At 39.0% G+C, this 288,358-nt stretch overlaps 1 protein-coding gene across 1 annotated transcript; it reads right to left on the reverse strand.

Annotated features, from left to right (window-relative positions):
- Positions 1-200,724: 200,724 nt before the first annotated feature.
- LOC126466614 (uncharacterized) lies at positions 200,725-205,192 on the reverse strand. Its single transcript, XM_050096399.1, has 2 exons — positions 203,107-205,192; positions 200,725-202,648 (listed from the first exon to the last, which is right to left on the reverse strand). Exons 1-2 carry the CDS (start codon positions 203,203-203,205, stop codon positions 201,809-201,811), a joined length of 939 nt encoding a protein of 312 aa, XP_049952356.1. The 5' UTR covers positions 203,206-205,192; the 3' UTR covers positions 200,725-201,808.
- Between the last annotated feature and the right edge of the window lie 83,166 nt (positions 205,193-288,358).

Raw genomic sequence — 288,358 nt, forward strand, 5'->3', positions numbered from 1 at the left:
CTGTGGAAGTTCGACCTATGCGGCACCTAGCGGCTGTGTAAGAAGATCGTATGGTCTGGGAGACGAGTCTTAGGTACTGACAGCTCACTAGCGTCTTTCCGTTGCCTAGCGACGGACAGCAGTCGATCAGGTAGCTGGAGCCACGTTGCCGCTATCCATAACTGACGCGCTCGTGCCAGAAACGTATCAGTGAGTTCTCACATGCAACCGGTGCTGTCGTTCCGTCGTTCGCGTTAATACACTACTGGCCATTAAAATTGCTACACCAAGAAGAAATGCAGATGATAAACGGGTATTCATTGGACAAATATATTAGACTAGAACTGACATGTGATTACATTTTCACGCAATTTGGGTGCATACATCCTGAGGAATCAGTATCCAGGACAACCACCTCTGGCCGTAATAACGGCCTTGATACGCTTGGGCATTGAGTCAAATAGAGCTTGGACGGCGTGTACAGGTACAGCTGCCCATGCAGCTTCAACACGATACCACAGTTCATCAAGAGTAGTGACTGGCGTATTGTGACGATCCAGTTGCTCGGCCACCATTGACCAGACATTTTCAGTTGGTGAGAGCTCTGGAGAATGTGCTGGCTAGGGCAGCATTCGAACGTTTTCTGTATCCAGAAACATGCGGTCGTGAATTATCTTGCTGAAATGTAGGGTTTCGCAGGGATCGAATGAAGGGTGGAGCCACTGGTCGTAACACATCTGAAATGTAACGTTCAAAGTGCCGCAATGCGAACAAGACGTGACCGAGACGTGTAACCAATGGCACTCCATACCATCACGCCCGGTGATACGCCAGTATGGCGATGACAAATACACGCTTCCAATGTGCGTTCACCTCGATGTCGCCAAACACGGATGCGACCATCATGATGCTGTAAACAGAACCTGGATTCATCCGAAAAAATGACGTTTTGCCATTCGTGCACCCAGGTTCGTCGTTGAGCACACCATCGCAGGCGCTCCTCTCTGTGATGCAGCGTCAATGGTAACCGCAGCCTTGGTCTCCGAGCTTATAGTCCATGCTGCTGCAAACGTCGTCGAACTGTTCGTGTAGATTGTTGTTCTCTTGCAAACGTGCCCATCTGTTGACTCAGGGATCGAACGTGGCTGCACGATCCGTTACAGCCATGTGGATAAGATGCCTGTCATCTCGACTGCTAGTGATACGAGGCCGTTGGGATCCAGCACGGCGTTTCGTATTACCCTCCTGAACTCACCGATTCCATATTCTGCCAACAGTCATTGGATCTCGACCAACGCGAGCAGCAATGTCGCTATACGATAAACCGCAATCGCGATAGGCTACAATCCGACCTTTATCAATGTCGGAAACGTGATGGTACGCATTTCTCCTCCTTACACGAGGGATCACAACAATATTTCACCAGGCAACGCCGGCCAACTGCTCTTTGTGTATGAGAAATCAGTTGGATACTTCCCTCATGTCAGCACGTAGTAGGTGCAGCCACCGGCACCAACCTTGTGTGAATGCTCTTGAAAGCTAATCATTTGCATATCACAGCATCTTCTTCCTGTCGGTTAAATTTTGCGTCTGTAGCATGTCATCTTCGTGGTGTAGCAATATTAATGGCCAGTAGTGTACTTGTGTCACTTCAGAAAGACGGTCTTTTGAAGGAAGCTAATTTTTATTACGCACAGTGTTGAAAGACATAGACTTCAGCTATTCAGTGTTTAACAGACGCAAAATATTGATGGAAACTACTGATGTAGTCGCATGGCGGTACAGATTCTTACGCAGAATCATGAGTGCGAGATTCGAAAATATAGTGTGGCTAGATGAAACGTGGGTTAATGCCAGCCACTCATTACGCAGGTGCTGGAGTGATGAAACCTCCGAAGGGACCATGTTGGAAAAGGAGGTCGAATTATTGTTCTACATGCAGGTAAATCGGCTGGTTTTGTGCCAAACTGCTTATTAACGTGTCGTTCAAAAACGTAGATGGTTACCACGAGGAGATAAACAGTGTGGGTTTTCAAAAGTGGTTCGAAACATCGCTCGTGACGAATCTGACAAGTCCATCAGTGATCGTGACGGACAATGCCCCTCATCATTCCGTTGTTCACCATAGGACACCAACTCTGGCGACGAAAATAGAAGATACTGCTCAGTGGCTGAAACGACAAAATGTTGATTTCAGAGAAGACATGAAGAAGGTAGAATTACTCGAATTTTTGGCACAAAGAAACCACAAGTTCCGACATATGTAACTGATGATATTGCCAAAAGATACTGGCATGAAATTGTTTGGCTTCCTCCCTACCACTGTCACATCAATGGCACTGAAGGGATATGGGTGCAAATAAAAAATTACATTGCTGCAAATAAAAAGTTCGAGAGATCGGGAGTAGAAAATCTAGTTCTAGAAGCTATCAATGAAGTGAGAAACTAGTCACGGACAAAAATTGTGAACAGTACTGCAAGCGTCGTCAGAGAGGCAGCCGAAAACGAAGACGTTGTGGAAGAATGTGTAGAAAATTTCATTATACAACTGGGAAGGAGCTCTAATAGTTCGAACAGAGGACTACATTAAATCAGACTATTTCAGATTCTGACAGTAATCAGAGTGGTGTTTTTCCATTATCATAACTACAACACCCAAGGACTTCAGGAGTGAGCATCCGATAGGCCTATCATAGTTAATATACTGATGAACTAACCAATCGCTCATTGTAGAACTGATTAATATTGCAAATATTCAACGACGGAAACACAAACTGCGTAAGATTTGAGAAAACAGTTTCAGTTATATTGCTTAGTTTGGCAAATAATTTTACGACATTTTAGCATATTAGATACTAAACAGCTCTTTTCAATTTTTCAACAATGTTGGCTCTTTTGTTTCCATCGTTCGAGTTTTATCATTAATAACTGAATGGTATGGGGCATTATCCATGGCAGTCACAGATGGCCGATTTAAGTTTTCCAGTAGTTGCCCCTTGAACCACTTCAGTAAACTATCATGGTTTGTTTCCCTCGATTTGTAAACGAGGAGAGAGACATGTACGAAACCAGATGCAGTTTCAGCATGCAAAACAATAATTCTTGCGTCCTTTCCCATCGCAAAGCAGCATTCAAAAGAATAATTCTTGCGCCCTTTCCCATCGGAAAGGTAGAGCATCCACACATACCTTCATCTGTCCAACTTTTTCTGACAGAATGACCGGCGTTTATTCTGGTTTCGTCAAGCCACACAATGTTTCCAAACGGCACTTTAACGATAGTTGTTAAAAACCGAAAACGACATGCTACGCTGTCGCCTCTCTCCATTATAATTTTCCGTCCATTAATTTTTTTACACCGATAACCGAGGACTCTGACAACCGTTGACAAATATGTTTTGCTGCCACCGAATAACTCCGTCTCTCGAAGAGTAACGCAGTATTTTAATAGTTGGAAGTTCTTTTTCTCTCGTAATATTCACATAAGTGGCGACGAACAGCATCTTATTCAAAAGAGTCCAAGTTTGTTACACGTGGTCCCGTTTTTCTCTCCTTTCCTGGTTTCCACAGTTTGGATAAACCAGGTTCTTCCCTTTCTGCACAGTATTTCTCCTTACAAATTTTGACGACAGTATTTTCATGTATCATCAAGGCGTCAGCAGTTCTTTCGACTACCTTCGTTGGAGGCAACAGACTTGCACCAGTGTCTCTCTCTTTCTCGAAATATTCTCGCTCCTAGCACACAAACTCACGTGTCTGACAATGCAAAACATGACCAGGTCGCTGAAGTTTTCATTTAGCAGCCAATCGTTTTCTGCACCCTTCCACTACAAGCTTTAGACATTCAGTAGCGCAAAACAAACTCGACGCACAGAGAAACGAAGCATATAACGAAAAGGACTACAAGTGTTTACGTTACCGGCCGCGAGCATCGTATACAACTGGCTGCAGTAGCTGCTACCTGCAGTAGCAGAGTGATTTGACGACGGTGAACAGAACAAGATTAGCTGCCAAGCGCGTTCGCTGATTGGCTGTTGCTGTGGTAACAGCCCTGTGAACAGCTAGACGTCAGCACTTTGTTACTCTGATCCACGTATAGTGGGCGACACTGGGTTTGAATACCGTCTCTCGATGAATCACTGGGGAGAGGACTGATTGTGTTCTGCTGAACCAGCTGCTCTTTTTTATTATATTATCAAATTGTTACTTTATTTGACAATTTAAAGCAGTGCTGGGAGATCTAATAAACTGTGTTTCTGCTACGAATGATGTTCAATTTTTTCCCATTGTCCGGTGTTTCTGCTCCCCAAGCAAACACTGACGGCTGGCCACGTATTACTTCCGACCATTTAGAACAGTTTAATTAGGTGAGAAATGTAGCCTCTTACCTAATTCGCAACGTAAAAGTTGCCTAGTGACATGTTATCTTCAAACCACCATCGCCACTCAACGTGTAAATGTTGTACCTTGTGTTGTACAAGCGAGACGCCGCATTTAATGACCAGCATGTTTTAAGCTGTATTATCGAGAAAGTTTAGAACAACTTAATTCTGATCCTGGAGACAGTCAAATTCGTCACCAGCCCAACAAACAGCAGGAAATAGATGATAGAACAAATGGTAGTTCTTAAAACTACAAAACAGGTGATAACGTCCATTTTATTGTGTGACGAAACAATCTTCCCGTAAGTCTAAAGTAGAACAATCCGCTGATCAGTACCTGCTTCATGGGTTTTGCGATACTGCCAATAGTTGGCCAGAAGAATATTGAATATGACCCGTGTACAAAGTATTGGTGCGAGCCATCCTAAAATATTGTCAGACTCATACAAAATAGGTCTCAAAGGAATGCTAAACATATACAAAGAAGTGCAACTCAAATGGTGACAGATTTGATTTACTCGCGGTAGAGTACCAGCGAAATGCTGTGAAATCTGAACTGATAGACGTTTGAAAATAGACTTCACCTATGCTACAAAAGCCTACCGTACTTCGAACGTTCCAAGTCAGTGATGTAGTAATATACTACAACCTCCTCCATGTCGCTCTCCTAGTAACCGCCAAGACAAGGTCAGACTTGCCACAGCGGGCACTGATTCATGCAGCCGTTCCTCCCGCGCCCCATATGCAAAAGGAATGAGAAGAAATCCCAACATGTGGTACAATGGGATCCAATGTGTTATTCATCATCACCTGTACTTGTATGTATCGAAAAATCAGCAAACAGTTGCAAAAAAGAAATTTTATTTCCTTAACCGGTTACAGGCACTTACTGCACTTCTTCAGAAGGTTGTGGTCGGGAGCTCCAACGTTAGGCGCGTAATGGGGCTCCTTAGGAACATGGCTGCCAAGGAGGGGAACGAGGCCAGTGAACACTCCGTGTGCATACCAAGGGAAGTCATTCCGGATGTGGAAAGCGTGCTTCCGGATGCCATGAAGAGTAAAGTCAAGTCGGTATCCATGACGTGCGTCGCTTAGGAGCCGAGGAGATTCTCTCTGGTTTCGGGCTGCTAATAGAAATGGTAAAGGCTGCCAGTCTTGCTGCGAGATTAACGCGGAGTTCACCATCTGTAGCATCGTCGATAGAACCAACTGTGGTCCTTTAGTGCAGGGCCGAGTGGAGGGTCTGAATCAGAGGCTCAGGCAGTTCTGTGACCGTGTAGGCTGCAGATTCCTTTACTTACGCCATCGGGTGGTGTGTTTCCGGGTTCCCCTTAATAGGTCAGGAGACCACTACACACTGGAAACGGCTACCCCCGGGTAGCGGGGGCTGTGTGGAAGGGACTGAGCGATTTTTTAGGTTAGAGGATCTCAGGAAACCACAGAAAGGGCATTCGTCTAAAAGGGAAAAGGTGAAACACAGTACGTTAGTTGTAAAAACGATCGGTATTGTAGTTGTAAATTGTCGTAGCTATGATGGGAAAGAACAAGAGCTCCAATCCCTAACAGAAAGCACTGAAGCTCAAATAGTTATAGGTACGGAGAGCTGGCTAAAGCCGGAAAGATGTTCAGCCGAAATTTTTTTCAAACGATCTAACAGTGTTCAGAAATGATAGATTAAATACAGTTGGTGATGGAGTATTTTTATTGCTGTCAAAAGTAGTTTGCCTTGAGCAGACATAGACTCGGATCACAACGTAGTAGTGATGAAGAGTACGCCGAAGTTTAAGAGATTAGTGGGGCAGAATCAATACGCAAAGAAGTGGGCTGCAGAAGTACTAAGGAATGATGAGATACATTTGAAGTTCTCTAAGGCTGTAGATACAACGATAAGGAATAGCTCAGTAGGCAGTACAGTTGAAGGGGAATGGACATCTCTAAAAAGGGCCATCACCGAAGTTTGGAAGAAAAAAAAATGTACAAAGAAGGTAACGGAAGAAATACTTGAATTGATCGATGAAGGGCGGAAGCATAAAAATGTTCCGGGAAACTCAGAAATACAAGTCGCTGAGGAATGAAATAAATAGGAACTGTAGGGAAGCTAAGACGAAATGGCTGCAGCAAAAATGTGAAGACATCGAAAAATAAATGATTGTTGGAAGGACTGACTCAGGATTTAGGAAAGTCAAAACAGACTTCGGTGACACTAAAAGCAAGGGTGATAACATTAGGAGTGCAACGGGAATTCCACTGTTTAATACAGAGGAGAGAGCGGATAGGAGAAAAGAATATATTGAAAGCCTCTATGAGGGAGAAGATTTGTCTGATGTGATAGAAGAAGAAACAGGAGTCGCTTTACAAGAGATAGTACTACAATCAGAATTTAACAGAGCTTTGGAGGACTTAAGATCTAATAAAGCGGTAGGGATGGATTACATTCCATGAGAATTTCTAAAATCATTAGGGGAAAGTGGCAAAAAAACGACTATTCACGTTGGAGTTCAGAATGTATGAGACAGGCGACATTCCGTCTGACTTTCGGAAAAATACCATCCACACAATTCCGAAGACTGCTAGAGCTGACAAGTGCGAGAATTATCGCACGGTCATCTTAACAGCTCATGCATCCAAGTTGCTGACAAGAATAATATACAGAAGAATGGAAAATAAAATTGAGGATGCGCTAGATGACGATCAGTCGGGCTTTAGAAAGGGTAAACACACAAGAGAGGTAATTCTGGCGTTGCGGTTGATAATGGAAACAAGACTAAACAAAATCAAGACACGTTCATAGAATCTGTCAACTTGGAGAAAGCGTTCGACAGAGTGGAATGGTTTCAGATGTTCGAAATTCTGAGAAATAGGCAGAGACGGGTCATATACAATATGTACAAGAGCCAAGGGGGTAAAATAAGAGTGGACGATCAAGAACGAAGTGCTCGTATTAAAAAGGGTGTAAGACAAGGATGTAGCCTTTCGCCCCTACTGTTCAATCTGTACATCGAGGAAGCAATAATGGAAATAAAAGAGAGGTTCAAGAGTGGACTTAAAATTCAAGGTGAAATGATATCAATGACACGATTCGCTGATGACATTGCAATCCTGAGTGAAAGTGAAGAAGAATTACATGATCTGCTCAACGGAATGAACAGTCTAATGAGTACAGAGTATGGATTGAGAATAAATCGAAGAAAGACGAAGGTAATGAGAAGTAGTAGAAATGAGAAACTTAACATCAGGATTGATGGTCACGAAGAAGGTGAAGTTAAGGAATTCTGCCTAGGCAGCAAAATCACCAATGACGGGCAGAGCAAGGAGGACTTCAAAAGCAGACTAGCAATGGCAAAAAGGGCATTCCTTACCAAGAGAAGTCTTCTAATATCCAACATCAGCCTTCAGGAAGACATTTCTGAGAATGTACTTGTGGAGTACAGCGCTGTGTGGTAGTGAAACAAGGACTGTGGGTAAACCGTAACAGAAGAAAAAATGGTTCAAATGGCTCTAAGTACTATGGGACTCAACTTCTGAGGTCATCAGTCCCCTAGAACTTAGAACTACTTAACCCTAACTAACCTAAGGACATCACGCACATCCATGCCCGAGGCAGAATTTGAACCTGCGACCGTAGCGGTCTCGTGGTTCCAGACTTTAGCGCCTAGAACCGCACGGCCTCTCCGGCTGGCTGGAACAGAAGAGAATCGAAGCATTTGATATGTGGTGCTACAAAATAATGTTGGAAATTAGGTGGACTGATAAGGTAAGGAATGAGGAGATTCTGCGCAGAATCGGAGAGGGAAGGAATAAGTGGAAGACACTGATAAGAAGAAGGGACAGGATGATAGGACAACTGTTAAGACATCAGGGGAAGACTCTCATGGTACTAGAGGGATCTGTAGAGGGCAAAAAGCTGTACAGGAAGACAGAGATTGGAATACATCCAGCAAATAATTGAGGACGTAAGTTGCAACTGCTACTCTTAAATGAAGAGGTTGAGACAGGAGAGGAATTCGTGGCAGGCTGCATCAAACCAGTCCGACGACTGATGACCCAAAAAAAAAAAATTGAAAAGCAGCAACTCCCAGTACAAAGAAATACGCGCACCCACAAAAGATAATGTTATGCGTCTAGTCGAACAGCGACTGTGTGCAGTAGCCGACATCCGGTGTTGTGTACTACGAACTATTTCCCCGAGGTGTAACCATCATTGCTAACATTTATTGTCAACAACTGAGACGTCTTGTAGACGCAGTCGAAGAACAACAACCAAGAGGACTGCGTGGAGTGATGAAACCAACGATGAGGCCCGCCCGCGCTCTGCTAGACTGAGTAAAAACACTATACTGGAGTTGGGTTGGGGAGTCGTTCTTCAGCCACCTTATTCACCTGATCTTGCGGCCTCATATTTACTCCGTTTCCAGTCTCTGTCGAACAACCTTCAAGCAACTTCCTTTCCGGATGGAAATGCGATCCGCTAATGGCTCGACGCGTTCTTCGCCTCAAAATAACATGATCTCTGCAGTCGCGCAATCGAAAAGTTACCCCAAGGTTGGCAGGCTGTAGTAAATAGTGAAGAAGACTAAATTTTGTGTATCAGTGGTATTTATAAAACATATGGAAAAATGCTATGAACTTATGCATCACTCCAACATAAGTGCCGGCCGGTGTGGCCGAGGGGTTCTAGGCGCTTCAGTCTGGAACCACGCGACCTCTACGGTCGCAGGTTCGAATCCTGCCTCGCGCATGGATGTGTGTGAAGTCCTTAGGTCAGTTAGGTTTAAGTAGTTCTACGTTCTAGGGGACTGATGACCTCAGACGTTAAGTCCCATAGTGCTCAGAGCCATTTGAACCAACATAAGTAAGGCAGTAGACAACATCGGCAATTCCATGACGCTGTATACAGTGAAGTCACGACGCTAGAAAACTGTAGCTAAATGCAGGGAGACCTGCAGAGAATCGACGTTTTGTTGCAGGAGTGCCAATTAACCCTCAAAATAAACAAATGTAACGTATTATGTATATGCAGATGGAAAAGATAATAATTGTATGGTGACACGATTGCAGAATAATGACTGGAAGCAGTTACATCAATAACTTATCTAGGATTATGAGTACGGAAGGATTTAAAGTGGAACGATCACATAAAACTAATGGCAGGAAAGGCAGATGCCAGTCAGATTCACTGGAAAAATCCTCAGGTCATGTGGTCCGTTAGCAAAGGATGTAGCTCGCAAAATCCTCGTTTAATCAGTATTTGAACATTGCTTGTCAATAAGGGGTCGGTACCAGCTAGGATTGATAGATGAAATAGAGAAGATCCAAACAAGAGTAGCGAGTTTCGTTACAGATTCAGTTAGCACGCACGAAGCGTCATAGACACGATCAACCATCTCCAATGGCAGACGCTGCAAGAAAGGCGTTCTGCTTCACTGTGTGATTTACTGTTGAAGTTCCGAGAGCGAACATTCCTAGAAGAGTTAATGCTGCATACTGCATGTATCTAGCGAAAAGTCTATGAAGATAAAATCGGCCCACATGGTGGCACACTGGCAATTGTTCTTCCCGCGGACTATTCGCGGCTGGAACAGAAAAGGGGGAGAAATGAATGTGGTATACAAAGCACACTCCGCCACGTACCACACGTTGGCTAACATAGTATAGATTTAGATGTTTTCTTTTCTCCTCATAAAACCCATATGCTCTCGTTTGTGTATCATATCCAGGCTCTGCTACAAACTGACTGTTAGGTGGAAACTGCACCGCTGATCATCCAAAATGCAACAGCACGAAGGATCGGAGATATCACAGCCAAGTTGATTCTGGAGATAATATGTTGTACAAAGATCACAGGATTGAAAATACAGCCCCATGTCAAGTGAGGGAAGATGACGAAATGAGTACTGAGTGGTACCAGTGTTGCTGGCTATAACCGTTGCTACACGACTCGCCGTTGAATCAAAGACACCTGGATAAATTATTGGGGTATAGCAGTGTTGGGTTATAGCAGCTCATGCTGCTCCCACATATTGATAAAGTTCATTTGGTGTAGCGGTGGGTGGAGTATCCCGGGCCAGTTCTTTCACAATCATCGACCAGACATTTTCTGTAGGCGCGAGGTAGGGGAACAGGGAGGCCAAGGCAGCATGCAATCCGATGGCTGATGAAGCAGTCAATTGCGTGCCACGTGTGGCCGAGCATTATCCTGTTTCAGTATTGTCGTCGGCAAGCTCCAGTGGTATGGGAAGACAACAGTGATGTAACGTTGGGTCGTTAGTATACCGGCAATGTGTACTAGGGGAAGAGGGAATAGAATCCAGTACTATCAAATCGTTCAAATGGCTCTGAGCACTATGGGACTAACTTCTGAGGTCACCAGTCCCCTAGAATTTGGAACTACTTAAACCTAACTAACCAAAGGATATCACACACATCCATGCCCGAGGCAGGATTCGAACCTGCGACCGTAGCGGTCACGTGGTTCCAGACTGAAGCGCCTAGAACCGCTCAGCCACACCTGCCGGTCCAGGACTATCATTTCATTATTTTTTCTCATTTAGTTCCTGTCGTTCCCTCTGGAACATAGAGCCGTGACGAAATTCCTCCACCTGATACGATTTCTAGCGAGTCTCTTCACTTCACTCAGAATCCAGTACTGTCCAAAACCATAAACCCAGGTGCAGGGCCAGGGTTGTGATGCCTAAGGCAACAGTTCAATAGTCTCTCACTACGGCGCCTCCTGACTCTACTCCGACCTTTGTGGTGGTGCAGGCAGAATCTGGATTGTCGGTAAAAACAATGTCGTTCCATTTGGTTGTCCCGTCCGTCGTCCTTCGCACCAATGTCGGCGCAAACGCCTGTGGCGTTGACTCAGTGGTAAATGCAGCAATGGACGCCTTGTGGTGGTCAGTCCACACTGCTGCAAACGTTGCCTAATGGTAAGGGCGGCCATTGCTCGCTGCGCAACAGACCGAATTTGTTTTGATATGTTTCGTGACGTGGCACAGCGATCCATCTCTGTCCCGACCACAATATGCCTGTCATCACGTGTAATGGTGCTACGAAGTGGGTGCAATCGCTCCCGCGGTCCGTCGTTCCCTACTGTATCCAGCGATTACAGATGTCTAGCGCAGTTTCTTGGTTCCGTCCGACACGATCACCGATTTCTCAGAATCTGCAATCCCTATAGGCAGCTATTCTTCCTCAGTCGAACCCCTAAATGTACTCGAAAGACGCTAGCTGTTGTCTACGACGCATACTGAAACTGCTTACGCAAAACAACCGTACGAAAGAAAGACTCCAATACGTCCATACGGCTGTCTGTTCTTCCTTTATGTAGTGAAAGCAGTTGGCGCTACTGGTACACGTGTTGTGCACCTGCACTGAAATGCTAATCATTTGTATCCTTTGTCGCCGCAAGTCGACAACAGCCAACTGGGCTCGCGTATTTAGAACATGTGACGTAACGCCACTGTACGGAAGCTCGTGGAAGCGGAATTTTGGTGCAGTCAGTAGCTAGGCAGGGTGTGGATCGGACATTCAACAAAGCTACGATCCCCCTTGAATATTTCCTCCGCAGATGGGGACATTGTATTAATTGTGATACCCGAACCTGTCATCCGAGCTAAGTTCGACTCGATGCCCAGCTGTACATACAACCCGCAAAGACGACGGCGCTGCCGTCAATTTCCGCGTCGGTGTTACCGAATTCACAAGACTCGCGCAAGACTCTTGCGGCCGCAGAGGCGGCGGCGCCGTGTTTCAGGTTTAAATGTTAAAGTGGCCGGCTCTTGTCCGCCTTGCCCCGCGGCCCACGGAGGAGGACACGCGCTCAATATTTGATGAACTGCGGTGGCGGCGGCCCTGGCTCCGTGCTATCCAGCAGCTGGTATCCGGTAGCCGGCAGCCGAGGTGGGGTGGCAGCAAGGGCGTCACCGGACTCCCACGTCGGTGGGCAGTCGTGTGAACGAGCAGTTGAAGGAATCGAGATCAGCTGCCTGTTTATTCATCACTTATCTACTCTGTCTGGGAACGAATTACAAAATCCTGAGCAGCTCTGCACTTCTTTCAGTTGTTTGGGCTAACTCTGCACGGCGGCGAATTCATTACCACCAAAACACTGATATTTGGTCCGCTCCCGGCAGCTGAATGGTCAGCTTGACGGATTGTCAATCCTCTGGGTCCGGGTTCGATTCCCGGCTCAAAAATGACTCTGAGCACTGTGGGACTTAACATCTGAGGTCATCAGTCCCCTAGAACTCAGAACTACTTAAACCTAACTAACCTAAGGACATCGCACACATCCATGCCCGAGGCAGGATTCGAACCTGCAACCGTAGCGGTCGTGTGATTCCAGACTGAAGCGCCTAGAACCGCTTGGCCACACCGGCTGGCATTCCCGGCTCGGTCGGGGAATTTTCTCCACCCATGGACTGGGTGTTGTGCTGTCCTAACCATCATCCCATCATCCTCATCGGCAGAAGGTCGCCGAAGTGGCGTCAAATTGAAAGACCGGCACCCGGCGAACGGTCTGCCCGACGGGGGGCCCTACCCATACGATTAAATAAATTAAATAAATACTGATATTTGGAGGGTCACAACCAACTGATTAAATATTAAAATTAACCGTCACAAAAGCACACTAAAACCAAACTAGATAACTAGTTCAAAACGGAAAAGCACACAGTAAGGTGATCAAAAATACGTAAAAATATCCAAACAGAACAGATTTTTAAAAATCCCATATAGATCAAGTGTGAAGGGTACACTAATTGTTTCTTGCAGGTACTGCTGATGGTAGTAGGGAAGAGAGAAAAAAAGTTACTCTTTTTACACTTCTTAATGCCATTAACCAATATACACCAAACCCATGGGTTACTGACCTCTTGACCAAACCAAGTTCAGTCTTAAAATGAAACTGACGTAGGGAAGAGCTGCGCAAATTGGTCACGTTAAGGTATTCCTATTTTTTTTTAACTGAGTGATATTATTCAAAAATGCGTAGAAATGATCGATTATATTCTGCAACTATTGCTATAACGTCTAATAGTTTATCACTTTTGAACCAAATCAAACACTTCAAACAAATCGATTTTACACAAAGTGGAAAAATAGCCACTTTGTCCGACATTAGGGGGCAAAGTAGCCACATAATTTTAATCTCACAACTAAGGAACAAAAGCTATTTTAACAAAAAACCAATTAAATTTTATTGCGAGACATAATTTCAATTATACCCATTACAAATAAAATTCAAAATCTGTTCCTCAACTCATGTACAGAGTTCAAGAGCCCAGAGGGAGCACAACTGATACTTAATCCTTTGCTCTTTTGGACGTCAATTTGAAAATTTTTCTTCACAGTACATGCACTCCGTGTCTTCATCGTTGTCATCAAAAAAGAGTTCGTCTAGAATTGGGTTTCCCGCTCTTCGCAGTATTCTTGTTAGTGCCTTTCTTCTCTCCAGTTGCTTTCTCTTTTTCCTTCTTTGTACTTCCTTCTTCTTCTCTTTCTTTATTTGCCCCTTATGTTATAAGGATTTGCTCTGAGTATCGCCAAGGAGCCCTTCTTTCGGTCGCTACTTTTACGTTCCTCCCCCGCCCCCCCCCCCCCCCTCCCCCCACACACAGACACACAAAGTGGCCAGAAGCCATCACCGAGACGGCCACTTTGCCCTTATTGACGCCTTAACACAAATCTGTATACCTTCTAATAGCACAACCGAAATTTCAATAACTAAAGTAGGATTAGGTAGTCAAAACATTACACTTTCGACACAACTTCATTACAAGTCACATTCCCTTCCCAGAACAAACACATAAACTGACCGATTACCTTACATCAAGATAACTAACGGCCACACAAATGATTACAACCCTGAGGAGCGGCTCAGCAAACAGGTTTGACTTCACGGGGTGACTGGTCCCTCAAGCGAGAACTAGTTAAATTATTTACCGCGCCATGACAACACCTTATAGCCCCCGGTACCCCAATGGCCATTTTCCTGCCATGACCACTTTGGCTGGCTCTCCTCTTCATGTTCGTGTGTTTCCCTCACGATTAAACAAACTTTCAGCACTAACGGAGGACAGATGTATCAACCTGAGATAAGTAACCGTGGCCCGGAAGCGCGAAAGTCGCAACAAGCTATTAAGTCAAACGTCTTGTGGGATATCTTCGCCAGAGCAATACGAGAACCTATGAATCGTTTCCAGAATGAGCACTTGACTCTGCCTCGGAGTGAGTACTAGCAGACTGGTACTCGAACCCGGTGACTTGTCTTTAACGGACAGTGTTCTTACTGACTGAACTATCGAAAGGCAATTCTTGACACACCTTAACCCCTTCCTCCAACCAAGCCGCACTTCCGCCGGCATCTCTCGCCCACTTTCCAAACGACACAGAAGTCCTTGAGGATACCCTGCAGAACCGTCACACTTGGAAGAAAACTTACTGCATATAAATCCCTTATCCACCGATTAGGGAGCAAGATCTGAGGTTTTACTTCTAGTCAGGCACACAGTTTTAATCTGCCAGAAAGTTTCAAAACAGCACACGCTCAGCTCCAAAAATTCGTTCTTGAAATAATCCCCTGGGCTACGGCTAAGCCATTTTTACACAATATCCTTTCTTTCAGTGCTAGTCCAGCAAAACATGGCGGAGAACCTCTGTGGAATTTTGAAATTAGGAGACATATACTGCCTAATTTCTAGCTCTATGGAGGAAACTAATAAACAATCAATTGTGTGGCCAGCAGACCTTTTCTAGGTAAATTTTTTTCAAAAGATAGCAAGCTTCCTTAGGACACGAAAGACTCAAACTACAAACTCAATAGCAAGTAGTTCACATCTTAAACAATAAAACAGAGAAATTCTCATTTCGAAGAATATACAAATTACAACTTGCTCAGGCTAATAAGCAGGACACACTGCTAGGATACCTTGAACACATCATCTGTTATATATGTAACCCATTTATTAAGTCAGTGATAGCAATACACACAGAAAACAATGGCTATTCATATTTGAATGGATACTCAGTTTGAAGATACTCTGTCAGTTCCAGAAATCATACGCAGTGGGTTTAATGTAGGCACTGGAAGCTTTTGTACAGTACAAAAAGTCAGGAGTGAAAATTCTCAGCGTCAAGCTAGATAGTGAAACTTTTTTCAGATGTTTCACCTGCATACAATAACTGTAGTCTATCCACAAGTGCGTTAATTCCTACAAACACTGCACTCATTATTTGCCAGAAACTTTTATAAAAGTAGAATGTAAAGCATAACTGACAAATTTAATTGGTGTTACTGATTAAAGTTACACGTGGAAATTTGTGTAAATAATGTAATCCTCGAAAACTCCAAACTCATCGGGGAACAATTCTGAAGTAATATCTTTGTAGGATGTTTTGATTTCACGTAAACAACGTGTGAACTATTTTCTAACATTAGCGTGTAAAAACGCACAAGATTTATATTTTCCGGCTGGAGTAAAACAATTAGAAACCGACACGATAGCGGGCAAAAAACTCAGAATGAAACACACACAGAGAGAGAGAGAGAGAGAGAGATAACCTACGGAGGTAGGGTTGGGTTGTTGTGCGGGAGGAGACCAGACAGCGAAGTCATCGGTCTCATCGGATTAGGGAAGGAAAGGAAAGGAAGTCGGCCGTGCCATTTCAAAGGAACCAGCCCGGCATTTGCCTGGAGTGATTTAGGGAAATAACGAAAACCTAAATCAGGATGGCCGTATGCAGGATTGAACCGTCGTCCTCCCTAATGCGAGCCCAGTATGCTAATCATTGCGCCACCCTGCTCTGTACGAAGGTTGTTTGATAAATCTGGTAAATAAAGCAAGAAAAAAATGTTTGTTTCGTAAATAACTCACCTTACTTCTCGACACAGTCTTCTTTCAGGAATGTACAATTGGACCAGCAATCCTCCAACTTTATCATCCCGTTAGAAAAATAGGTTTTACCACACATTGCAAATACTTGTTGACTTAACTATCACTTCATCATTTGATGAAAATTTCTCCCTAGCAAGTCAGAGCTTCAAGGCAGAGTAAACAGGATGAGTAGGGTGGATGACTAACAAATTCAAATAACAATTCATGCACTTTCGACCTTTCTATCGCTGACTTGTGCAATGGGGCACTTCTTTGTGTGCCAACATTGGCCTTTTTTCAGTCAACTCAAGTTTCGAACGATAGAACAATAAAGCGCAATAGGTTTCAGTGATGGCTCTGTCTTTTTCGAAGTAATCTGTGGGGATTATCCTTGGGAATATAAAAAAACAGGGGCCACCACATTACCAGCTGACAAGACAGCCACACACCGTTGGGTGGCTTGCGGAGTATGAATGTAGATGTAGATGTAGACAGTCTTTGCCTCATCAGTCCACTTTCACCAACGTTTGTCCGTCATTTTGACTCTGACATTTTATGATGGATCGAGGTTTCATCGAGTCACAAATCGGGGCAAAAAGTTTTGCAGATTGCCATTAAACATCGCCAGACATTGTATAGAAACGTTGTGTCCGCTGCACATTTGGTCGACCTTCGTGCAGGATACTATGCACTCACTTATTTGAGATGCTTAAAGTCACAGTATTTCACGAATTTTTATTCGACGCTTTCGCATTACTGTCGGCACAATCGGGGTGGACTGTCCTTCGACTGTTACAACCTGCGCGCTCTTAATCGATTGAAACCCACTACACAAAAATTCCTTCGAAGAATGTTAACGTCAGCATTATTGATCACAGCCACAGGAGACGGCAAAGAATGCGCAGCTTGTTTGCTCGTTCCGTGAATACAGTTGAAAATAATTTAACGGGCAAGGAACAAAAACAGCAGCGTTATCCCGTAACTAAGCACGAACTAATCTGCTAGCATGGAAGATACAAAAACAAAACACACATACAAAAAACACAGCATCTGTTGTGGCTGGCGAGCGAAATGCTTGATGGTGTGATTGTACCGCCTCCGGTGGCTGGCGAGCGAAATGTTTGACGGCGCGGTTTCCAAACACACGCAGACGACACACGCGACGCAACACTACGTAACTGCACGATGTAGCTACGTCAGCCCTTACGGTGCAAGCGGATCATTATTCCAAATAGCTGGCTGGGAAGTGGACGCGGCGACCTGATCTTGAGGTACACATTGGTAGATCAGCTGCTGTTGTAATCTGCGCTGGTGGCTGTGAAGGCGGTGATGCGGCGGCCGTTGGGTGAGGCCATAGTTTTGGAGGCTCTGGCATTGCTGATTCTTGGAAGACGTAAGCCGGTTTAACCCTATCTGCCTTTACGTTGGTGGAAATGCCAATTGTCTTGTCTCCCCTTGCGACCACACGGTACGATCCTGAGCATGGCGGTTACAACGATGGTTTGATGCCTTCCGTTCCAACATGACGTGTGAACAGGTTTTCAAGCCTTGATGCATGGAGGTGGTAGCTGTACGGTATCTGCGAGACTGGTATGGGCGTATTCGGGTTTTCTGGTTCACCATCCCTTGGTTGTGACAGAGCGTTTTATTTCCACCAATTCTCCTAGAACTCTCAACGTCTCGCCGTACACCAGTTTCGCTGAATAAGCGTCTAGATCTGGTTCAAAAGTGTTTCTGAGGTCGAGTAGTACCATGTGAAGTGTGGTGTCACCGCTACCCTATCGGTGCTTGCATATAGCGATGTATGTTTCTGCGTTGTCATTTGACACAACACCTCAACCATTCACGGCAGTCTTTCTGTATACCCGGCCACACGTAACGGTTCGTCACCAGGCGGGTTGTCGATCGATTGGCAAAAGTCGTGTAGGCTTCAAATCGGCCACGTGAGTCGCCACAGTCTACGCTAGCAGACCGAGCGCCGCCACTCGGCTGGTCTTACGAGACAAGCTAGCGCACTGGCCAGTTTTACAGCCGACTTTAATAGGAATGGTTCACTTGTTATAGCCTCAGAGATCTCATGTGTAGAGACGCTAGTTAGCGTAGCCTTCAGCTAAGTCAGTAGCTAGGATCTAGCCAGGCGCCACATACAGTTTATGCATTGACAATTGATCTATATGTGTGTAGCAATCAGAATTTTAAAGAAGTATTCGCAGTTCAGTCAATAACTGCACTTGTAAATATTATTGTACAAGTCAAGATCGACGTTCACCACTGATACTGAATTAAAGCTAAGTATTTAATTGTATTCCTGTCTATTAACTTTCTAATCACCTAAGATGGTCCAGATACATCCCGTCAAGTATAGTTCATTGATCCTCACGTCAGCCTACGTGATCAACGCGTGCAATTAATGGCCACACCTCTTGATCAGACTGAGAGTCAAATTGCATGACTCAGCCGGGACACCATTTTTCCATGAGGCCCATAGTTCCGCCTCATACACGACATGAAGGGTGGCACATTCGTGCTGCCTTAAGTGAAAGATGCCATCTCTCGATCATCCCGTTACTGGCTGGGTGATAGCTCGTCGTTTTGTGATGAGTTGTGCCGCAGAATTTCGCGAGTTGTCTGAACGGGTTGGATTCAAATTACCGTCCTCTTTCTGTCGTGATGTGTAACATACGCCAAAGCGTGACACCCCATACAACATTAAAGCGAAAGCCAGTTTCTGCTGTAACGTGTTCCACAGGTGCGGCTTCCGCCCAGCGGGTGTAACGGTCTATAATTGTATGTCTGTTATGTCGGCCATCGCAGGATGGCAATGGACTAACGATTTCGAAGTAGACGCGACTGAAACGGGCTGTTGTGATCGGAAAGTTCCCTGTCGTGCTTACATATAGCGATGTATGTTTCTGGGTTGGAATTTGAGACAACACCTCGGCCATTCACGGCAGTATTTCTGTATACCCAGCCACACGTAACGGTTCGTCACTAGGCGGGTTGTCGATCGAATGGCAAAAGTCGTGTAGCATACTGAGGACGTCAATTCTGAAGGCAATTGGTAGGAACAGCCGCGGTTTCGACGTGGTTTTGTCGCAATATAGCTTGACATCGCTCCCTGGAATTTCGATAAGTTGCACATCCAACGCCGATGATCCTGCCGATAACAGTCTACATCTACATCTACACGGACACACTGCAAATCACATTTAAGTGCCTGGCAGAGGGTTCATAGTGAGATAAGTTGCTTCACTACTCCGAGGATATTTACTTCTATATTACTCATGTTGGCAACTGTTCTTGGTTAGAACTCTGGAATATACTTCGTTTTGTTTTGTGAAGGAATTTCGGAAGACGCTGTTTAGTAACTCTGCTTTGGTACCACTGTCTTCGATAATAGCTCCATTGCTATGGCGCAGAGAAGGCATTGATTGTTTCTTGCCGCTAACATACTTCACAAACGGCCAGAATCTCCTCGGATTTTCAGCCAGGTTTCGAGACAAAGTTTAGCTGTGGAAACTATTATAAGCATCTCGCATTGAAGTCCGCACTAAATTTCGAGCTTCTGTAAAAGATCGCCAATCTTGGGAATTTTGCGTCTGCTTAAATTTGCCACTTTTGTTTCGTTGTTTCTGCAACGGTGTTCTGACCCGTTTTATGTACCAAGGAGGATCAGCTCTGGCGTTTGATAATTTATTTGGTATAAATCTCTCAACTGCTGTCGGTACTATTTAAGCCACATCTGGTCTACTACGCTGTTAATTTGGAAGGAGTGGAGACTGCCTGTCCGGAAGGCGTCAAGTAAATTTTTATCTGCTTTTTTGAATAGGTATATTTTTCGTTTATTTTTGGAGCATTTGGGGGTTAGAATATTCACTCACGCTACGACAACCCTTTGTTCGCTAATCCCTGTATCCGTTTTGATGTTCGTTATTAACTCAGGTTTATTTGTAACTATGAGGTCAAGTGTGTTTTCACAACCATTTATTACTCGCGTGGGCTAATGAACTAACTGCTCGGCATAATTTTCAGATAATGCGTTTAGCACAATTTCTGTTGTTGTTTTATGCATACTTAAATTAAACATTTATTTTCGTCAAGATATCGAGGGTAAATTAAGTCACCACCAACTATAACCTATGAGTCGGGTACGTGTTTGAAATCAAACTCAAGTTTTCTTTAAACCTTTCAGCAGATGTATCATCTTGTGACGTCTCCGGGCCAGACATTTGTAAAATCTGTGTAATATATGCAAAATACACTTATCTGTGTTCCTATACTTCACTTCCGTATGAACAGTTATCGATTATGTGGATTCTGTATGAAAGAAATAATCATTTTGCATTTTTATGTTTGTATAATATTATGTATGTCAATTTTGCAAATAACGTCTGTGGTCGGCGAGTGTGGAAACCGACGCAGACAATGATAATTAAAAATTAAAAAAAGATACATATTAGCAAATTAAATTGCTTGTAAATAGTGGAGGCTTAGACATTACTGTCTCTCTCGTAGCCGTGAATGTTGTACGAGTAAAAGCCTGTTACGCTCTCTCCAACTCGTAGTTCGCTTCCATTTGTTTTTTGATCGAGGAAGACGCCATTGGGCACTGATGTATAAAAAAGGCGTGTACTTTGAATTTTATGTTACTTCTGAATATAGAAATTGTTAGAGATAATTGTAATAATTTGTAGCTCGCTTGCCCAGTATTTCATCCTACATTTTTAGCCCTTTTCAGCGAATTTAGCATTTTTTGTGACGCAGTGCTGCGCCACGATCGCGAGAGCCGCTCCCGCGGCAAATTCAAACTATAATTGAATGAAAGCAGTTTTCCCGCAACTAAGCGGTCAGGTTATTGTCCATTAAAATTATTTCGTTCAGCTTCCGGGAGACCACAGAGGAGACTTGCAGATTTTATTACGTCATTTTCAGATGGACATGGGCAACTGCTAGTACAATATCATTTACGTAAATAATTTACATAAATCAGAGAGTTAAAAATTTACTTATGTGAGATCAAAGACTGCTGCGTTGAAATATGGTCTGGCTAGTAATACAAGGAATATTTTTATTTTTAGTTTAAATGGTCTCGTGTTAGCCGTGGCAATCAATAGTGTTCAAATATTAAAAAATCCACTGCAGCTTTTACGTTAGGCAAACATTGCATACTGTAACTTCTGTGCGTGTCATAAGAGGTATTTTCAGCGCATTTCAAAGACTTAGTAGAGAAAGACATGTTTTATTTCGTAATCAGTTACATTAATGATACAGTGTTTCGTTTCTAACAAGCCAGATCAGAGTTATAAGAACATAGTTTTGCAAATTACAGATCATACATTCACAGCAGGAAATCTTTTAGTGTTGTGCGTATCCCCACATAATACATTAGAGTGCACAAAGTTAAGTTTTCAATTACAGAGACCAGTAGTGAAAGCTGCATTTTAGCTTTTTTGTTTGCAACGAATTGTGCCCTATAAACGGTATTATAGCCAAAGATTATAAAAGTTCAATCTATGATTTTATTGCTGTCAAGCAAATAAATAACATTCTTTTACATTCAGTTAAATGTATATAAAATCAAAGTGCACGGGGATACGTAAAAATCTGAATTGGTAGGTCGTTAAAGGATCCAATTATTATTTTATTCCGGCAGCCAACAATGACTTCTGCCCATACTAATTCACAGGAACTGTCTACTTCAATTTCGCGACAAGATAAACTACTTCTATTAGCAACAAAAACGCCACAGCCAACCGTGTTTAGCCTATCCTTTCGGAACACCATTAGATTCTTCGCAAAAATTTCGGCTGAGCTTATCTCCGCTACCCGTGTAGCCGCCTCCTGGGTATAGTGGACACCTGACCTATTCAGCGGAACCCGAAACCCAACCACCCTTTGGCGCAAGTCGAGGAATCTGCAGCCTACAAAATTGCAGAACCGTCTGAGCCCTTGATTCAGACCCTCCACCCGGCTCTGTACCAGAGATCCGCGATCAGTCCTGTCGACTGTGCTGCAAATGGTCATCTCTGCTTTCATCTTGCAAGCAAGACTGGCAGCCTTTACCACTTCTGTTAGCCACTCGAAACCAGAGAGAATCTCTTCTGATCCAAAGTGACACACATCATTGCTACGTGGCCCACCACCTGCAGTTTTCTGCATCCTGTGCTCTTAATGGCATCTGGAAGGACTCGTTCCACCTCTGGAATGACTCCATCCGGCATGCACACGGAGTGCACATTAGTTTTCTTTCCCTTCTTGGCAGCCATGTCACTAAGGGGCCCCATAACGCGCCTAACGTTGGAGCTCCCAACTGTCAATAATCCCCCCACCCGCCTCTGTGATTGTCCAGATCTCGCTGTCTGAGACGTTTCCTCTGAAACAGTACAGGCGACGACATCTGGCTCAGCGACAGTGTCAGCCACAGACAGCACCTGGAACCTGTTGACAGAGAAACTGGGGAGGCCTTACGTGCGCGTGCGACCACCTGGGAAGTCTTTCGCCGCCTGCTACGCCCCGGGGCTACCCTCCATTCGACCACAGGTGAGGAGTCAACCTCAGTGAGAGCAGTAAATGGGCTAGCCAGCGGTGAGGACCGATCGGAGGACTCGGACGTGCTCGACGTCTGTTGGATCCCTACAGCTGGCCCACAACAGTGGTGCCCATCCATTGCAGCCTCAAGCTGTGTAACCGAAGCCTGGAGCTGAGAGCGAAGTGTCACCAACTCGGCTCGCATCTGCACACAACAATCGCAGTCCCTGTCCAGACTAAAGACCGTGGAAAACTAAACTATGCAGATAAATGGACTATCGGCACGTGCTGCGCAACTCTACTGTAGGCACTGACAAAAATGCAGGATCTGTGTCTAATAAATTAGATTAGTACGCAAAGATTCAAAAACCTAACTACCGAAGCACTCAGGTGAAATTAAGTAATTCACCCATGATTAGGAACTTGTAATATGTCACAAAAATTGGTTTACTTTTCGACGCAAACGAAAACGCGAGAACTGTGGCTATTAGATATTAAAGTAACACGCAGAAATTCAAGAAACTAAATTATTAAAGCACACAGATGATATTATAAAATTCGCTCCTGGTTAAGAACTCGTAAAAGCCACAAAATCGGTTAATTCCCTGTTGCTGCGTGTGTCTCGGCCGGATGCTGCTGTCTGACTTTTTGATCTGATTGTTGAGCAGTGGCGAGATTGGGATAATCAATCGTGCTAGTAATGCTTCCGAACCGAGACAAACAATCGGCTACAACATTGTCGATGCCAGAAATTTGCCGGATATCTGTGCTGAATTGTGAGATGAACATAAGCTATTTGTGTTACCTTTCGTATTGTTTTAGCGAAAGGCGTAAGTTAACGGTTTATAATCCGTGTAGATAACAGTCTTTAGTTTTCAGGTGAGGTCTGAAGTATTTCAGCCTCGTGATGCCAATTGAGGAGCTACTCAACCGAATAGTAGCGGCTCCTGTCAAAGAAAACCATCATAACGACCGACAGAGCGGTGTGCTGACCACACGCCCCTCCTATCCGCATCCTCAATGAGGATGACATGGCGGTCGGATGACCCCGATGGGCCACTTGTGGCCTGAAGACGGAGTGCCTTTCTGAAGTATTTGACGGACTCATAAACAGCTAAAAGTTCTCTGTCGTAAGTGCTCCACAGCTTTTGTCAGAGCGATAGATTGCGCGAGAAAGACGCAAGTGGTTGCCACATGTCACTATATCGTTGTTGCAACGTTGCGCCGATAACACCAGTGACGATACAGGATAGGAATGTCAGTTGTTGCTTACGAGTAAATTGACGATGAGCAAACAGAGACGCTTATATGGCCATTTGCTGATTTTTGTGATTTGGGCCTAGAGCAAGTGGTACCCATACACCCGGTTTTCGAACCTTCCTCACGGCATGCAAATATCTCATTACTGTGGAATGATCGTAGTTCGTCACATTTGCCACACCTCTAGTACACTGACGTGGATCATTGTCGATTAATACGTCTCAACGATCTTCATCAAACCCCGACTATCTTCCTGTACATGGAGAGTCACTAATATGAAAACGGACCTCCTTAAAACGAGAAAACCATTTTCTTGCAGTGGTCTGTCTAATGGAGCAAATGTTTCTGGCTGCCTCCACTGCTGTCATCCCTCTATGGAACTGAAACGGAAGAAATGTCGGAAATGTTCCGATTTCTTCACCTGACACTCTTTTTTTCTAGCATCCACAATTCAGCTCACTACCTCCAAATGACAATTTTTTAAGTATGATATATTTATTTATACAACTGTTCCATTGCTCAATAGGAGGCAGCTCACGTAGCTCTGTCAATCATTATTAGATCACTGGTAATGCCACGTTCTCCAACCATCGAACCGTTAGTGAGGTATATAATTTCCGCCGAATGTGACTGATGACCACTTTTCTCTCTGTGTCTGTAAATGAAAGCACTTCCTCGTTCAAACTAATTCGAAATACGAGTGCCAGAAATAAGACAGAATATGTTCATTTCTTTAATTTTCAGACGATGGTGTTGATTCATCAAGCTAACACACTTTCCATGTCATACTGGAAAGGTTGTGGAGCTCTCTAAGTTTCCCTGAAAGAGTATATGTCAGTGATTCTTAACGTCTGAGGCGCACCCCTTAAGGCCGTGGGTGAGTTATAGGACAAGATGGGGGCAACAAGCTTTTCGAGAAGAAAAAAAATTGATTCAAAAATTGACTACCTTACTGAAAGAAAAGCAACGCACTTTCTGCCATTGTAAAAATTTTAAATTTATATTTACACTGATACAATGCGCTTATTAATAGGATTTTACCGGTATTATACCACGCATTTAATAATTAACTTTTCAATGCTAAATTTTAAAAAAAATTTGTAATGTCTAGCGACTCCTCTGTGCCTGACTTGCAAAATTTTTCGAAAGAGTATTTGATGTAAGACACTTTGAGTTCTTATTATACGTTTACCTGTGATTCATATTTTGTATCCAAATCAGCCAACACAGAAAATTATTCTAGATAATTTGTAAGATTATTAATTTCGTAGCTTTAGCGACAAAATACATTACACGAATAAACGAGATAGGAAGTCCAGGATGAAAATTATGAGTGAAAATTGGGTTGAGAATATCGAAAGGTTGAGAAACGCTGGTTCATGTCATAACTGATGTACTGATATACAGATTCATTTGAGCACTGTATGGCATAAAGAGACACAAATACTTGGATGACTTTACTGTTATTCTTTCTTATAGTACTGATTTCGTAATTCCACACCGTAAGACGTGTAGGCCCATAGAATAATTTTATGTCTTATTTATATATTTAAAAAAACTGATGTATTTTCCTTGCTGTAGTATACACATTATTAATCCAGGTGGGTCTCGCTTTTTATGTAAAAAGCATCTTCAGCGGATAGTCTGAAATACTGAAATATATGAAGCACAAAAAGGAAGAGTAAAGTTAAATTCCGGTGACGACAAGATCATCAGAGACGGAAATGAGCACAGGTTGCCAAACGCGCTGGTACACAGTCCATTCGACGTTTTTCCGCTTTTTCATATTGACTCTGAATTTATGCAGTGTGCACTTTGTAGCTGCAAAAACTTTTATTAGTGGTATATCCATTAATTCATACGTTTGACATGAGAACTGTTATAATTTAGGTATCACATTTGTTTGTTTTGCTGGTGCCAGCTGTTTTATTTGCGTGAGCAAATATTGCCAATTTTTCGTTTCTCTCTTTCTATCTACACTGCGGTACACAAAATCCAGTTTTATTTCCTGTAGATTAAAATGCAACAACACAATAACAGTAAGAAATAAATACTCCGTCAGTCTTTTTATAGGACTATATATATACTTTTGTTCTAATGGACGTCTCTGACTATGGCGTGTAACGTACGAAAATGAAGTCACATGTCTACATTTTTAAGAATGCACTCGGGATTATAAAAATATGAACTTAAAAATATTAAATTAAAATAATAATAATGGTAATAAACATTCAACATAAGAATTTACGTCCTTTTACTAACATTAATAATGAGCAAGGAATGTGAAAGATGTCTTCCTTTCTCTTTTGTAATATTACCCCATAATTAAGCTAATGTATTTTAATCTTAGGATGAAAATAAACATCTCAGCTGTTCTAAACTATTAAATTTCACCAACGTGTGTTCATTACTGTGGATTTGATCATAACGAATGATTTCAATCACCTTTTGGTGGCACAACTATGTTATTGTAAAGTGTTCATGCTTCCAAACAACTACACACTCTGTAACCCTCACTTTCTTTTTTGTGTCATCAATCTGCAGACTGGTTTGATGAGGCCAGCCACGAATTCCCGGATGTATTCCAATCACTGTTTTCCCCTGCAGTTTTTACCCTCTACAGCCCTCTCTCAATACATGGAAGCTGTTCCCTGATTTCTTTACAGATGTCCTATTATCCTGTCCCTTTTTCTTGTCAATGTTTCCGATATATTCCGCTCACTCCTACTTTTTCGAGGGTCCTCCTCATTCATTACCTTATCAAGCCACCTAATTTTCAACATACTTCTATAGCACCACATCTCAAATGCTTCGATTCTCTTCTGTTCCGGTTTTCCCACAGTCATGTTTCACTACCACACAATGCTACGCTCCAGACGTATAGTCGTGCTCAAAAGTATCCGAACGACCTGAATTGCTTTTCGCCGGATTCGCATGCAACCCACGTAACGCAGCTGTCTAGCAGGTCCTCTACTCGCACCTTGGAACAGTCGTTTGACTATTGAAAATGGTTCCAACAAGTCACCACTAGAAAACACTGCTCTGTATTGCAATAACTCAAGATGTAAAGTAATACTACGATACTACAAATATCAAGGAACACCTTATTACAGATAAGACTGTCCTTAAGGATTGTAAGCTCACATTTATTACAATAAATGACATACCCGAAATGTTACCACTCTAATTATTACGTCAGATGGGTAATGCACGTAGTAAGTTCGTCGTATTCATGATTTCCTCTTCAAAGTAACATACCGTACTATTATTAAACACAAATTTAAGTTATTCAGGAGCAGCTAGTTGAGAATATGTATGAACTTCAAATGACACGACGAACCGTCTCGTTCTGCATATTGATTCAAACCCAGGTCATGCAGACTAAGCAAAGATTTCGTGACTGACGAAAACTAACAGTCACTCATGATTAGGCATACAGAGAGTGATATACCTTGATTTTAGACAGCATCAATTAGCAAATACCAACTGTAAATTACATAACGCAAACATTTTTAACGGTCGCGAATTCCTACCCAGCACCTATTCACCCTGTTAACGAACTATGAGATATGTTAAATATTATTTCTTAACAAGTAACTTACTTGGAATGCCCTGAGGCAAACGTTTGTGTTGGACAGGGATTCGAACCCAGAACCTAATAAGATAGATATCGAAGCACAATCAGCTGTGACATATCGCATTTTCTCGGCAGTAGCTAGATGTTTTAACTGAAATGACGAGACGAACATTAATTTTTTTCCTTCCCAGGACGCCAACCCAGCACCTATCGCTGTTATATTCTAGAAAAAACGAACGTTAAATATGAGTTTGTTGCACCAGCAGCGACTTGTGAGCATGTTTCAACTAGAAATATGACGAAGAGTCCAGTGCTGACTGGAAATAGAGCTCCACACATATCATTGTTGACTACACACAAAGAGACGCCAGGTAACAAATTTTTCTCCATCAGCAGCTCGGAATAACATCTTGAACTTACAGTGATCTCGCAAATAGTTCTGTGTCTCATTGGGAGTTAAAAACGTCAAATATCGTTACTGTGGACAACGAATGAAAATACATCAAACATCGAAATTATTATCCACCAGCAGATAGGTGTTCTCATGGTAGATCTTTATAATACATAATGAAATCTTTAGTGCCGGGCCAGGATTCGAACCCATTCACGCGCAGTATGTGGAGATATTGAGGAATCTGCAGTTTTGAACAAACAACAAATTGTAGCCGAGCTGTATTGTCACGAAGGGAACAAATTCCGCGCTAAGGGCGGTCTGAGTTGCATTCCCAGTTCAGAACCAATTTTATCGACATACAGAAGCTCAGATAAAAGATGGAATAAGTGTCCTGTGATCCTACATAGCGTTTGTTTCGTCACTAGAAATAAATAACTAGTACAAGAAAGGTTACTGGCGATAGAGTTTCTATATGTCGCCACTCCAGACTTTATTGTGGCTCAACCTAACGCCTACTTGGTAGAGAAGGAATATCATTTTTAAAGTGAATTTCAGACCACAATGCCATTATATGTTCTTCACTTGGTGTAGCCAGAAAAGAATGGAATCTGTCTCTCCCTATCTAAAATCACTGACCGAAGTTGGAATCGAACCCAGACCATAGATATATGAACCTATCATCAGCCCAACAGACCACAAAATCCTCTCCTCACTTGCTCATTTTTCTATCATAACGCCGTTGTGCCACACTGGCTGAGAATTCTGACACACAGGCTGCCTGTATCAATTTGCAGCATGTTCAGTAAATTCATTTACTTGGTTGACCGAATCAGCATGAACTAGATGCCTCGGCTACCCAGTATATACATTCAACTTTATTTTGTAATGACCGAAATAAAATCACGTAACTGACACCTACACAGAACTGCCAACAGTGTAGGATGCAGAAATTTAAATAGGAAGGAATTGGTGAAATACTACTCACTTAGATTTTGATTGGGTCTGTGTTTAATTGGTATGCTGTGTCATACTCAAGAGGTATGCAAATGTGGCATTTCATAAATAAAGTTCTGTATTCATAGAAACCCAAAACGTGCTTGTCAGCAGCGGAAAGAGGCGTTACCTGTTGTGCAGCATTGTAAGTTTTTCACCATTGCCCTATGAGCCGAAAGTATTTTCTTGCGATTTCCTTATCGATGTTTGATCTGACTGTTTGTAGCTCTTTCACAGAAAGGATAAAAACGCTACACTCAGTGAGACTGGAACTGCGAACCATAACAGACGCTTTTTCACAGGTCAGGACGTTATCACAGCGATGGCGGAGAAGTATGTGGCTTAGCTTCCTCTTACGAGACGAATAGTGGCTAGAACTCGTAAACCGCTATTTGAAGGACGAGATTAGTTGCGATTTCCAAGTGCAACGACTTTCCTGGGCTGAAAACCGGAAATTTACAACCTTTTGGTACACCTCAAGCAATAATAACTCAGAATATTCAATGGAAATGACAGGTAAAATCAAGTGAACTTTGAGGCTTAATTCCGTGCACACCAGGAAGTAACTCGTCGATCACAGAGTTGCCAAACATACTTGCCTTGTTGCCAAATCTCAGTTACAATACCAGCAGGAAGAAGACAAACCGATGTTATCTTATAGCGGGGTTGGTTAATATGGAGCGTTTTCTCCTACCTGTTTTGTCAAACATTCAGGTGTATAATCTTCCATCACAATTACAGTTTCCTAAAAATATATACGAATAAAACACTTACCTTGTTACTATGTGACAAAAGATTATTTCAGTACAATAAAAAGCATTTGGAAATCACTTACGCCCACCAGTCACAAAAGTATGATAACGAACACTTTGCACCTCGAAATCTTGCACCTATGTGCAGTCTTGTGACGTTTAAATAAATCGTCTTAACGGCACTAAATCGTGGTTTGTGAATCGTTTACCGGCCGTACTCTGCTGCATTTCGCTGGCTGGACGGCAAAAAGCTTACTGACAAATTTCACAGAAGAAAAAGAGGGACGAAATGTCTCCCACTGGAAGGTCATGTTGTTTTATTTAAATGATTGCAAAACCAGGTAAAACGAAGTCAGGTTGTCAGTATAAGCACATTACTGTTGTCAGTATGATGTTGCACTGCCCAGAGCCTGTAGTGATAAAGGACCCATTTAGGTCAGGCATATTGTATACAGAAGTGGAAGAGAGAGCACCACTAAATTCTAATCCGTATGCATTGCATACACACAGAAATTACTGTTACAGTGTACTTACGGAGCCCAATGAGTGAATTGCGTATTTTCCGGTGAGAAAGAGCACTGGCAAACATTCTTCGCTACATTAAATTACTTAATCTGGTGTCACTCTGAGCTAGAATTAATGATCAGCGACTAAGTGTAAGGTCAATGAGTTGGATTCGAGTTTTGTAACTGTGAAATACTTTCCCACATTATAGAAGCGAATATTAAATTTGAACTAATATTGCGAAAATTTTGAACTTCGATAGCTTAGAATGAAAACAATTGATTTTCTAAAACATTGTCTGTCATACACAACTTGAAACAGGTCATGTCGACCAAATCATATGGAAGAACTGACAGCGACGTATATCGGAAGGCAGCAAGATCTGTTGCCTTTTGGTTTGGCAGTACTCGATAGCCAGTTCTAGGCGCAAGTAAATGATGAAAGGTAGCGCGTTTTTGCTATCAAGTAACGTCTTCATCAATTACTTTAGTTTTAATGTAATCTACGAGTAATTGCTGATGTTTGATATTAACATGAAAAGGATTCCGTAGACAGGGAAAGAACCGTGTTGGGTTCGCATCTGTCACAGAACTTCACATCATGGACGTTTGTAAATGAGTTTCTTAGTTTTGAGTACACTTACGAAAGAAATATAAAAACAACTATGAGAATTACTGATTTATGATGCTTAGTTTGCAGTCAGTTCTGAGTATTATTAGTAACTACGCTCCAGTCCCCAAACCTAGTTACAGAAATGCGAATCAGACGCATTACGTATTCCAGGCCGTAGCAGCTGCGACTTGGAGACACCAGCTATGGTCACATCCCAGCCCGCTATAAGATCACATTCCACAGCGCTGTGGGATAATGCATATGGCCACGTCAATACTTATGAGAGACAAACAGTTATACCTTTTCTTTTGCACTGCACGACGTTTTCAACAAACAGATAGCGCTCAGTAGCTCAAGCGGAAAGGAACACTTCCTATTTAAATTTCTGCATCCTACACTGTTGGCAGTTCTGTGTAGGTGTCAGTTACGTGATTTTATTTCGGTCATTACAAAATAAAGTTGAATGTATATACTGGGTAGCCGAGGCATCTAGTTCATGCTGATTCGGTCAACCAAGTAAATGAATTTACTGAACATGCTGCAAATTGATACAGGCAGCCTGTGTGTCAGAATTCTCAGCCAGTGTGGCACAACGGCGTTATGATAGAAAAATGAGCAAGTGAGGAGAGGATTTTGTGGTCTGTTGGGCTGATGATAGGTTCATATATCTATGGTCTGGGTTCGATTCCAACTTCGGTCAGTGATTTTAGATAGGGAGAGACAGATTCCATTCTTTTCTGGCTACACCAAGTGAAGAACATATAATGGCATTGTGGTCTGAAATTCACTTTAAAAATGATATTCCTTCTCTACCAAGTAGGCGTTAGGTTGAGCCACAATAAAGTCTGGAGTGGCGACATATAGAAACTCTATCGCCAGTAACCTTTCTTGTACTAGTTATTTATTTCTAGTGACGAAACAAACGCTATGTAGGATCACAGGACACTTATTCCATCTTTTATCTGAGCTTCTGTATGTCGATAAAATTGGTTCTGAACTGGGAATGCAACTCAGACCGCCCTTAGCGCGGAATTTGTTCCCTTCGTGACAATACTGCTCGGCTACAATTTGTTGTTTGTTCAAAACTGCAGATTCCACAATATCTCCACATACTGCGCGTGAATGGGTTCGAATCCTGGCCCGGCACTAAAGATTTCATTATGTATTATCAAGATCTACCATGAGAACACCTATCTGCTGGTGGATAATAATTTCAATGTTTAATGTATTTTCATTCGTTGTCCACAGTAACGATATTTGACGTTTTTAACTCCCAATGAGACACAGAACTATTTGCGAGATCACTGTAAGTTCAAGATGTTATTCCGAGCTGCTGATGGAGAAAAATTTGTTACCTGGCGTCTCTTTGTGTGTAGTCAACAACGATATGTGTGGAGCTCTATTTCCAGTCAGCACTGGACTCTTCGTCATATTTCTAGTTGAAACATGCTCACAAGTCGCTGCTGGTGCAACAAACTCATATTTAACGTTCGTTTTTTCTGGAATATAACAGCGATAGGTGCTGGGTTGGCGTCCTGAGAAGGAAAAAAATTAATGTTCGTCTCGTCATTTCAGTTAAAACATCTAGCTACTGCCGAGAAAATGCGATATGTCACAGTTGATTGTGCTTCGATATCTATCTTATTAGGTTCTGGGTTCGAATCCCTGTCCAACACAAACGTTTGCCTCAGGGCATTCCAAGTAAGTTACTTGTTAAGAAACAATATTTAACATATCTCATAGTTCGTTAACAGGGTGAATAGGTGCTGGGTAGGAATTCACGTCCGTTAAAAATGTTTGCGTTATGTAATTTACAGTTGGTATTTGCTAATTGATACTGTCTAAAATCAAGATATATCACTCTCTGTATGCCTAATCAGGAATGACTGTTAGTTACCGTTAGTCACGAAATCTTTGCTTAGTCTGCATGTCCTGGGTTTGAAACCATATGAAGAACGTGACGGTTCGTCGTGTCATTTGAAGTTCATACATATTCTCAAGTAGCTGCTCGTGAATAACTTAAATTTTTAATGTCATTTTGTGTTTAATAATAAGTATGGTATGTTACTTTGAAGAGGAAATCATGAATACGACGGACTTACTACGTGCATTACCTATCTGACGTAATAATTGGAATGGTAACATTTCAGGTATGTCATTTATTGTAATAAATGTGAGCTTACCATCCTTAATGACAGTCTTATCTGTAATACGGTGTTCCCTGATATTTGTAGCATCGTAGTATTACTTTATATCTTAAGTTATTGCGATACAGAGCAGTGTTTTCTAGTGGTGACTTGTTGGAACCATTTTCAATAGCCAAACGACTGTACCAAGGAGCGATTAGAGGACCTGCTAGACTGCTGCGTTATGTGGGTTGCATGCGAATCCGGCGAAATGTAATTCAGGTCGTTCGGATACTTTTGAGTATGACTGTACATTCTCAGAAATTTCTTTCTCAAATTAAGGCCTATATTTGATATGACTTCTGTTGGCCAAGGAATGCCCTGTTTGCCAGTGCTAGTCTGCTTTTTATGTCCTCCTTGCTCCGTCTTTCATGGGTTATTTTGCTCCCTAGGTAGAAGAATTCCTTAATATCGTCTACTTCGTGATCTCCAATTCTTATATTAAGTTTCTCGCAGTTCTCATTTCTACTACTTCCCATTACTTTCTTTCTTCGATTTACTCTCAATGCATATCCTATACTCATTACACTGCTCATTCCATTCAACAGATCCTGTAATTATTTTTCATATTCACTGAGGATAGCAGTGACATAAGTGAATCTTAACATTGATCACTTTCACTTTGAATTTTTATTTCTTTCTTGAATCCGCCGTTTACTTCAGTCGCTTCTTCTTCGATGGATAGATTGAACAGTAAGGGCGAAAAACTACGTCCATGTCTCACCCCGTTTTTAATCCGAGCACTTCGTTCTTGGTCTTCACATTTTATTCATCACGCTTTTTTCTTGTAGCTGTTGTTTATTACTTGTCTTTTCGTATAGCTTACCCCTATTTTCCTCAGAGTTTCGAACAGCTTGCACTGTCTTACAGAGTCGAACGCATTATCTCGGGCGACAAGTGCTATTAACGTGTTCTGCTTTTTCATCAGTCTTGCTTCTCTAATAAACCACGACGTCTGAACTTCTCTCTGGTGCATTTAGGTTTCCTACCTTCCATAAAGCCAAACAGATCATTACATAACGGAATCCCAGTTTTCTTTTCCATTCTTCTGTGTATTATTCCTGTCAGCAGCTTGAATGCACGAGCTGTTAAACTGATTGTGTCGTATTTCTCGCTCTTATTAGCTCTTGCTCTCTTTGTAATTGTGTGGATGATGTTTTTCCGAAAGTCTGATGGTATATCGCCATTCTCACACATTCTAACTTGAACGCTCGTTTTGTTCCCACTTCCCTCAATCATTAGAGATATTTCGATGAAATGTATCTATCCCTTCTGCCTTATGAAATATTATGTCATCCAAATCTCTTTTCAATTCTGATTCTGATAGTAGGTTCCCTATCCATTCCCTGTCGATCCTTGTTTTTTTTTTTTCCTATCACGTAATCAGTCGTTTCCCTCATAGAGGCCCTCAATGTACTATTAAGGTTATTTTGACTTTTGTATATGGTGAGTCAGTTCTCCTGACAATCATTCCTTTTTCGACTTCACATTTTTTATGCAGTTATTTCGCCTTATCTTCCCTGCACTTCTTATTTATTACGTTCCTAAGTGACGTGCATTTCTGTATTCCTGAATTTCCGTTAACATTTTCGTACTTCCTCCTTTCGCCCATCAACTGAAGTATTTCTTGGGTTGCCCAATCTATCTTCGCAGTTACCTTCCTTGTACCTACATTTTTCTTTCAACTTCGGTGACTGCCCTCTTTAGAACTGTCCATTCAACTTCCTAATGAGCTATTCGCATCGCACTATCTATAGCCTCAGAGAATTTCAAGCGTGTCTCCTCATTACTTAGTACTTACAAGGGAACCTCCCCATCGCAACCCCCTCAGATTTAGTTATAAGTTGGCACAGTGGATAGGCCTTGAAAAACTGAACACAGATCAATGGAGAAAACAGGAAGAAGTTGTGTGGAACTATGAAAAAAATTAGTAAAATATACAAACTGAGTAGTCCATGCGAAGATAGGCAACAACAAGGACAATCGGAGTTTAGGAGCGCCGTGGTCCTGTGGTTAGCGAGAACAGCTACGGAACGAGAGGTCCTTGATTCAAGTCTTCCCTCGAGTGAAAAGTTTAATTTTTTATTTTCAGTTTATGTGACAAACTCTTATGTTTTCATCACTTTTTTGCGAGTGACTATCACATCCACAAGAAAACCTAAATCGGGCAAGGTAGAAGAATCTTTTTACCCATGTACAAGTTAGGTGGGTCGACAACATATTCCTGTCATGTGACGCACATGCCGTCACCAGAGTCGTATAGAATATATCAGACGTGTTTTCCTGTGGAGAAATCGGTTGACCTATGACCTTGCGATCAAATGTTTTCGGTTCCCATTGGAGAGGCACGTCCTTTCGTCTACTAATCGCACGGTTTTGCGGTGCGGTCGCAAAACACAGACAGTAAACTTATTGCAGTGAACAGAGACGTCAACGAACGAACGGACAGATCATATCTTTGCGAAATTAAAGAAAGTAAATTTTTCAGTCGAGGGAAGACTTGAACCGAGGACCTCTCGTTCCCCAGCTAAGCACGCTAACCACGGGACCACTGCGCTCCTGGGCTCACATTCCCTTGATGTTGCCTACCTTGCACATGGACTACTCAGTTTGTATATTTTACTAATTTTTTTCATAGTTCCACACAACTTCTTCCTGTTTTCTAGATTGATCTGTGTTCACTTTTTCAAGGCCTATCCACTGTGCCAACTTATAACTAAATCTGAGGGGGATGCGATGGGGAGGTTCCCTTGTTAGTACTGTCGTACCCCACCTCACTGCGCACTGGTTCTTCCTGATTCGTCTCTTAAACTTCTAATTGCGACCCGAGTCTGTATCTGTCCCTGGGTATGCCATACAATGTAATATCTGATTTAGGTATGTCGGCTTGACCATGATGTAGTCCAACTGGAATCTTCCCGTACCTCTCGGTCTTTTGCAGAATGCATCCTACTATTGTGATTCGTGAACAGAGTATTCGTTATTAGTAACTGAAATTTATTGCATAACTTTTCTCAATCCTACTATCAAGCAAATATTACCCGTACCCCTTTCTCCTACTACCTCCACTACAACCGAGTTCCAATCCGTCTTTCCTTCTGTACTGAATTACGCGTTCCGTATCCTCATAGTTTCTTTATCTATTCATCCTCTGCTTACGGCATCGGCATTGTCTGTTGTTGTCGGCAACCCTCGAAGGGGTCACAATATATCTGCAAAATCTAGCGTGCTACGTTGCTTAAGGACGTCTTTTCGCCTGATTTTGCTATATTATACTTTTGCTTCTTACCTTCAAGAATTACCATTTCAAATAAGTAATAACCCTTAACCCTTTACAAAGTCTCAGTTAAAGAACTGAACCGTATTCTCTCGTATTATGGATCATCTGCTGGCGTAAAGCTAAACTTTTCATAACAAAATAAACTTTCTGTAAGTGCCAGCCGATGTGGCCGAGCGGATCTAGGCACTTAAATCTGGAACCGCGCGACCGCTACGGTCGCAGGTTCGAATCCTGCCTTGGGCATTGATGTGTGTGATGTCCTTAGGTTAGTTAGGTTTAAGTAGTTGTAAGTCTAAGGCTGTTGATCTCAGATGTTGAGTCCCATAGAGTTTAGAGTCTTTTTTTCTGTAAGTCCCGAATTCAAATTGCTCTGAGCACTATGGGACCTAACTTCTGTGGTCATCAGTCCCCTATAATGTAGAACTACTTAAACCTAACTAACCTAAGGACATCACACACATCCATACCCGAGGCAGGATTCGAACCTGCGACCGTAGCGGTCACGCGGTTCCAAACTGGAGCACCTAGAACCGCACGGCCACACAGGCCAGCAGTCCAGAATTCGAACCTGAATCTCTCCCTATTACAATTTAAATATTTTTCTTATTTTAAATTGGTTTTCCTGAAGGTTTCATTGATTTTCATCCTCGTTGTCGTTCTAGGCAGTCAACGTTTAGTGATGCTGGTAAAAAAGGGATTAAATTCTAAGTGTGAGAAAATTTATAGAAGATATTCCGACCGTATAGTAAGCATTTCCAGTATCTAAAAATGAGATGATCAGTGAAGTATTAACTGCCCATGTCATACTCACAATATCTTTGTGGTGCTAGAATATCTAAAACTGAGCGGACCAATATCGCATTCCCTGAATATACGGTTAAACTAGTTTCAGTCGACTATTTATGATGTGTATCAGAAGCTTGAAATATGAATTAAATAAGTTGGTTTGTCGAATATCGAGTTGTTAAAAGTTTGATGTTTGCGCCAGTTAACACAAAAACTTTCTAAAGCTAATATAGCATAGAATTTTCTTTATTTACAAACAACTGGTTTCGATGGACCCTGCTGTCATCTTCAGGTCCACAAATTTTTTGTCATAAAACCTGTGTGAAATATTGAACAGATTTTCTAACAAAAGGTTTTGAGGACAAGAAGATGACAGCAAAGTCTGTCGAAACGGGGTATTTGTAAATGCAGAAATTTTTATGCGATCTTGGCTTTAGAAAATTTTTACCAGGCAAAACAGATCGATCCGTCTGATTTATCAACACGAGAAAATTCAATTACCACAGTATCCCTTCTATAAAGTACCTTGGGAATATGGCACTCACAAAAAGGTCGTTGTACTGCCCTAAGATTTGTGGTCCATTCTGTGGGAGCTATTGTGAGAGACCGCTTGAAGAGAGCTTTAAAATACTCAATCATGGCAGAAACACTTTATTAATTGAGTTGGTGTTAGTGGTTCTTAGTACACAGGAGCAGTTGTCCATGTGACCTTACTGCACTAGATGATAATTATACATGTATAGCAGCGTTTAATATGCGACGATATTGTGCTTCCTTATCTGCTTCTGCTGAGTATATCGAGCGGCTCAGTTTTGTATGGCCTCATTTCGATGGATACGCGTGCGGCGGTGTTCTTGTATAACATGTTGTACAGACGAGATCGAAACAGTTGGTCTATGAAATCTCTGGTGCCAAGTAAATATTCAGTTCCAGATCTTCATATAATGTTTGTGATCTTTACCTTTGGATCTTTGTACTCTTGTCGTAGTCTGCCATTAAGTTAAAATTAGACGACTATTCAGAAAACAAGGTGTAATAGATCGCAAAATGAAAATAGCAGTGAAAATCCGATGAAGCTTTCTGCAGATTGTTGAGCAGGGTCTCTAGTACGCCTGTCGATTGCGTTACGCTAATCTTTTCAGTTCTGAGCACACAGTGAGCATGTAAAGATGCATAGAACGATAGTGTCTTCCACCAAGTATGTGTACCATCTGTGAGGTTTCGCCTGATTTCATGCATCCACACATAACGTACCAGTAATGCATTTCCTTCTTCATGACAACTCTCGGCCGCACACTGTAGGTGCAATGAGGTCGCCCCTGAAGCGTTTTCGATGGGAAGTGTTTTATGACAAACCATATAGCCAACAATTGGCTCCCTCTGATGTTCATCTCTGCTCACACGGTTCGCCGGCTATGAAGACAATGTTTTGACACGGATAACGAACTGCAGACCAGTGCAGAGAAGTGGTGGAAGGCACTGGCAGCTGCCTTCCACGACGAGGGTATTGGAAGTTGGTACAACGCTACGACAGATGTCGAAGTCGGAGCGGTGATTATATTGTGAAGTAGCTGAATGTGTAACACCATAGCTCTAATGCTCTACTGATTTATTTTGCCTTTTGTTTTATTTAAAGTTATATCGTTGAGCTTCTGTAAATGTTGTTTGATTGAATCAATAACACAAAATCGTATACTCCTTTCTTTGTAAAAACTTTGATGTCTTGGTTTGATTCTATGCAATGTAGTGTATCTGTCATTGAAATTTTTTGTCCCATTTGGAGGGAACAAAACTTAGTGAATATAATTGTAATTTCTGTGTAAATAATTTTGTGTAGAACTACCAATACATGCAAATGTTCTGTTTTATTCAAAATGTTTGTTTGCTGTTATGTAAACTGCTGACCTTCACTTAGGGTTCTTAGTTATTTTGTATGTAAAAGGTGTTGCGGTTCCCCTTGGGAACGGAACTGTGTAGTCCCCGCAAATTGTGGTTGGCCTAGGTAGAAAAGATGGAACCAAGAGTAAGTCGGGAATGAGCTACCAAACTATCAACTGCTCATGTAAAAGTTGTGTATTGTACTGGTTCCGAGAGAGGCTTTTACTGGCGCTTTCCAATGCCCCGGATGGATGGGCAAAGAGCTGGAACTATTCTGGAATTGGTATCTATCACCGCCACCAAGAAATGACAGTGAGCAGCAATTCTACCTGCGAATCCACCTACCAACATCCATTCGCCACCACATTGCGCAATCACTAGAATTGTAAATATGTAAAGTGAAGGATCAGCTCATTGGATGTTTTGGTGTGCGCAAATATAAGGTAACTTATACTCGAACTCTTATACCTACCATGATTTTTTATCCCTCTGTCACATTTCCCATTGTGGTAAAGTGATTACCACAATGCCCGCATTGAAAGAACATTAAAGCCTAGTGTTTTATCTAATTAATGCTTCTTGAACATAGTAAAAGGAAAGTTAAAGTTAATGTGGAAAGAGAGTGAGCTAAAGTACATGGTGCTTGCTGAAAATAATTTTTCTATTGAAACTGCTTATTAATATGTTGTTTCCAATTTCAAAATTAAAAGTTCTTAAACCTCAGGATTGTAAAGTTTTGATTAGTAAATAATCACATTGCTGCTTGTTGCAAATCGCAAAAGGTGAGTCAGAATCTTACAGACATGTCAAGTTGTGTTCTACTGCAGTAAGAGTTGAGAACTAATACCTTGCTTCTTTAGTGTATTGAAAGTGTGTTTAGTACGCTCTGCTACAGTGGTCAAGATTAAGGGCTCCCCTCCACTGAAAGTAGTTCAAATGCACAAAGTTAATTATAACATGTTTCAATTACTCTTCCTATTCAAGTGAACTGTACACTATTGGATTCCCCTTGTGTAATAAAAGTGCATATTAATGGTGTAACAGGATCAACAGTTAGTCTATTGTGCCAGAATGAGATTTTCACTCTGCAGCGGAGTGTGCGCTGATATGAAACTTCCTGGCAGATTAAAACTGTGTGCCCGACCAAGACTCGAACTCGGGACCTTTGCCTTTCGCGGGCAAGTGCTCTACCAACTGAGCTACCGAAGCACGACTCACGGCCGGTACCCACAGCTTTACTTCTGCCAGTTTCTCGTCTCCTACCTTCCAAACTTTATGGAAGTTCTCCTGCAAACCGTGCAGAACTAGCACTCCTGAAAGAAAGGATATAGCGGAGACATGGCTTAGCCACAGCCTGGGGGATGTTTCCAGAATGAGATGTTCACTCTGCAGCGGAGTGTGCGCTGATATGAAACTTCCTGGCAGATTAAAACTGTGTACCCGACCGAGACTCGAACTCGGGACCTTTGCCTTTCGCGGGCAAGTGCTCTACCAACTGAGCTACCGAAGCACGACTCACGCCCGGTACCCACAGCTTTACTTCTGCCAGTATCTCGTCTCCTACCTTCCAAACATTACAGAAGTTCTCCTGCGAACCTTGTGCTCTTGCTAGATAACGATTAACAGAAAGACCACTATCTATGAAAACAATAATTTCTTTATTCAAAATTCAGTGAGAAATTTTTTGTAGTGAACTTTCCTTCTAAATAGAAAAGTATTTAGCTGAGAGAGAGACTTAACTTATGACCAGTTCATAATTTTGCAGTGAACTACATTTACAATTTTTTTTTATTTTGTCAGATAGGAAAATTTTTGAAAAGTAATATTGAACCTATGCCTATTTCATGATTCTACAGTCAATATTGATAGTAATATTATTGAGACCATTCAGTTTGAACAAGCCTTGAAGGCAAAAGTATATGTCGTTTTCTGTTACCATTATGCAAATAGCCATGTTATCTTATAACTGTTAGCACATTCTTTAACGTGAACACATGCAGGTGCCAGAGTTCATTGCACTCGCGTGTGGCAAAATATAGGTTGTGTTTGTCCGTTAAAGTTACTCATACTTATTTTCTTAAACAAGAATTGCAATCATTCTCTTGCCTAATTCGGCTGGCGACCGTTTTCCTTACTCTTTGAACAGTGTAGATAGGTAAAATATTGTTTGTTACTGTTTAAATATTTATGTAACTCTGACTTTCACTTCCGAAAAGCCACCTCCGTTAGGAGCAACACGGTCAATATAACAAAATTCCTCTCAGAGGGTAACACTGCTCTGTTGCATTATACCATAATTACTTTAACAAGATAGTTTTTATTTCACGACCTGCCTCCAACTTTAATGTTATGGTATAGCAGCAGCGGACAATAGTGTTATAAATGGTGCAGCCAATTGTTGCAAATAAAACGTTTTTGATTTTCAGTGTGGTTCCCATTTCGCGACCGATCGGACCTTACTTTCCGAATAGCCCTTGTACTTCATGTACCTTTCCCAGTATGCCTAAATTATTGCATAATATTTTAAACACATCGAACGTTTCTTTCTTCACAAAGTTGGTACTCAGGATTAGCCGAATGAGCTTGTTGTCGCAACCTACTGAACTGCTGTCCTTCAGTAACCGAAAGATAATGTGTCACAAAACAGAGCATCTGTGTATTACACATGCATGATATGCCATGTGATTAGGAAAATTCATCGGCGAGTATTTGCAAGTATTTGCAAGGAGTGTCATATCCAGATAAACATGGGTTCTGCCTAGTTTACTAACAGAAATCGCTGTTCTATAGCGATGTGGTAGCTGTCTTGTGTCTGCGAGATTCAGTTCTCGGATAAGTGTGTAGATCTCGTAACAATAACTGTAGTTAGGTGGCGATCCTCTCTTGAAATGGCGTAATCGGATACACTGTTCCCTGCCCCAAATATAACTGGGATATAAGTATTAGTGAACGAATCTGACATGTTAACATAGATTAAGTCACAATGCTCCACTTAGTGTTAGGAACCTGAAGGGGTGTTGATATCTATCGGTATTTCTCTTACGGACTGAGAATTGTGTGCTGAACAACAGTACATCAGTTTCTCCGCCATTTGAAGACTAATAATTATATCTATTACAAGTCGTATGTTTTTAGGTTGGGTAGTACTTCCATGTACATGTGGCAAGTGGCAAGAGCAAGCTATTAACGCTTATTTTCGCCTGGGCAGAAGATCGGGTATTTCAGTGTGGATGTGTGTTTGTGTTAGTCTATACTGACAGGCATAGGCCACTTAGTAGTGCAGCTACGACCATGCAGAAAACATTAGGGCATAAAACTTATGACACGTTTGTAGAAAGACTGCTAGATAAAGAGAAAAAACAACCGCCACAATGATGTGTTTAAATGTTAAGGTACCACACATAAAACTATCTGCACTTATACCCACTACATCTTGTATGGACTGACTGCAACACTCTACATGCTGGAAGAATGACCTGCATGGTTTATCGAGAGGTTTGCTTATATAGCAAAATTGTACCAGCATCATTATGTGTATTTGTAATGGAAATTAAGCTAAAACATAAGCCAATTATGGAGTACAAACTTTTACACAGCCATTGTCACAAATGATGATGATGACGATGAGAATGATGAAATAATCAGGACAACACAAACACCCAGTCCCCGGGCCGAGAAAATCCCCAACCCGGTCGGGAATCGAACCCAGGCCTCCAAGATAAGAGAAAGTTGTACGTTTGTATATGGCTATTTGGTACTCTTCTTTCTTTATTGTTTGTTCATTGGTCGATCACAGGTTTTCTTTGTTGTCTGCATCAAGTTTGTTGCTTTTCTTGTTTAATTTATGATTTAGTTTACATCAGACAAAAAGAGGTCAGCCATGGAAAATATTCGTGTAGTCACAGATTTTTGTGTAGTGGTAGTAGGGGATGCCACGAACAACAACCAAAAATCCCGAATGGTGGGGGGTGGGGGGGGGGGAGGAGGTGTGGCTGGAGGTGCATTTCAAGATAACCTTTGTACGTTTTTCTCAAATAACTAAAAAACTGTGGGCTGTAGAGGAAAGTGTCTCCGTACGAACTTAGGCCTAATTCACACAGAAATGGCGTGGAACGGACGTCTGGCATGGACGTGGCGCTGTTTCGCGCCACTTCCACATTAACAAATGGAGCAATTCACACAGAGATGGGGTGGCAGGGAGGCGTCGCTTCGTGGTCCGCGCCACGTCCGTTTGGCGCCAAGAGTGGCGCTCAGAAGGAACATGTGTCGGAGACGTCCGAGTGGTGCGATGTTGTTTTCATTAGTTTGAAGTCAGCAGCTCAGCCTGTAAAAATTGTTTTATGTCGATGAAGCGAATCTACATCCGTCTGTGTAGACAGTTTCTCAACAAAACCCTTACTTTTCGAGTAAAAAAGTAAAAATCACTGTTCTGGGATTTGTACGCGTTCCCTGCTGGGCACATTTTTTCATTTGATTTTGAGGAAATTATTGGGCAAACAATCACTGATTGTTTCCTATCTTATAGTCTGACACCACAGCTTGATAGTGAACTTGTTTTATTTTCGCTATTTCCCATATTTATTGTAATACTTTCCAGATATTTAAATCACTGGACGTGTGTAGAAAAGTTTACATTGAAAAATGTAGTCACTGTTCGTTTTACATTTAGTGTGTTTCAGGACATAGGTTGCTGCGTAAGAAGTATATCTAACGTATCAAAACTGTTTTTAACGGTAGAAGGTGAGTGATACCTCTTTCCAGTCCCAACAAATAAATGACATATTCTGGCGTTTGCCTGCGATGACCTACGACACGTAACACTTGATATAGTGACTAAGCACTAAGCGGATTTGTGGCTCATGTTCCTTTCTCGGCCGGCCGCGGTGACCGAGGGGTTATAGGCGCTCAGTCCGGAACCGCGCGACTGCTACGGTCGCAGATTCGAATCCTGCGTCGGGCATGGATGTGTGTGATGTCCTTAGGTTAGTTAGGTTTAAGTAGTTCTAAGTTCTAGGGCATTGGCGGCCGAAGACTTCCGGCATAAGAAGTCAGCCTCATTCTGCCAACGGCCTTGTCAAAGAGGGCGGAGGAGCGGATAGAGGTTCAGGGCACTCTCTTGTCCTAGGGGTGGGAAATTGCCCCTAAAGGCGGAAGAATCAGCAATGATCAACGACATGAGGATGCAGAAGGCAATGGAAACCACTGCATTAAAGACACGTAACGTGTATCCACAGGACATGTGCCCTGTAATTGAAGAAGTGTCATGATGATCTCTCCATTGGCAAAAGATTCCGGAATAGTCCCCCATTCGGATCTCCGGGAGGGGACTGCCAAGGGGGAGGTTACCATGAGAAAAAGATTGAATAATCAACGAAAGGATAACGTTCTACAAGTCGGGGCGTGGAATGTCAGAAGCTTGAACGTGGTAGGGAAACTAGAAAATCTGAAACGGGAAATGCAAAGGCTCAATCTAGATATAGAAGTGGTCAGTGAAGTGAAATGGAAGGAAGACAAGGATTTCTGGTCAGACGAGTATCGGGTAATATCAACAGCAGCAGAAAATGGTATAACAGGTGTAGGATTCGTTATGAATAGGAAGGTAGGGCAGAGGGTGTATTACTGTGAACAGTTCAGTGACCGGGTTGTTCTAATCAGCAGACCAACACCGGCAACGATAGTTCAGGTATACATGCCGACGTCGCAAGCTGAAGATGAACAGATAGAGAAAGTGTATGAGGATATTGAAAGGGTAATGTAGTATGTAAAGGGGGACAAAATCTAATAGTCATGGGCGACTGGAATGCAGTTGTAGGGGAAGGAGTAGAAGAAAAGGTTACAGGAGAATATGGGTTTGGGACGAGGAATGAAAGAGGAGAAAGACTAATTGAGTTCTGTAACAAGTTTCAGCTAGTAATAGCGAATACCCTGTTCAAGAATCACAAGAGAGGAGGTATACTTGGAAAAGGCCGGGAGATACGGGAAGATTTCAATTAGATTACATCATGGTCAGACAGAGATTCCGAAATCAGATACTGGATTGTAAGGCGTACCCAGGAGCAGATATAGACTCAGATCACAATATAGTAGTGATGAAGAGTAGGCTGAAGTTCGAGACATTAGTCAGGAAGAATCAATACGCAAAGAAGTGGGATACGGAAGTACTAAGGAATAACGAGATACGTTTGAAGTTCTCTAACGCTATAGATACAGCAATAAGGGATAGCGCAGTAGGCACTAGAGTTGAAGAGGAATGGACATCTCTAAAAAGGGCCATCACAGAAGTTAGGAAGAACAACATAGGTACAAAGAAGGTAGCTGCGAGGAAACCATGGGTAACAGAAGAAATACTTCAGTTGATTGATGAATGTAGGAGGTACAAACATGTTCCGGGAAAATCAGGAATACAGAAATATAAGTCGATGAGGAATGAAATAAATAGGAAGTGCAGGGAAGCTAAGACGAAATGGCTGCAGGAAAAATGTGAAGACATCGAAAAAGATATGATTGTCGGAAGGACAGACTCAGCATACAGGAAAGCCAAAACAACCTTTGGTGACATTAAAAGCAACGGTGGTAACATTAAGAGTGCAACGAGAATTCCACTGTTAAATGCAGAGGAGAGAGCAGATAGGTGGAAAGAATACATTGAAAGCCTCTATGAGGGTGAAGATTTGTCTGATGTGATAGAAGAAGAAACAGGAGTCGATTTAGAAGAGATAGGGGATCCAGTATTAGAATCGGAATTTAAAAGAGCTTTGGAGGACTTACGGTCAAATAAGGAAGAAGGGATAGATAATATTCCATCAGAATGTCTAAAATCATTGGGGGGAGTGGCAACAAAACGACTATTCAAGTTGGTTTGTAGAATATATGAGTCTGGCGACATACCATATGACTTTCGGAAAAGCATCATCCACACAATTCCGAAGACGGCAAGAGCTGACAAGTGCGAGAATTATCGCACAATCAGCTTAACAGCTCATGCATCGAAGCTGCTTACAAGAATAATATACAGAAGAATGGAAAAGGAAATTGAGAATGCGCTAGGTGACGATCAGTTTGGCTTTAGGAAAAGTAAAGGGACGAGAGAGGCAATTCTGACGTTACGGCTAGTAATGGAAGCAAGGCAACAGAAAAATCAAGACACTTTCATAGGATTTGTCGACCTGGAAAAAGCGTTCGACAATATAAAATGGTGCAAGCTGTTCGAGATTCTGAAAAAAGTAGGGGTAAGCTACAGGGAGAGACGGGTCATATACAATATGTACAACAACCAAGAGGGAATAATAAGAGTGGACGATCAAGAACGAAGTGCTCCTATTAAGAAGGGTGTATGACAAGGCTGTAGCCTTTCGCCCCTACTCTTCAATCTGTACATCGAGGAAGCAATGATGGAAATAAAATAAAGGTTCAGGAGTGGAATTAAAATACAAGGTGAAAGGATATCATTGATACGATTGGCTGATGACATTGCTATCCTGAGTGAAAGTGAAGAAGAATTAAATGATCTGCTGAACGGAATGAACAGTCTAATGAGCACACAGTATGGTCTGAGAGTAAATCGGAGAAACACGAAGGTAATGAGAAGTAGTAGAAATGAGAACAGCGAGAAACTTAACATCAGGATTGATGGTCACGAAGTCAATGAAGTTAAGGAATTCTGCTACCTAGGCAGTAAAATAACCAATGACGGACGGAGCAAGGAGGACATCGAAAGCAGACTCGCTATGGCAAAAAAGGCATTTCTGGCCAAGAGAAGTCTACTAATATCAAATACCGGCCTTTATGAAGTCGGTTACAATAACATTTAGATTAACATCTAATCAATAGTTATTTTAATTTTCGGTGGCCGAACGGTTCTAGGCGCTTCAGTCCGGAACCTCGCGACTGCTACGGTCGCAGGTTCGAATCCTGTCTCTGTCATGGATGTGTGTGATGTACTTAGGTTAGTTAGGTTTAAGTAGTTCTAAGTTCTAGGGGACTGATGACCTCACATGTTAAGTCCCATAGTGCTCAGAGCCATTTTTTTATTTTACTTTTGAAACTAGAAGTAGACAATCGCAGATCCAGTGGCAGAGTTAGCTATATAGTGTATACGTAAACTTTTATCTACACCATCAGTTTCATTCACGAAACATTCAGTAATTATTTAATTTCCCTTATTGTCATACAAATGGCGTGTGTTCCGAAAGCAATGAAGGAGAAATGGGATTTTTCGATTGATACAACTAAAATATTCTGTGTTTCGGACGTTTTATGCTTACATAATTGCTACGGCAAGGAAAGCGTTTCTGAAGAAGATATATTTGTTAACATTGAGTATAGATTTAAATGTTAGGAAGTCTTTTCTGAAAGTATTTGTATGGAGTGTAGCTGTATATGAAAGTGAAACATGGAGGATGAACGGTTTAGTCAAGAAGAGAAAAGAAGTTTTCGAAATATGCTGCTACAGTAGAATACTGAAGATTAGGTGGGTAAATCACGTAACTAATGAGGAGGTACTGAATATAACTGGCAAGGAGCGGAATTAGTGGCACGATTTGACAAGAAGAAGGGATCTGTTGGTAGGACACGTTCTGCGGCATCAAAGGATCACCTATTTAGTACTGGAGGGAAGCGTGGAGGGTTGATGACAGCTTCCACTCTCGCAGGCATACGTTCAATCAGGTGCTGGAAGGTTTCTTGGGGAATGGCAGCCCATTGTTAACGGAGTGCTGCACTGAGGAGAGGTATCGATGTCGGTCGGTGAGGCCTGGCACGAAGTCGGCGTTCCAAAACATCCCAAAGGTGTTCTATAGGATTGAAGTCAGGACTCTGTGCACGCCAGTCCATTACAGGGATGTTACTGTCGAGTAAACACTCCGTCATTATGAACAGGTGTTCGATTGTGGTGAAAGATGCAATCGCCATCCCCGAAATGCTCTTCAACAGTGGGAAGCAAAAGGAGCTTAAAACATAAATGTAGGCCTGTGCTGTGGTGGGGCCACACGAAACAACAAGGGGTGCAAGCCCCATCCATGAAAAGCACGACCACACCATAACACCACCGCCTCCGAATTCTACTGTTGGCACTACACACGCTGGCATATCTTCACCGGACACTCGCCATACCCACACCCTGCCATCGGATGGCCACATTGTGTACCGTGATTCGTCACGCCACATAACATTTTCCACTGTTCAATCGTCCAATGTTTAAGCTCCTTACACCAAGCGAAGCGTCGTTTGGCATTTACCGGCCTGATGTGTGGCTTATGAGCAGCCGCTCGACCCTGAAATCCAACTTTTCTCACCTCCCGCCTAACTATCATTGTATTTGCAGTCGATCCTGATGCAGTTTGGAATTCCTGTGTGATGGTGTGGATACATGTCTGCCTATTACACATTACGCCCCTCCTCGACTGTCGGCGGTGTCTGTGAGTCAACAGACGAGGTCGGCCTGTACGCTTTTGTGCTGTACGTATCCCTTCACGTTTCCACTTCACTATCACATCGGAAACAGTGAACCTAGGGATGTTAAGGAGTGTGGAAGTCTCGCGTACAGACGTATGACACAAGTGACACCCAATCACCTAACCTTATTCGAAGTCCGTGAGTTCCGCAGAGCGCCCCATTCTTCTCTCTCACGATGTCTAATGACTATTGAGGTCACTGATATGGAGTACCTGGCAGTAGGTGGCAGCACAATGCACCTAATATGGAAAACGTATGTTTTTGGGGGTGTCCTGATACTTTTGATCACGTAGTGTAGAACTACGAAAACTGGTGTTTAGTTTCTCAGTCAGGAAATAAAAAATACCTACTTCTGCATTTTTGGAAATTCGCCCACCAAGGGACTAAAATAGTAGGTGAAAGTAATAGTAATAAATAATAAAAAAATATTTGTTCCTGGAAATTTAACCCGTAAGGTGTGCAATAATACATGAAGAAATTTAGAGATCCACAGTGTCAAAAGTTTGCCGAGAATACGAAATTTCAGGCATTACCTCTCCCCAGGTACAGCGTAGTGGCCGGCAGCCTTACTTAACGATCGAGAACGGCGGTGTTTAAAGAAAATACTTCGTTACATTAAAAAATTATAAAGCTAAATTTATGAAAACTGGTATTTCATTAACCGGTTAGATATCAAGAAAAATTTTTTAGGGAATGAAAGTTGCTATGGAAATATCTCCACATAGTTTGAATAACAAACACTTCCGACTCCAGCAACCAGAATCCCTATTTGGCAGGTTCAATCCACCAGGTATTTTATTCAACGGAGAGAATAGGTTGGCTGAGACCCTAAATGGATGGACGAATGCCAGTATTAAGTTATGAGTCGACAGGAGGAATTTTGTAAAACTTACATGTATTTGTAGGATGTGGAGTGTATGGTGCTTGTATAAGGTGAGGGGGACTGGTAGAGGAGAGAGAGATTGGTGTAGACGTGATAACGACTGCCCTGTTGGAAGAAATCGACTAAGGAAAAGTATTTTGGTTTTTAAGCTGTCAAGAGCTGTATAACTCTGTCAAATTCGGCATGACACTCGTCGACCTGTTGAAACGCGTATGTATTTAGTACAGCGATGGCGAGGCATGACAGAATCTCTGACCAGAGAGTTATTTATCGTTGCTAGTCTGCGCTTGACCGCGCGAGAGTTCAGTTGATTGTAGGGAGACGGCAGGTGCAGTTGCGGTCGAGTTGCGAGAGAGTTCAGTTGTACGTAGCGAGTCGCGAGAGCATGTAGTAGCGCGCGAGAGACAGTCGCAGTTGTGTGTGAGGAGTCGGCGGGCGTCGACATGGGACTCTGGTCAAGATTCAGGACGAGGTATATTTTTTAAATAAGGTAATGAAGCAGCATTGCGCTCATCTGATAATGTAATGCATCTTAAGTGTAATTAATTTGTTCAAGAATCGCCCCAATAATAATTTTGTTTTCAAACCAAGCATTTTAACAAAACAAACATTTTATTGAAAGAAAATTTCCCATGCATTTCCTTAAAGAAAAAATTTACTTAAGTTCAAAGAATTTTTGCGATGCATTTCGTCCAAGCTGTGGCGAAAAATAAGAGCAGATGCAATTTTACTGAGGTAAGAACAGGGCCTAAGATCGACATTTCGGTCTATTTGCGTTTTCATTGTCACTGAGATTTCATTATCATTGAATTGTCTTACATTTTTGTGGGCAGCTTACACATGGCTCAGATTGCTATTTCTCATTTAATTGTCATTGTCAATAAATTATTTTATTTGCTGGGAGGTTACACTGGGTTCTATTCTCGTTAACATTTAAATATTGTCTTTCAAATTTCTCTGGGGAGGTTACACTTGGCGACATCCGGCCAGGATCGCATTTCTTTGGGAATCTTCTAAGAAATAGTCAGATATCTGCTCTTATTTGCTTGAATATAATTAGGATTTGGCGCAACGCTTTTACTAATTTTATGACTTTCTTTGCTCAGATCATCGGCAATTCGTTGCTCTGTTGTATTTGTGTGTTGTTTTTGCATTGTGCTTATTTCTTTTGTGAATAATTGTGACTATTGTAAAAATGCCGCGAAAGACTGTGAATAGTGTATCGCGAGGTATTATGAACGAAATTACCGACTTAAACAACGTGACCGATAGTAATTGTGACACGCAGTGTAATGATGACAATCCTGCGTTCACTGACAATCAATGCGTTCCAACCACTAATGATGAGTTTTATCTTAATGCTGAACAAATGAACTCAATTGTCTCCTCTGTTAATTTGACGACAATTGATGACGCGGGGAGCTCTATTGTAATGAGCGCTGCCCAGCTTAACATACCCGGTTTGGAAAGTTCAAATAACGTACAGACAAATTTCTCTAATGAAAATGGACAGTGTACTGAAAGTACGACGGATCCATTCAATTCCGAAATAGTGACCGACAGTGTACATTCGACTGGCAAACCTTTTTGTAAATTACAGCATGGCCAAATGGTCGCACAAAACGCGACGATTGCAGATACGCAATCAAACAGCACAGAGAATAGGAATGCTGATTTGGGGTCGGATCTAATTATGGCATTGTTGCTACAAATGACTAAACAGTTTAATGAAAAATTAGACAATCTTAATGAAAAACAAGACAAACAGAGTGAAAAATCAGACAACAATTCCAGACAGTTAAATGAAAAATTAGACAACAATTCTAGGCAGCTTAGTGAACAAATTAGAGTCGTTGCCGCGCAGTGTCATGACACTAAGGAACAGTTATACGAGGAAATTGAGGCTTGTTCAAAGAAAAATAGCGAAGAAATTAGATCTGTTGCTCAAGAATTAAGGGAAATGCAAAGAGCCACAACAGAAACACTTAGAGCAGAAATTAGTACAGTCGCTAAACAATGCTCTGAAAAAGCTACACAATTACGCGACAAGTTTAAAGCAATGACAGCAGAACTTTCGCGCACAATGGATGCAAAGATAGACGCGAAATTCGAACAACAGAACACTCAGATTGACGAGCGTTTTAATCACCACATACAAAACAGTGATACGCGTTTCCGCAAATTTATTCAGGATCAAAATAAAGTAAAACGTCAGGTAATGGAAACAATCACTGCACAGAGACAGGAAGACAAACGTAAATTGTTCGCGAAAGCGAAGACATACGTAGACAACAATATTGCTACAGTGTCCGACGAAATTAATTCCATCAAACAGTCAAACACAGAATTACGTGACGAAATTTCCGATCTTAAATTAAAAACAGACACATACACAACAGATTTTCAAACAGTGACCGACAGACTCGAACAATTAGAACTAACACAGGATTCCGATGTCGTCAAAGCTGATGTTAAAAAATTGAACGAAACTACACGTAAATTGCAAAAACAGATTAATGCCTCAGACACTAAAACAGATGATCAGGTAAAAATACTGACTGAAAAATGTGATGAACTGGCCAGTAGTATTGACGTTATTGAAAGTAATAACGACAGCAAATCAGACGATACTTCACCGGTTTCATTTAACCAAACACCTGAATTTCAAAATTTACAGCAGACAATTAATGAGATAAATTCATCTAATAACACATTGCATAGAAAATTGTCACGTTTACAGCAAGAGGTAACAGAGATGAAAAATATTTCAGTTAATAACACATTACAACAGACGCCACTTTGCGAACATTTGTCAGACTCATGCAGTGCGTATAATTTAGGTAATCAACAGAGAGTATATGACTTAGATTCCGAACAGACACAGACAAATAGATTCTCTTACAACCATGAACCTGTTTCATCACACAGAGACGATAATTTTGATTACAAACATTTTCTGTCAGTGAGAAAATTTAAAGTGTTTAAAAATGACAGAACACAGTTTTACCCACTGGATTGGATACAACAGTTTAGCTTTGCTTTTCCACCGACTTGGCCCGTAACACACAAACTTGAATTTATTTGCAGATTTTTGGAAGGCGAACCGGCAACTCATATGAGACCGATCGCGAGGCAATGTTATTCAGTAGAAGAATTTCAGAATGCTTTTCTGTAAGCGTATTGGTCGAAGACGACACAGCGCGGAATTAAAGATCAGTTAATTAGTTTACCGAATTATGAGAACACCAATTTTCCCAGTGTGACGCAATTTTTTGAGCATATGGTCCAACAAAACCAGTACCTAAGTGAACCGTACAGTGAATCTGCACTCATTCAATTATGTATCTCTAAATTACCACGGTCATTATGAGTTTCACTTCTAACGGGTCAACAAAAAGAAAATATTTCGGCATTCAGGGATCTGCTGCAGCTTTTAGAAGTGCAGCAATCAGACTATTCTTTCGTAAACAAAAATTTTTCATATAATAACCAAGGTCAACAAACATACAGTAATTGCGATCAGTCAAGTAATTTCAATAGTAAAAGTAACAGACGCTTAAGGAATGACAATCATCGAAACTTTAATAACAGACAAAATTCCAATTATCAATATCGTCAAAATTGTCAGCAACAGGAACCACATTTTAGTAACAATAGACGTTTTCCACCACAACAGCATGAAAGTCAGCCGGTTGGAATACCTAACCAACAATGTAATGTACAAGGTCAACCTAACTTTAATGTTTCGCCGCGTGCACGTATAGTCCCAGATCCAACAAATAGTAACGCACGGCAGCAAAGGAACAACTACGTACAGAAAACGCAGTACTTCAATTCCTATCGCAATGCACTGTATATGAATGACTATCACGACAGACGTAAAAACGATAAGCACAATTATCAACGTACATATAATAACAGTCGGTCTTACCAACAGCAAAATCATCTGCAAGAACATATTCTCATGAATGAACCCGACAGTAGCTATCATCCAGGGCGTAACACGTCTGGAAGAAGTAATAGAACAGTTCAAATGGTAGAAATGCCACAACATCCTCCTGACAATAATAACACGTCAGATAGAATTTGACTAGATACAGTACAGGTCGCATCTTCCGGTAACACAGGCACTACCTTCGACACGCAGAATATTGTTCACGAAAATGTAATTACTTTTGACGATATCAGAGACACTCTTTTACAGGAAAGACCAGTTATTCAGAAAACCATTTCACATCCTGTCATCGAAATTAAAATTGGTTCATCGAAATTTTCAGCAGTAATCGATTCCGGATCACCTATGTCAGTTATAAATGAGGAGACTTTCAACGAGTGTAATAAAGAGAATACCTATCCTACATTACCATTAGGCAAAACGAAAGTAAAAGGAGCAGTATCGTGTAAAGGAGTAGACGTTAAATTACAGACGCATTTATCATTTTGTATTGCAGGTCACACATTTCACTCAAATTTTTGGATTGTTCCTTTATTGACGGCAGACGTTATTTTAGGTACTAATTTTCTTGTACAACACGACGCAGTTATTGATTTTCAAAATTCCTATCTAATGTTGAAGGATGAAAATGTCCAATTGGCTTTAGAATTTCAGCACACTTTATCTGCGGAAGAACAAACAATTAATCGTACAGAGGTCATTTCTGCGTTACGTAACATAGACTGTAATTCCACATTGTTCACAGATACGTACGTACATAAATATAACACTCCAGACGAAGCTGACTACGACGAAATGCAAATGATTTCTGATAAAGTTAAACAAAGCAGTGCAAATACAGACGACGAACGCACGCAACTACGCAAAATTCTTTTACAGCAAGCTCCAGTTTTTGACAACATTCCTGGTACTATGTCCGGATTTATGTATGAATTTCAAGTCAAACAGCACGATACATTTAAAGCAAAGCATTATCCCATTCCGTATATCCACAGAGAACAAGTTAAAAAAGAATTGCAAGATATGCGCGACCAAGAAATTATTGAACCGGCAGTTAGTCCGTACATAAGCCCGCTACATATTGTTAAGAAAAATGATGGCTCACTTCGCCTCGTACTTGATTCACGTCACATCAATGACATAATTATTAATGAAACAGATCGATCTCAGACATTAGAAGAACTTCTACAAAAATTTCAGGGTATTGCTATTTATTCCACATTAGATTTGAAATCGGGATTTTGGCAAATTCAACTTCATCCGAATTGCAGAAAGTATACAGCTTTTCTCTGTTTTGGCGACTGTTATCAATTTTGTAAATTACCGTTCGGACTAACTATTTCTTCAGCAGCTTCTATTCGCGGTTTGAACACAATACTTCCGACAGAACTTAAAGACAGAATCACGACGTACGTAGACGACATTCTTATTGCAGAAGCTAACTGGACTGAACACAATATGATTCTTGAACGACTGTTACAAACTTTTCATGCACAAGGACTCACAGTTAATCTCAGTAAATCGCACTTTGGGAAACTTCTATAAAATTTCTTGGACACGTAATTTCAGCAGAAGGCATTGCGCCTGATCCGGAAAAACTTCAAGCTCTACGTGACATTACTGTTCCTACAACGAAGAAGCAATTACGCAGTTTTTTGGGCTTAATTAACTTTTTTCGTAAATTTATTCATCACTCTGCTTGTTTCGTAAATTTATTCATCACTCTGCTTTAGACACACCCAGATTATGCCAATTAACAGGTAAAAACACTATTTGGTCATGGGATAAGCAAGCACATTCTGAATTCGTGAACCTGAAAAAAGCCTTGTTGAATGCACCACTTTTATCGCACCCAGATCTTACCACAAATTTTTCTATTGCCACCGACAGTTCTAACACCGCTTTAGGCGTACATATTTTCCAGGAAATTGAAGAAGATGGCTCTACAGCAATTAAAAACATCGCCTTTGCAAGTCGCATTCTGTCACCTGCTGAACGAAATTATTCCGTTACAGAATTGGAAACATTATGTGTTGTATGGGCTTTTACGAGATTTCGGCACTTTCTTTATGGCAGACATACCACTGTCTACACAGACCATAGAGCTATACAATTCTTACTTTCGGCTAAATTCACTCACGACAGATTAAGCAGATGGAAACTTTATTTACAGGAATTTAATTTTACAATAGTTCACATTCCCGGCACACAAAATGTTATAGCAGACGCACTATCGCGTTCTCTCAGCAACAATTAGCAAGACGTAGCAACCAACTTCTGCAAAGCAAATTTCAGCGTTATGTACATTCAGCAACTTGCATTTGAAAATTTTATTTCGTCGTCATTACAGGACATAGCAAAAGAGCAAAGTAAAGACAATGTGTGGAAAGAAATTAAACACCTTTGGCAAGATAAGAATAATGTTACGATTAGAAACCATTACACTGTACGCAATGACATTCTGTTTCGCCGCACTCATCCTGACAGCAACAATTGGTTATTATGCATTCCTGACGAACTGATTAACAAATTAATCTGGTACACTCATTTAAGTTATGCACATTACGGAGCCAGAAAATGTTTTCCTATACTGAGACAGAACTGTTATTTTACAAATATGGAAAAACGTATACGACGAGTTTTAGCGTCATGTAACATTTGCCAGAAAGCCAAGTCAGACACCACTTCACATATTCCTCCATTATATCCCATTGTACCTGTTAAATTAAGACATATGGCCGCAGCAGACATTTTTGGTCCAATTCCGAGAACTAATAGAGGTTTTTACTACATCTTTGTCGCTGTTGAACTCACTTCAAAATTTGTTACTTTCACTCCATTACGCAAAGTTACTGCTAAAACCGTTTCGAGAGCATTTGTAAAACATTTTCTATTTCATGTAGGGCATGTGTTGAAAGTAATTTCTGACAAAGGATCACAATTTCGTTCTGCTATATGGACAAGCAAGTTACGAGCTAGAAACATTTCTCCGATCTATATATCCAAGTACCATGCTTCTTCGAACCCTTGTGAACGATTAATGAAAGAAATTGGTAAACTGTGTAGAATATACTGCCACAAAAGACATATTGATTGGGATACACACATATTCTCCTTCCAAGATGTAATTAATTCCATACCAAATGAATCCACTATGCTATTTCCGTCTGTTATACTGAAAAATGCTGAACCACCTAACAAAATTAAAGAATTAGTAAACTTTCCTACATCTCGTCGATTACGACACCACGAGATAATTAACATTGCACTAAACAACATCAAACGTGCCGCAGAGCGCCGAAGAAGACAGCAAATACAGGTTTGTACACGCCGTGACTTTCACATTGGACAGAAGATATTAGTACGTACACACTATTTATCCAGCAGAATAAAAGGTAAGTGCAGTAAATTTGAACTTCTATACGCAGGTCCATATCGGATTCGCAGCATTCCTCACCCCAATGTTGTACACGTCGAAACTTTGAGAACCAGGAAAAGTAAGGGCAACCACCATGTGTCGAACATTAAACCCTTTATTGAATGAAACCACTTTATGATTTAACGTGCTATGATGCCACTTATGACCACTTATGCAATTATATTCACGTGTTTAATTATTGATGACTATCGTATTTTTTCTTGGCAAGTGCCTGGCAAGGTAAGGTTAGCAGGTCGCTCTTCTTGTCGTTACACATCAGACCGTGCACATTTTCCAGATGAACTTACCCATTTTATGACCACTTATACAATTATATTTATGTGACTAATTATTGATGACTATCGTATTTTTTCTTGGCAAGTGCCCGGCAAGGTAAGGTTAGCAGGTCGCTCTTCTTGTCGTTACACATCAGACCGTGCATATTTTCCAGATGAACTTACCCATTTTATGACCACTTATACAATTATATTTATGTGACTAATTATTGATGACTATCGTATTTTTTCTTGGCAAGTGCCCGGCAAGGTAAGGTTAGCAGGTCGCTCTTCTTGTCGTTACACATCAGACCGTGCATATTTTTCCAGACAAACTTACGTATTTTATGAATAATTATGCAATTCTATGTAGTGACGTATTAATTTTATCAAATTCTCTCTCCATTAAAGTATTTAATTCTCGCCTCTATTAACTACACTACATACAAGCTGAACACAACGAACGTCACGTTTTGTCTTTCTTATGTATGTACGATTGTTTTCATGTTTTGTTTGTATGCACTGTGAAATAGTTAAGGTATAACACACACCAGTTGACTTTGACATTTTTTGCCCTATGATATCTCAACATCGTGACTGTTTTACATTTTTCTTTTTTTTGCTGCTGCATTGTGATATTCTCTGTACATTTTTGCCTTTGAACACTGTCTATGCTTTTGACATATTACGTTTTCTGTCATGTTATGCTGTATGCTTAATTATGTCACCATAAACCAGTCATTATTTAGTAGGTATATGATTTATATGCAAGACATTAATCTTTGTTCATCAATTTCAGAAAGAAATGATGCGTGAAAGAAATAAATTAAACAGAAATGGGTATTTTAACTACGGAATAGACGAAAGAAGATACAAAAACCTTATGAGGAAGAGTAAATGGATCAGAATTAACAAGCATTAACAAGAATATACTATACACATCGTGGAATAGCAGTCTTAACTAATTTTTTCTTTCAGAATACAAGGCGATTGATGCAGGCTGTCAGACAGAACTACACATCTTAGTTTTAGTGATGAAATATGCTAGAGATAAGGAATACTTGTGTAATGAGTAATGAAGTGATTTTTTTGCAGATGATAATGAATGCTGATGAAGAGTAATGATGAAGAATATGCTACTATGAATAATGAAGTTTTTCTTTACAGGTGATGATAATAATGAAGTTATGATAATATGGATAATGAAGTTTTTTCTTTAGAGATGAGGATGATGTTGAAGTTTATGTATTTATGCTATGTAGTTATTTAAGTATTTGTTGCAGTTTGTTTTGACAGTATGTTTTATATCGTATGGTATAATGACTGAAGGTTTTGGAAAGGACAGCTATGGAACACATTTTTTATACACATTTCACTACCTGTTAATTCGAAGTTCACTACTTTTCAGCATAGTATGCGTTTCTTCTTTCAGCTCAATAATCCATTTTGTATTTTTTCCAGGAGAAGCCTTTCATGATACTTACTAAACTTGTTACTTATTAAACCTATACTAGTACTTGCATTTTTTTTACCCAGTTGTGTCACAACCTTGCTACAGCTGACTCATGACGAATGACGTTACACATTTTTCATTTACAGGAACAACCCAGACGCAAATTTTTTTCTTTTTCTCTTCTTGCTTTCCCTTATAATTACCCAAAGCAATGCATTGGTAACAAAAAAAAAGTGTGTATCACCTGTTCCAAATAATGCTACCCATTTAAGAGAGTTCTGAATAATACTGAATGATGAACAATGTTTTGTACTATTCAATACTTGTTGGCCACTGAGTGCCAATAATTAGTGTAACTAAATGAATTATGTTAATACTATACCATTCATTAGCTCCTGTTTTCAATTATGACTTTTGATGTTTTGTAACTGGCCGCTGAGTGCCAATAATTAGTGTAACTAAATGAATTATGTTAATACTATACCATTCATTAGCTCCTGTTTTCAATGATGACTTTTGATGTTTTGTAGCTGGCCAATGAGTGCCAATAATTAGTTTAACTAAATGAATTATGTTAATACTATGCCATTCATTAGCTCCTGTTTTCAATGATGACTTTTGATGTTTTGTAGCTGGCCAATGAGTGCCAATAATTAGTTTAACTAAATGAATTATGTTAATACTATGCCATTCATTAGCTCCTGTTTTCAATGATGACTTTTGATGTTTTGTAGCTGGCCAATGAGTGCAAATAATTAGTTTAACTAAATGAATTATGTTAATACTATGCCATTCATTAGCTCCTGTTTTCAATGATGACTTTTGATGATTTGTAACAGGCCAATGACTGCCAATAATTAAAAATGTTGTACTATTCAATACTTGCTGGCCAATGAGTGCCAATAATTAGTATAACTCAATGAATTATGTTAATGCTATGCCAATAATTGACTCTCCTTTTCAATGATGACTTCTGATGGTTTATAATTGGCCAATAAGTGCCAATGTTCACTATAATCAGTTAATTTTATGAACATTATTCTGTCATACTAAATATGCTTTGTAACTGGCCAAGGACTGCCACTGTTTATAGTAATACGATTACCCATGATGCCAATAATTGCTATAATCAGTTAATTTTATGAACATTATTCTGTAATACTAAATACATGGTACAGAAATATTCGATAACTGGGCTATGAATGCCGCAAACTACTAATGTAATTCTCAATGAGGACTACTATGTGACTTAATGTCCTTCACCTTCTGAGCTAACTACCCTGAATTACTGCAATATCCATTTGTCCTGTCCATCCTCATGATCATGGAGCACTATATTTGGTTTTTGCACTAATTCTACGTTGGTGTGCCTTGTAAGAGCGTGGTGTTGACACGACATGCTGTCCACCACCGTCAGCGATGAAGACGTTATTATGGTCCCACTGTTTGGTGTACCTGATGTACTGCCAAAATGATAACAGGGAATATTACTACGACATTTCAGTGTCTTGGATACTCTGATAAATACTTCTGGGAAAAGAACTGCAAATTGTCTCACTTGGTGTTGTATTTCTGTGGAAAGATATGGTCTTTCAGTGCAGCTGCGTGCAACCTAAGTGCTACATCCATGACGCAATCCTTCCTATTCCTTCCCTAATTCTTGCAAAATGAAAAAGTCATATACAGTGCGTGTGCACTTCCTTTCATTTGTTAATAAGATCAGTTATCCTGAAATTACTAAAGACTTCTATAGTGCATGTGCACTTTATTACACTCCTTGATTTGTTTGTTTGTTGTAGAAAAATACTAGAGAGTACTACAGTGCGTGTGCACTTTTGTCATTTGTCAATATGATTTGTACTCATTAGGTTTATTTGTCGTAAAAATATTAGAGAGTTTTTCAGTGCGTGTGCACTTTATGCCATTTGTACTCATTACGTATATATTTTGTGGTTTTCTGATATGTTCTGTACTACAGTGCGTGTGCACTTTTGCCGTTTATTAATACATTTTGTGATTTGCTGATATATTCTCAACTGCAGTGCATGTGCACTTATGTCACTAGTCAACATGATTTTTTATCATTGCGTTTATTTGTTATGAAAATGCTAAAGAGTTTTTAGTGCATGTACACTTATGTCGTGTGTTAATATGTTTTGTGCTGAACGTCAGTAACTGTGCACTTATGTCATATGTTCTGTACTCATTGTCATTGTCTGAAATGTTTTGTACTCGGTGCATGTGCACCACATTTAATTCATGTACTACATCTGAATATTCTGTAAATTGTAAAAGTTAATTAATTAAGAAAAAATTTGTTGCTCATGGCAAGTCCAAATGACTCACCATTGCTGCCAAATTTTTGCCCCCCCCCCCCCCCCCCCCAGTGGAGGGTTATGAAACGCGTATGTATTTAGTACAGCGATGGCGAGGCATGACAGAATCTCTGACCAGAGAGTTATTTATCGTTGCTAGTCTGCGCTTGACCGCGCGAGAGTTCAGTTGCATGTAGGGTGTCGGCAGATGCAGTTGCGGTCGAGTTGCGAGAGAGTTCAGTTGTACGTAGCGAGTCGCGAGAGCATGTAGTAGCGCGCGAGAGACAGTCGCAGTTGTGTGTGAGGAGTCGGCGGGTGTCGACATGGGACTCTGGTCAAGATTCAGGACGAGGTATATTTTTTAAATAAGGTAATGAAGCAGCATTGCGCTCATCTGATAATGTAATGCATCTTAAGTGTAATTAATTTGTTCAAGAATCGCCCCAATAATAATTTTGTTTTCAAACCAAGCATTTTAACAAAACAAACATTTTATTGAAAGAAAATTTCCCATGCATTTCCTTAAAGAAAAAATTTATTTAAGTTCAAAGAATTTTTGCGATGCATTTCGTCCAAGCTATGGCGAAAAATAAGAGCAGATGCAATTTTACTGAGGTAAGAACAGGGCCTAAGATCGACATTTCGGTCTATTTGCGTTTTCATTGTCACTGAGATTTCATTATCATTGAATTGTCTTACATTTTTGTGGGCAGCTTACACATGGCTCAGATGGCTAGTTCTCATTTAATTGTCATTGTCAATAAATTATTTTATTTGCTGGGAGGTTACACTAGGTTCTATTCTCGTTAATATTTAAATATTGTCTTTCAAATTTCTCTGGGGAGGTTACACTGTAAAGGCTAATAGAATTCAACTGGGCTTCCGAATTGCATTAGTTACTGTAATGAACTGAAATGATCGTGTGGTATTGTTTGCCGGGTGGCCCTATCCGGGGAAGTTCGGCCGCTGAGTGTAAATCTTATTTCAGGTGACGCCACATTTGGCGACTTGCTCGGCGTTGATGGTAAAGACAATACAACACCAAGATCCACGGGCGCAGGAAATCTCCAACCCGGCCGCAAATCGAACCCGGGCCCTCGGCATGTTACGCAAGCGCGTTACCACTCAGCTAAGCAGGTGGATAGTTACTCTAACTGTAGAATGGGATGGAAGAAAACACGTGCTCAAAAATACAGGGTAATAACTATTCGGTTCGATGACCGAAAAACTAAGAAATTGATTAAGTGGGACACCAAATGATTTCTAAGCTATATGTTGCGGTAGGTCATTCCCAACACCTATATTTAGAGAAAAGATTACATAATTATACTACGTGATGAGTTACGCCCCTTTCTGTTTTTTTAGACATCGTTCCAAGTTGTCATACCGGTTATACTTACACGATGTTGTTTTTTTAGAATGTTGAACACATTAACATGAAATCGACAGAAAACAAAACCAAACGTTACTTGTCGCACTAGATGTTAAAGTCATGTCACGGGCCAGAGATTAAGAAAAAAAAAAGTGTTAACTAATTCTCGAAAAAGCCAAAAGAGAGGTCTGATAGAGTTCCAGCTAAAGTGACTTCCGCCAGTGCTTGAGATTACATAAATGACAACGGTTGTATATCTTTGCTTCTAGTGCTGTCACTATCAGAACGTCTACCCAGAACTATTATGTTTATGTTTCTATGAAGGTTCCTGCAGTGAGTCAACGCAATAAAATTATCACCTACTGGCCATACCTAAGTTGAAGGACACCCAGTGCGCTAAATAATTTCGTTTTCTTTATCCTCAGTTTCGTCAGTTGACGCACAGAACACAAGATTTCCTCCTCGTAGAGATGACTGATGTTTTTATGAAGGTTACTTGTAGTCCACCATCCCGAACAGCCATACTCCTGTCTGACAACGCTGGTGCACGGAGCGAAGACCATAAGTAGCGATTGCAACTTACCGATGGAACTGGACCGCCTAAAAATGACTTTTCCTTCCAACGGCTTCAGAAAAGAATGAATTAAGAAGGCGCTGCGATGGAGTCGCACAATTTCAGCGACAAAAGTAAAGGAGGAGAAAACAGCGGAAGAGCCATCCTCATCTACATCATACTCCGCAAGCCACCTAATGGTGTGTGGCGGAGGGTACTTTCCACTCGCGAATAGTGCGTGGGAAGAATGATTGTCGGTAAGCTTCTGTATTGGCTTTAATTTCTCGAATTTTCTCCTCGTGATCAATACGCGAGATGTATGTGGGGAGAAGTAATATGTTGTTTGACTCCTCCTGAAAAGTGCTGCCCCGAAATTTCAATAGTAAATCTATCCGTGATGCACGACTTCTCTCTTGTAACGTCTGCCAGTAGAGTTTGTTTAGCATCTCCGTAACGCCCTCTAGCCAACTAAGTGATACCGTCACGAAACGCGCCGCTCTTCGTTGGATCTTCTCTACCTCCCCTATCAGCCCTACCTGATAGGGATCCCAGACAGATGAACAATACTCAGGAATCGGGCGAACAAGCGCCTTATAAGCCACTTCTTTCGTGAATGAGTTACATTTCCTTAAGATTCTTCCGATGAATCTGAGTCTTATGTCTGCGTTTCCCACTATCTGTTTTATATGGTCATTCCACTTAAGGTCGCTCTGGATAGTTACGCCTAGATATTTTACGGCAGACGCTGTCTCCAGCTGTTTGCCATCAACAGTGTAGCTGTACAGTAGTGGATTTCTTTTCCTATGTATGCGCAATATGCTACATTTATTTACGTTCGGGGTCAACTGCCAGAGTCTGCACCATTCATCAATTCTCTGTAGGTCGTTCTGCAAATTCTTACTATCTTCTGGCGTTGCTACTTTGGTATAGACAACTGTTTCATCCGCCTTCACAAGAATCGATCGAGCTCTGTCTAAGAAAGGTATCAATCACATATTTCGACCTCATACAAAAATAAAAACATCTCGTGGACAATGTGAAAGGCACCTCGGACTTCGCATATTTGGGACCTATCACGTCAAGTGCGAATGTGGAAGGATCTTCCGTCGGACAAAAAAAAGTGATGCGTCTCCCTGCACTGCGCGGAAAATAAAGGGGGTGGACAAAAATATGGAAAAACCAAAAACACTTTACTGTGCCCAGTATGGTGCAAGAAAACCATAGGCATTCAAAACATTTCTAGTCGTCTCGAAATGGATAAATACAGGTCGTGTATGTTTTCCAAGGGAATCTTATACCATTCTTCTTGCAAAATAACGATGAGGGAAGTGGATAGCTGTCGCGCAACTTCCTCTCTAACGTACATCACAAACCCTCAATAATATTGCATTCTACCGACTGTAGTGGCCAGGATAGATGCGCCAGTTCATCCTCGTGCTCATAAAACCAGTCCGAGAAGATCCGAACTGTGTGAAAAGGATTTCTCTCGTCCTACATACAGCATCACGATTGGGCAACAAACATTGCACCATGGGATGGATCGGATCATCGAAATAGTCATATAATCCTTGGCATTAAAGCGTAGAGCGACCTTGCAGAATAATCATGAGACACATAGAATCCCACGAAATGACTGCCCCAAATATCATCGAACCTCCGCCACATTTCACTCTCGGGAAGTAAACTCGGTCAGAAGTTGGAAACAGTGCGGAACAAAACTCATTCGATCAGATGACTTTCTTTCGTTGCTTCTTAGTACAGATGTTATAGCTTCGGCACCACGTTAACATCGAGTATTGATTTAAGTCTCAGGAAGTTGTTTCTGAAAGTATTTGTATGGAGTGTAGCCATGTATGGAAGTGAAACATGGACGATAAATAGTTTGGAAAAGAAGAGAATAGAAGCTTTCGAAATGTGGTGCTACAGAAGAATGCTGAAGATTAGATGGGTAGGTCACGTAACTAATGAGGAGGTATTGAATAGAATTGGGGAGAAGAGGAGTTTGTAGCACAACATGACTAGAAGAAGGGATCGGTTGGTAGGACATGTTCTGGGGCATCAAGGGATCACCAATTTGGTACTGGAGGGCAGTGTGGAGGGTAAAAATCGTAGAGGGAGACCAAGACATGAATACACTAAGCAGATTCAGAAGGATGTAGGCTGCAGTAAGTACTGGGAGATGAAGAAGCTTGCACAGGATAGAGTAGCATGGAGAGCTGCATCAAACCAGTCTCAGGACTGAAGACCACAACAACAACCACGTTTTCCTGTTACGAGTATTTGTATGACTATGAGTGGTTTTGGAATTCCAGCTCGTCCTGCAAGTCAAGTCCCTGCTTACGGAACTTCATGCTGTGTTGATGCTGACGGGGTTAGCGAGTGCGACATTCAATTCGGCTGTGACTTTTGCGGTAGTCGTCGCCTTATTTTTTGTCACAATCCTCTTCAATGACCATCCGTCACGCTCACTCAGCACACATTTATGATTTTGGCGATGATGTTCTTCCGCTTTCCCTGTACACGATATACACTACTGGCTATTAAAATTTCTACACCAAGAAGAAATGCAGATGATAAACGGGTATTCATTGGGCAAATATATTATAATACAACTGACATGTGATTACATTTTCACGCAATTTGGGTGCATACATCCTGAGAAATCAGTACCCAGAACAACCACCTCTGGTCGTAATAAAGGCCTTGATACGCCTGGGCATTGAGTCAAACAGAGCTTGGATGGCGTGTACAGGTACAGCTGCCCATGTAGCTTCAACACAATATCACAGTCCATCACGAGTAGTGACTGGCGTATTGTGACGAGACAGTTGTTCGGCCACCATTGACCAGACGTTTTCAATTGGTGAGAGATCTGGAGAATGTGCTGGCCAGGGCAGCAGTCGAACATTTTCTGTATCCAGAAACGCCCGTACAGGACCTACAACATGCGTTCGTGCATTATCCTGCTGAAATGTAGGGTTTCGCAGGGATCGAATGAAGGGCAGATCCACGGGTCGTAGCACATCTCAAATAAAACATCCACTGTTCAAAGTGCCGTCAATGAGATAAAGAGGTGACCGAGACGTGTAACCAATGGCACCCCCTACCATCAGGCCGATGTGATACGCCAGTATGCCGATGACGAATACACGCTTCCAATGTGCGTTCACCGCGATGTCGCCGAACACGGATGCGACCATCATGATGCTGTAAACAGAACCTGAATTCATCCGAAAAAATGACGTTGTGTCATTCGTGCACCCAGGTTCGTCGTTGAGTGCACCTTCGCACGCGCTCCTGTCTGTGATGCAGCGTCAAGGGTAACCGCAGCCATGGTCTCCGAGCTGATAGTTCATGCTGCTGCAAACGTCGTCGAACTGTTCGTGCAGATGGTTGTTGTCTTGCAAACGTCCCCATCTGTTGACTAAGGGATCGAGACGTGGCTGCACCATCCGTTACAGCCATGCGGATAATACGCCTGTCATCTCGACTGCTAGTGATACGAGGCCGTTGGAATCCAGCACGGCGTTCCGTATTACCCTCCTGAACCCACCGATTCCATATTCTGCTACCAGTCATTGGATCTCGACCAACGCGAGCAGAAATGTCGCGATACGATAAACCGCAATCGCGATAAGCTACAATCCAACCTTTACCAAAGTCTGAAACGTGATGGTACGTATTTCTCCTCCTTATACGAGGCACCCCAACAACGTTTCACCTGGCAACGCCGGTCAACTGCTGTTTGTGTACGAGAACTCGGTTGGAGACTATCCTCATGTCAGCACGTTGTAGGTGTAGCCACCGGCGCCAACCTTGTGTGAATGCACTGAAAAGCTAATCATTTGCATATCACAGCATCTTCTTCCCGTTGGTTTAATTTCGCGTCTGTAGCACATCATCTTCGTGGTGTAGTAATTTTAATGGCCAGTAGTGTAAATGTTCAATACGGTGCCTCTTGAAACACAAAAGACATCGGTCACCTATGTTAAGGAAGCACTCCCACACAACTAGCAACCAACTGCCCACGTTCGGAATCTCTTAACTCCGACATAATGGACTCACAGCTACACAGTATACTGTTCCGAACGCGACTGGCCCTGGCAACATATTGAGGGCTCTGCAAATGTGCTTTCTATGGTCAGATACAGCAGCGCAACCTGTAGGCTTGTCTAGCATCTGCATTTATGTTCAAGCTTGCGTATCTCACGCTGTTTCCAAATATTTGTCCTACCGCTCTATACGCAGCCTAAGAAACCGGTTAACGGAAAGGTTCAATGGTTCAAATGGCTCTAAGCACTATGGGACTTAACATCTGAGGTCATCAGTCCCCTAGACGTAGAACTACTTAAACCTAACTAACCTAAGAACATCACACTCATCCATGCCCGACGCAGGACTCGAACCTACGACCGTAACGGTCGCTCGGTTCCAGAGTGAAGCGCCTAACGGAAAGGAAAAGTGTTCGATTTCGAAAAAACGATCAGCAAAATGTTTCTAGGACAGCATTATTAAGGAGGCAATCGAGATACGAGTATCGACTAGGGGAGGGGGAAAACCGACTGGTTAAAACCGACACAGGTATTTCAGTTCTGAATAACAGGTACTTTTCGATAGCTGGTTGGTCTCGGGTATTACAAGTGTCTTTTGTTTTTTTTAATTTCTTCCAACAAACGGGTAGAAAAACCGAAATGTCAATTAGCCACAGCTACTGAAATATCAATTATTATTCTTAGCAGCGATGCTAAAATTTATCGTTTTTAAAAGAACCTAATTTTTTTATTCGCAAAATTTTCATCTGTTTCAAATTTTGTATTATTACATAAATTTTTAAAAATGATCAGTGCTATTTTTATGACAATGCCGACAGCAATGAGCACCAAACACATGGCATAAGAACTGGTACAGCACTGCTGATACAAAGATGTCCCTGTTGCCGCGTGTCGTGGCTTAAAGTAGCGGAGTACACGCAGCGTGCAAGACTTGCTCCCACCTGGTCTATGCAGCAGTTCCTCGCTGTCTTCAATGGACATTCATTGTAATGCAGAATGGCACCAACAGTAGTCTGGAAATATTTTTATGAAATGACGTAGCAGTGAAGTACAATACTTCATTTGCTGTAAAAGATTAAAGCTTTTTCTGCCATTTCTATGAAATAATAAAACAGGAGGAAATTGTGCTAACAATTTATTCGTCGTATACAATGAAAATAGAAAATAGATGATCTGCTACATGTTTTAAGTGGGCTGTTTAGGTTTTTATGTTGGTAACGCCAGAGTTTTGAGAGGTTACTATAAGCGGACGATCTGGACGTGTGTCCGCCAGAAAAAGGAAATTTGTAAAGATGGATGTCATGAATTGATAGATATATACAGGAAGAGTCACCTAACATTACCGCTGGATATATTTCGTAAACCACATCAAATACTGACGAATCGATTCCACAGACCGAACGTGAGGAGAGGGGCTAGTGTAATTGGTTAATACAAACCATAAAAAAATGTACGGAAGTATGTTTTTTAACACAAACCTACGTTTTTTTAAATGGAACCCCGTTAGTGTTGTTAGCACATCTGAACATATACACAAATACGTAATCAGTGCCGTTTGTTGCATTGTAAAATGTTAATTACATCCGGAGATATTGTAACCTAAAGTTGACGCTTGAGTACCACGCCTCCGCTGTTGGATCATGTGTATCGGAGAGCACCGAATTACGTAGGGATCCAAAGGGAACGGTGATGGACCTTAGGTACAGAAGAGACTGGAACAGCACATTACGTCCACATGCTAACACCTTTTTATTGGTCTTTTTCACTGACGCACATGTACATTACCATGAGGGGTGAGGTACACGTACACACGTGGTTTCCGTTTTCAATTACGGAGTGGAATAGAGTGTGTCCCGACATGTCAGGCCAATAGATGTTCAATGTGGTGGCCATCATTTGCTGCACACAATTGCAATCTCTGGCGTAATGAATGTCGTACACGCCGCAGTACATCTGGTGTAATGTCGCAGGCTGCCACAATACGTTGTTTCATATCCTCTGGTGTTGTAGGCACATCACGGTACACATTCTCCTTTAACGTATCCCACAGAGAAAAGTCCAGAGGTGTAAGATCAGGAGAACGGGCTGGCCAATTTATGCGTCCTCCACGTCCTATGAAACGCCCGTCGAACATCCTGTCAAGGGTCAGCCTGGTGTTAATTGCGGAATGTGCAGGTGCACCATCATGCTGATACCACATACGTCGACGCGTTTCCAGTGGGACATTTTCGAGCAACGTTGGCAGATCATTCTGTAGAAACGCGATGTATGTTGCAGCTGTTTGGGCCCCTGCAATAAAATGAGGACCAATGGGGTGGTCGCCAATGATTCCGCACCATACATTTGCAGTCCACGGTTGCTGTCGCTCTACCTGTCTGAGCCAGCGATGATTGTCCACGGATCAGTAATGCATGTTCCGTAGATTCACTACCCCGTGGTTTGTGAAACCCGCTTCATCGGTAAACAGGTAGAACTGCAACGCATTCTCTGTTAATGCCCATTGACAGAATTGCACTCGATGATTACAATCATCACCACGTAATTGCTGATGTAACGACACATGAAACGGGTGAAAGCGGTGACGGTGCAGTATGCGCATGACCCTACTTTGACTCAGTTCACCGGCTCTCGCAATGTCCCGTGTACTCATATGTGGGTTCATGGCAACAGCAGCTAACACACCAACTGCACCCGCTTCTCCTGTGACGGGCCTGTTACGGACCCGTTTGCGTGCTACGACCATACCTGTTGCATACAGTTGGCGGTAGATGTTTTGCAATGTGTGGCACGTTGGATGCTCTCTGTCCGGGTACCGTTCTGCATACACCCTGCAGGCTTCAGCTGCATTTCGTCGACACTCGCCATAGATGAGTATCATCTCCGCCTTTTCAGAGTTCGAATACACCGTGGTCACAGTTCCTACAACACTACACTATCACAGACGTCTGGTAACACGGTGTACTACAGTTGGTCTGCGTGCGGAGACGAATATAGAATAACAATAGCAGCAAGCGCTCCATGCGGGCACTGCGACAGCTAAACCAAACCACAACAGTGCACTACAGCCACACTCGTAAACACGGTCGTCATCGTAAACATGTCCCTGCAGATGCTGCTCGCCGACCGTGGCCCGTGTTTGTTACAACACGCAACTGAACGTCGTAGGTTTCAAGCGTCAACTTTAGGTTACAATATCTCCGGATGTAATTAACATTTTACAATGCAACAAACGGCACTGATTACGTATTTGTTTATATGTTCAGACGTGCTAGCAAAACTAACATGGTTCCATTTAAAAAAACGTAGGTTTGTGTTAAAAACATACTTCCGTGCATTTTTGTATGGTTTGCATTAAACAATTACACTAGCCCCTCTCCTCACGTTCGGTCTGTGGAATCGGTGCGTCAGTATTTGATGTGGTTTACGAAATATATCCAGCGGTAACGTTAGGTGACTCACACTGTATATGATGATTTTTGAACATTATTAAGGCAAATACATTGTTTGTTCTCTATCAAAATCTTTCATTGTTAACTATGTCCATCAGTAATTAGTGCCTTCAGTAGTTAGAATCTTATATTTAGCTGGCAGTATTGGCACTCGCTGTATTGAAGTAGTTCGAGTAACGTAGATTCTTGTGAGGTAAGTCATTCATGAAAGGTACAGGTTATTGTTAGTCAGGGCCATTCTTTTGTAGGGATTATTGAAAGTCAGATTGCGTTGTGCTAAAAATATTGTGTGTCAGTTTAGTGATGATCAGAATAAGTAAAGAGAAAACTGTTTCAGTACGTTGTGTTTTTCTCAGCTGTTTGATCATCAAGTAAAGTAAGTGGTTTACCAGCACATTCATTCATAATTTTTCTAACGGGACGTTACAATGTGTCTACGTAATATGCATTTATATTCTTGATGCCCTTGAGAACGATCAAATTCTGGTGGGAAAAAAGTTGTTGAACCACAGTTTTCACCCTTTAGCACTGACTGTTCGTATTGCTCATATAATGGTATAATAACCGATTAAAACACGATTTTTGAGCGTAGTTCAAAATATTAGGATCACTGGGAAAATACTGGTGATCTTTTGTGCTAATAAACCACATAACGCTTTTAGAGAAAAGCAGCGGACGCTGGACACACTAAGTTTTCTTTATGTGCCTATTTATTTCAATATTTTGATTCTATGTATCTTAAAAGTGGGAGAGTCACAGTTTTTCAATCTTCGTACGATTTCTAGATATATTACAGGAAATAACAGGAACAAAAAACCTAAAATCGTTTAGTTCAGAAATCGGTTAGTTTGAGCGGTTTTAATACTCAGGCTGAACTGGTGTGAAAGAGAAAAATCATATAAACGAAAACCAGTTGTTTCGGCGATAACCACCACCCCTAGTGCAGACGCATCTTGTTAATCGAGGTTAGTGTTTTCTGCTCGGTGCAAGGTGGCAACCAGCCTTTGAAGTAATATTAATAAGACGGGAATGGTCGCAGTTTGTATCATGCAGGACACCCGATGCCGGACACGAGTCGCAGATTTGAACGTCCGCTAAGAGAGGAGGCGGACTGTGTTACAAAGCCATTTTGCCGGTAAACGGATAGAGAGAGTATGGTGCGCTCGCTCTGTGATCTATTGTCACGAGAAACTCGTAAATGTCAGCGCCGGTAGCTGTGGGGTCAGCGTAGCAGGTTGCTAGCAAATGGGGCTCAGGGTATATTTCCAGTAACATCGCATATTTTATCCGCACTTGGTGTTTGTTGCCGTTATACTCATATCGTCATAACTAACATTAAAGTCGCTTCCAACACACTATCGTATTGTCTTTCCACTACTGAGATGGCTGTATGGGCACGAAGTGGAAGCTAATAAACTGAAACATAAACTGTACTCCTTCGCTGATAATGCAAAGAGTCAGTATTTCCTTTACGAGTGCCTGCCGCTTACTGCTCTCAAATTACTATGTTTCCCTACTTCAAAGTCTGCCTAAGTTCCTCATCAGCCGGCCGCTGTGGCCGAGCGGTTCTAGGCTCTTCAGTCCAGAACCGCGCTGGTGCTACGGTCGCAGGTTCGAATCCTGCCTCGGGCATGAATGTGTGTGATGTCCTTAGGTTAGTTAGGTTTAAATAGTTCTAAGTCTAGAGGACTGATGACCTCAGATGTTAAGTTCCATAGTGTTTAGAGCCATTTGAGCCTTTTTTTCTTTTTTTCCTCAACAGACATATACTTTCTTCAAGTGCTTCAAGAGAAATGAGTTTTTTGTTTTATTTATGGTGAGGCGAATAAAAAAGTCATAGGCACACCCCTGTGACCGGGCTGGTGGTCTAACTGGAGGCAGAGTCAGAGCGGGTCTAAGGCCCAAGCGACACAAACTGCCGCTTGGGATGGTAATCTGAGGGGGGCGCCAGAGATGCTAGAAATGTACTGGTAAGATTTTTACACAGGACGTATCGCAATTACCGCCTGGGCCGCGAAGCTGAGCAGCGTGCCCAAGTGCAAGATCGTTCACAGTGGGTGTCTCAGTTAGTGACGGAAACTGGCACGGGTGAAAGTGAACGAGGGAAAAGAGAGTAGGGAGGGGCAGCACCAGTCATAAGTCATCTTTAAGAAGAAAATGTCGTCGAACTAGCCTAGGGCAGAGGAGGACGAGGAGGAGGATATTAGTGTTTAACGTCCCGTCGACAACGAGGTCATTAGAGACGGAGCGCAAGCTCGGGTGAGGGAAGGATGGGGAAGGAAATCGGCCGTGCCCTTTCAAAGGAACCATCCCGGAATTTGCCTGAAGCGATTTAGGGAAATCACGGAAAACCTAAATCAGGATGGCCGGAGACGGGATTGAACCGTCGTCCTCCCGAATGCGAGTCCAGTGTGCTAACCACTGCGCCACCTCGCTCGGTGACTAGGGCAGAATGGAGCCTTTCTTCGCCACGGAACTAGCAGGGGGAGGATGGCAGGCGAACACTCCCCACCGTCTTTTACCCCCCCTCCCACCCCCTCCCCCCCCCCCCCCCCCCCCGGAAAGAGTCCGGTACTCAAAAGCAGGCTGACGTTTATAGTAAGGCATGTGAATTAAAAATCTGCTATGAAATATACGATGATAAATTGGATTCAGTGCAATAAATAATAACAGAAAACAAAATTAAACAGCATCATTGTGAAAAATGTAGGGAGCAACGGGCGATGCTAATCCCTCCTTGTAAGATGAGCGTCGAGTTACTCCGTACTAAGCGGAAGAATGGCGAGGCGATGCCGTATCCGAGGGTAGAGGGCGGTAAAGTAATTAAGCCGCCTGCGTCCCGTCCCCCCACCCCACCCTTTTGTCTTTGAGAGTAAAATAAGCCGGCAGTGACGGCGCGTAATCCTGCACACCTCTCTCGCCACCGGCCAGTTTTTCACGTTGCATGCGAACGCCGGCCTTAATGTTGTTACCTACCAGCAAAAAGCTTAATTTATTTGCCTCGTAAGCTTAAGCGTGGGAGGAGGCCGGTCACAGGTGCACACGTATTTTTTCCCCTGCAATACCGGCTTCCTTTTTCACGCTTCTCCGTTGCACTGCACTTTGCCAGCAGCAGGAATATTTTCTGCAGGGTGTGGTTGATTGTCGGTAACTAAAGGCTACTGCAATGCACCGCAATGGATTAAATGGCTTGACAAATTCATCACCATCATAATCATTAATCATTAACAGCGCTTCTCTTTTCTATGAAAAATTCGGCGTTACAAATAGAGGTAAAGGTATCTAGATTTATTGGCAGTGCCCTAGCGACAGATATAAAACTCCCACTGTATTTACTGTCACTTTCTGTGACGTTTAAAAGGATACTGCATTTTTTGCACATGTTTATAATTAATTGCAAAATAACTGTGCTAGACGAGGAGTGACACATGCATTCGGTTGCGTCAGGATGAGGCTAGTAGACTCTCGTAACGCCGTTTCTTAGTCCAGCTTACTTCTGAATAATAGCGAGTGCTTCCTCCCTATTTCTCTCTCACCAAAACCCTCTTCTCTCTTCCACCATTGCCGTCTCTCTGCTACTCTCTTTCAGCACAAAAAAGCGCGACTTTGTTCGCACGCCATATTTTTGGTGAGGAAGGCGGAATGTGGATTGAGGCAGCTGATTCCTCATTTTCCCGTCAGAGTTTTTTGAAAGAAGAATGTATTCACTTTGTTTGTGCTCCGACCGGAGCATTATTTCGCTGGTCCCTTCCATTCTCTGCTACAGCAGGGGGTGCTGTTTATACCCCTAAAACGAATTCTATCAATCAGTAAATTTCTGACAGTTTATTTACTTACTTCAACAAGTCTGTATATTTTGACACACATAAACAAGAAATAAGTACGCATAATATAAGGTTAGCACGAAATCAGTTGCTTTACACTCTCTCTGGATACTTCGACCACCATCTACATCTACATCTACATGGATACTCTGCAAATCACGTTTAAGTGCCTGGCAGAGGGTAACCATCAACCGCAATTCGTCGAGAACGCACGACTTACGAGTTGTATCTAAAGGCGTTATTAGATATATTCTACTGAATTTTCAGTCTTTCCTGTTTTACGTAATTTTCTCAGTCAATTTAAGTTCTTTTCAGAAATGTTGAAGGCGTTTGCCTGCTTAGCTGGGTGGTAACGTGCTTGCCTCCAGTGCAATCTGACCCGGGTTCGATTCCCGGCCAGGGTGGAGATTTTCTCCGGTTGTGGACTGCGTGCTGTGTTATTGTCATCACATCCTCATCACCGCCGCGCAAGTCGCCCAATGTGGCGTCGACTGCAGTAAGACTTGCACTTGGCGGCCAAATTCATGGTTTTTCGGGGTTTTCTCAGGAACCGACTATGAAAAAATGACGCTTTTATAAGTCGTCTAAGGTCCACCCTGCACTCAACTCTTGTGAGGCCAGATGAGGTGCTACTTGATTGAAGTAGCGACTCTGGTCACGGAACTGACAACGATGTGGAGAGCGGTGTGCTGAACATTTGCCATACCATACTGGCATACTGACGCCTATCGACTGAAAATGATACGAGGGTCGGTTGGTACAACTGGGCCTTCCGAGGCCTGTAAGAAACGACTCTAAGATCCACCCTAGGTAACACCAACACCGAACGCGGAAGAACGAACCGATTTGCTCAGTTTGCCTGGTCTGAAGCCAGTGCGTAATGTTTAAATTTTGGCACTGTACTGCAGCATAGCTACAGTATGCTGTTTCATCCGACAGGTATACAAATGGTCGCAAAGTCAAGAGCTATCTAAAACACATGACCTACAGTCTCTGTAAACGACATAACCCGAGATACGACCCACAGAGCCTACAGTGTAGCCGGCCGGAGTGGCCGAGCAGTTCTCGGCGCTACTGTCGGAACCGCGCGACCGCTACGGTCGCAGGTTCGAATCCTGCCTCCGGCATGGATGTGTGTGATGTCCTTAGGTTAGTTAGATTTAAGTAGTTCTAAGTTCTAGGGGACTGATGACCTCAGAAGTTAAGTCCCATAGTGCTCAGAGCCATTTGAACCTACAGTGTAACGGTGGAGGGGAGGCCACAAAGCCGTTCTATTGTATACCAGAAAATATAATTTTGCTTTTGATTCATATTTCATTTCATAACAGTTCCAAGGAGATGTAAATCCTTCCCCTGATATGTAACACCTGTAAATTATGTCTCAGAGCATGTGGTTTTTTATTTTCAATTTGTGTTCGTCCAGAAAACTGCAAAAACTGATAACATGATGAAGGAAACTGAGAACTATTGAATACGGTGGAAACACATAAACACAGTATGACGGAACTTAATTTTCCTGCCATAAGCCAATTTTTCTTGTGTCATGTCAGCTGAGAGCGTGGGAACAAATTCGTAAGCACTATTGCCTCTCGTGGTAACAGGAATGTTACTTACTTACTTATACTGGCCACACAAACCGCAGCCAGTCCTTGCCCTCACTCAGTCCAGCCTTTCACACTTTGCTGTCATCTGCATCTTCATCTCCCAGACCCTGTATCTGCATGTCTTCCATGATATTATCCTTCCATCTCATTCTCGGCCGTCCCAGTGGTCTCTTTCCTTCAGCTTCTCCATCCTTTACAGCCTTTATTACCGTGTTCTCCCCTCTCCTCCTCACGTGTCCGTACCATCTTAGTCTCTTAATTTTCACACTCGTTACGACGTCAGGCAGTGTGTCTAATTGTCTGAGTTCTTTGTTTTTCCTTATTCTCCACTGTTCATTTTCTTTCACTGGTCCATATATTTTTATCAGTACTTTATTTTCAAAAGAGATGAGTTTTTTCTGTTTTCTTTGTCAGGGTCCCACTTGCATAGCACACTATTGGCTTGATGATGGTCTGATGTATTCTTATTTTTGCCTGCCTAGATAGTAACTTCATTCTTATGATGTTGTGCATAGCTCTTATACATCTTCCTCCAGCCTGAATTCTTGTTAATATCTCTTGTTCTATAACTTTTCCTGCTTGATGTTGACATCGAGGTACGTGAACGTGTCTGTCTTCTGTATTGTTGGATTTCCGATGGTTTAATTCTAAATGGGCTCTTATTCCTACTACCACGAACTTTGTTTTATTTTCATTTATGCTTAGACCTACTTCCTTAGCTTCTTCCATTAGCACAGTCCCCATTTTCTCCAAGTCTTCCATGTTCTTTCCTATCAGCACAATATCATCAGAAGCCGGGACATTTATCTTTTTTCCTATGGTGATTCCTGCATTTTCTCATATTACTCTCGTCAGCGTGTTGTTGAGGGTCAAATTGAACAGGGTTGGTGATATAATATCTCCCTGTCTCACTCCTGTTTTTGCTTCAAATGCTTCTGAAAAATCCTCCTGTACTTTCACTCTACACTTCGATTCCATCACTCACATTTTAGTTAGCTTTATCAGATTTTCAGGTCTCTGCCATTATCCTCCACATTTCTGTGATATGCTTTGTTGAAATCTATAAATAGGCAAAATGTATCACGATTGTGCTCCCAGTTCTTATCTAATATTTGTCCTAATGTGAATATTTGGTCGATTGTTGATTTACCTTTTCTGAACCCTACTTATGCTGTGTCTAATATTTCTTCAAGGTGTGGGTTGAGCCTGTTTAGTATGATTCTTGATATTACTTTATAGCGTGTGTTTAGGAGAGATATCCTTCTGTAGCTCTATGTCAGCATTTTGTCTCCTTTCTTGTATATGGGACATACAGCAGCAGTTTTCCATTCCTCCGGCATTACTTCTTTTCTTCATACCTCTTTTATCAGTTTGGCTAAACATTCGTGTACATTTCTTCTCTCCCCCTTCTTTGATGAGCTCTGCTGACATCATATCAATGTCAGGGGCCTTCCCATTTTTTAGTCTTTTTAATGCCTCCTTCACCTCCATCAGAGTTGTTTCTTCGACTAACGGTTGAACGTTCTGGTTGTTTTCTGCCTTATTTTCATTTTTGTAGGTATCTATTGGGTTATTCAGCAGTTCTTTGAAATATTTCCTCCAGTACTCTAAATCATTCGTAGTAATCAGTTTTCCATTCTTGTCCATTATGACAGGCTTAGCTCTGTACTCTTTTCTGTAGCTACTCATTGTCATTTAAAACTGTTTACTATTGTTCGGTTTTAGTCCTCCTCAGCCTTCTCTATCTGTTTGTATATGAATGCTCTTTTGTTGTAGCAGGTCGAAATCTCCCATAGTGCTGACAACATTTGCAGCTCGCACTACGACATGACCACTTGGTGTGATGGAAGTGACTCAAGGAAGTAACAAGGTCTCGTGAAAGCGCGTTACAGCGACGTTTATGTTCCCATGTAGTCAGGGCTTTTTTTCTAGAAAAAAGTTTGAGGGTACTCCGACATTGGATATAATGCGGCGAAAATTACTTATAACTGAAGCATGGGATACCACCCGTCTGCTTTTAGCCATGACGTCATCAACATGTCGAACTACAAAAAAAAATGCTATCGGACTCTTCAGTTGACTTACAGCTCAAATGAAGCAGGCGATACCAAGAAACACCCAAACGTACAACAGAATGTGGCGTCGAACACTTCAGTTTACATCACCGCAAATGAAGCATGCGTTTCCCATCAAACCCTGAACAATAAAAGAAAATGGTATCGTACACTTCAATTGACCTATAATACACCTCAAATGAAACAGGTGAGTCCAGTCAACCCTCCGACATACAAAACAATACAAGGAAATATTTTAACCTTTTCCCACCAAAAACTGTCCCAAGCTCTCAACATCTTAATAAAAAATTACTTTGTCAGCAAAAAAGTTTAGGGGTACGCATCCCCCAGCGTTCCCCCAGAAAAACAGCACTGAATGTAGTACTTATTTGCGGTATGAATTCTACAATGAAATAAATGCCACAGAACAAGGTCAAGCAATTCACTGTATAATAGTGCAGTACCACATAGTGTCACCTTATAATATCCCTTCCCCAAATTAACTGCAATAATGTACTAATTATCCCTTGAGTGAAAGTGTGCCGTACTGGGCGACTGTGCAGATAAAAAATTGAAAAAAGAAACAAGAATATTATGAATGTTTGTGAAGTTAATTGCACGAGTTTTCCTAACTAAAATCTTGAAGATTCTATAAAAACAAAAATAGTAATTATTATTATTATTACTGTATCTCCAGCAATAGAGATTCGCTGGAGGAAGAATTCTTCTTCTGAATCTCGGCGATGTCGATCCCGGGAGCCCACAGCTGCACCGATTGGCGATTTAGTATTGATGGTTCTGCACAGTCTCAAAGAAAAACGGGAGGGGAATGAAACTGGCAGCAGATCCCTAATCGTTGAAGCGAGAATAAATCCACATCCGGGATACTGAATGCTACTTTTGAGAAAAGACAGCAATGTCGCTCGTCGCTAGCTTTGATCCGTGTTTATTATAAATTCGATGCAGGCTCTTGAAATTATTTTCGCCACAGGATGTAAATCTTGCTGGTAAAACTTAAGCATATATAAAGTGCGATGCGAAGTGTCGGTTTTTTAAAAGAATGAACAACCTTTTTCCTGTTTTGTTGTCTTTGACGATGATTATATTCGCCGTTTATTCATCAAGATGAGCCCTTTCGAATTACAATGATGTTTAATCCTTTGAACTTTTCTTTATAGACACCAAACATTAAAGCCACAATTCTGATTGCAACGGCGGACTATCCCTTTCATACCACAATACAGACCTCTCTCTGCTCCCACTAGGAAGACAACACGTAACAAAAAAAGCTATGGAAATCACATCCAAGTCAACTAACAAAGCCAGAGATATGCTGTACAACAGTCACTTTTTAGCATCGGTTCTGCCACTCGCAGCTACTATATCTTAGAGTGCCAATATTAGCGTCGTAGGTTTTAACGTAGGGAATAAGGGAAAATTCGTTAAGGGCAACAACTATGTAACTTGTGTTTAAACATAGGCAAAGGAAACACTTGGTTAAATTGTTAAGATTTACCCCTGTTGACATCAGCCAGGCTCCTACATGCGTCGTAAGACAGAGAATACGATGAAATGCTTATGCCGGGTCGTCTAGAAGCCCTTGCACCGCACTGTCATAATCAGCCTTCTGTAGGACGACGGTCGCATTCACCCCATCTGCTGGTAACACCACAATGCTGTCATCGTCCCAGAGTTGTTAGAGGGTTAGCCGAGCGTCACCGGAGATGCTTGATTTGGGCATCTTGGATTTAGTGAGCACCCTACACGTCTCAAGTCGGACCTCCTCAGCCTCATTGGCTGGAAGTTTCAGGGCCATTTGCCCCACTGCACGGACGAAGGCCGTAACAGGATTATTTCTGGGTGTAACTGCAATTCTTTCAAGGTGGTCGCGTACAATTCCGCCTCGTTCAGGTTGAGACAGTGCGAGCGTTCTCGTTCTGCTGCGCCCTATTGTTACGATGTTCAAGCTTGGCTAGGTGACAGGACGCCAATGCTCTGGAATTGACGTGATGTTTAATTCTAGCAAACACTGGAATCATGTCCTCTTCTAGCCATCGCAGCAGGAAACAGAGAGAACTGAGCAGTCTTCTCTTCATTTGTCGAGCATTCTAATATTTAAGTATATTTCCTCCCAGTAGAGTCTTCTAATGTAATTCTTCAGGCTTTCCCGGCGAAGCGTTGTCATGTTGATTAATAGGATTTCTGTCGGTTATTCGCGTCTTTCCTGCAAGATATTTCACTGCTCAGCACCTTAAGAAGATGCTCTCGCCATATGTGGGGAATTGCGCCCATCACATTCGCAAGTCAGAAGAGTTCCTACAACGCCTCAGGCAGCTACAGATCTCGGACTCTGACATTATGGCCCGTTTCGACGTGGTCTCCCTGTTCACCCGCGTGCCACTGAATGATACACTTCAGCTGATTGGAGAAAAGTTCGACGGTGCTCTCCTGGAATTATTCAGACACATACTGACTTCGACGTACTTCCTATACGAGGATCAATTCTACGAGTAAACGAAAGGGGTAGCAATGGGCAGACCGCTCTCACCGGTGGTAGCCAATCTCTTTATGGAAAGATTTGAAGAGGATGCACTTATATCGGCCCCAGGTCAACCGTAATGATTTTTCTTATATGTGGATGACACCTTTGTCATATGGCCCCACGGGAGGGAAAAGCTCGATGTTTTCTTGGACCACCTAAACTCACACCACCCTAATATTAAATTCACCGTAAAACTGGAGAAAGATGGACTACTCCCTTTACTAGATGTACTAGTTAAGAGGAAGGGAGATGGTACCTTCAGTCACGGTGTGTATCGCAAACCCATTCACACCGATTTTTACCTGCAAGTCAGCAGTTGCCACCACCCAGCACAGAAAAACGGTGTACTCAGAACACTGGTTCACTGGGCGCGAGCTCTTTCAGATCCGGATAATTTGGCGACGGAGATAGAACACCTACAATCTGTTTTCTACAAAAATGGATACTCTGCACGAGATCTTTGAAAGGCGCTGCGCCCTGTTCCGCCACCGGAGGTTCCTGAAGAGATACAAGAAGAAACGCAGAAGGTTGCACATTTGCCATATGTTGGGCCGATATCTGCCAAAATCAGCAGAATTCTCCTCAAACATAACATTAAAAGCGTGCTCCATTCACCCACCAATATTAAAACTCTGCTAGGGAATGGCAGGAAGTTTCAGGGCCATCTACTCCACTGCACGGACGAAGGCCGCAACAGGATTATTTCTGCGTGTAACTGCAATTCTTTCAAGGTGGTCGCGTACAATTCCGTCTCGTTCAGGTTGAGACAGTGCGAGCGTTCTCGTTCTGCTGCGCCTTGTTGTTACGATGTTCAAACTTGGCTAGGTGACAGGACGCCGATTTCTTCCTCGTGCACTCCGCTAGGGACCAGGAAGTGCCACCAACTCGGTACGTCTACAGAAACCGGGTGTTTACTATGTACCATGTGAATGTGGGATGGCATACATCGGACAGACGACTAGGACAGTTGACTTCAGGTACAAAGAGCACTAAGGCAAACGAGACTGAGACAGGCGACCAAATCAGTGATTGCCGAGCACTGATTAAAACTCAATCATTCTATGAAGAATAATGATGCCAAGATTTTAACACAGACATCGAGATACTGGGGCATCGTCATCAAAGAATCTATTGAGATCTCATTAACCGGTACACCGGTTTCCAGCTGTGCCCGGCTTGGAACCCAGTACTCGATCTTCTGAAGACGCAACATAGACAACACCCAGACCCCAAGGTACACAAGTATAAAGATGGCATTAGGGGTAACAGCCCAGTACATGAACAAAGGACATAGGTGAAATGGACCTCAGACAACAGACACAATACCTGAGGGTGTTCTTCCGAGTCTCGAGAGACAATCTGAACAGAATCGGCCTGAAAATGACAGTGCAGCCGCTCCTTTGGGACAAGGTTCAAATGGCTCTGAGCACTATGCGACTTAACTTCTGAGGTCATAAGTCGCCTAGGACTTAGAACTAATTAAACCTAACTAACCTAAGGACATCACACACATCCATGCCCGAGGCAGGATTCGAACCTGCGATCGTAGCGGTCACGCGCTTCCAGACTGAAGCGCCTTTAACCGCACGGCCACACCGGCCGGCTTTGGGACAAGAACTTCGGACGGAACGCCTAACACGGTGCACCACGGTAACAGATTGTCTCAATTCACCGGACTAAAATGATGACAATCGGAAGATAAGGCGTGTAGCAGAGCTTGGAGACCATTCAGAACTTAATTCAGCAATATTGACAATGGATAATAGCCACAAAGTACGCGCACAGTGTTCGGAACAGCTGCGGCTAGAAGAAAACGCCGTTGCTATTGGTCGGCACACACCTCGGACAGAGCGCGAGACACGGCGCGCAACGCAGAGGGAACGCCTTGCACAACTCGTTCCACACTGGAATCAATATCGAACAGCACCTGAAGAAGACTGCGAGTCACGCGGTTGATATCGTGCAGCACAGACGCGAATACCTGGCAGAAACCCGATTAATCAACATGACAAAAAGGAAATAATTTAGAAGCACGGGAGTAACAGCAGCAGTTAATGCAGCAGCAGCTCTATTAAGAGTTGTTACAAAAATCGTTTGAGCTTCAGCTGGACAAATTCAGAGGACATTAGGCGCAGCTGCACCAGGGTTCAAGTGCTCCCACTGTCCTCTGTCATTTCCACCTTTCAGTGACGCTAACGCTAAGGAGGACTGAGACCCATACTTACACTGTCTCAAATGTCACTTCACCATCTTTAAAGTCACAGTATTTCATTGCAGCGATCGTTGTTTTTGTCTGGAGCTTCACCACAAATGTTCTTTCTGCTCCGAAAGTTGACCCCTGTGTCAGACTCTGTTGCATTCTCCTTTCAGGAGATTTGTGTTCTGTTCCTTAATTAGTATTCCTAGAGATACAATGTGGTTACCTCCACGATCGAGTTCCATTAATACCATCAACAGACAGGACAATGATACCGCTCTTTGGTCACTGACTTGCAAGGTATCAAATGGAAATGTGACTACCCTTGCACCGATCAAGGCTGCAAGGCTTTTACACGGCTCCTTGATCCGCGACGTGGTGTCCCAGATTGAACCAGATCCAGTGGTCCGCACTGTGACGTTTAAACTAGATAAACCCGCGTTGGAGAACAGTTTGTGTATCGCCCACTCATTCACAATAGCACACGTGTGTAATGACGGGCTCATGGCAAGGATATAAGAGGCGGCAGTCAACGCAACTCCATGAACTGCACTCTCGTGCCAGAGGCTTAGGATAGCCCCCAGACAGCATCGTCGTGATTCATCCATGTCTCACTTTTATATAGCATCTGAGCCTCCAGTCACCCCTCATCGCAGATCACAAGGCCTACTCCCTTCATGCCCACAGTGTTTTACCACTCACTCCTGGGCAGACTGTCCAGATTTCTGAGGGTCCGGCACACTTAGTAGCACAGAGGGGCATCTCCAATTGGTGTATCACAGTCACGCAACCTGCTCTCATCCCACCTCACAAGGGTATCAGGCCACCACAGATGTGCTGCAGTCACTCAGTTTCTCCACTGGATGAAACTTTCATGTGAATGATTAATTTCTCATATCCACATTTATAATGAGGACGTCCGTTTTCAGGTGGACATAAGGATAATCATCTTTTTAATCAATCCGGCAGTGCATGCAGTTTTGGGCTCACCATGCCCTTGCAGCATCTGGTGGCCTACAAAGGCAGTTCTGTTCCCCTTTTTTGGCAGTTCGTGCTCATGGCAGTCTATAAACACAGTATGCAGGTCATTACATTATTTGCTATTGACCACCCATTGGCTACTAACATTTTTGGTCCTGACCCTTGTAGACGCTTTGGGTTTTCTGTTTCCAATGTAATCTAACCATTATCTACCACCGTACCTTTCCAGCAAATGGAGTATCTTTACTTTGCATCTGCATCTCTATATAAGACATATTTGGAGAGCACTTCAGATTTTCAGGTGCACATCACTCTTTGGTCGTACGCAAAGTGTCGTGTTTATCAAGCTTCATCCATTCCTGTGACCTTACATACAGAACTGAAGCAGGAGCTTCATCATCGCCTGGCTGCTGGAATTAATGAGCCTATGAAATCTAGCATGTGGACCACCCCATTCATCATAATGTGGAAGCTGAATGGTCCTCTTCTACTAGGTCGAGATTTCAAGGCTACCATCAGTACTTAGTCACCAGTAGAAACTTATCCCTTTCCCTCTCAAGGAAGGTCTCCTTACCAAACTTGCTGGTGAGGAACACTACTAAAAGATAAACCATGCCAATACTTATCTTCAGTTGCCCTTAGATGAGGAATCTCAGAATGTGTTGTATCAACACACCCTTGCGTTATATAAGTACAAGCAACCACCATTTGACATCGCCTCAATCTCTACAATTTTGCAAAGGTGTGTGGAAAAGCGACACAGCACATTTAAGCGTGTGTGAATTATCTGGGTGATCTCACTGCCACGGGACTATCCCACCACCAGCACTACAAAACCTCCAAATCCACTTTATAACCCTGCAGGATGCAGGTCTGCATTGTCGTTTGAAGAAGTGGAGCATTTGAGGCACTGGCTCACCAAAGAAGGAATCACACCTTCCGACTGAAATTTCTTGGCCACATAATATCGCCTACATGAACAAAACGAGACCCAGACAAAAACAGCTCAAAACATTTTTTGACTTGTGTTCATTTTTTCGAAGATTTGTTAAGTGTATTGACGAAAAATGCACCATAGGTGTGAACAACTGACTGCAAGGAAGATTTTGCTGCTATAAAGAATGCTTTAGTTAATTCTCATATTTTCCGCCATCCGAAAAGCACCAAAGATTTTTCCCTAGTGACTGATGCCAATTTTTTGGCCCGGAGCCTCTCTGTTTCGAATAAATACACAAGATGACAAGCACAATATTCATGTCATTAGTCTGGCAAGGCACACATTCTCAGCGTGTTAATGCCTACTGCGCTACTGGGTTGGGAACTCGAGTGGGATTATGGACTATTAAATAATTCACTTATTATATTTATGTAAAAAACAATAATGTTTACTGTGATCATCAGACATTAAGCTTTCTTATGTCATGGAAACTAGTCCAAGCACACAAACTACATTGGTCTTTGTTTTCACAGGAGCATAGTTTTGAGATCATTCACATATGAGAAAAAGATAATGTAGTCTCATATGCTTTGTCACGGCTACCACAAGATTTACCAGAATACACAGAACTAACAAAAACACGTTGACTATCATGTCTTGTTCTTGAAGGATAGTAATTATCACCAACATTATTTAGATACATGTAGAAATTTACTGTGTTTAAGACTTACAGTGACCATCAGTAATTAAGGTTTCTTTGCCATGCAAATTAGTCAATGCACGCTTAGCACATTGGCCTTTGTTTTTACAAGTGACAGTTTTGAAATCATTCACATATCAGGAAAACATAACATAGTGCAGATGCTCTGTCACGACTACCACAATGTTTACCAGAATACACGGAGCTTCTTACATACTGGCGATTCTTACAGTCTGCTCCCCACCACTTGGCATGCAAGGATCGATTTGAATATATGTAGAAGTGTTTATGTTCTAGCCCTGCCCAGTGGGGAGCAGGAATTGCGAAACTGGTTAGAATCAACCTGGTCCCTACACTGTTATTCATTTTTTATTATCATATGATGATTCAGGACAGAAATGGTTTATTGATAATTAAATTTAAAAAAGGACACATGAATCTTGATACAGGTGTCAGGCAACTATAGATGACAATGCTCTGCTACCCAACAAGCTAAAACGAACAATTAACAACAGAAGTAAACTCTGAAGACATATTTTGCAATATACCAGACTTAAACAACATTAATTAACGTTTCTCACTGATGTTCAACATTACGATCTTGACTGGCTGAATGCAACATGAAGGGAACTGGACAAAGAGGCCCACTTTGGCAGCATCATATGCAACATACTCCTTGCACTATTGCAGTGTGTCATTTATCTTTGTTGTATAGTGTTCAGATTAGATTAGATTAGTTTTTCGTTCCATAGATCCGTGCTGAGGAGATCCTCGTGGATGTGGAACATGTCAATTTTTTTAAGCTGAAATAACAATACTAATAGTATGAGTATATACAATACATCATTTTTAAGCTGAAATAACGATGCTAATGGTATGAGTATATACAATACATCATTTGTTTCTATTAAAAAATTCGTCAATGGAGTAGAAGGAGTTGGCCACTAGTAAGTCTTTCAGACTCCTTTTAAAATGATCTTTATTTGTAACTCAATTTTTTATGTGTGCTCGAAAATTATTGAAGATAAGTGTTCCTGAGTAGTGAACCCCTTTTTGAACTAAAGTAAGTGCTTTTAAGTCCTTGTGCAGATCATTTTTGTCCCTGGTATCGTACGTATGAACTGAACTGTTTGTTGGAAAAAGAGATATATTATTTAGGACAAATGTCATTAAGGAGTAAATATACTGAGAGGCAGTAGTTAGTATACTCAGTTCTTTGAAGAGGTTTCTACAGGACGTCCGTGAATTTACTCCACAAATAATACGTATTACACGCTTTTGGACTCTGAAAACTTTTGTTTGACTTGAAGAGTTACCCCAAAATATTATACCATACGACATTATGGAATGAAAGTAGGCAAAGTATGCAGGCTTTCTCATTTTTATGTCACCTATGTCTGCTAACACTCGAATTGCAAATACAGATTTGTTAAGGCGTTTCTGCAGTTCTGTGTTGTGCTCCTCCCAACTGAATTTATTATCGTTGGATGTGTGGTATATCAGATGACTACATCTGCTCTGCCCTACCTGCCAATCTATAAAACTGCTTATTACTGACAGAAATGTTAGTAATATACTCTTACTGTTTCTCCTGTGAAGCAGAAGGTTGTTTGTCCGTAGTCTGTCAATAATGCCTGTATACACTCAACTGATTGGTGGGGTGACATGACCAGTGATGCTCTCGTAACTCTCATAACAATGTATTAGCTAACATGACTCTTCTTGATCTTTCCACTTAGAGAATATATGAGACTGTCAGCTTATAAAACGCTTATCTGTTTAGAGTCCATTAATATCAAAGTGACCACAGAATAAATCTCTCTCCATGTCCCTTGGAGCGTTAAGCACCCCATGTATGAACACAACATTTCAGAGAGAGAGTGCCCATTCTTGTCAGCACATTGCATATGTCATTGCGCTTTTCCCCTCTCTGTGAAGAACATTTCCTCCCTCCAGAATTAGAGTCTGCCAACCAAACTGCTCTATACAGGAATTATTTCTCCCACTCTCAAAACATTACTTTTAGTTGTCATATTCGCTAACTCCAACTCGGTAAAGAAATGACATAAAGAGTCCAATCTCTCTTTGCTCGAAATTTTCAAACTATTCTGGCTATGAGAAAGCGTTTTACAAGAGCCCCAGTCCTTTACTAGCATTCATATATGCAGATGTCATGCACTGTTAACATGAATGGCGCATGCTGTTTTAACTACTTCTTTCTTTCTCTGCATCCGAAAATGCGGCTCCTCCAATTACTGTGACTGTGCTGTCGTTACCTCTTGCTTGGAGCCGCCTGAGACAGTAAACACACTGTTGGTCCCCTGTGGCACAACAAGCTATGCAACTCTGTCAAGACCCACGCTACATGCCTTGCAGCCATGATGTTTCTGATCCATCCATATCCTTCGATAAGTAGCTTCAAATAAAAACGTTGCGTTGTGCCTTGTCACCACCTCTCCATTCCAGTCTGTGTTGCTGCTGACATATATGTGATTGCAAGTGGGAAAGGGTTACTTAGTATCGTATTCTGACAGCCAAGTACATTTTCATTCCGATTTCATATGCAAATTAAGTCTGTTGTACCTGGTGTATGGCGTGTGACATACTCAGATCGTCTTGTCGAGGGGATGCCCATCGAAGATGGAAAGTGGACTGTCAGCATGGAAGGTGGTAAAAATGGACTGCCATTTCGCACAATGTCTTCCTTCCTAGTTAATTTGGCGCTAGGTTTAGTCAATGTGGATGTGTTGAGTAAAGCAGAGCCAAATTAGATAAATGTCTTAATTTGATTATTGAGCAATCTTCTGCTTTGTCCAACTACTCTGTCTTAAGGTGAGTCGTCTTATAACATTATTTATCTTTAATACATAAAAATTTTAAAGAAGTGTTTGGCATAATCCTTTAATATCTTAATGTTAATATACTGAAATATTATACGTTCATGGACTAAATGTTCACTATCAGTGTTTAGTTTTTTTATGACTCTTTTTGAGTAAATATACTGTAATGTCTCATTCACACTTGAATCAGTATCTCACTCATCCTTTGACTAACTTAATTATGTTTCATTCATTCCACTTGTCAGTGATGATGATGTATATGGTTGAAGTTGAGCAAAATTTGTCTAACTTATCACGTTATTTTCTCTCAGCTTGTCATATTACATGTGCATTTCAAATACTTGAGTCTCTGTATCTAAATATGGTATACTATTAAACTGACCCTTGTTGATGGTAAACACAGCATACATTTATACGACAATTGAAGTTTAGAAGGGTATACAAGTACATAAACTAATTGAAGTTACATATGATAATTCAAGTTTACAAGATATGTATTACATCAAACAATAGATTATACATTGACATGGAGGTGACATCGAGATAATGTTTCTTGACACTTGTAGAGGACAATTATTTCCTTGGGTGACTTAGTACTGAAATACACTTTTTCCAATACTACAGCTGCACTCTCACACATATATTTGTAGACTGCAGTACACAGTTCCCATTGTACTCCAACACTTATTCATGGACTGCAGTATACAGTTCCCATCATACTTGTTCACTTATTTGAGCATTGTGGTATACATTTCCTGTAGGTTGAGTGGTTATGTGGACAACAGTGTGTTGTCACAGCTTTCTGGCTCTTGTTTTTATGTGGTAGAGAAGTATGTAATGACAGTTATGATAGCTCTACTTGTAGTGGAGCTGGACAATATCGTACAAGCTTTGCTGGCAGCGTTTCTTGCTATACAATCGGTTTGTACAGACACTGGCATGACTTACATTGTAGTATTGTATTACCAGGGTCAACACTTTGATGACGTAACAAATCTTGGCTTTGCTGGAGATCTTAGGCCCTCGTTCTTGATGATTTGCCCACGTTTCCATTGTATGAAGACCAGCAGCAGGTATATGTTAACGTTTACTATTTGACGATCAGAGTGCTTCGTGTTCAAACTACTGACTGAGCATTAAATTGTTTGCTATCGAGTTTTTGCATGGTATTTTGAAATATTTGGCTTATGAGATCCCATTAGAGGACTGTGGAAGGTGAATCTTCATTATTCTAGCCCAGGTCTTCTTTATTCTCCCCCATGATCTTTTTTCATTGCAGCAACTTCTGCTCTTCTTACTTGCAATTTCATTCTTCTTGGGCCGGGGTAGGGTATCATCCGTCAATATGAGTTGACGATATTGGATAAGTTTATCAGGTTTTATGTGGGATTTTGAAAGGACTGAAAAAATATTCACGCTGTTCTTGATACCTCTTTGCTCAACATCCTATATCTGTTGTTACATGGATGTATCGTTTTTCATCGGTTGCCATAGGCTGTCGTCCTTCATTGTGGTTCCCGTTGGAAGTAAGGTTCCAAATCATTCATTCTTGACTTCATTCGTCCTCATACTACCGCTTTTTCATTCATTAAATGCATTTTATTGCTCGTAAATATTCATGAGTCACTGATTTCTCCACGTTTTACCTGAGCTGTCTCCTTGATGTTCCATTCTGTTGTCTCACAATCATTGGGCCCCTGGCTCGACGTCTCAACACCATTGTCCTCTTTCTTGTGTCTACATCTCGTATTTACAATCTTGTATACAAAGTTTATACTTAATCTGTGAGATAAACTAACTTTAAGTTACATGTCGCTCTGAAAGACAAAGACTTTCACAACAGGTTGTACGTAATGCTATTAAAAGAAGTTAACTCTAGTACACCGTTTGCCCTTCACATTAGACTTTATACATACGATGGTTCATTCTTGAAGTTTTGGGTTCCATTTAAGGTTTCCTCATCTTCCTAGTTCATAGTTTATCATTGAAACGTCTTTATGATGCATGGATTTATCCTCGTTGATAATCGTCGATCAGCTGTCTAACTGCACGTTGTTTTTTTTTTTAATCTGAAACAGTGTTCGCTGTCGCCTCCTCCTGGCGTTTTAGTAAAACTGGTTGTTTTTCCATCCTCTATTTGACTCGTGTCTACCTACAAAAAAGAAATCGGTTAGTTGCGCATACATTATGTGCATACATTATGTGTATTCATTTACAGAAGCACTTGTGACGTCACATATTGTCTCTGGTTCCTTTGTCAACTGCTGTGACCTAATCCTTCTTAATCCCCATCTCCCAGCACATAAGATAGTTTTGCTGCCATATTAGCCCTGCTTTATTTTCCCCTAAACACGACATATCATTTGCGGTTCATCCTGCTCAACATATTAATAATAATTAAGGTCCTCAGATTCTGAAGAGTTTTATTAAGTACTGAAATCTCATATCCTTTGCTATGAGCCTGTAATACTTTTACACCTTCCATCACTATCTGTATACGAAATATATTTCCGCCAGCCTCCTTTTATAATATAACAACAACTCTTTATCTTTTCATTCAGCGAGCTGTTGACTTTCGTCTCTTAAACTTTGTTTAGTTACACATTCATTAAACCATTGACAATAATCTTCATGCCCCACTGTTGTTCTTATTGACATCAATTCTCCATTCTCTGTATATAAATATAAATGTGCAGTGCTAAAGCATCGACTGCACACTGACCAGTGCAGTATCACGAAATGGCGTCAAGAAGGCGCTGACCCAAGTGCAGTGGAAACAGTGAGCAGCGCCAGACCTCCAGGAAGACAGAGAACGGCAGCCCCTGCCAACACTGATAACCAGCCACCCATAGCTGGTTGGCCCCAGTTCAGTCACAGACTCCAAGAGCATCGGTTCTGAATGATAGGAAGATGATACTTAGCCTGCGTTTTGCAAACGGTAATGGTATATACAAGTAATTGGTCATAGGAGACACAGAAAACTTTAAGCCAGCTCATAACAAGAAATTAAGTTATGTTTATTTTCTTTATAGAAATGAAGTGTCCTATTAGTTAGAAAATTTAATCTACAGATCATTTTGGATTTCTACTATTAGGGTCGCTGTCTCTCTTCTTTCCAGCTTATTCTTTCACTATTGTTTCAAAATAATCCATATGGCTTGTTTTTGTAATGGTCGGTGATTGCACTGTAGTGTCCTACCCAGAGAATATTATGAAATATTTTGCCTTGAACACATGGTCATCATTTACTCTTTAACAGAATTTATTTGGTATTAACTTTGCTAAACATATCTTACATAATTATTCTTGACATGACTCGAGGTGGATTATATGATGCACTACCAATGACTTTTGTGTTTTGGCGTTGACCATTTCTACTGAGTTTCCTTGGGCAATTGGGCAATATGACAGACTTCAACTGGACCCCCATATGCAAGAAAGAATTTCTGACGCTATAGTTTTCGCTTATTTGAGAGGCCATGTGTTTCGATTAGTACTTTCTGGCCTATTTTAAATTCTCACCTACTTACGTTTCTGTCTGCCCTATTTTATCAGATAATGCCCGCACAGCAAATATTATGTATTTCTTGTGCTATGACTTGTCTGTGTTTCTGCCTCAGGCTTGGTGGGAATTTACGTATATATTATTCTTATTTCCTCAGGTGTCTGTTGATTTTTTGGAACAGTTATGTGTGGCAGTTGAGTTGTGGTATGAGGGAATTCATTTACTGTGTCTCAGAAGTCTAGTAAATGGATATCCCAAGTTTTGTGGCTTTTGTCGCAGTATAGGTGGCTAAGGTGCCTAAATCCTTCATTGTGCAAACTGTTGGGTTAGAACTAGGACGATACTTCGAAATACATACAGGTTTGATTCTGTGCTTTTTTAGTGTGTCTCGTCATTGAATCAACCTGTATTGTGGACCAGTCGTCAACCTGCCCCACTTGTTTTAGAAAACCCTGTTTCATGGCTTTACTGATGTTCCTTCCTGTTGCTTTTTTCAAAGGTGTCACTGTTACATATTTTGAAGTTAGTTCTGTTACCATAAAAATGTACTTATATCCCTTTGTTGTACAGGGAAGAGCCCCCATGAGGTCTGTTGCAGCTAATTGTTTCAATTTAGTAGATATTACAGTGTACATTGGTGCCCTTGTTTTGCCTGTTGACAGTCCTTACACTTTGCTACTATCATCGTAATTCGCCTTTCCAGCTTATTGCAGTGACATGACCATTAGATTTTGAGAAAGCATTTCTTTGATCCAAAATGACCATAGCTTCGATGGGTGTGCCAAATGTATTTGTTGATTAATTCGTTTGGCAGACAAACGGCCCATAGTGTATTACCTATACTTCGTCGATAAAACAAGATAACATTTCACAACAAATAATGTTGTTTATGTCTATTTCATTCTTATGCTTCCAACTTTGGCTTATCTTTAGGATTTCTGAATCCTTGTCTTGTCCTGAATTGATCTTATTAAAAGCATTAGTGATAAAATTTTCAAATGGAGCTCCCACAGCAGATCGAGAAATTTACCTCCTGTGGATTTTGCCTTTTGAAGTCTTTGCTACACCTTGGCGAATGCGATAAGGCGCCTGTTATTACATTTGTTATCCCAGGTGCATAAATGACTGTGAAACCATATTTTTGTAGGGTATGCATCCACCATGTGAGTCTGCCATACATTAGTTTCGCCCTCAATAAACATTCTAGCGTTTTGTGTTCGGTGTAAACTCTGGTTTTTCTACCAAAAAGGAAAAATCTAAGTGTTTGGAATCCCCAAACTGTAGCTAAAGCTTCTAGCTCTGTTACAGAATAGTTTCTTTCGCATTTCAATGGAACCCTACTTGCAAATGTAATAGTTTTTTGAACTGCTTGCCCTTCTTGTTAAAAATGTTTGATATATGACGACTCCCAGTCAGTGGTGTACCAACTATTCGTTTGGAGGGGGACAAGCAAACCCATTTACTGATTTCGTCTTCCAGCAAAACTATTAAAAATACATGAATGCCGATAGTGTGGAAAGGTGTGTTAGGTAATCAGGGCTGTGTTTTCTACAGAAACAACTCATTAATACTTATATAGACCCAATTTCTCGAAAACAATTTCGTTGCTTTAATTTTGAAGAAGACACCATTTATCTGGGAAGACATTGGTCCTACCTTGGTTTGAGCCGGCCGGTGTGGCCGAGCGGTTCTAGGCGCTTCAGTCTGGAACCGCGCGACCGCTACGGTCGCAGGTTCGAATCCTTCTTAGCCACAGCCTGGGGAATGTTTCCAGAATGAGACCGGCCGTGAGTCGTGCTTCGGTGGCTCAGATGGTAGAGCACTTGCCCGCGAAAGGCAAAGGTCCCGAGTTCGAGTCTCGGTCGGGCACACAGTTTTAATCTGCCAGGAAGTTTCATATCAGCGCACACTCCGCTGCAGAGTGAAAATCTCATTCTGGAAACATCCCCCAGGCTGTGGCTAAGCCATGTCTCCGCAGTATCCTTTCTTTCAGGAGTGCTAGTTCTGCGAGGTTCGCAAGAGAGCTTCTGTAAAGTTTGGAAGGTGGGAGACGAGATACTGGCAGAAGTAAAGCTGTGAGGACCGGGCGTGAGTCTTGCTTCGGTAGTTCAGATGGTAGAGCACTTGCCCACGAAAGGCAAAGGTCCCGAGTTCGAGTCTCGGTCGGGCACACAGTTTTAATCTGCCAGGAAATTTCATATCAGCGCACACTCCGCTGCAGAGTGAAAATCTCATTCTAGGTGATGCTTTGTAATACGTCCGACCGCGCCCTCTTTCGCCAAAGCGCCGAGCCGGACACCCTGGGGTGAGTCCTCTGGGAGTGCAGTCATTCTGCAAGGATGAAGCGGGAAGCCGGGGCGGACGCCCACGCCTCGCTCAAGGAGGGAAGCGATGCGAAGCACCTGTCTGACAACGCGAAGTGAGCCGAGGACTGATTGACATCTGCAGCCATTAGGACGGAACGCCAACAATGTACGAGCGAAAGCATCTGAGTTCTTTTGCGCTGGCGGCAGTCACTTTACCTGTCTTACACTAAGTTCAGCAACATACGCATTGCGCATTGTTTCTTCTTATGGAAATATGGAAACCACGAAGTCAGCGTATTAAGGTTACTTTACGCAATTATGGCATTCGAAATTATAGTTTTGGGAAAAAAGCCACTGGCTTAAATAGTACTGTGTGTACAAAAAAGAGCCACAAGGATCATGTGTGGAGTCCATCCTAGAGCCACATACAGGAATCTTTTTAAGAAGCTTGAAATACTTACATCCACTGTGCAATATATATTTTCTTTGATGTGCTTCATAAGGAAAGAAAAATCCATCTTTAAGCTGAATAGTGCATATCACAGTCACAATACTAGAACGAAACATGATATCCACTATAACAGCCAAATCTAAGTATGGTGCAGAAAGGAGTCCATTTCAGTGGCTGTAAGATTTTTAATGGACTCCCTTCAAAAATTAAGTGTTTGGTAGATGATGACCTCTTGTTTAAAAAAACCTTAAGGCAGTTCCTATTGCAAGGATCATTTTATACAATAGAAGAGTTCCTGAACTACAGTGTTTAACATTTCTTGTATTGTAAATTGCAATTGTATGCCCAAATTTGTATTTGTAATGCCGAATATTTTTATTGTAAACATACATTTTGCAATATTTATTTCTCTGTAACACTCATTTTTTGTAATCTTTATCTCTCTGTAAAATTTATTTTTTGTAGTGGGACATAAGATACTGTTTACCGTTTTTGTTTTGTAATCTCTATCTATCTCTAAAATGTATTTTTTGTAGTGGGACCTACGTTACTGTTTACTGTTTTTATTGTATTGTAAATTGCAATTGTATGCCCAAATTTTTATTTGTAATGCCGAATACTTTATTGTAAACATATATTTTGCAATATTTATTTCTCTGTAACAATTATTTTTTGTAATCTTTATCTCTCTCTAAAATTTATTTTTTGTAGTGGGACCTAAGTTACTGTTCACCGTTTTTGTTTTGTAATCTCTACCTATCTCTAAAAGGTATTTTTTGTAGTGGGACCTACGTTACTGTTTACTGTTTTTGTTTTGTTTTATGTATTACCATAAATTCTGTCCAAAAGCTTGTAAAATTAACAAGTTCCATATCCTGTGATAGTGTCACAACATGGATCACCGGAACAAGAGATAAATAACTAAAATAAATAAATAAATTAGAAAGCAGGAATGTGCGTGGCGGTGAAACGGCGACCTGTCATTGGGTTGCATTGAAAATTTCGTCCACCAATGACAACGCGGAAAGGAAGAATATTTCGAAGAGGAGTGGAGCTGAGGAGATGGAGGAGAAGCGAGAATGGGAGTTGTGAGGACAGCGCGGAAGCGAGAGGACATGGGCGCTCTTCCACCCATCGCCAACATCCGCTTTCCGACGCCGTGATAGCACAGCTTCGGCCACGCAATCGACAATGGGCAGACAACGCGGAGATCGTACCTGGGACCTGCCGTAACGCTGCGATCGCTGATGGCGGCAGCCGACACTCCCAGCACTGCTCCGAGGCGACGCGCCGTACCAACGCAGCGCCTGCCGCCGACAACGGTATACGAAGAACGATAACGAATAATGTTGGGACGATTCGTTCCCTCCTCCTTCCCCTTAATAACTGAGTCATGTCCACGCCCAGTCAAATTGGCCCTGAGATTTATAACCTATCCAGGACATACTGCACCAGTTCGCTGGAAAAATTTGGCTGTCAAACTTTGACATTACAGCCGGTTTCAATCAAGTTGAGCTCGATTCACCCTGCCGAAAATACACTACATTCTTATTCGAAGGTGAACAGTACGTGTACAACCGAGTACCATTGGGGCTGGAGGATTCAAGTTCGGCATTCACGAGGGCTCTGAATGCTACTGTATTCACTACATAGATGAGGGAATTTTGTGTTACCTACATCGACGACATGATTGTCGCATCTGCAACTTTTGAAGAACACATGTGGCACATAAAGCAGCTGCTGGCAGTACTCCAGAGATGTAGAGTGACCCTCAGGCCTGACAAAGCGAAACTGTGCGCAAATAGGGTGGTATATCTCGGGTTCGAGATCTATCCAGAAGGTATCCGTCAAGAAAAGTGCAAACTGGAGGAAATCAGGAAAATGAAACGGCCCTCTCGCGTGCAAGAATTAAGACAGTTCTTGGTTCTGATTTCATTTTATTTGGGCCACGTTGTCAATTTCTCTCGGACATTGAGTCCTCTATGCGCACTGTTGAAGAAGGGCAAAAAGTGGAGCTGGGGGAACGAGGAGGAAAATGTGTTTGAGAAGGTTAAGATTACGTTTCATGGCAGTATTTGTTTGGCGCATCCTGACTCCACGGCACCTTTCCAACTCTTCACAGACGCAAGTGCACAAGTCATTGGGGGATGTCTGCAACAGGAAGACAAGGATGGGAACGTGCTCATTGTCGCCACATGTAGCTGGTAGCTACTGAACGCAGAGACACGGTACTTCATACAGAATTAGAAATGCTGGCCATAGTCTATGCGACAAAACGGTTTAGGAGTTACCTGCTCGGCCGAAAAACTCATTTATATGCAGACCACCAAGCTCTAACGTTCCTAATAACCGTCAGATAAACGAGTAACAGAGTGATGCGTTGGGCCCTGGCGATTCAGGAATTCGATATGGAAATCGCTTATTGCCGGGGTAAACATAACAAATTTGGCGACTGTTTAAGCAGAAATCCTTCGCGGGAAGACGACGACGAAGAAAATAGTTAAGTTATAATGGCAATGTTATAACAGTGGGAGTAGGAGTGCAACCGACAATACAGGAGGGAATTAGGCACAGCTCAAGATCAACAGCCGTAAATTCGGAGAGTAAAGGACGTTCTGAAGTACGGCGTTGGTGGAGAGCATGTGCGAATTAGAAATATACTTCTCTATTGTGCACGATAGAGTGGAGGGTATGTTTCCTGTGAAATGTGAACGCACTTTTAGAAGATTTAATCGAACGCTATCACTAGCACCTTGGCCATTGCTGGGCTACGAAGTTGTATGCGACAATCGCCAAGGAGTGGGAACATACCATTCTAAGACGGGAAATCTTAGAAAATGCGACATGTGCCAGCATGTAAAACATCCAAACGCAATAATGCGAGGTGAAATGCATGCCATTACACCAGGAGCACCGAATGACCTGGTGTGCGTTGATTATTACGGCCCTCTGCTGAAGTGACAGTTCGGGCGGCAGTTTATTTTCGTTGTGGTAGACGCATTTACTATGCACGCCAGGCTTTACCCCACAAACCGCACCACGACGAAAAGCTGTGTAATAATTTTGATGGAAGATTATGTGCACACATGAGGGAAGCCCGAGAGAGTCCTCTCATGCCATGCCACAATTTTCACATCACCGAGATTGAAGGTAGGATTGGAAAAGGAAGGGATCAAAGTGACATTCTCCTCAGTTAGAGACCCTCAATCAAACCATGTAGAACAATATATGCGCCATCTGGGAGTGTTCTTTAGAATATTGGTTCCTGACAGACACGACGCCTGGATACAGCATCTACCGAAGGCAGAAAGGTACTTCAACGAAGTCGTGCATTGCAGTACAGGATACAGACCAATAGACCTACAGTTCCAGAAACCGGATAAGTCTGTGGCTGACAGGATCGTCAAACCGCCGACGGGGGGAGAGGCAGAGACACACCGGCAACGCATGAATCGAGCCCGAGAGTTCATGACAGAGAAGGCGACGAAGAGAATGGAAAGGGAGCAGGGACAAGGGACAAATACTTACAGGATTGGGGACCGAGTCCTCGTAAGAATGCATAGGCCGTCGGATGACGAAAAGAAAAGAATAGCAAAGTACTTCCAACTATATGAGGGCCCACAATCAGTACGACAGGTAGTAGGACCCAACGCCAGTGCAATTTATGAAGGAGAACGCAAGATTGGAATTTTTAATGCCCACAGCCTCAGGGTGTACGTGATCCAATAGAGTATTGAACGGCAGTAGTGGTGTAGAAAATTGTAAATGCCTGTTCACGGCACGCAGTATCTGGTGAACAGACTTTGTGCTGTAATAACTAACACTTAGTTTCTAAGCTTAAGATAGTCATTTTTGAATGTGTCTGGGCCGTGAGCCAGTTGGTGTGAATGTGGAGAGATGATATGACGGTTGCCTGTGTGTTTGCGCCTGGCTTCCTTGTGCTATCGCGACGCACAGTGAAAGGCTGAGAGGAGCCGGTCGCCTTTGACACAATGATGTTCCCCATAGCACGGGATTATCATGCTGCTCAATCAAGCACATTGCCATTTCCATGTCATTCAGTTTTTGTTTGTTTATTTGTTGTATATATGCAGTTCGATGGATCCATGTTTTAGTGTATTACCATCCGAGGTGTTCAGTGCAATGACACTAGCGTGGAAGATGAAAACCAGACACGCACTAATATTTGATGAGATTTCTGTTGCAGCATACAGAGGCATACCGTAATTACCTTGCAGCTGGCAGAGAAGACATTTTCATTTGCAAAGTAGTGTAGGAAAAGTTGACTGAAGAATGTTAGGATTATTTTGCATGTTAGAATTTAAGGGTTGGGTGAAATATCGCGAATGTACAAAGTAAGGTACACAAAAGATTTGTTTTTAGATTATTGACATTCTAGGAGACGTCGACACAGCTCGCCCAGCTGACACTATTGAATTTAGATTTTTAAAAATTGTTTGTTTAAGTTAAGGGAATAGAAAGTTAAGTACACAAACAATTTTTTTTTCTTGACATTAGGGTCAGTCCACGCGGCTGGCATAGCTGACACTATGCAGCATAGTAAATGAGAAGGAGGCCTCCCACAGATCAGTGAGGAGTACTTCACACATATTGATTGTGGGTTCTGTGGAAGAAGAAAAGGTACAAATCTTATTTTTGTGTCTTATAAGGTAACAAAACATGTGCACGGTTAGCGAAAACGTGGAGGTGCTACCCATCCCATCCTATCTATCATACCCTTATCAGTTTAATAAAGTGTGTCATCGGAAAATTAATTGTTTTGTGTCACCAGACGTTTGAACTGAAATCTATTCTGTATCGATGTTATAGAGTTCTTCGATGAACAATGCCACTTAAGGTCAACTCTTACGTCACTTGCCTTAATTCTGTCTTATGAATTTTCCATGTTGGCATTTCTGACAAATAAGCATTTTAAAAACATTATTGCTGTGTAAAGTGCAGTTTTGTTTCACATGTCTTAACTTTGTGTGTTGCATACATGTATAGTATTCCTATCTACGATGTAATGAACAGTCTTATTGTGTGCAGTTTATTTTTGATTTACACTCATCTTGAATAGAGTTTATTTTGCATACATCTTGCGTACGTCTGTGTCATTATCATCACGTTCATTGCGTTCAATGTTATTTGTGTTACTCATGTGTTGTTTACTTGTTTTGATCTTCATATATTTGTGCATGTCTTGTCTAGTGTACATAGGTGACGTTATCACCACTTTCATTTGGTTCAATGTTATTTTTGATCCTCATGTACTGTTTACTTGCCGGCCGGTGTGGCCGAGCGGTTCTAGGCGCTTCAGTCCGGAACCGCACGACCGCTACGGTCGCAGGTTCGAATCCTGCCTCGGGCATGGATGTGTGTGATGTCCTTAGGTTAGTTAGGTTTAAGTAGTTCTAAGTTCTAGGGGACTGATGACCACAGCTGTTAAGTCCCATAGTGCTCAGAGCCATTTTGAACCCAAATAGCAAAACTCCATTACTACTTTAAGTGTCTCATTTCCTAATCTAATTCCCTCAGCATCACCCGACTTAATTCGAGTACATTCCATTATCCTCGTTTTCCTTTTGCCGATGTTCACCTTATACCAAGACACTGTCCATTCCGTTCAACTGCTCTTCCAAGTCCTTTGCTGTCTCTGACAGAATTACAATGTCATCGGCGAACCTCAAAGTTTTCATTTCTTCTCCATGGATTTTAATACCTACTCCGAAATTTTCTTTTGTTTCCTTTTTTGCTTGCTCAATATACAGATTGAATAACATCGGGGTAGGCTACAACCCTGTCTCACTCCCTTCCCAACCACTACTTCCCTTTCATGTCCCTCGACTCCTATAGCCGGCATCTACTTTCTGTACAAATTGTAAGTAGCCTTTCGCTCCCTGTATTTTACCCCTGCCACCTTCAGAATTTGAAAGAGAGTATTCCAGTCAACATTGTCAAAAGCTTTCTCTAAGTCTACAAATGCTAGAAACGTAGGTTTGTCTTTCCTTAATCTTTTTTCTAAGATAAGTCGTAGAGTCTGTATTGCCTCATGTGTTCCAACATTTCTACGGAATCCAAACTGATTTTCCCCGAGGTCGGCTTCTATCAGTTTTTCCATCCGTCTGTAAAGAATTCGCGTTAGTATTTTGCAGCTGTGACTTATTAAACTGATAGTTCGGTAATTTTCACAACTGTCAACACCTGCTTTCTTTGGGATTATAATTATTATATTCTTCTTGAAGTCTGAGGGTATTTCGCCTATCTCATACATCTTGCTCACCAGATGGTAGAGTTTTGTCAGGACTGGCTCTCCCAAGGCTGTCAGAAGCTCTAATGGAATGTTGTCTACTCCGGGGGCTTTGTTTCGACTCAGGTCTTTCAGTTCTCGGTCAAACTCTTCACGCAGTATCATATCTCCCATTTCATCTTCATCTACATCCTCTTCCATTTCCATTATATGGACCTCAAGTAAATCGCCCTTGTATAGACCCTCTGTATACTCCTTCCACCTTTCTGCGTACCCTTCTTTGCTTAGAACTGAGTTTCCATCAAAGGTCTTGATATTCATGCAAGTGGTTCTCTTTTCTCCGAAGGTCTCTTTAATTTTCCTGTAGGCAGTATCTATCTTACCCCTAATGAAATAAGCTTCTACATCCTTACATTTGTCCTCTAGCCATCCCTGCTTAGCCATTTTGCACTTCCTGTTGATCTTATTTTTGAGACGTTTGTATTCATTTTTGCCTGCTTCATTTACTGCATTTTTATATTTTCTCCTTTCATCAATTGAATTCAATATTTCTTCTGTTACCCAAGGGTTTCTACTAGCCCTCGTCTTCTTACCTATTTTATCCTCTGCTGCCTTCACTATGTCATCCCTCAAAGCTACCCATTCTTCTTGTACTGCATTTCTTTCCCCCATTCCTGTCAATTGTTCCCTTATGCTCTCCCTGATACTCTGTACAACCTCAGGTTCTTTCAGTTTATCCAGGTCCCATCTCCTTAAATTCCCACCTTTTTGCAGTTTCTTCAGCTTTAATCTACAGTTCATAACCAATATATTGTGGTCAGAGTCCACATCTTCCCCTGGAAATGTCTTAAAATTTAAAGCTGGTTCCTAAATCTCTGTCTTGCCATTATATAATCTATCTGATACCTTCTAGTATCTCCATGATTCTTCCATATATACAACCTTCTTTTATGGTTCTTGAACCAAGTGTTAGCTATGATTAAGTTATGCTCTGTGCAAAATTCTACCAGGCGGCTTCCTCTTTCATTTCTTACCCCCCAATCCATATTCACCTACTTCTCTCCCTTTTCCTACTCTCGAATTCCAGTCACCCATGACTATTAAATTTTTGCCTTCCTTCAGCATCTGAATAATTTCTTTTATCTCGTCATACATTTCATCAATTTCTTCGTCATCTGCAGAGCTAGTTGGCACATAATCTTGTACTACTGTAGTAGGCGTGGGCTTCGTGTCTATCTTGGCCACAATAAATCGTTTACTATGCTGTTTGTAGTAGCTTACCCGTACTCCTATTTTTTTTATTCATTATTATACCTACTCCAGCATTACCCCTATTTGATTTTGTATTTATAACCCTGTAATCACCTGACCAAAAGTCTTGTTGCTCCTGCCACCGAACTTCACTAATTCCCACAATATCTAACTTTAACCTATCCATTTTCATTTTTAAATTTTCTAACCTACCTGCCCGATTAAGGGATCTGACATTCCACGCTCCGATTCGTAGAACGCCAGTTTTCTTTCTCCTGATAACAACGTCCTCTTCAGTAGTCCCCGCCCGGAGATCCGATGCTATGGTCGCAGATTCGAATCCTGCCTCGGGCATGGATGTGTGTGATGTCCTTAGGTTAGTTAGGTTTAAGTAGTTCTAAATTCTAGGGGACTGATGACCACAGCTGTTAAGTCCCATAGTGCTCAGAGCCCGGAGATCCGAATGGGGGACTATTTTACCTCCGGAATATTTTACCCAAGAGGACGCCATCATCATTTAATCATACAGTAACGCTGCATGCCCTCGGGAAAAATTACGGCTGTAGTTTCCCCTTGCTTTCAGCCTTCCGCAGTACCAGAACAGCAAGGCCATTTTGATTAGTGTTACAAGGCCAGATCGGTCAATCATCCAGACTGTTGCCCCTGCAACTACTCAAAAGGCTGCTGCCCTTCTTCAGGAACCACACGTTTGTCTGGCCTCTTAACAGATACCCGTCCGTTGTGGTTGCGCCTACGGTACGGCTATCTGTATCGTTGAGGCACGCAAGCCTCCCCACCAATGGCAAGGTCCATGGTTCATGGGGGGATAAATTATTTTTTTATATAAAAATAATTACATACCTTTTACCACAAAGGTTCACTCATGTCACCTCGAATCTGCAAATAAAATGTGTGTGTCTTTCTGTCTGAATGGAAAACTGGAGAAAAATCACTGGCTACACTGTACACATATCACGTTCGTTACCAGAGAAAGAATGCGTAGCGGTGTAACTACGCCTTGAAGGCTTGGTGGAGGTAAAAGAAGGTAGTGTTAGAATACTGCCTCTCCTCACATTTATGTTATGACGTTGTTTTTATTTTCTTGAATGTTGGATTGTTTGTAGAGTGCGGCGGACAATGACGCAGCGGCGAGCCAGGTCAGGCGTACCGACTGCTGTTTGGACATTGTTGGCCTGTGTTTGTCATTTTCGATAGGACAGCACGTGGCTTGTGCCCGCGTGGCCGCGAGACTAAATTGATCCAAAAAAGTTTTGCACCATCTGCAGATCTGTGAACGTGTGTGGATTTAGGTTGAAGCGGTACCGAGCAGTAAGTAAAGAGTGTGGCAGCAATGCTTGTTTTGAACAGTGAATTATTACGCATGTGCAGAGGATAACTGTTAACAACGTAAAGGGACAGCCAAACCAATTTTTTAAAGTCAAGATTTCTGTCTTAAGTCCTGCAGTCCTCCCCCAAATTTGGCGCACTGGCCACTCTGTAGTTTGCCTATACGACATAGCCGGCCCTGAGGGCCCGATCAGTCTCAACTACTGTTCGAAAGTACTATGCAGAATTTGTTACTTATGCATACAGAGGGTTTCCCCCAATAGGAAACTGAGAAATGGGACGAATGGAGAGGACAGCATGTAATAGGTGATATAAGATTCTTCAATCAGCAGCAAAAACCACTGCCAACAAAAATACTAATTCCATATTTCTTGAGGGCAGCACAGTTTATTCACTGGCTCTGCCTGTAGATCACATAAAACTATAAGTGAATTGGGGGGGGGGGGGGGGGGCAGAAACCGTATATTCCCCCGCCCCTGGGGTCTGAAGTGGGGGGAGGGGCTGGGCACTGACCCTCCCCCCTCCCCCCCCCCCAGCTGTTGCGACGTTCCTTCTAGTCCTGTTTTGGTATCGTCTGTTGATGTGCGGAAACCCTGTAATAGGTCTGGACGTGATAAAATTGGTGCTGCTAAAATATGCTGCCTTTAACTTCTTCAGTTCTTCATTTGCTTGTCTGTCCCACTGCCAGTGCGTATTTTTCCCTGTCAGTGCACATAAACATGGTTTCTGTGTAACTGCTTCCATTTTGTATGGACCAATTTCCTTTGCTGAAATGGTAGGTCCCAGAAACTACCTGTTTTGTCCCAAACGTGAACTTCTCCATATTTACCCTTACCTCATAATCTTTTAACTTTCGAAGGAATGTCTTTATTGTTGGTTGTGGTGATATATGTTCGCTCTGCTATCAAAATATCATTGACATATAAAGTTAATCTCTGTTGTAATTCCTTGTCTCAAAATGTTCCCCAATCCCTTATAAACGCCACTGAGGAGATATTGAGTCCAAACGGAAATCCTTTAAATTGGTAGCATCCACCAAATGCAGTGGAGGCTGTGTACTGTCTGCACTCTGCTGCTAACTCAATTTACCAGAAAATCGACTTCAAAGCTAATGATGTAAACACTCTGACCCAATGAAATTTTTTTATTAACTCTAGTAACTTTCGTGGTCTCTCTCAGGCAGGCTGTGAATGCCCGCCAAAAAGCGGTTTTTCTTTTGAAGCAAACCAGTCAGTGAGCCATTTTTGTACATTTTCATACGACTTGAAGCGTTGTTAAGCGACAGCGTGTCCCAGTGATGCAAACAGATGATAACTGGACGGAGTCAAGTCTGGAGAATAAACCGTGTGCTATAGTATTTCCCAACTGAACGCCTCGATCGTTTCCCTGATCCGTTTTGCTGTGAAAAACCAACGCTGTCCACAAATCGTAGTTCGTAGGCACAAAACTCGACATGTTTACGAGTTTGAAACAGATACTAATGTACGGAACTTGGGTTAAAGTGCGTTGAAATTCGTCGTCAGCCGTTACAGGAAGCAGATGGCGCTGCAGACGTGGTCTCACAGACCCTACACTGACGGCTAACACCATCTATAGGGAAATTCCGGTTTCATACTTCTGCACCTGGTAAGCCGGCAGCATCCTGTATTTGTTCTATTATTAATGGAAGGAGATCATTCTCCTCATCACTAGATTCCCACTCTGTTGTGTACTAAAATGAGATTTTATCTGTTTACCCCACCTGTATTCCATGTGCATCGTTTTTTTCACTTTGTGCACCATAAATAATTGTCAGGAATCTCCCACTTTCGTTTCTGAGTTTGGGTGGGAGAACCCCTTTGTCATCCTAGTTTTTCACTTCCGCGTCTAGTATATTCGACGACGCCCCTGATTTGGTGGTCCTATCTCCAACTCCTGTTGTATCCTACTAGTGCCATCATTTCTTTGATTGCCCTAATGATTCGGGCGTTTCATCATACAGAGACGTATGTTCTCAAAATATTTCACTGGACTCTTCTCACCAGAATGTTCGAAAACCAGTTCTTTTGGAGCAACTCATACTTTATACGATTTTGTGCCTCCGCTGACCAGTACATTCGAAGGAAAGATGTTTTAAAGTCGTCATATGACGCGCACTTCCTTGCCACTTTCTGCACAGTTTCTGTTACAACACTTTCCACGTGAGCGCTTATCATGTCCAATCTATACGCTAGTGCCAACGTTCCGGTAAATCTACTTAGAACTGATTTATGACGGTCTGTGGATGTAATGTGTTTCTATCTTCTTTACAACGCTGAAACCTCCTGACTCTTAAGAAGCGGTCGTTACCAAAATTTATTGTTCCACCATGTGGTACTGACTCGACCATCGTACCCCATCTTCCAACTGTTGTGTCCATATTGTTACTTTCTATTTCTTGAACCGCTATCGGATATTGCACGCTTTCTGGGTGCCTACTGCATCGCATTTACCTGGGTTCTACTTGTCCTGTAGGTAGCAATCTGCCTTTTCCAGGTATGTTTTTGTGTCCTTGACTTATGCCCGTTATCAATTCTATGTCTTGCCTTGCTAGCGCCATCGGACTACTATACGTCAGATACTGTTTTGTACTGTGCCTTGATGCATATTGCGTTGGTACTTGTATGCCTGTGACTTGTCTAGTTTGACATCTGCCTGTATACGTTACCATGTCGGATATTGTTGCGGCATTATCATTTTTGCTCTTTTTGAACCTGATGTTGCGTGTCGTAATTCGCGTAATTTTGAATGTAGATTGTCTATTACTGTTATGTACGTTTGATGGCGTGATCTACCAACTGGGGTTTTGTAGGTCCTACATTACACTCATTATCGGCTCCAGATGTCTTTTCGCCTTGTTTTCTCACTTCACGTATCCCGTTTTCAATAGTACTGTTTGGTGGTCTTTGGTCACTCTCCACAGTTCGGACGTTCCATGTCTTACTCGCATTTACTTCAAGACGATTTTTATTCAAATCTTGTAAGGTTACAGAGGGGTTTATGGACTCTGAGATCATGCTGTATTTATCACTATGTTCCTCCACACTTCGCAATATTTTTGATTTCATCCGTTATAATTGTTCTTTGTTTTTTGGTTCAATTGTTAGAATTCTATTGTTGAAGTTCTGTAACGTGGTGTATGTTGTTTGCTGACGTGCAACCGTTTCTTCTATTGCTTCTCTCAACCTGTGCGAAGCCCTAGTCGCGATTATTTTGACTTTACGTATCTCTTAGTTAGTGCTCTCGACATTCTTTTGAGTTTCGTCGAGTAAGCTGTTCAGTTCGCCTCGGATTTTCGTCATTTCTTTCTGGACCTCACGGATATTTTTCTCCATGAGTCAGTTTTCTTAAACCATCTAGCTGTTCATTTAGCACTTCTTTTGTCTCTCGAATCTCTTGTCGGTTTTCTCGAATCACTTGTCGGGTTTGTTTTTGACTATCCGATATTCCTTGACAGATTTTTGATATTTTTTGGGAGGTTATTTTTTGCCGTACGGTAATTTTCCCGATCTAGTTCCTGCAAAAATTCGAACACACCAAATTCGTCGTCGTGTTTACTGTCCTTTCCTGTTGCCATTACATACACTCTTTCCCTGTTTCCTTTGTCACTGCCGATTCTCTCTCCCCTGTACGTTACTGATGCACTGACATGAAACCTTTTCATGTTACATTTGTTACCATCTTGTGACCTTCGATCCTCTATGAGTGTGTGCGGATCTACATAAACTAAATCGTCCTGTTCATCGCCACCCGTGATTTCCGTTACTTTCCCACTTGACTCATCATCAGTTACTTCTACTTTGCCATGGCTAGGCACTTCAGTCCGGAACCACGCTGCTGCTACGGTCGCAGGTTCGAATCCTGCCTCGGACATGGATGTGTGTGATGTCCTTAGGTTACTTAGGTTTAAGTAGTTCTAAGTGCAGGGGTCTGCTAATCTCAGATGTTAAGTCCCATAGTGCTTAGAGCCTTTTCTCCCATGTCTGTCGTTTTCAGGATGTGACACTTGTTGTTTACTTAGTATTTCCGCTTCATTTCTAATCTCCTACCCCACTGTATGCTGAATACGATCGATGCCAGGCTGCTCATCCAGATCGATCATTGATCTGGTCCAGTCACCCTACCTCGTGACTCTGTTAAAACCTACCACTATTTGCCATGTCAAGCGGGGCTGACGCTCTTTGTCCCTCTAAATATTTTTATGAGCATGGCTCATAGTCAACATGTGATTATAGGATTTTACTGTGTTCAGGATAATAATCCCTGATCCCAGCTGACATCTGTGATCTACGAAAGTTTTTGAGATGACATGAATTTTGCCAAAAATTGCTCTACACTTCACTTTTCCTGACAATGCAACGTTGTTCTCGTGGTAGAACAGAAACCAGAAATTAAAAAAGAATTAAAAAATAAAAATGTGCAAAAAGCAAGTACACTAAAATATTGTACATTTAATATTTCTATCCAATATAGATGTGTCATACATTTACGTTATTCTCCTGAATCAGCTCAAGTGTTTTTCTTGGAGCGAAAGGGATTTCAATCTTTTGAATACTTTTGAACAAAACGTTCACTCTACAAACAAAGTCAAAATAATTGCTGTAGTCATCTAATGACACCTCCTAATCAGAATCAATACCATTTCCTGTATCCTGGAAAATTGATCTAATTATGATTGCTTATGCGAATTACTACCATTTTGGCCAAACGTGGCATGTTCAGCTGATTATAATTGTTCATCAGAATTACTACTATTTTCGCCATCCTGTCAAGTATATCGAATTACGGTTCCTTATTAGAATTGTTACCAGCTATTTATAATCACTATCACTTTCACTATCCTGGCAGGGCCGCCATTATCTAACAACATAACAGCGATTCTTACAGCCTACTCCCCCACCCCCCACCCCCTTGGCATGCAAGGATCGCTCTGACAGTGTATAAAAGTGTTTATGTTCCCCCCACCCCCCCCCCCCCCACCCAAGTGGGGAGTATGAATCACATAATTGGTTGGACATCAGAAGAATGGTTATTTCTGAAAGAGTTTATCTACCAAGTAATTTAATTTAATGTGAGTACTTAGCCTACCTTTAGGACAAACAACACGTTCCCAGCACTATTTTTGTTTTTATTATAACGTTGTTGACAAATGATTCTGGATAGAAATGGTTTACTGATAATTAAATTTAAAAAGGGACACATGAATCCTGATACAGGTATCAGATAGATATAAGTGATAATGCTTTGCTGCCCACAAGTTAAAACAAACAAGAAAGGACAGAAGTAATATCAGCAGAAATAGATTTTGCAATATACTATACTTTAAAAAAAACGTTCATTTAAGTTCCTTACTGGCAGTCAACATTATGATCTCGTTTGGCTGAACGCAACATGATGGAAGATTTAGCATACAACTCCAACTACACACTCAATTGGACAGAGAGGTCCGCTTTTGACAACATCATATGCAAAATACTCCCTGCACAATTGCAGTGTTTCATTTATGTTTGATGCACAATGTCTACGTGTGTGTGAATCCCAGATGTCTGCATCTGCTCTGCCCTGCCTGTCAACCTATAAAACTGCTTATTATCGGCAGAAATGTTAGTCGTATATTCTTACTGCGTTCTTCTGTGAAGCACAAGATTGTTTGTTCCTAGTCTGTCTACAATGCCTGTGTAAACGCACCTGCTTGGTGGGGCGACATGCACAGTGATGTTCTCGCAGTTCTCACAAAAACCTTTTAACTAACACGACTCTTCTTGATCTCTCCACCTGGAGAATACACAGGACTCTCAGCTTATTTAACGCTGATCTACACTGAAGAGCCAAAGAAACTGGTACACCTGCCTAATATCGTGTAGGGCCGCGCGAGTACGCTGAATTGCCGTATCAAGACATGGCATGGACTTGAACTAATGTCTGGAGTAGTGCTGGAGGGAATTGACACCATGAATCCTTCAGTTCTGTCCATAAATCCATCAGAGTACAAGGGCTTGTAGATCTCTTCTGGACAGAACGTTGCAAGGCATCCCAGATATGCTCAATAATATTCATGCCTGCAGAGTTTGGTGGCCAGCGGAAGTGTTTAAACTCAGAATAGTGTTCCTGGAGCCTTTCTGTAGCAACTTTGGACGTGTAGGATGTCGCATTGTCCTGCTGGAATTGCCCAAGTCCGTCAGAATGCACAATAGATGTGAATGGATGCACGTGATCAGACAGGATGCTTACATACGTGTCACATGTCAGAGTCGTATCTAGATGTATCAGGGGTCCCATATCACTCCAACTTCACACGCCCCACACCATTACAGAGCCTCCACCAGCTTGAACGGTCCCCTGCTGAGAAATAGGGTCCATGTATTTATGAGGTTGTCCCCATATCAATACACGCCCATCCGCTTTATACAATTTGAAACGAGACTCGTCCGACCAGGCAACATGTTGCCAGTCATCAACAGTCCAACGTCGTCATTGATGGGCCCAGGCAAGGCGTCAAGATTTGTGTCGTGCAGTCATCAAGGTTAGACGAGTGGGCCTTCGGCTACAAAAGCCGATATCGATGATGTTTCCTTGAATGGTTCACATGCTGACACTTGTTGATGATTCAAATGGTTCAAATGGCTCTGAGCACTATGGGACTTAACTGCTGAGGTCATAAGTCCCCTAGAACTTAGAACTACTTAAACCTAACTAACCGAAGAACATCACACACATCCATGCCCGAGGCAGGATTCGAACCTGCGACCGTAGCGGTTACGCGGTTCCAGACTGTAGCGCCTAGAACCGCTCGGCCACACCGGCCGGCACTTGTTGATGGCTCAGCATTGAAGTCTTCAGTAATTTGCGGAAGGGTTGCACTTCTGTCACATTGAACGATTCTCTTCAGTCGTCGTTGGTCCCATTCTTGCAGGATTTTTTTTTTTTTTTTTCCGGCCGCAGCGGTCAGAGATTTGATGTTTTATCTGAATTCCTGATATTCATGGTACACTCGTGAAATGGTCATACAGGGAAGTCCCCACTTCATGGCTACCTCGTAGATGCTGTGTCCTATTGCTCGTGTCCTGACTATAACATCACGGTCAAACTGACTTAAATGTTGATAACCTGCCACTGCACATTGTAGCAGCTGTAACCGATCTAACAACAGCGCGAGACATTTGTTGTCTTATATATGTGTTGCTGACCGCAGCGCCGTATTCTGCCTGTTTTCCTGTCTCTGTATTTGAATACGTATGCCTACACCAATTTATTTGGCGCTTCAGTGTATTATATTTAGAGTCCATTGAGATAAAAGTGACCACAGAATAAATCTCTCTCCATGCCCATAGAGCGTTAAGCACTCCATGTTTCAACTCAACGTTTAGGAGAGAGAGCGCCCATTATTCTCTGCAAATTGCATATATCGCGCTACCTCTCTCCTCTCTGTAAAGAACATTGCCTCCCTGCAAAATTATAGTCTGCCAACCAAACTGCCACGTATAGGAATTATTTCTCTCACTCTCAAAACGTTACTTTCGGTCGGCATATCCACTAATTCCACCTCAATAAAGAAATGACGTAAAGAGTGCTATCTCTCTTCCCTCGAAATTTTCAGACTATTCCACCAATGGGACAGTTTTTTACGAGAGGCTCAGGACTTTACTAGCAAGATATCACGCACTGTCCATGTGAGTGGCGCTTGCTGTATTGACTACGTGTTTCCTTCGCCACCTCCGAAAATAGGGTCTCTCCAATAAGTGTGACTGCGCATTCGTCTGTCCCTTGAGACAGCTGAGCAGTAAACGCGCTTTTGGCTCCCTGTAGCAAAACAAGCTACACGACTCTGTAAAGACCCTCACTGCATCCCTTGTGGTCATGATGTTTATGCCTCATCCTTATCCTTCGACAAGGTCTGCTTTAAAGAAAAATGTTGCATCGTGGTTCATTGCCTCCTCTCTGTTCTAGGCCTGCGATGCTACCAAAATGTATGTACATGCAATTGGGAAGAAGGATTACTTATTACTGTGTTCCGATCAATCAGACAAGTACACTTTCGTTATCATTTGATATGCAAATTAAGTCTGTTACGTCCGAAGTATGGCGTGTGACATATCGTTCGAATCATCTCGCTGAGGAGATGCCCATAGAAAAAGATAAAATGAACTGTCACCTTATTTGTTTCCCATGGAATGTAGTATAAATGGACTGCCACCTTACAAACTAATAGAACAAAACACTGACGACCATGCCTTGCTCGTGATGGTAGTAGTTACCACCAATATTATTTAGATATGTGTAGAGAGATATAGCTATTTACAGAATGCTAGTATAAGGTTAAAACACTGCTTTCACAAAATGCTACAGATAACCTAAAACAATATTATCTAATACAGAATGAATTTGTATTCTATAAACACGATACATAATCTGACAAATGGTGCATTTGTATTCCAGGCCCATGTGAAGGTGCATTAATTTGGTACACACGTAATAGGTGGGGTCACTATGGCATACCTAGATGTGTCAGAAATATCAGTTTGTACTGCTATTTTCCTAAAGTAAGAAAACAAATACAACAGCTACTTAAAACATGTCTGGTATATCAAAAAGCAATATCCACAAACAAATTCTGTTGTAGAGAATTACAGAATATCATACCAACAAAACTACTGCTAAAAGTCCCAACTGATAATGCTGGTCCTATACTTTTAGCTGTAGGTAGCGTTAAGAATGTAGTAGCAATATATGACTCTTTCAGAAAGTATGTTCAGTTTATGCTTCTAGGTGTATCCCAGCAGGTCCAATCATTAATAGAATAGTAAACAGCTATTAACAGTTCGTAAAACTGCTGCTTTGCTGTCAGACAACGCTTCAGATTACACTTGTCAAACATGGAAAAGTTTTTTACATGAATATGGCAGTTAACAGGAACTATTATCTCTATTATCACACTTTCACTCTGAGGAAAAACCTACTGAAAATATCTTTTGAGAATTTAGCCATTTCATCAGGACCTATGCACTCAGTAATCAAGAGAAATGGATAGATTATTTAGAGCTTGTAAGGGGTTCATTACTATTCGCTAGCGCACTTGGGCATATGTAATTTCGATGGATTGCTCATGCACTGCCTGCAATATGGAATATCTATGCTACAATAGAATCGCAGGTTAGAGCAGCGTTGGCAGTAAGTCGAGTTTAGTAGCTCACAGAGAGCAGTCGTGTTTTGTAGCTCGCAGAGAGCACTTGAGTTCTGGGGTTTGGACAGGGCAATCCAGCAGTTGACTTGTGTTGGGCCGGTCATGCAGAATGATGGCAGTGCCTGAGCAATGTAGTATTATATATATATATATATATATATATATATATATATATATATATATATCTCTGTGTGTGTGTGTGTGTGTTAAAGTCTCGTGTAATTCCTTGTAGACATGTTTCAATAATAACTTTTATCTGAAGAAAACTTTTGCCAGTCATTTATCTGAGTTTAAAGATTTAGCGAATTTTTCCTGTGCATACTCATGTTGATTAAGCAAAAGAAAATCAGTTGTTTTCCCGAAAAAAAAATCTAGTGCCCAGCATTGCACATTTTCACAGATTAGATTAGATTAGGTTAGATTTACTTTCATTCCAATTGATCTGTAGTGAGGAGGTCCTCCAGGATGTGGAACATGTCAGAAAAACAACAATACATGACAAATATTTACAACTAAAACAAATAAGCTAATGTACCATTCCACAGGTCCCAAGATGAATAATTGTCATTTTTAATATGAAAGAGTCATTTTACAAATACTAATGCACTGAAACTAAAATTAAAAAGTTTTCTATTTATTTTTAAGGTAATAAACATGTAATACAACTACTATAATACTTATTTACAATGAGCACATTACTGCACTGAAAAGGTGCAGAAGTTAGATTGTACTTACACACACACACACACACACACATACACACATGTTTACAATGAACACATTACTGCACTGAAATTGTGCATATATATATATATATATATATATATATATATATATATATATATATATATATATATACAAATCAGTTGGTTTTACTGAGAAATTCATCAATGTAGTAGAAGGAGTTGGCCACCAATAAATCCTTTAGGCTTCTCTTAAAGTGAATTTCATTGGTTGTTAAGCTTTTTATGGCTGCTGGCAAATTATTGAAAATGTGTGTTACTGAATAATGCACACCTTTTTGTACAAGACTAAGTGACTTTAAATCCTTGTGAAGATTATCAAAATATCCACGGGTGTACTGCCGGTCTACAGTGTCCAACAGGAAGATTATTCTTATTTCTTGTATTGATTCCATGAATTGAGTTGTTGGTTTGAAAAAGTAATATCTTTTTAATGACAAATTTCACTAAGGAATAAATATATTGGGAAGCAGTAGTTAGTATCCCTAGTTCCCTAAACAGGCTTCTGCAGGATGTTCTTGAGTTCACACCACATATAACTCTTACTGCACGTTTTTGTGCCCGGAAAACTTTAGCTTGGCTTGATGAATTACCCCAAAAAATAATCCCATATGACATTATGGAATGAAAGTAAGCATAGTATGCCAGCTTTTTCATTTTTATATCCCCTATGTGTGACAAAATTCGCATTGCAAACAGAGATTTGTTAAGACACTTCAGCAGTTCTGTGGTGTGCTCCTCCCAGTTGAATGTATTATCTAGCTGTAATCCCAAGAATTTAACACTGTCCACTTCTTCTATCTTCCTGTCATCGTATGTTAGACATATACTCGTGGGACACCCCTTACAAGTTCTGAACTGCATGTAGTGTGTTTTTTCAAAGTTTAGTGACAAGGAATTGGCTAGGAACCAGTGATTAATGTCCACAAATATTTTATTAGCTGATCTTTCTAAGACTACACTTGATTTGCTATTTACTGCAATGTTTGTATCATCGGCAAACAAAACGAACTTGGCATCTGGTAATGTCACTGTTGAAAGGTCATTGATATACACAATAAAAAAGTAAGGGCCCCAAAATGGAACCTTGTGGGACCCCACATGTAATTAGTTCCCAGTTGGATGATGCCTGATAGCTTGATACATGTCTCTTTCCTAATAACACCCTTTGTTTCCTGCCAAAGATTTGAACCATTTTGCAGCATTTCCTGTTACACTATAATATTCTAATTTACGTAAAAGGATATTGTGATTTACACAGTCAAATGCTTTTGACAGATCACAAAATATACCAGTTGCCTGCAATTTTTTGTCTAATGAATTAAGCACATTTTCACTCTAAGTGTAGATGGCCTTCTCAATATCAGAACCTTTTAGAAATGCAAACTGTGACTTTGACAGTACGTTATTTGAGATAAGATGGTTATAAAGCCAACTGTACATTACTTTTTCTAAAATTTTTGAGAATGCTGGCAACAGTGAAATTGGACGGAAATTTGATGCTATTTCTTTATCTCCCTTCTTAAACAGTGGCTTAACTTCAGCATATTTCAGCCATTCAGGAAATATCCCACTGATAAACGACTGGTTACACAGATCGCTTAATATATTACTTAGCTCAGAATCACATTCCTTAATTAACTTTGCTGATATTTCATGATACCCACTAGATGTTTTTGATTTTAAAGATTTTATGATGGACATTATTTCTGTTGGTGTAGTGAGGGTCAAATTCATATTATGGAAGTTACTTGAAATGTCTGGTCTGAGGTATTCAATAGCAGCATCTACCGAACCTGACAACCCCATCTTTTCAGTAACAGTTATAAAATGTTCGTTAAAAAGTTCTGCAACACTATACACATCTGTTACCAATGTATCATTTACTCTTAATGCTATTTGTCCCTCTTCATGTCTGGTTCTACCGGTCTCCTCCTTCACTATATCCCATATTGTCTTTATTTTGTTATCTGCTATGACTATCTTTTCCTTCTAATATATTTGCTTTGACGTCCGTATTACAGTCTTTAATATTTTACAATATTTCTTGTAATGTGCTATAGCATCAACATCGGAACTGTTACGGATTGGCAGATACAGTTTTCTTGAGTAATCCATGGCTTCTTTGTAGACTTTGCTCTAACCTTGGTAAGTTTTGGGGGAAAACAGTGTTCGAATAAGGTAAGCACTTTATTAGCAAAAGTTTTATATTTTTCATTCATGCCATGAGCACTGTAAACATCAGTCCAGTGAATGTCTCTGGGGAGTGTCCTAAAATAATCAATTTTTGGCTTATTGATTACCCTCTTAAGCTCAGATCATCGGCAATTTATTGCTCTTTGTTGTAAATTGTACTTGTTCTACTTTGTATCCGCTTTGTCTTTATTTGATTTTGTGTCCACCTTTGATTTATTAAAAATGCAGCGAAAAACTGCACACAGCACATTGTGAAGTATAATAAATGAAAATGCCGATTTGAGTAGTATGACCGATATTACTAGAGACATTCAGTGTCGCAGTTCTGATCCTTCAACCTTAGATAATCAGTGTGTGCCAACCACCAGCAACAAGTCAAATTTGAACGATGAGCAAAGAAATTTAATCGTGTCCACAGCAAATGTTATAACAATTGATGACGCAGCACTTTCCACTACAACAAACGCTGCTCAGTTTCACACATTGTATGTGCAAAATTTACACAGTGAGCAGCTAAATGTTACTAATGAAAACGAGCAATTTACTCAAAATACGTCAGATTTATTTGGTTCCCGTGTAGTGACCAACAGTGCACAACCAGTCAGTAGACCTTTTCATCAATCAGACATGTATCAAATGCAGATACACTATCACACAGCATAAAAAATAGAATCGCTAATTTTGATGTTAATCAAGTTATGGTAATATTGCTACAACTTAATGAATCGAACAAACAACTTAATGAAAATTTCAAACAGTCAAATGAAAAACAAGACAACAAGTATAGACAACTTTATGAATCGAACAAACAAACCAGGAAACAGATTAATGAAAAACTTGACACCTCTATTGAACAGCTTACTGAACAGATTACAGCCGTTGCCGTGTAATGCAATGAAACTAAAGAACAATTACGTGAGGAAATTAAGGCTTGTGCTAGGAATAGTAGTGAAGAAATCAGATCCGTTGCACAAGAGATACGCAACACACAAGAAGCCAAAACAAAATTACTTGGAGATGAAATCAACGCAGTCTCTAAACAATGTTCAGAAAACACAACACAGTTACATGACGAACTTAAAGCAGTGTCAGCAGAACTTTCATGCGCTTGGGATGCGAAAGTTGAAAAGAAATTCGAACAACAGAACACCCAAATTGACGAACGTTTTAATTACCACCTACAAAACAGCGAAACACATTACCGCAAATTCATACAAGAAGAGAACAAAGTAAAGAAACAAGTCATGCAAACAATTACTACACAGAGACAGGAAGATAAGCGTAAATTGTTCACGAAAGCAAAAACATACGTCGCCACCAACATTGCTACAGTATCGGATGAAATTAATACAGTCAAACAATCGAACACAGAATTATAGGATGAACTTACCGATCTGCAAACGAAAACAGACACTAATATTCAGGCCTTAGCAAATAAACACACAGAAGACTTTCATGCAGTTACTAGTAAAACTGAACAATTGGAATTAGCACAGGATCTCGATGCCATTAAAGCAGACGTTACGAAATTAAATAAAACTAGGCGTAAAATGCAAAAACACATTGATGCTTGTGACGCCAGAAATGATAATCAGGTAAAAGCACTAACTGAAAAATTTGATGAATTAGCCAGTAGAGTTGACGTTATCGAGAACAATAATGACACTAAATTAGATGATACGTCACCAGTTTCCTTCAAGCAGACACCCAAATTTCAAAATATGCAGCAAACAATCAGTGAGCTTGGCACATTAAATAATATGCTACGACGAAAAATGTCACCTTTACAACATGAAGTGACAGAAACGAAAAATTTTCAGCCTCTAACATCTCACAGCATACGCCACGTTCTGAACATTTGTCACAGTCCCACAGCCAACACAACTTAGGTAGATTACAGAGAGTACATGACTTAGTTTCCGAACAGACGCAGACAAACAGATTCTTATACAACCCTGATCTTGCTCAAACATTTAGAGAGGATAATTTTGATTACAAGCACTTTCCGTCCGTGAAGAAATTTAAAGTATTTAAGAGTGACAGAACGCTCATTCACCCTTTGGACTAGATCCAACAATTTACTTTTGCATTTCCACCAACTTGGCCTGTAACACGCAAGCTAGAATTTATTTGCAGCTTTCTGGAAGGCAAACCAGCGACTCGAATGAGACCGATCGCGAGACAATGTTACTCAGTAGAAGACTTTCAAAATGCTTTTCTGTCAGCATATTGGTCGAAGATGACACAGTGCGGTATCAAGGATCAGTTAACTAGCCTACCGAATTATGAAAACTCAAATTTTTCCCTTATCACAGAATTTTTTGAACATATGGTACAGCAATACCAATATTTATGCGAGCCATACAGCGAGTCAGCACTAATTCAGTTATGTATTTCGAAATTACGACGATCGTTAAGAGTATCGCTCTTAACTGGATAACAGAAAGAAAATATTTCGGCATTTAGAGATTTATTACAGCTTTTGGAAGTACAGCAATCAGATTATTTGTTCATAAATAAAAACTTTTCACAGCAAAACCACGGCCAACAGGTATATGACAACTACGACTGGGCACACTATTTTAATAGCTATGGAGATAGACGTTCCCGAAATGACAAGAACTATCAGCACAATTTTAATGACAGACAGAATTTTAATCATCAGTATGTTCAAAATTGTCAGCAACCGCAGACACATTTTGACAACAATCGAGGCTTTTCCTCACAACAGCAACAAAACCAGCCGGTTAGCATACCTGACCAACAATGTAATTTCCAAGGTCAGCCAAACTTTAATGTTACGCAGCCTACACATATAGCATCGGCTCCACCGAGTAGTCTCTCATCACAACGCACCATACCATAGTAATTATCATGACAAACCTAAATGCAGTGAGCACAGTTTTCAACGAACATTTAATAACAGTAGGTTTCGTCAGCAGCAGAACCATCCACAACCACAGATTATCATGAATGAACCAGACAATCGCTATCATCCTCAAATACGTCAGGACGAAGTAACAGAACAGTACAAATAGTCGAAATGCCACAGCATCCTGCTGCAAATAACAGTACGTCAGAAGAAACTTGACTAGATGCAGTACAGGTTACATCGTCCAGCAACATGACAATACTTTTGGCACATATTATTTTGTTCACGAAAATGTTATCACTTTTGACGATATCCCAGACACGCTTTTACATGAAAAATCAGTTATACAAAAAAATATTTCCCACCCTGTTATTGAAGTAAATATTGGATCATCCACATTTTCATCAGTAGTCGATTCTGGATCACCGATTTCGGTAATAAATGAAGGGACTATCAACAAATGTAACAAAGAGAATACTTATCCTACATTACCACTAGGCAAAATTAAATTAAGAGGAGCAGTATCTGGTAAAGGAGTAGATGTAAAATTACAGACATGCTTATCATTTTTTATTGCAGGTCATATGTTTCACACAAATTTTTGGATTATTCCTTTACTGACAACAGACGTTATTTTAGGTACGAATTTTTTGGTGCGACATGCCGCAATTATTGACTTTCAAAGTTCCTATTTGGCATTAAAGGATGAAAAGGTACAACTGGCATTGGAATTTCAGAACACATTATGAGCAGAAGAACAGGCAATTAATCGAACAGAAGCGATGTCTATATCCCGTAACGTTGACTGGCATTCCACATTGTTCACAGATACGTATGTAGCTGGCGGAAGTTATGGATGAGTCCGTTTCATGCACAGACCCATGGGAGAACAGGATACGTGCACAATGCACAAGACAATTCCGAAGATGTTGAGCTGCTTCATAGGTACCAGGCAATACGTTTGGGATGCCTGTTTACATTATGTACAGTGCTCTTATAATTCAAAGGTTCACACTGCAACTGGCTTGTAACCATTTGAGGTGGTGTACGGGAGGTAAATGCCGTATTCCTTTGATGTTTTGGTCCCTAAATTAGGATAGGATGGAGAATTGGTGAGGAAGGTTGTTGCCAGAAGAAATAGGGAAGTTTGAAGGAGGGCGCAAGAGGCAAACATGAAGGTGCTAGAATGCCAGGAACATCCAAACCGACACGTGGGCAAATTGCCACAATACCACATGGGGCAATGGGTGACGGTCACTTGCCCCTACACATCAAAGGAAAAGTGAAAAAAAAAATTAAAAAATGTCAGGTACCATACCAGGTCGTGGAAATGACCTTACCAGTCAACGTGATGATACAATTACCTACAAAAACATCCATTATACACGTCATTCACACAAACCCATTTAAAGGAGTGGTAGAGGGGATTTTATTTATTTATTTGCTACAATTAGCCCACTATCTATATATATTATTACTTATAAAATTCCACTAAAACAATTACTACTGTGACAGTGTGTTAACGAGTGTAATTTCATTTTTGTTCTTTGTTAATATAAATACAATTATAAAATATAATGCAAAGATTGGAAAACATAAATAAATAATCATTAAAGAAAATACAAATGGTAAAGAAAGATTTGAGCTAAGTTAGTGAAAGAGGAAATTTGTCCCTGAAATCATAGCTGTCTAGTTATGAGGACTCAGGAAAACTTTGAGCCTGTCGTCACTAAAACAGCTTTACAAGTAAAATTTTGAGCCTTTCATCACTGAAACAGCTTTACAAGAATATGGTGTTATAGCTGATATACACTACTGGACATTAAAATTGCTACGCCAAGAAGAAATGCAGATGATAAACGGGTATTCAAGTACAAATATACTAGAACTGATATGTGATTACATTTTCACGCAATTTGGGTGCATAGATCCTGAGAAATCAGTACCCAGAACAACCACCTCTGGCCCTAATAACGGCCTTGGCAAGCCTGAGTATTGAGTCAAACAGAGCTTGGATGGCGTGTGCAGGTACAGCTGCCCATGCAACTTCAACACGATACCACAGTTCATCAGGAGTAGTGACTGGCAAGTTGTGACGAGACAGTTGCTCGGCCACCATTGACCAGACGTTTTCAGTCGGGGAGAGATCTGTAGAATGTGCTGGCCAGGGCAGCAGTCGAACATTTTCTGTATCCAGAAAGGCCCGTACAGGACCTGTAACGTGCGGTCGTGCATTATCCTGCTGAAATGTAGGGTTTTGCAGGGATCGAATAAAGGGTAGAGCCACGGGTGGTAACACATCTGAAATGTAGCGTCCACTGTTCAAAGTGCTGTCAATGCGAACAAAAGGTGACCAAGACGTGTAACCAATGGCACCCCATACCATCACGCCTGGTGATATGCCAGTATGGCGATGACGAATACATGCTTCCAATGTGCGTTCACCGCGATGTCGCCAAACACGGATGTGACTATCATGATGCTGTAAACAGAACCTGTATTCATCCGAAATAATGACGTTTTGCCATTTGTGCACCCAGGTTCGTCGTTGAGTATACCATCGCAGGCACTCCTGTCTGTGATGCAGCGTTAAGGGTAACCACAGCCATGGTCTCCGAGCTGATAGTCCATGCAGCTGCAAATGTCATCGAACTGTTCCTGCAGATGGTTGTTGTCTTGCAAATGTCCTCATCTGTTAACTCAGGGATCGAGGCGTGACTGCACTATCCGTGACAGCCATGCAGATAAGATGCCTGTCATCTTGACTGCTAGTGATACGAGGCCATTGGGATCCAGCACGTCGTTCCGTATTACCCTCCTGAACCCACCGATTCCATATTCTGCTAACAATCATTGGATCTCGACCAACGCGAGCAGCAATGTCACAATACTATAAACCGCAGTTGTGATAGGCTACAATCTGACCTTTATCAAAGTCGGAAACGTGAAGGTACACATTTCTCCTCCTTACACCAGGCATCACAACAACGTTTCACCAGGCAACGCCGGTCAACTGCTGTTTGTGTATGAGAAATCTGTTGGAAACTTTCCTCATGTCAGCACGTTGTAGGTGTCGCCACTGGCGCCAACCTTGTGTGAATGCTGTGAAAAGCTAATCATTTGCATATCACAGCATTTTCTCCATGTCGGTTAAATTTCGCGTCTGTAGCACATCATCTTCGTGATGTAGCAATTTTAATGGCCAGTAGTGTAGTTTGCTTCACATTATAGTTTTCATTAATTGTGTTGTGAATTAATCATAATCTAATGTTTATTATTCAGTTTTTTATTCCATTTAATTTGCTCTATTGTTAGATTCTGCTATATCACGTTGGTCTTTTGACTTTGTATGGATAATTACATTAATATTTTAATGTAATATTCACTTTCTGTATGAGTTGTTTCATTCGTTTCAGTGTCTGTGTCTGTTTAGTGCCACGTATTTGTTGTCTTGCTTGTGTTGCATTTTGTAGCGTTCTTAAGTATGCTCTATATTGTCTATAACCTTCATGAAGTGTTTCAGATAAGTCATCTGCTAGTCTGTTCAGAATGTGCCATTTGTACTGATCTCTTATTGTGTTTCCAAGATCTTGTAATTCTATATTCGGTTTTTTGTGTGTTAATGTTTTAGTGTCTTAATGTGCAGTGGAGAACTACATGTTCAATGGTACCATATTCATTACATTCACAATGGTCAGTTTCGTTTAAATGTACACAATGGAGATGGGCAGTATATGGGCCATATCTCCTCAGGAAATGGTTCAAATGGCTATAAGTACTATGGCACTTAACATTGGAGGTCATCAGTCCCCTAGACATAGAACTACTTAAATGTAACTAACCTAAGGACATCACACACATGCCCGAGGCAGGATTCGAACTCGCAACCATAGCAGCAGTGCAGTTCCGGATTGAAGCATCTAGAACCGCTCAGCCCAGGAAATGGACATTCCTCGTGTGGGGTTAGTGAACTTTAGTCTTACGCGTTCTCATATATTAGGGAAAAAAGAGTAGACACATTGTTCCTTGCCTGTCTGGTCCCATTCCTCCTGCCATGTTTCAGTCAGCCATATGTTAAGCTGTCTTTGGTCTGTTATGTTGCATCCAAGTATGTCTTGTATTTTTTCTGGTCTACCTTTCTTTAACCAGTATGTCAGAGCTCAGTGATGAATTGTGATATCAATGGGACACACACCCATGACCACACACAGTGCCTCAGTGGATGTTGTTCTAAAAGCTCCGGATAATCTGATGGGCACACTCCTTTGTCCATGTCTTACAATGTTTTTATATGTGGTCAGTCTGAGGTGGTGTGCCCTGGTGCTTGCAGCAAAACAAGCTGTATACTTAAAGAGTGCCGTGTGATAGATCTGCTTAGTGTGTGGTGGATGTTCAAAAATGGCTCAAATGCCTCTGAGCACAATGGGACTTAACAGCTGAGGTCATCAGTCCCCTAGAACTTAGAACTACTTAAACCTAACTAACCTAAGGACATCACACATATCCACGCCCGAGGCAGGATTCGAACCTGCGACCATAGTGGTCGTGCGGTTCCAGACTGAAGCGCCTAGAACTGCTTGGCCACCACGGCCGGCAGTGGAAGTCTAAATCAGGTTGTATTAAGTCTAGCTAATTTATCCATTATTGTCATCACTTTGTCAGTAATTAGTCTTGCATGTTTATTGAAGTTTAATTTATTGTCCAGGTGTTTTCCAAGATATTTAGTTACTTCCCTGTTCTTAATTGAGATATTGTTTATTTATTATAGGTTTCCTTTTAAGAGCCCTTTTAAGAAGAGTCATAGGGCCTGGGAGATGACCTGTGGGAGTTGCTGCTACAACCTTGTGACTTTGACTAAAAATGGGGGTGAGATGCGAATATAAGAGCTCAACAAGAGAGTTTTCTTAGCCTCTCTCACCTCATTTCTCCACAATCCTACCTACACGTAGTGCCCCTGTTAAGCTGAGCAACCCAGTGGAAGGTTGGGTAACCAACCCCCATGGGAAACTGGGTCAGCAAGCTGACAGGATGTGGAGGACAGGAAACCACCACTGGAATTACTTCCCTAGACGTTCATGGGATGGAACTTTTTGTAAGGATGGAACATTTTGTACAATATTCCGGAGGTAAAGCTTGCCCTCAATCAGATCTCTGGGAGGGCAATACAACAAGGACTCCAGAGAAAGGACAAATGGAAAAGGAAGAAAGGAGAAGAAGAAGGAAGGCTTATTGAGGATTGGGACTTGGAATGTTTTAACCCTTCTCCAGGAAGGGAAATTAGAAAACGCCAAACATGAAATGACAAGAAACAAATTAGATGTACTCATAATGTGTGAGGTGAGATGGGGTGGTTGTGGAGAACTAGAAAGTGCTGATCTCTGATTGTACTATTCAGGTGAAGATAAAAATACAATTATGAGGTTGGAATTGTGATAGGTAAAAGACTGAAGGACAAAGTTATCAAGATTGAATATGTTAGGGGAAGAATAATGATGATGAGACTGAATGTTAGTTATCATCCATGTCTATCTTCCATCAAGTAATCATTCAGATGAAGAGGTGGAAGAATGTTATGAAAAGATAGAAAACTTAGCAGAGAGAGAGAAAAGATATGCATGTATTGTTATAATGGGTGACTGGAATGCAGTAGTTGATGAAGGGCCAGAAGGAAAAGCTCATGGAAAATTTGGACTGGGAGAAAGAAATGAGAGGGGGCAAAGATTGTTGGAATACAGCAATGAAAAGTTCATGGTAGTTGGAAATACTCTATTTGATAACCACGAAAGACGATGGTATACTTGGATTCCTCGATTTGACAACAAAAGATATCAAATTGATTACATAATCATACAACAAAGATACTGAAATTGCCTAAAAAGTGTCAAAAGTTATCCAGGGGCAGATGTTTATTCAGATCATATATTAGTAGTAGCTGAGGTTCTAGTTCAATTGAAAAGAACCTGGAAAGGACAGAAGAGAGAGCACATTAACTTTAGGAATCTGAAAGCCGAAGGCAACTGTGAAAAATTAGAGAATGCATATTGTGAAATCATGATGCAAGGACAGGAAACAGAATGCACAGAATGAAGATCACAACAATAGGAAGTTAAATGATCAATTAAGTAGGTAGACAAAAAAGCAAGGAAGAAATGGCTGACAGAAAAGTGTGGCAAGATAGAGAAATTAGAGAAAGAAGGAAAATATGATTTGATGTACAAAGAAGCAATGGATCTGATATTCAGGGAAAAGAGAAACAACAATGGACTAAAGGAAATAGAGACAGAAGACGGTAAGATAAAATGGTGAGTGAACCCCAAGAAATAATGAGAAGATGGGAAGAATATGTAGAATGGCTATATGCTGCAGGCAGCCGACCAAGTGAAGACGAGGTTGGGATAGAAGAAGAAGATAAAGTTGCAGATGATGACAAAGGAAACACAATACTGACTAGTGAGATTGAAGCATCTATGAAGAACATGAAAAATGGTAAGGCAATGGGAATTGATGAGATTTGTGCTGAACTGTTAAAGTCAGTGGAGAAAGAAATCACATAAGATGTCCTGCTCCGTTCTTTGCTATATTGGAAAATTTGTACACCTACATCACCTCTAATTAGCACACTACTCTACTTTCTTCAAACTTCATATCACATACTTATTCACTAATCTGTGAATTCTCTCCCAGACAGATCACCCTTTCCAATGGAGTACTTCATGTCAAACTCTAAATACGTGTGAGGGGACTATACCTTCTGTAACTTTCTACATCTATTGCACATCTCAAAGAGCAAATTGTGATTCATAAAACCACACCAGAATTAGGTGCATCAGATGCCATATGTATCTTCTTTTAGAACAACAATGTCTTTTGCTATACCAAGGGTCACTATAGGGTTGCATTACTCACATCTCTGCACTACATTTCATTCCATCATACTTAACTTCCTCTCCACAATTGTGCTCTTATTACTTCAAATAATATTAACAACACGACATCATTAAAGGAAACCATTATCATTCTGACCATCAAGTTTCTCAAGTCTCCAACACCTACATTTTCAATACTTCCTGTTCTTGAGACCAAGATATCTTATATCACTCACGGAGGTTAAAATGGCTAATTTTTTATCAATATACTTTACATATTTAATAAGTTACTTCCACAGTATAGTTTTTACGTACTACAGATGGCAGTAAAAACTGATTCTGTGGATTTGGCAACAGGTATGTCCTCTCACATGCATCCACCTCTGTCATAGAATTGAGCTCAAATAAAATATCTCTTTTACTTGGCCTCATATTTTAATGTAATTTTCTATAAGTAAATTTCTATAACATATTATTTAAATTATGGTGAGTAAGAATAAGATTCAGTGAAATGAAATAATCATATGGCATTTATTGGCCCAGATATCCCCTTCAGGGTTTGGCCGCCATATTGCAAGACTTACTCCAACTTCCATCTACCATATTTTTCGTTACAACACATACATTCTTTTTCTCTCTGTTTTCCTAAGGGGATCTTTGAACACCATCAGATCTATTAGGAACAGGGTATGGTCTTACTTTTTATTCTCCACATGTACCTAACACAATGCCACCACTACATAAAAACTTAATTCTCAAAATCCAATTTCATATACGGGCTCAAGTATCACAACTTTCTCTTCATAGATTGTAGCACATACATACTATACACATGACAATAACTGCTAAATTGAGTCATCTTTGAATATTCCTGGGACTCATTCTTACTTTACATTAAACCAGCTGACTAACAATATCTCTCCTTTAAAATTTGTTCTCACATCACCTTAACACATATCATCACTCAGTTTACTTGGGAATACAACAGGATTTTGATTATACTTCTCTCTTTACAGAGGGTACCTGATCACTCACATAGAGTTATTGCAGCATAATCCAGATCTCAGATCAGCTCAGGTGGTCTACCTAACATAGTGCATCTATAACATCAGCAAATCATCAAGCCTTACATTCTAATCACAATATTTGAGCCTCTTCGGAATAAGATGGTTTGATGGAAATCTCTGTCTCAAAGTTTTACATTTCAGTTTTAATGCCTCATGGCTCCTCACATACATCACACTTATGCATTCTGAATAAGGTGGGGCAGTGGGAATTTCTACCTCATTTTCTTTAACATTCAGTCTTTCAACATACTGCTCCTTTGGAAGCTTTCCATGCTCAAACATCTTCACCCCTTAATAGATACACATCAAATCTATTTCAAACATATAGGGGAAACGCTGTTACACCTATACCAGCTATGAATAAATCTATAAACAGTACAAATCAACATCCAATGTTTCACATTATGCTTATACCATTACTCACTTTACTCTGGGATATGATAAATTTTAATACACTTCTCTCTTCACAGAGGGCAGCTCATTACTCATATGCAATTATTATACAAGGTGTACAACTTTGCTTACACTGTTTGCTGATAGGTGGGGACAACACTAAGCGGCAGTCAAAAGAAACAGATCGCACATGGCAGGCAGTTAGCTTGGACCTTGGTCAACATAACCTCATTCAAACATTATTCAATTTGTGTCTGCATCATAAAGTTCTTTTTGATTAAAAATGTCAGTTTATGAGCCTAATTCTCGTCATTTGCGGGAGGTGTTACTGTTTTGTTTCAATATGAAGAAAACAGCGGGTGAGTCTCATCGAATGCTCTCAAGTACATATGGTAATGACGCTGTTAGTGAAAGAATGTGTTGTGAGTAGTTTCAACGCTTCAAAAATGGTGGTTTTTATGTCGTAGACTAGCATAGTGGTGGAAGAGAGAACGTTTTTGAAGATGCAGAATTGGAGACATTGCTGAGTGAAGACTTGCGTCAAACTCAAGAAGAATTGGCATGATTAGTGGGAGTGACACAGCAAGCAATATCAAAAAGTCTCTAGGCTATGGGCGTGACTCAGAAAGAAGGAACTTGGGTCCTGTGTGACCTGAAACCAAGAGATGTTGAATGGCGTTTGTGCGTTTGTGGACAGTAGCTTCAGAGGGAAAAATGGAAGGGATTTCTTCATTGCACTGTAACCAGGGATGAAAAATGAATTCATTATGATAACCCTAAATGCAAGAAACTATGGGAAATACCAGCCATGGTTCCACGTTGACAGCCAAACCAAATATTCATGGCTCCAAGATCATGCCCTGCATTTGGTGAAACCAGCTCGGCGTCGTGTACTATGAGGTGTTAGAACCAAGTGAAACAATCACAGGAGCTCGTTGTTGAACACAATTAATGCATTTGAGCATAGCCTTAAAAGACAAACGTCATCAAAACAGCGAGAGGTGCGATAAAGTGATTTTGCAGCACGACAACTCTCGACCTCACACTGCAAAAGAGGTCAAAACGTACTTGGAAACATTAAAATGGGAAGTCCTACCCCACCTGCCGTATTCTCCAGACATTGCTCCCTCTGACTATCACCTGTTTAGATCAATGGCACATGACCTGGCTGACCAACAGTTCCGATCTCATGAAGAAGTCACAAATTGGATCGATTGTGGATCACTTCAAAAGGTATACAGTTTTTTTGGCTCAGGATTTGTACACTGCCTGAAAGACAGGAGAAAGTAGTGGCCAGCAATAGAAAATACTTTGAATGATACATGCATAACCAATTTGTTTCATTAAAACCTCAAATGTTGAGAAAAGTTGTACACCTTGTAGTATCAACCACATCTCTACTTTACTGAGGCTTTCCTCTTATCTTGGCATCCATACTGTGTCAATTGCATCAACAGCACCTCCATCACTTACATTCTAATCTGCAAGTCTCATACCTCCTCACACATAGGACGTCTAAGAATTCAGAAGAGTGTGGGCAATTGAAATCTCTAAGTCAATACACTTTAACATCCATTCTGTCAAAATATACTTCTCTGGGTATATTCTAACCTACTTCATACACCTTTACCTTGTAACAAATATACACCAGAGACATTTCGAACACACTGGGAAAAAACCTATACACCTACTCCAGCCATCTTAATAGTTAGGTAATCTATCTATACGGAGCACACAGAACACTCTCAAAATAACTGAGCTAATATCCAGTTTTCTTTTTTTTTCTTTTTGCCTATCAATATACATTCTAAACAGTCTCATCCTCCCTTCCTCTCCTAAAAGGAGTAAGTACTTTGCTGTGCTTCTTACCATATCTCTCTGTGTAGATGCCAAAGGCTATTTTTCTTTCAGGGACATAACATAATCAGCGCTATGGAAATTACCCTTCCATTAGTAATATTACATGTCTCTACCTCTTATTTTCCACACTTACCTAGCAAAAAGCCTCTACAACTCAAACACTTAATTCTCAAAATCAAATTTTATGTAAGGGCTCAAATATCACAACTCGCTCTTCATAGATTGTCACACATATTTATTTTACACACCCCAGTAGTTCATATATAAATTCACTTTTTAATATTCTTGGGATTCATTCTTATGTTACATTAGTCCAAGCTGACTAACAACATCTCTCGTTTAAACATTACTCTCGCATCATCTTAACAACATATCATCACTCAGTTTAGCCGGGAATACAAAACATTTTTGATTAGACTTCTCTCTTTACAGAAGGCATCTGACCACTCACATAGAACTGTTATAATATAATTCACATCTCTTCTCAACTCAGCCACTCCACCTAAGTTGACAGTATATTCTGTGTCAGTAAAATCAATATACCACCAAGTCTTTACATCCTAATCATTATGTTTCATGCCTCCTCATATGCAGTATGTTTAAGTATACAGAATGAGGTAGTTTGATGGGAGAATCTGCCTCAAGCGTTTACAATTTCATCATAATGCCTCATGCTCCTTTCCACACAGTACACTTAAGCATGCAGAATAAGGTGTGGCATAGGAAATCTCTACCTCATGCTCTTTAACCTCCAGTTTTTGTATTTACATGTTTTTAGGGAACTTCCCATTCTATTTCAAATATCTTCACCTTCTAATAGATGCACATCAAACACATTTCAAATGTATTGTGGAAAAACTTGTACACCTACACCAGCCATCTTAACTGTTTTGGAATACATCTATGTAAAGCATACGTAACACTCTCTTATAACTAAAACAATATCAAGTGTTTCAAATTACACTTATTATAATACTTCTGAACTGGATCATTCTCTCTTCTTTACACAAAAGGAATAAGTATTGTACTAGGCTACTAACTGTACCTCCTTCTATAGAGGCCAAGGCTATTTTTCTTCCAGGAACATTACATAACTAGCACTATGGCCAGTTACCCTCCCATATCATAATTACTTAATAACCATTACATTAATTGTGATAGCTCACATGTTAAAAGAGAAATATAAGGGGACATCATTAGTTCTCAGTATATTCACCACCAAACTCAATTTGTAAACATTCCTCTTTCATTTCACTACTGTTGTTCATTACTACAAAAATTTTTTGCTTTTCTCCATTTTCTCTGGGGTGCCACAAATCAAAAGATGCCATACTGTTTTACCAATGCCATAGTTCTTGTGCCACAAACGAACATAACAAACAAATTATCTTTTCTGGATCATTTTTCCACCTCTTACTGGGTCACCAAATCTTACTGGGTCACCTTTTGCAAATCAAATATCAATTTTCCCTCAGATATAACTGTAACTTTACTTGAAACCACACACCATCTCATACTCCATTCCTTACAACAATGAAATATCACTCTAATTAACACATTACTCCACTTTCTTCAAGCTCCAGATCACGAACTTGTAAGTGATATGTCGAGACCATCTCAGACATATTCACATTCTTGAACTCTGACTGTCCCCATCAAAATTACTCTACATGCATTATACACCATGAAGACAAATTGTATTTCACAAAAACTCACTGCATACAGGCTCATCAGATACCATAGAATACCAGAGAATCACTCAAGAATCTCCATGATTACAACTCTACATATTTTTTGTAACAACCTCCCTACAATCATTCTCTTATATCTTTTACATATATTAAAATGTAATTCCAGGGAACCACCCTCATTCATGCTATCCAGTCTCAATTAACCTACATTTTTCATTTTTGCTTTATTTATCACATGGATACCTTATATCACTTGTAGGGATTACAGTGGCATTTTTCATCTCCTCAGTCTACATACCTTTGAAAATTTACTTCCACTGTGTGATTTTTCTCTACTACATATAAATTAGATGGTTTGGGCGAGAAATATTTTATCTCACATACACCCACTTTCACCATAAAATTTACCTCAGATAGGGCATCTCCAGCATTTGGACATATATTTCAAAGTAACATCGTTTCTATAAAACATGATTTAAATGAGGCTTGTCTGATTACAAACAAGACTAAAATCAATAACTCAATGGAAATGGCCAATAATTACACTGTTGCTGCAACTTCCATCTACCATATTTCCCATTACAACTACAGACATTTCTTTTCTCTCTACTTTACTTAATGCAATCTTCAAGGATCATATACTCACTTCAGAATAAGGCAAAGTAACATCTCATGTGCAACAATTCTACCTGACACAATTGTAGTACAATTCAAAACCACAATTTTCAAAATCAAATTTTATATGACAGTTCAGACAATACAACGTGCTCTCCATAGTTTGTCACACATATGTACTTTACACAATCCAGAAAGTTCAATATCAGTTCATCTTTGAATACTCTTAGGATTCATTCTTATGTTATATTAAACCAAGCTCATTAACAGTACCTCTGCTTTAAACATTGTTCTCACATCAACTTATCAACAAATCATCAAATTATAACCTCCATGTGACATACCTCCTCACAAGTTATATGTTTCAGAGTTTGCAAAAAAAAAAAAAAAAAAAAGCAACATGAGGAAATGGGAATCTCTGCCTCATTAAATTAACATCTACTCTTACAGTGTATTTCCCCTTAGGGAAAACTTCTCTTCTGCATCAAACATCTTCACCTTGTTATCAATAAACATCAAATATCTTTCAAATATATTGCGAAAAAAGCTTACACATTCACACCAGCCATTTTAACAGTCTGGGAATCCAGCCATTTGCAACATGCATAATTCTCTCATAAAAAACAAACCGACATCCCAAGTTTCTCTTTTCACCTATAAATATAATTCCTCTGTCACCTCATTCTCTGTTCTTCACCTAAAAGGAATAAGACTTTTATTTGGCTTTTATCCATACCTCTCTATATAGATCCCAATGGCTACTTTTGTCTGTGAGACATTACATAATGAGCACTATGACCAATCATCCTCCCACATGATATGCAATCTGGTCACTGTATTATTAAATGTGCTAGCACAAATCTTGAAAGAGAGACATATGAGAACACCATTGAATACAAAATTCAATTTGTAAGCAATATTCTTTCACTTCACCACTGTTGTTCACAACCACACCTTATTTCTGCTGTTGCCTTGGGGTGTCACAGACCAGTAAAAACCATGAAGATTTAAAGACTCATCCATTCATCTACATGGATTTTATTACTTTCTTTGATCTAATTTTGGGTCAACAAACACCATGTGCAACACCATTATTTATAACATTGGAAAATTTGTACTTCGTTATCTCCATCGCCTCTAATTATCACATAAGTCCACCTTCTTCAGCATCCAAATCATGTACTTATCAACTTATTCCCCACTACACTCAGACAATAGCAATTCACCAATGGATCATTCCTAGTCAAACTCTAAATGTTACAGGACACTTCCTTCCTACAGCAATTACACACCTCAAAGAGGTGAGACTGGATGCTTACATACATATCACCTGTCACAGTCATATGTAAACGTATCAGGGGTCCCATATCACTCCAACTGCAATATGCCTCACACCATTACAGAGCCTCCACCAGCTTGAACAGTCCCCTGTTGACACGCAGGACCCATGGATTCATGAGGTTGTCTCCATATCCGTACACATCCATCTGCTCGAAACAATTTGAAACGAGCTTTGTCTGACCAGTAAACATGGTACCAGTCATCAATAGTCCAATTTTGGTGTTGACTGGTCCAGGTGAGGTATAAAGCTTTGTGTCATCCAGCCATCAGGGATACACAAGTGGGCCTTTGGTTCCAAAAGCCCATAGCGATGATGTTTTGTTGAGTGGTTCACACATTGACACTTGTTGATGGCCCAGCATTGAAATCTGTAACAGTTTGTGGGATGGCTGCTCTTCTGTCATGTTGAATGATTCTCTTCAGTCTTCATTGCTCCCATTTTTGCAGGGTCTTTTTCCAGTTGCAGCAATGTTGGAGATTTGATGTTTTACAGATTCCTGACATTCATGGTAAATTCATGAAATGGTCGTACAGGAGAAACCCCACTTCATCACTACATCGGAGATGCTGTGTACCATTGACTATAACATAACATTCAAACTCACTTAAATCTTGATAACCCTCCATTGTAGCAGCAGTAACCGATCTAACAATTGTACAAGACACTTGTTGTCTTATATAGGCACTGCTAGCCACAGTGCCGTATTCCACCTGTTTACATATCTCTGTATTTGAATACACATGCTTATACCAGTTTCTTTGGCACTTCAGTGTAAAATATAACATTGTTGCAACTGTGTCAGTTTTCTCTACTACAGATGACTGCAAAATTGATTTCTGTGGTTTCAGTAAGGGAAGGGATGCTGTATCCCTAGGTCAGTCTAACATGTGTTATCTCCATTATTTGGACACATATTTTAAAGTAACTTATTTTCTATAAGACATGATTTGAAATGGGGTGAGACTGATTTGGAACAACAATAGGATTCAATAACTTAATGGAAATGGCCAATAGTTACACTCTTACTGCAGCTTCCATTTACCGCATCTCTCAAAACAATAACCAACATTCCTTGTCACACTGCACTATTAACGGGATATTCAAGGACTGTCTACTCTCTTCCTAATAAGGTAATGTCACACCTCTTGTTCTCCACACCTGCCTGGCACAATGGTATTACTACAACTCAGAAACACTGTTTTGTAAATCCAGTGTTATACAAGGGCTCAAACATCACATGTTGCTCTTCATTGTTTGTCACACATATATACTTTACACACTACAACATCTCCTAAATCGATTCATGTTTGAAAACTCTTGGGACTCATTCTTACTTTACATTAAACCAAGCTGACTAACAATATCTCTCATTTAAACATCATTCTTGCATCATCTTATCAACAAATCATCAGTCAGTTTACTCTGAGAGACAACAAGCTTTCACTTGGAGATATCTATTTAAAGAGGCACACTAATCACTCAAATACAGTTATTATAGTATCATCCACATCTCTGCTCAACTGAGGGTGTCCATCTAATTTGGTATGCATACTGTGTCAGTACATCAGTATCATCTCAGTCCTTTACATTTTAATCTCCAGCTCTCAGACCTCCTCACATGGCATATGTTTAATGATTTGGAATAATGCTGGGCAATGGGAATCTTTTCTCTCTACAATTAACCTCCACTGTGTTAATATGCTCTCCTTCAGGAATATTCTCCTTTATTTCAAACGTCTTCACCTTGTATAAAAAGTTCAAGGTTTATTCACCATGTCAAATTATGATCAACCTCCAAGTTTCTGGTGATTGCCTCCAGCATCATCATCAGGGGTTAAAACTGACTGTTGTGAACTGGTAAGGCTTCCTCTTGTACACTCACAGGACGGTATCTGATTTACTGTATTATATCATGGTGTCAATATGGAAATGGCACCTATTTCCACAGATTTTGTTTGTTTTCTCTATCCACCATTGCTTCCAGCACAATCCCTCCCATGAGGCAGTAAACTGCAAAAAGTCTTCCTCAGTGCTTTTTCTTTTCAAAAGTCTACTTCCATCTGTTGCTAATTGCATACCTAGTGTGCCTGTTGAAGATGTTTCCACAAAGTCTAAATTCAGCTGCTTCCCTGATCACAAGAGTGCCAATAGGTTGATGCATGAACAATTGTACTCATTTGTTCAAACAAAATCCAGTGCTTTTTTAACTGACTGTGCTCTGTCCCTACTGATTTATCAAAACATCTGTATGTAAGGCAACACTAATGTTCGACACAGCCATTGGCAACCGTCAATATAGGCTGACCCACACAACTCTTGCAACACTTGCAGTGAACGCTATAAATTCTCTACACTCTCACACTGAGACTATCCTTGACTGATGACCACATATCTTAAATTTTTGTGGGAGGCTGAAACACAGGTCTGATTCCCTGTTGTTTAGGCTCTACCTGCGTTGCTAGTTTATTGCATTGCAGAATGAAAACGGCACTCTGCATCAATCTTCTTGGCTTGTTTGAACACCTTTCCTTGACAGTGATGATCTAATATCATTGACATAGTGTCTCAGAGTGAATGTGACCTTTGCCCGAAATAGTCCTGGCTCTGTGTACTAATTGGGTGGTTTGTTTGAGGTATAAAGGGAAGGTGTTGAGAATAGTATAGCTCTCTTCTGAGTTTGATGGTGAAAGCTACATCCACTGAGATACAATTCAGTATGTGTTGGTTTCCTGTACACAGAATGGCCAAGACGTTCATCTGATTTCCATTCAACCAACACATCTGAGAAAGGAAACATCTCACTGTTCTCAACCTCCATTGTCAATCTTATGTTAAGATGTATACCATTCAAATGATCAATGAATAATAATTTCCACGGTTCCAGAAGTGAGTGGACTTCAGAGTGTGCCAAAATAATTTAAAACTTTCAGGAGAGAAATGAGTGGCCAGCTGTTTTAATGTATCCTCCTTTGGTACCTCCATAAACAGAAAGACCACATCAGGTCTGACGGTGACTTCATTCAGCCCTATGTTTATCTGCTTTATACTATCAACATACATTTGAGAGTTTTTAATGTGGTGCCTGAAACAGCCAACTATAGGTGTCAATAATTTAATCAAATCACCCTGTATCTAAGAGAGCAAATATCAATAACAACTGGTCTCAGTAGTGTGCCTTCTTTATCTTAGGTAGACCATACAGTGTGGATGGCCTAGGTGTTCTTGGTCTTAAATAAACTTTATAGTTATCTTCAGCATGTAATATCTATATGTCAAATACATTTCATAGATAATGGTAAAAGGTCCATACACATACACCAGCCATCTTAATAGTCTGGGAATCCATCTGTACACATCATGCATAACACTCTCATAAAAACAAAACTAACATCCTGGGTCTATCTTGTTACCTATCAATATAGCTTCTAGATTGCCTCATTCTAAGTTCTTAATCTAAAAGGGATGTCTTTCACTTGTGTTCTGTTGATACTTCTCTCTATAGCCTCCAGAGGCTAGTTTTCTCTAGGGGCATTACATAATCACCTCAGGGACATTACATAATCAGCTCTAAGACCAATGACACTTCCATATCAGACACCACTTAATCACCACATCATTAACTGTGAAAACTCAAATCTTAAAAGCTGGACATATGGAGACAACATTAGTTCTCAATACAGTCAACATGAAATTCTATTTGTAAACAAGTCTCTTTCACTTCAACACTATGTATACTGTCTCACCTCCTTATCTATTTTGCCACATTTTCCCTAGGGTATCACAGAACAACAACTACCATACTCATTTACCAACTGATCCATGCACCTGACTAAACTACCCTTTAAAAATTAGTACAAATGAGTTTACTTTCTAAGATTAAATGTAACATAAATATGCTGCCCAATTTATATTAGCAACTAAGGGGAGTGAGCCTTTTCTTAATAATTTCGTGATATGATCTGTGCAGTCATGTTGCAACACATATTCTTATTTATCTCCTATTTGTGAAATGCTACAATTTTTATTCATTATGATTATTTAAAATGATACCTCTACAAGAGCAAACTAAAATACTGTTAACAATATTTTATTCGTAGTGATTTGCTTATAATTAATTAAAATGTAATTCAAATTGTTGTACCAGAATACTGTTAACAATATTTTATTCAAAGTGATTTGCTTGTAATTAACTAAAATGTAATTTGAATTGCTGTACCAAAATACTGTTAACAATATTTTAATCAAAATGATTTCCTTATAATTAACTAAAATGCAATTTGGATTCTTGTACTGTAAAATTTTATTGAAATTGTATATTAAATTAAGTAAAATTTTCCAAAATTAATATCAGGAAATGCAGGGCAATATGTGACCCACTTTTTGATGTAAGTAACTAGATCATCTAATGATATTTAATTGTTATTTTGTCATTCTTACTTTTAACCATGTATTCGATTGTTTAGTTTTGTATAAAAGGAAGTGGCACATGAACCACATGGTCAGTCTGCATCATTGTCTTTTGGAGGCTGTCAGATGGCCAATGTATATTCTACCAATCTACATGACAATCAGTCACAATTTGTTAGACTGTGTTTTATTTAAAAATTAGTACAACAGTGATGCCAAACTCTGGGACTTTCTGAAGCAACAACCACCGAGGATATCACAATTGAGTATTGCATCTTACGGAGCAGCTAAGACATTAAGTGAACTTTCGTTAACTGTGACTGAAATTTTTTAGTTTTCATTCATCTTCATACTTGTGAACAGTGGAGTCCCAAATTATTAAGTTACCATTGTCCAGCTACAAACAGAACTTGAGAAACTGTATATTTTTTTATCACTCGGCATTTTAATATTTTGTTGCTGAGCTGGGATATGTGTAAGTCTGTGTACTAATTTTTGTAATACATTTCAGAATCTAATTGTGACTTTTGGCAGTCGACTATTGGACAATAGTTGGGACAAGACAGAAAGTATTTTATGGCAACTCATCGTTGCACCACATTTGAGATGAGTACAATTTTTAAATTTTAAATTTATTTTCTGCAGACTGTCATTTTTCCAACTTCCTTTTCTCATGTGACTGTTGATAAGCAGGATAACTGTGAATTTGCATGTGACAATAATCTGGGTAGGTAGGGTTATTTTCATGTTTCGTGCCCAATATTATCTTAAAATATGGCTAGTATGGAAAATTTAACAGAACTGAAGAGGTATCATTTACTCAATGTCCTCAATCATCGACACCAAACCTGCAACAGTCATCTGAGGCATCACATTTCTTAGGATTTTCTCCAAATGAATAAGCCTCAGGTTTACTAGAAAGATTATCTCATCTCTTGGATCATAAGGTTACAACTCAGAAAAATAATTTAAAGAAAGATTTAAGGAATGAACTGACAAGTTAAAAAAATGACCTAAAATGAGTACTGTTAATCTAAATTACACTGTTAAGACAATGGAAAGAAAAATTCAGGTAACGCAGTAGCAAGTAGCAAACTCCCTTTTAAAACTTAAGTCAATTACATGAGTCAACTGTCAATGAAATTCAGAAAGTAAATGATAAGATTTATCACATATGGTTGAATGTGGAAAACACTGAAGATGTTAGTCACATTGAGTTAGATAGAAAGAACTCTGTATTCAAAATTATGCATGAATATATTGAGCAGGAAAGTGAATTCATCGAACACACTAAATATCATTAAATTCATAGCCGTACTACCAGTGTTAGTAATGAAATTGAGACTTTGTCTGAAAATTTGCAATAGGTTAACATCCAATTAAGTGACGTTGAAACAAATATGTCATATCTGCAATTTGCAGAAATTTTGAACAATTGTGTTGCAATTTATCTTTTAAATACTTCCCTGGGGATTTAAAAATACCTCAGTGGACCACCTATAGCAATGTAAAGATAGTTTTTGTTCGAACTTGCCTGATTATGTGAAAATTAAACTAGCCAAACATTTCCTTGATGGTAAAGCATTGTCACAGGCTAATCAAAACGTAAAACCAAACATAAAATTTAATGAATTCATGCAGATGCTCTTGAATAAATTCTGGCCTGAAAATAAACAGGCAGGCATCAAAACAGCATTTTTGAATGGTAGTAGGTGCAGACCAGGTAACCTCTTGACATGAGAATTTTGTGGGAAACAATTATGTAAGCTTGTTCACCTGGACAAATCTTGTGATGATCTTATGTTATCGATGCCCTGAAAAGATGACTACCAATGAGGGATCACTGGGGCCTTGTTTGTGGTTCAGATTATTCATTAGAGAATTATTTAAAACATGTTTGTAAACTTGACACAGCTTTTGAGGAAGAAGACAGGGTTAACAACTCACATTACAACAGAAAAAAATATTATAAAGGGGGTCATGTCAAGACAAACAGCAAAATAGACAGAATGGTTACAGAAGGAACCATAGTACTTATAATAACAGAAATAATAATAATAATAATAATAATAATAATAATAATATGAATGGTAATGGTAATACTGAGAACAGAAACCATAGTAACCAGAACCAGGAAAACTGGAAAGTAAGTTTTGGGATGCTATATTAAAGAGAGGTATAGTGGATGTACTGTGACTTATGAACTTGAAGAAGGTGGTTTAGTAACATTGTTTAACTCTGAATGTACTGTGAAAGTGGTAGATGTTGATAATAATTACTTTGGTATTAGTATTTTAATGTGTCCTGAGCAGGAGACTATTGTAGCTAATTGTAATGAGGAGGGGGAGACTTATACTGAGTCAATAGTTGTGAGAGTGTTTGACACCCCTGTGAGTGGTGTCAAACTAATGATGTAGTAGTTGAAGCTGATACATGCAATTTAGAATAACTGGATGGTATGGTTTATGTTGAATTAATTGATCATGACCAGGCCAATGGTGAGGTTCAGGTAGATCAACTTGTTCCAATCGATATTAGTGATATTTTGTGTGAATGCCACAATGTTAGGACACAGCATTGTGAGGTAAATAAGAGCATTATTGAACATTTCAGAGCTGTTGGTAAGGATAAGTCAGATTTCAGTTGAGACAATCAGTTTATTGATCATTCTCAGTCAGATTTAACTTGGACACTAATGAGCACACCTATTCAAGTCCAATTCGTACTTCGAATAAAATATTAGAAGTTACTTATGATGCAGACACCCGGGTACCACTTTGCCCTATATGGCTATGTAATGATAATGAGAACCATTTGAAGAAAAATTTATGTTTTGAAGATATTGAGGATGATTTGCTTAAAGAAACTAGTACTAACACACACTAGGATTTATGTGGTAGTACATACATCAAAATCACAGTTGGAGATTGGCATGGTTATTGTTTGATTGACAAAAGGTAGCATAATTTCTGTTATTTCTGAAAATTTCAGGGATAGAATTAAGCACAGTTCCGAGTACATTAAATTTCCTGTAACAGGAGTTAGGTTAAAGGTACTACAGGTAAGTTTAGTGAAGTTGTAAACAAACAACATTTAATCCCATTTCATGTTCACGGTGCAGTTTTTGAGCAAGGATGGTTAGTGGTCAGTGATCTGAATCAGGAGATATTGTTAGACAGTATTTGACTGGGTAAAGTTCAGAGTAAATTTTTCTGACACAAATATGCATTTTTCTGGTTATTCTAGATTACACTTAACAGTTGGCGACACATCTGCTAATAAATTATATTGTTTTGAGACTGAGATGGATACCATATAGACAATGATGATTTGTCAAATAATGATACTACAACTGACAGGGATCTTGTTCAACTTGTTACTGATGTGGTAAAAGAAGCAGACAAGCTTACTGGAGATGAGAAGTCAGAATCAGAAGAAGTGTTGAGATCCTATAGAGATATATTTAGTGAGAAATGAGGTAGACTTAAGAACAATGCATGCAAGTGAAGGTACTCTTTAGTACCAGCCTTTCTTTATAAAACCTTATTAAATTCCTATTTGTAGAACACAGTTTGTGGAGAGGGAGTTGCTGAACATGCAAAAGTGGAGAGTTATTGAAAGGAGTACTAGGCAATGCAGCAACCCTATGGTTGTTGTAATAAAATAACTTGCACCTACAGGGAATGTACATTCTTTGTATATCATGTGTAGCAAATGCAAGATCCCTAGCTAGTGTGGTATTTGCTTCTACAGTTTTACACATCAGTATCACATTCTTCTCACACAAATCTACAAGTGTTTCTTACTACTCTGAGTGATATAAGCATTGAAAGATTGAAATTAGTTAATTAGAGAACAGTGAAGTGATGTCTGAGTTTATTGCTTATTTATTTATACCGTTACTGAGAGATTTCACTATTAACTTGCATCCTCAGGGGAATGTACACTCTTTGGGCCTCATGAGTGTGACAAACGCAAGGTCCTCAGCTAATGTGGTATTTTCTTCTACAGTTTTACACATCAGTATCACATTTCTTTTACTCCAGATTACGTAAATCTTACCATATAATGCTTGATACTATGGGTTGTTGGAAGAACTGTGGAGAATTGGATACTGAAGCTTTCTTTATACTTGTTACACAATCACTGGGAATAAACCGATATACATGAATATAGTGCTTCTGAGAGATTCTCACAACGCAATGCTTTTAAAAGTTTATTATTGACACATCCTTATTATGCTTTTTCACTAATATGCCTTATGCTTTTCACATACATGAATATGATGCTTTTGAATGATTATCATGATGCTTACATTGACAGTTATTACACACTTGATACATTTTCATACAGAATGTCTCACATCTTACACTTATTCGATGATGCTTTGAGAAGGAGGTAATGCAATTTTTTTTATTTAATCTGCAGATCTGGATGCAATTGTGCTTTCTGGTCTGACTCTATGAAGTTTTTAATGGGATTCTATCATTCTGTTGAAGTCCTACTAAGGCAAGGTCACAATTGTTAATTCTGCACACCTGCCTGACACAATGCAATACAACACAAAAGCTTAATAGTTTTAAAAATTAAATATATAAGAAGACTCAAACATTACATCTCCCTCTTTGTCATACATAGGGACTCCAAAAACTTATAAATCCATTCACCTTTCAATACTCTTGAGACTCATTCATACTATATTTGAACCTAAAGCTACTAACCAATCTCTCCTAAAACACTCTTCTCACAGCAGCTTATCAACTAATTACCTCTCACTTTACTTTGGGACACAGCAAACTTTCAATTAGACTCTCCAATTTACAGAGGGCATCTCTCAGTCACATATGATTATTATTGTATCATCCACATTTCTGTTCAGCTCAGAGTCTGCACTGACCTTAGTATAATTACTGGTTTAATTGCATCTATATCATTACCATTATTTTTATGTTATAATCTCCATGACTCATATCTCCTCACACACATTATGTCTGAGAATTCAGAATAATGGGGACAAGGGGAATCTCTATCTCATACACCTAACTTTCATTCTATAAAAATATTCTCCTCTGGGAATGTTATATTTCATTTCATACACCTTCTTGTTTTAACAGGAATATAGCAAAAACTTTCCAAACATACTGGGAAAAATCTATACACCTACATCAGCCATCTTAATAATTTGGAAATCCACCTATATCCAACATGCATAACACTCTCGCAACAACTAGATGAACATCAAGTGTTTCTCTTTTTACCTATCAAGACACATTCTAAATTGTCTTATCCTCTCTTCTTCACCTAAAAGGAATAATTATTTCACTGGGCTCCCATTGATAAGCCTCTCTATCAACTGAAAAGTCTATTTTTCACTCAGGGGCATTACATAGTTAACTATAAGACCAATCATCTTTCCATATCAAACACTGTTCAATCAAAATTTCATTGATTTGAGGACCTAGTACCCTCTAAGAACACTTTATTGCCTAAATTGCAAGTTTTGTTACATGGATTACAAGTTTCAGACACTTCAGTGGCTGTTTTCAAATCTGTACGTGTTTTCAATAATATACAAGTCAATACATCTTATCCAACTAAAAAATGATGTAATCAACATCTAAATACATACTTCATAAGCCACTGTATTGGTGTGTGGCAGAGGGTTCCCACTACTAGTCATTTTCATTCCAGTGAGATAAAATTGACTATCTACATATGAGGTGTAATCCCCTTAATCTTATCTTCATGTTCCCTACCTGAAATTTACATTGGCACCAGTAGAATTATTCTGCAGTCAGCCTGAAATACCAGTCCTCTAATTTTCTCAATAGTGCTCCTAGGAAAGATGGTTGTTTTTCCTTCAGTAATTCCCATTTGAATTCCCAAAGCATCTTTGTAATAACTTTCATGTTGCTCAAGCCTCATGGTAACAAATCTAGCAGCCTAACTCAGAACTGCTTTTCTGTCTCCCTTTAATGTGACATGGCATGGATCCCAAACACTTGAACAGTATGCAACAAAGACTCATACTCATGTCCTGTATGTGGTTTCCTCTACAGATGAACCACACTGCCCTACTATTTTCCCAATAAACCAAATCTGACCATTCACCTTTCCTAATACAGTACTTACATGTTCATTCCATTTCATATTGCTTTCCAACATTATACCTAAATATTTAAATGACATGACTGTGAGAAGCAGCACACTCCTAATGCCCTAATCAAAATTCCCCCCCCCCCCCCCCCTACTCCTCTGGATTAACTCATACTTTTCTACATTTAGAGCTAGCTGTCCTTTACCACAGCCCACATCAACTAGAAATTCTGTCTAAGACACCTTGTACCCTCCTACAGCCACTTCACTATTATTATGACAAAGACAGAAGTAGAAAACATTTTTATTAAGTGTTGTAGAGAAAATAAGTTCCAGGGCAGTATATGGAAGAAGCAGTACCTATGCAATTCGATAAAATTGAAATTCAACCCACCTCTCCTATTGAAATTAGGGAAATAATAAATTCACTCAAAAGTAAATGCTCACATGCAATTGATGGCATTTCCAACAGAGTACTAAAAGCTTGTTCCCAACAAATAAGCAGGATTCTCAGCCATATATGTAGTATTTCACTGAAACAGGGAATTTTTTCAGATAGATTGAAATATGCTATTGTTAAAACATTGCATAAAAAAGGGGATAGATTTGATGCTAACAACTACCACCCAATCTCACTTCTGACAGATTTATCCAAAATTCTTGAAAAAGTAATGTATTCAAGGGTAGCATCACATATCTGTAAAAATGAAGTACGAACAAAATGTCAGTTTGGTTTTCAGAAAGGCTTTTCAACAGAAACTGCTATATACGCTTTCACTGATAAAATATTAAATGCAATGAATAACCGAACATCACCCATTGGGATATTTTGTGTTCTATCAAAGGCTTTTGATTGTGTGAATCATGAGATTCTTCTAGATAAGCTTAAGTATTGTGGTATGAGTGGGACAGTGCACAAATGGTTTAATTAATACTTAACCAGAAGAATGCAAAAGGTTGAAATTAACAGTACAGATAGTCTACAAAAACCAGCAGAGTCCTCCAACTGGGGAGATATCAAGAATGGTGTCCCACATGGTTCACACTTGGGTCCCTTATTGTTCTTAATATATATTAACGACTTGCCACTCTATATTCATGAAGATGCAAAGTTAGTTCTTCTTGCTGATGATACAAGTGTAGTAATCACACCCAAGAAGCAAGAATCAGCTGAGGAAATTGCAAATAATGTCTTTCAGAAAATCATTAAGTGGTTCTCTGCAAATGGACTCTCACTAAATTTTGAGAAAACACAGTTATACAATTCTGTACAGTAAATGACATAACATCATTGATAAATATAGATTATGAATGGAAGTCTGTTGCTAAGGCAGAATACTCAAAATATCTGGGTGTGTGCATTGATGAGAAATTGAATTGGTAGAAACACATCGATGATCTACTGAAATGGTTAGGTTCAGCTACTTATGCTATTAGGGTTATTGCGAATTTTGGTGATAAACATGTCAGTAAATTAGCCTAATATGCCTATTTTCATGCACTGCTTTCATAAGGCATCATATTTTGGGGCAATTCATCATTAAGAGAGAAAGTATTCATTGCACAAAAGCGTGTAATCAGAATGATAGCTGGAGCCCACCCACGATCACCTCGCAGACATTTGTTTAAGGAGCTCGGGATATTCACAGTACCTTTGCAATACATATATTCACTTATGAAATTTGTCATTAATAGCCCATCCCCATTCAAAAATAACAGTGAAGTGCATAGCTACAACACTAGAAGAAAGGATGATATTCACTATTCTGAATTAAATCTCACTTTGGCACAGAAAGGGGTGAATTATGCTGCCACAAAAATCTTTGATCATCTGCCAAATCGTATTAAAAGGCTGACAGATAGCCAACCAACATTTAAAATGCAAATTAAAAGAATTTGTGAATGACAACTTCTTCTACTCCACAGAAGAATTTTTAGACATGAAGTAGTAACTGTAAAAAAAAGAAATAATTAATTAATTATTTTGTGTAAAGAAAACTTATGTTAAGGTGGCACATTCCACATCATTATGAAATGTTGCATTCATGATCTATGGAACAAGGATTAATGTATGTATGTATGTATGTATGTAAATATCTGTGCATCTTATGCTTTAAGTATTTTAACCCATGTAACCAATTTCATTATGTTCTATTATATTAAGTGACTGGGGTATTTTATTTGATTTATAAAGAAACATGCAGTGGTGTAACTTCACATGCCACTTTAGGTCACAATAACTACGACATAAGATCTAAATGATCTCTAGCATTTAGTTTGCGTGTTTCTGTCAGTGAGACATTTCAGCTGGTTTCCATGTTATGCAGGATGTGTGTTACATCTACATCTACATTTATGTATGTGCTCCACAACGCACTGTATGGTGTGTGACAGAGGGTATCCTCAATGACTACAAGTCGTTTCCTTTTCTGTTGCAACTCACATAGAGAGCAAGGGAAAAATGACTATCTATATGCTCCATCTGGTCCTTACATGAAATGAACATTGGTGGCAGTAGAATTGCTCAGCAGTCAGCCTCAACAGCCAGTTCCCTAAATTTTCTCAATAGAGCTCCTCAAAAAGAATGTCTCATTCTGTCCAGTGATTGACATTTGAGTTCCTAAAGCAACTCAATAATCACTGCATGGTGTTAGATGCTACTACACTAAAGTCTCACTTTTACACTTCTCAAGGGACTTCAAAAAAATTGGTATAAAATGTGGGAAATAACATTTTAAGCTTTAAAAGTTATGTATAGGATACCCCCCTTGCATTTTTGGACTTATGTACGATAGATGTACATAACAGCCATCAAAAGAATTGTCATGGACTTGTTTAAAATCTAGTAAAGGCTTATTATCTAATAAAACTGCTGATGTAATTGGAACTGATAACTGTCTGGGAAGTAGGAATGTTTGACTCAGTTTCATACATCATAATTGATGTTTTTGAAAGCCTGCAGCTGTCATTCATTATTTAAATAATGAAATAATAGACTAGTTATGTGTTTTTTCATGCTTAACGTGATGTGTTTCAAGAATTTTTCCTTGTTTTCAAGCGCAAATTTGTAAATAAGTATTTTCTGTGGTGTTTAAATATGTGTTATTCTGTGTCCCTTGCACTGTAGTCACTTTTTTGAGGTTATCTGGTACTGTGCCTCCTCACTTATCTAGAAAACCAAACACATGCATACTATCACTCACATTGTTTGTTTGTGTAAAATCACAAACAATACATGTGTAAATATTCCACTTGATAACGAGAAAAAATTCTCAAATCACATTTTGCTCAGCATAAAAAAATACATAACTGCCACTGCTTGTAAACTAAAAAGATTTGAATAACACAAAGTGAATGATGGTGTCAACTAGCACAAGTGGCCAAAAGCCACAACACGCTAAATATGGTGCAACAAAGGTAAAGGTGTCACAATGATCACAGCAATCATGAATATGTGTTCACACAGTAGAGACAGTTTGGAAAAGGTTGTGATTAGTCATGATATCTTTATTCGAACGAACCTAATTACTCCTATCAGCCACCCTGCCAAGTAGGGCTTGGCAGTACAGGAGATATGGCATGCATTGTTTCAACATTTACACATTCACCAGTTAAACTCCACTGAGCAGAGTGCCCAGGTGTCAAGAAACGTAACCACATAATATTTGTAAGCACTACTGGATGGCCAACACCATAACAGCATAATTTTTTCTCCATGAAAATTTTTTTGTGAAGTGTAAATCTTGGGAAAATTATAAATATGTTGACACAAAACCAGGTGCAAATTAACATTGAGGAGATATCAAATTTGATGGCAATGATAAAAAAATGTCATAAACGGCAGGAAAACGTTAATTACGAGAATGTAAAAGTGAGGTTATACTGTAATAACACGTCTAGCAGCACACCTCTGCAACTGCTTCAAAGTCTTCCTCCAATCTAACATGGTGCAGATCCCAAACACTTGAACAGTACTCAACAATATGTCACACTAGTGTCCTATATGCAGTCTCCTTTACTAATGAATCACACTCTCCTACAATATTATATTGCTCATGGCTATTATCATGGAAAGTGTAAGATCATCATATACATGGGATTCTGTTACACTTTTTGGTACCATTTTGGTATGCTCAGAACTTAACAAAATGAGTAATATGTTTCGAATTATAGGACTATGGGTAGGTATTGTACATATAGAACAATGGTCTAATGTTAACGATGACATTGAGTCAGTTCCATAAACTACTATATTTTTATGTGTTGTACAAAAACATATAATTAATTACTTAACAGCAATCAAATTACCTTATAGGTCATAGACTCTACTTAATAGTATTACAACATTTTCATTTTCATAAAATATACTGACCTGTATTCCATTGCAAACCTTCAGAGATCTGAAGATGGCCATTGAACAGAATGAAACTCATTATCCATGTACCAAAACTTGGGATCTAGACACTGGAAAGTCCTAACAGAATATCGGACAATCAAACATGGAACATCATCTATTGCTTCCACTAACGACATAATCATAGTATCAGTAACTGTGCAAAGTTAAAACTTTAAAGGACATACACTGACAATCTTAGTTCTAAATACAATCACCAACAAAATCAACTTGTACACAAATCTCTTTCATTTCAACACTGTAGTCCAATACCACACTTCATCATTATATTCACACATGTTTTTCTGGGGTATTACAGACCGACATAGACTGTACTGATTTACTAACACACCTATACAACCACTTGCATGGTACCACAACTTTCTCACTACCTGTTCTGCACCATTCTTGTAATTCATACTGGGTCACCCTTTGAAAACTAAACATCACCTTTACAACATTCACTTTCTAGGTTTGCTTGAAACTACATTCCATCACATACACCGCTCTTTGTAAAATTGGTAAATTTCTACTTCATTACCTCCATCACCCCTAATTGCCACATTCCTTCATGTTTTCATCCACCGGATCATGCACTTATCAAATAATTCATCCACACTCTCTCAGACACATTACCATTATCCAGTGGATCACATCTTGTGAAACATTAAATGTTAGGGGACTGTACCTAAAACACCTTTCTAAATCCATAACACACCTCACATGGCAAGTTGTATTTCACTAAACAACACCAAGTTATGGTCATCAGACACCAAATAAACCTTCTGTATGTAAAAACACACACTATCTCACACTCCATTCCCTGCAAAACTGGAAAATTTCAGCATTATTACCTATATCACTACAAATTACCATGTTAATCCACTGTCCTCAAAATCCACTTCATGCCCTTACCACTAACTGGACCATACCCTCTAAGACAAATCATCATTCCCCAATGGTGCACTTCTTGTCATATTCTACATGTTAGGGGGCTGTACCAACTACAAGTTCCTAAATCCCTTGCACACCTCAAAGAGCAAATTATATTTTGCACAACCACACCATAGTTGGGTCACCAGAACTCTACAAAACCTACTTCTGGAACGATAACATCTTTTGCTACCCAGGGAGTGTCATTACTTACAACTTTGCAAAACACTACATAACAACTAACTACCTCTCTACAATTGCTCTCTTATAACTTCCACTGATGTTAACACTGCTATGCCAGTCCACAACACTGCTTTCACTTCTAACCTCAACTTTCAAGTCTCCATCACATACATTTTCAATACGTGTCGTTCTTGACTCCAGGATACCTTACATTGCTTACAGGGTCCCCACCTCCTTTCTCCTCTCATCCCACTATATAACTTTAATAACTTACTACCAGGGTTTGATTTTTCTCTACAAAAGCTGACTGCAAAAATTGATACTATGCTCTAGGTAAGGAATGTACGAACACCTCCATCCTACTATTCATCTCACATCAGGTACCTCCAACATTTGGAAACATAATTTAAACTAATGCAAGTTCTCTAATGCATGTTAAGTGGGGTGAATCTCATTGCAAACAAGTTTCCATACCTCAGTGGAAACAGTCATCAGTGACACTTTTAATAACACTCAAGTAACATCTCTTTTAATACAAGTACCAAAATTCCTTTACTCTCTGCATCCGTAAGGTGATCTTCAGGCACAATCTACTGTGCTCTTGATAAGGCAAGGCTACAACTCTTATTCCCCACACTTGGCCGACACAATTCTCCTATGAATCAGAAGCCTAAATTTTACAAATAACAGCTCAAACATCACATCTTGCTCTTCTACATTTGTCACACACATAGTCATCATACACTCCAACCACTCCTAAAATCATTCACCTCTGAATACTCCTTGGACTCATTCTCAAATTACCTAATCCTAAGCCTACTACCAACTTCTCCTTTAAAAATTGTTCTCACTTCACCTTATTGACAAATTATCAGTCACTTTACTCTGGCATATGACAAACTTTTAATTAGACCTCTCTCTCTACAGAAGGCATCTTATCACTCACAGCTGGCCGCGGTGGCCGAGCGGTTCTAGGCGCTTCAGTCCGGTACCACGCGACTGCTATGGTCACAGGTTTGAATCCTGCCTCGGGCATGGATGTGTGTGGTGTCCTTAGGTTAGTTAGGTTTAAGAAGTTCTAAGTTCTAGGGGACTGATGACCTCCAATGTTAAGTCCCATGGTGCTCAGAGCCATTTTTTTATCACTCACATGCAATTATGATACTATCGCCCACATCGCTGCTCAACTCTGTCTCCCCATTTATCTTAGCAAACATACTGTTTCAATTAGATCAGTATCACCTCCAAAATTTACATTCTAGCCTCCATGTCTTGTAACACCTCCATGTCTCATAGCATCTCACATGAGGTACATTTAAGAATTTGGAATAAGATGGGCGATGGAAATCTCTATCTCATCTGCAAAATATTCTACTTTGAGAACTGTCAACTCTCTTCATACATCTTCACCTTGTAATACATAAACACCACATATAATTCAAACATATTCTGGACAAAATCTATACACCTACAGCACCCCTCTTAATAGTTTGGAAATCCATCTGTATACAGCATGTGTGACAGTCTCGTAATCAGAAACCAACATCCAGTGTTTCTCCTTTTGCCTACAAATACACATTTAAATTGGCTCATGCTCTCTTCTTCACCTAAAAGGAGTAACAGTGTTTCACTGGATTTCTATTCATACCTCTCTCTATAGACTGCAAAGGCATTTTTTCTCTGTCACTCTAAGATTACTCATCTTTTCATATCATATACTACCAAATCACCATGATATACTACCAAATCACCATTAAATCAAAGCTTCAAAGAGAGACATACAGGAACAATCTTAGTCCTCAATAGGTTCACCACCAAACACAGTTTATAAGCAAGTTACTTTCATTTTACCACTGTTGTTCATTACCACACCTCAGGATGTCACATACTAACAAATACCATACTGATTTACCAAGTCATCCACACAACTATTTGCTCCTGAGCACAACTTTCTTGTTACCTTCTTCAGTCTCATACGGAGTCACCTTTTCCAAATTAAACATCAAGTTTACTGCGGTCATTTCTCCAACATTACTTGAAACCAAGCACCATCTTTTTCACCATTCTTTGCAAAATTGGAAAATATCTACTTTATTACCTCCAACACTGCCAGTACATTACTCCACTTTCTTTAACCTCCAGATCTTGCACATATCAACTAATTAATCCATAGTCTCTCACACATATCACCATTCTCCAATTGTTCAGTTCATGACAAACTCTTAAATGTTAGAGGACTATATCTAACACAATTTTCTACATCCATTATCCACTGCAAAGGATAGATTGTAAGTCAAGAAACCACACTGGAACAGGATTGGAACAATAAAAAACTTTAATTATACCAAGGGACACTGAAGGACCTCATTACTTATGAATCTACACTGCAATTCTAAACAACTACTTACCTCTCCATGACTGTTATCTGATAACAATGTGAATAATACAATGCCACTCCAGGAAACCACTGACATGCTTAACATTGACTTCAATTTAGCATTGACTTTATGTCAGACAATTCTCCAACTTTAACTGAAACCTGAACCAGCCTCTTACTCCATTATTTGCAAAATTGGAAATTTTCTGCTTCAGCACTGTCATCACCTCCAATTACCACATTACTCCATTTGCTTAAACCTCCAGATCATACACAAGCAAACTAATTCATCTGCACATTCTCAGATGTATCATCATACTCAAATGAATCACTTCTTGTCAAATGCAGAATGTTAGGAACATTTACCTGCTATATGTTTTACCTGCTATATGTTTCTACATTCTGCACCCGTAGTCTAGGGGTAGCGTCTTTGATTCATAATCAAAACGTCTTCGATCCCGGGTTCGATCCCTGCCACTGCCTAAATTTTGATAAATAATCAGCATTGGTGGCCCAAGACTTCTGGCATAAGAAGTCAGCCTCATTCTGCCAACGGCCTTGTCAAAGAGGGCGGAGGAGCAGATAGAGGTTCAGGGCACTCTCTTGTCCTAGGGGTGGGAAATTGCCCCTAAAGGCGGAAGAATCAGCAATGATCAATGACATGAGGATGCAGAAGGCAATGGAAACCACTGCATTAAAGGCATGTAACGTGTATCCACAGGACATGTGGCCTGTAATTAAAGAAGTGTCATGATGATCTCTCCATTGGCAAAAGATTCCGGAATAGTCCCCCATTCGGATTTCCGAGAGGGGACTGCCAAGGGGGAGGTTACCATGAGAAAAAGATTGAATAATCAACGAAAGGATAACATTCTACGAGTTGGGGCGTGGAATGTCAGAAGCTTGAACGTGGTAGGAAACTAGAAAATCTGAAAAGGGAAATGCAAAGGCTCAATCTAGATATAGTAGGGGTCAGTGAAGTGAAGTGGAAGGAAGACAAGGATTTCTGGTCAGATAAGTATCAGGTAATATCAACAGCAGCAGAAAATGGTATAACAGGTGTAGGATTTGTTATGAATAGGAAGGTAGGGTAGAGGGTGTGTTACTGTGAACAGTTCAGTGACCGGGTTGCTCTAATCAGAATTGACAGCAGACCAACACCGACAACGATAGTTCAGGTATACATGCTGACATTGCAAGCTGAAGATGAACAGATTGAGAAGGTGTATGAGGATATTGAAAGGGTAATTCAGTATGTAAAGGGGGACGAAAATCTAATAGTCATGGGCGACTGGAATGCAGTTGTAGAAGAAGGAGTGGAAGAAAAGGTTACAGGAGAATCTGGGCTTGGGATGAGGAATGAAAGAGGAGAAAGACTAATTGAGTTCTGCAACAAGTTTCAGCTAGTAATAGCGAATACCCTGTTCAAGAATCACTAGAGGAGGAGGTATACATGGAAAAGGCCGGGAGATACGGGAAGATTTCAGTTAGATTACATCATGGTCAGACAGAGATTCCGAAATCAGATACTGGATTGTAAGGAGTACCCAGGAGCAGATATAGATTCAGATCACAATATAGTAGTGATGAAGAGTAGGCTGAAGTTCAAGACATTAGTCAGGAAGAATAAATACACAAAGAAGTGGGATACGGAAGTACTAAGGAATGACGAGATACGTTTGAAGTTCTCTAACGCTATAGATACAGCAATAAGGAATAGCGCAGTAGGCAGTACAGTTGAAGAGGAATGGACATCTCTAAAAAGGGCCATCACAGAAGTTGGGAAGGAAAACATAGGTACAAAGAAGGTAGCTGTGGAGAAACCATGGGTAACAGAAGAAATACTTCAGTTGATTGATGAAAGGAGGAAGTACAAACATGTTCCGGAAAAATCAGGAATACAGAAATACAAGTTGCTGAGGAATGAAATAAATAGGAAGTGCAGGGAAGCTAAGATGAAATGGCTGCAGGAAAAATGTGAAGACATCGAAAAAGATATGATTGTCGGAAGGACAGACTCAGCATACAGGAAAGTCAAAACAACCTTTGGTGACATTAAAAGCAACGGTGGTAACATTAAGAGTGCAATGGGAATTCCACTATTAAATGCAGAGGAGAGAGCAGATAGGTGGAAAGAATACATTGAAAGCCTCTATGAGGGTGAAGATTTGTCTGATGTGATAGAAGAGGAAACAGGAGTCGATTTAGAAGAGATAGGGGATCCAGTATTAGAATCGGAATTTAAAAGAGCTTTGGAGGACTTACGGTCAAATAAGGCAGAAGGGATAGATAACATTCCATCAGAATTTCTAAAATCATTGGGGGAAGTGGCAACAAAACGATTATTCACGTTGGTGTGTAGAATATATGAGTCTGGTGACATACCATCTGACTTTCGGAAAAGCATCATCCACACAATTCCGAAGACGGCAAGAGCTGACAAGTGTGAGAATTATCGCACAATCAGCTTAACAGCTCATGCATCGAAGCCGTTTACAAGAATAACATACAGAAGAATGGAAAAGAAAATTGAGAATGCGCTAGGTGACAATCAGTTTGGCTTTAGGATAAGTAAAGGGACGAGAGAGGCAATTCTGACGTTACGGCTAATAATGGAAGCAAGGTTAAAGAAAAATCAAGACGCTTTCATAGGATTTGTTGACCTGGAAAAAGCGTTCAACAATATAAAATGATGCAAGCTGTTCGAGATTCTGAAAAAAGTAGGGGTAAGCTATAGGGAGAGACGGGTCATATACAATATGTACAACAACCAAGAGGGAATAATAAGAGTGGACGATCAAGAACGAAGTGCTCGTATTAAGAAGGGTGTAAGACAAGGCTGTAGCCTTTCGCCCCTACTCTTCAATCTGTACATCGAGGAAGCAATGATGGAAATAAAAGAAAGGTTCAGGAGTGGAATTAAAATACAAGGTGAAAGGATATCAATGATATGATTCGCTGATGACATTGCTATCCTGAGTGAAAGTGAAGAATTAAATGATCTGCTGGACGGAATGAACAGTCTAATGAGTACACAGTATGGTTTGAGAGTAAATTGGAGAAAGACAAAGGTAATGAGAAGTAGTAGAAATGAGAACAGTGAGAAACTTAACATCAGGATTGATGGTCATGAAGTGAATGAAGTTAAGGAATTCTGCTACCTAGGCAGTAAAATAGCCAATGACGGACGGAGAAAGGTGGACATCAAAAGCAGACTCGCTATGGCAAGAAAGGCATTTCTGGCCAAGAGAAGTCTACTAATATCAAATACCGGCCTTAATTTGAGGAAGAAATTTCTGAGGATGTACGTCTGGAGTACAGCATTGTATGGTAGTGAAACATGGACTGTGGGAAAACCGGAACAGAAGAGAATCCAAGCATTTGAGATGTGGTACTATAGACGAATGTTGAAAATTAGGTGGACTGATAAGGTAAGGAATGAGGAGGTTCTACGCAGAATCGGAGAGGAAAGGAATATGTGGAAAACATTGATAAGGAGAAGGGACAGGATGATAGGATGATAGGACATCTGCCAAGACATGAGGGAATGACTTCCATGGTACTAGAGGGAGCTGTAGAGGGCAAAAACTGCAGAGGAAGACAGAGATTAGTATACGTCAAGCAAATAATTGAGGACATGTGTTGCAAGTGCTACTCTGAGATGAAGAGGTTAGCACAGGAAAGGAATTCGTGGCGGGCCGCATCGAACCAGTCAGTAGACTGATGACAAAAAAAAAAAAAAGTTTCTACATTCTTTGCACATATCAGAGGGCAAATTGCATTTTTTTTAAAAAAAAAAAAAAAAAAAAAAAAAACCATAGCAAGAGTCACTGAAGGTTCAGATTACCTACAATTATACACTACACTTCATAACAAGTAACTGCCTCCCAAGAATCATACTCTTATAACTTCTGCTAATATTGACAATACAAAGTAATTTCAGAAAACCATTCTCATTTGTAGCATCAAGATTCTACTTTCTAACACCTAACACAATGATACGTTACAAAGCTTACAGGAGTTCCAAAGGCTTTTCTCTTCTCATCCCACAACATATCTTTAATAACTTACTTCCAAAGTATCATTTTTCTCTAATATAGATGATTGAAAAATCTAATTCTATGGTTTGGATAAAGAATATGTCCTCTCACATACACCCACATCCATCCTAAAATTGACCTCATGTAAGATGCCTCCATCATTTGGACTCATATTTTAAAGTAACATAATTTCTATAACACATGGATTAGTTCGGTTGAACCTCACACAACAATAAGTTTTAATACCTCAATGGAAAAGGTCGTGATTCACACTCTTACAATAACTTCCATCTACCACATTTTTCAATACCTCAATGGTAAGGGTCATCAGTGACGCTCTTACAACTTCCATCTATCTCATCTTTCATTACATCAACAGATATTCATATATTTGCTGTATCTATAAGGGAATCTTTGAGCATCATCTACTCTCTTTCTAATGAGGCAAGATCATAACTCATATTTTCCACACTTGCTGACAGAATGCTCCTATGACTAAAAAATATTATTCTCAAAATCAAATTTTATAAGAGAGCTCAAACACCACAGTTTGCTCCTCATTGTTTGTCACACAAATGGATTTCATTCACTCCAACAACTTCTTTTATTTTATTTTATTTCATTTATTTGGTCTATTTTAATTCATGAAAGTAGATGGTGTGCAAATTTATATTAAAGAAATATATAATTTATTAAACAAATTGATTTTTTCTCGCTTTTATCATTTTGATTCCTTATAGATTTTTAAGGGAATGCAATGCCCTTCACTTTTAACTTACATCGATTCCTGTATAATTAACTCATTCTTGACCGTGTGTACAATACTGATTCTCAATATTGGACTTCCTCTTCAGATGCAGGCAGCTAGTGACATGACATTAGCATAACGCAAGGAAGGAAATGAAAACTTTTGTGGTTTTGCACTAATAAGAATGCTCACACTTCATATTTTGATAAAAATTATTATTCAGGTTATGCAATATCTACTACACACTTCTCACAAGAATATGTCTTCTCACTGCAAGAACTAATGACAGAGTTTTTCTAATAATTGTAAAAAAAATAAATGAAAAGGGTTTCCATCATTTGTCTTTTGCCTTCCGGCATAGCAAAATATCTCTTTGCCGATGATTACAGTGGCTGCGCTACTGTTTATTGTAGCGTGTTGGGGTAGTTCCTTTATGTACCTATACAATTGCCACCACACTGTACGGTGACAGGCAATGGTGGCGCACAGTGTTTTGTAAACACCTGTACAGCTTAAATCTAAATTTTTGCTGAAAGGGGTACAATGACCTTTATTTGCCAGCATATTTTTCTTTGTATTTTGTGATGGAGATGTCAGCTTGTCTTGCTTACAAATTATCTTACATGAAATACACAATTTACATACAAAATGATAATTCACTGAGTATTTACATGAGTGCATTGCAAAAGTGGGTACTTGTCCTTTTGGCAACATGGCCAGTCTCTGTGCTCATGCACATGAAATATGTTTGTTGGCTGTGCAAGAGCCATTAATGCTCCACGCATTATTGTGTATGGTCGTTCGCTCTTGCACTCTTGCTTTAGTGTCACTTTCACACTGATGCCGTACTATCCATCGAATAATTTGCTGTAGCGTGGTCTTCTATTGTGAGTGCGGTGCATGTGTGCTTACTCTCCAAGAATCGATGCTGTGGCAGATAATTCACCTTTGATACAGCCTGGGAAGGATCTTCTCCATCGTATCCACATTTTCAATGAGGTGAATACTGCACATCAACACCCGAGGTCAAGGTAAGTGATGCTAGGAGAATTGTAGTTAGTTGATTAATATGTCAGACATTGTGTGACATGACATTACCACAATTGATTTGTTGCACACACATTTGGATACTACCATTTATTTCGTCATTCACTTTGGCGTGAGAATTGTTTTTAGTACTTGAGATTTTCTCCCCTTTTTTTTTTTTTTTTTTTTTTTTTTTTTTTTTTTTTTTTTTTTTTTTTCCGAGTTCATCTTTTACATATGGCTCAAGATTTGTTTAATGCCCTGTGTATTCATGAATTGTTTCCACTTTCTTCCTACAAATTAGGCTGCATTGTCTGTTAATACTTTGGGTTTTCCAACTCTTCGTTCCAATTCCTCACTGAAAAGGGCCATCAATTACACTCTTACTACAACTTCCATCTACAATATCTTTCATTATAACAACATACTTTTTCTATCTGCATCTGTAAAGTGATCTTCGATCACCACCTATTCTCTTCGTAATTTGGCAAGGTCACAATTGTTACTTAGCACACTTGTCTCACACAATGCTCCTACAACTGAATAACATAACTGTGAAAATCAAATTTTATAAGAGGGTTCAAACATCACATACTCACTCTTCACCACGTGCAACAAAATGGACATTACACACTAGAACCTCTCCTAAATTCATTCGCTTCTGAATACTCTGAAATGTAACAGCCCATTAAGACCCAATTAAAATGAACATTTCCCAGTCTAATTTAGGATCACACATGTAAACAAAATATGTAACTTGTCTAGAAAAATTATAACTGAGATAATAACTGATTAATTTGTTTCAGTTCAAAGTGCAGAAGCTCTGTAAATGAAAGGAACAATTCCCATGAAGGGAGTCTCTAGTAATTAATAAAAAATGTAAATGTATTATTGTAATTTCTTATTTGAGAGTTTATTTTCAAATGAAATAACAGACATGTACTAATATCGTAGTGCACTTACTGTTCTGGAGCAGATATACGTTTATATATATGTATTTTCAGTTTTTATATGTCAGTTTTAATTGTTAATTAATCAAATAATGATTCCAAACAATGCTGAGGATTGTTCGGGATTGTTAAGAAAGTATAAATACTAACAGCCTTATTGGCATAGGGAGTCAATCTGGTTTTGGTTTTTGAGCAGTGAGCATGGAGCTGCTCCTTTTGTATTGTAAGTATTGTTTGCCTTGTAATAATATTTTAATTTTGTTTTGAAAGTATAATAAATAACTATGAAACTTAATGCAAGATAAAACTAAATCAAATCTCAAGTAGTTGTTTTACAGTGACCGTAAATGTACTCAGGACCATGACTGCAGCAGATAAAGAGTAGCTATGATCAACTCCATTATTATGAGTAGTTAGAGAAATGTTATAATTGGTAGAGGAGCTGGGATGTAGTGTTAATCTGTAAACTAATCTTGTATTTTGTTTCAGAGTTAACCTATTTGTTGAAATAATATTCCATTTTTTCGAGAACAGAACAGATAAGAAAGTGAGCAACACTACAAAGTATACTTATGTGAAAACACAACTTGGAGAACCAACTGTCTGAAAAAAATGAATTTTCACTTTTTGATTTTTTTAAAGTTGTTTTTCGCCTGCATTGTCACTATGGAGGATAAGAGAGAAGCTAATAACAATAGGGAAGTTGATGATAACGAGGAGGTTAAAGGAAACTTGGAAAACAGCATAGACATTACTGCTAATAATGTAGTTAATCGGGACAATGATATCGGAGAGGATAGTGACCACAGTAGTGTGTGTACATCCTTTCGTGGATTTGAATCAAATGTATCTGCCTTAGATAGGTTAGTGCAGTTAATGGAAGAGCAAAAAAGATCAATGGAAGAACAGAAAAAGATGACTGAAAAATCGTTTGGTGAACAAAAACGGTCAATTGACGAGCATAGAATCACTCTTGATCAAAAGCTTGATTCAGTCAATACAAAATTAGACAAGCATGGAACCCAGATTGGCGAGACAAAAGAGAATTTAGAGAGGTGTTGGGAAAAAGTAGATGAGAATACAAAAATAGGTCAGCTATAGAAGGGGAAACCAAAAATTTGAAGAGAGACTAGATTCCATAGAAAATTTCGAAAAAGTTGCTGTTGTTGAAGTGTAACAATTAAAAAAGCTCAACAAAGATTTTGTAAAGAAATTCACAGAAACAGACCAAAATATACAAAATTTCACTAAAATTGGAAATAATAATTTTGCGGAGTCAAAAGAAGATGTAGGCACTTGTTTAGGTGAAATTTCAAACTTCAAATCTAAATTTCAAGAAATCAGAGATTCCATTGCTGTATAAACTTTCTGTAGTTACAGTCCATTGTGGAGTAATGTAAACATAAAAACATTTTCAGGGGAGGGCAGTATACATCCAGTGGATTTCATGTACCAGATTAAAGACAACTTGACTGATAAAATGAGCAATAACTTGAAAATTAAATTTTTTTAAAAGTTGTTAGATGGGGAGGCTCTGTTATGGGCAAACCAAGCAGTCAAACCCGAAATGTTGTTTAATGAGGTAGAACGAGCTTTTATGAACAAATTCTGGTCAGAAACTAAACAAGATAGAATTAAGTCAGAATTTTTGAATGGGCCAAATTTCAAACTAGGTAGTGGACGCATGAAAACTTTTTGTGAAAAACAATTAAGAAATTTAGTACATCTTGATAAAGCACTTGATGAAATGATGCAAATAGATGCTCTAAAACATAGGTTGCTGAATAGGGTACATTGGAGTCTTGTCTACGGACCTGATGATACAATTGAACAATTTCTTAGATATAGAGATAATTTGGATTTAGCATGGGAGAAAAATGACAGATGTAATGACAGACCTGAGGAATAACAATAACAGAGCTTTCAATGATCATTTCAATAGCAGATTTAGAAATGATGACAGAAGAAATGGGGAGAGGAACGATAGGCAGAGACCTGAAAATAGGAATTTTGAACCAAGAAATAGGCAGTGGGGGCAAAATCAGGGAGACAATAGTAACAATTTTGAAAACAGAAGAAATTGTCCGGTAAACTAAGACCTGCCTCTTTTGGAGCCTGGCGAAATGTGGCAAACAGACATGGGAAATACAATCAGGCACACTGTAGTAATTTCAGAAGGGGAAGGGGCAGAACAAATAGAACATACCAAAATGTTGTACCCGGAATACAACCTGAAGTGAGTAGAATGAAGTTTGATAGTGAATTTTATGAAAATTTCTTATCTGAAAACAAAGATGAACAAAAAAGTAAAAAATCTGAATTTTAATTAGAAGAAAACACTTTGACAAATTTCTTTAACAGTAGTAGCTGTTAATAGTTATGAGAACAGATCTGATGAGTATGGGGTAGTGAGAATGTTGAGTGACTGTGAAATGAGTGAAAATGCTGACACTGGTGCTGTATGCGTGGAAGCTGATGTTCATGTGGTAGGCAATGGGAGTGAGAATGACAGAGTAATTCCAGATGAAATTACAGTAGATAATAAACAGGGAAATGGGGATGTGGTAGGACAGAGTAGTCACAGTGTTGAGATTATTGAAGAAGTGAGTGAAGAGAAAAATGAGTTTGGTGTTGAAAATAATGTTAATGTGATGAGAATGTTGCTAATGAGAATGATTCAGATGATGATGATAATGATGTTGATGATGAGATGTAACTTACAGAATTAGATTTGATGGTATATGTAGAAGTTAAAGTTGATGATTTGATGCTGAATGATTCTGGAATTTCTGGTGAGTGTTCGAGTAATGAGTTAGAAACCAGTAGAGCTGTGCCTGATAGATTAATGTTACCAGTTGATGTCAGTGATGTTGTGTCTGAATGTGTTTGTGAAAATGGAAAGGAAGATCTAATTAGTGATAGAATGCTAAGTGTAGTCAATGACTAAAGTAGCAAATGTCAGTATGGTTATCAAAAGTGTAAGGTCTTAAGTGAAATTTGTCAAAGTGTGCACTCAGATGATAAAATTGCTATGAAAAATATGGAACATTCTCCTGGTGGTAATATGATTAGTAAATGTGTAGAATCTGTAGTAAAAGGTAGTGATTGTGATAAAGTGGTGAAAATAGTGACTATGGTGACAGATGTAAGCATAGTGGCCAAAAGTTTGAAACCATAAATGAAATTTGTCAAAATGTGTATTTAGGAAAGGAAAGTTGTTTTGGAAATTTGGAACAGGTATCTAATAGTAACTCTATTAGTGAATGTGTATAAGTTGTGAAGAAAAGGAGTGTGTGTGTTGAAGTCAGTAGCTTGCAGACAGATTTGAGGGAGCTTTGCAAAAACAATTACCCAGTTAATGAAAGTATCACAAAACCGAATAAACAACCAGCAAATAGTAAACTTGTGTTGAAGACTGTATACTTTATGCCACACACACAAATCTGTGATGTACACCTTGTCATGCCATGCTATGAATATTCTGACCCAACAATTAAGAAAATATTAATTGAAAGAAAATTACAACTCATAAAAAGCTCAATTAATGTCCACTGCTTTTTACAAATGCAAACACTGACAAGTGAGAAATTGGATAACTTGACACATATGAAGCTAGTTCTGTAAAATATTTTTTGTAGTTTTTTAATTCATATTTCTTTTATGTGTGAATATTTGCAATTTTTACCTATATTTTGTCTATTCGTAGAGTGGGGGGTTGAAAAGGGTACATTTCAACATTAATGTATGCTTTTACCTGACATAGATTGGGAGTTGTTTTTTTTGTGTAGGACCATTTGAATTTGTTGTTATTTGGATTCAGGAATGTTGCCTTAATCATCTGTTTAGTATAACGATATTTGTTCTTTTGATATTTTACACACCATTGGAAATTTATTTGTTATGCATCTTACTTTACACAGTCAAGATCATACTGTATACTTTAGCAAACTCTATGGTGAGTACTTTAACCCAGTGAAAGTGGGATAACCAATAAGAGGAAATTTATTTTCATTTTTGCTATCACTGAATATTTGAACTACTTTTTTTTTTTTTTTTTTTTTTTTTTTTTTTTTTTTTTTTTTTTTTTTTTTTGCACTGTATAGTCAAGGCAACATCTTGATGTGAACATCCTCTCGGAAACATATTTCAGTAGTTATATAGTGAAATTTAACAGGTAGGGGATCTGTAGTACTTTCATAGATACATCATGTGGCATATGGTGCCTTGCCCCAGCCAGTGACTCCATATTTATTTTCTGGAATCACTCCCCTTTTACTATCCTATCTAGTTAGTAAGAGCATCTAGGATCCTTCTACTATCCTAGAGTATACAGTGTGCAATTTGTAAGACACATGACTGTCTTGACCAAGCATTTAACTTAACAGTGTGGAAGAACAAAACAACACTATCCATTTTTCTTATTAAGATTTATCATATAGTGACTCGCTACTGTGTACCAGTAAAATATGAACATAGTAATTTAGTCTGATAAAACATGTAGTGACAAGCATTACAATTGGCTGAGGACAGTAAGAAGAGATGCTATTTCAAATGTTGACAACGTCAAATCATTCTAACAAAATTTTCCTCAGGAGGTTGCAAGTTCTTTTTGCAATTTGGGGGTGGTGAACCCAAGGCTGCAAGCTGGTGTGACTCTTTTGTTTTCAAGTCACTTTCTCTCTTACTTATCTGTATAAACTCACCCTCTTCCACTTTCTGATTTGGACAAATAGTTAGAGACTGGATGCCAAAAGGAACTGGTGCAGATTTAATAATGTGTGGTTTAATAATACAACCAGAATACGAATTTTGAGGAGATTTGGTGTAATATTTACTCATGATGTCTGTACAGTTTATACAGTTTATTCTCATTATGCTGATAAAGCTATAATCTCATTGTGCTGATGATTTTGTGAAAAGTTGAGAAAATGTTTAGAATTAGTGTGAAGTTTTCTTAAGATATCTGTGCTGCTATAGCAACAATTTATTACTTTACAACTGAGTTGTGATTACAATTAAGTTAGACTGTTTGTAGCCTTGTATATGTGCTCTCATTTGGTTTCACCCGTTACTATACCTATTACGTGAAAGTCACTGGATAGATGTTGATTTACTATCAAGTATGAAAATACTTTATATCATGATCTTGTCCTTAACATGTATTAGATCTAATATGTAATTGGGAAAGGAACAATTATCAGAAAAAAATTTATTATATTTAAATTACTAGAATGGCTCCATCTGTGGAGCATAAGGAAAATGGGATTTTACGTTGGAGATAGTTATTGGGACAGAAGTGTTCCGAGTCCCAGATTTAAGACTCACACAGTTTTATTTTTATGTAATTTTCTTCCACTTCAGTGACCAAACCATTGGTAGTTATATTTAATTATTCTTTTGCCATCCTAGTACAACAAAATAGGAATGATGTTTGCTACATGTCTGGTATCTGTACAAGTCATGCTTTCTCCTTTGTATAGACACAAGGTGTTCCGTCACTATGTCTACACAAATCTAAACTGTTCAATACTGTTGTATGTTACAGCAATTCAATGCTTTTCAATATATACAAATGTGAGGTTACACTCTGATCCTTAATGAAAACTGGTTAAATTTCTCCAATATCTTATTGAGAATATTCTGGCGAGCACTAATGATTCATGTGTAATGAGTAGCAAAGGAAAAACTAAAGATTGAGGATTCGTGTTCATGGTATAGTTATAGGTCTTGCAGACGTCTACTTTCAATTGAAGACTAGTTGATTCATTAATATGTAACTGATGAGGGAATATACATTTATCATGGCTGAACTAACCATTTTACTCCTAGTATAGGTCTTGCAGACGTCTACTTTCAATTGAAGACTAGTTGATTCATTAATATGTAACTGATGAGGGAATATATATTTATCATGGCTGAACCAACCATTTTACTCCTAGTATTAACCCATTTATATTTAACCACTAGTACTTTACCCTTTGCCTTAACCTATGTTGGAAGTTGCCTTATCTGTGCCCAATCTTAATTACTGTCTGATCTGATGTTGCTGCAGATGTCTACTTTCAATTGAAGACTAGTTGATTCATTAATATGAAACTGATGAGGGAATATATATTTATCATGGCTGAACTAACCATTTTACTCCTAGTATTAACCCATTTATATTTAACCACTAGTACTTTACCCTTTGCCTTAACCTATGTTGGAAGTTGCCTTATCTGTGCCCAATTTTAATTACTGTCTGATCTGATGTTGCTGCATCCTGTCTAATGTGGTGAAGACCAATGAGAAATCTGTCAACTAGTTGTTGAGCAGTATGTGTTCTGGAAGTATACCGCTAGTATTTAATTTGCCAATGTAAATCTGGTTCTACAGTGGCATGTGGTCACGGTGGCTTTCAGTCTCCACAAGAAGATGCTGAAAAATTTGGGATGACAACTTCCAAGCTACTAGAACAAGGTGCCTTTGACAGTTATTGTGGGCAAATCCCTTTATCTGTCCTTGTGGTTTCCTGACCTGAAATGTTCATGTCAGCTCAGTTGTTCTAGAGTCAGAGTTTGACTTGTAAAGAGATGAGGACGTTTGGTGAACAACTGGTACAGTCATTATGTCTATGTGCATTTCAACAGTTGAAAACCGACATAATTTTTCCATGAAAATATATGTCTGAAAGGCTTACAATTATTATTTCTTGTAAATTGTTTGAAACTACCTATACATGATACGATGCATACTATAATCATCTGTTTAATCTGGTCTGCCTAGACTCAATAAAAAGATATAATGTTACATGCGATATATTCCTTTATATCACCTATTGTCAATGTAATTTCAGACGTTGAGTGTTTATTCATATGCACTGCTGCTTGTAATGCTTTCTGCTTATACTTGTTGTTGTTGTTGTGGTCTTCAGTCCTGAGACTGGTTTGATGCAGCTCTCCATGCTACTCTATCCTGTGCAAGCTTTTTCATCTCCCAGTACCTACTGCAACCTACATCCTTCTGAATCTGCTTAGTGTATTCATCTCTTGGTCTCCCTCTACGATTTTTACCCTCCACGCTGCCCTCCAATACTAAATTGGTGATCCCTTGATGCCTCAGAACATGTCCTACCAACCGATCCCTTCTTCTGGTCAAGTTGTGCCACAAACTTCTCTTCTCCCCAATCCTATTCAATACTTCCTCATTAGTTATGTGATCTACCCTTCTAATCTTCAGCATTCTTCTGTAGCACCACATTTCGAAAGCTTCTATTCTCTTCTTGTCCAAACTATTTGTCGTCCATGTTTCACTTCCATACATGGCTACACTCCATACGAATACTTTCAGAAATGACTTCCTGACACTTAAATCAATACTGGATGTTAACAAATTTCTCTTCTTCAGAAACGCTTTCCTTGCCATTGCCAGCCTACATTTTATATCCTCTCTACTTCGACCATCATCAGTTATTTTGCTCCCCAAATAGCAAAACTCCTTTACTACTTTAAGTGCCTCATTTCCTAATCTAATTCCCTCAGCATCACCCGACTTAATTAGACTACATTCCATTATCCTTGTTTTGCTTTTGTTGATGTTCATCTTATATCCTCCTATCAAGACACTGTCCATTCCATTCAACTGCTCTTCCAAGTCCTTTGCTGTCTCTGACAGAATTACAATGTCATCGGCGAACCTCAAAGTTTTTATTTCTTCTCCATGAATTTTAATACCTACTCCGAATTTTTCTTTTGTTTCCTTTACTGCTTGCTCAATATACAGATTGAACAACATCGGGGAGAGGCTACAACCCTGTCTTACTCCCTTCCCAACCACTGCTTCCCTTTCATACCCCTCGACTCTTATAACTGCCATCTGGTTTCTGTACAAATTGTAAATAGCCTTTCGCTCCCTGTATTTTACCCCTGCCACCTTTAGAATTTTAAAGAGAGTATTCCAGTCAACATTGTCAAAAGCTTTCTCTAAGTCTACAAATGCTAGAAACGTAGGTTTGCCTTTCCTTAATCTTTCTTCTAAGATAAGTCGTAAGGTCAGTATTGCCTCACGTGTTCCAGTGTTTCTACGGAATCCAAACTGATCTTCCCCGAGGTTGGCTTCTACTAGTTTTTCCATTCGTCTGTAAAGAATTCGTGTTAGTATTTTGCAGCTGTGACTTATTAAGCTGATAGTTCGGTAATTTTCACATCTGTCAACACCTGCTTTCTTTGGGATTGGAATTATTATATTCTTCTTGAAGTCTGAGGGTATTTCGCCTGTTTCATACATCTTGCTCACCAGATGGTAGAGTTTTGTCAGGACTGGCTCTCCCACGGCCGTCAGTAGTTCCAATGGAATATTGTCTACTCCGGGGGCCTTGTTTCGACTCAGGTCTTTCAGTGCTCTGTCAAACTCTTCACGCAGTATCATATCTCCCATTTCATCTTCATCTACATCCTCTTCCATTTCCATAATATTGTCCTCAAGTACATCGCCCTTGTATAGACCCTCTATATACTCCTTCCACCTTTCTGCTTTCCCTTCTTTGCTTAGAACTGGGTTTCCATCTGAGCTCTTGATATTCATACAAGTCGTTCTCTTATCTCCAAAGGTCTCTTTAATTTTCCTATAGGCGGTATCTATCTTACCCCTAGTGAGATAGGCCTCTACATCCTTACATTTGTCCTCTAGCCATCCCTGCTTAGCCATTTTGCACTTCCTGTCGATCTCATTTTTGAGACGTTTGTATTCCTTTTTGCCTGTTTCACTTACTGCATTTTTATATTTTCTCCTTTCATCAAGTAAATTCAATATTTCTTCTGTTACCCAAGGATTTCTACTAGCCCTCGTCTTTTTACCTACTTGATCCTCTGCTGCCTTCACTACTTCATCCCTCAAAGCTACCCATTCTTCTTCTACTGTATTTATTTCCCCATCCCTGTCAATTGCTCCCTTATGCTCTCCCTGAATCTCTGTACAACCTCTGGTTCCTTTATTTTATCCAGGTCCCATCTCCTTAAATTCCCACCTTTTTGCAGTTTCTTCAGTTTTAATCTACAGGTCATAACCAATAGATTGTGGTCAGAGTCCACATCTGCCCCTGGAAATGTCTTACAATTTAAAACCTGGTTCCTAAATCTCTGTCTTACCATTATATAATCTATCTGATACCTTTTAGTATCTCCAGGGTTCTTCCATGTATACAACCTTCTTTCATGATTCTTAAACCAAGTGTTAGTTATGATTATGTTGTGCTCTGTGCAAAATTCGACCAGGCGGCTTCCTCTTTCATTTCTGTCCCCCAATCCATATTCACCTACTATGTTTCCTTCTCTCCCATTTCCTACACTCGAATTCCAGTCACCCATGACTATTAAATTTTCGTCTCCCTTCACAATCTGAATAATTTCTTTTATTTCATCATACATTTCTTCAATTTCTTCGTCATCTGCAGAGCTAGTTGGCATATAAACTTGTACTACTGTAGTAGGCGTGGGCTTCGTATCTATCTTGGCCACAATAATGCATTCACTATGCTGTTTGTAGTAGCTTACCCGCATTCCTATTTTCCTATTCATTATTAAACCTACTCCTGCATTACCCCTATTTGATTTTGTGTTTATAACCTGTAGTCACCTGACCAGAAGTCTTGTTCCTCCTGCCACCGAACTTCACTAATTCCCACTATATCTAACTTCAACCTATCCATTTCCCTTTTTAAATTTTCTAACCTACCTGCCCAATTAAGGGATCTGACATTCCACGCTCCGATCCGTAGAACGCCAGTTTTCTTTTTCCTGATAACGACATCCTCTTGAGTAGTCCCCGCCCGGAGATCCGAATGGGGGACTATTTTACCTCCGGAATATTTTACCCAAGAGGACGCCATCATCATGTAATCATACAGTAAAGCTGCATGCCCTCGGGAAAAATTACGGCTGTAGTTTCCCCTTGCTTTCAGCCGTTCGCAGTACCAGCACAGCAAGGCCGTTTTGGTTATTGTTACAAGGCCAGATCAGTCAATCATCCAGACTGTTGCCCTTGCAACTACTGAAAAGGCTGCTGCCCCTCTTCAGGAACCACACGTTTGTCTGGCCTCTCAACAGATACCCCTCCGTTGTGGTTGCACCTACGGTACGGCTATCTGTATCGCTGGGGCACGCAAGCCTCCCCACCAACGGCAAGGTCCATGGTTCATGGGGGGGTTATACTTAATACAATGATATATTGTTCTCAGCAATCACTTGTTATCAATGCTCTTTTCTTTTAAAAAGAAATGCACTTACTATAATTAATCTACAACTTACAGGCACATAAATAGAACTACTGATGTATTGACATATACTGTGATGTGCTGTCATATGCAACCTAATTGTCTGTAATTATTCATTGTATTTGTAGTAAACTGCTTTCTTGTGGCATAGAGCCTACCCTGGCAATTATTAACACCAATTTCATAACTATAATTGATCCTATCACTCTGCTAATGACTGTTTATTTATAGGTACTGCCACTTGAAAACAAATATACATATCTTTTGTCTTTGCCTTATATAAAATTTTGTAACATTATAAACACATGAAATATGTCCTTGAACTTCACGTAAGACTTATACATGCCATGGCATTTGGAAAAGGAACTTCTATATCACTTGGCTGAGATTCCAGCAACTATAATTTTATAGCTCAGACTTGCCTCTTGTTTAATTTTGAAAACGTAACAAAAAATTTCTTTTGTCATTGTCACACTTGACTCTGAAATGTTAAGCAAATATATTGATGTGTGTGAAAGTTGTTTATATAATGTGAACATTGTAACACTTGGGTGATCCGCGCAATGAGGCAGTTGACTTTGTTTATTTTTTGATATGAGATACGCTGCAATCCGATGCATTTGCTACCTTATTTTTAATTTTTCATGTTTATGTAATAATTTATGTTTTAGTAGCAATAGATATCAGAGGAAATAATAATTCTGTATCTCGCTTTAGCAATTTTCATGTATGTGTCTCAGATATGTCATAGGTTTCAATATTATATGTTTATGTAATTGATTATGTTCAATCAAACACAGATATTAGAGGGACTGCTTGTAAGTCAGCTGATAGGATATAGCATTGGTTACTTGGTCAAGCAATACAGCATTGTCATTTGCTGTGTCTAGTGGAATGCTATTTGTTCACCCTTCATTGATCAATCAATAGGGAGTGATGGGGCTAATTTTCGGGGACTGGGAAGAAGAAGCTGTGGCAAGTCCGTTCTGCAGGGAATACTGAACACTCTTCTCCCTCCAGCACCACAGTGAAGTACTGGAACAGTGGGGGTTCTGGGTAGGGAGTAGGGTGTGAGGGGAGTTTCCTCTCTTGGGGGTCTGTCGTCTTTTCTTCTTCGACTCCAACACTCTGAACCTTCTATTTCATTTCTTACCTCTCATTAGAGTACCAAGCTATCCTTCCCTCTGTCCACATGCATACATCTCTATTGCTGAGACCCTTTGTATTTACTGTGTCAGCTTTATTAAGCATCTGAAACGTATTTTATAGGAGGATCCGGGGAACAAACTAGCATTTCTGCGTTATTAGATGTAACCATACTCTGTCATACTATATTATTTATATATGTCTGATCTTGTTGTGTGTTGTCAACCAAATGATAAACATTTACTTATGTATTTACTTTGCTATATACTAGCATCCGAATCTTCTATTTCATATATTGCGTCTCATTTGAGTTCCGAGTTATCCTTATCTCTGTCCACATGTGTATGTCTCTATTGCTGAGACTCGTCTCATATACCCTGTCAGCCTATTAAATGACTAAAGCCCGTTTTATAGGAGGAATCAGGAATCAAACTAGCATTTCTGCGTAATTAAACGTAACTATTCTCAGTCATACTATATTATTTATTTATGTTTAATTTTGTTGTATGTTGTCACTGAATTGATAAACATTTTACTTATGTATTTATTTTGCTACTTACCAGCACTCAAAGTTGTGAACACTTTTTAATATTCGTAATTATCATGAGGCATGGCTCACTTAGTAATATTTGTAATTATCGTGAGGTATGGCTCACTTACACCACTCTCTATATTTATCAATGTCCAAGGTTGTTGTATGTAATTTTTTTTTTCTTTTGCTACGTAGCAGCACTTGAAATTGCAATCACTCAATTATATGCAAGTCTTCTTCAACTCCAACACTCTGAACTTTCTATTTCATTTCTTACTTATCATTGGAGTACAAAGCTATTCTTCCTCCTGTCCACATGCATTTACCTCTATTGATGAGATCATTCTAATTTATCGAGTCAACACTTGTCGTTCTTGACTAAAGCCTATTTTATAGGAGAATCTGGGAAACAAGCCAGTATTTCTGCACTATTGAAGATACTGAATTTACTTTACATATATATAATAGAGGGAAACATTCCACGTGGGAAAAATATATCTAAAAACAAAGATGATTAGACTTACCAAACATACACACAAAATTCAAGCTTTCGCAACAAACGATTGCTTCATCAGGAAAGAGGGAAGGAGAGGGAAAGACAAAAGGCTATGGGTTTTGAGGGAGAGGGTAAGGAGTCATTCCAATCCTGGGAGTGGAAAGACCTACCATATGGGGAAAAAAGGACAGGTATACACTCGCACACACACACATATCCATCCGCACATACACAGACACAAGCAGACATTTGTAAAGGCAAAGAGTTTGGGCAGAGATGTCAGTCGAGGCGGAAGTAAAGAGGCAAAGATGTTGTTGAAAGACAGGTGAGGTATGAGTGGCGGCAACTTGAAATTAGCGGAGGTTGAGGCCTGGCGGATAACGAGAAGAGAGGATGTACTGAAGGGCAAGTTCCCATCTCCGGAGTTCTGACAGGTTGGTGTTAGTGGGAAGTATCCAGATAACCCGGACGGTGTAACACTGTGCCAAGATGTGCTGTCCGTGCACCAAGGCATGTTTAGCCACAGGGTGATCCTCATTACCAACAAACACTGTCTGCCTGTGTCCATTCGTGCGAATGGACAGTTTGTTGCTGGTCATTCCCACATAGAAAGCTTCACAGTGGAGGCAGGTCAGTTGGTAAATCACGTGGGTGCTTTCACACGTGGCTCTGCCTTTGATCGTGTACACCTTCCGGGTTACAGGACTGGAGTAGGTGGTGGTGGGAGGGTGCATGGGACAGGTTTTACACCGGGGGCGGTTACAAGGGTAGGAGCCAGAGAGTAGGGGAGGTGGTTTGGGGATTTCATAGGGATGAACTTGAGGTTATGAAGGTTAGGTGGACGGCGGAAAGACACTCTTGGTGGAGTGGGGAGGATTTCATGAAGGATGGATCTCATTTCAGGGCAGGATTTGAGGAAGTCGTATCCCTGCTGGAGAGCCACATTCAGAGTCTGATCCAGTCCCGGAAAGTATCCTGTCATAAGTGGGGCACTTTTGGGGTTCTTCTGTGGGAGGTTCTGGGTTTGAAGGGATGAGGAAGTGGCTCTGGTTATCTGCTTCTGTACTAGGTCGGGAGGGTAGTTGCAGGATGCGAAAGCTGTTTTCAGGTTGTTGGTGTTATGGTTCAGGGATTCCGGACTGGAGCAGATTCATTTGCCACGAAGACCTAGGCTGTAGGGAAGAGACCGTTTGATGTGGAATGGGTGGCAGCTGTCATAATGGAGGTACTGTTGCTTGTTGGTGGGTTTGATGTGGATGGACGTGTGAAGCTGGCCATTGGACAGATGGAGGTCAACGTCAAGGAAAGTGGCATGGGATTTAGAGTAGGACCAGGTGAATCTGATGGAACCAAAGGAGTTGAGGTGGGAGAGGAAATTGTGGAGTTCTTCTTCACTGTGAGTCCAGATCATGAAGATGTCATCAATAAATCTGTACCAAACTCTGGGTTTGCAGGCCTGGGTAACCAAGAAGGCTTCCTCTAATGACCCGTGAATAGGTTGGCGTATGAAGGGCCATCCTGGTACCCATGGCTGTTCCCTTTAATTGTTGGTATGTCTGGCCTTCAAAAGTGAAGAAGTTGTGGGTCAGGATGAAGCTGGCTAAGGTAATGAGGAAATAGGTTTTAGGTAGGGTGGCAGGTGATCGGCGTGAAAGGAAGAGCTCCATCGCAGCGAGGCCCTGGACGTGCGGAATATTTGTGTATAAGGAAGTGGCATCAATGGTTACAAGGATGGTTTCCGGGGGTTACAGACTGGGTAAGGATTCCAGGCGTTCGAGAAAGTGGTTGGTGTCTTTGATGAAGGATGAGAGACTGCATGTAATGGGTTGAAGGTGTTGATCTACGTAGGCAGAGATACGTTCTGTGGGGGCTTGGTAACCAGCTACGATGGGGCGGCCGGGATGATTGGGTTTGTGAATTTTAGGAAGAAGGTAGAAGGTAGGGGTACGGGGTGTCGGTGGGGTCAGGAGGTTGATGGAGTCAGGTGAAAGGTTTTGTAGGGGGCCTACGGTTCTGAGGATTCCTTGAAGCTCCGCCTGGACATCAGGAATGGGATTACCTTATCAAACTTTGTATGTGGTGGTGTCTGAAAGCTGACGCAGTCCCTCAGCCACATACTCCCGATGATCAAGTACCACTGTCGTGGAACCCTTGTCCACCGGAAGAATGACGGAACGGTCATCCTTCAGATCACGGATAGCTTGGGCTTCAGCAGAGGTGATGTTGGGAGTAGGATTAAGGTTTTTTGTGAAGGATTGAGAGGCAAGGCTGGAAGTCTACCTAACCTTCGTGCTCAACCATGTAACTGTCATGATGTACGTGTCACTTATGTGCTGATTTGCCAATGTACCATGCTCAACCATAATTCTCGTAATGTAGCTATCACTTGTGAACCAATTACCAATGTATAATGTTCAACCATATAATTGTCATGATGTATCTGTCACTTATGTACCAATTTACCAATATATTTTGCTCAAACCAAGTTACCACTGTGTAAAACCTATTCATATTATTGTCATGATGTATCTGACACTTATGAACCAATTACCAATGTATACTGTTCAACCATGATATACCAATTATTTATTATTCACCTAAGTGGTGAACATTTGCCAATGTATATTGCCAAACCATGTTTTGTTATGATGTACCAATCTTTTATAAACCATTTATAGTGTATTCACACCCAAGTGGTGAACACATACCTGTATATAAGGCCCAACCACATAATTGTTGGTGCTCTTTCAATTACTTATAAAACACAACCAATATGATGTATTAGTCACTTATATAGTCACTCAGAGTTATATGTAACTGCAGTCTTATGTATCATTCTGTTAATTAATTTTCAAATGATTGTAAAGGTGGGAAAGTGGCACTGGAAGTGTCTCAACAAATGAAAAAATGGAAATATTGGATATTGGTCAGACATTTCATTCTATATATGTAGAGTGAATTATGTTAACTGCTGAGGAACTATACTCCAAGAATTTACTTGTACTATATTATACTGATATATTTGTTACTCAATACTATCTGTAAATGTCAATATAAATTGCAAAGAATTGTGCTGTAGCACTTTAAAAAATTTTTGCATTTGAATGAGATTTAAGACAAGAAATGTTTAAGTATGAACAGTTCAAATTTTTTTGAATTGAACTGTTCTATTCAAAACAATCAGTTACACAACATATATGGTGGTCATAAGGAGTGGAGTATTAGCAACATTTCAGGTTTTTGTAACGAAGAACTTCTGACAAGCAGTGATCTTCATTGGACACAGATGAGACTGAACACTTTGTTACATTGTGGTCAAATACTTGGTGTACTTGCCAAAGATAGGAGATGGCTAAATACAAACTAATATGGATTTGAGTATTGTAGTATCCAATACTAATGCTTGTTCCACAATGCATCGCCAATATTGAGAAAGAGTTATACACACCAGTGTCTCCATTGCACTCGGAAGAACCTGATGGACTTAATGGCGGACATAAATATACAGAAACAAGACCAATTTAGCTAACTTCCAATAGATAATTTTCTGATAGAGATAGATCCTCATTATCATGTTGTAATATATGCTGCAGAAAAATTCTGCAAATTAACTTGTTCTTTCTTTGTGCTATTAATTAATATAGTTGAATCTGATACAAAATAATCTATGATAATGCTACACATTTGGTTGTACTAATTTTTCACAAATTGTTTGTTCATCGAATTGTTTATAAAATGAGGACTGTTACATACATCTGTCAGAAAAGGTTTTGTTCAACTTTCAGTTTCACAAATCATTTTGGGGGTGTTGAAACATAACAGCCCATTAAGACCCAATTAAAATGAACATTTCCCAGTCTAATTTAGGATCGCACATGTAAACAAAATATGTAACGCATCTAGAAAAAAATATAACTGAGACCATAACTGATTAATTTGTTTCAGTTCAAAGTGTAGAAGCTCTACAAATGAAAGGAACAATTCCCATGAAGGGAGTCTCTAGTAATTAATAAAAAATGTAAATGTATTATTGTAATTTCTTATTTGAGAGTTTATTCTCGAATGAAATAACAGACATGTACTAATATCATAGTGTACTTACTGTTCTGGAGCAGACATTCGTTTATATATGTATTTTCAGTTTTTATATGTCAATTTTAGTTGTTAATTAATCAAACAATGATTCTAAACAATGCAGAGGATTGTTCGGGATTGTTAAGAAAGTATAAATACTGACAGCCATATTGGCATAGGGAGTCAGTCTGGTATTGGTTTTTGAGCAGTGGTAATGTAGCTGTCGCTTTTGTATTCTAAGTATTGTTTGCCTTGTAATAATACTTTAATTTTATTTTGAAGGTATAATAAATAACTATGAAACTTCATGCAAGATAAAACTATATCAACTCTACAGTAGTTGTTTTACAGTGACCGTAAATGTACTCAGGACCACGGCTGCAGTAGATAAAGAGTAACTATGATCAACTCCATATTACGAGTAGTTAGAGAAACGTTATAACTCTTAGGACACATTCTAATTTTACTTAAAAATATCACTACCAATCAATGTCTCCTGTAAACATTCTACTCACATCACCATATGAACATATCATCTCCCACATTATTCTGGGATAGGACTAACTTTCGATAAGGTGTATCTCACAGAGAGGGCACCTCATCAGTCACAAAAATTATTATAGCATCATCCACATCTCTGCTCAATTCGTGCTTTTCCCTTATCTTGGTATGCTTACTACTTCTGTTGCATCACCTTCATCATTTACATGTTATTCTAAAAGCTTGCAGCGGTTCGCCAACTTTGTTTCTTTGCTTGTTTGTTCTCGGTGTCAATGTACTGCATTGCTATACTGGCTGAAAAATGAAGTTTGTAATTCCAACACTGAACACTGTAAATATTGTAGCTGACAGGTACACAGTTGCTTTTCACAGTACTTTAATGTCACTGTTCACAATCCCCCCAATAATACACAGTTATATTGCCAGTGTACTATTGTTTAACTTTTGATAAGACTCAATAATAGTTTTCAGGCAAACTTCCACATACTAATACAATAGTTTACTATTCAATATCTATGAGCAGAAAAAACATAACCACAAAGTTCACAATTCTTGAAGAATAGAAAGATACATATGGAGTAGACACAGCCATTGCTTCAACACACGGCCTATTAGTGTAACACCTATTTCACTGTTAAGTTGATGCATTGTTGTCATTCTAACTAACACAGGTTCCTCGTATGAAATTCGGCTGTGGACTGACTGTCTTGGGGCCAAAAATTGGGCCCTTATATATCATCACAATAATAGATACTGAAACTACACATAAAGTTAAATTTACAGAAATGAAAATTAAAACTTATTTCATTCAATTAACTAAATACATCAAAAAATTGTGTCCTTTTAACAGTTTCTTCTACTGCACAAGTTAGGCCAAATTATTTGTTTAAATCATGAAATTAACAAATGTAATTACATAAACAATTCTTTTGACAAAACTGGTAATTACTTTGGAATTAATGAAGGCCTAGTTTTGCTAGCATGTTTTTGAATAGAGCCAAATATATCAATTAAGAATGCTATTGTTTCATCTCCCAAATGTTTGTAATTAGTACAGAATTTATATTTGTTTATACATCAACAATAGAATTAAGTTAGAAAACAATTATTGATTTCTCCCTGTAATGAAAGATAGTAACTAAGAATAGTCAAAATAAATTATAATATAAATTACATACCTAAAACTAGGCACAAAATTAAATCTGGTGTTATTTACTTTAAAACTGAGAGCCAACCTTTCTCTTTTATGGAAATACAGATTATACTCACGTATGTTAACTGTAATTATTTCAAAAATTAAAAAACAAATTTAACTAGGCAGATGGCAAAACAAGCTCAACACAAGCTCATACCTCTGCACACCAGGGCTTCTAAGAATCTGGAATATGGTGGGCAGAGGGGATCTCTACCGCTTACACTTTAATCTCCATTCTGTAAAAAAATTCTCCTTTACATATTTACTACCCAATTTCATACATTATCAGTGTCTAATAGATATACACCAGGCACACTTCAAACAGTAGTGGCAATAAACCTATACACCTACACTAGCCATCTTATTAGTTTGGAAATCCAACTACATGCAGCACACATAATACTCTCATAACAATCAAACCAACATACAGTTTTCCTCTTTTTGTCTACTAGTACACATTCTAAATTGTCTCATTTTCTTTTACTCAGGTGAAAGCAGTAAGTATTTTACTGTGTATTTCACAAAGCCACACTGAAAGAGGATCATAAGACACCATGTAAACCTTCTTTATGAACAATAACATCTATTGTCAAAGGTCTCATTAACTAAAACTACACACTTCTCTTCCCAACAAGTAGCTACCTCCCTGCAGCTGAATTCTTATAACTTTTGTAAATGCTACCAACACAATGCAACTTCAGAAAACCACTCACATTCTCATCATGAAAATATCATAGTTCCAACAAATATTTTTTTTTTTCAAAATTTACTGTTCTTAACACCAGAATATGTTATTTTGTTGATAGGGGTTCCAACTGCTTCTCTCACCCAAACACATAACCTTTATGTCCACAATATAATTTTAATCTCATATACAAGACTGAAAAAATTAATTCTACGATTTTGGCGAGGGCTATGTCCTCTCACATACATCCACGTGCAACCTAAATCAACCTCACATGAGGTATCTCCATCATTCAGATACATATTTTAAAGTAACGTAATGTCAGTTATGTATGAGTTAAGTTGGGTTGAGTCAATTCCAAACAACAATAAGTTTCAGTACCTCAATGGAAAGACTATCAGCAGCACTCTTACTACAACTTCCATCAATCATATCTTTCACTAAAACAACAGACATTCATTTTTCTCTCTATCTGCAAGGGGATCTTATCATTTCTTCTACTCTCTTCCTAATCTGGCAAGGTCACAAATCTTACTCTCCATATTTTTCTCAGACAATGCTCCTAAAACGTGATTCTCAAAACCATATTTTATAAAACAAGCTCAAATGCCACATCTCGCTCTTCATTGTTTGTCACACATATGGACTTTATATGCTACAACCACCCCTAAATTTATTCACATCTGAATACTTGTGGGATGCATGTGCACTTTACCTAAACCCAGGCCTACTAACCAATTTCCACTTTAACTATTGTACTCACTCACATTACCTTATCAACATGTCATCACTCACTTTACTCTGAGATACAACTAACAAAACAATTATTATAGTATGATTCACATGTCTGCTAAACTCCTGCTCTCCTCTTATCTTGGCATACATACTGTGTCAATTGCATCAATATCACATCCATCGTTTGCATTCCCATCTCAAAGTCTCACACCTCCTCACATATTGGACATCTAAGATTTAGCAATTAGCTAGGCAGTGGGATTCTTTGTCTCACAAACCTTAACTTCAATTCTTTCAAAATATTTTACATTAGCTGTTTTTACTCTATTGTTGTTGTTGTTGTTGTTGTTGTTGTTGTGGTCTTCAGTCGTGTGACTGGTTTGATGCAGCTCTCCATGCTACTCTATCCTGTGCAAGCTTCTTCATCTCCCAGTACTTACGCAACCTATGTCCTTCTGAATCTGCTTAGTGTATTCATCTCTTGGTCTCCCTCTACAATTTTTACCCTCCACACTGCCCTCCAATGCTAAATTTGTGATCCCTTGATGCCTCAAAACATGTCCTACCAACCGATCCCCTCTTCTTGTCAAGTTGTACCACAAACTCCTCTTCTCCCCAATTCTATTCAATACCTCGTCATTGGTTATGTGATCTTCCCATCTAATCTTCAGCATTCTTCTGTAGCACCACATTTTAAAAGCTTCTATTCTCTTTTTCTCCAAACCATTTATTATCCATGTTTCACTTCCATACATGGCTACACTCTATACAAATACTTTCAGAAACGACTTCCTGACACTTAAATCTATATTCGATGTTAACAAATTTCTCTTCTTCAGAGACACTTTCCTTGCCATTGCCAGTCTACATTTTATATCCTCTCTACTTTGACCATCATCAGTTATTTTGCTCCCTAAATAGCAAAACTCCTTTACTACTTTAAGTGTCTCATTACCTAATCTAATTCCCTCAGCATCACCCGACTTAATTCGACTACATTCCATTATCCTTGTTTTGCTTTTGTTGATGTTCATCTTATATCTATCTTTCAAGACACTGTCCATTCTGTTCAACTGCTCTTCCAAGTCCCTTGCTGCCTCTGACAGAATTACAATGTCATCGGCGAACCTCAAAGTTTTTATTTCTTCTCCATGGATTTTAATACCTACTCCAAATTTTTCTTTTGTTTCCTTTACTGCTTGCTCAATATACAGATTGAATAAAATCGGGGAGAGGCTACAACCCTGTCTCACTCCCTTCCCAACAGCTGCTTCCCTTCCATGCCCCTCGACTCTTATAACTGCCATCTGGTTTCTGTAAAAATTGTAAATAGCCATTCGCTCCCTGTATTTTACCCCCGCCACCTTTAGAATTTTAAAGAGAGTATTCCAGTCAACATTGTCAAAAGCTTTCTCTAAGTCTACAAATGCTAGAAACATAGGTTTGCCTTTCCTTAATCTCTTTTCTAAGATAAGTCGTAGGGTCAGTATGGCCTCACGTGTTCCCACATTTCTACGGAATCCAAACTGATCTTCCCCGAGGTCGGCTTCTACCAGTTTTTCCATTCGTCTGTAAAGAATTTGCATTAGTATTTTGCAGCTGTGACTTATTAAAATGATAGTTTGGTAATTTTCACATCTGTCAATAACTGCTTTCTTTGGGATTGGAATTATTATATCTTTCTTAAAGTCTGAGGGTATTTCACGTGTCTCATACATCTTGCTCACCAGATGGTAAAGTTTTGTCAGGAGTGGCTCTCCCAAGGCCTTGTTTCGACTCAGGTCTTTCAGTACTCTGTCAAACTCTTCACGCACTATCATATCTCCCATTTCATCTTCATCTACATCCTCTTCCATTTCCATGATATTGTCCTGAAGTACATTGCCTTTGTATAGACCCTCTATATACTTCTCCCACCTTTCTGCTTTCCCTTCTTTGCTTAGAACTGGGTTGCCATCTGAGCTCTTGATGTTCATACACGTGGCTCTCTTTTCTCCAAGGGTCTCTTTAATTTTCCTGTAGGCAGTATCTATCTTACCTCTAGTGAGATAAGCCTCTAGATCCTTACATTTGTCATCTAGCCATCCCTGCTTAGCCATTTTACACTTCCAGTCAATCTCATTTTTGAGATGTTTGTATTCCTTTTCGTCTGCATCGTTTACTGCATTTTTATATTTTCTCCTTTCATCAATTAAATTCAATATTTGTTCTGTTACCCAAGCCCTCATCTTTTTACCTACTTGATCCTCTGCTGCCTTCACTACTTCATCTCTCAGAGCTACCCATTCTTTTTCTACTGTATTTCTTTCCCCCATACCTGTCAATTGTTCCCTTATGCTGTCCCTGAAACTCTGTACAACCTCTGGTTTAGTCAGTTTATCCAGGTCCCATCTCCTTAAATTCACACATTTTTGCGGTTTCTTCAGCTTTAATATGCAGTTCATAACCAATAGATTGTGGTCAGAGTCCACATCTGCCCCTGGAAATGTCTTACAATTTAAAGCTGGTTCCTAAATCTCTGTCTTGCCATTATATAATCTATCTGATACCTTCTAGTATCTACAGGATTCTTCCATGTATACAACCTTCTTTTATGATTCCTTAACCAAGTGTTTGCTATTATTAAGTTATGCTCTGTGCAAAATTCTACCAGGCGGTTTCCTCTTTCATTTCTTACCCCCAATCCATATTCACCTACTTCTCTCCCTTTTCCTACTCTTGAATTCCTGTCACCCATGACTATTAAATTTTTGTCTCTCTTCAGTATCTCAATAATTTCTTTTATCTCGTCATACATTTAATCAATTTCTTCATCATCTGCAGAGCTAGTTGACATATAAACTTGTACTACTGTAGTACGCATGGGCTTCATGTCTATCTTGGCCACAATAATGCGTTCCCTATGCTGTTTGTAGTACCTCACCTGGACTCCTATTTTTTTATTCATTATTAAACCTACTCCTGCATTACCCCTACTTGATTTTGTGTTTATAACCCTGTATTCACCTGGCCAAAAGTCTTGTTCCTCTTGCCACTGAAATTCACTAATTCCCACTATATCTAACTTTAATCTATCCATTTCCCTTTTTAAATTTTCTAACCTACCTGCCCGATTAAGGGATCTGACATTCCATGCTCCGATCCGTAGAACGTCAGTTTTCTTTCTCCTGATTGAGTAGTCCCTGCCCGGAGATCTGAATGGGGGACTATTTTACCTCCAGAATATTTTACCCCCTAGCGAACACCATCATCATTTAACCATACAGTAAAGCTGCATGCCCTCGGGAAAAATTATGGCTATAGTTTCCCCTTGCTTTCAGCCGTTCGCAGCACCAGCACCGCAAGGCCATTTTGGTTAGTGTTACAAGGCCAGATCAGTCAATCATCGGGACTGTTGCCCCTGCAACTACTGGAAAGGCTGCTGCCCCTCTTCAGGAACCACACGTTTGTCTGGCCTCTCAACAGATACCCTTCCGTTGTGGTTGTACCTATGCCCATCTGTATCACTGAGGTACGCAAGCCTCCCCACCAACGGCAAGGTCCATGGTTCATAGGGGTTTCTACTCTACTTTATACATAATCACTACCTAATAGGTGTACACCAGGTACATTTTAACCATACTGGGAGTAAATCTATACAGATACTCCAGTTGTCTTAATACTTTGGGAAGACATCTAAACACAATATGTGTAACACTCTCACAACAACCAAACCAATGTCCAGATTTTCTCTTTCTGCCTATCAGTACACATTCTATATCGTCTCATCCCTTCTTCTCCATCTAAAATGAATAAGTATTTTACTGGGATTCTATTCACACCTCTGTCCATCAACTGCAAAGGCTACTTTTCTCTCAGGGACATATTCAGTTCTATGGCCACTCATTTTTTCAAATCACACTCTACTAAACTACCATATCATTAATTGTGCAAACTCAGTCTTAACAGTGATACATAAAAGGACACTCTTAGGTCTCAATACATTCATCACCAGACTCAAATTGTAAGCAAGTCTCTTTCTCTTCACCACTCTTGTTCAATATTTCTATAACACATGGTTTAAGTTGGATTGCATCTCGTTCCAAACAACAATAAGTTTCAGTACGTCAGTGGAAAGGTCATCAATTACACTCTTACTACAGCTTCCATCTACAATATATTTCATTACAACAACATTCTTTTTGTGTCTACATCTGTAAAGTGATCTTCAATGACCACTTTTTCTCTTCCTAATTTAGCAGGGTCACAGATCTTACTTGGCACACCTCTCTTGCACAATGCTCTTACAACTCAAAAACATAATTCTCAAAATCCTAATTTTATAAAAGGACTGAAACATCACATCTCTAACTTCATCTTTTGTCACACATACAGAATATATACACTCCAACTACTCCTAAATTCATTCATATCTGAATACTCTTGGCACTCATTCACACTTTACTTAAACATATGAGTACTGAGAAATTTTTCCTTTTGACACTGTACTCACATTGCCTTAACAACATATCATTACTCAGTTTACTCATCACCCACAAACAATTATTATAATATCATCCACATTTCCACTCAACTCTGGCTCCTCTCTTAATCTTGGCATACATACTGTGTGACTGCATCAGTATCACCTCCATCATTTACATTCTAATCTACAACACTCATACCTCCTCACACAAAGTACATCTAAGAATTCAAAATCAAGTGGGTATATTTTATTTTGTTTTTTATTAGGTCCTTTTGGTTACATATTTTCCAAAGCGTGTGTGGCACCTCTGGTGTAAAGTGTCATATCTTTGGACTTGATCATCTTTGATTTATTTTTGTCACTACGATTGTACTGCCATGTTGTATTCGCTTACTTCTGTACTAAATAAGTGTATATTCGACATCTAAAGTGTGTTATTACCACCCTACGATACATAATAGCCACACAGTAGTGACCTCGACATCTTTGTCGTGTGTTCGTGAGTTATTTTGTGCTTCTCTTCATCATTAACAGACTTCGTGTGCCAGCCCACATTGTCTTCAGCACAGTGGATCTACCAGTGCCAGTGCCAGTGCCATGCACCCTTTTAACTGTGAGTGCGTATATACACGAGTACATAATGCAGGTTTGGTTAATAGTGAACAATTATCTACTCCTGGAAATGCCAGCGGACATTTAACCTTAACTGGCCCAACATGGCCACCATCAAGTGCAACTACACAGCAACGGCCACTTCATGGACAGTGCATGCCGCCTAGTGACACTGTGAACAATTATTCAGTCAAGAGCGTTGTGGTTTACCCACTGGCTACACATTGGCTACGCAGTGTCCTTCAATTTGGTTTGATGTGCTGACAAATTTCCAGAACAATGAATCGAACATTCCAGCACACAGGGTTGACATTCTTATATCCCTAATGTCACAACACCCCCTCTGCTTGCCATTTCGGTGATGCCAGTTGCCTTGCCTTGACTGTGCCGGTTTCCACAACTGTTGCTCTGTGGTTGCACCATGATCGCCTTCAGCCCACTTTCATAATGGCACTGGCTGTTCTGCCTGTGCTGGTTGCTGGGTCACCACCCTCCCCCTGCCCCATGGTTGCACCGCAACCTCCTTCCGCCTGCTGTTGAAATGGCACCAGCTGTTACACCCGAGCAGTGTTCATCGGCAGGCCTGCAATTGGGACACATCATGCCATCAGTTGCCACGGTCACCAACTTAACCCACATTCACCTTCTCTAGTCTGTCCCTTTGCCTGTTGGTACTGACCTGTCAAAACTAAAAGTCCTTCATACTCAACAAGAATTCAGATTCGCTACCCAGGCTCCTCACAATCCACCGTCCTCACCCCAGATCCCTTTACTGCTGTACAAGGACTCGCCTGGTCGAGCAGGACCATCTTCCGCCCTCGCTGGCTCAAAGGCTTGTATTGTTTCTGTTTAAACACCCCCCCCCTGCCACCAGGTGCTTCCTTTACATGCATACCTTCATATTTGTCTTTGTGCTCCACACTCTAAGGATGGGGGCTAATGTGGCGACTATCGACCAAGTTGCATATAACATCTTTGTTTTTGAAGCTCTTTGTGAGCAGTCTGTGGTCGTGTGCAAAACGGTAAACATGTTTGTATGGAGAATCACCAAGATGCCTATATTTAAATATGTGTGCTGTGAACCAATAAAATAGTGTTTATTACATGTGGTATAGTGTACATCATTGGATCCGGCAATCCTACAACACAAAACCCATAAATTTTTGAATGGTCCTAATTATAGGAATAGAGGCAGCACTTTGAAAGAACTTTTTCTAAGAAACGACTTAAAAAGTTAGCACATCTTCACAAATTATTTGACAAAAAGACCTTGATTGATGCATGTAATGGGAGATTACCAGAAAGACTACAGTGAGATTTAGTACACGGACCTAACGGTTGTCTTGAACAATTTTTACGATATGTTGACAGGCTGGATAGAGAAGTAGAAAGAAGTATGTACCATAATAATGAGAATGATAGAAATTACAATAGGGGTAATTACAGAAACAGGATTAAAGTGTCAATAGAGAGAGAATTTTGAACATCAGCAGGAGAGGAATAAGGGGGATAACCATGGGCATTTTAATAGAAGAAACAATTGTAGAAATAACTACCTGGGAAATGGCAGTCTGCCTCAGTGAAGGCCCACAGTTTTGGGGTGAGGAAACATAACACACACAGGACCCCCAAGTTACACCTGCATTTAGACAATAATAACAGTGTTAATGACATGGCACATGTATCTGAAATTGAATAGAAGGAATATCAGATTTATTATTTATGTTTTGATCAAAAGTTTTGGGATATTATGTTTAAGTTATGGTGATGTAGGTACTAATCACAAATCAGAATGTGAGAGTAATGAGAATTTTGATGTAGTATGTACTAATGATTTCTTCTCTTGGACAGAAAACAGTGTTATTGATATATATAAATCAGGTGATGACTGTATGGGTTCTGAACTACGTGATCTTTTTGATGTAGGTGTTAATGAGAGTGGTGAATTATAACTGACTTGGCGATGAGACTTGTAGTGTTAGTGATGTTGTTGTTGAAGTAATTTTGGAGAAATGTGATGACGATGAGTATCAGGTATTAGTGGAGTTTAAGAATAATGAAGTTTCACAATTATTTGTGAATGATGTTGACAATACAGGTAAGGTAGGTGATGTGTGTGATGTTTTAAGTGAGGTTCATGGAATACCTGTCTAGTCAAAACAGTTTTTCATTAATTTCATGCAGAGTAAGGATCCAAACAGTGAAGGTGAGGTATTTATGAGCCTGGAGAATAAAGATGAGAACGTTTGAGACCAGTTTGGTGATAACATAGATAAATGTGCATTCTAGAATAAGTTAGTTGTGGTTAGTCAGAATTTGTATCCCAATTGGTGGAATGAAGTGAAAGAGGATCTAAGCTGGAAGTGTAATTTCGACAGTAATGTGTTTTGTGTTCTTTCTGCACAAGTGATGTTAATTGTACCATGGAATTTATCCATTGTGTTCAATCTTTACCTGACAACGTAAGTAACCAAACTAATGCTATGATACCAATAAAGTTGATAAAACCCTGTGAATACAGTGTGAATGCAGCATTTGATGAAACTGAAACTGATCTTTTGCATGAAGTGTCTGACAACAGAGAAGATGATTCAGGTTTTTAGGTGTCCTTACTCTAAAATTAAGGTTGATCAATGAGAAAGTAACTGTTTGATAGATAAAGGTAGCCCAATTTGTGGTATGTCTCAGCCATTTAGAGACAAGATCAAGTATAGTAAGAATTTTGTGGAAACGCCCATTGTTCGTGTAAAGATGAGAAGAGCTACTGCTTTGCAAAACTAATTGGTAAAAGCTCAGGTGTTTTTAACTTTTAGTGTGGAAGGCAAGACTATTGATCATAGATGCATAATGACCCCTAGCTTGGAAGAAAATATACACTATATATTTGCAGGTTCATACAACTATATAATTCTGCTTCATCTGTCAGGAATGTAGCATGTAAGATTATGGGATTTCTAAAGTTCTGTCTTACCTATTGACTGAGTTTAAATCTATGCCACAACATATTTGCAGGTTCACACAAATATATAATTATGTTTTGTAATAGATTTGTGCTATAGAGTTTGATACATATATACTGAGAGACTAAATGAATTAATCATTTTACGATTTTGACATGGGAAAATGGCATTCAATATCTAACAATAAGTTTTGTTATTTCAAAATACTATTAGTGTTAAATACAGTTATTGTTCATACATAGTTTACATAGAATAATGAAATTTTCCATGAACTCTTTTGGGTAAAGTAATGGATGATCCGGGAAACTGAGAGAGGACTCATTTTATTCACATGTACTATAAACATTTGGGATAGTATCATAGTATATCTGTGCATATCACCTTACTAGTTCATTTTTTCATTGCATTTAGCTCTGATCATTAAAGTTTCATATGTGAAAACTTTTTAATTCATTCTGATGTATGCCCTGTATTCTTGTTCTTTCAATATACACTCCTGGAAATTGAAATAAGAACACCGTGAATTCATTGTCCCAGGAAGGGGAAACTTTATTGACACATTCCTGGGGTCAGATACATCACATGATCACACTGACAGAACCACAGGCACATAGACACAGGCAACAGAGCATGCACAATGTCGGCACTAGTACAGTGTAAATCCACCTTTCGCAGCAATGCAGGCTGCTATTCTCCCATGGAGACGATCGTAGAGATGCTGGATGTAGTCCTGTGGAACGGCTTGCCATGCCATTTCCACCTGGCTCCTCAGTTGGACCAGCGTTCGTGCTGGACGTGCAGACCGCGTGAGACGACGCTTCATCCAGTCCCAAACATGCTCAATGGGGGACAGATCCGGAGATCTTGCTGGCCAGGGTAGTTGACTTACACCTTCTAGAGCACGTTGGGTGGCACAGGCTACATGCGGACGTGCATTGTCCTGTTGGAACAGCAAGTTCCCTTGCCGGTCTAGGAATGGTAGAACGATGGGTTCGATGACAGTTTGGATGTACCGTGCACTATTCAGTGTCCCCTCGACGATCACCAGTGGTGTACGGCCAGTGTAGGAGATCGCTCCCCACACCATGATGCCGGGTGTTGGCCCTGTGTGCCTCGGTCGTATGCAGTCCTGATTGTGGCGCTCACCTGCATGGCGCCAAACACGCATACGACCATCATTGGCACCAAGGCAGAAGCGACTCTCATCGCTGAAGACGACACGTCTCCATTCATCCCTCCATTCACGCCTGTCGCGACACCACTGGAGGCGGGCTGCACGATGTTGGGGCGTGAGCGGAAGACGGCCTAACGGTGTGCAGGACCGTAGCCCAGCTTCATGGAGACGGTTGCGAATGGTCCTCGCCGATACCCCAGGAGCAACAGTGTCCCTAATTTGCTGGGAAGTGGCGGTGCGGTCCCCTACGGCACTGCGTAGGATCCTACGGTCTTGGCGTGCATCCGTGCGTCTCTGCGGTCCGGTCCCAGGTTGACGGGCACGTGCACCTTCCGCCGACCACTGGCGACAACATCAATGTACTGTGGAGACCTCACGCCCCACGTGTTGAGCAATTCGGCGGTACGTCCACCCGGCCTCCCGCATGCCCACTATACGCCCTCGCTCAAAGTCCGTCAACTGCACATACGGTTCACGTCCACGCTGTCGCGGCATGCTACCAGTGTTAAAGACTGCGATGGAGCTCCGTATGCCACGGCAAACTGGCTGACACTGACGGCGGCGGTGCACAAATGCTGCGCAGCTAGCGCCATTCGACGGCCAACACCGCGGTTCCTGGTGTGTCCGCTGTGCCGTGCGTGTGATCATTGCTTGTACAGCCCTCTCGCAGTGTCCGGAGCAAGTATGGTGGGTCTGACACACCGGTGTCAATGTGTTCTTTTTTCCATTTCCAGGAGTGTACATAGGCAGAGCATATGTCGTGTGATGTGAGGGAAGCATTGAACAGCATATTTAGTACACAAAACAATGTTTCAGGATTTGGTGTGAATGCAAGACAGGAGTAACCTTTTTGTTGGAGTCTGTGATGCAAAATCTAGGGAGGAACCTAAAAGATGTGGGGGGGATCTACTCTCACACCCCTGTATGGCTGCACCCTTGCTGGACCAGTCAACTTAAAAGAGGTCATAGGTGCTGGGTAATGTATTCAAGCATCAGTCAACTGCAAGACTGAAATTTGTAAATTACTAGGCAAGAAATTATATGAAGAATTCATGGAATTATTTGTTTATAAAAGTCATCACTGTCGTGAACAGTGTTATTCCACATAAATGGGTATTTGTTAAAGTAGGGGGATTAACTTCTCAACACATTATGTATCTTTTTATCAATTGTAAATGAATCTTCTAGTCTTCTATGTATGTAGGTTAGTTTGTAGGGACAGTTAGCAAATATTGTGGAAGACATTAACAAGTATAGACAGTGTAACAAGATGTATACATTTCTAACTTCACACACTGATTTTGGTCCTCAAACTACACAATTATGTCATCATTCATAGCTATTTATGACTCTGATTACCTGTATTTCTGCTAGATAGTGCATTATTGTATCTCAATGGAACCTTAATTGTGTGCAAAATCATGCTTAACTCTGTTTTGGGTACCCTTGGTCATCGCAGGTGTGTGTATGTATTTGCAGGAAGAGTGCAACTATTGATTGAGGCTAGATGCTTCCTATAAATACTCTTTGCATATGATTGAACTTATCGGTATATGAGTATGAAGTTTATTCATTTTGTTGTGCCGAAACATTTCTTCTGGTCTGTACCCAGTGTGGTTAGGATTCATGGGTTGGTCCCCACATCGTAAGCTTAGGCCCTAATATTTTTTTGTTATTTTCTCCTTTATAAGTCAATATATCATTAAATACTATCTTTTATGTGGCTGGCTGATTTTGTTCTATACTCCCACTCATGTTTCAGTGTATTCTCCTAGTCTGTTCCTGTTGTGAGTTTTTCGAGTCGAGTCGAGTTAAGCTTTGAATTTGTTTTTCCTCGCTTTTGATGATTTTGATGACTTTATAGATGTAAATTTGCAATTTGTAATTCTAGCAATTAACACTGTCTCTGCACTTATTTCTATAGATTAGTGTTGCAATGTTGTAGTTTTGACTTTGTCTCATTTGTCTTGTGACAGTGTGTTAAACAGATCTGTAAATCTGAATGCACATCCCCATATATGTATAGATTATGACTTGTATAGCAGATATTTTTCTTATATTTTCTGTAATATGTTATGTATCAGATACTTCTATACATCTGTATTCTAGTTTTGGCATCATTTTGTACACAATTTGGCAAACCTTATAGTAGGTCACAAAATATAGTAAACTCAGTGTTTCCAAAATTTTTGAGGAGGATATTGTAAAGGAACATCCTCCTCTAACATTACTTTTCCTCAACAGAAGTAGTCGATACCACAAATGTTTTTCGAATTTTGGACAGGTCAATGTTGTCTTGGCTGTTTTCTGTAAAATTTCATATTATCTTGTTGACATGATGTGTTGCATTTCGAGCTAAAATTTATGAAAAGGAATTACTTGTTACCATCGATATGTACTAGCTCTGTAAGGTACAGTCCAATTACAAAGTATTTGGTACACTTAAAATTTATATTATTAATTAAGCAATCTAGTACTATTTATTATATTTATTTCTTACAATAGTAATATAAATTAATAGAAATTCATTTGTCAAGAAAAGCTGTAAACCCATTGGAATACTGTTATTGAAGCAGAGTGAAGGAGTAGTAAAGCATGCCTCTTATGTGATTGGACATATTTTTGTAGACTGGAAGGACAAGGAAATTTCAGGTTTCTTAACGAGAAAATTCAAAAGGCAGTGTGATATAGAAAAATGTGATGCAATAAATCATTGTAAAAACAAATAAGCGGCACAGATATTCTTCAAATTTATTTAGCTCAATTGACCATGGGAACTTACAATGTGGAAATTTCACCTTCAAAAATCAGACCCCAAGAGATGAAGAACTGGAGCCAACTGCGGAAACAGATAAGTGAAAAGTTTATTGTAAATCTTACTTCTCTTGAACCTGCTGGAAACACTTCACAATTGACACAGTAACAATAACAAGTAAGGGAGAGGTAGATTACAAGAAACACAACATTTTTACATTCTCTGCACCATTCGTCAACCTCATATTGGGTCACCTTTTTCAAGTTTATCATCAACTTTACCTCACACAGTTTTATAGCTTTACTCAAAACCATACACCAACTAACTTTCTTTTCGAAACTGGAAAATTACTACTTTATTATCTCCATCACTTCTAATTGCAATGTTACTCGAATTTCTCAAACCTACAAAACTTGCACATACGAACGAATTTGTCCTCACTTTCTCAGACATTTCACTATTCTCCAATGGACCATTTCTTCCAATACCCTTAATGTTAGAGGACTGTACCTTCTACACCATTCCACATCCATAACACAAATCAAAGGGTAAATTGTATTTCACACAGTCCCACCAAAACAGAATAACCAGACACAATGTATACCTTCCGCACTATCATTTCGATAACAAGGCTCACTCACTGAAATTGGGCTCTTGTAACTTCTACAAATGTTAATAACATAATCCAATTCCAAAGGTCACTCTTACTACCAACATCAAGCTCCATGTCTTAAATACCTACATTCTCAATATTTCCTTTTCTTAACATCAATATATTTCACTAATAGGTGTACCAATGGCTTTTCGCATCCAATCACACACACTTACTTCCACACCATCATTATTCTCCACTATACATAATTGAAATAATTAATTAATTAATAACTGAAATAATTAATTAATTCAAGTGCCACGTCCTCTCACGCACATCCACATACATCCAAAATTTCATCTCACATTAGGCACATTAGGTATCTCCATCATGTGGACAAACATTTTAAATTGCATAATTTCTATAACAGATGATTAAAGTGGGAAGGGGAGGGGGGGGGGGGGGGGAGGGTGCGCCTCATTCCAAACAACCACAAGCTTCAATACCCCAATGGAAAGGGCCACCTTTCATATACCGTATCTTTCACTAGAATATCAGCCTTTCATTTTCTCTCTGCGTCTGTAAGGCGATCTTCATTAACCATTCACTCTCTTCCTAATTTCCGAAATCACAAACCTTACTCCCACCATGTGACTCACACAATGCTCCTACAACTTGATCATATAGCTCTTAAAATGAAATTTTATAACAGGGCTCAACTATCACATGTCGTCAGGTATTGTTTGATACACAATCCAACCACACCTAAATTCATTTGACTCTGAATACTCTTGGGACTCATTCTCACTTTACTTAAACCTATACCTACTAACCAATCTCTCCTTTGCACAATGTACTCACATTGCCTCCTTACCATATCATCACTTACTTTACTCTGAGATATGACTAACATTCTTCAGACTTCTCTCTTTACACAGGGCACCTAATCACACACAAACACTTTTTTGCTCAACTGAGGTCTCCCAGCATCTTAGCATACACACCACCTCAATAGCATCAATATTGTCTCCTCATTTGCATTATAAACTCCAACTCTCATACCTGCTCACACAAGGGAGATCTGAGAATTTTGAATTATATGGGCTATGGGAATCTCTACCTCATATGTATTAACCTCCATTTTGGGGATATAAACTCCTTTAGGTATTTTTATCTCTATTTCATACATCATCATCATGTAATAGATATACATCAGCTGTATTTCAAACTGGGAATAAACCAATACACCCATATGAGCTATTCGAATTATTTGGGAATCAATCTACATGCAGCACAAACATCATTCTCGTAACAAACAAACCAACAATCATTTTTTCTCTTTTTTCATATATATACGTGTTCTAAATTGTCTCATCCTCTCTTTCTCATCTAACTGGGCTTATAATCACACGTCTTTCTACCAATTATTATTTTTCTCTCTGAGACAATACATATTCCTCTAAATGGCTGACATTCTTTTCATATCAAACACATGTGCACACTAACCCACTGTTTTCTTTTTACCTTCTCTGCACCATTTTTAACTTCATATTTGGTTCACATTTGCAGAGTTCATCAACTTCAACTCACACCATCTTACATTCTATTCCTTTGAAAACTAGAAAACTGCTACTTTACTACTTCCATCATTCCTAAGTGCCAGTTTCCTCCAATTTCTTAAAACATCATATCATGCACAGCCCAACTAATTTCTACACTCTCTCAGACATATCACCATTCCCCAATGGATCATTTCATCTCATATTCAAAATGTTACGGGACTGTGCATTCTACACTTTTCTAAATCCATTACACACCTCAAAGGGGAAACTGTATTTTAAAAAGCCACACCGAAGTGGAATAAAGAGACACAATGTAAACCTTTCTTACTATCGTCTCAATAACCAAGGTTCATTCAAGGGTCTCTTTACTTACAACTCTATGCTTTACTTCATATCTGGTAAGTACCTCTCCACAATTGGATTCTTAAAACTTTTACAAATATTATTAACACATTCTAATTCCAGAAAGCTGCTCTCATTACCAACATGAAGCTCAAGTCTTCAACATATACATTTTCAATATTTCCTGTTCTTAACATCAACAGAACTCATTTTCCTATATTAAATAGTAGGGGTTCCAGTGGAATTTCGCAACTTGTCATGAATACTTACTTCCACATTATCATTTTTGTCCACTACACATGTCTGAAATAATCAATTCTATGGTTTGGGTAGGGGCCACAGCCATCCTAAAGTTCACATCACATCAGGTATTTCCATCATGAGGACAAACATTTTAAATTAACATAATTTCTAAAACGCATGCTTTAAGTGGGGGGAGCATCTAATTCCAAACAACAACAAAGCTTCAATACCTCAATGGAAATTGTCATTAATTACACTCTTTCTACACCTCCCATACAACATATCTTTCACTATGACAACAGACTCTCCTTTTTTCACTGCGTCTGCAAAGGGGTCTTCGAACACAATCTACTCTCCTCCTAAATTGAAAGGTAACAAATCTTACTCTAATCACCTCATTGACACAATGCTCCTACAACTCTTAAAATCAAATTTTATATCAGGCCTCAAACATCACATATCGCTAGTCATTGTTTGTTACATGTACAATCTGTATGAGGGGGTCCTGGCAAGAAAGTTCCAAGCACTTTTGTATGCTTTAGACATATAGCCATATTAATGTGTGAGCAAATCCTCAAATCACATGAATTATTAATTTTTGGTCGAACACATGCAACATGTTTCTCTGATATATTTTATTTTGTTTTTTGAGAGATAATATAAATATTTTAAATTACATTATATAAAAAGTAATATTTTAAAATTAGATGGTACGTTGTTTGGCACTATGTTGAACAAAAAACGTAACCTGCATTAGACAAATATTTTTATTAATAGTATAAGTGCATACAAATAGATGTTTATTTACTTCCTTTCTTAACAGACAATGTTTTATTTCAAAAATAGATTAATGGTGACTTTAAATACTTCATCAACACCTTCTTCTCCATTATCTTCATCACAAACAGCAGGAGGCAGCAAGTTGTAGTAAAAGTCATGGTAGACTGGTGTAACATAATCCATTAGCTTCATTACATCATTTGGTTTGATTTTCATAATTCCTACAGGTCCATTGTATTTCGATCTTAAGAGACATGGTACTTGTGTTCCCTTTGTTCCTTGTAGATACCTCTTCCAACTCCATTCTGTTTTTCAGTTTCATAACACATGCATTGGCTTGTTCAAATCTGAAGCATAGAGCCTCTGAGAATTTAAGCTGAACACCACTAAAACATTTTTCCTATTAGTATTACGCAGCCCATTTTTCAGTCCTGTTATGTCAAAGAAATCACCACTTCCCATATTTATGACACTGAACTTGTGTTATTGCCACAAGAAGCACCTACTTCTCCACAATGTGATGGAGAGTATATGTTAGGCTGTCCCCCCCTGATATTTCTCAATTTTATTCTTCAAACCACTTTGTGTCGATCAGATAGCTCCAAACTACAATTATATTCAGTTCTTATTCTGACCCCCACGGTTGCCAGAAAATTAAATGAGTTAATTTGCAGAGATGGGTGTTGTTTTCAAATATTTGAAGATACAGCTACCAATCTCATCTCTATCTCGGCCTTCAATACTTTCATCCCATATAGGAATATGTCCAATATTCTGGTCACAATCATGTATTCCAACATTACATGTCCACAGTCTTCTGGAGTAGAAGGTAACAGAAGAACTGAGCTTTTGACTGGGCAATGTTTGCTGCAAATATATGGATATGACATGAATATTAGGACCATGCTTCGGCACATCTGAAAATTCACTTAGTCTGAACTTCAAAGATTCAGCATAATGCAACTGCAGTTCCTTTTTTATGCTTGTAGTAGACTTCTCTTCTTCTGTCCCATTTTCTATCTTTATCTGGAGGGAGTCACATGTTTTACATGTATCTACTGATGGGAATTTAAAGCCTATATTATATTCTTCATAGAATATTTTTTTGTACTTATTTTGAGATATTGCTTGTATGTTTGCCTCCTTGCAGTATTGACAGTAATTTTCATACAGCTATGTGATATTCATATCACTGCCTAAGTATACTTTCCGTATTTTGTGACCTACTCTAATGAGAGCAGTACTTTCAACGGACTTCATGTATACATGGAAACCATTCACTGCATCACTATTACAAGCATTAAGCCTATTGACATATTAACCTTATTTATCAGAAGGAGGTAATCCATCTTTCATTTTTATTCTTGATATTATATTGTTGATATGGACACTGTCATTACGTAGGCCACGAATGCTCATAAATGATTTTTTACAAACTCTCACTGACTTTCCATTAATCTTCTCTCTAAAAATTAAACAATTTTCAGGAGAATATTTTTTGTATCTCCGTTTTACAGAATATGCTTCTATACTGCCAAACAGGTAGGCATTTTGTTATCAATATCTCCCAAGTCCCAAAATCACATGAACACATTTTTTATTCCTTCCTTATCCAACTGAAGGCATTTTAATGGACAATTACACATTTCTCGTACTGTTGCTGCTGGGACAGGATTACCTGCAGTAGATGTATATTCACGACCGTTGTTTCTTCTTTTTTTATTCCTATGAACCTTCTTCATTCTTTCTTGATCTTTGTTGTTTTGGATGGGAGTCTCACATGTGATGACATTTTTCTTTGTGACAAATGATGAACTATGAGAATACTATAATGCCAAGCAACACACCTGAATTTCAATTTCTGATGTTAGTTCATCCTCAGAATGTGAAGTATTCAGAGTGAGAACTAGCATCTGTGTCTTCATCAAAGTTTTCAACACAAAAGTTCAGTTTCTTTCTAGAAGCTATTTTCATCAAACTTGTTGTGTAGCTTGAGATTGACTTGTTGATACAGAAGATACGTAAAGCACTTGGGCAAGAACAGAAACCTGAAAACAGTGCCATCTCTTGAGATTTTTGCAGTACCACTTGATGCCATGATCTGTAGTATAACTCTTTGTACAAAATGACAGTTTCGTTTGTCCAAAAATGTTGCTTGGCAATTTCTTGCTGGGACCCCTTTATATACACTCCAACCATGACTAAATTCATTCACCTCTGAATACACTATGAACTCATCCTCACTTTACTTAAACTCATGCTTATTAACCAATCTCTCCTTTAAACACTGTACTCACATCACCTTACTAACATATCCTCACTCACTTTAATCTGCGATAGTATCATTCATATTTTTGCTCAACTCAGTTCTCCTCCTATCTTGGCAAACACACCATCACAATAGCATCAATACCATCTGCATCATTTACTTTCTTATGTCTAACTGTCAAATATGCTCACACAAAGGACATCTAAGAATTTGGAATTACACAAGCAATGGGAATCTCTATCTCATACACTTTAACCTCCACTCTGGGAAAATACACTCTGTTAGGCATTTTCAACAGTAGTTCGTACACATTTCCATTTAACAGATACAAAACAGCTACATCTCAAATGTATTAAAAATAATCCTATGCATTCATTATCAGCAATCCTAATTGTTTCGGAACCAATCAACATGCAGCATGAATAACATTCTCACAACAATCAAATCAAAATCCAATTTTTCTCTTTTTTCCTATCTGTACACATTCTAAACTACCTCATCCTCTCTTCCTGATCTAAAGGGAAAAAGTACTTTACATGGCTTCTATTCACACCTCTCTCTACCAACTACACAGGCTGTTTCTCTCTCTGGGACAATACAAATTCCCCTCTACAACTAACCTTCTTTTCATATCCCACACGCTACTAAATCACCAATTCATTAACTGTTCAAACTCAAATCTTATAAGTGGAACATACAGGCGCAACCGTAGTTCTGAATACATTTATTACCAAACTCTATTTGTAAGCAAATCTTTTTGAAATCATCACTCTTGGTCACTACCATAACTCATTCTTTATTTTTGTAAATTTTCTATGGAATACTGTATATTTCCTCATCTAAACATAAACATGCACACTAACACAACTTTTTTTTTATCTTCTCAGCACCGTTCTTAAGCCTCATACTAGATCACCTTTTGCAAATTTAACATCAACCTCACCTCACTCAATTTTCTAACTTTACTTGAAATCACACACCATCTTACACACCATTCTTTCGAAAACTGGAAAATTACTACTTCATTACCTCCATCATTTCTAATTACCACATTACTCCAATTTCTTAAACCTCCACATCATGCACATACCACCTAATTTGTCCCCACTCTATCACACATATCACCAGCCTAGATTGGATCATTTCGTCCTGTACTATAAATATTAGAGGGCGGTACTTCCTACAGTTTTCTACCTTCATGCACATACCAACTAATTCGTCCAAACTTTCTCAGACACATCACCAGTCTCCAACAGATCATTTCTTCTCATACTCTAAATGTTAGGGTAAAGTACCTCCTACACCTTTCTACAATCATTACACACTTCAAACGGTAAATTGTTTCTCACAAGGCCATACAAAGCGGAATAACCAGACACAATTTAATTAATACTTCCTCTCTATCGTTTCAATAACCAAGCGACACCCCGGGATAACGAGGCCACCCAGCAGTGTTAGTGATGTCACACTAAGCGGTCCATAGCCAACGCAGCAGTCCACGGACACCTCAGTATAGACGCCTGATGCTAACAATCTTCTATCCGTCATACAGAAAGGAGCCAACTAATCAATAATTTGAACCAAAGACAAAATTATATATATTATTGTAAGCAGCATAAAGGTTCATAATGAAATACCGATTACATATACAGGCAGGAATAAGTTTAATCGATTGAGGAACTTTGCCACTATTTTATAATTGTCAGAACACTATTTAGCTTTAAAACTCGCATACAGGTGGTGACAAATGCTAACTGACAGCAGGACTTAACATTTTCAAGCCATTACACTGCAAGTAAATTACCGTATTTACTCGAATCTAAGCCGCACTCAAATCTAAGCCACACCTGAAAAATTAGACTCGAAATCAAGAAGAAAAAAAATTTCCCGAATCTAAGCCGCACCTGAAATTTGAGACTCGAAATTCAAGGGGAGAGAAAAGTTTTCGGCCGCACCTCCAAATCGAAACAAAGTTGGTCCATTGTAATATGAGACACAATTTAGGTCGAATGAATGACGATACAGCTACAGTAGGCTCGAGTCGTAAGCTTAGCAGTTAAGCTTTACTAGGTATCCATTGCTATGCGTCACGCGCTCCGTCCGTACATATACGGGTACCTTTCCTTTTTCACGTGCTTCGTCTGGTTTGAATTAATTGCTTATTTTGCTTTGATCTGGTAAGTGCCGTTCTGTTTGTTATAGGTGTTTGCGTCACTCTAAGCTGAAAATGCATTACTGTACTGTGTCATGAATTGTTTGTCGCATTCTGATAATGAGATACCCTGCTCGCGGCATGGCTTGTTTTCGTGCGCGCTACCGCCGCTTACAATTAAAAAAGAGAGGAATTGTTTCATTAGCAAAACAATGGCAAGAGACTGCTATTTGTTGTTACTTACACTGCTGCTTACTTTGATAATGATCAACAAGAACCAAATAATATATTGCTTTTGATAGAAGACGTTCTGAACGGGAGTTTAGCGAAAATTTTTCTCCGTTTGAAAATCTTTGCAGACGCCTCTTTAGTACATTACATTCTGCACAGAAATTAGTCATCTTAGATTTAAAAATCTAGTCAATTGTCCTGCTTCATTTCTGCCTGTATCACTATTAGGCATAAGAATAATACGAATATAAACATGACATGATATGTATATTCTTCCGCGTTTGCTGTTGTCTCACCCTAGTTTCGTAGTTTATTCGGCAGATAGGATTTAAATGAGATAGCAGCAAACACGAAAGAATTCACGGCAAAATGTTTATATTCGTATTATTCTCATGGCGAAGAGAATACTGTATGTGATTCACAATTCATAAAAGTTCCTATTAGCAACCACCTCTTCTCACAGGTAGGAATAAATTCAGAACGTAGTGTTGGCCATATTGACAAACATCCCAAACAGTCTTGCCAGTCGGATTTTCGTACTACATTGAAATGCTGCTACATTCGAAGATGAACGATACGGAATTTGTATGTACTTAGTTGGATAATGTATAAAATGCAGTGGTCGAAACTCGGGGCGGAGAAGAAGGCTTGTCTTCCACCCTTTTTTTTTTAAATTTATTTACTGACGCGGAGATTTTTGCGCCAGTATTTATCTTTGTGCTGCAAAGCATGCCTATGCAGCGCTACATATATTCGACGGCAGAAGTCATTTGTGGCGGCACCTACCAACATTTTTCAGAACTTCCGCTTACTTTGCACTCGATTCTAAGCCGCAGGCGGTTTTTTGGATTACTAAAACCGGAAAAAAAGTGCGGCTTAGATTCGAGTAAATACGGTATCTTAAATACTGTCATACGTAGCAAAACCCTCACAACTTTCGTTTACAATAAGGTAGCAAGAGTTTGCTTTATCTCATAAAACACCTGACTATTGTGAATTTACTTATATGTTCATTGTGACAGCTCTTTTCAAGAATTTTTACAAGTGTATCCCCAGTAATAAAGAATGGAAACAATGGATAAACATCAAATATTCTCCTTTTAACATAGACATCACTGAACACAACATTCTGTCTTGCACTATGATACTAAAGGAGTGCTCTTTCCTTTAAGAAAAGCCTGACAATTTGAAGTTCGCTCTGCTATTGAAGACACACTTCTAGAAACAAAATTAAAAAATGTTATGAAAGGTAAGATTAGTAGGAAATGAAAAACAACCAAGTGCATTACATGTAAGAATGTGAGCAAAAGGCTGAGGATCTCTCTACAGGTTACTTCCTTTGTCACATAGAAATCACCAACTACAAGTCTCATTATTGCTGTCTGGTACGAACAAAGTGCTTTTCTATTTAGAAAACCTGACAATTTGATGTTCATTCTGGTACTGAAGATAAACAGTTTTCAAAGGAGTTCTAGAAGTAGGCATATATCACATATACTAAGAAATGTTGAACAACCAAGGCCACCTGATGTGTTACTAAACTATTAAGCCTTTCTTTGCCTGACATAGCAATGTACTGAAGTAGCAAAACATTGGATGTCAGAATATGACATCTGTGCACTCTAAACAATGGAGTTTTCTTAGCAATCAGTGACAACAGAAACCAGCAATGTATGTTAAAACTGGTATGTCTATTTCAATATTTTTTAAATCATCATCACTGACACGTATCACAAAACGAAGCACCATTAACATACACATTGCTGGATTCTCATCATCACCATTCATCTGTGAAATTTTCAGTTTTCTATGTGGGTGCACATTTAGTTCTAAGATACTCATAAGTCTTAAATTCTTTTCTGATTCTAATAACTACCTACATGATATATGATACTGACTTCCACATAATCACCAGTAAAGTTCAAATCAAGCTACCAGTATGTGGTGAGTCAGTTTGAAATTTACCTTGCAGGATATATTACATATTTAGTTCTCCACAGCAGTAATAATTTATCTTCACTAAGCCATATGTGGTAACTGTAAGTGCTGTATATTTCTCTAGGGGCAATTTACCATTCTGCAATTTTAAACTTCTACATTTGTCCAAAGAAGTAATGAACTTATCCACGAAATTGTACCACATATCCCTTACTTTGTTAGTCAGAAGTTTGTGAATTTTTTGCTATGGGTTCAGATGCAGGCTAATGACAGGTAGCAATCAATTCAGTTTTGTTTCTTACAATTTTCAGGAAACTGTAGAGCACTTACATTTGGTTTAACACTTGACAGAGCATAACGTCATTCATTTAAAGGATAAAAGGAGTTTACTTATCTGGAGGTTAGTGACAGAGAGCAAGCAATGTATTTTAAGCAATATTACAAAAATATTGTGGAATTCTGGCCATTAAGAAGTAGATTTTTGATTCTTAGTACTTTGAAGACACTGTACAGCACTTGCATTTGATTTTACACAAAACACATTTCATCAATGAGTAAAACATTTTGTGTTGGGACTTCATGAGTTCAGTAGGAGGTAGCAATAAAATACAGATTAAAGATATTAAATTTTAAAAAAAGTTTATTGCAAATTGTGGCATAGTATTAGAAGTTTCCTCTTCTTAGAACTTTGGAGAGACTGCACAGAAGTTTCATCATTTTTCTTTTTACAAAAATTATTTAGTATTATATTTACAGTGGTCCATATAATTTTCTTACACATTTATGATGCAGTGTGCCGAGGACAAGAACTTTCACACAACAGATCAGCAGCCATAATTATTTTCCAAATTAGTTCAGCTGCTACTGCTCTTTGATTCAGCAGCTTCAGGAATGATGATGTTGCCAACAACTTTTGTAGAGTCAAGTAACTATACATAACTACTGTCACAGGAAATTCACGTGGGAATTTCAAACTTCCTCTGTCCAATTGTCTAAATAAATTAAACTGTTTCTCAGTTGTCGTTGACCTATCCAGTATCAAAAAATCTGTGCAGTCACTGTACTGAAGTTTCCTAATCAATGAGTGGCAACAGAAACCAGCAATGTAAGTTAAAACTGGGAGTTCAGATTCAACATTTTTTAAATCATCTTCACTAATATTGACATCAAAGGTATATTCACTATCATTCACACTGCTCTCAGTACTTTCATCACAACTGTGCATCTGTACAATTCTCAGCTTCTCTTGTGGGTGAACATTGAGTTCTAAAACAGTCATGAGTCTTAACAGTCTTAACTTCTTTTCAGTTTCTAACAACTGCCTAAGTGAGATATGATACTGACATCCTGATAACTGTCTATATAGACCAAACCTTGCTTCCAGAGAATCAGCCTGGAACTTACCTGGCAGAATATATGATATGTTTAGTTCCTTGCAACAGTATTCAGTTACTTTCATTAAGCCATATGTTTTGAGTCGAAGTGCTGTGTGTGTTTCCACAGACAAACTAAGTAAGAAATTTATCAAGAAAACTGTAACGTATGTCTCCTGCTTTGTTGGTCAGAGGCTTCTGCATTTCTTCTTTATGGTGAAGTTCCTTCAGAGGTGCTTTAACATTGACAATCCCCCATCAAGTCCTAATAAGATTTATAAATTTAGCAGTAAGTGGGCTCACTGCAGAGAACTATTCAAAATACTTGGTATTCTAACTGTTCCCTGTTTATTTATGTTCCACACTATAGTATATATAAAGAAAAATATAGTGAATTATAGTACAAACAGCATTTTACACAGCTATAGCACAAGAACGAAGCCACTGCCTTCATCTAGATAGGAGAAACAAGCATAAGACCCAAAAAAGTTTCTTGTATCAGGGTGTAAAATTGTATAACAAGCTGCCACAGGAAATAAAAGAAATTAACAGCATGTACTGTTTCAGAAAAACTCTTAAACTGTATTTTCAGGAACACTGTTTTTACACAGTAAGTGAATATTTAAATGTTTGAATGTAATTTAAGTGACATAATGACATTGTATTGTATATTCTGTAAATATATAACAAGCTGCACAGGACATCAAAGAAATTAACAACATGTACTGTTACAGAAAACCCTTAAACTATATTTTCAGGAACGCTGTTTCTAAACAATAAGTGAATATTTAATTGTTTGGATGTAATTTAAGTGATAAATGTCATTGTATTTGTATACTCTGTAAATGCATATAAAAGTGTCAATGTATCTGCAAAAATCACTGTATCCAAACTGACAACATCCATACATTGCAAAATGTCTACGGATGACTAATCAAATAAATAAATAAATAAATAAAAAAAGCAGTACCTTTCCAGTTTTCTACATTATGAACTGGCCCCAACTCAACCATGCTACTTTCTACATAATCACTGAATATTTGAATCACCAGCTTAACATTTTGCCTTTCTAAAGATGAAGGCCACAGGGCTTTCACAGACAACCCATGACCATATTTTAACAGTTTTTGGCTTTCTAAGTCATGAACTTCACTAACTGCAGCAAAGGATGCGTACCTAACAATATCAGAATTATCAAAATCTGGATAACAAAATGTTTGCCTGTGGCTCTTCAGATTCATCCAGTTGTTCCTTATGAACTTAAAAATATGGACAGGGTCATGCAGAAAAAACATTGGTCTTTTACCGTCTGTAGGAGATGGGTATACAAAACAGGCTTGTGGTGGATTTGCAAAGTATGTAACACATTTTCTGTTAATGGCATTATTATCTGTAACAAGTGAAACAACCTGAAAGCCAGTTGCTTCTATACCTACTACTAAAGTTCTTACTACATTAAACAAGCTCTCTGCATTCAGTTTTTTTCACAGGCAATACATGTACAACAGTTTTGAAAGCAGAAAGAATACTCTGAATCTTGATTACATGTGCACTGGTTGCTATTTCAGCAGTATCCAAAGTCATTCCAGTAATATTCCCCCTTTATAATCTACATATGGTTTGATGTGGATCTCATCTAGCATAAAGGTAACAAACAGTTCATGTGGTTCCAAACATGAAACTTCATATTCAAATGACTTAAAAAATTTGGATTACTTGGGTTCACGTTTATATTACAACTAAGCTTCCTTAATGTGTTTGGAAGTGGTAGAATGACAAAACCATTTGAAAATGACTTTAAAAATTTGGATTACTTGGGTTCATGTTTATATTACAACTAAGCTTCCTTAATGTGTTTGGAAGTGGTAGAATGACAAAACCAGATGATCGCAAAAACTTGTAAGCATGTGGAGAAATTGTAAATAACACAGAACAAAGAATCAAAACCTCTGGATCAAATTTATGGTGTGCCTTGGATTGAAGACATAATGCACATTGTGACCTCAAGAATGAAACAACCTTTCTCTTACCTTCTTTCACTGGTAGTGCTTCATGAATAACTGACATGTGTAAATCACTTTCTCTGCCACTAATATAGTCTGTACACAGCTTAATCACATTTTCTACTTCAGTTACACTGCAAACTTTCTCTGGAAGTATGCTGGCAACAATCTCAACACCATTTACATACAATTTAACACTGAGGTTTCTACAAACTGTTAAATACACAATATCATGTGGAGTTTTCTCAAAGTTAGGGTAGAGGAACAATAGGCAATCTTCTTTCACAACTTTACTCCACTGTTGATTTAATGTAACATTCTCACTTTTTTTCAAAAATTCACTATAATCTTTAAAACTGTCATTTTCCCTTTGTGCAGAAGCTGTTTCTATACTTTCAGATATAGCTTTACTTAAGGCATCTGCTTCTAGCCATTGTCTTCTTTGGCTTGGGCGCTCTCGTTGAACATCTTGTCTTGAGCTTATATAACCGGGACAGTTTGACAGGAAACATGGTACTGCATTTTCTTTCAGTCTTGGGTTTTCTAGAGGCAATGTCAAAGTTCTCCCTGTTTTCCAGTCAACTGCTGTGCTTTGAAGAATCAGGTCACTCTGACTGAAGTGTTCTTGACAAACCTGGAAAGGAAATGAAAAGAAAATTGTTCCATAATAATTTCGAAATTAATTAATTGTACTTAAGATATAAAGATTTCACATTAGTAAAAGTGTGCCGCACATCTTTGACACAATGTGAGATAAGTACTTAACACTACCTTAAAATGTTTTATTGTTAGTAATGCAAAAATGCTACTCATCAAACGAAGAAACTTTAGGGCCAGGGCATTTGGTAGTCTGACTTGCATTTGTAACTGTTAGCCTAAATCAAATATACTGCTTACATTGTTATCTATAGTTTTACGTTAATTTACACACCTTACAGTTAATACATAGTGACACATTTTAAATCGGAACAATAAAAATTGATTAAACAATACTTTCAATGAAAGTAAACAGTGGAGTCTTTGTAGTTGTAATTTATTCTCACGAAATTAGCTTCCCTTTTTTTGTTAATAATATAACTTGTTACTACTTACCACTGAATGTTCAGAGGGAGTGAAGTTCTGCTGTCGAATAGCATGTGTCCACTTCTTACTCAGTTCAGTACAGCCCTGTACACAGCACTTATTCACCATAGTGTAACAGACAAGTACTTTGTGGTGGTGAAAGAGATGTATCAAAATAACAACAGTTTCAGCAACTCACAGGTCGACACTCAAAAGCAATCCACTCACAACAATATACTATCGCCATATTGGACCGCTTGTCGTGACGTCACGGTGACATAGCAACCCATGTTGGTTGGCCTTGTTTTCTTGGAGGTGTCGAACCAAGGGTCACTCAAGTGATCCTTTATTACAAGTCTACGATTTACTTCATAACACATACTACTTCTCCGCAGTTGCACTCTTATAACTTCTATAAATGTTAATAACACAGTCCCATTCCAGAAAGCCACTCACATGATCAACATCATGCTTTAAGTCTTTAAAACCTACATTTTCAATGTTTCCTGTTCTTAACATCAATACAAATCATTTCACTAATAGTGGTTCCAATGGCATTTCACTCCCCCTCACACTTACTTACTTCCACACTATCATTATTCTCCATTACACATGACTAATTCTCTGATTTGGGCATGGATCACATCCTCTCACACACAACCACTTCCATTCTAAATTTCACTTCACATCAGGTACCTCCATCATGTGGACACACATTTTAAATTAACATAGTTTCTATAACACAGGACTTATGTGGGGAGCATCTCATTTCAAACGACATTGAGCTTCAATACCTCAATGGAAAGGGCCATCAATTACAATTTTCATACACATACCATATCTTGCAACTTACTATTATATCTGCATCTGCATGGAAATCTCCAAACACCATCCACCCTCTTTCTAATTTGCAATGTCGCAAATATTACTTTCATCTCCTGACTCACACAATGTGCCTAAAACTCAATAATATAACTCTCAAAATCAAATTTTATAACAGGGCTCAAACATCTCGTTAGTCATTCTTTCTTACACCTATACACTATATATGCTTCAACCACTGTTAAATTCATGCACCTCTAAATATTCTTGAGACTCATTCTCAATTTACTTAAACCCATGCCTTTTAACCAATCTCTCCCTTAATATTGTGCTCACATCACCTTATCAACATATCCTCAGTCACTTTACTCTGGGATACACTACCTTTTGGTCAGATTTTTCTTTTTACACAGGGCACCAATTCACTCACAAACAATTATTATAGAATCAGCCACATCACAGCTCATCTCACGTCTCCTCCTATCCTGTCAGTGGCATCAATATCACCTCCATCACTTACATTCTAATTTCTAACTCACATTCCTGCTCATACAAGGGACATCTAAGAATTGGAATTACATGGGCAACAAGAACCTCTGCCTCATACAGTTTAACCTCCATTCTCAGAAAATTCTCCCCTTTAGGTATTTTCAACTCTCTTTCGTACATCATCACCATCTAATAGAAATACGCCAGCTACATTTCAAATATATTGAGAATAAATTTATACACCCATAACAGCCATCGTAATTGTTTGGGAATCAATCTACATGCAGCACAAATAACATTCTCATAACAATCAAACCAACATCCAATTCTTCTCTTTTTTCCTTTCTGTACACATTCTAAATTGCCTCGTCCTCTCTTCCTCACCTAAAGTGAAAAAGTATTTTAATGGGCTTCTATCATACCTCTTTCGGCTGATTGCAAAGGCTGTTTTTCCCTTTGGGACAATACATATTCACCTCTGTGGCCAGTCATTTCATCAAGTCACACACACTACTACATCACGATATCACAAACTGCACAAACTCATATCTTACAAGTGCGACATACAGGGCCAATCTTAGTTCTCAATACATTCATCACCAAACTCTATTTGTAAGCAATTCATATTCACTTCATGACTCCTGTTCACTACCACACCTTATTCTTTATTTTTGTACGTTTTCTCTGTTGTACTTCTTACTTCCTCATCCAAACATCAACCTCCACACTAACACAACTTCTTTTTTTATTTTTTATTATTATTATTTTTTTTCTCCTTTATCTTACTGTTTTCTAACTTTATTTGAAACAACACATCCTCTTGCACTCCATTCAGTTGAAAACTCAAGAATTACTACTTTATTACCTCCATCATTTCTAATTACTACATTCAGGGTGTATACGCCACAAGGGGAGGGGGGGGGGGGGGGGGGAATTCGTGGATCTCCTGGTTAAAAATGCACTTTGTCCCCACGTGAAAATACACTTCTTCCAAGGCGAAAATGTGTTTTCCGTGATAACCAATGGCTTACTATCCCTTGGAGCTGTAAAAATATCAATCCTTGAAATGGTTAAGGTTTTATACTGATGTGCAGCAACATGTAGGCTGCATATTTTCATATTATGATAAGCTGCATGTTTTTTGTATTAAATTATAGTTGCATCAAACACTTTTCCGAAAAACTGAAATACAGATTGCTAGGTTTTGTAAGCCAGTCATAGCTCATGTCACATTATATCGCCAGCCAATGATAGCAGATATTATGAGCCAATAGCAACACATTATTAAGTAGTTTAACACACAAATAGGAAAAGTTCATGGTTTAAATTAATGTACATAGTGTAGCTACAAGGAAAGCTAAGCTTTCACATATAATATTGAACTTGAAAATTAATAAGCTACATGAAAAGCTACACTTCCACATGTTCTATTTTTTTTATTTTTTTATTTTTATGTGTTACACTTTAAGATACATCACACATATGTGCCAGTAAATTTTAAACAGTGACAATGTCTGGTATTCTAGTTTGAAATTCTTCTAAGTAGCTAGTACTCAAAGTGCTCATCGAGCATAAAAGGAAATTTCCTTTGAAAATAAAAAGGAAATTTCCTTTGAAAATAATGCTTTGCAAAAACCTTTCACAATATTTTTCTGCGACCTCTCAGAGATGGGTTTATTTCAGCAGCTGCCAGAGAGCACCAGAAAATGGGCATTTCTGTGCATTGGAAGCTACGATGATGTAGTAAGCCCAAATGTTTCTACACATATAGCACTAAGAGATCTTACGTGACATCATAAAAGAAATAGGACATCAGAAGGTACTCCAAGAGCATAGTAATTTCGTAAACTATACTACAATGCATAATTTGGCTTAAAGGACACATTCCTATGTCCAGTTTTACAATAAAGTAGGCCCCAATCTGATATTAAGCTTTCCAGTGCGCTTTTCAGGATGCAAATTTTCTTAGAGTACCAGTACTGTATTGTCTCGTGTTTGGTACTATATTATGGCTACACATGCCAGAAGATGAAAATATGCTCTTGAAATCCAGCGAACAATTGAAACTAGCCAATAGTGTGGAATGAAACACTTCATTTCTTATAAATTGATTGCATCTGTGGAAAAGATCAACAAAGCCACGTTTATTTAGCAAATTGACAAAGTAACTTCATTTTTGTTGACTGCCAAAACATGGAAATAAAATAAAATCAGTAAACTGAAACTAATAACATACTTTAGCCTTCCACAATTAAGTGAATGTATTTTCATTCCTTTGATAGCTCCTGACCACAGAAATCCAATTTGTTTTCAATTGATGCGTGAGCTGTAAACAAAGAGGAAGAACCAAAATCACAAAATGTAAACATGAGTCACTATCCCTCTCCCGAGTACAGCCAAACCACTCTGCACATGTACACTATCCCTCTCCCCACTACAGCCCAAACCACTCTGCACATGCACGAATCAGTCAGCTTTGGCATGCCAGAAAATTTATTCTGGATAGCATGACTGCTTCTTGCTATCACTGCAGCCACACTTCAAGTACCCACAAGTGGAAGGAACTGCTTATATGCAACCTGCTGGCAACTGCTCAGAACATTAGAAGTTATGATGTCATGGTCAATGGAAGCAGTTTGCTGTTAATGAAGTATTCCACAGTCTTCCTCCAAAAGCCATTGACACATTTTGCTTTTCGCAGGTGCTTCTGTGTGCACTACATTTAGTTGTCATTAATGTCACATTCCCTCTATTTTGATTTTTTTTTCTCTCACTTAATGTTTCATTGCTGCAGTATTATTCTGCAGTAGTTGGATACAGTAAAATTCTTTCTTAGCATATCTTAGACTATCACTTTTTCAAGGTCAAAATTACAAAAATTTAACTGAGACTAAAACAATGAGAAATTACTGGAATTTCAAAAAATTCCAGTTTTCTCCCAGACAAAATAATTCACCAGTTTTTCCTGGATTTCCCGGTCGTCCCAGAGTGCGTACACCCTGACATTACTGCAATTTCTTAAACCTCCATGTCATGCACATACAAACAAATTCATCCACACTTCCTCCATCATATTACCAGTCTCCAATGGATCATTTCTTCTCATACTCTACATGTTAGGGGCTGTAACTCCTACAGCTTTCTCCATACATTACACACTTCAAAGGGTAAATTGATTTCCCCGATAGTAAAATAACACCGAAACAAAATAACCAGACACAATTTTAATTTTCCATACTATCTTTCCAATAACAAAGCATCACTTAAACGTTTCTTTAGGCACAAGTCTACACTTCATTTCACAACAGAAAATTAGCTCTCTACAATTGGACCCTTTATAACTTCTACAAATATTAATAATAACACAATCACATTGCAATAAGAAACTCACATTACCAACATCTAGCTTCAAACCTTCAATACCTACATTCTCAATATTTCCTGTTCTTAACATCAATACAACTCATTTCCCTAATAGGGGTTCCAATGAAATTTTGCATCCCATCAGACATACGTACTTCCTCACTATCATTTTTCTCCACTACATATGACTGAAGTAATTAATTCTATGGCTTGGACAAGGGCAACGTCATCTCACTCTCACACACACACACACACACACACACACACATCCTAAATTTCATCTCGCATCAGGTAACTACATCATGCTGACACACATTTTAAATTAATATAATTTTTATAACACAAGTCTTAATTGAGGGCACCTCATTCAAAACAATAACGAGTACCATTACCTCAATGGAAAGGGCCATAAGCTACACTTTTTCTATACCTTCCATATACGATATATTTCACTACAACAACAGACTTTCCTTTTCTCTCTGCATCTGCCAGGGGATCTTCGAACACCATCTACTCACTTCCTAATTTGCACAGTCACAAATCTTACTCTCATTATCTGACCTGTATATTGTTCCTCAAACTCAATTATGTAACTCTCAAAATCAGATTTTATAAGAGGGCTCAAACAGTGCAACTCACTAGTCATCGTTTCTTACATGTATAGACTATATACACTCCAACAACACCTGAATTCATTAACCTCAGAATACTCTGGGGACCCATTCTCACTTTATGTAAACCTATGCTCACTAACCAGTCTCCCCTTTAAACATTGTACTCACACTCCTTATTAACGCTTAATCACTCACTTTAGTCTGGGATATACAGGGTGGAGCAGAGGAAATGCATGTTTTTCGAACCGCTAGTACACGGCGACCAGAAGGGGTATTGGCCTTGAATGAATGTTGGCAGACTGCCCATACAATGCAGTTTCAGTCGCTATGGAGCATTGGAGCATAAAGCATCATGTGATCATTGTCGAGCAGTACTTTAGAAACGATGATTCCGTAGTAACATTGCAACGTCTTTCCTGTCAAAATTTTAGATTTGGATGTCAAGGTGCAGTGCCTGATCGAGATACTGTACTCCAATGGGTTTAGAAATACAGGATCTGAGATGAAAAAGAAACCATCTGGTCTTTGCCATTCAGTTTGTACTCCGGAAAATGTAGACTGACTGAGAATGGCAGTTCTTCCTAGTCTGAAAAGATTGGCTAGATGACTGGCTGTAGCACTGGGTAAGTCATGTCATTCACTTCACCGCATCTTACATGATGATCTTAAGTTTCACCCATACAAGATAATGATCGTCCAGCAGCTTAATGAAGGCGATTTTGTGCAGTGCAGAGAGTTGTCACGAAATGGATGAAATTTTTATGAACGATGCAGATGCTACAGTCTTCCTGAGTGATGAAGCACATTTTCATGTAGGCAGTTACATCAATGTTCAAAATTGTCAGTACTGGGCGCTGGAGAACCCATATTAATTACATCAAAGACCTCTCCACAGTTTAAAAGTAACAGTGTGGTGCTGCATTTCAAAGATCGGGATTGTTGGGCCCTATTTTTTTGAAGAGGAAAGAACTGCTGTTACTGTGACATCAGCATGCTACGTTAAAATTTAAACAAGTTTCTTCATCCAGAACTTGAAAAGCATCAAGTGAACATGAGACAAATATGGTTTCAGCAGGATGGTGCCACATCTCACACGGTGAGAGCATCCATGGAAGTGGTTTGACATGTTCCCAGGACATGTTATTTCGAGTTATGGTAATGTTTTCTGACCCCCTCGCTTTCCCGATTTGTCAATATGCAACTTCTTTTTGTGAGGATATTTAAAATCAAAATTCTACATGAACAAGTCTCGCACAATCTATGACCTGAAGAATTCCATTCATCAGGAAATTGAAGCCATGTCAAATGAAATGTTGGAGAGAGCCATGCGTAACTTTCGGGAGAGGATTCAAATTTGTATCCATCAAGAAGGACGTCATCTCCAAGACATTATTTTACGAACCTAATTAAAGTATGTAGTTTCAAAACTGCATTAAAAAACCCATCACTTAATGCTTGTTTTTATTATTTTTATCAAACCATGTCCCAGTCATTCAATAGTGAAACACATGTTCCCTCTGCTCCACCCTGTACTATCTTTCTGATCACACTTCTCCCTTTACACAGGGCACTGATTCACTCACAAACAATTATTATAGTATCATACACATTTCTACTCAACTCAGGTTTCCTCCTACTCTGCCATACACACTGTGCCAATTTAATCAATACAACCTCCTTCATTTACATTCTAATCCCCATCTCGTTACCAGCTCACACTAGGAACATTTCAGAATTAATAACTGCATGGGCAGTCGGAATCTCTGCCTCGTACACTTTAACCTCCATTCTGGGAAAATACTCTCCTTTTGGTATTTTCAGCTCGTACACGTCAGCTACATTTCAAACGTATTGACAATAAACCTATACCCTCGTATCAGCAAATTTAATTGTTTGTGATTTAATGTACATGCAGCAGGAATATCATTTTCATAACAATCAAACTCATCATTAGCCGCATGGGGTAGCCACGTGGTCTGAGGTGTCTTGTCACAGTCCATGGATGCCCCCATCGAAGGTCCATGTCCTCCCTCGGGTATGGGTCATGGGTGTGTGTGTTGTCCACAGCGTAAGTTAGATTAAGTAGTGTGTAGGCTTAGGGACCAATGACCTAAGCAGTTTGGTCCCATAAGGTCTTACCACAAATTTACGAAAAAAAAAAATCATTAAATTTTTCTCTTCCTTCCTCTCTATACACATTGTGAATTCTCTCATCATCTCTTCCTCATCAAACGGGAAAACTTATTTTACAGAGCTTCCATTCATAATCCTCCCTACCAATTGCAAAGGTTATTTTTCTCTCTGGGGCAGTACATGTTTACCTCTATGGTCAATCATTTCATCACATTGGACACATTACTAAATGACCATGTCATTAATTGTTCAAACTAAAATCTTATAAGTGGTACATACAGAGACAACATTACTTCTCAAATCATTCATCACCAAACTCTGTTTGTAAACTTTTCTCCTTCATTCCAAAACACCTATCCACCTCATTCTTTATTTTTGTATGTTTAGTATGTGTTAGCACCTCATCCAAACATCAACCTGCACACTAACACAACTTTTGTTACCTTCTCAGCACCATTCTTCCACCCCATTTGTGGTCACCATTTCCAGATTTAACATCAGCCTCACCTCGCTCTATTTTACAGCCTTATTTGAAACCATACACCATCTTACACTACAGTCTTTCAAAAACTGGAAACTTACTATTTTATTACATCCATCATTTCTGTTTACATTACTCCAATTTCTTAAAGCTCCACATCACACATATACCAAGTAATTTATCCACACTCACTCAAACATATCACCGGTCTCCAACGGATAATTCCTTGTCATACTCTAAATGTTAAGGGAGTGTACCTCATACAGATGCCATAATTTTAAGATTTATTAAAAAAGAAAAGGAAAAAGAAAAAAAAAAAAAAAAGGAAAAGAAAAAAAATGAAACACCGAGCATCCGAGAGTTGGCAAAGACATTAATTATGCACACACACACATATCCATCCGCACATACACAGACACAAGCTGTGTTTGCTTGTGTCTGTGTGTGTGCGGATGGATATGTGTGTGTGTGCGAGTGTATACCTGTCCTTTTTTCCCCCTAAGGTAAGTCTTTCTGCTCCCGGGATTGGAATGACTCCTTACCCTCTCCCTTAAAACCCACATCCTTTCGTCTTTCGCTCTCCTTCCCTCTTTCCTGATGAAGCAACCGTTTGTTGCGAAAGCTAGAATTTTGTGTGTATGTTTGTGTTTGTTTGTGTGTCTATCGACCTGCCAGCACTTTCGTTTGGTAAGTCACATCATCTTTGTTTTTAGATATATTTTTCCCACATGGAATGTTTCCCTCTATTATATATATAGACACACACACATCTTGCTAGTCATTGTTTCTTACACATACAGACTATATACACCCCAACCACACCCAAAGTCATTCACCTGTGAATACCCTTGGGACTCATTCTCACTTTACTTACACCTATACCTACTAAATAATCTCTGCTTTAAACACTTTACTCAGATTGCCATGTCAACACATCATCAGTCACATTACTCTATGATGTACTACCTGTCGGACAAACTTCTCACTTTATGCATGGCACCAGTTCACGAGCATACAATTCTTTAAGAATCATCCACATTTCTGCAAAATTCAGGAGTCCACTGACCCTGTCATACATACTGTGTCATTTGCATCAATATCTGCATCTGGATTTACATTCTAGTCTCCAACTCGATACCAGCTCACACAATCGACATCTAAGAATTAAGGACTGCATGGGCAATGGAAATCATTCAGACACTTTAACCTTAATTCTGTGAAAATACTCTCATTTCTCAACTCATACACATATGCTACATTACAAACATATTGAGAATAAACCTATACACCCATATCAGACATCTTAATCTTTTGGGAATGAATCTACATGCAGAGCACATAACATTTTCGTAACAATCAAACAATCATAAAATTTTTCTCTTTTTTTCTTAGTAAATGCATTCTAAATTCTCTCATCCTCTCTTCCTCATCAAAATAGAAAAATTATTTAATTGTGCTTCTATTCATACTTCTCTCTACGAATTCCAAAGGATATTTTACTATCTGGGACAGTACATACTCATCTCCATGACGAATCATTTCATCGGATCACACACAAACCACTAGATCACCATATCATTAACTCTTCAAACTCAAAACTTTTAAGCTGGACATACAGAGGCAACATTACTTCTCCAAACAATCATCACCAAAATCTACTTGTAAGAAATTCTCCTTTACATCATAACATCTGTTCACTATCACACATCATTCTTTACTTTTCTACATTATCTCTGGTGTACTGGTCTATTTCCTCAACCGAACATCAACTTGCATAATAACGCAAGTTTTTTTACCTTATCTGCACTGTTCTTGAACCTCATATTGTGCCATCTTTTCCAAATTTAACATCTACTTCACCTCTTCTGGGTTTTTAACTCTACTTGACACCGTACACCATCTTACACTCCATTCTTTTGAAAATCGATACATTACTATTCCATTACCTCCATAATTTCTGATTACCACATTACTCGAATTTCTTAAACCTCCACATCATGCACATACCAAATAATTCATCCATACACTCTCAGACTTATCATCAGTCTCCCCTGAATCATTCCTTCTCGTACTCTTAAATGTTATCGGACTGCACATACTATTGCTTTCTACATCCATTACACACCTCAAAGGGTAATTGTTTTTCAATAACCCACACTGAACCAGACAACCCAGACACAATATAAACCTTCCTTACCATCTTCTCAATTAACCAACGGTCACTCAAGCATCTTTTTATTTGCTAGTCTCCGCAGTTTGAGGCTTTAAACTTCCACAAATATTAATAACAACAATATGCCATTCCCGAAAGAATCTCTCATTGTCAACAACAAGCTTCACATCTTCAACACCTACGTTCTCAATATTTCCAGTTCTTAACATCCATACAACTCATTTCACTAATAGGGGTTCCCATGAAATTTCACATCCAATCACACATACATACTTCCTCACTATCATTATTATCCACGGCACATGACTGAAATAATTAATTCTATACTTTGGGAAAGGGCTACAGACTCTCACATGCACACATCTCAGTCCTAAATTTCACTTCACATCAGGTGGCTACATCATGTGGACAAACATTTTAAATTAACATAATTTGAACAACATATGATTTAAACAGGGGGTCTCATTAAAAACGACAATTATCATCAATAACTCAATGGAAAGGTCAGTCAATTTCCACACCTTCCATGTACTGTTTCTTTCACTACAACAACAAACATACCTTTTATCTCTGCATATACAGAGGGATCTTCGAATAACATCTACTCTCGTCGTAATTTGCCAAGTCCCCGGTCTTACTCTCATCATCTAACTCATGTAATGCTCCTAAAACTCAATAATGTAACTCTCAAAATCAAATTTTATAACAAGGCTCAAACATCACAATTTTCTAATCATTGTTTCTTTAATGCATTGGCTATTTACACTCCAACCATGTCTAAATTCATTCATCTCGGAATACTCTTGGGACTCATTCTCACTTTACTTAAACCTATGCCTACTCACTAATCTCACTTCATCACTTAGTTTACTTTGGGATATACTAACTTTCGGTCACACTTCTCTCCTTACATAGGCCACTGATTCCCTCGCAAAAAATTATTACAGTATCACTCACATTTATGCTCAACTCAGGTGTCCTACAACCCTGCCATACACATTGTGTCACTAGCATCATTACCACCTCCTTCATTTACATTCTAATGTTGACATCACTCCCAGCTCACACTAGGGACGTATCAAAATTACTAATTGCATGGGCAATGGCAATATCTGCCTCATACACTTTGACCTCCAATCTGGGAAAATACTTTCCTTTTGGTATTTTCAGCTCATACACATCAGATACATTTTGAACCTATTGAGAATAAACCTATACATCCTTATCAGTCATCCTAATTCTTAGGGAATCAATCTACATGCAGAACAAATTACATTTTCATATATTTTCATAAAAATCAAACCAACATCCAATTTTTCTCTTGTTTCCTTCTTATACTCATTCTAAATAATCTCATCCTCTCTACCTCATCAAAAGGGATAAATTATTGTATTGAGCTTCTATTCATTCAGGCCATTTTTTATCTGGGACAATACATATTCCCCTCTATGGCCAATCATTTCGTAAATCACACACACTACTGAATTACCATATGTTTAACTGTTCACACACAAATCTTATAAGCAGAACACACAGGGGTGCATTACTTCACAAAGCATTCATCAACAAACTGTATTTGTAAGCAATTCTCCTTCACTTCATCACACCCATTCACTAACACACCATATTCTTTATTTTTCTACATCAACCTGCACACTAACACAACTTTCTTTTACCTCCTCTCCACCATTCATGAACCTCATATTGTGCCACCTTTACCAAATATAACATGAACATCACCTCACTCAGGTTTTTAACTCTACTTGAAATCATAACCATCTTACACTCCATTTTTTGCAGGAAAATTCTACATCCATTACACACCTCAATGGTTAAATTGTTTTTCACTAACCCACACCAAGACAGAATGACCAGACACAATATAAACCTTTCTTACCATCTTTCCAACAACCTATCGTCACTCAACAGTCTCTTTAGTTACAAGAGTACACTTCACTTCACAGCAGGTAATTACCCCTCCACAATTCTACATCTACATCTACATGGATACTCTGCAAATCACATTTAAGTGCCTGGCAGAGGGTTCATGGAAACACCTTTACAATTCTCTATTATTTCTATCTCATACAGTGCGCAGAAAGAAAGAACCCCTATATCTTTCCGTACAAGCTCTGATTTCCATATTTTATTGTACTGATTGTTTCTACCTATGAAGGTCAGTGTCAAGAAAATATTTTCGCATTCAAAGAAGAATGTTGGTGACTGGAACTTCGTGAGAAGATTCCATTGCAATGAATAACACCTTTCTGTTAATGATGTCCGGCCCAAATCCTGTATCATTTCTGTGACGCTCTCCCCCACATTTCGCAATAATACAAAACATACTGCCCTTCTTTGAACTTTTTCAATGTAGTCAATCAGTCTTATCTGGTAAGGATCCTACACCACACAGCATTATTTTAAAAGAGGACGGACTAGTGTAGTGTAGGCAGTCTCCTTAGTACATCTGTTACATATTCCAAGTGTCCTGCCAATAAAATACAGTATTTGGTTAGCCTACCCCACAACATTGGAGTGTTTATAACTTCTGCAAATGTTAACAATAACACAGTCCCATTCCAGAAAGCCACTCTCATTCCCAACATCAAGTTTCATGTCTTCAACACCTACATTCTCAATATTTCCTGTCCTTATCATCAATACAACACATTTCCCTTGTAGGTGTTCCGATGAAGTATCGCATCCCGTCACACATACATATTTCCTCACTAATCATTATTCTCCACTACACATGACTGATATAATTAATTCTATGGCTTGGGCAAGTACCACATCACCTCTCTCTCTCTCTCTCTCTCTCTCTCTCTCTCTCTCTCTCTCTCTCTCTCTCTCTCACACACACACACACGCATACACACACACACAGCTCCATCTACTACTTCTAGATGTTCAGCAGTAAACTATTGTAGCAGTATGTGGAGGTTTGCCTGCAAACTATTAATGAGGCTTGGCAGATGTTAAAACAATATTACACTCGCCATATATAACTGTGTATTATTGAGGGGTTGTTGTTGTTGTTGTTGTGGTCTTCAGTCCTGAGACTGGTCTGATGCAGCTCTCCATGCTACTCTATCCCGTGCAACCTTCTTCAACTCCCAGTACCTACTGCAATCTACATCCTTCATCTCTTGGTCTCCCTCTATGAATTTTACCCTCCACGCTGCCCTCCAATACTAAATTGGTGATCCCTTGATGCCTCAGAACATGTCCTACCAACCAATTCCTTCTTCTAGTCAAGTTGTGCCACAAACTCCTCTTCTCCCTAATCCTATTCAGTGCCTCTTCATTCGTTATGTGATCTACCCATCTAATCTTCAGCATTCTTCTGTAGCACCACATTTTGAAAGCTTCTATTCTCTTCTTGTCCAAACTATTTATCATCCATGTTTCACTTCCATACATGGCTAACTCCATACAAATACTTTCAGGAACGACTTCCTGACACTTAAATCTATACTCGATGTTAACAAATTTCTCTTCTTCAGAAACGCTTTCTTTCCCATTGTCAGTCTACATTTTATATCCTCTCTACTTCGACCATCATCAGTTATTTTGCTCCCCAAATAGCTAAACTCCTTTACTACTTTAAGTGTCTCATTTCCTAATCTAATTGCCTCAGCATCACCAGACTTAATTCGACTACATTCCATTATCCTCGTTTTGCTTTTGTTGATGTTCATCTTATATCCCCCTTTAAAGACACTGTCCATTCCGTTCAACTGCTCTTCCAAGTCCTTTGCTGTCTCTGACAGAATTACAATGTCATCGGCAAACCTTTAAGTTTTTATTTCTTCTCCATGGACTTTAATACCCACTCCGAATTTTTCTTTTGTTTCCTTTACCGCTTACTCAATATACAGACTGAATAACATCGGGGAGAGGATACAACCCTGTCTCACTCCCTTCCCAACCACTGCTTCCCTTTCATGACCCTCGACTCTTATAACTGCTATCTGGTTTCTGTACAAATTGTAAATAGCCTTCTGCTCCCTGTATTTTACCCCTGCCACCTTTAGAATTTGAAAGAGAGTATTCCAGTTAACATTGTCAAAAGCTTTCGCTAAGTCTACAAATGCTAGGAACATTGGTTTGCTTTTCCTTAATCTATCTTCTAATATAAGTCGTAGGGTCAGTATTGCCTCACATGTTCCAATATTTCTATGGAATCCAAACTGATTTTCCCTGAGGTCAGCTTCTACCAGTTTTTCCATTCTTCTGTAAAGAATTTGCGTTAGTATTTTGCAGCTGTGACTTATTAAACTGATAGTTCGCTAATTTTCACATCTGTCAACACCTGCTTTCCTTGGGATTGGAACTATTGTAATCTTCTGGAAGTCTGATGGTATTTCGCCAGTATTTGAGTGTTAAAAACACGAAACAAGTAAAAGACGGTGAAATGCAACTGTGCATCAGCTGGCTACATCATTTATAGTACACCGTAGTTGCACTTCTGCCCCCTGTTTTTTTCAGCAAGGACCACAAGCAAGGTATTAAAACGGGCAAGCACCATCACAAATGTAACCTCCATTCTGCGAAAATACTCCCCTGTTTGTATTTTCAACTCATATACATCAACTATGTTTCAAACGTATTGAGAATGAACCTATACATTCTTATCAGCAATCCTAACTGTTAGGCAATCAATCTACATGCAGAACAAATAACATGTTCATAACAATCAAAACAAAGTCCAGTTTTTTTCTTGTTTCCTTCCTATACTTGTTCTAAATTATATCTCACCTGCTCAACCTCATCAAAAGGGAAAAATTATTTGATTGGCGTTCTATTCATACTTCTCCCTACCAATTTCAAAGGGTGTTGCACCCTATGAAACAGTACATATGCACCTCTATGGTCAAATCATTTTGTCAAATCACACTCACTACTAAATCACCATAGTACTAACTGTCCAAACTCAAATCTTGTAAGCAGGTAATACAGGGACCACATTAGTTCACAAAACATTCAGTGACAGACTCTATTTGTAAGCAATTATCCTTCACTTCATCACACCTGTTCACTACCACACCTCACTCTTTATTTTCCTACATTTTCTCTGGGGTACTGTTTTATTTCCTCATCCAACCATTAAGCTCTACACTGACACAACCTTTTTTATCTTTTCTGCACCATTTTTCAACTTCGTATTGTACCACCGTTACAAAATTTAACATCAACTTCACCTCACTCACGTTTTTAACTCTACTTCAAACCATACACCATCGGTTACTCCATTCTCTCAAAACCAGAACATCACTATTTCATTGCCTTCATCATTTCTAATTACCACATTACTCCAATTTCATAACCCTCCACATCACGCACATACCAACTACTTCGTACACACTCTCTCACACATGTTACATGTCTCCACTATATCATTTCCTCTTGTATTCTAAATATTAAAGGACTCTACTTCCTACACCTTTCTACCTCCATAACACATCTCAAAGGGTAAATTCTTTTACACTAAGCCACAACAAACAAAATAACCAGACACAATATAAACCTTCTTTACAATCGTATCAATAACCAAGGGTCACTCAAGTGTCTCATTATTTACTAGACTACACTATATTTCACTTCACAATAGCTAATAACCTCTCCACAATTGGACTCTTTATAACTTCTACAAATTTTAATACTAACACAATCACACTCCAGAAAGCCACTCTCCATTACCAACATCAAGTTTCGCCTTCATCATCTACATTTTCAATATTTCCTGTTCTCAACATCAGTACAACTCATTTGCCAAATAGGGGTACCAATAAAACTTCTTATCCCATCACACATAACTACTTCCTCACTATCATTATTCTTCACTACGCATAACTGAAATAATTAATTCTATGGTTCAGGCAAGGGCCACACACACACACACACACACACACACACACATGCCACCATTCTCAATTTCACCTCACATCAGGTACCTACACCACATTTTGAATTAACATAATTTTTATATTTCTACAACACATGATTTATGTGGGGGCAACTAATTCCAAACCACAATGAGCATCAATACCTCAATGGACATTGCCAGCAATTACAATTTCCGTACACATTACATTTGCTGTAACTTTCACTACAACAACAGACTTTCCTTTTATCTCTTCATCTGCAATAGCATCTTCCAGCACCTTCTACTCTCTTCCTAATTTTCACAGTTACAATTCTTACTCTCATCACCTGACTTACACAGTGGTCCCAAAACTCAACTCTCAATATCAAATTTTATAAAGAGCTCAAATATTACAACTCGCTATTCATTGTTTCTTACATATTTAGGTTGTATACACTCCAACCATGCCTATATTCATTCACCTCTAAATACTCTTGAGACTCATTCTCACTATACTTAAACCTATGCCTACTAACCAGTCTCTGTTTTAAACATTGTTCTCACATTGCCTTATCAACACATCATCACTCACTCTAGTCTTGGGTATGCTACCTTCAGTCAGACTCCTCTCTTTCCACATGGCACCATTGAGTCACTCGCAAACAATTATTACAGTCTGATCCACATTTCTGCTCAACTCAGGTCTCCTCCTTATTTGCCATACATAATGTGTCAAATCCAGCAAAACTGCCTCTAATCCCCAACTTGCTACCAGATCACACAAGGGACAACTAAGGATTAAGCATTGTTTGGGGAACGGAAGTCTCTGCCTCATACACTTTAACCTCCATTCTTGGAAAATACTCTCAATTCGGTATTTTCAACTCATACACTCCTGCTACATTTGAAACGTATTGAGAATAAACCTATACACCCTTATGAACCATCCTAATTAATAGGGAATCAATCTACATGCAGAACTAATAACATTTTCACAACTATCAAACCAACATACAATTTACCACTTTTTACCTTTCTATGCTCTTCTAAATTATCTCATCCTCTCTACCTCCTCTAAAATGAAAATTATTTGATTTTGCTTTTATTCATACTTCCCTCTACCAGTTTCAAGGGATATTTTACTCTCTGGGACAATAGATAGTCACCGCCATGGCCAATCATTTTGTCAAATCACACATGCTACTAAATCACCATATCACTAACTGTCCAAACTCAAATCTTGTAAGCAGTACCTACAGGGGCAACATTAGTAAACAGAACATTCATCACCAAACTTTATTTTTAAGCAATTCTCCTTCTCGTCAACCTCATTCTTTATTTCTCTACATTCTTCCTGGAGTACTGTTTTACTTCCTCACCCAACCATTAACCTGAACAACGACACAAACTTTTCTTACCTTTTCCACAACCTCATATTCTGCCACCTTGTCCAAATTTAACATCAACTTCACCTCACTCAGGTTTTTAACTCTACTTTAATCCATTAACCATCTTGTACTACAATCTTTTGAAAACTGGAACATAACTACTTCACTACCTAAATCATTTCTAATTATCACATTACTCCAATTTCTTAAACCTCCACATCATGCACATACCACCTAATTCGTCCACACTCTCTCACACATATCACTAGTAGCCGCTGGATCATTTTGCATCCCATCACACATACATACTTCCTCAACATCATTATTCTCCACTACATATGACTGAAATAATTATTTCTATGGCTTGGGAAGTGCCACATCATCTCTCTCTCTCTCTCTCTCTCTCTCTCTCTCTCACACACACACACACACACACACACACACACACACACACACACACACACACAGCTCCAGCCTAAATTTCACCTCATATCATGTATCTACACCATGTGGATGCATATTTTAAATTACCATAATTTCTAAAAACACATGATTTCAATGGTGGTGTCTCATTCCAATGAGAATCAAAATATAAATGGAAATAGCCATCAATTACGCTTTCTGCATACCTTACAAATACTATAACTTTTACAACAACAACAGACTTTCCTTTTCTTTGCATCAGCAACAGGATATTCGAACACCTTCAACTCTCTCCCTAATTTGCACAGTCACAAATCTAACTCTCATCATCTGACTCACACAGTGCACCTAGAACTCAATAATGTAACCCTCAAAATCAAATTTTATCACAGGGTTCAAACATTACAACTCACTAGTAATTCTCTCTTACATGTATATGCAACACCCCAACCACACCTAAATTCATTCCTTGGGACTTACTCTCCTTTACTTAAACTTATGCCTACTAATCAATCTCTCTTTTAAATGTTGTACTCACATTGTCTTATCAGCACTTCATTGCTCATGTAACTCTTAGATATGCTACCTTCTCTCTTTCCATAGGCCACCACCAATTCATTTGTAAGCAATTATCATCGTATCATCCACATTTTTGTTCAACTCAGTCACCTCCTACCCTGTCATACATACAATGTCAATTGGCGCAACATCACATCCTTCATTTACATTCTAATGTCAAACACACTACCAGCTCACACTAGGGACATCTAAGGATTAAAAACTGCAGTGTCAAAAACTTTAACCTCCATTCTCAGAAAATACTCTTCTTTTGGTACTTTCAACTCATATACACCATCTACATTTAAACGTATTGAGAAAAAATTTGTAGTTCACAAAACATTCATTACGATATTCTGTTTGTAAGCAATTCAGTTTCACTTCATCACAACTGTATACTACCACACGTCAATACTTATTTTTCTACATTTTCTCTAGCTACTGTTTTATTTCCACATCCAAACCTTAACCTCATTCTTCAACCTCATATTGTGCCACCTTTTCATAATTTTACATCAACTACACCTCATTCAGGTTCTTATTTCTACATGAAACCATACACCATCTTATACTAATTTCTTTTGTTAAAAAGAACATTCCTACCTCCATCATTTCTAATTACCAAATTACTCCAATTTCTTAAACTTCCACATCATGCACATACCAATTAATTCGTCCACAGTCTCTCAAGCATATCACCTGTCTCCACTGGATCATTTCTTCTCGTACTCTAAATATTAAGGGACTGTACTTCCTACATATTTCTTTGTCTATTACACACCTCAAGAGGTAATCTGTTTTTCACTAACCACACTGAACAGGATAACCAGACACTATATAAACCTTCCATACAATCTTTTCAATAACCAAGGGTCACTCAAGCTTCTTTTTATTTACTAGTCTTCACTGTACTTCACAATAGGTAAGTACCTCTCCACAATAAAACTTTTTATAACTTCCACAAATTTTAATAACAACAGTCACATTCCAGAAAGCCACTCTCATTACTAACATCAGGCTTCAAATCTTCATTAATTCCATTCGCAATATTTTCCATTCTCATTATCAATAGCACTCATAACCTAATAGGGGTACTAATGAAATTTCGCATCCCATTACACATACAAACTTCCTCATTATTATATTCACCCACCACACATAACTGAAATAATTAATTCTATGGCTTGGGTAAAGGCTATGTCCTCACACACACACACACACACACACACACACACACACCTCTATCCTACATTCCAAATTACATTAGGTACATCATGCGGACACAAATTAAAATAGTTTCTATAGCATTTGATTTAAGTCGGAGTGTCTCATACCAAACAACATTGAGCATTAAATATCTCAAAGGAAGGGGCCATCAATTAAATCAAATTTTATAACAGGTCTCAAACATTGCAACTTGCTAGTCATTGTTTCTTACATGCATAAGCTCTATACACTCCAACCACACCTAAATTCATTCACCATTAGATACTATTGGGATTCATTCTCACTTTGCATAAACCTATGAATACTAACCAATCTCTGTTTTAAACATTGCACTAACCTTCCCCCCCTCCCCCTCCCCCGCTGAATCATGGACCTTGCCATTGGTGTGGAGGATTTCGTGCATCAGCGATACAGATAGCCGTACCCTAAGTGCAACAACAAAACCACACAATGAAGGGGTATCTGTTATGAGGCCAGACAAACATATGGTTCCTGAAGAGGGGCAGCACACTTTTCAGTAGTTGCAGGGGCAACAGTCTGGATGATTGACCAATCTGGCCTTGTAACACTAACCAAAATGGCCTTGCTGTGCTGGTACTGCGAACGGCTGAAAGCAAGGGGAAACTATAGCCGTAATTTTTCCCGAGGGTATGCAGCTTTACTGTATGGTTAAATGATGATGGCGTCTGCTAGGGGGTAAAATATTCTGGAGGTAAAATAATCCCCCATTCGGATATCCGGGCAGGGACTACTCAAGAGGATGTCATTATCACGAGAAAGAAAACTAGCGTTCTATGGATTGGAGTGTGGAATGTCAGATCCCTTAATCGGGCAGGTGGGTTAGAAAATTTAAAAAGGGAAATGAATAGGTTAAAGTTAGATATAGTGGGAATTAGTGAAGTTTGGTGGCAGGAGGAACAAGACTTTTGGTCAGGGTTATAAATACAAAATCAAATAGGGGTAATGCAGGAGTAGGTTTAATAATGAATTAAAAAATATGAGTGCGGGTAAGCTACTACAAACAGTGTAGTGAAATGCATTATTGTGGCCAAGATAGACACAAAGCCCACGCCTACTACAGTAGTACAAGTTTATATGCCAACTAGCTCTGCAGATGATGAAGAAATTGGTGAAATGTATGATGAGATAAAAGAAATTATTCAGATACTAATGGGAGATGAAAATTTAATAGTCATGGGTGACTGGAATTCGACAGTGGTAAAAGGAAGAGAAGGAAACATAGTAGGTGAATATGGATTGGGGGAAAGGAATGAAAGAGGAAGCCTGGTAGAATTATGCACAGAGCATAACTTAATCATAGGTAACACTTGGTTCAAGAATCATGAAAGAAGGTTGTATACATGGAAGAAGCCTAGAGATACTAGAAGGTATCAGATAGATTATATAATGGTAAGACAGAGATTTAGGAACCAGATTTTAAATATTTCCAGGGGCAGATGTGGACTCTGACCACAATCTATTGGTTATGAACTGTAGATTAAAACTGAAGAAACTGCAAATAGGTGGGAATTTAAGGAGATGGGACCTGGATATACTGACTAAACCAGAGGTTGTTTGGAGTATCAGGGAGAGCATAATGGAACAATTGATAAGAATGGGGGAAAGAAATACAGCAGAAGAAGAATGGGTAGCTTTGAGGGATGAAGTAGTGAAGGCAGCAGAGGATCAAGTAGGTAAAAAGACAAGGGCTAGCAGAAATCCTTGGGTAACAGAAGAAATATTGAATTTAATTGATGAAAGGAGAAAATATGAAAATGCAGAAAATGAAGCAGGCAAAAAGGAATGCAAACATCGGAAAAATGAGATCGACAGGAAGTGCAAAATGGCTAAGCAGGGATAGCTAGAGGACAAGTGTAAGGATGTAGAGGCTTATCTCACTAGGGCTAAAATAGATACTGCCTACAGGAAAATTAAAGAGACCTTTGGAGAAAAGAGAACCACTTGTATGAATATCAAGAGCTCAGATGGAAACCCTGTTCTAAGTAAAGAAGGGAAAGCAGAAAGGTGGAAGGAGTATATAGAGGGTCTATTCGAGGGCGATACTTGAGGACAATATTATGGAAATAGAAGAGGATGTAGATGAAGATGAAATGGGAGATATGATACTGCATGAAGAGTTTGACACAGCACTGAAAGACGCAAGTCAAAAGAAGGCCCCGGGAGTAGACACCATTCCATTAGAACTACTGACAGCCTTGGGAAAGCCAATCTGGTGAGAAAAATGTATGAGACAGGAGAAATACCCTCAGATTTCAAGAAGAATATAATAATTTCAATCCCAAAGAAAACAGGTGTTGACAGATGTGAAAATTAGTGAACTATCAGTTTAATAAGTCACAGCTGCAAAATACTAACGCAGCTTCTTTACAGAAGAATGGAAAAACTGGTAGAAGCCAACCTCGGGGAAGATCAGTTTGGATTCCGTAGAAATATTGGAACATGTGAGGCAATACTGACCCTACGACTTATATTAGAAGATAGATTAAGGAAAAGCAAACCAATGTTCCTAGCATTTGTAGACTTAGAGAAAGCTTTTGACAATGATGACTGGAATACTCTCTTTCAAAGTGGAACATGTGAGGCAATACTGACCCTACGACTTATATTAGAAGATAGATTAAGGAAAAGCAAACCGATGTTCCTAGCATTTGTAGACTTAGAGAAAGCTTTTGACAATGTTGACTGGAATACTCTCTTTCAAAGTCTAATGGTGGCAGGGGTAAAATACAGGGAGCAAAAGGCTATTTACAATTTGTACAGAAACCAGATGGCAGTTATAAGAGTCGAGGGTCATGAAAGGGAAGCAGTGGTTGGGAAGGGAGTGAGACAGGGTTGTAGCCTCTCCCCGATGTTATTCAGTCTGTATATTGAGTAAGGGAACAAAAGAAAAATTCGGAGTGGGTATTAAAATCCATGGAGAAGAAATAAAAACTTAAAGGTTTGCTGATGACATTGTAATTCTGTCAGAGACAGCAAAGGACTTGGAAGAGCAGTTGAACGGAATGGACAGTGTCTTGAAAGGAGGATATAAGATGAACATCAACAAAAGCAAAATGAGGGTAATGGAATGTAGTCGAATTAAGTCTGGCGATGCTGAGGCAATTAGATTAGGAAATGAGACACTTAAAGTAGTAATGGTGTTTTGCTATTTGGGGAGAAAAATAACTGATGATGGTCAAAGTAGAGCATATATAAAATGTAGACTGGCAATGGCAAGGAAAGAGTTTCTGAAGAAGAGAATTTTGATAACATTGAGTATAGATTGAAGTGGCAGGAAGTCGTTTCTGAAAGTAGTTGTATAGAGTGTAGCCATGTATGGAAGTGAAACATGGATGATAAATAGTTTGGACAAGAAGCAAATAGAAGCTTTCAAAATGTGGTGCTACAGAAGAATGCTGAAGATTAGATGGGTAGATCACATAACTAATGAAGATGCATTGAATAGAATTGGCGAGAAGAGGAGTTTGTGGAACAACTTGACTAGAAGAAGGAATTGGTTGGTAGGACATGTTCTGAGGCATCAAGGGATCACCAATTTAGTACTGGAGGGCAGTGTGGAGGGTAAAAATCATAGAGGGAGACCAAGAGATGAATACACTAAGCAGATTCAGAAGGATGTAGGTTGCAGTTGGTACTAGGAGATGAAGGAACTTGCACAGAATAGAGTAGCATGCAGAGCTGCATCAAACCAGTCTCAGGACTGAAGACCACAACAACAACATTCTACCTTCAGTCAGACTTCCCTCTTTTCACAGGGCACCACCAACTCACTCACAAACATTTATCATAGTATAATCCACATTTATACTCAACTAAGGTCTCCTTTTAAGCTGCCATACAGACCGTGCCATTTGCAGAAATACCACCTCCCTCATTTACATTCTAATGTCCAACAAACTACTAGCTCACTCAAGGGACATCTAAGGATTAAGAACTGCATGGGCAGTAGGAATATCTGCCTCATAAACTTTCTCATTATTTCTTAGGCAATACTCCCCTTTCATTATCTGAACTCACACACACTAACTACATTTCCAGCGTGTTTATAACAAACCTAAACACCCTTATCAGCCATACAAATTGTTGGGGAATCTATCTACAAGCAGAACAAATAACATTTAAATACCAATCAAATCAACATCCTAATTTCTCTTTTTTCCTTTCTATACTGATCTAAATTATCTCCTCTTCTCTACCTCATCGAAAGTGAAAAACTATTTGATTGGGTGTCTATTCAATACTTCTGCCTACCAATTTCAAATGATATTGCACTCTCTAGAACAGTACATATTCATCTCTAAGGATAATCATTACTTCAAGTCACACACGTTACTAAATCACCATATCACTAACTGTAGAAACTCAACTCTTGTAAGCAGGACAAACAGCGGCAACATTAATGCACAAATCAGTCACTGCAAAACTCTATTTGTAAGCAACTCCACTTCACTTCATCACTACCACTTCTCATTCTTCATTTTTCTACATTTGCTTTGGGGTATTGTTGTACTTCCCATCCAAACCTTAATCTCCACACTAAAACATCTTCTTTTATTTCTCTCTCTCTCTGCACCATTCTTCAACCTCATTTTTCATCACCTTTTAGAAATTTCACATCAATTACACCTCACTCAACTTTTTAACTCTGCTTGAAAACATACACAACCTTATACTCCATTCTTTAGAAAACCGGAACATTACTACTTCATTACCTCCAACATTTCTCCTTACCACATTACTCCAATTTCTTAAACCTCCACATCATGCACATACCACCTAATTTGTCCCCACTCTATCACACATATCACCAGCCTAGACTGGATCATTTCGTCCTGTACTCTAAATATTAAAGGACGGTACTTCCTACAGTTTTCTACCTCCGTTACACACCTCAAAGGGTAAATTGTTTTTCAGTAACCAACATCGAACAGTATTAAAAGACACAACTGAAACCTACCTGACAATCTTTTCTATAACCAAGGGTCACTCAAGCATCTCTTTTAGTACTCTTCACTTTACAGTACGTAATTTCCTTTCCACAACTGGACTCTTTATAACATCTACAAATAATAATAATAACACAATCCTATTCCAGAAAGCCACTCACATTACCAACATTGAGTCTCCCATCTTCAATATTCTAGAACACTTTCAATGTTTCCTGTCCTCAACATCAATACAGCTCATTTCTCTAATAGAGATATCAATAAACTTTCGCATCCCATCACCCATACATATTTCCTCACTATTTATGTTCTCCACTACACATGACTGAAATCATTAATGCTGTGGCTTGGACAAGGGCCACGTCCTCACACACACACACCTCCATCCAAAATTTCACCTCACATAATTTACCTACATCATATGGACACATTTTAAATTAACATAACTTCTATAACTTCTCATTGGGGTGTTTCATTCCAAACAACAATCAGCATCAATATCTCAATGGAAAGGGCCTTCAAATACACTTTCTCTACACCTAAAATATTCTAGAACTTTCACTACAAAAACTGACTTTCCTCCTCTCGCAGCATCTGCAATAGGTTCTTCGAACATCTTCTACTCTCTTCCTAATTTGCAGAGTCACTAGTCTTACTTTCATCACCTGACTCACGCAATGTTGATAAAACTCAATAATGGTTCTCTCAAAATCAAATTTTGTAACAGGGCTCAAACATTGCAGTTTCTTAGTCATTGTTTCTTAAATGTATAACCTATATACACTCCAACCCCACCTATGTTCATTCACCTCTAAATACTCTTGGGACTCATTCTCACTTGACTTAAACCTACGCCTACTAACCAATCTCTCTTTTAAACAATGTACTCACATGGCCTAGTCAACTCTTCATCACTCACTTTACTCTTGGATATACTACCTTCAGTTAGACTTCAGTCTTTTCACAGGGAACCAACAATTACCTCACAAACAATTATTATAGTATCATCCACATTTCTGCTCAACTCAGGTATCCTCCTACTTTGCCATACAGACCATGTCAATTGCAGCAATACCCACTCCATCATTTACATTCTAATCTCCAACTCGCTACCAGTTCACGCAACAGTCATCTAAGGATTGAGAATTGCATAGGCAATTGGAAACTCCACCTACTACACTTTAACATAAATTCTCAGAAAATAGTCTCCTTTCAGTATTTGCAACTCATATACAACAGCTACATTTCAGACATATTGAGAATAAGCCTATACACTCTTATCAGCCATTCTACTTGTTAGGTAATCTATCTACATGCAGAAATAAAGACATGTTCATACCAATCTAACCAACAACCAATTTATCTACTTTTCCCCTTCTACACTTATACTAAATTATGTAACCCTCTTTGCCTCATCTAAAGTGAAAAATTATTTGCTTGGGCTTCTATTCATACTTCTCTCTACCAATTTCAAAGGAGATTTTACTCTATGGGACAATACATATCCACTCCTATGGCCAATCATTTCACCAAATCACACACACTACTAAATCACCTATTCACTACCTGTCCAATCTCAAATCTTGGAAGCAGGACTTACAGGTGCACCATTAGATCAAAATCATTCATCACCAAAATCAATTTGTAAGCAATTCTCATTTACATCATCTCACCTGTTCACTACGACACCTAATACTTTATTTTTCTAAATTTTCTTTGGGGTACTGTTTTACTTCCTCATTAACCTCCACACTAACACATCTTTTTTATCTTCTCTGCACCATTCTTTAACCTCATTTTGTAGCACCTTTTCTAAATTTAACATCAACTTCATCTCACTCAGGTTTTTAACTCTGCTTGAAACCATATACCATCCTATATTCCATTCTTTAGAAAACCAGAACATTACTACTTCATTACTTCTAACATTTCTACATACCGCATTACTCCAATATCTTAAACCTCCACATCATGCAGATACCACATAATTTCTCCACAATCTCTCACACATATCACATCTCCACAGTATCATTTCTTCTAGTACTGTAAATACTAAGGAACTGTACTTTCTACAGCTTTCCCCTCCATTAGACACCTCAAAGGGTAAATTGTTTACCACTAACCAACACCAAACAATATTACTAGACACAACAGAAACCTTCCTTACAACCTTTTCAATAACCACGGGTCACTCAAGTGTTTCTTTATTTACTAGTCGCCACTTCAGTTCACAATAGGTAATTACCTTTCCACAATTACACTCTTTATAACATCCACAAATATTAAAATAATAATGAAATCCCATTCCAGAAAGCCACTCTCGTTACCTACATCAAGCTTTACATCTTCATTGCCTACATATTCCAATATTTCCACCCGCAGTATCAATAAAGCTCATTTTCCAAATAGGGGTAACAATAAACTTTCGCATCCCATCACACGTACATACTTCTTCCCTATCATTATTCTCCACAACACATAACTGAAATTATTAATTTTTATGGCTTGGTCAAGGGCCACGTCCTCACACACACTCCTCCATCCTAAATTTCACCTCACATCAGATACCTATATCATGTGGACAAACATTTTAAATTATCATTTGATTCAGGTGGGGGCATCTCATTCCAAGCAACAATGAGCATCAATACCTCAATGAAAAGGGCCATCAATTAAGCTTCTGTACATCTTACATATACTACAACTTTCACTTGTACAACAGGCTTACCTTTTCGCTCTGCATTTGCAATACGGTCTTCAAACATCATCTACTCTCTTCCTGATTTGCACAGACACAGTTCTTACTCTCATCATGTGACTCATACAATGCTTCTAAAACTCAATACTATAACTCTCAAAATCAGATATTTTAAGCAGGGAACAGACATTACCACTTGCTAGTCGTTGTTTCTTAAATCTTTAAGCTATATACACTCCACAACCACACCAAATTCATTCAGCTCTACATACTCTTGGGGCTCATTCTCACTTTTACTTTAACCTATGCCTACTAACCAATCTCTCATTTAAACACTATACTCTTATCACCTCATCAACATTTCATCACTCACTTTACTCTTGGATATCAGATTTCGAATAAAAATTTTACTGTCTCATAACGTACAAGTTGAATCATAGATTTTATGTACAGGAGACTCTTCAGCTTGTAACTATGGTAAATTATACATGGAAGACAATTATTTTATATAATCACAATAAAATCTGAATATTATTTATTATTATTGTTTTTATCCTGCTCAAATAGTTAAATCATTAAAAAAAATTCATCAATAGAGTAATAACATTTCTGCCCTAGGATGCTATACAATTTTCTTTTTACTGCCTCTCTTTGGTCCTTTCTAAAATTTGTGTCTTTCAGTTTATTGTATACCTTCATTTCCATATATTGTGGAGACTGCTCAAAAAGATTAAGCCTGTGTGTAGGCAGCATGAAGCTTTCTTTATTTCTAGTTTCGTGAATATGCTGGAAATTATTTGACAAAAATAGTTTAGGGTTATTACTTGTGAAAAGAATTACTTGATACAGATACAATGAGGGAACACTTAGTATCTTAAGATCTCTTAATAATGGCTGACAAGATTCTCTTAGCTTTGCACTGCATATGATTCTGGTAATTTTTTTTTTTTTTCTGCAAGGTTAATATTTTTGCCATGTTGCTAGCCGGAAGAAAATACCGTATCTCACTACTGACTCAAAGTAACTATGATATATTACTTTATTGTGTCCATACTAGTGACACTGGCTAAGACTGTCGTAGCAAACGCCATTCTGTTTAGTTTATTTTTAAGATAATCTGTGTGTGAGGATCATGATAGGTTTCTGCACAATTGCATTCCTAAGAATTTAACATGCTCTGCTTCATTTAGCTCCTGGCTTCTGTGCATAATGGGAATATCATTCATTCAAGACTGTTTTGTCTTAAATTGCATCAGCTGGGTTTTTGAAATGTCTAGTCTTAGGCCATTTAGATGGAACCAATGATCTAGGATTTCTATAGTATCTATGACATTTTTAGGTATTTCTTCTGTATTTTTATTTTCTGCCAGTACTTATGTGTCATCAGCAAATAACACTGAATGATAAATTATATTTATTTACATAAAAAAAATTATTTACATAAAAAAGAAAGAGGATTGGGCCCAGAAATGAGCCTTGTGGTACTCCCTGTGAGATGTTTCTCCACTTCAAGTAGTATTTCCCATTGCTTGATGTTATGACAAACCTTCCCTTTCTCTCCATTACATATGACTTACACCACTGTAAGGCGCTTACCTTCTCTCTTTCCATAGGGCACCACTAATTCACTCACAAACAATTATTATAGTATCATCCACATTTATGCTCAACTCAGGTCTCCTATCCCTTCATACATACTGTGTCAATTGTGGCAATACCTACTCCTTTATTTACATTCTAATCTCCAACTTTCTACCAGCTCACACAAGTGACATCTAAGGATTAAGAAGTGCATGGGCAATGGGAATCTCCACCTCATATACTTTAACCTCCCCATTCTCGGAAAATACCCTTCTTTCAGTATTTTCAACTCACACACATCAGCTACATTTCTGACATATTGAGAATAATCCTATACACCCTTATCAGATGTCCTAATTGTTAGGGAATCTATCTGCATGCAGAACAAATAACATTTTCATACAAATCAAACCAAAAAGCAATTTTTCTTTTTTTTCCTTTCTATACTCATTCTAAATTACCTCATCCTCTTTACCCCACTGAAAATGAAAAAAATATTTGATTGGACTTTCATTCAGACTACTCTCTTCCAACCGCACAGAAGATTTTACTTTCTGGGACAATACACAGTCACCACCATGACCACTCATTTTGTCAAATCACACACACCACTAAATCACCCTATCACTAACTGTCCAAACTCAGATCTAGTAAGCAGGACATACAGGGACAACATGATTTCACAAAACATTCATCACTGAACTCTATTTCTAAGCAATTCTCCCTCAATTCATCACACCTGTTCACTACCGCACCTCATACTTTATTTTTCTACATTTTCTCTGGGGTACTGTTTTACTTCCTCATCCAAACATTACCCTCAACACTAACACAATGTTTTTTATCTTCTCTGCACCATTCTTTAACCTCATATTGTACAACATTTCCAAACTTAACATCACCTTCACCTCACTCATGTTTTTAACTCTACTTGAAACCATACACCATCTTATATCCCATTATTTTGAAAACGTGAACATCATTACTTTATTACCTCCATTCATTTCTAATTACCACATTACTCAAATTTCTTAAACCTCCACATCATGAATGAACCAAATAATTTGTCCACAGTTACTCACACATATCACCAGTTTCCACTGGATCATTTTCTCTCATATTCTAAATACTGAGGGACTGTACTTCCTACAGCTTTCTACCTCCATTACACACCTCAAAGAGTAAATTGTTTTTCACTAACAATCACTGAGCAACATTACCAACACAACAGAAACCTTCCTGACAATCTTTTCAATAACAAAGGGTCACTCAAGCAACTTTTTATTTACTAGTTTTCACTTCACTTCACAAGAGGTAATTACCTCCGCACAATTGGACTCTTTAACATCTGCAAATATTAATAATAACACCTTGCCACTCCAGAAAGCCACTCTTGCTACCAACATCATGCTTCACATCTTCATCATCTACATTTTCAATATTTCCTGTCCTCAACATCAATACAGCTAATTTCCCTAATAGGGGTATCAATAAACTTTCGATTCCCATCACACATACAAATGTACTATCAGTATTCTCCACTAAACATGACTGAAATAACTGATTATGCAGCTTGAGCAAGGGCCACGGCCTCATACGCACCTAGATCCTAAATTTCACTTTACATCAGGTACCTGCATCATGTGGACACACATATTAAATTACATAATTTCTGTAACATTTGATTTAAATGTGGGCATCTCATTTCAAACAACAATGAGGATCACTACCTCAATGGAAGGGGCCATCAATTACGCTTTCTGTGCACCTAACATATTCTGCAACTTTCACTACAACAACAGACTTTCCTTTTCCCTATGTGTCTGCAATAGGAACTTTGATCTCCTTCTACTCTCTTCACTCTAATCACTTGACTCATACCTTGCTCCTACAATTCAATACTGTAAATCTCAAGATCAAATGTATATGCTAGTTTCCAACCACCCTCCTCCCCCCTAACTCCCTTGATCCTTATGAGTTACTTCCAAATTTATATGCCAGTTCCCAACCACCCTCTTCCCCCCTAACTCCCTTGATCCTTATGAGTTACTTCCTTGCTTCCTCCAACTATGACTGATGGGCACAGATTTTCCTTTCCTGTTCCCCAATCAAAATGTTCCCACTGTATACTCTGCAGTTCCAGGAGAAAGACTCTTCTGTTCTCCCAACATTCTCTCCATTGAAACACTCTACCCTCTCCCCCCCCCCTCCCCCCGCCACACCCACCACACACACACCCTCCTCCCAACCCCACCCACAATGAAAATGGTTCCTACAAGAGATTGGCAACTAATCTGTCTACTCACTACCCTATAACAGCTCCCACATTTCACACTCATGGTCAGTTTCAGAAGAATAAGTTTAAGGAGTGTTTTAAATTTGTCAAGGAAGCAAGACTGGCTGAGTGTAAACAAAAAATGACTCAAAGGTCTTATGTGCGGTGGTTGTTGTTTTTGTACTGATTTAGAGATACAATGACAGAAGAATAAATTTGTAAATAATTTCCTTTTAGAGAATTTACATTATCAGGTGTGTTTGTTCAGGTATTAAAAAGTAATAATTTAAGCCTACATCGTGTCTATCTAACTAGTAAACCATAAAAAATGTGTTAGTTAAATATGATTTATAAACGTTTAATTACATCTTTATTGTGACAATAGACACTGATGAAACGAGTAGCTGTGTTTTTTAACTGAATTTTGCACTACCAAGAAAACTTGAATAAATTTTTTTGTGTTTATGTCACACAAAAATTCGGGTTTTCTCATGACTATTAGGACTTCAGCTAAAGAACAAGTTTTTCAAGAACAAGCGCTGCTGGGACGTTAATATTCAGTTGTGTGACAAGAAAGGACACTACAGCAACTATACAAAAACAAGAAAATTTAAATTTGACACTATTTCCTCTTAAATAAGTTATTTTAGCGGCTGAAGAAAATAGCTGTGACCTCATTCAGTGGCCATGTTGTTGTACACAAATGACCTTATCAACACTTCGTCACTTATTTTACTAACTACCTTAAGTTGAACTTCCCTCCTTTAAAAGGGCACCAGCGATTAACTTGCAGACCATTATTACAGTATCATCTACGTTTCTGAAAAACTCATGTCTCCTCCTACTCTGCCATACATATCGTGATGATGGGAATCTCCACCTCATACACCATAAATTCCACTCTCAGCAACTACTCTCCTTTCAATATTTTCGACTCATACACATCAGCTACATTTCAATTGATTTGAGAATTAACCTATAAACCCTTACCAGCAATCCTAATTGTTAGGGAATCTAAATACATGCAGAGAATATAATATTTTCATAACAATCAAACCAACATCCAATTTTTCTGAGTCTTCCTTTATGTACTCGTTCTAAATTATCTCAGCCTCCCTACCTCATCCAAAGTGAATTATTATTTGATTGGTCTTCTATTCATACATCTCTCTACCAATTTCAGAGGATATTTTACTCTCTGGGACAATACATATTCACCTCTATGGATTATCATTTGGTCAACTCACACACACTACTAAATCATCTTATCACTGACTGTCCAAACAAAATTTTTAGAAGCAGGACATACAGGGGCAACATTAGTTCATAAACTGGTCACCAATAAAATCTATTTGTCAGCAACTCCACTTCATCACACCTGTTCACTACCACAAATCATTGTTTATTTTTCTACATTTTCTGTGGGGTGCTCTCTTATTTCCTCATCCGAACATTAACCTTCACACTAACACAATCCTTTTTTATCTTTTCTGCACCATTCTTCAACCTTGTATGGTACCATCTTTTCCAAATTTTTCATCTGTTACCCCTCACTCAGGTTTTTAACTCTACTTGAAACCATACACCATCTTATACTCCATTCTTTCGAAAACCGGAACATTACTTCTTCATTACCTCCATCATTTCTAATTACCACATCACTCCAATTTATTAAATCTCAACATCATGCACATACCAACTAGTTCGTCCACACTCTCTCACACATATCACCTGTCTCTACCCGATCATATCTTCTCATACTCTAAATATTAAGGGACTGTACATGCTACAGCTATCTACCTCCATTACACATCTCAAAGGGTAAACTGTTTTACACTAACCCACACCAAACAAAATAACCAGACACAATGTAAACCTTCCTTACAATCTTCTTAAAAACCAAAGGTCACCCAAGTGTCTCTTCACTTCACTTCACAATAGGTACTTACCTCTCCACAATTGTATTGTTTATAGCTTCTACAAATTTTAATAATAACACAATCCCAGTCCAAAAAGGTACTCTAATTATAAACATCAGGTTTCACCTTCATCACCTATATTATCCATATTTCCTGTTTTCAACATCAGTACAACTCATTTTCCTAATAGGGGTACCAAAAAAACATCGTATCCCGTCACAAATAAATACTTCCTCACAATCATTATTCTCCACTACACATAACTGAAATAATTATTTCTATGGCTTGGGAAAGGGCCACGTCCTCATATACACACCTCCATCCAAAGTTTCACCTCAGATCTGTTATCTACATCATGTGAACACACACTGTAGACTAACATTATTTGTATAATGTTTGATTTAAGTGGGAGTGTTTCATTCCAAACCAAAATAAGTATCAATACCTCAGTGGAAAGGGACATCAATTGCATTTCTTGTACACCTTACATATACTACAACTTTCACTACAACAACAGATTCTCCTTTGCTCTCTACATCGGCAATAAGTTCATCCAACACCTTCTATTCTCTTCCTAATTCGCACAGTCATAAGTCTTAATCTCATAACCTCACTCATACAATCCTCCTAAAACTCAATAATGTACCTCTCAAGATCAAATTTTATAACAGGTCTCGAATATTAAATTGCTAATCATTGTTTCTTACATGTATAAGCTATATACACTCCATGCATGCCTATGTTCATTCACCTGTAAATACTCTTCGGACCCTTTCTCACTTTACTTAAACCTATGCCTACTCTTGGATATACTACCTTCAGTCAGACATCCTTCTTTTCAATGGGCACCCATGATTATCTTGCAAACAATTATTTCTGCTCAACTCAGGTCTCCTCCTACGTTGCCATACATAGGATGTCAGTTGCAGCAATACCTAGTGCTTAATTAACATCCTACTTTCTATCTTCCTACCAGCGCACGCAAGGGCCATCTAAGGATTCAGAATTGCATGGGAAATGGGAATCTCTACCTCAGGCACTTTAACCTCAATTCTTGGAAAATACTCTCCTTTCAGTATTTTCAACTCAAACACATCAGCTACATTTCAAACTTTTTGAGAATTAACCTACGAAACTTAGATTCTTGGTTTGATTTAAATGGGTTAAAATTAAACAGGGAAAAGACTCAATTAATGCAGTTTAAAACAATACAAGCAAAATTAAATGATATTCACGTCAGTCACAGAAACCAGGATTTGCAGGAAGCTAGCTGTGTGGCATTCCTAGGAATGCAACTAGATAAAAATCTTTCATGAGGGTCACCCATACAGTACCTTGAAAAGAAATTAAATAGCACTAGCATAAGCAATGAAAATATTGTGCAATGCTACCAGTATGGGCATAATGTAAGTAATATATCCCAGCTACTTTGAGTCAGTAATAAGGTATGGAATTGTATTTTGGGGTACCTCAAAGCATATATGTCGAATACTAAAACTTCAGAAAACCATCATTATAAATATGCACAATGTAGGGTAAAGAAAGTCATGTCACCCACTTCTAAAAAATCTGTATACTAAGTGTTCCCTCACTATACATACATGAGCTGATTATCTTTGTACACAGTAACCCTGATTTATATGCAGCAAATAATTTTCAACATGACTACAAAACCATAAATGAAAATAATTTTATGCTGCCCACCCACCTTTTAAAACTTTATGTTCAAACACCACATTTATATGAGAATGAAAATTTATAAAAAAAAGTCAAAGAAAGAGTATTTCTCAGCATAAATTTAGAACCACTTGCAAAAATCCTTATATGAGAAACTAGTTTGTTACTTTTGAAGAAAAATTTTTATCTGCTTAATTAAGCAATTATTCAGTACTGTATATTATATTACTGGTATTGTAAGGAAAATTGTAAACCAGTTTTTGTTTTTTGACGAGTCTCCTGTACTTTTAAGACAATGGCTTGGAATTGTAGGTTATGCGACAACTTCAACAACCTTAGCAGCCATCCTAAATATTAGGAGATCTATCTACACACAGAATAAGTAATATTTTCTCAACAATCAAAACAACATCCAATTTTTCCCTTCTTTCCTTTCTATACTCATTCCAATTTACCTCATCCTCCCTACCTCATCCAAAGTGAATAATTATTGGCTAGGCTTCTACTCATACATCTCTCTACCAATTTCAAAGGATATTTTTCTGTGAGACCATACATATTCACCTCTGCAGCCAATTATTTCGTCACGTCACACACACTACTAAATCGCCATATCACTAGCTGTCCAACCTCAAATCTTGTAAGCAGGACATACACGGGAAGCATTAGTTCACAAAACATTCGCCACCAGACTCTATTTGTCAGCAATTCGCCTTCACTTCATCACACCTCTTCATAACCACACCTCATTTTCTATTTTCCTACATTTTCTCTGCAGGACCTCTTTTATTTCCTCATCCAAACATTAACTTCCACACTAACACAACGTTTTTTATCTTTTCTGCACCATTCTTGAACCTCATGTCATACAACCTTTACGAAATTTTTCATACATTTCACTTCACTCAGGTTGTTAACTCTACTTGAAACCACACACCATCTTATACTACATTCTCTCAAAAACCACAAATATTACTTCATTACCTCCATTATTTCTAATTAGCACATTACTCCAATTTCTTAAACCTCCAGATCATGCAACTACCAACTATTTCGCCCACACACTCTCACACATATCATTTGCCTCCACTGCATCATTTCTTCTCGTACTGTAAATATAAAAGGACTGTACTTCCTACACGTTCTAACTCCGATACACATCTCAAAGTGTACACTGTTTTACACTAACCCACAACTAACAAAATAACCAGACACAATATGAACCTTCATTACAGTTTTTTCAATAACCAAGTGTCAGTCAAATACCTCTTTATTTACTAATCTCCACTTCACTTCACAATACCTAATAACCTTTCGACAAATTAACTCTTTATAACTTCTACTAATTTTAATAATAACACAATCCCATTCCATAAAGCTACTCTCATTACCAACATCAAGTTCCACCTTTATAATCTACATTTTCAATATTTCCTGTGCACAACATTAGTACAACTCATTTGCCTAATAGGGGTATCAATAAAACTTCTTATACCATCACAGATAAAATTTTCCTCACTATCATTATTCTCCGGTACAGGTAACTGAAAGACTTATTTCTATGGCTTGGGAAAGGGCCACGTCCTCACACACGCACACACCTCCATCTTACATTTCACCTCCCATCAGGTATCTACATCATGTGAATACACAATGTCAATTAACATAATTTCTATAATGTTTGATTTAAGTGGGAACCTCTAATTCTAAACAACACTTAGAGTCAATACCTCAAAGACAAGGGCTATCAATTACACTTTCTCTACATCTTACGTATACTATAACTTTCACTACAACAACAGGCTTTCCTTTTCTTTCTGCATTGGCAATAGGGTCATCCTAATTTGAACATTCACAAGTCTTACTCTCATAACCTGTCTCATACTCACTTTCAAATTAATTCAGCAGAACTTTCAAAGTCTTGGCAATAAGCACAACGAGTTGGATACCATTGCAGCAATTGATAACCCTGATGTTTTAGTTATAAGTGAACACTGGTACGCAGATGAGCTAATTAGTGTATGTAAGCCACTTTCCATGATCATTAGCTCTGCCTTCAGTAGAAAAGAGAAATGTGGTGGTGGGGTAGCTATCTTTGCAGCCAGTGGTAGTAATTATAGTGTAATAGATGTAAGTGCTTTCAGCATTGAGGGTGTAATAGAATTAGCAGCAATTAATTGTAAGTGGGGGAAAGAGAACTTAATTATTATAGGCCTATACAGACCTCCATCCGGCAGCCTAGATAGTTTCTTTGATGTTCTTAATGACCTGCTTGTTGACATTGACAGTAAACACTGCAATAAAAATGACTGGGTTAACATAATACTAACTGGAGATATGAACAATGACTTGCTGTCCAATGATTCTGTATCTAAAAAACTAATGCTAATACTAGCTCAATTTAACTTAACATTTCTGATAAACGAGCCCACTAGAGAGGTCAATAGTGTAAAATCATGCATTGACAACATTATAACTAACATGTCCCGCTTTACATGCAATGCATCAGTTCTGAAACTTGCCATTTCTGACCACCACGCAGTACAGGTATTGATAGAAGCTGAAAACCCTCATGTCAATAGAAAAGAGAAACAATATGTGACAAAAAGAATCACAAATGAAATGTTAAAGATTTTAACAGTTTGCTGAAAAGCTTACAATGGGGTGAAAAAAACAGCATTACTTTCAGTGGTTTTTCATCAGATTTTTATTATTGCTTCAATGTCTCATGTCCAGAAATGACCTTTACAGTAAATGACTGCAAAAAGATACAAAAAAAAAAAAAAAAAAAAAAATAACTGGATAAATCATGAAGTAAAAACAGCAAGAGAGAAACTTAGACTTTTCCAATATGCAATGATAAGTAATAATAATAATAGACTAAAAGTAGAATTTAAGAACTATCAGGATTACTATAAAGATCTTCTGCTAGAAACTAAAAGTAAATATCTAGCCACAATGTTAAGAAACTCTACTAACACAGGTTTAGCTGTTTGGAAAGTAATAAATAGCTTTAGAGATTGTAAGGACAGATCAACAAATGATTTTACTATAAACCATAAAGGGCATATCATGAAATGTCAATGTCAGATTGCAAATGTTTTTAATGAGTACTTTTCTTCTGTTGGAAAATCTGTCAATGACCATTTTAAGAATCTTCAGCATAGATATAGGGGCATTCCAATCAAACAAAGCATATACTTGGCCCCAACCAATAACAAGGAAATAAAATACATAGTAATGTCATTAAAAATACAAAATCAGCAAGCTATGATGGATTGTCTATCAGTACACTGAAAAGATGCATAGACAACATATCTGATGCCATGGCCACAGCAGTAAATGATGTAATTGCATCAGTTTGTTTCCCAGACAGTCTAAAGACAGCACAAGTTACCCCAATTTATAAGAAAGGTGACAAATCTAAAATTGAAAACTACTGCCCCATCTCAATCTTACCTGCATTTTCTAAGGTACTTGAGAAAGTTATTTATACTAGACTAATGACATTCCTGAGTCAACAGAATTTAATATAACAAAATCAGAATGGCTTTATGAAAAACAAGTCAACATCAGTAGCAGCAGCACAATTAATAGACAAAATAATAACAACCATAGACAACACTGAGTATGTAACTGGAGTGTTCCTTGATCAAGAAAAAGCTTTTGATTCTGTCAACATCACCATATTACTCGACAAGCTGTGGAACCTGGGTATCAGAGGAACTGGCTACGAGCTAATAAAATCGTATATGAGCAGTAAAAACAATTTGTCTTGCTTAAAACAAACAGTGGGTCTTATAAATCTAAAATTACTGATATCAAATATGGAGTGCCTCAAGGTTCTGTCTTGGGAACCCTTCTTTTCTTGATTTATGTTAATGATATACAGTATTGCTCTCCTAACTGCACAAAAACATTGTATGCAGATGAGACATCAATAGTGTGTAAACACAAAGACTATGAGAGTCTGGAGGTACTATGCAACAGTGTAACTAATGAAATAGTGAAGTATTTTAATGCAAGCCATCTAAATGTATGTGCTTCAAAGACTGCAATGATGGAGTTTCACACAAGGAAACAAATATGAAATTATCCATAGGAAATGACATTGTAAAAAAGGAAAAATGGACAAAGTTCTTGGGAATTACAATTCAGGACAGCCTCATATGGGACATGCATATTGATTCTTTAGCATGTAAGCTGTCGAAGTATGTGTTTGCTGTAAATATGATCAGCAAATATTGTAAGGACATGTGTGTACTAAAAACTGCTTATCATGCCCTATTCTCATCAAACTTAAACTATGCTGTAGAAATATGGGGTGCAACAACTCAATCCAACCTAAGTACATTATTAATACTACAGAAAAAAGTTATCAGAATTATTTGTGGTGCCAAACCTCAAGAATCATGTTGGAATCTGTTCCCAAAAATAGGCGTGCTTACCATTATAGGTGTATACATATTGAAAGTTATATTGCTTGTGAAAACAATAAATCCAAATTTCAACTGTGACCTGCACCAGTACGATACAAGGCAAAAGTTCAGATACCATGTAAATAGCCACAGAACAGCTTCACATGAAAAAAAATGCACTTCATGTTGGGCTGAAGCTAGCCAATACCCTACCAAAAAGTCTCACAACCCTTCCTACTAACAAATTTAAAGATCAGCTAAAAAGAATTCTAATTGAAAACCCTTTTTATTCCCTAGACGAGTAGTATATCTGAATGAAAAGTGCTTCATAAGTATGCCAAGCTCATAGTTGTAAGTAACGTACAACTTATACAATGTTGATAAAAATAATATTTGTAATATTGTGATTGTATACTACCAATTGTAAAATCCATCAAAATGTAAAAATTATTAATACAAACAAATATTTAGTTTGTAATTTATAAACTGACATATTCAGAAGAATAATCTGTATGATGCCCTGAAACTGTATTATTTCTAGGGATTGTATATGATTATTCGATGTTGAATAAATTTTATTATTATTATTATTATTATTATTATTATTATTATACAAAGCATCTATAACTCAATAATGTAACTCTCATGATTACATTTTATAACAGGTCTCAAACATTACAACTTGCTAGTCATTGTTTCTCACATGTATACACTCCATACATGTCCCTTTTCATTCACCTCTAAATATTCTTGGGACTCAATCTCAGTTTAATTAAACCTATGCCTACTAACCAGTCTCTCTTTTAAACATTGTGCTCACATTGCTTTATCAACACATCATCACTCACTCTACTCTTGGATATACTTACCTCCAGTCAGACTTCCCTCTTTTCACAAGGCACCAACCATTAACTTGCAAACAATTATTATAGTATCATCAACATTTCTGCTCTACTCAGGTCTGCTCCTACTTTGCAATATATTGTGTGTAACTTGCACAAACACCAACTCCTTCATTTACATTCTAATCTCCAAATTGCTACCAGCTCACACTAAAGACATCTAAGGATCAAAAATAGCATGGGTCGTGCCAATCTCCACCTCATACACTTTAAACTCCATCCTCAGAAAATACTCTCCTTATGATGTTTTCAACTCATACACATCAGCTATAACGTTTTGAGAATAAACCTAATAACCCTTACTCACCATTCTAATTCTAAGGGGATCTATCTACATGGGAAACAAATAATATTTTCAGAACAATCACACAAATGTCAAATTTTTCTCTTTTTTGCCTTTGAATACTTGTTCTAAATTATCTCAATCTTGGTACCTCATCCCAAGTGAATAATTATTCAATTCAGCTTCTATTCATACATCTAACTGCCAGTTTCAAATGATATTTTACTCTTTCGAACAATACATATCCTCCTCTATGGCAAAACATTTTGATTAAGTCACACATATTAGGTTAGGTTAGGTTAAATCACCATATCACTAACTGTCCAAGATCAAATCTTGTAAGCAGGATATAAAGGGGCAGCATTCGGTCACAAAACAATGACCAACAAACTCTATTTCTTGGCAATTCTCCTTCATTTCATCACACCTGTTCACTACCACACCACATTCTATATTTTTCTACATATTCTCTGGGGTACTTTTTTTACTTTATTTACTAGTCTTCACTGTATTTCACTTCACAATAGCTAAAAATCTGTCCACAATTGGACTCTTTATAACTTCCACAACTTTCAATACTAACATAAGCCCATTGTAGAAAGCCACTCTCACTACCAACATCGAGTTTCACCTTCATCATCTACATTTTCAATCTTTCCTGTTCTCAACATCAGTGCAACTCATTTGCCTAATAGGGGTACCGATAAAACTTCTTATCCCGTCACTAATAAATAATTCCTCACTATCATTATTCTCCACTACACATAAGTGAAATAATTAAGTCCATGGCATGGGAAAGGGCCAAGTCCTCACACACACATCTCTATCCCCAATTTCACCTCACATCAGGTATCTACATCATCTGGACATTCAACTTAAATTAACATCATTTCTATAATGTTTGGTTGCATCTCATTTCAAACAACAATCAACATCAATAGCTCAATGGAAACGGCCATCAATTACATATACTGCAACTTTCACTGCAACAAAAGACTTTCCTTTTCTCTCTACACCCGTATTAGGGTCTCCGAACACCTTCTACTCTCTTCCTAATTTGAACAGTCACAAGTCTTACTCTCATCACCTGACTCATACAAGACTCCTGAAACTCAATAATGTAACTCTCATGATCAAATCTCATTACAGGTCTCAAACATTACAAGTTGCTATACATTGTTTCTTACATGAATACACGCCTGCCACACCTACGTTCATTCACCTCTAAATACTCTTGGGACTCATTCTCACTATACTTGAACCTATGGCTACTAAACACTCTGTCTTTTAAACATTGTACTCACATTGCCTTATCAACACACCATCACTTCCTGTAGTCTTGGATATACCACCTTCAGTCTTACTTCGCTCTTTTCACAGGGCACCAACAATTAACTTGCAAACAATTATTATAGTATCATTTCTGCTCAAATCAGGTCTTCTCCTACCTTACCACACATAGCATGTTTGTTGCAACAATACCTACTCCTTCATTTCCGTTCTACTCTCCAACATGATAGCAGTTCACACATGGAATATCTAAGGATAAAAAATTGCATGGGCAATGGGAAACTCCACCTCATACACTTTAAACTCCACTCTCAGAAAATACTCTCCTTTCCATGTTTTCAACTCATACACTTCAGCTACATTTCAAACGTTTTGAGAATAATCCTATAAACACTTATCAACCATTCTTGTCTTAAGGGATCTATCTCCATAAGGAACAAATAATATTTACATAACGATCAAACCCACAACTAATATTTCTCTTTTTTCCTTTCTATATTCCATTCTAAATTATCTCATCCTCGCTACCTCATCCAAAGTGAATAATTGAGAAAATTAACTCTATGGCTTGGGAAAGGGCCACGACCTCACACACACACACACACACACACACACACACACACACACACACACACACACACCTCCATCCAAAATTTCACCCCATATCAGATATCTACATCATTTGGACACACAGCTTAAATTAACATAATATCTATAATGTTTGATTTAAGTGGGGGCGCCTCAATCCAAACAACAATCAGCAACAATACCTGAATGGAAAAGGCCATCAATTACATATACTGCAACTTTCACTACAACAACAGACTTTCCTTTTCTCTCTGCATCTGCAATAGTATCTTCGAACACCTTCTACTCTCCTACTAATTCGAACAGTCACAAGTTTTACTCTCTCACCTGACTCACACAAGACTCCTGGAACTCAATTATGTAACTCTCGCGATCAAATTTTATTACAGGTCTCAAACATTACAAGTTGCTAGACATTGCTTCTTACATGTATACACTCCAGCCACACATTTGTTCATTCACCTCAAAATACTCTTGGGAGTCATTCTCACTTTACATTAACTTGCACCTACTAACCAATCACTCTCTTGAACATTGTACTCACCTTGCCTTATCAACACATCATCACTCACTCTACTAATGGATATATTACCTTACGTCTGACTTCGCTCTTTTCACAGAGCACCAACGATTAACTCGCAAACAATTATTATACTAACATTTCTGCTCCAATCAGGTCTCCTCCTACCTTACCATACATAGCGTGTTTGTTGCAACAATACCTACTCCTACATTTACATTCGAATCTCCTTCATAATAGCAGCTCACACATGGGATATCTAAGGACAAAGAATTGCATGGGCAATGGAAATCTCCACCTCTTCCATTTTAATCTGCACCTTCAGAAAATACCCTGCTTTCCATGTTTTCAACTGATACACATCAGCCACATTTCCAACATTTTCAGAATAATCATATAACCCCTTATCAACCATTCGTCTCTTAAGGGATCTGTCAACATAAGGAACTAATAATATTTACACAACAATCAAACTAATATTTCTCTTTTTTCCTTTATATACTCGTTCTAACGTATCTTATCCTCGCTACCTCATCCAAAGTGAATAATTGAAAAATTTAACTCTATGGCTTGGGAAAGGACCACGTCCTCACACAAACACACATCTCCATCCTGCATTTCACCTGATATCATGTGTCTACATCATTTGGACACACAGCTTAAATTAATGTATTTTCTATAATGTTTGATTTAAGTGGGGGCGTCTCATTCCAATCAACAATCAGCATCAATACCTCAATGGAAAGGGCCATCAGTTATATATACTGCAACTCTCACAACAACAACGGTCTTTTGTTTTCTCTCTAAGTCTACAATAGGGTCTTCGAACACCTTCTACTCTCCTACAAATTTGACCAGTCACAAGTTTTACTCTCATCACCTGACTCATACAAGGCTACTGAAATTCATTAATGTAACTCTCAAGATCAAATTTTATTATGGGTCTCAAACATTACAACTTGCCAGACATTGTCTCTTACATGTATACACTCCAGCGAAGCATTTGTTCATTCACCTCAAAATACTCTTGGGACTCATTCTCACTTTACATTAACCTACGTCTGCTAACTACTCTCTCTTGTACATTGTAATCATCTTGCCTTATCAACACATCATCACTCACTCTACTATTGGATATACTACCTCCAGTCAGAATTCCTTCTTTTCACAGGACACCAACGATTAACTCGCAAACAATTATTATAGTAACATTTCTGCTCCAATCAGGTCTCCTCCTACTTTACCATACATAGCATGCCATAATATTTGCTCACACATGAGATATCCAAGGATAAAGAATTGCATGAGCAATGGGAATCTCCACCTCATACATTTTAATCTGCTTTCCATGCTTTCAACTCATACACATCAGCTACATTTCAAACATTTTGAGAGTAATCCTATAAACCCTTATCAACAGTTCTTGTCTTAAGGGATCTATCTAAATAAGGAAGTAATAATATTGATGTAACAATCAAACTAACAACTAATATTTCTCTTTTTTCCTATCTATACTCGTTCTTAATTATCTCATCCTCGCTACCTCATCCAAAGTGAATAATTGAAAAATTTAATTCTGTGGCTTGGGAAAGGGCCACGTCCCCCCCTCCGACACACACACACACACACACACACACACACAAACACACACACACACACACTTCCATCTTAAAATTCACCTCACATCAGGTATCTACATCATTTGGACACACAGCTTAAACTAACGTAATTTCTGTAATGTTTGATTAGAGTAGGGGCGCCTCATTCCGAACAACAATCAGCAATAATACCTCAATGCAAAGGGCCATCAATTAGATATACTGCAACTTTCACTACAACACACTTTCCTTTCCTCTCTGCATCTGCAATAGGGTCTCTGCACACCTTCTACTCTCTTCCTAATTTGAACAGGTACAAGTCTTACTCTCATCACTTGACTCAAACAAGATTCCTGAAACTCAATGACGTAACTCTCTCGATCAAATTTTATTACAGGTCTCAAACTTTACAAGTTGCCTGACATTGTTTCTTACATGTATACACTCCAGCCAAGCATTTGTTCATTCACCTCAAAATACTCTTGGGACTCATTCTCACTTTGCATTAAACTACGCCCACTAACCAATCTCTCTCTTGAACATTGTACTCTATAATAGTAGTTTGCGAGTCAATCGTTGGTGCCCTCTGAAGAGAGGGAAGAGATAGTATATCCAGTGTTTTCAACTCATAAACATCAGCTACATTTCAAATGTTTTGAGATTTCACCTATAATCCTTTATCTACCATCCTAATTCTTAGGGGATCTATCTGCATACAGATCAAATAATATTTTCATAACAATCAAACCAACATTGAATTTCTCTCTCTTGTCTTTTCCATACTCATTCTAAATTATCTCATCCTCACTACCTCATCCAATAACTATTCTATTTCAAAGGATATATTACTCTCTGGGACAGTATATATTTACCTCTATGTCCAATCATTTCATCAAGTCACACACACTACTAAATCACCATATCATTAACTGTCCAAACTCAACTCTTGTAAGCAGTACATACAGGGGCTACATTAGTTCACAAATAAATGACCAATTAACTCTATTTCTCAGCAATTCTCGTTCATTTCATCACAGCTGTTCACTATCACACCTGATTCTTTATTTTTCTACATACACTCTGGAGAACTTTTCATCACACCTGTTCACTACCATACATCATTCTTTATTTTACTACATGTTCTCTGGGGTACTGTATTATTTCCTCATATAATCATTAACCTCCACGCTATCACAACTTCTTTTATCTTCTCTGCACCATTCTTCAGCCACTTATCATACACCTTTACCAAATTTAACATCAATTTCATCTCATTCAGGTTTTAAACCATACACCATTGGTTTCTCCATTCTTTCGAAAACCAGAACATCACTACTTCATTACCTTCATCAGGCATTGAAAAGGACCACGTCCGCAGACACATACCTCTATCCCAAATTTCACTTCACATCAAGTATCTACATCATCTGGACACTCATCTTAAATTAACATAATTCCATAATGTTTGATTTAAGGTGGGGGCGTCTCATTTCAATCAACAATCAGCATCAATACGTCAATGAAAAGGGCCGTCAGTTACATATACTGCAACTTTCACTACAACAACACACATTCCCTTTCTCTCTGCATCTGCAATAGGGTCTCCGAATACCCTCTACTCTCTTCCTAATTTGAACAGTCACAGGTCTTACTCTCATCACCTGACTCATACAAGATTCCTGAAACTCAACAATGTAGCTCTCATGATCAAATTTTATTACAGGACTCTAACATTACAAGTTGCTAGACATTATTTCTTACAAGTATTCACTCCTGCCACACCTATGTTCATTCATCTCTAAATAATCTTGGGCCTCATTCTCACTACACTTAAACCTATGACTACTAACCACTCTCCCTTTTAAACATTATACTCACATTGCCTTATCAACACATCGTCACTTCCTCTAGTCTTGGATATATTACCTTACGTCTGACTTCGCACTTTTCACAGGCACCAACAATTAACTCACAAACAATTATTATAGTACCATTTCTTCTCAAATCAGGTCTCCTCCTACCTACACTACAGAGAATGTCAGTTGCTACAGTACCTACTCCTACATTTACATTCTAATCTCCATCATAATATCAGCTCACACATGGGATATCTAAGGATAAACAATTGCATGAGCATTTGGAATCTCCACCTCATACATTTTAATCTCCACTCTCAGAAAATACTCTGTTTTCCATGTTTCCAACTCATACACATCAGGTACATTCCAAACATTTTGAGAATAATCATATAAACCTTTCTTGTCTTAAAGGATCTATCTACATAACGAAGTAATAATATTTAAATATGAATCAATCTAACAACTAATATTTCTCTTTTTTCCTTTCTATAGTCGTTCTAAATTATCTCATCCTCGCTACCTCATCCACAGTGAATAATTGAAAAATTTAACTCTATCGCTTGGGAAAGGGCCACGTCCTCTCTCTCTCTCTCTCTCTCTCTCTCTCTCTCTCTCTCTCTCTCACACACACACACACACACACACACACACACACCTCTATCTTAAATTTCACCTCACATCAGGTATCTACATCATTTGGACATGCAGCATAAGTTAATGTAATTTTGTGTGTGTGTTTGTGTTTGTTTGTGTCTCTATCAACATACCAACGCTTTCGTTTGGTAAGTTGCATTATCTTTGTTTTTACATATATTTCTATAATATTTGAATTAGTTGGGGGCATCTCATTCCAAACAAAAATCAGCAACAATACCTCAATGGAAAGGGCCATCAATTACATATTCACCAACTCTCACTACAACAACAGTATTTTCTTTTCTCTCTGCATCTACAATATTGACTCCAAACACCTTCTACTCCCTTCCTAATTTGAACAGTCACAAGTCTTACTCTCATCACCTGACAATTTCTTAAACGTCCGCATCATGCAAATACCAACTATTTCGTCCAATCTCTCATACATATATTACATGTCTCCACTCTATCATTTCTTCTCGTACTCTAAATATTAAGGGACTGTACTTCCTACACCTTTCTACCTCCATCACATGTCACAAAAGGGCAAATTATTTTACGCTGAGCCACAACAAACAAATTAACCACACAATATAAACCATTCATACAGTCTTTTTCAATAACCAAGGGTCACTCAATGTCTCTTTATTTACTAGTTTTCACTTCACTTCACAATGGCTAATAATTGCTCCACAATTGGACTCTTTATAACTTCTACAAATTTTAAAACTAACACAGCTTAAATTAACATGATTTCTGTAATGTTTGATATTAGTGGGGGCGTCTCATTTCAAACAAGAATCAGTATCAATACCTCAATGGAAAGGGCCATCAATTACATGCACTGCTACTTTCACTACAACAACAGACTTTCCTTTTCTCTCTGCATCTGCAATAGGGTCCCCGAACACCTTCTACTCTCTTCCTAATTTGAACAGTCACAAATCTTACTCTCATCACCTGACTCATACAAGATTCCTGAAACTCAATAATGTAACACTCACAATCAAATTTTATTACAGGTCTCAAACATTACAAGTTGCTAGACATTGTTTCTTACATGTATACACTCCTACCACACCTACGTTCATTCATCTCTAAATACTCCTGGGACTCATTCTCACTATAAACGTATGACTACTAACCACTCTCTCTTTCAAGCATTGTACTCACATTGCCTTATCAACAGATCATCACTTCCTCTAGTCTTGGATATATTATCTTCAGTCTGACTCAGCTCTTTTCATAGGGCACCAACGATTAACTCGCAAACAATTATTATAGTACCCTTTCTGCTCAAATCAGGTCTCCTCCTATTTTACCATACATTGCATTTCAGTTGCAACTATACCTACTCCTTCATTTACATTCTAATCTCCAACATGGTACCAAATCACACAAGGGACATCTAACGATAAAGATTTGCATGGGCAATGGGAATCTCCACATCATACACTTTAAACTTCAGTCTTGGAAAATACTCTCCGTTTGATGTTTTCAACTCATACACATCAGCTACATTCAAACATTTTGACAATAAACCTATAAACCTTTCTCAACCTGCCTAATTGTTAAGGGATCTATCTACATGGGGAACTAATAATATTTTTAATAGCTATCAAACCAACATCCAATTTATCTCTTTTTTTCCTTTTCATGCTTGCTCTAAATTATCTCATCCTGGCTACCTAATCCAAAGTCAATAATTATTCTATTTCAAAGGATATTTTACTCTCTGGGACAATACATATTCACCTCTACGGCCAATCCTTTCATCAAGTTATGCACACTACTAAATCACAATATCACTTACGAAACAGGACATATAGGGCCAACATTAGTTCACGAAACATTCACCACCAAACACTATTTGTCAGCAGTTCTCCTTCCTTATTTTTCTACATATTCTCTGGGGTACTGTTTTATTTCCTCATCCAAACATTAACCTCCACACTAACACAACCCTTTTTATCTTCCCTGCAGCATTCTTCAACCTCGTGTCATAACATGTGTATCAAGTTTAACATCAACTTCACTTCACTCAGGTTTTTATCTCTACTTGAAGCCATACACCACTGGTTAGTACATTCATTCGAAAACCAGAATATCACTACTTCATTACCTTTATCATTTCTAATTACGACATTACTCCACTTTCATAAACCTCCGCATCATGCACGTACGAAATAATTCATCCACACTCTCTCACACATATTACTTGTCTCCTCTGTATCATTTCTTCTCGTACTCTAAATATTAACCCTCCCATTACCAAGTTTTTTCACACCTGTATTTAACCACAGGGAATTTGTACTACCCCAAATTTGTAATGTTTTATTGTAATATCTGTTCTCAGATTTCGTTATTTCCATTGAATGGATTTATTTAGTATTGAAAAACAGCTTTTCAGGTTATTAGAAGTATTTAATCAAATCACAGATACAAAGTACAAAAGTTTTTTTTTTTTAATATCTTTCACTAAATTCAGTACTCAATGAACAGAAAATTAATAATCTATGCAAATCAACAGTCAGTGCAGTAAAATAACACAATACTTTTTTACAACTTTTCAGCCAAGTACATTTTTGCACTGCATGCATTTCACAGTAACAGTTTCTTCTCTGTATATTACAATCAGGTTTCTTGCACATTACACAACAGAATCTTGTTTTCCAATTTTAGTTTCTCTTGCATTCTAGACATCGTTGTGGCGTTGATAGCTTGGAACACTGGGTCTGGACCACTGCTGTAGGAATTGCAATACCACAAGCTTTCAGCTCATCTTGTACATCTTCCTGATGACCACTGATATTTTTGGCTCTTTCTTCCATGTTGCCTTTGCTGAGTCCAAATGCCAGTTCAGTCATTAAGGGTTTACGTCAGCTTCAGTTGTTCTTCTGCCATTCAGGAAATCTTTGAGTGTACAGAATATAAGCATTCAGTGCTGCAATATCTATCATTTCCATGAAGATTCTTATTGGCCACCACCTCGTTCCACTAACACAATGGTATTCTCTTGTCATTTTGTCCCCATTACCTACAGCACCTTTGGTTTTGTTGTAGTGCAGTATGATTTCGGGTTTATGTTCACTTTCTTCACCACTTACTTGTCTCTCATTATGCTGAGTAGAGAGTAATATTACAGCCTTTCCCTTCTTTGGAACATAGGAAACTAGGGTCAAGGCATTTGTAAAACCAAACATTGAAGAGTGAACTTCTCCCTTTCTGTTTGGCAAGAATTCCTTCGGAATTTCTTTCTTATTGGAACGCAAGGTACCAACCAATGTCATTTTTTGTTTTAGTAGTTCATCAGCCAATGGAAAACTGATGAACAAATTATCAGTTGTTACACCATGACCGTTACTCAGAAATGGTTCCATCAGATCCAAAACAACTCTCTGTCCTTGATTCACTTCCTGAGTATTGTCCACCTTCCCTGTGTAAATTTGGATCTGTAATAAGTAAGATGTTTTCACATCAGTACAAACCCAAATTTTAATGCCATACTTGCCAGGCTTGCTCTTGATATAAACCCTAAAAGGGCAGTTTCCCCAGTACATTGGTAATCATTCATCAATGGTCACATATTCATAAGGATAGAAGTTCTTGCACAAGTTAGATTGAAATTTGTCAAACTCTACCCTGATGGCTTGTAGCTTGTCCTTGGTTTCTTCACTTCTCTGTGCTCTTGTGTCTCTGTTGTCAAATTGCAATAATGTCATTATAGACAAAAATTGGTTTCTTGACAAGGCAGCAGTAAAGAATGGTTGCCGAAAGGCAACATTACCTGCCCACAAATTGGAAGCACTTGTACGAAGTCCCTGAGTTTGACCAGCTCCTATTAGAACTGCTAATACAGCATACACTTCAGTTGCATTCATATCTCCCCATGATGTTTTGTTCGAAGAATGAGCTGCATTCCACAAAGAAATTACTCGTTTGGCTACCCTGTTTGTTTCTTCCACAATGATGCTCACGATTTCTGGTGAGATAAATAATAAAAATGACTCTGTTGTTTTGATTGTTTTTCCATCATTCACTGGTGTTATGTTCAAAATGTTGCAACATCGATGCCGCTCACCTTTTGGTGGTTCACTAGAAAATTGTAGTCCACTTCTAAAAACAAACAAATCTCCTGTGTCTTCGTCTTTTTCTTCTCCTTTATCATCCTCTTCTTCTTCTACCAATTGTTCACGTGAATGTATAGTGTCTTCTGATGTATCATGATCAGCTTCATCTGATGCTATGATATGATCTTTGTCAAGAAGTTCCATATGTTCATTCAGTTGATTATCAATGTCCTATTTAATTTCATCATAACTGACATCAGAATTACATAGAATTTCCATGATCTCTTCGCTAGAAAGACCTTTGGACATCATTACTTGCAGATGAAATACTGACTCATGTAATGTCAGCTCAACAGTGAATGTCAAATTCAACTCAACAATAGCAACCAGCAACAATTACAAACATTGGATCTATGAGAAAACTCAACAAAGAAGATGAATGACAGATATGTTTCCAAAATCATCTTTTCTTACAAATAAGAAAATAAGACATTTCATACCAAGCAGGGTAGTCTCACAATTCCACCAATAAATGACTTGAATAACAATGATAAAGCCGAAAAAATTCGACAGTCGTGAGTGTGAAATCTACCTCAATCATTTTAGTACCAAGTCATGAAACCACAGGCATGCGGCCATACAGATAACATTATTATAGGAAAAATCAACGTTGGGTAGACAGAATACCCTGCTAAGTAATACGAGGGCTAAGGGACTGTACTTCCTACACCTTTCTACCTCCATTACACATTTCAGAGGGTTAATTGTTATGCACTAAGCTACAACAAACGAAACAACCAGACACAATATAAACCTTCCTTACTATCCTTTCAATAACCTAGGATCACACAAATGTCTTTTTATTTTCTAGTCTTCACTTCACTTCACAATAGGAAATAACCTCTCCACAATTGGACTCTTGATAACTCCTACAAATTTTAATATTACTACAATCCCATTCCAGAAAGCCACTTTCATTACCAACATCAACTTTCACCTTCATCATCTACATTTTTAATATTTCCTGTTCTCAACAAGAGTACAACTTATTTGCCTAATAGCGGTTCCAATAAAACTTCTTATTTCATCACACATAAATACTTACTCACTATCATTTATCTTCACTACACATAATGGAAATAATAAATTATATGTCTTGGGAAAGGACCACTTCCTCACACACACCTCCATCCTACATTTCACCACATATCAGTTATCTACACCATTTGGACACACCTCTTAAATTAACATAATTTCTATAATGTTTGATATTAGTGGGGGCATCTCATTTCAAACAACAATCAGCACCAATACCTCAATGGAAAGGGCCACCAATTAAACTTTCTGTACACCTTCCATATACTGCAACTTTCACTACAACAAAAGACTTTCCCATTCTCTCTGCATCTTCAATAACGTCATCAAACACCTCCTAACCTCTTCCTAATTTGAACAGTCACAAGTCTTACTCTCATCACGTGATTTATACGAAACTCCCAAAACTCAATAATGTAACTCTCACGATCAAATTTTATAACAGGTCATAAACATTACAACTTGCTAGTCATTGAATCTTAGATCTATGAGCTATATAAACTCCAACAACGATTATGTTCATCCACCTCTAAATACATTCTCACTTTACATAAACCTAAGCCTTCTAACCAACCTCTCTCTTAAACATTGTACTCACATTGCCTTATCAACACATCATCACTCACTCTACTCTTGGATATTCTACCTTCAGTCAGATGTCCTCTTTTCACAGGGCACCAATAATTAACTCGCAAACAATTATAACAACATCATCCACATTACTGCTCAACTCAAGGTCGCCTCCTACTTTGCCATACATACTGTCAATTGCACCAATACATACTCCATCGTTTACATTTTAGTCTCCAACATGATAGCAACTCACACACAGGACATCTAAGGATGACGAATTGCATATTTCATACACTTTAAATTTCATTATCAGAAAATACTATCCTTTCGGTGATTTCAACTCATGCACGTCAGCTACATTTCAAACGCTTTGAGAATAAGTCCATAAACCCATATAAACCATCCTAATTCTTAGGGGATCTATATTTATGGGGAACAAATAATATTTTTATTACAATCAAACAAACATCCAATTTCTCTGTTTTTTACCTTTTCTGTAATCTCCCTAAATTATCTCATCCTCATCGGGCTTATATTCATACATCTCTCTACCAAATTCAAAGAATATTTTACTCTCTGGGACAATATATACTCACCTCTCTGGACAGTAATTTCCTCAAGTCACACACACTACTAGATCACCATATCACTAACTGTCCAAACTCAAATCTTGTAGGCAGGACGTACAGGGGCAACATTAGTTCACAAACCACTCACCACCAAACTCTATTTGTCAGCAATTCGCCTTAACTTCATCACACCTCTTCGCTACCTCACATCATCATTTATTTTTCTACGTTTTCTCTGGGGTAGTGTTTTATTTCCTCATCCAAACATTAACCTGTACACTGACACAATTTTATTATCTTCTCTGCACCATTCTTCAACCTCGTATTATACCACATTTACAAAATTTAACATCAACTTAACCTCACTCAGGTTTTAACTCTACTTCAAACCATACACCATCGGTTACTCCATTCTTTCGAAAACCAGAACATCTCTACTTCATTCCCTTCATCATTTCTAATTACCACATTACTCCAATTTCATAAACCTTCACAACACCCACATACCGACTAATTCGTCCAAACTCTCACACAGTTATTACATGTCTTCACTATATCATTTTCCCTCATATCCTATATATTAAGGGACTGCACTTCCTACACCTTTCTGCCTCCATAACACATCTCAAAGGGTAAATTGTTTTACACTAAGCCGCAACAAACAAAATAACCAGACACAATATAAAACTTTTTTACAATCATTTCAATAACCAATGGTTGCTCAAGTGTCTCTTTATTTACTAGTCTTCACTGTATTTCACCACACAATAGCTAATAACCTCTCAACAATTGGAATCTTTATAACTTCTACAAATTTTAATACTAACACAATCACACTCCAGAAAACCCACTCCCATTACCAACATCAAGTTTCACCTTTATCATATACATTTTCGATATTTCCTGTACTCAACATCAGTACAACTCATTTGCCTAATAGGGGTACCAATAAAACTTTTCATCCCATCACACATAAATACTTCCTCACTATCATGATTCTCCATGACACATAACTGAAATTATTAATTCTATGGCTTGGGAAAGGGACACGTCCTCACACACACACACACACACACACCTCCATCCTAAATGTCACCTCACATCAGGTATCAACATCATTTCGACACACATCGTAAATTGACATAATTTCTATAATGTTGGATTTAAGTGGGAGCATCTCCTTTCAAGCAACGTTCAGTATCTATACCACAATGGGAAGGGCCATCAATTTCACTTTCCCTACACCTTACACATACTGCAACTTTCACTACAACAACGGACTTTCCTTTTCTCTCTGCATCTGCAATAGGGTCTTTGAACACCTTACACTCTCTTCCTAATTTAAACAGGCACGAGTCTTACTCTCGTCCCCCGGCTCATACAAAAATCCTAAAACTCGATAATGCAACTGTCACAATCAAATTTTATTACAGGTCTCAAACATTACCAACTTGCTAGTCATTGTTTCTTACATCTATACACTCCAACCACACCTATATTCATCCAACTGTAACAATTCCTGAGACTCATTCCCACTTTACTTAAATCTATGCCTTCTTCCAATCACTCTTTCTAACATTGTACCCACATTGCCTTATCAACACATCATCACTCATTCTACTCTTGGATGTACTACCTTCAGTCAGACTTCCCTCTTTTCACAGGGTACCAAACATTAACTCGCAAGCAATTATTATAAATCATCCACATTTCCGCTCAACTCAGGTCTCCTCCTACCTTGCCATACATAGCGTGTCAACTGCACCAATAACCACGACACATAACTGAAATAATTAATTCTATGGCTTGGGATAGGGCCAAGTCCTCACACACACACACCCTTGTCTCAAACATGCTTCCCGCTCGTACTAGGGACATCCAAGGATTAAGAATTGCCTGGGCAATGGGAAACTCCACCTCATACACTTTAACTCCATTATCACAAAATACTCTCATTTCAGTGCTTTCAGCCCATACACATCACCTACATTCCAAATATTTTGAGAATAAACCTATAAACCCTTATCAACTATCCTAATTTTTTGGGGATCAATCTACAGTGGGAACAAAATTTCTTTCATAACAATCAAACCAACATCCATTTATCCTCTTTTTTCCTTTCTATGCTCACTCTAACTTTTCTCATCCTCCCAACCTCATCCAAAGTGAATTATTATTTGATTGGTCTTCTATTCATACATCTCTCTACAAATTTCAAAGGATATTTTACTCTCTGGGACAATACATATTCACCTGTATGGATTATCATTTCGTCAAGTCACACACACTACTAAATCACCATATCACTAACAGTCCAAACTCAAATCTTGTAGGCTGGACATACAAAGGCAAACATTAGTTCACAAACATTTACCACCAAACTCTATTTGTCAGCAATTTGCCTTCACTTCATCACACCTCTTCACTACCACACCTCATTCCTAATTTTTTTTACATTTCCTCTGGGGTACTGTTTTATTTCCTCATCCAAACATTAACCTCTACACTGACACAACCTTTTTATCTTCTCTGCACCATTCTTCACATTCTTCAACCTTGCATTATACCACCTTTACAAAATTTTTACATCAACTTAACCTCACTCAGGTTTTTAACTCTACTTCAAACCATACACCATCGGTTAGTCCATTCTTTCGAAAACCACAGCATCACTACTCCATTATCTTCATCATTTCTAATTACCACATTACTCCAATTTGATAAAGCTCCACATCACGCACATACCAACTACTTCGTCCACACTCTCCCACACAAATTACATGTCTCCACTATATCATTACCTCTTGTATCATAAATATTAAGGAACTGTACTTTCTACACCGTTTTACCTCCGTAACACATCTCAAAGGGTAAATTTGTTTACACTAAGCCACAACAAACAAAATAACCAGACACAATATAAACCTTCTTTACAATCTTATCAATAACCAAGGGTCAGTCAAGTGTCTCTTTATTAACCAGTCTTCACTGTATTTCACTTCACAATAGCTAATAACTTCTCCACAAGTAGACTCTTTATAACTTCTACAAATTATAATACTAACACACTCACACTCCAGAAAGCCACTTTCATTATCAACATCAAGTTTCACCTTCTTCATCTACATTTTCAATTTTTGCTGTTCTCAACATCAGTACAACTCATTTGCCTAATAGGCGTACCAATAAAACTTCTTATCCCATCACACATAAATACTTCCTCACTATCATTATTCTCCACCACACATAACTGAAATAATTAATTTTATGTCTTCGGAAATGTCCACGTCCCGACAGAGACACACATCCATCGCAAATTTCACCTGACATCACGTATCTACAGCATTTTGACACACATCGTAAATTAACATAATTTCTATAATGTTTGATTTCAGTGGGAGCATCTCCTTTCAAGCAACAATCAGCATCTGTACCGCAATGGGAAGGGCCATCAATTACACTTTCTGTACACCTTACATATACTGCAACTTTCACTACAATAGACTTTCCTTTTCTCCTTGCATCTGTAATAGGGTCTTCGAACACCTTCTACTCTCTTCCTAATTTAAACAGTCACGAGTCTTACTCTCACCACCCGGCTCATACAAAACTCCTAAAACACGATAATGCAACTGTCACAATCAAATTTTCTTACAGGTCTCAAACATTACCAACTTGCTAGTCATTGTTTCTTACATCTATACACTCCAACCACACCTATATTCATTCAACTGTAGCAATTCCTGAGACTCATACTCACTTTACTTAAATCTATGCCTTCTTCCAATCTCTCTTTCAAACATTGTACCCACATTGCCTTATCAACACATCATCATTCATTCTACTCTTGGATGTACTACCTTCAGTCAGACTTCCCTCTTTTCACAGGGTACCAAAGATTAACTCGCAAGCAATTATTACAAATCATCCACATTTCTGCTCAAATCAGGTCTCCTCCTACCTTGCCGTACATAGCGTGTCAACTGCACCAATACCTACTCCTTCATATACATTCTCATCTCCAACATGCTTCCCGCTCGTACAAGGGACATCCAAGGAATAAGAATTGCCTGGGCAGTGGGAATCTCCACCTCATACACTTTAAACTCCATTCTCACAAAATACTCTCTTTTCAGTGTTTTCAGCTGATACACATCACCTACATTCCAAATATTTTGAGAATAAACCTATAAACCCTTATCAACTATCCTAATTTTTAAGGGATCAATCTACAGGGGGAACAAAATTTCTTTCATAACAATCAAACCAGCATCCATTTCTTCTCGTATTTCCATTCTATACTCCCTCAAAATTCTCACATCCTGACTACCACATCCAAAGTGATTTGATATTTCATTGGTGTTCTATTGATACACTTCTCTACCAATTTCAAAGGATATTTTACTCTCTGGGACAATGGGACAATACAAATTCACCTCTTTGGATTATCATTTCGTCAAGTCACACACACTACTAAATCACATTATCACTAACTGTCCAAAGACAAAATTTGTAGGCAGGGCTTAGAGGGGCAACATTTGTTCAAAAACCAATCACCACCAAACACTATTTGAAGGAATTCGGCTTTACTTAATCATACCTCCTCACTACCACACCTCATTCCTAATTTTTTTACATTTTCTCTTGGGTACTGTTTTATTTCCTCATCCAAACATTAACCTCTACACTGACACAACCTTTTTTATCTTCTCTGTTAACATCAAATTCACCTCACTCAGGTTTTTAACTCTACTTCAAATCATAGACCATCGGTTACTCCATTCTTTCGAAAACCAGAACATCATCACTACTTCATTACCTTTATTATTTCTAATTACCACATTACTCCAATTTCATAATCCTCCACATCACGAACATACCAACTACTTCGTCCACACTCTCTCACACATATTACATGTCTCCACTATATAATTTCCTCTCGTATTCTAAATATTAAGAGACTGTACTTCCTGCACCTTTCTACCTCCATAACACATCTCAAAGGGTAAACTGCTTTACACTAAGCCACAACAAACAAAATAACCAGACACACTATAAACATTCATTACAATCTTATCAATAACCAAGGGTCGTTCAACCGTCTCTTTATTTACTAATCTTCACTGTATTTCACTTCACAATATCTAATAACCTCTCCACAATTTGACTCTTTATAACTTCTACAAATTTTACTACTGACACAATCACACTCCAGAAAGCCACTCTCATTGCCAACATCAAGTTTCACCTTCATCATCTACATTTTCAATATTTCCTTTCTCAACATTAGTACAACTCACTTGCCTAATAGGGGTACCAATAAAAGTTCTTATCCCGTCACACATGATTGTGCAAGAAAAAGGATGTTGATAGATCTCCCAAATTCATATGAGCTGATGCAAACTGTGCTTTTTCCAACTAGGGTGCACGGGAACAGTAGGATAGTCACAGATAATATTTTTATTCATTCTTTATTACTAGATGTGCATTCTGTTAGTAAAAGGGCGAATGGCCTTTCAGACCATGATCCACAAATTCTAACACTATAAGGTTTTTGTACTCAAACCAATGTCGTATTTAATTACAAACTACGTAGGAAAGTTAATCCAACAGCAATAGAGAGTTTTTCAAAACTTGTTCAGGAACAAGAGTGCCAAGATATTTATAGTGCCGATAATACAGATGATAAATACAGTGCTTTCCATAACACATTTCTCATGCTCTTTGAGAGTTGCTTTCCATTAGAACATTCTAAACGGGGTACTAGCAGTAATGGACAGCCCGGTTGGCTGACTTGTGGGATAAGGATATCGTGTAGAACAAAGCGGGAATTATATCATAATGTTAGAAGTAGTCACAATCAAGCTACAGTAGCCCACTACAAACAGTATTGTAAGGTGCTTAAAAATGTTATTAGCAAGGTAAAAAGTATGTGGTATGCAAATAGAATATCTAATTCACAGGATAAAATTAAAGCCTTATGGTCAGTTGTGAAGGAAGTGTCTGGTCAGCAGCACAGGGTTGATTATATAATTCATGATATAAAGTCAGTTCGCAGTAATAATATTTCTGTTACTGATAAATCAGATATATTTACAGTATTTAACAACCATTTTCTGAGCATTGCTGGTGAATTAAATAAAAATTTAGTTTCTACAGGAAATCATATAAATTTCTTAGCAAATGCCTTTCCAAGATTGACGTCTGAAATTCTCCTCTGTGATACAGACAAGAGGGAGATTGAGTCAATAATTAAATCACAGAAGACTAAGAACTCTCATGGTAATGATGGAATGTCTAGTAGAATATTAAAGTACTGTGGTGCACATGTTAGCCATGTATTTAGCCATATTTGTAATTTTTCCTTTAGAAATGGTCAGTTTCCTGAGTGATTAAAGTGCTCAGTAGTAAAGCTGCTTTATAAAAAGGGAGAAAGGGATAATGTAGATAATTTTAGACCTACTTCTATGCCATCAGTGTTTGCAAAAGTTATCGAAAAGACTGTGTATGTAAGGTTAATTGATTATTTTATATCACACGATTTGCTATGAAATGTACAGTTCGGCTTTAGACGTCGTTTGACAACTGAAAATGCTATATTCTCTTTTCTCTGTGAGGTACTAGATGGGAAAAACAAAAAGTTTCGAATGCTCGGAGTATTTTTTGATTTAACAAAGGCATTTGACTATGTTGATCTCACAATATTGCTCCAGAAGTTGGACCATTACGTAATAAGGGGAGTGGCTCACAATTGGTTCACCTCTTACTTTAGCAACAGGAAGCAAAAGGTCATTATTCATAATGTTGATAACGGCTGTGATGTGGGATCTGAGTGGGGTACTGTCAAGTGGGGGGTGCCCCAGGGATCAGTGTTGGGGCCGCTCCTGTTCCTTATTTATATAAATGATATGCCCTCTAGTATTATGGGTAACTCTAAAATACTTCTGTTTGCTGATGACACTAGCTTGGTAGTAAAGGATGTCGTGTGCAACATTGACTTGATTTCAAGGAGTGCAGTACATGACCTCAGTTGATGGCTTGTAGAAAATAAACTAACATTAAATCACAGTAAGACCCAGTTTTTACTGTTTCTAACACACAATTCAACAAAACCTGACGATATAATCTCACAGAATGGGCATATGATTAGTGAAACTGAACAGTTCAAATTCCTAGGTGATCAGATAGGTAGTAAGCTGTTGTGGAAAGCGCACGTTCAGGATCTTCTTCAATGACTTAATACTGCCATTTTCACTATTTGAATGGTATCGAAAGTGAGTGATAATTCGACACATAAATTAGTCTACTTTTCTTATTTTCGTTCACTTATGTCATATGGTATTATGTTTTGGGGTAACTTTTCCCATTCTAGAAGGATATTTTTGGCTCAGAAACGGGCGGTTCGGGCAATAAGTGGCATGAGTTCACGAACCTCTTGTCGACCTCTGTTCGTGAGTCTGGGTATTTTGACAATGGCCTCTCAATATGTATATTCCTTATGGTCGTTTCTTGTTAGCAATATTAGTTTATTTCAAACAATAAGCAGCTTTCACTCGGTTAATACTCAGCAGAAATCAAACCTACATTTGGATCAGACTTTCTTAACTCTTGTGCAAAAAGGTGTGCAGTATACTGCTGCATCCAGTTTCAATAAGCTGCCACTCGCATTCAAAAATCTTAGCAGTAATCCATGTGTCTACAATTAAAAACTGAAGAGTTTCCTGATGGCTCAAGCCTTCTATTCTGTCGAGGAATTCCTTGAAAATTTAAGCTGATTCCCATTGTATTGCTGAAAGTGTTTGCGTAAACTTAGGAACTGATTTTCTTTCAGGTTCATGAACATCTATTTTTATCAGTTATTACTTTTATGCTGTAAGTTCATGTACTGACACGTTCCATGACCTTGGAGATTTGCTCCTCAATTTGCTACTACGGAACTTGACATGTAAAAAAAGTAAATAAATAAACACAAATATTTCCTCACTATCATCATCTCCAACAACACATAACTCAAATAATTAATTCTATGGCTTGGGAAAACGCCACGTTCTCACACACACACACACACCTCCAACCACACCTATGTTCAATCACGTCTAAGGACTCTTGGGACTGATTCTCACTTTACTTAAACACATGCCTTCTTCGAATCTCTCTTTTAAACACTGTACCCATATTGCCTTATCAAAACATCATCACTCACTCTACTCTTGGATATACTACCTTCAGTCAGACTTCCCCCTTTTCACAGGACGCCAACGATTAACTCACAAACAATTATTATAAATCATCCACGTTTTTGCTCAACTCAGGTCTCCTCCTACTTTGCCATACATAGTGTGTCAACTGCACCAATACCTACTCCTTCATATACATTCTTATCTCCAACATGCTACCAGCTCACACAAGGGGCATCCAAGGATTAAAAATTGCCTGCGCACGACTATCCTAATATTTTGGGGATCAATCTACAGTGGGAACTTGGTCTTCTATTCATAAATCTCTCTACCAATTTCAAAGGATATTTTACTCTCTGGGACAAGGCCAAACTCAAATCTTGTAGGCACGAAGCACAGGGGCAACATTAGTTCACAAACCATTCACCACGAAACTCTTATTTGTCAGCAATTCGCCTTCACTTCATCACACCTCATCACTGCCACACCTCATTCCTAATTTTTTTTTACGTTTTCTCTGGGGTACTGTTTTATTTCCTCATCCAAACATTAACCTCTACACTGACACAACCTTTTTTTATCTTCTCTGCACCATTCTTCAACCTGGTATTATACCACCTTTACAAAGTTTAACATCAGCTTCACCTCATTCAGGTTATTAACTCGAACTCAAACCATACACCACCGGTTACTCCATTCTTTCGAAAAACAGAACATCACTTCTTCATTACCTTCATCACTTCTAATTATCACAGTACCCTAGCTTCATAAACCTCCACATCACGCACATACCAACTAACTCGTCCAAACTCTCTCACACATATTACATGTCTCCACTATACCATTTCCTCTCGTATTCTCAATATTAAGGATGTGTACTTCCTACACATTTCTACCTCCATAACACATCTCAAAGGGTAAAATCTTTTACACTAATCTACAATAAACAATATAACCAGACACAATATAAACCTACTTTACTATTTTATCAATGACCAGCGGTCACTCAAGTGTCTCTTTATTTACTAGTCTTCACTGTATTTCACTTCACAATAGCTAATAACCTCTCCACAATTGGACTCTTTATACCTTCTACAAATTTTAATACTAACACAATCACACTCCAGATACCCACTTTCATTACCAACATCAAGTTTCACCTTCATCATCTACATTTTCAATATTTCCTTTTCTCAATATCAGTACAACTCATTTGCCTAATAGGGGTTCCAATAAAATTTCTTATCGCGTCACACATAAGTACTTCCTCACTATCATTATTCTCCACCACACAGAACTGAAATAATTAATTCTATGGCTTGGGAAAGGGCCACATCCTCACACACACACAACTCCATCCTAATTTTTACCTCACATCAGGTGTCTACATCATTTCGACACACATCGTACATTAACATAATTTCTATAACACTGGATTTAGGTGGGAGCATCTCATTCCAAACATCATCCAGCATCCATACCTATATGGGAAGAGCCATCAATTACACTTTCTGTACTCCTTAAATATACTGCAACTTTCACTACAACAACAGACTTTCCTTTCCTCTCTGCATCTGCGATACAGTCTTTGAACACATTCTACTCTCTAACGTAATTTAAACAGTCACAGGTCTTACTCTCATCACCTGGCTCATAGAAAACTCCAAAAACTCAATAATGCAACTCTCATGATCAAATTTTATTACAGGTCTCAAATAATACCAACTTGCTAGTCTTTGTTTCTTACATCTATACACTCGAACCACACCTATGTTCATTCACCTCTAAGAACTCTTGGGACTCATTCTCACTTCACTTAAACCTATGCCTTCTTCCAGTCTCTATCTTTTAAACATTGTACTCGCATTGCCGTATGTACACATCATCACTCACTCTACTCTTGGATACACTACGTTCAGTCAGACTTCCCCCTTTTCACAGGGCACCAACGATTTACTCATAAACAATTATCACAAATCATCCACATTTCTGCTCAACTCAGGTCTCCTCCTACTCTGCCATACATAGCATGTCAACTGCACCAATACTTACTCCTTCATTTACATTCTTATCTCCAAAATGCTACCAGCGCACACAAGGGACATCCAAGGATTAAGAACAGCCTGGGCAATAGGAATCTCCATCTCATAGACTTTAAACTCCATTCTAAAAAAATACTCTCTTTTCAGTGTTTTCAGCTCATACACATTACCTACATTTCAAATATTTTGCGATTAAACCTATAAACACTTATCAAATATCTTAATTTTTAGGGGATCAAACTACAGGGGGAATAAAATTTCTTTCATAACTATCAAACCAACATCCATTTTTTCTCTTTTTTCCTTTCTATACTCTCTCTTTTTTCCTTTCTATACTCGCTCTAAATTCTCTTATCCTCGCTACCTCATCCAAAGAGATTTTATATTTGATTAGTCTTCTATTCATACATCTCTCTACCAATTTCAAAGGATATTCTACTCTCTGGGACAATACACATTCACGTCTGCGGAATTTCATTTCGACAAGTCACACACACTATTATATCACCATATCACTAACTGTCCTGACACAAATCTTGTACGCAGGACGTACAGGGGCAACACTAGTTCACAAACCATTCACCACCAAACTCACTTTACTTAAACCTATGCCTTCTTCCAATTTCTCTTTTAAACATTGTAACCACATTGCTTTATCAACACATCATCATTCACTCTACACTCTACTCTTGGATATACTACCTTCAGTAAGACTTACCTCTTTTCACAGAGCACCAATGATTAACTCACAAACAATTATTATAAAACATCCACATTTCTGCTCAACTCAGGTCTCCTCCTACTCTGCCATACATAGCGTGTCAACTGCACCAGTACTTACTTTTTCATTTACATTCATATCTCCAACATGCTACCAGCTCACACAAGGGACATCCAAGGATTAAGAATTGCCTGGACAATGGGAATCTCCACATCATAGACTTTACATTCATATCTCCAACATGCTACCAGCTCACACAAGGGACATCCAAGGATTAAGAATTGCCTGGACAATGGGAATCTCCACCTCATAGGCTTTAAACTCCATTCTCACAAAATACTCTCTTTTCAGTGTTTTCACCACATACACATCACCTACATTCCATATATTCTGAGAATAAACCTATAAACCCTTATCAACTATCCTAATTTTTAGGGGATCAATCTACAGGGGGAACAAAATTTCTTGCATAACAATCAAACCAACATCCATTTTTTCTCTTTTTTACTTTCTATACTCGCTTTCAATTCCCACATCCTCGCTACCTCATCCAAAGTGAATTATTATTTGATTGGTCTTCTATTCGTACATCTCTCTACCAAGTTCTAAAAATATTTTACTCTCTGGGACAATACATATTCACCTCTATGGATTATCATTTCGTCAAGTCACACACACTACTAGATCACCGTATCACTAACTGTCCAAACTCAAATCTTGTAGGCAGGACGTACAGGGGCAACATTAGTTCACAAACCATTCACCACCAAACTCAGCAATTCGACTTCACTTCTTCACACCTCTTCACCTCCACACCTCATTCCTAACTTTTTTACCTTTTCTCTAGGGTACTGTTTTATTTCCTCATCTAAACATTAACCTCTACACTGACACTACCTTTTTTTTTCTTCTCTGCACCATTCCTCAACCTCGTACTATACCACCTTTACAAAATTTAACATCAACTTCACCGTACTCAGGTTTTTAACTCTACTTCAAACCATACACCATCAGTTACTCCATTCTTTCGAAAACCAGAACATCACTACTTCATTACCTTCACCATTTCTAATTACCACATTACTCCAATTTCATAAACCTCCACATCACGCACATACCAACTACTTCATACACACTCTCTCACACGTTACATGTCTCCACTATACCATTTCCTCTGGTATTCGTAACAGTAAGGGACTGTACTTCCTACACCTTTCTACCTCCATAACACATCTCAAAGGGTAAATACATTTACACAAAGCCACAACAAACAAAATAACCAGACACAATATAAACCTTCTTTACAATCTTATCAATAACCAAGGGTCGCTCGGATGTCTCTTTATTTACTAGTCTTCACTGTATTTCACTTCACAATAGCTAATAACCGCTCCATAAGTGGACACTTTATAACTTCTATAAATTTTAATACTAACACAATCACACTCCACAAAGCGACTCTCCATTACCAACATCAACTTTCACCTTCATCATCTACATTTTTAACATTTCCTGTTCTCAACATGAGTACAACTCATTTGCCAAATAGGGGTACCAATAAAACTTCTTATCCCGTCACACATAAATAATTCCTCACTATCATTATTCTCCACCACACATAACTGAAATAATTAATTCTATAGCTTGGGAAAGGGACACGTCCTCACACACACATGACTCCATCCTAAATTTCACCTCTCATCAGGCATCTACATCATATCGACACACATTGTAAATTAACATAATTTCTATAATGTTGGATTTACGTGGGAGCTTCTCGTTCCAAACAACAATCAGCATGTATACCTCAATGGGAAGAGTCATCAATTACACTTTCTGCACACCTTACATACACTGCAACTTTCACTACAACAACACTTTCCTTTTCTCACTACATCTGCAATAGGGTCTTCAAACACCTTCTACTCTCTTCCTAATTTAAACAGTCACGGGTCTTACTCTCATCACCTGGCTCATACAAAACCCCAAAAACTCAATAACGCAACTCTCATGATCAAATTTCATAACAGGTCTCAAACATTACAAACTTGCTAGTCATTGTTTCTTACATGTATACACTCGAACCACACCTTTGTTCATTCACCTCTAAGAACTCTTGGGACTCATTCTTACTATACTTAAACCTATGCCTTCTTCCAATCTCTCTTTTAAACATTGTACCCACATTGCCTTGATCAAACACATCATCACTCACTCTATTCTTGGATATACTACCTTCAGTATGACTTCCCTCTTTTCACAGGGCACCTACGATTAACTCGCAAACAATTATTATAAATCATCCACATTTCTGCTCAACTCAGGTCTCCTCCTACTCTGCCATACATAGCGTGTCAACTGCACCAATACCTACTTTTTCATTTACATTCATATCTCCAACATGCTACCAGCTCACACAAGGGACATCCAAGGATTAAGAATTGCCTGGGCAATGGGATTCTCCACCTCATACCCTATAAACTCCATTCTCACAAAATACTCTCTTTTCAGTGTTTTCAGCTCATACACATCACCGACATTCCAAATATTTTGAGAATAAACCTATAAACCCTTATAAACTATCCTCATTTTTAGGGGATCAATCTACTGGGGGAACAAAATTTCTTTCATACCAATCCAACCAACATCCATTTTTCTCTTTTTTACTTTCTATACTCACTTTCAAATCCCTCATACTCGCTACCTAATCCAAAGTGAATTATTATTTGATTGGTCTTCTATTCGTACATCTCTCTACCAATTTCTAAGGATATTTTACTCTCTGGGACAATACATATTCACCTCTATGGATTATCATTTCGTCAAGTCACACACACTACTAGATCACCGTATCACTAACTGTCCAAACTCAAATCTTGTAGGCAGGACGTACAGGGGCAACACTAGTTCACAAACCATTCACCATCAAACTAAGCAATTCGACTTCACTTCTTCACACCTCTTCACTACCACACCTCATTCCTAACTTTTTTACATTTTCTCTGGGGTACTGTTGTATTTCCTCATCTAAACATTAACCTCTACACTGACACAACCTTTTATTTTCTTCTCTGCACCATTCTTCAACCTCGTATTATACCACCTTTACAAAATTTAACATCAACTTCACCTTACTCAGGTTTTTAACTCTACTTCAAACCATACACCATCGGTTACTCCATTCTTTCGAAAACCAGAACATCACTACTTCTTTACCTTCATCATTTCTAATTACCACATTACTCCAACTTCATAAACCTCCACATCACGCACATACCAATTACTTCATACACACTCTCTGACAAGTTACATGTCTCCACTATATCATTTCCTCTCGTATTCGAAATATTAAGGGACTGTACTTCCTACACCTTTCTACCTCCATAACACATCTCAAAGGATAAATACTTTTACACTAAGCCACAACAAACAAAATAACTAGACACAATATAAACCTTCTTTACAATCTTATCACTAACCAAGGGTCGCTCAAGTGTCTCTTTAATTACTAGTCTTCACTGTATTTCACTTCACTATAGCCAATAACCGCTCCACGAGTGGACTCCTTATAACTTCTATAAATTTTAATACTAACACAATCACACTCCACAAAGCGACTCTCCATTACCAACATCAAGTTTCACCTTCACCATCTACATTTTAAATATTTCCTGTTCTCAACATCAGTACAACTCATTTGCCAAATAGGGGTACCAATAAAACTTCTTATCCCGTCACACATAAATAATTCCTCACTATCATTATTCTCCAACACACATAACTGAAATAATTAATTCTATAGCTTGGGAAAGGGCCACGTCCTCACACACACACACGCCTCCATCCTAAATTTCACCTCACATCAGGTATCTACATCATTTAGACACACATCGTAAATTAACATAATTTCTATAATGTTGGATTTACGTGGGAGCTTCTCGTTCCAGACAACAATCACCATGTATACCTCAATGGGAAGGGCCATCAATTACACTTTCTGTACACCTTACATATACTGCAACTTTCACTACAACAACACTTTCCTTTTCTCTCTGCATCTGCAATATGGTCTTCAAACACCTTCTACTCTCTTCCTAATTTAAACAGTCACATGTGTTACTCTCATCACCTGGCTCATACAAAACTCCAAAAACTCAATAATGCAACTCTCATAATCAAATTTCATAACAGGTCTCAAACATTACCAACTTGTTAGTCATTGTTTCTTACATCTATACACTCCAACCACACCTTTGTTCATTCACCTCTAAGAACTCTTGGGACTCATTCTCACATTACTTAAACCTATGCCTTCTTCCAATCTCTCTTTTAAACATTGTACCCACATTGCCTTTATCAACACATCACCTCTCACTCTACTCTTGGATATACTACCTTCAGTCAGACTTCCCTCTTTTCACAGGGCACCTACGATTAACTCACAAACAATTATTACAAATCATCCATATTTCTACTCAACTCAGGTCTCCTCCTACTCTGCCATACATAGCGTCCCAACTGCACCAATACCTACTTTTTCATTTACATTCATATCTGCAACATGCTACCAGCTCACACATGGGACATCCAAGGATTAAGAATTTCCTGGGCAATGGTAATTTCCACCTCAAACCCTATAAACTCCATTCTCGCAAAATACTCTCTTTTCAGTGTTTTCAGCTCATACACATCACCTACATTCCGAATATTTTGAGAATAAACCTATAAACCCTTATCAACTATCCTAATTTTTAGGGGATCAATCTACAGGGGGAACAAAATTTCTTTCATAACAATCAAAAAATGGTTCAAATGGCTCTGAGCACTATGGGACTCAACTGCTGAGGTCATTAGTCCCCTAGAACTTAGAACTAGTTAAACCGAACTAACCTAAGGACATCACAAACATCCATGCCCGAGGCAGGATTCGAACCTGCGACCGCAGCGGTCTTGGGGTTCCAGACTGCAGCGCCTTTAACCGCACGGCCACTTCGGCCGGCCATAACAATCAAACCAACATCCATTTTTATCTTTTTTACTTTCTACACTCGCTTTCAATTCCCTCATCCTCCCTACCTCATCCAAAGTGAATTATTATTTGATTGGTCTTCTATTCGTACATCTCTCTACCAGTTTCTATGGATATTTTACTCTCTGGGACAATACATATTCACCTCTACAGATTATCATTTCGTCAAATCACACACACTACTAGATCACCGTATCACTAACTGTCCAAACTCAAATCTTGCAGGCAGGACGTACAGGGGCAACATTAGTTCACAAACCGTTCACCACCAAACACAGCAATTCGACTTCACTTCATAACACCTCCTCACTACCACACCTCATTCCTAACTTTTTTACATTTTCTCTGGGGTACTGTTTTATTTCCTCATCTACACTGACACAACATTTTTTTTTCTTCTCTGCACCATTCCTCAACCTCGTATTATACCACCTTTACAATATTTATCATCAACTTCACCTTACTCAGGTTTTTAACTCTACTTCAAACCATACACCATCGATTACTCCATTCTTTCGAAAACCAGAACATCACTACTTCATTACCTTCATCATTTCTAATTACCACATTACTCCAATTTTATAAACCTCCACATCACGCACATACCAACTACTTCATACACACTCTCTCACACGTTACATGTCTCAACTATACCATTTCCTCTGGTATTCGTAATATTAAGGGACTGTACTTCCTACACCTTTCTACCTCCATAACACATCTCAAAGGGTAAATACTTTTACACTAAGCCACAACAAACAAAATAACCAGACACAATATAAACCTTCTTTACAATCTTATCAATAACCAAGGGTCGCTGAAGTGTCTCTTTATTTACTAGCCTTCACTGTATTTTACTTCACAATAGCTAATAACGGCTCCACAAGTGGACTCGTTATAACATCTATAAATTTTAATACTAACACAATCACACTCCACAAAGCGACTCACCATTACCAACATCAAGTTTCACCTTCATCATCTACATTTTTAACATTTCCTGTTCTCAACATTAGTATAACTCATTTGCCAAATAGGGGCACCAATAAAACTTCTTATCCCGTCACACATAAATAACTCCTCACTATCATTATTCTCCAACACACATAACTGAAATAATTAATTCTATAGCTTGGGAAAGGGCCACGTCCTCACACACACACGCCTCAATCCTAAATTTCACCTCACATCAGGAATCTACATCATTTCGACACACATCGTAATTTAACGTAATTTCTATAATGTTGGATTTACATGGGACCTTCTCGTTCCAAACAACAATCAGCATGTATACCTCAATGGGAAATGCCATCAATTACACTTTCTGTACACCTTACATATACTGCTACTTTCACTACAACAACACTTTCCTTTTCTCTCTGCATCTGCAACAGGGTCTTCAAACACCTTCTACTCTCTTCCTAATTTAAACAGTCACAGGTCTTACTCTCATCACCTGCCTCATACAAAACTCCAAAAACTCAATAATGCAACTCTCATGATCAAATTTCATAACAGGTCTCAAACATTACCAACTTGCTAGTCATTGTTTCTTACATCTAGACACTCGAACCACACCTTTGTTCATTCACCTCTAAGAACTCTTGGAACTCATTCTCACTTTACTTAAACCTATGCCTTCTTCCAATCTCTCTTTTAAACATTGTACCCACATTGCCTTTATCAACACATCATCACTCACTCTACTCTTGGATATACTACCTTCAGTCAGACGTCCCTCTTTTCACCTACGATTAACTCGCAAACAACTATTATAAATCATCCACATTTCTGCTCAAATCAGGTCTCCTCCTACTCTGCAATACATAGTGTGTCAACTGCACCAATACTTACTTTTTCATTTACATTCATATCTCCAACATGCTACCAGCTCACACAAAAGACATCCAAGGATTAAGAATTTCCTGGGCAATCGGAATCTCCACCTCATACCCTATAAACTCCATTCTCGCAAAATACTTTCTTTTCAGTGTTTCCAGCTCATACACATCACCTACATTCCAAATATTTTGAGAATAAACCTATAAACCCTTATCAACTATCCTAATTTTTAGGGGATCAATCTACAGGGGGAACAAAATTTCTTTCATGACAATCAAACCAACATCCATTTTTTTCTCTTTTTTACTTTCTATACTCGCTTTCAATTCCCTCATCCTCGCTACCTCATTGAAAGTGAATTATTACTTTATTGGTCTTCTATTCGTACATCTCTCTACCAATTTCTAAGGATATTTTACTCTCTGGGACAATACATATTCACCTGTATGGAATATCATTTCGTCAAATCACACACACTTCTAGATCACCGTATCACTATCTGTCCAAACACAAATCTTGTAGGCAGGACGTACAGGGGCAACACTACTTCACAAACCATTCACCACCAAACTCAGCAATTCGACTTCACTTCATAACACCTCTTCACTACCACACCTCATTCCTAACTTTTTTACATTTTCTCTAGGGGTACTGTTTTATTTCCTCATCTAAACATTAACCTCTACACTGACACAACATTTTTTTTTTTCTTCTCTGCACCATTCCTCAACCTCGTATTATACCACCTTTACAATATTTATCATCAACTTCACCTTACTCAGGTTTTTAACTCTACGTGAAACCATACACCATCGGTTACTCCATTCTTTCGAAAACCATAACATCACTACTTCATTACCTTCATCATTTCTAATTACCACATTACTCCAATTTTATAAACCTCCACATCACGCACATACCAACTACTTCATACACACTCTCTCACACGTTACATGTCTCCACTATACCATTTCCTCTGGTATTCGTAACAGTAAGGGACTGTACTTCCTACACCTTTCTACCTCCATAACACATCTCAAAGGGTAAATACTTTTACACTAAGCCACAACAAACAAAATAACAAGACACAATATAAACCTTCTTTACAATCTTATCAATAACCAAGAGTCGCTCAAGTGTCTCTTTATTTACTAGTCTTCACTGTATTTCATTCACAATAGCTAATAACCGCTCCACAAGTGGACTCTTTACAACTTCTATAAATTTTAATACTAACACAATCACACTCCACAAAGCGACTCTCCATTACCAACATCAAGTTTCACCTTCATCATCTACATTTTTAACTTTTCCTGTTCTCAACATGAGGACAACTCATTTGCCAAATAGGGGTACCAATAAAACTTCTTATCCCGTCACACATAAATAATTCCTCACTATCATTATTCTCCACCACACATAACTGAAATAATTAATTCTATAGCTTGGGAAAGGCCATGTCCTCACACACACACACCTCCATCCTAAATTTCACCTCACATCAGGTATCTACATCATTTCAACACACATCATAAATTAACATAATTTCTATAATGTTGGATTTACGTGGGACCTTCTCGTTCCAAACAACAATCAGCATGTATACCTCAATGGGAAGGGCCATCATTTACACTTTCTGTACACCTTACATATACTGCTACTTTCACTACAACAACACTTTCCTTTTCTCTCTGCATCTGCAACAGGGTCTTCAAACACCTTCTACTCTCTTCCTAATTTAAACAGTCACAGGTCTTACTCTCATCACCTGCCTCATACAAAACTCCAAAAACTCAATAATGCAACTCTCATGATCAAATTTCATAACAGGTCTCAAACATTACCAACTTGCTAGTCATTGTTTCTTACATCTAGACACTCGAACCACACCTTTGTTCATTCACCTCTAAGAACTCTTGGGACTCATTCTCACTTTACTTAAACCTATGCCTTCTTCCAATCTCTCTTTTAAACATTGTACCCACATTGCCTTTATCAACACATCATCACTCACTCTACTCTTGGATATACTACCTTCAGTCAGACTTCCCTCTTTTCACAGGGAACCTACGATTAACTCGCAAACAACTACACTCCTGGAAATGGAAAAAAGAACACATTGACACCGGTGTGTCAGACCCACCATACTTGCTCCGGACACTGCGAGAGGGCTGTACAAGCAATGATCACACGCACGGCACAGCGGACACACCAGGAACCGCGGTGTTGGCCGTCGAATGGCGCTAGCTGCGCAGCATTTGTGCACCGCCGCCGTCAGTGTCAGCCAGTTTGCCGTGGCATACGGAGCTCCATCGCAGTCTTTAACACTGGTAGCATGCCGCGACATCGTGGACGTGAACAGTATGTGCAGTTGACGGACTTTGAGCGAGGGCGTATAGAGGGCATGCGGGTAGCCGGGTGGACGTACCGCCGAATTGCTCAACACGTGGGGCGTGAGGTCTCCACAGTACATCGATGTTGTCGCCAGTGGTCGGCGGAAGGTGCACGTGCCCGTCAACCTGGGACCGGACCGCAGCGACGCACGGATGCACGCCAAGACCGTAGGATCCTACGCAGTGCCGTAGGGGACCGCACCGCCACTTCCCAGCAAATTAGGGACACTGTTGCTCCTGGGGTATCGGCGAGGACCATTCGCAACCGTCTCCATGAAGCTGGGCTACGGTCCCGCACACCGTTAGGCCGTCTTCCGCTCACGCCCCAACATCGTGCAGCCCGCCTCCAGTGTTGTCGCGACAGGCGTGAATGGAGGGACGAATGGAGACGTGTCGTCTTCAGCGATGAGAGTCGCTTCTGCCTTGGTGCCAATGATGGTCGTATGCGTGTTTGGCGCCGTGCAGGTGAGAGCCACAATCAGGACTGCATACGACCGAGGCACACAGGGCCAACACCCGGCATCATGGTGTGGGGAGCGATCTCCTACACTGGCCGTACACCACTGGTGATCGTCGAGGGGACACTGAATAGTGCACGGTACATCCAAACTGTCATCGAACCCATCGTTCTACCATTCCTAGACCGGCAAGGGAACTTGCTGTTCCAACAGGACAATGCACGTCCGCATGTATTCCGTGCCACCCAACGTGCTCTAGAAGGTGTACGTCAACTACCCTGGCCAGCAAGATCTCCGGATCTGTCCCCCATTGAGCATGTTTGGGACTGGATGAAGCGTCGTCTCACGCGGTCTGCACGTCCAGCACGAACGCTGGTCCAACTGAGGTGCCAGGTGGAAATGGCATGGCAAGCCGTTCCACAGGACTACATCCAGCATCTCTACGATCGTCTCCATGGGAGAATAGCAGCCTGCATTGCTGCGAAAGGTGGATATACACTGTACTAGTGCCGACATTGTGCATGCTCTGTTGCCTGTGTCTATGTGCCTGTGGTTCTGTCAGTGTGATCATGTGATGTATCTGACCCCAGGAATGTGTCAATAAAGTTTCCCCTTCCTGGGACAATGAATTCACGGTGTTCTTATTTCAATTTCCAGGAGTGTATTATAAATCATCCACATTTCTGGTCAACTCAGGTCTCCTCCTACTCTGCAATACATAGCGTGCCAACTGCACCAATACTTACTTTTTCATTTACATTCATATCTCCGACATGCTACCAGCTCACACAAGGGACATCCAAGGATAAAGAATTTCCTGGGCAATCGGAATCTCCACCTCATACCCTATAAACTCCATTCTCGCAAAATACTCTCTTTTCGGTGTTTTCAGCTCATACACATCACCTACATTCCGAATATTTTGAGAATAAACCTATAAACCCTTATCGACTATCCTGATTTTTAGGGGATCAATCTACAGGGGGAACAAAATTTCTTTCATAACAATCAAACCAACATCCATTTTTATCTTTTTTACTTTCTACACTCGCTTTCAATTCCCTCATCCTCGCTACTTCATCCAAAGTGAATTATTATTTGATTGGTCTTCTATTCGTACATCTCTCTACCAGTTTCTATGGATATTTTACTCTCTGGGACAATACATATTCACCTCTATGGATTATCATTTCGTCAAGTCACACACACTACTAGATCACCGTATCACTAACTGTCCAAACTCAAATCTTGTAGGCAGGACGTACAGGGGCAACATTAGTTCACAAACCATTCACCACCAAACTCAGCAATTCGACTTCACTTCATAACACCTCTTCACTACCGCACCTCATTCCTAACTTTTTTACATTTTCTCTGGGGTACTGTTTTATTTCCTCATCTAAACATTAACCTCTACACTGACATAACCATTTTTTTTTTCTTCTCTGCACCATTTTTCAACCTCGTATTATTCCATCTTTACAATATTTAACATCAACTTCACCTTATTCAGGTTTTTAACTCTACTTCAAACCATACACCATCGGTTACTCCATTCTTTCGAAAACCAGAACATCACTACTTCATTACCTTCATCATTTCTAATTACCACATTACTCCAATTTCATAAACCTCCACATCACGCACATACCAACTACTTCATACACACTCTCTCACACGTTACATGTCGCCACTATACCATTCCCTATGGTATTCGAAATATTAAGGGACTGTACTTCCTACACCTTTCTCCCTCCATAACACATCTCAAAGGGTAAATACTTTTACACTAAACCACAACAAACAAAATAACCAGACACAATATAAACCTTCTTTACAATCTTATCAATAACCAAGGGTCACTCAAGTGTCTCTTTATTTACTAGTCTTCACTGTATTTCACTTCACAATAGCTAATAACCGCTCCACAAGTTGACTCTTTATAACTTCTATAAATTTTAATACTAACACAATCACACTCCACAAAGCGACTCTCCATTATCAACATCAAGTTTCACCTTCATCATCTACATTTTTAACAATTCCTGTTCTCAACATCAATACAACTCATTTGCCAAATAGGGGTACCGATAAAACTTCTTATCCCGTCACACATAAATAATTCCTCACTATCATTATTCTCCACCACACATAACTGAAATAATTAATTCTATAGCTTGGGAAAGCCCACGTCCTCACACACACACGCCTCCATCCTAAATGTCACCTCACATCAGGTATCTATATCATTTCGACACAAATCGTAAATTAACATAATTTCTATAATGTTGGATTTACGTGGGACCTTCTCGTTCCAAACAACAATCAGCATGTATACCTCAATGGGAAGGGCCATCAATTACACTTTCTGTACACCTTCCATATACTCCAACATTCACTACAACGACACTTTCCTTTTCTCTCTGCATCTACAATAGGGTCTTGAAACACCTTCTACTCTCCTCCTACTTTAAACAGTCACGGGTCTTACTCTCATCACCTGGCTCATACAAAACTCCCAAAACTCAATAATGCAACTCTCATGACAAATTTCATAACAGGTTTCAAACATTACTAACTTGCTAGTCATTGTTTCTTACATGTATACACTCGAACCACACCTTTGTTCATTCACCTCTAAGAACTCTTGGGACTCATTCTTACTATACTTAAACCTATGCCTTCTTCCAATCTCTCTTTTAAACATTGTACCCACATTGCCTTTATCAACACATCATCACTCACTCTACTCTTGGATATACTACCTTCAGTCAGACGTCCCTCTTTTCACCTACGATTAACTCGCAAACAACTATTATAAATCATCCACATTTCTGCTCAAATCAGGTCTCCTCCTACTCTGCAATACATAGTGTGTCAACTGCACCAATACTTACTTTTTCATTTACATTCATATCTCCAACATGCTACCAGCTCACACAAAAGACATCCAAGGATTAAGAATTTCCTGGGCAATCGGAATCTCCACCTCATACCCTATAAACTCCATTCTCGCAAAATACTCTCTTTTCAGTGTTTCCAGCTCATACACATCACCTACATTCCAAATATTTTGAGAATAAACCTATAAACCCTTATCAACTATCCTAATTTTTAGGGGATCAATCTACAGGGGGAACAAAATTTCTTTCATAACAATCAAACCAACATCCATTATTTCTCTTTTTTACTTTCTATACTCGCTTTCAATTCCCTCATCCTCGCTACCTCATCCAAAGTGAATTATTACTTGATTGGTCTTCTATTCGTACATCTCTCTACCAATTTCTAAGGATATTTTACTCTCTGGGAAAATACATATTCACCTCTATGGAATATCATTTCGTCAAATCACACACACTACTAGATCACCTTATCACTATCTGTCCAAACTCAAATCTTGTAGGCAGGACGTACAGGGGCAACACTACTTCACAAACCATTCACCACCAAACTCAGCAAATCGACTTCACTTCATAACACCTCTTCACTACCACACCTCATTCCTAACTTTTTTACATTTTCTCTGGGGTACTGTTTTATTTCCTCATCTAAACATTAACCTCTACACTGACACAACATTTTTTTTTTTCTTCTCTGCACCATTCCTCAACCTCGTATTATACCACCTTTACAATATTTATCATCAACTTCACCTTACTCAGGTTTTTAACTCTACTTCAAACCATACACCATCGGTTACTCCATTCTTTCGAAAACCATAACATCACTACTTCATTACCTTCATCATTTCTAATTACCACATTACTCCAATTTTATAAACCTCCACATCACGCACATACCAACTACTTCATACACACTCTCTCACACGTTACATGTCTCCACTATACCATTTCCTCTGGTATTCGTAATAGTAAGGGACTGTACTTCCTACACCTTTCTACCTCCATAACACATCTCAAAGGGTAAATACTTTTACACTAAGCCACAACAAACAAAATAACAAGACACAATATAAACCTTCTTTACAATCTTATCAATAACCAAGAGTCGCTCAAGTGTCTCTTTATTTACTAGTCTTCACTGTATTTCATTCACAATAGCTAATAACCGCTCCACAAGTGGACTCTTTACAACTTCTATAAATTTTAATACTAACACAATCACACTCCACAAAGCGACTCTCCATTACCAACATCAAGTTTCACCTTCATCATCTACATTTTTAACTTTTCCTGTTCTCAACATGAGGACAACTCATTTGCCAAATAGGGGTACCAATAAAACTTCTTATCCCGTCACACATAAATAATTCCTCACTATCATTATTCTCCACCACACATAACTGAAATAATTAATTCTATAGCTTGGGAAAGGCCACGTCCTCACACACACACACCTCCATCCTAAATTTCACCTCACATCAGGTATCTACATCATTTCGACACACATCATAAATTAACATAATTTCTATAATGTTGCATTTACGTGGGACCTTCTCGTTCCAAACAACAATCAGCATGTATACCTCAATGGGAAGGGCCATCTTTTACACTTTCTGTACACCTTACATATACTGCAACTTTCACTACAACAACACTTTCCTTTTCTCTCTCCATCTGCAATAGGGTCTTCAAACACCTTCTACTCTCTTCCTAATTTAAACAGTCACGGGTCTTAGTCTCATCACCTGGCTCATACAAAACTCCAAAAACTCAATAATGAAACTCTCATGATCAAATGTCATAACAGGTCTTAAACATTACCAACTTGCTAGTCATTGTTTCTTACATCTATATACTCCAACCACACCTTTGTTCATTCACCTCTAAGAACTCTTGGGATTCATTCTCACTTTACTTAAACCTATGCCTTCTTCCAATCTCTCTTTTAAACATTGTACCCACATTGCCTTTATCAACACATCACCTCTCACTCTACTCTTGGATATACTACCTTCAGTCAGACTTCCCTCTTTTCACAGGGCACCTATGATTAACTTGCAAACAATTATTATAATTCATCCACATTTCTGCTCAAATCAGGTCTCCTCCTACTCTGCAATACATAGCGTGTCAACTGCACCAATACTTACTTTTTCATTTACATTCATATCTCCAACATGCTACCAGCTCACACAAGGGACATCCAAGGATTAAGAACTGCCTGGGCAATGGGAATCTCCACCTCATACCCTATAAACTCCATTCTCACAAAATACTCTGTGTTCAGTGTTTTCAGCTCATACACATCACCTACATTCCAAATATTTTGAGAATAAACCTATAAACCCTTATCAACTATCCTAATTTTTAGGGGATCAATCTACAGGGGAACAAAATTGCTTTCATAACAATCAAACCAACATCCATTTTTTCTCTTTTTTACTTTCTATACTCGCTTTCAATTCCCTCATCCTCGCTATCTCATCCAAAGTGAATTATTATTTGATTGGTCTTCTATTCGTACATCTGTCTACCAATTTCTAAGGATATTTTACTCTCTGGGACAATACATATTCACCTCTATGGATTATCATTTCGTCAAGTCACACACACTACTAGATCACCGTATCACTAACAGTACAAACTCAAATCTTGTAGGCAGGACGTACAGGGGCAACACTAGTTCACAAACCATTCACCACCAAACTCAGCAATTTGACTTCACTTCTTAACACCTCTTCACTACCACACCTCATTCCTAACTTTTTTACATTTTCTCAGGGGTACTGTTTCATTTCCTCATCTAAACATTAACCTCTACACTGACACAACATTTTTTTTTTCTTCTCTGCACCATTCCACAACCTCGTATTATACCACCTTTACAATATTGAACATCAACTTCACCTTACTCAGGTTTTTAACTCTACTTCAAGCCATACACCATCGGTTACTCCATTCTTTCGAAAACCAGAACATCACTACTTCATTACCTTCATCATTTCTAATCACCACATTACTCCAATTTTATAAACCTCCACATCACGCACATACCAACTACTTCATACACACTCTCTCACATGTTACATGTCTCCACTATACCATTTTCTCTAGTATTCGTAATATTAAGGGACTGTACTTCCTACACCTTTCTATCTCCATAACACATCTCAAAGGGTAAATACTTTTACACTAAGCCACAACAAACAAAATAACAAGACACAATATAAACCTTCTTTACAATCTTATCAATAACCAAGGGTCGCTCAAGTGTCTCTTTATCTACTAGTCTTCGCTGTATTTCATCCACAATAGCTAATAACCGCTCCACAAGTGGACTCTTTCTAACTTCTATAAATTTTAATACTAACACAATCACACTCCACAAAGCGACTCTCCATTACCAACATCAAGTTTCGCCTTCATCATCTACATTTTTAACTTTTCCTGTTCTCAACATGAGTACAACTCATTTGCCAAATAGGGGTACCAATAAAACTTCTTATCCCGTCACACATAAATAATTCCTCACTATCATTATTCTCCACCACACATAACTGGAATAATTAATTCTATAGCTTGGGAAAGCCCACGTCCTCACACACACACACCTCCATCCTAAATTTCACCTCACATCAGGTATCTACATCATTTCGACACACATCGTAAATTAACATAATTTCTATAATGTTGGATTTACGAGGGACCTTCTCGTTCCAAACAACAATCAGCATGTATACCTCAATGGGAAGGGCCATCAATTACACTTTCTGTACACCTCACATAAACTGCAACTTTCAGTACAACAACACTTTCCTTTTCTCTCTGCATCTGCAATAGGGTATTCAAACACCTTCTACTCTCTTCCTAATTTAAACAGTCACGGGTCTTACTCTCATCACCTGGCTCATACAAAACTCCAAAAACTCAATAATGCAACTCTCATGATCAAATGTCATAACAGGTCTCAAACATTACCAACTTGCTAGTCACTGTTTCTTACATCTATACACTCCAACCACACCTTTGTTCATTCACCTCTAAGAACTCTTGGGACTCATTCTCACTTTACTTAAACCTATGCCTTCTTCCAATCTCACTTTTAAACATTGTACCCACATTGCCTTTATCAACACATCATCACTCACTCTACTCTTGGATATACTACCTTAAGTCAGACTTCCCTCTCTTCACAGGGCACCTACGATTAACTCGCAAACAATTATTATAATTCATCCACATTTCTGCTCAAATCAGGTCTCCTCCTACTCTGCCATACATAGCGTGTCAACTGCACCAATACTTACTTTTTCATTTACATTCATATCTCCAACATGCTACCAGCTCACACAAGGGACATCAGAGCATTAAGAATTGCCTGGGCATTGGGAATCTCCACCTCATACCCTATAAACTCCATTCTCACAAAATACTCTCTGTTCAGTGTTTTCAGCTCATACACATCACCTACATTCCACATATTTTGAGAATAAACCTATGACCCCTTACCAACTATCCTAATTTTTAGGGGATCAATCTACAGGGGGAACAAAATTTCTTTCATTACAATTAAACCAACATCCATTTTTTCTCTTTTTTACTTTCTATACTCACTTTCAATTCCCTCATCCTCGCTACCTCATCCAAAGTGAATTATTATTTGATTGGTCCTTTATTCGTACATCTCTCTACCAATTTCTAAGGATATTTTACTCTCTGGGACAATACATATTCACCTCTATGGAATATCATTTCGTCAAGTCACACACACTACTAGATCACCGTATCACTAACTGTCCAAACTCAAATCTTGTAGGCAGGACGTACAGGGGCAACACTAGTTCACAAACCATTCACCACCAAACTCAGCAATTCGACTTCACTTCATAACACCTCTTCACTACCATACCTCATTCCTCACTTTTTTACATTTTCTCTGGGGTTCTGTTTTATTTCCTCATCTAAACATTAACCTCTACACTGACACAACATTTTTTTTTTCTTCTCTGCACCTTTCCACAACCTCGTATTATACCACCTTTACAATATTTAACATCAGCTTCACCTTACTCAGGTTTTTAACTCTACTTCAAGCCATACACCATCGGTTCCTCCATTCTTTCGAAAACCAGAACATCACTACTTCATTACCTTCATCATTTCTAATCACCACATTACTCCAATTTTATAAACCTCCACATCACGCACATACCAACTACTTCATACACACTCTCTCACACGTTACATGTCTCCACTATAACATTTCCTCTGGAATTCGTAATAGTAAGGGACTGTACTTCCTACACCTTTCTACCTCCATAACACATCTCAAAGGGTAAATACTTTTACACTAAGCCACAACAAACAAAATAACAAGACACAATATAAACCTTCTTTACAATCTTATCAATAACCAAGGGTCGCTCAAGTGTCTCTTTATTTACTAGTCTTCGCTGTATTTCATCCACAATAGCTAATAACCGCTCCACAAGTGGACTCTTTATAACTTCTATAAATTTTAATACTAACACAATCACACTCCACAAAGCGACTCTCCATTACCAACATCAAGTTTCACCTTCATCATCTACATTTTTAACTTTTCCTGTTCTCAACATGAGTACAACTCATTTGCCAAATAGGGGTACCAATAAAACTTCTTATCCCGTCACACATAAATAATTCCTCACTATCATTATTCTCCACCACACATAACTGGAATAATTAATTCTATATCTTGGGAAAGGCCACGTCCTCACACACACACGCCTCCATCCTAAATTTCACCTCACATCAGGTATCTACATCATTTCGACACACATCATAAATTAACATAATTTCTATAATGTTGGATTTACGAGGGACCTTCTCGTTCCAAACAACAATCTGCATGTATACCTCAATGGGAAGGGCCATCAATTACACTTTCTGTACACCTCACATATACTGCAACTTTCACTACAACAACACTTTCCTTTTCTCTCTGCATCTGAAATAGGGTCTTCAAACACCTTCTACTCTCTTCCTAATTTAAACAGTCACAGGTCTTACTCTCATCACCTGCCTCATACAAAACTCCAAAAACTCAATAATGCAACTCTCATGATCAAATTTCATAACAGGTCTCAAACATTACCAACTTGCTAGTCATTGTTTCTTACATCTAGACACTCGAACCACACCTTTGTTCATTCACCTCTAAGAACTCTTGGGACTCATTCTCACTTTACTTAAACCTATGCCTTCTTCCAATCTCTCTTTTAAACATTGTACCCACATTGCCTTTATCAACACATCATCACTCACTCTACTCTTGGATATACTACCTTCAGTCAGACTTCCCTCTTTTCACAGGGAACCTACGATTAACTCGCAAACAACTACACTCCTGGAAATGGAAAAAAGAACACATTGACACCGGTGTGTCAGACCCACCATACTTGCTCCGGACACTGCGAGAGGGCTGTACAAGCAATGATCACACGCACGGCACAGCGGACACACCAGGAACCGCGGTGTTGGCCGTCGAATGGCGCTAGCTGCGCAGCATTTGTGCACCGCCGCCGTCAGTGTCAGCCAGTTTGCCGTGGCATACGGAGCTCCATCGCAGTCTTTAACACTGGTAGCATGCCGCGACATCGTGGACGTGAACAGTATGTGCAGTTGACGGACTTTGAGCGAGGGCGTATAGAGGGCATGCGGGTAGCCGGGTGGACGTACCGCCGAATTGCTCAACACGTGGGGCGTGAGGTCTCCACAGTACATCGATGTTGTCGCCAGTGGTCGGCGGAAGGTGCACGTGCCCGTCAACCTGGGACCGGACCGCAGCGACGCACGGATGCACGCCAAGACCGTAGGATCCTACGCAGTGCCGTAGGGGACCGCACCGCCACTTCCCAGCAAATTAGGGACACTGTTGCTCCTGGGGTATCGGCGAGGACCATTCGCAACCGTCTCCATGAAGCTGGGCTACGGTCCCGCACACCGTTAGGCCGTCTTCCGCTCACGCCCCAACATCGTGCAGCCCGCCTCCAGTGTTGTCGCGACAGGCGTGAATGGAGGGACGAATGGAGACGTGTCGTCTTCAGCGATGAGAGTCGCTTCTGCCTTGGTGCCAATGATGGTCGTATGCGTGTTTGGCGCCGTGCAGGTGAGAGCCACAATCAGGACTGCATACGACCGAGGCACACAGGGCCAACACCCGGCATCATGGTGTGGGGAGCGATCTCCTACACTGGCCGTACACCACTGGTGATCGTCGAGGGGACACTGAATAGTGCACGGTACATCCAAACTGTCATCGAACCCATCGTTCTACCATTCCTAGACCGGCAAGGGAACTTGCTGTTCCAACAGGACAATGCACGTCCGCATGTATTCCGTGCCACCCAACGTGCTCTAGAAGGTGTACGTCAACTACCCTGGCCAGCAAGATCTCCGGATCTGTCCCCCATTGAGCATGTTTGGGACTGGATGAAGCGTCGTCTCACGCGGTCTGCACGTCCAGCACGAACGCTGGTCCAACTGAGGCGCCAGGTGGAAATGGCATGGCAAGCCGTTCCACAGGACTACATCCAGCATCTCTACGATCGTCTCCATGGGAGAATAGCAGCCTGCATTGCTGCGAAAGGTGGATATACACTGTACTAGTGCCGACATTGTGCATGCTCTGTTGCCTGTGTCTATGTGCCTGTGGTTCTGTCAGTGTGATCATGTGATGTATCTGACCCCAGGAATGTGTCAATAAAGTTTCCCCTTCCTGGGACAATGAATTCACGGTGTTCTTATTTCAATTTCCAGGAGTGTATTATAAATCATCCACATTTCTGGTCAACTCAGGTCTCCTCCTACTCTGCAATACATAGCGTGCCAACTGCACCAATACTTACTTTTTCATTTACATTCATATCTCCGACATGCTACCAGCTCACACAAGGGACATCCAAGGATAAAGAATTTCCTGGGCAATCGGAATCTCCACCTCATACCCTATAAACTCCATTCTCGCAAAATACTCTCTTTTCGGTGTTTTCAGCTCATACACATCACCTACATTCCGAATATTTTGAGAATAAACCTATAAACCCTTATCGACTATCCTGATTTTTAGGGGATCAATCTACAGGGGGAACAAAATTTCTTTCATAACAATCAAACCAACATCCATTTTTATCTTTTTTACTTTCTACACTCGCTTTCAATTCCCTCATCCTCGCTACTTCATCCAAAGTGAATTATTATTTGATTGGTCTTCTATTCGTACATCTCTCTACCAGTTTCTATGGATATTTTACTCTCTGGGACAATACATATTCACCTCTATGGATTATCATTTCGTCAAGTCACACACACTACTAGATCACCGTATCACTAACTGTCCAAACTCAAATCTTGTAGGCAGGACGTACAGGGGCAACATTAGTTCACAAACCATTCACCACCAAACTCAGCAATTCGACTTCACTTCATAACACCTCTTCACTACCGCACCTCATTCCTAACTTTTTTACATTTTCTCTGGGGTACTGTTTTATTTCCTCATCTAAACATTAACCTCTACACTGACATAACCATTTTTTTTTTCTTCTCTGCACCATTTTTCAACCTCGTATTATTCCATCTTTACAATATTTAACATCAACTTCACCTTATTCAG

The sequence above is a fragment of the Schistocerca serialis genome, chromosome 1, assembly GCF_023864345.2.
Source record: "Schistocerca serialis cubense isolate TAMUIC-IGC-003099 chromosome 1, iqSchSeri2.2, whole genome shotgun sequence".
NCBI lineage: Eukaryota > Metazoa > Arthropoda > Insecta > Orthoptera > Acrididae > Schistocerca > Schistocerca serialis.

Excerpts from the sequence above, each read along its gene's own strand:
- LOC126466614 (XM_050096399.1), bottom strand. The coding sequence starts at position 203,205 with ATGGTGAATAAGTGCTGTGTACAGGGCTGTACTGAACTGAGTAAGAAG. Across the intron at positions 202,649-203,106 it reads CTCCCTCTGAACATTCAGTG|GTTTGTCAAGAACACTTCAG; the intron begins GTAAGTAGTAAC and ends TTTCCTTTCCAG.